General features: G+C 41.3%; 8 protein-coding genes and 1 non-coding gene across 11 annotated transcripts; 5 read left to right on the forward strand and 4 right to left on the reverse strand.

The window, feature by feature from the left end:
• Positions 1 to 8851: 8851 nt before the first annotated feature.
• LOC105925437 (arrestin domain-containing protein 3) lies at positions 8852 to 17229 on the reverse strand. Its single transcript, XM_012861291.3, has 6 exons — positions 16817 to 17229; positions 16653 to 16722; positions 14633 to 14780; positions 9780 to 9882; positions 9402 to 9667; positions 8852 to 9204 (listed from the first exon to the last, which is right to left on the reverse strand). Exons 1-6 carry the CDS (start codon positions 17082 to 17084, stop codon positions 9094 to 9096), a joined length of 966 nt encoding a protein of 321 aa, XP_012716745.2. The 5' UTR covers positions 17085 to 17229; the 3' UTR covers positions 8852 to 9093.
• An 18423-nt stretch (positions 17230 to 35652) lies between these two features.
• On the forward strand, positions 35653 to 114745 carry si:ch211-130m23.3 (LisH and SSDP domain-containing protein). Of its 2 annotated transcripts, none has more exons than XM_012861362.3 (17): positions 35653 to 35868; positions 67876 to 67948; positions 75848 to 75909; positions 76064 to 76148; positions 103562 to 103651; positions 104995 to 105054; positions 106985 to 107051; positions 107994 to 108064; positions 108149 to 108216; positions 109574 to 109622; positions 109709 to 109744; positions 109838 to 109892; positions 110728 to 110798; positions 110916 to 110994; positions 111102 to 111130; positions 111233 to 111331; positions 112874 to 114745. In XM_012861362.3, exons 1-17 carry the CDS (start codon positions 35813 to 35815, stop codon positions 112904 to 112906), a joined length of 1083 nt encoding a protein of 360 aa, XP_012716816.1. In that variant the 5' UTR covers positions 35653 to 35812; the 3' UTR covers positions 112907 to 114745. The 2 variants fall into 2 exon arrangements, with proteins under 2 accessions (XP_012716816.1, XP_012716817.1); XM_012861363.3 differs by having other exon boundaries at positions 35654 to 35868; positions 112877 to 114745.
• A 13108-nt stretch (positions 114746 to 127853) lies between these two features.
• Positions 127854 to 130152, forward strand: LOC105925477. The gene is made up of 6 exons (XM_012861349.3): positions 127854 to 128057; positions 128420 to 128562; positions 128670 to 128734; positions 128820 to 128954; positions 129063 to 129161; positions 129247 to 130152. The coding sequence occupies exons 1-6, from the start codon at positions 127953 to 127955 to the stop codon at positions 129309 to 129311; spliced, it is 612 nt and encodes a 203-aa protein (XP_012716803.2). The 5' UTR covers positions 127854 to 127952; the 3' UTR covers positions 129312 to 130152.
• A 1955-nt stretch (positions 130153 to 132107) lies between these two features.
• LOC105925476 lies at positions 132108 to 133647 on the forward strand. The gene is made up of 6 exons (XM_012861348.3): positions 132108 to 132314; positions 132502 to 132644; positions 132808 to 132872; positions 132966 to 133100; positions 133231 to 133329; positions 133411 to 133647. Exons 1-6 carry the CDS (start codon positions 132114 to 132116, stop codon positions 133473 to 133475), a joined length of 708 nt encoding a protein of 235 aa, XP_012716802.2. The 5' UTR covers positions 132108 to 132113; the 3' UTR covers positions 133476 to 133647.
• Positions 133648 to 138082: 4435 nt separating this feature from the next.
• Positions 138083 to 138176, reverse strand: trnai-uau. The gene is made up of 2 exons: positions 138139 to 138176; positions 138083 to 138118 (listed from the first exon to the last, which is right to left on the reverse strand). It is a non-coding gene; the product is annotated as a tRNA-Ile (tRNA).
• Positions 138177 to 139975: 1799 nt separating this feature from the next.
• On the forward strand, positions 139976 to 142575 carry LOC105925488. Of its 2 annotated transcripts, none has more exons than XM_036143636.1 (6): positions 139976 to 140311; positions 141269 to 141411; positions 141536 to 141600; positions 141829 to 141957; positions 142045 to 142140; positions 142234 to 142575. In XM_036143636.1, the coding sequence occupies exons 1-6, from the start codon at positions 140198 to 140200 to the stop codon at positions 142335 to 142337; spliced, it is 651 nt and encodes a 216-aa protein (XP_035999529.1). In that variant the 5' UTR covers positions 139976 to 140197; the 3' UTR covers positions 142338 to 142575. The 2 variants fall into 2 exon arrangements, with proteins under 2 accessions (XP_035999529.1, XP_012716814.3); XM_012861360.3 differs by having other exon boundaries at positions 139996 to 140311; positions 141533 to 141600.
• A 3666-nt stretch (positions 142576 to 146241) lies between these two features.
• On the reverse strand, positions 146242 to 149145 carry f2r (coagulation factor II (thrombin) receptor). Its single transcript, XM_012861319.3, has 2 exons — positions 149024 to 149145; positions 146242 to 147624 (listed from the first exon to the last, which is right to left on the reverse strand). Exons 1-2 carry the CDS (start codon positions 149109 to 149111, stop codon positions 146423 to 146425), a joined length of 1290 nt encoding a protein of 429 aa, XP_012716773.2. The 5' UTR covers positions 149112 to 149145; the 3' UTR covers positions 146242 to 146422.
• A 262-nt stretch (positions 149146 to 149407) lies between these two features.
• Positions 149408 to 207601, reverse strand: iqgap2 (IQ motif containing GTPase activating protein 2). Its single transcript, XM_036143588.1, has 38 exons — positions 207273 to 207601; positions 202523 to 202622; positions 187273 to 187429; positions 186843 to 186920; positions 183186 to 183262; positions 181168 to 181235; positions 179453 to 179566; positions 179188 to 179366; positions 177966 to 178053; positions 177645 to 177808; positions 176677 to 176764; positions 176297 to 176460; positions 176001 to 176161; positions 175366 to 175490; positions 175006 to 175169; positions 170420 to 170510; positions 168359 to 168526; positions 167530 to 167672; positions 167278 to 167448; positions 165563 to 165646; positions 165346 to 165417; positions 165184 to 165253; positions 164764 to 164972; positions 164438 to 164590; positions 164150 to 164313; positions 161707 to 161931; positions 161414 to 161554; positions 160131 to 160215; positions 159813 to 160045; positions 158160 to 158292; positions 155024 to 155126; positions 154792 to 154933; positions 152541 to 152628; positions 152243 to 152455; positions 151973 to 152133; positions 151724 to 151867; positions 150208 to 150316; positions 149408 to 149969 (listed from the first exon to the last, which is right to left on the reverse strand). Exons 1-38 carry the CDS (start codon positions 207316 to 207318, stop codon positions 149856 to 149858), a joined length of 4989 nt encoding a protein of 1662 aa, XP_035999481.1. The 5' UTR covers positions 207319 to 207601; the 3' UTR covers positions 149408 to 149855.
• f2rl2 (coagulation factor II (thrombin) receptor-like 2) lies at positions 171850 to 175010 on the forward strand. The gene is made up of 2 exons (XM_012861320.3): positions 171850 to 172256; positions 172933 to 175010. Exons 1-2 carry the CDS (start codon positions 172193 to 172195, stop codon positions 173976 to 173978), a joined length of 1110 nt encoding a protein of 369 aa, XP_012716774.2. The 5' UTR covers positions 171850 to 172192; the 3' UTR covers positions 173979 to 175010.
• Positions 207602 to 208792: the final 1191 nt, after the last annotated feature.

Genomic DNA, 208792 nt, shown 5'->3' on the forward strand with positions numbered 1-208792 from the left:
GGTGAGGAGAAAGGTTTCTTTAACTTTTTACATGTAAAATTTGAAAACGACAGGATGTGTCTGGCTCAGAGAACAAACATTTAAAAAAATACTCGTTTTTAAATTAATAACCCATATTCCTTTAGACAGAGCCCAATTTTGCAATCGCCATATGACTATGTGACTTAGGAGGCCGCCAACAGCGTGGTGCACCTCATTTAATTTCCCATTAATGAAAGACCTATTAGAATAAAACATCAAACATATAATTTGGCACTGTAGATTCTAACACAATAATGACACAGTTCTGTCCAGTAGCTCAGATCATCCCCATCACTCCCATTTCTGGCAACAGCTGACCACTACCTGCACATGTTCCAGTGGCGGGCTGATGAGGGATCACTATTCTCAAGGTTGTTAAGAAAACATGGCCGTATGATAACCTTAAAGAAACGTTCAAACCTCAGACCGACTCAATAACCCCCCACTCCCCTCTATGTGTTTTAAAACCATTCTTTTCTCAACTCATCGCTTTTCGCCGGTTTATTCCCAGTTAAAGAAATGACTGATCCCAATTGTGAGCATCTGCTTTTCAGATCCTCATTCAGACATGCTTCCAAGGAAGGAAATGTGGATAAAATTGTTTTTTTTTAACATTAATTACTTGTAATTTTCAGGATAAAACTAGTGGCCGTTTGTATTAGCGTTGTTGAGGTTTCAGAGGTAGGCCATCTTTGATGAACTTTTGAGTTTGAAAGTTGGCTTTAACTGAGCAACTTAAGCCAGTTTTTGGGTTGATAATAATAAATAAAGGGTTTTAGTTCCCTCTTTTCACGCTGTGACAGGCTGGTTCACCTGTGTGTCTCGACATGCACAGTTGCCCCTGTGACCTGCGGCAGGTCAAGGAGAACTACAGGAGAAACAGCGCCTCCTACAGTCAAAATACGATGGTTCGCAAAATTTAAGTTTCTGTTTAAGTATATACGAAGAAGAAGGAAAAAAAACATTATTTGTCGTTTCCCTGACCCAGGGTTTTATTTATTTTACCAATATTAGTTATAAGATAAAACTACATTTAAGATGTATCCCGATCTTGGACAACTCCTATTGCAAGTTCATATTATGTTTTAAAACTAAAATCAAATGCATATTTTTTTATTTATTTTTGCTTTGTTTCTTCTTCGTTTATCCAGTTCATCTAAATTTTAACTATCAGAAATCACGGGCCTTTTCCACGCAGTAGCTACTCTGCAAAGTCTTTTTTTTTTATCTGCACAGTTCTGGTGCTGTTTAAGGAATGGTGCTTCCAGGAAAGACGCTCACCCTTGCTGTTTTTGTCTCTGATGAAGTACTGGCGCACGCTGAAGTACTTATCCTTGGAGTGGTACACATGGGTGGTCTGGCCGTGCCTCTCCGTCCACCGGACCTCCGCTTTTCCCTTAAACTTGATGTCGAGGGAGTCGATCTGGCAGTCCTTGGCCATTTCCACGGTTACCTGGCCACAAACCACGTCACCGTTTGTAAAAGTGTTGTTGGCATTGATCGCGTTATAAGTAATTTCGATTTTCTTTATCGTCGTCATCGTGACTGAGGAGGGTTTAGACCAAACTCCAACAGGAACGCTAAATGAGGAAACCAAACCCCAAGGTAAACGCGTCTACCTCCGCTCCTCCTATATCCGTGCGCCGCCTCCTCCCATGATGAGAAGCAAATGTCCTATCAGAACTGTGGGATGGGATGTTTGTGCGGAAAAAGGAATTGTGTTTTTGTGCTGCTGAAGCGCCACGAGTGTACATTTTGTTTGTGTGTGTAAAAAAAAAAAAAAAAGAAGAGAAAGGTGTAAAATAAGATGTGCCGTTTCTAAATAAAATAGATAGACAATAGATCCCAACTTCACAAGAAAGTTGGGATCTATTGTGCTCTCTGTCCAGGGTGCAGTCATTGCGCCCTCATTTCTAAAGGAAGAGGGCAAAGAGGAGTCAGAGTGGTGGCTCCCATGTGTTTGTGTATATATAAGCACCGTATGAAACCAGTTTAGACACTAATGATGCTAAATATTGCATTTGAGTTACACCATCTGATTTGGCACTAAAGGGCTGTCTGTGTTTTAAGAAATCATTAATGCGGTATAGCTTTTAAAATCTATACTACATACCGCTCAAACCAGCTTTGCTATCTGTCCTTCTGACTCCATACTTAAACTCCTTTGGTCATGTTTACTTTTTTATAGTATTTCCCAAGAAACAATCATATAAAGTTGATACAACTTAAACTTGAGGGTACAAAGATTATACAGTAGATTATACTACGCTTCTGGCTTGCCAGGAACATTTTAGTGCCTTATAAGATCAGCTAAGGGCCATCGTTAATGTTCACCCCAAACCATCCAGGGACAAAGATCTCTACATTAAAAATTAGACTAGACTCAGTGACTTTCACACAACACATCGTACAGAAAAACTGTTCTGCTTTGCTTAAATGTGCTTTAAATCAGGTCCTGTCACACATTATTCCTCTGAGGGACTCATGAGCTCTCTAAACCTAAGCACAGTTTTATATTGAGCAAATGTGTACTGCAAATGATTGTGTTACAATTTAGATTTGAATTATATCATATTAAAGAAACAGGGCTGTATTTAAGAAATTATGCAAATGTACTACCAATTTTTATTTTTAAGCCTGCAATTGATAATCTCGCTCCAAGGACACAATCTTCTTGCGCTGTAAAGATCAAATCTGGAAAATATTTAGCATACATTAGTCATTACTTTCCAACACGTCTCAGATATGGTCTTATCTTCAGACCATAAAAACATTCCATTAGCAGAAACTTACACATTATCTAACGGCAACATATTTTCTATGTCAGACAAAACTAGAGTTTTAAATGACGTGTCCTTTTTGGATAATTTAAACCATAGCTGCTATGTTGCTGAAGTCAAGAGCTACATAACATTTGTTGGTTGATATTAACAGAGAGAAAAAAAAACATTTTAAAAAATCTGCTGTAAAGGGCAAGCAGCGTCGTGAGAAAATAAAAGTAGTTTCATCATAGGATCTACTTTTCTAAGTCATAGAAAAAAATATGTAATTTCTTAAATCAAATAAGTCATTTCATTACTTATTGGCTCTTGAGCTGCTCAGCTGAACAATGAATGAAGTGCTTTAGACTGGAGAGCCTTGTAGATTGAACGTTCTAACAGTTTCACATTTTTTAACAAACTTCGCCATTTATGTAATGGATAAACACAAAACTGTGAAGTGGAAGAAAAAGGATACAAGTTTTTCTGGTTTTTAAACTTTCACAAATACATATTTAAATGTGTGGCATGTGCACGTTTGTAGTCACCCCCCTTTTACACCAATACACGTTAAAAAAAAAGCTAAACGCTCCCAATGCTGATGAGGAAATCTATTATAAGTACTATAGTAAAAATAGAGCATGAAAAGCTATTTCAAATAAACAACTATACTAAAAATGTGGTCTATGTCCCCTATGTAGGACTATAAAGGGAAATATTTATTTAAATAGGAGGTTAGAAGCAGGTCTTTAAATTAGCTAATGTCACACAGTGTGACAACTCTGAAAAGGCATACAAGGCAAGATAATGAAGGCAGGGGTTTATGCTCATAGGTGTGTCAGAGAATAAAGATACACGCACCTTAGCAATAATTAAACCACACGGCCTTCATAAACGATGCAAGAGATCCTGGAGTAACAGCTTAATGAGTTCAAAACAAAATACTTTTTATTAAACTACATGTTGAGCAGGGATCTTGGCTGAAGATAACCCTAATCTAGTTTGAACTGAACAAGCCCGTTCATGTTGAGTGGAGCTGTTCACTGCATGGCTGTCAGCGTGTGTTGGTATAGGCTGCAGATAGCTATTCAAGGCAGGGTGTGTTTCAAACATTTACACATGTAATGTGAGCAGACATCACGTGTGTCCCGCGTTGCTGGAAAGAATGAGAGTTTGAATGTGGAAACACTGTTGTGTGTTTAGGGAGGTGATCTCATTCCTCTGTAAACAAAGAAAAGAATTGGTAGATTATTTCTTTTATTTTCACCCACAGAAATAATGTAAGATACATAATGCATATGAATACATACCTTGGCCTTTGAGAAATACGCAACAATCCACCACCCTACGTACTTTATAATAATGGTCACGAGTCTTCAACCAAGACAGGACACCATTTTCTCAATCTTGAAGTGGTTGCATTTTTAAGGACAGTCGTATCTGCTTTCATTAAAACAGCAACCACTGACTCTCAAATACCTTTCTAAGGAATGAAATTTCTTCGTTTACTTTGAATTTCATTAGATTTGGCGTATCTGCCATTAAAAATCATTACACCGTTTTCCCTCGTGTTTTATCTTTTGAAGCTACACTCATCGACCACTTTTAGGGACCACCAGGTACACCCGATTCACCAATCACATGGTAGCCACTCCATATATATTTAGGCAGACACGATAAGGAAAACTTGCAGAAGTTCAAACCGAGAGGTGGAATCAGAAGCAAAGGGGATTTAAGGAATGTTGAATGTGACTTGCTTGTTGGTGTGAGACCCTCACCAAAACGGGGCAGAAAATGATTGGGAAAAACATGCCTGTTCTGGTAAATGTCAGTTAGAGCTATGACAGAAGGGGTATAGGGTCACAATAGATTTAAACAACACGAACACAAGGATCCATCCTGTCATGTATGAACAGTTCAGGCTACTGGTGGTCGTGTAATGGTGTGCGAGTTATCTTCTTTGTAAACTTTTGGCCCCAGCCTACCATAGTCCACTGCTTAAAATAATTAAAGGAACACCTGAAACGGCATCAGACCTCAGTTGGAATAAGAATCATGCTGGATTTCCGTACTGATATGGAATGGGTAATGTGTTAGGGACAAAAGGATGCCATGTCCTTTGATGAAAATGGAAATAGTTGACCTAGAGGGGATTTAATCCAAAGTCCCAGACAAAGTGAAACTGAAAACCTGATGCAGCAGGCTGGTCCGATTTGCTGAAATGTCATGGCAGCAACTCAAACCTGGCCTCCATGCCTTACAACGTCGGGGCATGCTCCTTCTGAAACGAGGGATGGTGGTTTGGAGTATCTCCTCTCAGATCTTGATAAGGACATCACTGAGCTCCTGGGCAGTCTGAGATGCAACCTGATGGCGTTGGATGGACCTGAACATGTTGTCCCAGAGAGGTTCTGTGGGATTCAGGTGAGGGGAGCGAGGAGACCAGTTAATGGTATCAGTTCCTTCATCCTCCGAGAACAGCCTACAAGCTCTTGTCCCCTGGAATCTCCTCTTTTATAAAGTGTTTATATCTGAATGTAATGTTAACACCATGAAAAGGTGTCTAAGCACCCACTGTCGCAAACATAGACATTTTTTAGATTATTAGGCACAAAATGCTGGAGATTGGCACCAGCACCCCTCACGACCCCACAAGGGACAAGCGTGACAGAAAATGGATGGATGGATGGATTTTAAGTAGATTTGATTTAGACCTGTGCAAAGTGTCATGTTATAAAGCTGCCAGTAGGACAGTTTTGATATAGTTGAATGCTGGTTTCATCTCCTACACATAATAGCCATAGAAACTTGAACCAGGTAAATTAGTTTTCAATTCATTGTTGATCAAAGAAACAAACAGCCCAGAGCAGTACCCCCCCCCCCCCCTCCTCCATTGTGGAAGAATTATATTTGCTCTGCCTCTACTCCTGATGCAGAGGCAGGACCGTCGAGTTAGTTGTCTGCATTACAGACTGTGCTACTTGCCTAAATTTGTCAATATAATTAAAGATCCTGTTATCAAAACTTTAAAACAAATAGACATGACTCCATCTCTATGGCTGCACCCCCCGTATAATTAGGGGGATGGTAAGACAAAAATATCCCAATGGACAGTAATGAGTGGCACCCTGGGGGGGGTCATAAAGACTCAGCAACCATCACTAGATACCATCTTGGGTGCCAAGTCTTTATTTGGGAAACATCACAGGAAAAAGTCTTTATTTGTCCTACAACCACATTCGTACAAAGAGATTAACTTTGTTGCGACTTTAACTTACACTCCAGGCAAGTTTGGTGGGGAAAATAGATAGAATATACAGGAAAGAGTTCTCTACAATGGCTTTTGTTTTATATCAGTTTCTTTGCTAACTTTCCTAATCAGCACCATTACCAAACAGGCTTAAATAGGAGACAACCGGATTTTCACTCAGTTCTTTCTGAAAACGTTTCTGGTGGTTAACACTTGAGCAACCGGCAGTATGAGGGCAGGTTGCTCAAGTGCGGTTGCTGTTGCAATGACCCAGATAACTGAGAATCTGCACAGGCGGCAAAGTTTTGATAACATTTTTATACAGCTTAGTTGATATATATATAGCAATATACTTAATCTGACAGGAAAGATTGATTTGGGGAAACTAACACGTGTTGGTTGCCTGCTGACCAGCGGGAGTTTGCTCACTGTCTAAATAATCATAAGGATATAATTACTTCAAATAATGCTGTCAAAATAACTTTAAAAAGCTTTCCTCCACTTTAACACAGCGTCAAAGCAATATGTGAGGCAAATAAGAAAGACACCCAACACTGGATTTATTTATTTTTATTAGAATACATAAAGGCCATGTTGGTGAGTGAACTTGTTTCAATCCAAACAGATTTTTTCTTCATAAATAATTTCATGCTGATAAAAAAAAAAAAAACTGTAACAAAATCCTTCCACACGGCTCTGTGTGTGAAGATAAAACAATACTCAACACTTCATAAGTGTTCATTAATTTCCAACACATAAGTCATATCAGAATAACAAGAAGAATTACTCTGATGCACTAACAGGACAACAACATCCAGGGATACAACATTATTGTGGTCATTTTCCATAAAAAAGAGGAAACAATCCAATCATCGAATACAACTCTAAACTGACCAAAAATACTATATCAGTAAAAGCAGTTTCCTGCATTCACTGTCTTTTTAAACAGATCTTATAAAATAGGTAGAATTTGAAATAGTTTAATTTTATCCTTAAATACATTCGTTACTAAATACATAAATAAAAAACACAGACATTTGTGTGAAGAGCAAATAAGAATGTGAAGACCACTTTAAGACCTTTCAGGATGTCTTACATTCTGACCAACCTGCCCCCTGCTGGTTAGAAGGGGTAATGCTATGTTTCAGACTTTAGAGGCCACATAGCTTTCTCATCAATATCCCATCAATACAAATATCTGAAAATATAATAAAATTATATGTGATATTTAATGTTTGGACTAAATATTTTACCTTACATAGAATACTGAGGTACTCACACGTATATGGCTGAGACAATAAGAAAGTATACCTTCTGTTATTTTTGAGGTTTAATATCTAAAGGGGAAAAAAGGATGTAGAAATAAAACCCTCAATTCATGGATCAATATATTCAGCATTCGTTTTAGAGAACCAATGACCCACAATAATATCACTGGTGATCTGTTAATGAAGTGCTTCCAGTACTTGAATGGCATGAAGAAAATAAGGAAGTATTTCTTCATACACCGCTACAGCATTTTAGATGATTTCTTGTCACAGTGGCGTAGAAAAATGTGGAAATATGTTATGCATTTCACATTTGTCTGTGTTTTATTTGTTTATTTTAATTTTACAGTCATTTTCAGTTGTATGTCTGTATACAGCACTTTGTTGACCTTTGTTCTTGTAAAGTGCTTTATAAATAAATATGGTATGGTAATTAGGGCCTGAAAGAAAACATGTTTCTTAATATGCAACATAAAACCCTGAATTTAAAAGAAGGTGTACTTACTTAGTATGACTATATACATTTATCACATTACAAAAGCCACAATGGACATATCTGAAATATATGATAAAACATCCACATTTTATATCAGGATCTTGGTGCTTTTAAGCACCAATGTAAACTTGAATAAACTGTAGCGGTGTCCTTTACCTTTTTTTTTTACGTCAGAGAAGTTTTAAATCATTCCTTATAGGTTAGATATGACAACAAATTTAGCAGCTTGGTAGCTAACCTCTTGCAAGAAACACCTTTAATAAAGACCCAGATAAGGTTGTTGTGTACCCAACAAATTCTGGTACAAAAAGGAGAAATTTGCTACAGGACATAACAAATGTTTAAATCAGACGAGAATAACCAAGGCAAATACAAAAATCAGCTTTTAAAGAATGGTTTTACACGTAAAGTAAAAAAAAAAAAACAAATACCTTCCCAAATATACCTAGTCCTGTTTCCTATGTGTGTTATGTATTGTTAACCACAGCAACAAAATTGGTCAAAGAGAGAGCTGAAAAGTCATCCAGGAGGAGAGAAAACAACCCAAAACTACATCTACAGCACAGCAGACCTCACTCTCCTTATTTAAGATTGGTGTTGACAACAGAAAAAAGACGGCACCGCTCTGAGAGTCCCCATTCCAAGACCCCAGCTGACCAAAGAGATGGAGCCATGAACGGTAGGGTTAGGGTCAGAGAATGGAAAGAATGTCCGCCCATGAGTTTGCGATATTAGGTTCAAACACACTCAAGCTCAGCAGCAGGTCAATGATCCGAAGCAAACCAGCAAGAATATGGCTAAAGAAAAAGATTTTGGGATGGCCTAGTCAAAGTCAAGACTTAGATCTTATGGAGATGTTGTGGTTGGTGTGAACAGACTCCTAATGCCTAAAAACACTCCAATCTGGATGGAGTCTGCCAGATTTCCTCCACAGCGATGTAAAAGAACCGTTACTGCAGACACTTTGAGGGCAGATGTTGCCACCTGGCATGAAATGAGAAGTTATTAGGTGTGGAGGGCTCTATCTTATTTACACGGGAGGCTAATTCAAAATTAGAGGCAAACACATGTTATAGTGCTGTTAAAATAAATTATTTGTGCAATTTGAGCATTTTTATGCATCATTTTCCACTATATTTCATCTAAATTTCAAGCGGCTAAAACACACATAAACAAACTGTAAAAGCAACTGTATGTCATTTAATTTTTAAATAACATACAGTTATATCAGAGGTGATACAAAATTCTGATACTCTTGGAAGATTTTCTATGCTGTGTACGATCACTTTCTTTTACGATCTAAATATTTGCTCCTGAATACTGCATCGGATGGGCGTGTGAACGTACTTCACACAGAATGATGGGAAACAGCACAGTGAGGTCAGCGGATCCTGTAACACAGAGGCTTACCTACAAGAAGCACAAGGGGAAAAAAATAATAAAAGCTGGCGAATTAACAGCATATAATGCAGATCCAAAATAGCTGTTTATCCCATAAAACATTCTTTACAAAGCTAAGGCAAGCCTGATCAGGAATTAATAAATAACATCCTCCAAACCTTTCTAGCTTTAACTTATCAAATAAGAAATCCATCAAGGGCACCGACCTCTATAAAGTAATCCACTTCCAGGATGCTGCAGTTGGAGACGGTCAGGGATGCAGATGATGGGATAGTGAGCAGGATCTCAGATTGAACGTCTGAGGTGTGAGCGCCGATAGGCTCGCCGCTCACCCACGCCAGCTGCTTGAAAACCATCCTCTTGCTGTTCCGGCTGTGGGTGTAGTACATCTGTTTCTGCTGGAGCTTCACCTTGGGCGTAGCTGTTCTAGATGAAGCATTGCTAAAACTGCACACCATTTTTGCAGTTTCTCCTGGAGGAGGATGTACATAAAAAACACACACACACATTTACATTCAACTGAATGAGAAAGTGCGTCCAAACGTTTGACTGGCAGCGAATGTCTGGAAGGGGGAAAATCATACCAGGTTTGAAGGCTTTCTTATCCAAACTGACCGTCATTGTGATAGGACCTGACGCACAACACAGGCAGCACAGTGTCTTGCTGTTTGATCCTGAGAGCGGAGCCTGCAGAGAGTCAAGACAGCGACTAAGGTGCTTCAGAAACACCCGACAAGGAGGAATCCTAGAAACAGACACCTTCACCTTTTTTCTTTAATAATAGCTTGGATGTACAGTACGTCATACAGAGCAAACAAAAGAAACACAAACTCAATAATATTTTTTTAATTGTCTACAGTCATGAAGAAAGGGAAAATTTGCACTTGCAACTCTTAGGTTAAAAATAGAAACGCCACACGCATAGTTGTAACATAATAGTGGATAAAACAAAAGTATTGGAGCACAACTAATTCTGTCATGTTTGAAGGAATCAGAGGTCGGGAGTCGCATGTTGAATGGTGGCGATTAATTGATTAATGAAACACGGCTTACAGAGTGACAGGGAAACGGGAATCACGAACACGGCAACGACGAGACCAGAGTGGGTGTAGTACATCTGTTTCTGCTGGAGCAGAAGACGGAGGACCTGACAATCGGTAATGGCTGGGCTGATAATATATATATAGGAGGGGAGACGGGAGGAACAACAGGTGAAGCAAATTACGCAGCTGAGATGAGTAAAGGGCAACTCAGCGGGATGATAGGATGATAGCGAGCTGGAAAGGCAAAGGGAGAACTGAAGCTAAGAGGGAAAACACGAGAATGGCCAGACATAAAGCAAGAGTCTAACTAAACTAAGCAAAAGCAGGCAGAAGATAAAGATCTAACAGAACTACTAAGATAATATGACTAGACAGGAGCCGAATCTAACACATATCAGAACACATTATTAACATAAATACTGAACAGAAAACTAAACTAATGACCAAAGAAACAGGATCTAAGGATGAACAATACAAAAGTACAAAAATAAACAGACTGCAGAATCCCCAGGGAGCTACAATAAGTGATCAAAACCCTGGGCATCCTGACAAATTCATGGTAACTATAGTAGTTACCATACTAGTAACATCTCCATATCTGTAAACCCACTCAAGACAAAATTGTATTTCTTATCTATTTCTTTAACATAATTTTTTTCACCTTTAAGACATCTGTTCGTCTGCAACCTTTTCCTAATACCATGATTTCAAAAAAGGTTGCAAAAGCTGCAAAGAATCTCACTGCACACACATGTCCTACCCTCAATTAAACATGATGGTAACAGCATCAGGATAGCGTAGGACAGGTAGTGTTTTTGTTGAGGTGGATTGAAATGTGAACAGCTTGAACAATTTGTAAGTCTGAACGTAAAACTTGTTTATTCAACCATGCAAAGGTTGGAGGGTCGCTTACTCCACATCCTGGGTGGCAGAGGAGTGATCGCCTCCCTGTTTGTACCCTCACTTTGGTACTTCTAAGGTTCACTGATCTTAACACCTCAGTCTCCACTCTTGTTTACAAAGAGATATTATGTAAGGCAAGACTGTTCATGGCCTTTAAAACAAGCAATAAAAATCATAAACTGAATGCAGAAATTAACAAGTAGGTATAAAAGCACTGGGGCGATCAGAACGCGTCTGGATATGTTGCATAAAAGACGAGAAAGTGAGCGATAGAGGTCTGCTGCACAAACAGCGTATTGCACTGAGAGAGTTTTGAAACAACAAAAAGTATAAAAAGCTATTTCCAGGCTAGATTGACTAAGAAAGATTTTAACTTAGACCGGGAGATGCTGGAAAAAGCTTAAAATCTAACACATTTCAAGCTGCTGTCTAAAGTAAATCCCAGTTTCTTTCACTTTCTGCTTGAAAGCTGAGGCAGAGGAACGAAATGTGGAAAATAAAACGCATTCGGTCTTGTCATTATTGAGCTGTAAAAGCTTTTCAGAAAACTGTAGGTTTATATAGAAGATGTGATTATGACAGCTTTTACATCCAAGTTTCAAGCATTTGGGTCACAATCCAGTATATTCCCTCGTTTTTAATATTGTGCTCATAAACATTTAATCAAAGCTTATTTTTTTCACTGTCTTATTTTTTTCATCTTGTTTTAACTGTATGAATTTAGCAATTGTAGGTTTCATCTTATGCCGCCTATCGGCCAGGGCCCATATTCATAGAGATTCTCAGATTCCTCTCAGAGAGCTTCTATATTAGCCAAAAAAATCCTTCCTGGGAGTCTTTGCTTAAGAGTGATTCAGATATCTGCTGAGAACGAATCTGAGTCAGGAGACGACAGAAATGTTTATCGTAGTGAAGAGGTGTGGTTGACCCCGTTGCTAAGTGTGACGGTGTCTTTTAAGAGCTGTGATTATCAATGGTACAAGAAAAAAAAACACAAATGTGCATCTAATAATCTTAAACCCATCAGACCGCTGAAACCATTAATTTCCCTCTATGGAGATGATAAAGTTTATCTTATCTGCATATTAATAATTGTATAATTGGTAAAGAAGTTTCTGTGCTCATCACCTCCACTGTTTAATAATAAAAATATTAATAATATTAATAATAATAATAATAATAATTGAACTTTATTGATCTCACAATGGAGAAATTCACTTCTGCATCTTAACCCATCCCCTTGGGGAGCAGTGGGCTGCCAGCTGCCACTGTGTGCCGCCTGGGGAGCAATCTGGGGTTAAGGGTCTTGCTCAGGGAGTGCAGGCTGTGGGGATCGAACCAGGTACTTGCAACCTCCTCAGAGCACAAGTGCGCTGCTCTAACCACTAGGCCAACACTCTCCTTCCCCTTATTTTTATATATATTTTTTTAAAGGGTAAATGGCTTGTACTTGTATAGTGCTTTAACTAGTCTTGACGACCTCCAAAGCACTTCACACTACAGTTTAGTCATTCACACATTCACACCCCGACGGTGGTGACCTATGTTAGAAGCTACAGCTGCCCTGGGGCAGACTGACAGAGACGAGGCTGCCATACACCGCCGCCACTGGGCCCTCTGACCACCGCCAGCTTTTAGGTGGTGGATGAGCCAATCAGCTCTCTCTTTCCACCATCTTCACTGCTTAAAACACTCTTAGGCTCACTAAAAGTCCTCCTCACTACTCCTAACATCTTTCCACTTTAGGGGCTCTCTTAGACTGGCCGCCCATTGCTAAGGGGTGGAATTTGCATGTTATCTAAGCCATCCAGTGTTGTAGTCAAGTCACTATGCCTCGAGTCCGAGTCATGTCCAAGTCATTAAAAAAAAAATCCGAGTCGAGTCCGAGTCGAGTCACTATTGACGTGTGATGTATGACATGAAGCAGTAACATTCCATTGCACTAATAACTCTTTCGTTGTAGTTACCCTTGGTTTTACTCGGTAAAACGACTGCTTTTTCTAGTCTAAGACGTCTCCTAACCATGGTTTTTAAACATTGTTGTTATGGAACGTGCAATAGCGACTCGAGGTACGCTGATAGGCCGCATATGAAGGATGTTAAAGCCGCAAGCGGCGTCGATCGGCCCTCGCAGCCAAGCGCACTCCGGCCTATTGGCCACCGCCGCGGCTCTGGCCGGCGGGCGGGGTTCGCGCACCGCCGCGGCTCCGGCCGGCGGGCGGGGTTCGCGCACCGACGGCCGCCCCCCCACCGCAGATGCTGTTACGCATTTTCCTCGCCCGTCCACCGGGCGATTCCCACAAACGCGTTTGGCAGCGCTCCCCCATGACTCACAACAGATCTGGAGCAGATCGGTCGATGCAGCGAGGATATACAGCCGTTGGATAATGATATTGCATTTGGCCACCGGACCGGACTAAATTGTTCGGCGGGCCGGAAAATTTATACCGATTCCTGGACGGTGACTACAAACAGAAAAAAAAAACGGCCAATGACGCCATGAACGCAGAGCAGGAGAAAAACATCGACTTACCTTCCTATCAACTCAGCCAGTTTTCCAGTCTTTCTAAGCCCTCGACACTCAAGCCATCGTTTGAGCTGAACGTTGGTATGTTGTTCCACAGTTCTACCAGTAAAATGGGCGCCTGGACATCCTCTTGTGAAAGTTTAACAGCTGTAAAGTCGGTCATATCCTTGTATCTGTTGCATGTGTAATGGCTGGTTGCTACGTGCGCTCTCACACTGTTTGCCCAACCTTAGCGGCAAGGGGCGTTGCTCATGAGATGGTGACGTCACGTGCGCGGTACGACATTTAGATATTAAAATCATACACCAAATAATATTCTAATGACACATTAAAATTATAGCCTAATGATATAAAAAAAAGTCGAGTCTTTTTCTCAATTTCCGAGTCAGAATGATCTGAATGTAGGAGTCCGAGTCCAAGTTCGAGTCATCAGTACTCAAGTCCAAGTCAAGTCACGAGTCTCTAAATTTAGCTAATGACTCGGACTCGAGTTCGAGTCTCGGACTCGAGTACTACAACACTGAAGCCATCACAAGGCCTTTGTTTGGCAGTAGTATAAAGCTTCTTACTCCACATTACTCCAGACTTTTTGAATTGAGAAAGCTTCCTGGAGAAGAAGGGAAACGTCTTCAACTACGAAAAACAAGTCCAGTTGCTTTGTTTTTTTACTTTTTTTGGAATGACCATGACCTGGATGACTGAGAATCTTCACCAGCTCTTAGACTAAGATGCTTTGGGAATAACTTTTATCTTACCGACGTAAAATTTGTGATTTTCCTAAAATGACGTCACTAAGAGCTACTTTTAGTCTTAGGAATCTTTGTGAATACAGGCTCTGGTTTGCCAGTGGACAAGAGGTATTTGATCTCAGTAGAATATTGCTTGAACATAAAAAGGTGCAAAGCTGGAACAAGTATTTATTTGCTTGAGGAAATCTGGATTTATCAGGACATGTTTCACTTACCCACAGCTCTGGCTGGTTTGGATCAATATGATTCACGAAGTTCAGTTCTGTTATGAACTCCTTGGACAGATGCCACGGTCTGTCAAAGCCCACTGTCAGTGAGTAGGATATTCGTCCATGAATCCCATTGAAGGAAGAAGGAAAGTCTCTGTGTCGATACAAAACAAACAAAATAAAGTTGTTAGAATATGCAGGCAAAACAGGCGAAGCACCCACAGGTTAGCGTTACTAGGAACTTTAAACTTATAAGAAAAGCAGGCTTATGAAATGGATTTATTTATGATACAATGTAACAATAAAATACTTCAATGTAAAAGGAAATCTGGGTGATTTCCTTGGGAGGATATTACAACTTTAATGTAGAGCAAAGATTTTTGCAGCCGAAAAACGACCTGTAAGAGCGATCAGATTATAACCTCATCGATCACTGTAATGTAAATATGCACAAACAGAATATAAAACACTAGTGAACAATATATTTTGCTACTTCATGAAATGATTTTTAATTTTTCTTTTGTATTTAAAGGCAATATTTTTAATCTGAACCCTGAGTCCCATGGTCGAAGTGGCCGTCTGACGGTTTCCTCCCTGGGTTTTGAAATGGTGTGCACCCACTGAGATTGTCCCAACAAGGGCTGCATCCAAAAAGGTCTAATTTGTAAGGACTCTTTAACCAAAGTGGAATTGCGTCAGCGTTCGCCATGATAAGTGCTGTCTGAATAGTGCAGTCAGTAAGGAACGAGGTAGAAAAAGGAACCTATATGCATCCTATCATTATTCCTTTAGCATAGGAAGCTTGTGACGTTTCTTACTGGAGCTAAGGGACTATAAGCAATCCCACAATCCTTTGCGTAGCATGATGTATAAGCACAACAAACATCACAAAATTAACTAAATTATCTGGAGAGAAGAGAGTAGGGTTCTCAAAATAATCGATACCTCGATATAAACGATACTAAGATACTGATTTGCAGTGTTGTATAGTAACAAAGTATAAATACTTCACTTCTGTACTTAAGTATATTTTGGAGTACTTTATACTTTCCTTGAGTATAATTTTTTTGATAACTTTCACTTTTACTTCACTAAATGTTCTAACTTAATTGCAAACTTTTACTCCGATACATTTTCAATGTTTGTTTTAGTTAGTCATTACAAAAAAAGAGAGAGAAAGAGAGAGAGAGAGAGAGAGAGAGAGAGAGAGAGAGAGAGAGAGAGAGAGAGAGAGAGAGAGAGAGAGAGAGACGCACACAATTTGTGTAGCACTGACCTTACTTGAAGAAGAAAAACTGAAAGCTTACAAAAAGGTTGTATTTTCTGTCTAAACTTGGTCTAAATGTCTCCTGCACTTGGTTGTTTATATTATTTTAAGTGAATTTGACCTTCAAAGTTTACCAAAATGTAAAAAATGTAATTCAAACTGCATTTGCTTTGTTTTACTTTTTACTTATACTTGTCATTACATTACTTGAGTACATCTATTTTTACAGTAATTTTCATACTTAAGTACAAGATATTTCAGATACTTTAAGACTTTAACTCAAGTAACATTTCAGTCAGTGACTTGGACTTTTACCAAAGTCATATTTTGGAGAGGTACTTATACTTTTACTTGACTCTGAGATTTCAGTAAAAAAAAATTTTAACTCTAACATAGTTTAACTTATAATTATTCAGCCCACCAACTTTTTATTAGGCCCGGTTGAAAACTAAATAAAGCAAGCGAGCCTAACTTTTCTGCAAGAGCAAACAGATGAGTAGAGGGGGCGTGTTTAGATGCGCACCGTGCTGCGTACAAGAACGCACGAATAACCCTACAAGCCCGCGATCAGAGCTATGCGCGCTCTTGGTTATTAAATGCGCCGTTGTGATTAATAATTGCACTATTGGGATTGCTTGATACGATCTTCTGCTTTTTGGCATGAATCTGACACCATAGCGTGAGGTCAGACGCGGGACGTCACCACCATCCCTCCCCCATTCTGTGTCAACCGGGGATTATTAGCCGCCACCCACTTACCCCCGTGGAAGCTGGCATGAAAATGGATACACATGCGTCCCAGGGGGGAGTCTTGTTTTCCCATTAACAGCTGCGAGAAAAAAATAAGATGCACCCCGTAAAATAATCATTTGACACCAACATGCGTGCAAACCGCCGCAAAAAAAGTTAGTTAGTGCGCATACCCGCGTTGCACACGAGAACGCTTTTATAAGTGAAGAAGTCCACCCGTGCAGAGTAGGTTTTTCTTCTTTTCCTCTTTCCCGAGCCCGACGATGTGGACCAGTGCACGTTCGCTCCTCCTTTCATCTTCATCGTTATGGCATTAATCTTGGTCTCCTTTGTCAGGTCGAAACGGATTTGTCCCGTTATGAGGTCGCCTCCAGAGAAGGTGTTTCTCTCGTTTAACGCTTCAAAGTTGATGCCGAAATTCTTGATCGCCTCTTGAAACATCGCTATTTGGTGCCAAGTTGCACTGATCGTGGGGAAAAAGGTGTAGATTTAAAATGTTAATGAGTTTCTAGGTAAACACTAAACTGTAACGTGAGGATTTATCTAATTCTAATGGGTTCAAAACAGACAACAGGAAGCCCACCAAGCGCACAGTACAGGGAAGGAGCCGCCTTGAGGCGGGGCATATTCCCAACAAATCAAGACGCCGAAACGCTTGGAAATTAAGTTAAAGGTTGCTTTATTTATTTATTTGTTTGTTTATTTCAGAACAAATGACAAAAGAGCCATCTTATGTTTCAAATAAGTACCGTTGCATGTCTCTAAAGTAAAACCTCTGCAACTCACTATAAATAAGACAACTTTTTAATCCTCCTTTTAGCCACTTTGAAATAACATGTTTAATTTTTTTGTATGTGTTATGTTAAGATTTTTTTTCAAGATTAATGGTTTCAATCCTGCTAAATAAATCAATAAACTGCCACACCTTACTTCTCGCAGCACACCCAGGGGGTTCACCTCCGACAACTCCTCAAACAAAACGTATTTTTATTTTTTATTTTGATGACATGGCGATCCCATAAAGTGACACCTGTGATCTTCTTAATTATTTTTTCATGAATAAAGTAATAAATGGTAATAAAGTAAAAAATATTGGTGTTGTTTTTGACCAAGACATGTCATTTAAATCCCATATTAAGCAGGTTTCCAGGGTTTCTTTTTTTTCGCCTCTGGAAAATTGCCAACATTAGAAACATTCTGTTCAGGGGTGATGCTGAAAAACTAGTCCATGCATTGGTTACCTCAAGGCTGGACTATTGCAATTATTTACTATCAGGAAGTCCACAAAATGCAGTTCAAAGTCTTCAGCTGATCCAAAATGCTGCAGCAAGAGTTCTGATGAATAATCAACAAGAGAGATCATATTTTCCCAATTTTAGCTTCCCTTCATTGGCTTCCTGTTAAATAAAGAATATAATTTAAAATTCTCCTTCTCACATATAAAGCCCTTAATAATCAAGCTCCATGTTCCAGAGCACTTCACTCTCAGACTGCAGGTCTGCTGGTGGTTCCTAGAGTCTCTAAAAGTAGAATGGGAGGCAGATCCTTTAGCTATCAGGCTCCTCTCCCGTGGAACCAACTCCCAGTTTTGGTCCGTGAGGCAGACACCCTGTCTACTTTTAAGACTACTTTTAAGATCTTAAAAGTTTCCTTTTTGACAAAGCTTATATTTAGAGTGGCTCATGTTACCCTGAGCTACCTCTATAGTTATGCTGCTATAAGCTTAAACTACTAGAGGACATCAGGGTCTATTTCTCTCACTCTGCTGAGTTCTCCCACTGTTCTTCAATTTGCATTTTTTTGTTGTTATTTCATCTATTAAGTTTTTGTTCTCTGTCATTTTTCTCTTCATAGTAGGTGCACCTGATCTGGCCTTCTGTTAGCTGTGGCATCCTTCAGGGGAGGCAGATCATCCGCTATTACCATATAACATAGAAAGGATTCCTAGATTAATGAGTGTGTCTGTGCTTTATGTGTCTCTGCTCTGTCTTCTCTAACCCCCAGTCGGTCGAGGCAGATGACCGTTCATACTGAGCCCGGTTCTGGTTCTGCTGGAGGTTTTTCCTTCCCGTTAATGGGGAGTTTTCCTCTCCACTGAAGCTTCATGTTTGCTCCATATGAGGAATTGCTGCAAAGCCATGGACAATGCAGACGACTGTCCCCGTGGTTCTACGCTCTTTCATGAGGAGTGAATGCTGCTGGTCAAGACTTGATGCAATCTGCTGTGTTTCCTTAGATAGGAAACTTTTTGACCAATCTGCATTATTTGATTCAGTTTGACTTTGGAAAGCGCCTTGAGATGACATGTGTCGTGAATTGGCGCTATATAAATAAAGTTGAATTGAATAACATATTTAAATACTAACTGAATGAGGAGCTGACATAGGTCTGAGCCCTTCTGTTTTATTTTGTTGAACTATTGCATAGCAATAGAACATCCTTACACAAAATGGTCTAGAAACGTCCATTTACATCATCCCACACTGAATAAAAAATAAACATGGACGTGTACTTTTCTGATAGATAGATAGATAGATAGATAGATAGATAGATAGATAGATAGATAGATAGATAGATAGATAGATAGATAGATAGATAGATAGATAGATAGATAGATAGATAGATAGATAGATAGATAGATAGATAGATAGATAGATAGATAGATAGATAGATAGATAGATAGATAGATAGATAGATAGATAGATAGATAGATAGATAGATAGATAGATAATGAAAATATTATTTTCTGATTTGGACTAAAGGTAAGGTAAGTTTATTTATATAGCACAAGACGGTGCAAAGTGCTGTAGTGTCTAAAGGTGGTTAAGCTTTGAAAATTTGGCCCTTTTCCTGCAGGGACCTTTCGAGTCCAAAGGTACTCGCGGGTAATTCTGGGAGAACCCTGGATGTTTCACCATAAACACATTCGAGTGATGTTACGGTATTGTATACTCCAAATAACAACGCTGGAATCACATTGCAGTGATAGGTAGCATCTTATGTTTTTAAAAAAGTACTCCTTCTTTGAGGGTCATATCAGTTGACAGAAGTAAACAGATTACAGGAAGGTATTGTATTGTTGGCATTGAAAAAATTCCTTTTACTGTTTTTGTTTTATTTATTTTAGGATTTTTATTTGTCTCTAAAGTTAAAAATAAAGTTTGGATCAGTGTAAAACAACATTCATCTTTCTTAAGTCAAAACAACCTATTACCCATCCTAAAAACAACAAGTCAGTTCCAACTATTTTAGCTGCGGTTTATTAAAGTGACTGATGGGTGTAAAACACACATGGATAATGCAAACACACACAAAAAAGCTGCAAATATAAAATGCTGCAAATACCAAAAATAAACAGCAAATTTTAGAAAAGCTGCAAACTCACTCTAAAAATAAACAGGTGTGCCAAACCACTAAAACCACCAAGTCATCTTGGACGTGACCTCATTTCCTTTTTAAAAAAATTGGTACTCACTTTCACAAATCATACATGATCTGGCTTTAGTTTAGATTCATTTAGTCCAGCTTTCTAAAATGTTATTTATTACGAGCTGAAATAGACATTCGATCAAGCTACAGTGCAGAACCATCGTCTAACACATCAGAGATGATAAATAAATATCCCCAGTCTCCCACAAGCCAGGCAAGGATACTTACCACTATACATCGTTAGAATACATTACTAACGACAATGAAGCTCTTTTTCTGCCTCTGAATAAATACATTTTGCCAGTTTAAACTATCAGCAATGTGATCTGTCAAATTTTAAAGAGCCATGCCTATGAGTTCCCCATTTCACATCTGTGGTAATAATAATAATAATAATAATAATAATAATAATAATAATAATAATAATAATAATAATAATAATAATAATAATAATAATAATAATAATAATAATAATAATAATAACAATTAGTGAATTTATTTATTTTCATATACTGTACTTTTTTACCCTTGCCTGCAAGATGAATTGTTGCGATATTTGTGCTTTCACACACAACTCTAGTTTAGCACTCTAGTTTGCAGAACTAAAGTGCTAAACATTATCAATTTGGCTGTCCAGGTGGACGCTTGTTTGACTTTTGTGAAAGCAATAATTTTTACACCGCTAGATGGCACTAAACACTTTTTTTAAAAAAACGCTCCATGTACTGTATATCACTAGAGACCTATGTGTCACAGTGTAGCCATTACCTTGTCGTTGGTCGTTATAAGCCCTAAAATAATTCGTTAATTGAACTGGAGCTCAAAGTAGTCTTCTAGACATGAAGGTTCATTTTATTTTTATTCTATTACCTCTTTTTTTCCCTATAACAAAACTGTCAGAAAAAAGACTTTTTGATCATTTTGGTTTGTTTTTTTTAGCTGTCTAGCTAAATATATTTCAAAATTAGACCAGAACAGTGTTTTGACACACTGACTGCTTTGGAACAGCACACCTGCTATTTAGTCGTGGTCTGCTGATCTGTTGAATTTAACGTCCACCTCTTGTCCTACCAGAACGGGGTCCAGGCCTTTGAGGAGGAAGTTGGCCAAGAACGAACAGGCTAATGGCCGTGGTAGCTCCTAATCATTAATATGCATCATAAGTTATTCAGGTAAGATCTGTGAACGGATAGATCAAATTTTGTTCACCTTTTATAAAAAGTCTTGAAAGAAATTGCTCTTAATCTCCCACTGTGAGTGTTTGTCCACGGTTGTTTGTCCCATGTGTCTCTGTGTTGCCTTGTGATGGACCAGTGTCCTGTCCAGGACGTACCCCACCTCTTGCCCAATGATAGCCACCCCCCACCCTCCGTGACCCTGCACGGACAAGCAGTAATGGATAATGGATGGACGGATGGAAAATCTCACACTGGAAAGCTGAGAAGTACATTTATCCAGTGGGGCGCCAAACCCAAGTAAAGAAGTCATTTTTATGTATTTCTTTTTTTTTTTTTTTTTTACATGGCCACTTGGATTACAATTATTTGCACCACTGCTATCAACCTTCTTTTGCCAACCAGGCAGCACTTAGTCTTTTACAAGGTTGGCGCGTACAGGAGAGAGGCTCTCTAGACCATTCAGGCTCCTGTGTCCTTTTATTTGCAATCCTCTCCTTAACTCATCCCTAAGCTTTTCACTTTTTATCTCTAGGGACTAAAAATGTCCACGGAGGCTAGTTGATTTTCAGAGAGTTAATCATTCCATCCACCCTGGCGAGGTTCTCAGGGCCTTTGAAAGAGCATCACAGATGCTCCGCCGTCCTTAATGGCTGCCATCAGGTGCTTGCTAAATATTCATCCTTTATTTCCCACCAAACTCACTTGGAGTATTGGTTTAGAAAGCTCAGCCGTAATCTCATCACACCAAGCCACATGGCTCCAGTTAAAGTCCCAGCAGATTTTGGGATAACTCTGCATACGTACATTTGTGATGGTAGGACAGAAAGATCGCTCACATGCAATCAGCTGGCGTGCAGAAATTGCCAAATGGTTGCTGGTTGGTTGGCACCGAGATGCCTCTCGTTGCTGGGCTCCTCTTCTCTGTTAACTTTGGGGATCGTTTGCTACCTCTCCTGCCATCCTGCTCATTGTGAGTGGTGGTAAGATATGTCTCATGGTCCAGCCAAAGGAGACTGTCCTGTTTTCCATTAGAGTCATAGCCCAGAGGAAAAGGACGTTATGGATTGGTAGTTCCCAGAAACTTTGATCAATTCAAAAGTTCAGAACAAATAAATGAACACAAACCTTCAGGTATATTTAAAATGCAGGACAGTGATTAAATGCATTGTTCCTTTTAAATTCATCAGTAAAATCACTCCCCATACTTTGTGCTTTTAATTAATATTCTAACCGCAGCAGCCTCGGTTGCTCGTTGTTGTTGTTGTTGTTTTTAAAGACTGGTGTAAACATTTCAGATAGTTAGATCTAAATCCAGAGTGAAATAAAAGAACCCAGAGGATAAGCATTTTATTGATCTGTACTTTCTGCACAGCACCTCCCTCCGCCGGTTAATCCACAGGGTCAGCTCTAATGACATTGAGGAGCTCTTCTGGCAGTCGGCACTGCTGCTATTTGCAATTTAGATGCAGGGGAGGGGGGAGGGGGGGCAGGGGCTGGTGGGTTAAAGCTGGAAGGAAAATGAAGAAGTCTGACAGTGAGCAGCGGTAGACTGAAAAGAAAAGAGGGCGGGGAGGCATGAGGCAGCAGTGTGGATGCACTGCAAGGAAATAGACCTGGTAAAGTGCAACATGGATGGAATCAGTGAAACAGTCACACAGGATGACTTCTTATGTTTGGTGGTAAGAAATCTAACAAATCATTCATCTATATTAATCCAGAGGAATTTTTCAGACTTTTTGTCACGTTGCAATTGCAAACCTCCCTCAATGTATATTTAGTGTGATAGGTCAACGCAAAGCAGCACATATCAAGTAGTAAAAAGATACATGGTCTGTTAGAAAGTTGTGGAGAAGTTCACAACAAGAATAGAGCTGTGTTCATTCATCACCTGGAAATGGAGAGTATAAATTAGATCGGCAGCCAGGAGGTCCATGCACAATTTAGGGAAGCTGGAGAGATTCATAGCCCAGGTAGGAGAACTAGGAGCCCAGATAGAATGACTACGATTGGTTGTTCACTCCACAAAATCAGCATTGTTGGAGGTGTGGCAAAAAGAAACCCATTCTTGAAGTAAAGCCATAAGAAGTCCAGGTTAAAATTCACCACAAGCCATGTAGAAGACGCAGTAAACACGTGGGAAGAGGTGCTTCGACCTGATCTCAACTTTCTGGCCTGCATGCAAAAAGCTCTGTGTGGCAGAAGCCAGGTTTGAACAAAATACACAGGACAATTCACAAATCTTCATCTGGAAAAGGTTTTGAAAACCATCATTCTCTTTACAATTCAATGTTTTGTGTCGTTTGAGAAGTGAATAAAATAACTCAAAATTTGAACATACAGCACTTTATTTTGTAGACTTTGTTAACCTGAAGGATTTTCACTTTTTTTTTTTTTTTTTTTTTTTTTTTTTTACAAATATGCATTTTATTGAATATCCTGCTGTTGACAAGAAAGGGTTAAATTTGTTGGATTTGTTCACTTATGAGGCTTTTTTTTTTTTTTTTTTTTTTTGCACCAGCTAAAAGAATTCCTGCAGCAAAACAGGAAGCCACAAAGGGAACAGTTGGCAGCCCTAATCTTGTGCAGATCCTCTGATAGCTTTCTTCTTCCCAAACAATGCTGGTCGGGACTGAGGAGACTCCTGGAGGGTGCTGAAAGATCCGACAACCAGGCAGAACCAAGCTCTTTGTCAGCTTCTGGCTGATTAACACGCAGACAGGCTCATTTAGGAGCAGGAAAAGATGGCATTAGCCGTCTCGCCTCCCGATATTTCACATCCTCCGTAGTTCCTTTTCCCCTGTCTGCTTCTTTCCTCTTTTTTTTTTTTTTATTAAATACGGCACATTGCATGTCAAACTGTTTTGTCTGTGCTTGTTTTTCTTAGACGTTATACATATGACAAGATTTCTCTTATGCTTCATTCCATCTGTTTCATCTGTGATTTGTTTTAGTCCGTCTGCCGGGTGGCTCAGAAACAGTTTGTCCTTCCAATAACTTTATTACGCTCATGCCAGACAGCGGAGGCGACCTGTTTGGGGTTTCTAGTGAGATTTACATGATGAAGTCACAGTGAAAGAATCCCTTCCTAACCGAGTATCGCGCTCTGTGGTCGGACTTTAAAAGCCAAGGCCACCATTATGTCATGTACCACAGTGCTAGCACAGCAGCTAATGAGTCAGAAACAATACCCTGCAGTCCACTAGTCCGTCTTTGGTCAACACGTAAACTATCCGACGCAGAGGAGCTCAACGTTACTGTCTGTAGTTTGTGTCTGAAGCAGTGCATGAGAGTTGGGACTGTAAGACAAGAGAGGTGCTTTTTTTTTTTTCCCCCCCCAACGTCGTTTTAAATCCTCCCTTAGCAATTACCGCTCACCTTCCAAAGACCTCGGCGAGGAACAGAGCAACACTTTCTTTTAAAGCAGCCAGTGGAGCATGAAGACACCGCCGCTCCGCAGGCGAGGCTGAGCCGCTATCCCTTTTCTGCTGGCTGTAACTCAAGCTTTTGGCAAAATTGTTAGAACTGCCTTTATGCCTCCGGCAGCGTATGTGGTCCAGAGGTGATTGTTAGGCTGAGAAAATGTGTCACATCAGTCTTCTCAAATGCTACTTTTCACTTTTTATTGGATATCTTCTTTTATTTTTGATGGAATAACTGGAATTCAGTGGTTAGGAATTCAAAAGATGTCAAATTTAAAAAAGGGTACAAAATGCTAGTGCCTTCTCGTGAAATTTTCCTGAACCATCAAATTGATTTTGATTTGCCTTCTAATGATTTTCAATTGTTGAAAAATGGTGGACCAAATAAAAGTTACAATGGCCACACGTGTATTGTATGATTTCACCTCACATTGCATGTGTAAGTTAGCAAGCTCTTATTCTGCTGTTGACTAAAGATATTGTCAATTGAATGACTTGTTCATTAAGGAGCAAGGGGGCCTCAGTAGTGCTGGCACCTCCTCCTCATGCCGGTCACCAGCTTGGTCACACAGTGCTGTGGCTTGTCCTCCCTTTCAGCCATAAAAGCTGGTGTGGTTGACAAACAGCACATTCCAGCTGATCCCACGGTGCTCAGTGTGGTTGACATGAGGACTGCGTGCAGGGCTTTCCATCTTCTCCCCTTCCAAAATTCTGGACGTTGTCTCAGATAAACCCTTTGGGGGTGAGTGTTGACATCTTGCAGGATGAAGTTCAGTCCATTGTAGAGGAGATATGGCATTGCCACTGGTTGCAGAATTTCATCTTGTTATGTTGCAGCATTGAGAATGCTTATTACAAGCTTTTTTCTTGTCAGGGAGTTTCTGCCCCACACCAGCACTCTGCTTCTACCAAAAGCTACTTTGCAAGTTTTTCTCAGGCAAAACCCCATTTATTTAACTCAGCTGCTCAACCCACAACTGCATTTTCCTTACAAGTGTCCCACCATTAAGGGTTTCCATCAGTATAACATTTATTGCAAAAAAAAGCTATTGTTTCGATACAGAGATAATCAAATATGCATTTTTTTGTTTGTTTTGTTTATGTTACTCGCCTGTGAAGCCAAATTCAAAAAAGTCAGTAAAGAATAAAGAATTTAGAGCTTTTTTACTTTTGCCATGCACTGGCCACCACTTAGATTCTACAACAAAGTTTATTTTAATCATGTCACCCAAGACGCATCTGAAAATTATTTTTGGCTCAACAAGCAAAGTGATATCATCCTTAAAATATTGTTTTTAATTTCACGTTAAGGGGACATCATGATGTCCTAAAATTCCTTTTAGATTTGGAAAATTATCCCACTTTCCAGGTAAGTGAATGTCATATATGCTTTATATGACAGCCTCCTATACTTTGCCTCCTATACTTTTTGCCACAACATAAGACATAAAAATGACTCATCGTGGATGATGTTTTATGTTGTTGTTTGGTGCTGGGGTAAGAAATGTGTCAGTGGTCTGCACAAAGAAAAACACGGTTGCTATTACTGGAGTAATTAAGTAAGACTTTTTGTGTCGTTTTGTTCAACTATTTGCAAGCCCTACAGACCACAAGCTTTTAATTTGAAAACCCGAAACTGGTCTGTAAGCTTCACTGCAGGAAGGCTTAATTCAACGTGTGCTTAGCCTGACTAAAATTAGGGTGCACATCTAAGATAAGAGTTTTAAACTGTTTTAGTTTTGGACATAGTTGCCCAGTTCATGCCTGTAGAGGCATCGTCGGTAGTCTTGGACCTGGATCTAGCTCTAGCAATGGGCTGGGGAAGTCCAAAGCAATACATCCCCATTCCTTCTGAGAATATGCCAGTAACAGTAACAAAGAGTAAGCTGGTATGAAATAAAATGAGCAGACGTGGATATGATGTAGAGTTAAATTACATATACCCACCCTGTGCTTCTATGGCAACCGGATCATTTCTGTCTTGATAATTCATCTTTTTACTCATCCCCGGTTTGTGATCTGGACTGTAAACGCTAAAAAAAATTGTATCCCCTCTCCTTGCCTATGACTGCGACAGCTAGCAGCAGCTCAGCAACAGTGCAACTCTTGATCAGTACATCATTTATTGATTTATTTATCTTTTTGTTTACTGTTTATGTTTTTGCTAAGGGCAGGAAACACTTGATAATGCTATCTGTGTTTATGTCAAAAGAAGAATCTAAATAATATTGAAATACATTGCACACCCTTACTGCCACTTGAGAAACTACCCAGTGACAGGCATCCTTCGAGTAGAGGCTCTTCTTGCAGTCGGTGTGTGGAACCTGTACCTGAAACAACCTCTGCCTCCCACACTCCAAACAACAGTTATCAGAGCCGAAAGAGTGGGCAAGATTAACAGCGGGGAGTCAGAATGTTAGAGGAGCGGAAATATATGGAAAAGCTTCATGGAGCTGTGGGCAATTATCCATTGTTTTCGGATACAATTCTATACATCAGTGATGGATCTCTGTCTGTGGTCGTGCAAAGTTCTGATAACAACTTCATCAAACTGGGTCTATTCAAAATTTCCCAGGTAATGTTTAGCTTGGAGTTAGTTTTACACCTGGTTAAGTTCATTTAGCTAAATAATTGGAATTAAGCACTGAGTTGGGATGGTCAGAATCCTTACAAACACGTGTGCCACCTGAAGAATGCATCCAATTTCAGCACGTTGTCCTCTTTGTGCTGCTGAGCCGAACACATGCTTGAGACCAGCAGCATGAATGGTGCCTCCTCTGTGCACGCACGCACACACACACACACACACACACACACACACACACACACACACACACACACACACATATGCCCTCATCCATTCCCCGCTCTCCCGCATTGTTTTTTGGGTCACACTCATCTGCAGCCTAATTACCCAGAGTCCTCTGCGGCAGCCCGAACCAGCGCTCCGCTGCTGTTCTGTCAGTCACATCAGCACCCAGCACACGCGCTCTCTCTCGGCTCAGATCATCAGGAGTTTCGCGGATGGAAAGCCTGCTCAGAATTCAGAGCAGGGCTCAGCATGCATCTAATTGTGATGGAGTTTTCCACCTTGGCTCAACTGCTCTTTTTCTCAACTTATTCCCCGGATGAAATGTTCTTTCATGTCAGCGGCGTAATTAACCGAGGACATTAAATCTCCAACAGCCGAGGAAAACGTCTGCTTTGCATGTCGAAATGAAAGTGATTGGATTCTTTGCTCTCTTGATTACATAGAATACACACGGTATAGTTAAATCACAATGACACATTGTGACTATGTGGCTGTAATAATGTTGTGATGATTACGATGCGTGTGAGGGCCTATATTGACATCTGCATCACAGCCTTCATGATTCTTCTTTAGACAAATTTGGTGGCACTTCTTGTAAATAAGTGTCAAATCCTTTAAAACAGATCACTCTTTTATGACGGCAGCATAATCTGACACTTTTAGAATAAGCCAAGCAATGTTCGCTGTGAGGGGGGAAAAAAATCATGTTTCACAATAATTCATTTAGTTTTGAACAAAAAAACAGGTGACACAACTGCATTTACTCTCAACTGTACTCAAGGGAAGTGTCAAAGCCACTCCACTACGCGGGCAGACGAACAATACCTGTACAAGTATGTATCTATTCTTCACTTCTTAGTTCATTACAGCTCTTAGGTACTTCTAAAAAATCGCCCATCCCTTTTTGTTTCCCTGTGGTATAAATGTGATGTTACACAGAAGCATCTCTCCTTTAGCCATCGGTCACTAGGCTGGAGGAACACCCACATTTACCCCCATGCACAGTGAGCAGGATGGTAAAGAAGGTGAAAGAGTCTCCGAAACTCACTGTAGAACAGAAACGAGTGGCTTCTTGGAGTCGCCACAACAACCATCAGGCTCATTTTACATGCATAGTGGTTCTTCCGAAGTGATGCCAGAAAACTGACTTTTCTGTCCTTCCATCGCCATACTCCACATAAACATGTGGAGTCGATTAAACTGCAGGACTTTAACTGGAAGCATGTACTTTCTTCAGATTAGACTACGACTCAGCTGTTCACGGGCAAAAACAACAGGTGGAGTTGGTGAGAAAAGAAGCTGCTGACTACAGCTTTGGGTCTGTGTTGCTGTGGGTGGCTTCTCTGTATCGCCAGTGAGCCTCTCAGCGAGGAAAGTAAGCTAAAACCACCCATCTAAGTGATGGAAATGAGGTATTCCGGTCACTTCTGTGGCCACGGGTGTATAAAACCAAGCACCTGGGCCTGCAGACTGTTTCTACAAACATCTGCGAAAGAATGGGTCGCTCTCAGGAGCTCGTGGATTCCAGCGTGGTACTGTGATAGGATGCCACCGGTGCAACAGGTCCAGTGGGGAAATTGACTGTGTTGTGCCAAGTGTGGAGGGGGGGATCTGGTGTGGAGTTGTTTTTCAGGAGATTGGCGTGGCCCCTCATTTCCAGTGAAAGGAACTCTGAATGCTTCAGCATGCCAAGAGATTTTGGACAATTCCCAAACTTTGTAGGAACAGTTTGGAGAAGAGCCCTTCCTCTTCCAACATGACTGAGGAACAAAGCACAGTAAAAGGTCCAAAAAGACGTGGATGAGAGAGTTTGGTGTTGGTGACCTTGAGTGACCTGCACAGAATCCTGCCCTCAACCCAAAAGAACGCCTTTGGGGTGAATTAGAGCCAGGCCTTCTCATCCAACATCAGTGTCTGACTTCACAAATGTGCTTCCAGAAGACTGGTCAAAAGGTCCCATAAACACACTCCTAAACCTTGTGGACTGCCTTCCCAGATGAGTTGAAGCTTTTATATCCATAAATAGTGGACATATTTAACCCTATGGATTAAGAATGAGAGGTCACTTAAGTTCATGAACGAATACTTTTGGCATTATTATGTGTGTATATATACGAGCTTCCTCGTTTCTGTATGAATGATTACATGGAAAATAGACAAAAAGATTACGTTTATTCCCCCATCTCTTCTCATAATCTCCTGTTTCTTGTGTTTCTGTCCGACAGAGCACCTTAAGACCTGCATGTGTTCGCCAAATCACTCAGCTCCATCTCTCATCTAAAATCAGGAACAGATGTGGCTTGTTGCATGAGAGCCACATGTACAGAGAATGCTTTCAGAACTACCCCGCCGCTACTGTGTTTTGTTTTGTTTTTTCTTTGTGAACGTGTTTCTGTGACTTTGTGTTCAAATCAATCCACCACCGAGGGAAACACGTACAATACGATCCACTGCATGTGTAATAAATGCTTCCTGGAACCAGCCGTCCAAGTTAAACACGTCTCAGCCGGCTGACTCCCTGCAAAAAAAAATAAATAAAAAATACGACGGGCGTTAATCCGCTGAGTGAACCAGAAGAAGAACAGAGGGGCTGGCACAGCAGGGAACATGAGGCCGGTCACCTTTTTTTTTTTTTTTTTTTTTGACATCACAAAATCAGCGAGCTTCGGAATCACACTCATTAGCATGTCTTCATCTCTTGCTTTTGCGTTGCGTCAGACTTCGAGCGCAAACATCTTTTCCTTACATGCTGAGTTTATTCCACCGCCTGCAGTGCACTGTCATGCTGACTCCTGTTCGATAAACTCTGAAGCTGCTATATAAGTTGAATTTGTTTACGCTGATGCCTATAGAGGCATGCTATTCATGCAGGCTGCACTGGAAGTTTTCAGTTTTCATAACATCCAATCTTAGTTTTTGTTTTTTTTTTTTTTTACAGGCAGATGTAAGAAATTTGTAACTTTTTCCGTCATTAACAGAAAGCCCTGGCTGGGACTGGTGTTTTATCAGCAGACAGAAGAGGGTGGAGGGAACAGCTAATGTTGTTTGGAGGAGGCAGTTTCAAGATGCCCCATCACCAGAGGAGGCTCTGACGCAGGAGTGCTGTTTTCTTTCCTTCTGTGTCCTTTCTGTGTGTGTGTGTGTGTGTGTGTGTGTGCTCACATGTGTACTCACTACATCTGTACATATTTGCTCCTATGAGTCATACATGACAATTGGCGGAGGCTTACAACGTAGAGCATCTGTGTTGTGACTGTTCTAGCCGTGCTTTTGTGAAGCAAAAGAGTTACAGATAAGAGTGCTCGATTTTAACATCAATGGAGCAAAATGTGGTATTTACCGAGGCGCACGTTTTTTTTTTTGTTGTAAACTTCCAGAACAATTAATCTCAAGAAGCTCTTTAGTGTAAAGGCTTAATCGTTTGCTAATTAGCGTCTTCACTAACTGACACTCTCAGAGGAAATATACGATTACATAGCCTATCGACAGGTTTAGTTAACAAAGACTGCTTGCAAAACTCCAAAGGCCTTGTTGAAAAGATGGAGAGGCTCTGTGTTATTATCAGGTGGCAGTAAAAAGGAAATAGAAAGTGTGCTGGTAAAGAATGAGGGAGAACATAGGGGTTCTGTTTCTTATGGTTTATATAAGGTAAATATGGTTATCTGGATATAACAGTACTTTGCCTATTTCTGACTTTTTTTTTTTTTTTTTACTTTTTTAATCAATATATATACTGCTGGGTGAAGTCAAATAAAAATTTTGGTTATTTACCTAACCCTAACCCTTAAGGACCGGGTTGGATTGATTTGAAACAAGGGTGGGGGTATGGGTTTTATTCAGGATACTGGATTAGGTTTTCACCCCCAAAGATGTGCTGTCCAGTTTACCAAGCCATTAAAGGGAAACAAAGTAACAAACAAATGTTTCACTGTGCAGTCATGAATTGTTTTCATATCCAGTTACAGTATATTATGCATTTGACATTATCAAATTAAAATACCCAGATCAAACCAATTAACTCTGAGTGACCTCCCGCTGCTAGACACTATTTATCGGCGCAAATAACCACATTTCCTTATAGTAGACTATAAGCAGTATATAATAATTTAATTGGAGTCTTTTGTTTTCAAGGCTGGTGCAGAAGGTCCCCCTTGACATCTGTGTCTTGACACATGGTCAGTACGACACCTCCTTCAGGTGATGGATGCTCAAAGCAATCGGGTGGGGAACAATTAAAACTGGAAATGTATGGAAAAGCAAAGGGATAAAATGAACAGCACACCATAATTTCTAACAGGAATTTGATCAACAAACTACTTTTATCTATTTGAATGTCTGTTGGTCCATCCATCCATCCATCCATCCATCCATCCATCCATCCATCCATCCATCCATCCATCCATCCATCCAATCCACCAACTAACAATGTTGATATGACATATTTTCCTAAAAATGACACAATAACCTTTGTATTTTCCAACTTTATTTCCTGCCTTTAGTTCATTTTTTTCCTGTTCTCTCTCTCTCTCTTCCTTCCTCCTTCTCCATCCTCTGAAACACATGCTTATCGCCTCTGATTGGTTGTCATGGTGATCGGCCCTTGGGGACTGATCCCAAAACCCAAAGTTTTGCTCGTCTGAAATAGAGCATTCTCCCTTTTTTTTTTTTTGTCCCCAGGAGCTGGTAAGGGGCTTCATTTGGCATGTGGGAGGAGGAGAAAGAGGGGCGAAAGACAGAGGCAAAAGAGAACATGATATGTTTCAGTGAAGGGAAGGAAAAAAAAGGATGAGACATTAAGGGAAAAGGGGGGGGCAGTCACAGAGAGAGAAAACAGGAGGGAATGAGGCAGCATACATCCATTCCAACTAGGTCACATCGCAGGAGCATTGCGTAAGCATAAACACTGCTGCCCCTGTGCTCTGCCCTTACCGCACACATGCTCACACAATCACGCTGAAACAATCCGTGTCTTTCCAGAACTTTCTTCTGTCTGGGAATCAGCCACCTCATATGACAGTCTGTGTGACCTATAACATTTGAATGGCACCTGACTGAGCTTCTTTTTTTTTTTTTTTCCCCAGTCCGTGTTTCTCTCTTGTCCTCTCTCTCTTGGGTGATGTCTGATGAGCACGTCACGGCAGCGGATTGAACTCTCTCGTCTGTTAACTGCCAAACTGGACAGCACCATGACACAGCACTTTATTCTGCGTATCAGAAAAACACACCCACACCACTGGTGCTGCAGACTTTTATAAAGAATAATTGCTGCATTATCCATCTTTTTTTTTTCCCCCTCCCCTGTCGTGTCTAGCTTCACGGCAAGCAGAAAGACGTCTTTGCTGCCATAGTTATGCCAAACTTATTTGCTTTACCAAGGGAGACTTTATACCTAGAAATTCTCCCTTGACACCCAACTCTGGATGATTATGTACAAACTGTTGCCAAACATGACAGGTGGAGAGAGGGGGAGAGGGATAACAAGAACAGAGAGAGAAAAAGGACAGAGACGCAAACACAGCTATAGACAAAAAAATGAGGACTCTGATGAAAATTGAGGACTGAAAAAAGGTCCTCCCTCATTTTCTGTGCTAAGGGTTAGGTTTAGGACTGAGGTGTCAAGTAGGTTTCAGTTAGGGTTAGTGTTAGATATAAACCGGCAAAGGTTAGCGGCAGGGGTAGGGTCAGGGTTAGGTCCTAAAAAAGCTCGAAGATCAATGGAAGTCTATGAAATTCAAGGCAATATGTAAATTAAACAATTGAACAAGGATATGTTTGCGTGTGTGTGGGTGTGTGTAAAAACTCAAAATATGTGGCATGGGTCTTTCTTACGAGCTACATTATCCATCCACATCTTCCTCTTATCCGAGATTGGGATGTGGGGTTTACAGGTCAGGGAGGATATAGCATCGTTCTCCCCATCGTCACTCTCCTGCACATTCCGGGGAAGCCCAAGTTTTTCCCAAGCCAGAATAAAGATATAATCTCTCCAACATGTTGTGGCATTGCCCCAGGGTCTCCGCCCAGTAGGGCATGCCCAGAAAAACCTCCAAAGTGAGGTGTCCTGGAAGCATTCCAATTAGTTACCTGAAACACCTCAAGTGAAACCTCGCGATACGGTGGGAGCAGCTGCTCCAGTCTGAGTTCACCAACAGGTTGGACGTCGTCATTGGCCCCATAGGCTGACCGGGCTGGAGAAAGCATTTAATCTACTTGTATCCAGGTTCTCGCTCTTTTGGTCTCATGATCACAGGTGAGGGCGTCACCGCTCTGGTAAATTGAGAACTTAGCTGTTTGCCGCAGCTCTTTGTTCACCATGACAGACCAGGAAACCACCTGCTTCACTGCAGACAAGCTCCACATCAATCAATCTAGCGAATTATCCCCCGCTCGTCCTGTCTTCACTTGTAAATAACACACCAAGAACTCCTCTGTTAAAGGTTCCCACCAAAATACATTGCAGACTCGTTGTCAGTGTGCCAACCCTCCAGACCACTCAGGTCTTCTGGCTCAAGTCTTCTCTGCATCCGCTAAACCAGAACAAGGCACCGAGAAGCAGCATTCAGTTCTTATGCTCCACTTATCTGGAACAAACTCCCAGAAGATTGTAAAAGTGCTGAAACCCTGAGTTCCTTTACATCAAGGATAATAAAAAAATTACAAAAAAATAAATAAAACCTATTTTTTCCGAGTTGCCTTTACATGTTAATGTTCAGTTTAAACTGTTGTTGTTCACTGAAACTTCCTTAGATTAAGTTTGTAGTCCAACTTGTCTTGACCTGCTGCTACTATTCCACTGCAATGTGCTTTCCTCTGTATGATTTATTTTCTTATGTTAAGCTCTTGTACAGCACTTTGAATTGTCTAGTTACTGAAATGTGCTGCACAACTAAACCTGCCTTGTCTTGCCTCTGGTCAGTCAGGAGTCAGTCTCCCAGCTGACTCCCAACCCGGAGGTAACAATCAACCTTCCCTCAACGCTTTGAGTGCCTCTGTGGTTCTAGGGCGTCATCCCATGGTAGGGTCTTCCATGGCAATCTGTGGTCCAAGCGTGTCTCAGGCTTAGAGTAATTAAAAGATCTTGACAACAAAGAAGCACTGTGATTTTCATAACTCACCTTGATTTGGAAGACCGTGTGCGATTTCACACCAATCGAGGAGATATTTGGTTCCTGCTCTGACAACTGGGGATTTAAAGTGATTTTCTATGTACTGTTCATAGTCTGCCACGAGGAAATTCATTCACTTGTCTCCAGTAAATTGGTTTGATTATTACTGGCTGTCCCAAATGGGGATCAGAATGAAAATAAATAGAAGTATTGTGCAGTGCCATGTCTTTTTAAAAAAAATATTAAGCAATGAAATATAGGTGAGGTTTAAGCATTTTGATTTATGAGAATACTTAACAACAAACAAAATAAACAGGTAGACAATGGTTTATGCACATAGGTATTAAACGGTTCCTTTATGGGTACCAAATGGAAGTAGCGAGGAACCAAATGGCAACACGTGGAAACAAAATGAGGGTACAAATTGGCAAAGGTGGGGTGGACAGAACCCAAAGCCATGCGCATTGCACTGGGTATCCCAAACATTTTCCTGTCAGAGGTGAAGCACCCTATATAAACCATGCCTTGGCTCTCTGGTTCCAAACATGCTCCCCACCTTTAATGGATGGCCTTACATTGGCATACAAAAAAAATAAAAAAAATAATGGAAATATGGATGTGTTGTTTGTGCCATGCCTGTGTCAGCAGAGGGTGTGATCGACTATAAAGGGAACAGCCAAAGCCAGTTGTTTAAAATCCTAGTTGGACGGTTTCAAATCCCCCCACTTCGCCCAGAGAGGAGAATATGAGGGAGGTACTGCAGATGTGTGTGTGCGTGTGTGTGTGTGTGTGTGTGTGCGTGTGTGTGTGTGTGTGTGAGGTTAGTGAGAGAGCATGCTTTCTGGGCTCATACGTGTGCCGGACTCACTGTATGTCAGGAAACCCTTTCCAATAACTGAAGGAATGGGAGAGATGCTTGCAGACAGACAGAAGGAGAGATAGATCTACAGGGCAGCAGAAGAGGAGAGAGAGAGAGCGAGAGAGAGAGAGAGAGAGAGAGAGAGAGAGAGAGAGAGAGAGAGAGAGAGAGAAGGGGTGGGATTAATTTAAAGTGGGCGTGGCCTGAGCTGGCAATCAGCGGTGGTAGTTGGGCGAGTGGGCGGTCCTGCACAGCGGGACATCCAATGGGAGACGACGCTGCGTGTGTCGCCATGGTGACGGGGCTGTGCCCAAGGAGGTTGTGATGGGTTGACAGGTGCGTGACAATCGGAGGCTCTCTGCAAGCATGTACGCCAAAGGCAAGAGCAGCAACGTGCCGTCCGACAGCCAAGCCAGAGAAAAGTAAGTTTTATTTATGGGGGAGGAAGCGGCGGCTGTGAGGGAAGTTCATGCGGCCGGGGAGGGGGGGCAGTCACACACTGAGCTGCGGCAAGGGAGGGCGCAGGGAGACTGACTGAGGAGCGCTGTGCTCAGCGCTCTGCGAGCCCTGGAAAGTTCACCGCTTCCTTTAGTGAAGGAAAGATAGACATTTTTGTCCAGAGGTGGATTTGTTAGTGGGCTTAGGGAGGTTGGAAATGTGTCGTTTTAGTTTCATCTTCAGGGTTTTTATTTATTCTAAAACGCTTCTTTTTTTTGTAAACAAATAATAATAATAATCTGAATCCAGCAACGTCGTTTTATTGTGACGCCTTTGCTTTTCCCAGCATGTTCTGTTCTAAATGTTGTATTTTCAACATGTATATTGTGATTTATTTATTTGGATTGCCACGCTCGCGTGGACTCCATGGTGCATGAAGAGTTTGTTTTTACGGAGCATGCGGAGCGAAACTCGTTGACGGTCGGCAGCAGGAAAGGGAAAGTCCGTGTGCTGGAGCCGCTGTGTGGCTCTGTAGCCTGGGTCGCCTGGCTGAGACAACCACAGTCCGGTTCACCTGCAGCCGTGGTGGGGGGGAAAGCTGACAGCTGACCGCGATCTTGTGTCCATCGTAGGCTCACCTTGAAATTGTGCTTGTGCTGGTTGTGGATGAGCTGTGCTTAATGATCCAGGCTTCAAATCGAGTTTGACCCATGGATCCCAATCAGACAGGAGCTTTTATTGTAGCTTCAGTCAGGCGGACCTGACAATTAAAACGCAGGTTTATTGAAAAAAAAAAAAAAAATGAATGAATGTAAACTTGGAAAAGAAAGAAAAACAATTCTGTGGGCTACATCTTTTTGAAAACTTTGTGGAGGTTCCCCTGTAATCAGGTATTTATAATGTAGTCCTCCATGTTGCTCATAAAAGGAAAGTTCATCACCTCCAGTGATGTATTGATGTTTGAGCTTGTGAACAAGAAGCTAAAAATAAAAATCCTCTGGTGTATTAGCAGAAAGTTGTCCATTCTCCACTAGTTGCTTTTAATCCGTCAGTATCCTTTACATCTGCACGGACATCTGCCTTCTGGGTGTTGCTGATTTTCTGTAGCTGTCTACTGATGACAGTCTGGGCATTTTCTGATGATCCTGCTGAACCCTTCTGGTTAAATTGTAGAGAAACTAATAGTTTCTTATCGAAGTTTGCTGAAACTCTGCTGTAGAATGTGTTGTTTATTTCTAATTTCTTGAAATAAGATTGTTCTATACCCTTTTTAAAAGCTGAGGGGGTGGGAGGGGTAGCTAGATGATCTAGCTACTATTTGATGGAAGGATAGAGTAAACCTTTCATCATTAGAAAGGAAGTAAAAAAGCATACTTTGCTGCTTAGATGGTTTGTAAGATCAGTAAATGATGGGCTAACTTCGACATGAACTAATTCTGATTCATTCATCATAATAAAAAGGTACATATATTAAATCAGCATCTCAATTGTGTCATTACAACATAAGAGATACTTAATAAATAGTTACAGCCTGAACTTGCAAAATTATTCACATCTGTTAGGTTCTCTCCTCTCCACACGACTGTATTATATTTGTGCTAATTTCTCAAAATGAAGCTCTCATTTAAACATTTTCCTGCTTTAGGTGTCATCTTGTAAGACTATTTTGTAACCTGTTTAGAAGTCGTTGAGCTGTTATTTCCAGCTAGACCTATAGGTACGATGGTCTGCGACCAAAGCTAGTTGTGACAGAATGCGTTTAGATGCGACTGCATTTCTCTGCTCATCTGTGCTGAACCTGCAAACCCACAGTTTTACTCACTCCCTGCCAGCAGCAGAATCAAGTGATGCAAAGCAAGGGGACAAAAAAAAAAAAACACATTTCAGTGTAATCTATCAGTTTTGATGGTTATGGCATGCACCTCCAGTTTATATAGATAGGTTTACAGGTGAAGAGAAAAGCACATACGACCAACGTCGTGTGCCTGCAAAAATGACCGAACCATGCCCCGATGCATTCACAGACACAACAGCCTCTGAGGGGAAATGTTGCAGTTATTACTTGCATAAAGTACAAAAAAGGTGGTGAGGTAAAATAGCAATTTACAGCTTTGGTTCGATTAGATTGGACTTCAAGTTTAACACAAAACACAGCACTGTTAACTTCATGGTCCACTTATGAGCACACTCAATTTAGATGAGTGTCATGCTCTTTACCTTTTGTGAAAACATGGCAACAAACATTTTTGGCTGGAGTGGTTTGTGTCGTCATCAGCTGCATCAAAAGAAAAAAAAATCTTAATTGAAATGAAATGTTGTTTCTCCTGAGGAAAGGCTTTAATAATCCGAGTTTACTTGAGGTGGAAATACTTAATTGGTCATCAGCCAGTTTTGATCACCGGGAACATAAAAATGATGACTTGACATAAAACAGGGGTGTTTGAATTGTCATTATTATTTGTAAAATTGAACATCATCCCCTTGGTTTCCATGAATTTGCAACTATTCCCTCTTGATGAGTCCCTGTAGTCTGTCACTGTACCCTTCTCTTTATATTTTGGTGACGTTGTTATAATAATGGGACTGAGTGCTCAACCCTCTTGCGCTGAGTTGTAGAGGACTGAACTGGAGGAATTGTCGAAGCTAGTCCAAAATATCTGAGTTCTGTTTGTGAGGAAGTCAAATACTGAGCTACGGTGTGACGTTCCTAGACCTGGACGGATATGCGCTAAAACGTGTGCCTGCGCCTCCTGTCGAGGTTAAGGGAGAAGTCTATAAGGCTTGATTAATGCACATTTATGAACTGATAGTCATTTATTGTGTCTGTTCAGTTCAGTTTGTCAGCTGTGTGACTGAGCGTTCATCTCAGACCTATAGCCTAGTTCTTTATTCTGGATCGATACGAAAAGGACTGAACAGTGGAGCTGTGCTCTGCCACTGGCTTATTGCATGTACTGACCGAGGCAGTGATGCAGAGCTCGCTGCAGGCCAGAAAGACACTTCCTGTGAGCTCTGCATCTGGGCTGGAAGAACATGAGTTCATGCTCATTCTATAGAAGTTGCCCAGAGACATCCTGACAGTCTTTACTCTGATGCCTTAACCATCTTTGGGTTTGTAACATTTAAGATCTGTAGGCGTTATTGGGAAAACCATGACGTTGACATTGACGAGAACTTAACAAATGTGTGTATTTTCATCAGTAATAGTAGAGTAATAATCAAAAAGTTTGCTGCACCTAAACACTCATCATCCCCTTGTGAATGTTTAACAGATCTTGTAATTTCTTGTGTGGTTGTCCAACACCAAGTCGTGCGAGTCAAATGGAAACAAAACATGATTTTTAAAAATGTTTTACCAATAAATTAAAAAAAACTGATAAGTGTGGCTTACCTTTGATAAATATTATGTGGATCTCTGCTCATGCTAACATTTTCTCCATCATAAAGGATGATGTTTTTTGGAATTATATTGATAATATTCTTAAATAAATGTTAATTCATTAATAAATAGACTTACTGTATAAGGCAGAGGATGTACTGTACATGGCTATAGAAAATCAAACTGCATCACAAAGATTAAAGAAGGCACCAGACAGACTGGGGCAAACGTTGTGGTGAATTTTAAAGCAGAGTAAAGTTTAAAACACCACTCTCTCTCCGTGAAACACGGTGTGGCAGCATGAGGCTGTGGGGGCGCTTTTGTTTAGGAGGGACAGGGAAAGTGGTGAGAGTTGATGGGAAGCTGGAGAGAACTTAATCCAGGAGGAAACCCCATCAGAAGCTGCAAAACACTTTAGACTGGGACAGAGGTTCACCTTCCATCAGGACAATGATCCCTTACAGCCTGAGCTGCAACAGGATGGTTTAGGTTTAAAGCAGATTCATACTGGAAGGGCCAACAGTTCAGACCACAGTCCAACTGAGAGCCTTTCATGGTAACATGCTCTGTCCCAGTCTGACCGAGCCTGAGCTATTAGGAAAGATGAGTGTGCAAAGGTTTGTCAAACAGCGCTAAAAAAAACATCCCAAATTTGATTTCACCGTATTTATTTTGGTCATGGAAGTTTTCTTTTTCTTTGATTCCAAAAATGTAATGTAAAATTTTATCACATGAGAATTACTCGCAGTCAAATTTCCTTATTTTACAGATAAAGTAAATTTATTCCATCCCGCCCATTTCAAGTGTGCATATCAAACGGTTTAACTGCATACTTAAATTGTTGACATAAATAAAACTGATATCTGCTGAGCGAAATTTTAATACGTACAACTAAAGTACAACTAAATGTTATACTAAATAATGCCATTTCGATTATCACAAAAAAAAACCTACACAAAACGTATAGATTTCTCTGTTTTTAATGCAGATAATGTTGCTGCAGGTCGATTCATTATCTGTGCCAAAGCCACACGGTATAAGAAAGGAATGGACAGCAAGGAGAAAACAAATGAAGGGGGGGGGGGGGGAACAAATCAAGTGAGGCAAAGTTTGGTCTGTTAACAAGCGGACTTGTTTATCGGCGGTCTGCATCAGAGAAGCAGAGCCGGTCCGCCACTGCTGGGCCTTATGTTGCTTCTCATTTCTGTGGCGCAGCAGGGCATCCGAGAGCGGGAGAGATGGAGGGTAGCAACAGATTGAGGAAAACGAAGAAGGAGGAGAAGAGAGAGAGAGAGAGGGAGAGCGGGACTGAGGGAATTTGCTGGATCATTAGTTTACAGCATTGTCGTATTGACCTTAGAATGGACCCCTGCAGACAAGGGGCTCTGGCATGGAGCCCATGTAGATGTAGGGCTCTGGAAGCAACTAGTCTGTGTGGGAGTCTGTTCGCTGTGTTTGTGTGTGACAGGCTCGCAGTAAGACTCTGTGTATCCAGCCTCTTATATCTGGATAGCATACCTCCCACTAGTGTTTGAATATTCCCCTTATGGTTTTGAAGATAAAAGTGTCACATTAACACTATTATAAGTGTTATTGTGTATAACAGCGTGCCACAAAAGTGACACAATGAAGACACTTTCAATGGGAACACTTTTCAGAAGACAAACCCCCTAAAAGGCGTGATTTTTTTCCTCACGAGGAATAGCTTAGATACATTAAACTCTGAATCGCAACCAGAAAACATTGATGCACTAAAAAGGACGCCTGTGTGGGAACGCAAATGTCATGCTACTTATATTAATCTGTGACAACGTAGCATCCTCTCATCGGTATAATTAACCTGAAAGGTTGGTGTAAATATTATGTGGAGCTCTGCTCATGTTGACATTTTCTCCGTCGTAAGGGATCATAAGTAAATAGATAAAGAAATACTTTTTTTTCTTTGGCATTATATTGATAATACAAATGTAAGTTCATTAATAAATATGTTTACTGTATAAGGCAGAGGATTTACTGTACACGGCTATAGAAGTCTACTTCAATTCTTATAATTTCTTAAATGCTTAAACGTATTGTTTACCTGTAAATAGACTGGCCAAACAAGGTTCATTAATCTCTAAAGCTCCTTTTTATCATTTGTTAATGGCAGAAAAGTGGAAGGGGATTTAAAATTGAAAGTGGTAAGACTATATTTTCTTCTTTATCTTGTGGCTGTAAGTTGATATGCAGCAACAGCACCCTGCACGCACACAACTTTTTAGTTTTGGCCTGCAATATGTTGCCCATGTGTACAGAAAGCAGCTAATGTTAACATGCTTGCAGGTTCTATTAGAACGACAGGAGGTAATCATTGTGAAGGAAGTAAATAAATCAGGGTTTTAAATGGAAATGCGCCGATCTGGACCATTTTGATTTCCACTTTTCTTTGAGGTCTGACCTGGTGATTTATTTTATAACACGGAAAAAGAGAGGAGAAAAAAAAAGTGTGCTGTATATACCCAGATTTATGCATCAAAGCATCTGTCCCTAATCTTATTCAACTCAAAAGAGAGCATGAAAGGGTGTTCTGTTGGTTGGTGTGTCTATAAGGTGGGAGTTCTTAGTTCGATCCATTTAAAGAAAAGTAGAGGAGGGGGCAAGCAATCCAATTTTTCACTACCTTACCTGCCGATAAATGATCAGAGGAAAAAAAAAAGTCACTGATTACAATCACTGTCTGACTGATTGGTGGGCATCTGCTTAAAAGGTTTTCTTTCTCCGATCTGCTGCTTTCTGCGCCACCTGGGGACACAGATTACGTCCGGCAGTATCTCACTGCACGTTATTTACGTCAGCAGCAGTAGCTACTATCAGTTATCGCTTTTATTAAGGTGCTCATTGCCTCGCTATTTGAACAACAGTACTTTTTAAATGTAGTTTCATTCACAACATGCAGACGATATCTCTGTTTGGTGTATGGGTGTGGGGTGGGGGGTGGGGGGCACTCGTTAATATTTTATGAAACCTTGATTTCCAACTTTAAACTGTCTACACGTGTTTGTGTCAGTATAACACAGAGCGTGTCACCGTCTTTACGCCTTTGAGTCCAGAGAACGCTACAGCGTCCCTCCCCTCCCCCCTCTGTCCATCTCTACCTGTGTTATGGTCTGCGTTTGATTTTGATTGGGAGTGACAGTACACAGCCACTGCCTGTGTACCGCAGTTGTTCAACGAGCATAGGTTTCAGGCGCTGGCTGTCAGAGGACACATTCCACATAGCTCTGGGTTTGTGGGCCCGACTGAGGAGCAATGCAGCGCATAGTACACATTCCTCTTTTTCCTCTTTTCGTCCCTTCTCTGTGCGCGTGTGTCGTGAAACGGGGAGCAAACTTTGCCTGGGAGGCATAACAAGACTTGGAGGGTCTTTATTTCTCACCGTTTCTTAGGGCGTAACTCGTTCCATGGGTTTCTCGCAAAATGTAACTTTTACTTTTTTATTGTGAATCAATATAGTGAAACTGAAAAGGCCAACTTGTAGTTTCAGTACTGCTATAATATGTGTCATTTTGGCAAGTTTGTAGTTCATCTACCACCCATCAGTCTGATGAAGGTGATGGCCTTTTGGTTGCTGTAAAGATTATCATTGTACACACACACACACACACACACACACACACACACACACACACACACACACACACACACACACACACACACACACACACACACACACACACACACACACACACACCTCTACGTCAGAAGTGAAACACCTCAGGATCCTTCCAGGAGGCTGCCAATGCAGCACTGCGTAGACTGAGGCAGAGCAGTGCATGCTGGGAGCGTTTATCTGACAGAAGCAATTCAGGCTGCCACTCCGGCTTTCTCTGCCAGTCGCATTACAGGAGAACTACAATGGAAGCAAATCTGCATACACTCGCACGCTGCTACACTGTTTATTGTTATTGAAAACTGTCAGAGGTGTGCTCATTAGAACAAACAGGAACAAAATATTGTGCCCAGAGGATAAATTTAGAGCTGCAAAAACAAGATGGGGCTGGTGTGTTTTTTTTCCTGTTCAGGATATTTTTCTCCTTGATGTTGAGACTCATTCGAGTTTAGGCATTAGTTGATGCGGAATCCCAGTCCGACAGTGCTCAAAGTTAATAAAATCTAAGCTGCCTGTGCTAAAACGGAACTTTGCATTTCATCAGTATTACAGTCACTCACCAATGACATTCCTGATGCTGCAGTCTCCGTTTTTCCTGACAGCCACTGACCGTTTGTCCTAACTGCGGTTGCTTCTGGTCAGCTTTAATTTGCGGCTCCAATATGTGTTAACTCTGCTGAGAGCAGTACTATAGAAGAGTTCTGGCGACACACAGCCAAAGAAAAGCAGTGGCTCATCTTTTGTCTCTAAAACGGATATGACCCAACGCGCACAACTCCAGTAAACTTGCACCTCCCTCCAGTTCGACACTATTTTCACCGAGAAGTTGGTGCTTTGCTTGAAACATCGACAGGTTTAACGTTTCTTGTATTGCTGCAGCTAAAGACAATAACTTTTTTTCAATTAATCTACTGACTGATGTTTTTGATTAGCTGATTTTTTACAAATGCTTAATAAAATAGATTAGAATAGATATAGACACCACAGTATGACCAGATGTGCCACTCAGACGGTTTATAGCCGTTGCTTATTTACAACTTTTGTGCCTTGTTATTCTATTTTTGTTTTAATTTTTTTCTGACTTATTGATATTATTTGCTTGAAAAATAAAGTAATGAAAATGCAAACTGACCATAATAACAAGCTTAAACATTCAGCATGTTGTAAATGTCAACTCTGATTAACTATTACTGAAAAAAAAACGGGCTCAGTTATTTAATCCTTTACTTGAAATTTGATCAAAGATTGTAACATTTCCATGTAACACACATAGAAGTTGGATTTATAAACAGAATGCTTTTAATTTGAGTTAATGTGTTTAAGATATTTTGCTCTGAGATATTAACATCCACACCGTTGAATGTGCGGTAGGCACTCACCAAATAAAGGTGATATGTTATGCTACATAAGATCTTCACAATAACACAGATAGGCCCAGCGTTAATCAACCAGAAAAGGATTCTTGTCTAAACGTTTCCTTAAACATCAATTCAGCAAAAATTATACTAGACAGGTGATGAGCACATTAGGAATCAGCATTTGAGGAAAATTAGTGCTGTGTTTTTTTTTTTTTTTTGTTAAACCTGTAAACTTTGCAGACTAACCAAATCATCCATTTATCGTCACAACACATGAAGCATAAAGTCATGTAATTCAGATCCCTCAGTTTTTGAAAACACTACAAACACTACAAAAACACTGATGCTCTGTCAGCCATGATTGTTTTTAAAGTGGAGTTTGAACAGAGCTGCCCAAAGACTGTTGCTGAACTTGGCTGACGTATTCAGCAGACTGCAGCAGGGGGGGCCACTCCTCGAAAAGTTTAGGAAATAAAAAAAAAGAATTGCTGAACTGGATATAGACGGATTATTAATCCGGAAGTCCTAGATTATGAAAACTAATTGCTGCATCCCGAGACTACTGTATCAGCTGCTCCTCCCCACAGCGAGAGCCGTCTGAGCACAGTGTGCGGAGAAGGTCACTTGACACAGACAGACAGGAAGCCGCAGCAGTCAATATAGACTCTCCTTCAAAGGGTGGAAAACACTTAGATTATTCTTTAAGGAAAACCACAGATTTCTTACAGTAACAAAACAATAGGCACAGCCTAAAGTACAGTTTTGCAAGCCATGCACATCATTTAAGAATGCTGTGATCAAGATCTCTAACGAGGCACAAAAATATTCCTTGCTCAGTTGATTGTGTATAATTGAAGTTTGTGTGTATATTCTTGTCTCACGGTGTGAATTATTGTTTTTATTGCACATATTTACAGCCTCTCGCACGTACAGAACAACCACATGTTGGGCTTTATATTACAGCCTCCATTCCCTCAGTGTATGTCCACATACAACAATGCGAGTCCCGACTTTTAAAGGAGAGCATACTGTATGTGTAAATCCGTAATCCCGCTTGGGCAGTCTGCTCATAGCGGTTCACCCATATGTCTGGGTCCCCAAACATCAGCCTCCATCTGTCTGTCTGCCTGTCGAGCTGCCTCTGTGTGATTGCAAACTGCAACATCCAGCGATTATTACACCGCTAATAGCCTTTCCGGCTCCCACGGGATGCTTGTGAACAGCGGAGAGAACACGTAGAACTGTCACCACTCTGTTGTTGTCTTTCACCAGCTCTGATGTTTTTGTGAGAGGGTACAAGTTTCAAACTGCCGCTGAAGAGTCTCAGATTATCATCCATCTGAAATTACAAGAAAAGCTCAGTAAGAAAGCAAGCTGTCATGTGCTTTCTCTTTAAAGTAATGACTGATAGAAAACAGCTTTCTGAACGTATAGAGGCTGTTAAAAGTCCTCTTTTATCCTCAAGCAATCCCTCTGTCTGCCTCTTATCCCCACTGTCAGAGATGTAACTTTCCACTGAAGTGCTATCAAAGCAGGGGCCCTCTTACTGAGCTGAACAGAGACGGTCTGTGATCGACGCAGGCAGAAAAATAGGATGTCAGTCAACACCAGACCTTGTCTAAAAACACCCTCGTAAAGTGTGTGGTGGTATTTAAGGAGAAATGATGTGACAGAAGTCTTCTATTTGATCAGATAGCCCAGCATCCTGGGAGTGTTTCATCATGACCCTTAAAAAAATAAAGAGGTTTATGGACGGCGCTGTTCCCTCAGGACCCCAACCTTCCCCAAGCTCCTGTTTTAATTAGAAATACACATACACTTCCTTTTGATCTCTTTTGTTTTCTCTGCCTCTTCCTCTTACTTTCTCTGTGGTAGTGGTGAGTGCATCAAGTTTAGCAGTGGGATAAAGATACTGACATTTGGGGAGTGAAGGATTCAGAGCGGTGTGCAGTGCATGAGGCCGATGCTCGGCTGAACGTGACTGGAAACCACTATCCGGGCCGTCAGGCTTTGTTCTTGTTAGTGGTTGCCCTTGTGGTTTAGTCAGGAAGTTTCTTTGTTGCCCATGGTGACTCCAAACATGTTAAGCTTTGCCCTAAGACCACAGCACAGTGAGGGATGCTCACCCTGACTGAGACTTCCTGTAACCTGAGAAGATTTCCTCCAAACAGAAAGCTGCCAGTGAACACACAGGCTCAGTTAAACTGTTCTGTCAGTCGGGTGAGACCAAAGAAATTCCCTGGTAATAAAATGCCTGTCTCAAAACCTTTGTTGTTAGTAAAAAAAAAAACATCATAATTCTGTTGTTGATCTCTTTTGATTTGCGGGGTGGGGGGCTGGTGTATATCTCAGACGGTCGCCAGTCCATCACAGAGACACATATGACAGACAACAATACACACACACTCATGCTTAAGGGTAATTTACAGACACCGTTTAACCCAACAATCTTGTTTTGGGACCGTGGAAGGTAGCAGAAGATCCCGGTAAGACCCCTTGCTTGCATGGCGTGAATATGATAACTCCATGCCGGGTTTAAAACCTGGGACATTGCTGCAAGGCAACAGTGTTGCTGCCATGTAGCCCTAAACACCTGGCAGACAGAAAGTTGTGGAGAAGCAAGCAGGGTTGGGTTATAAACTAATATCCAAGGCTTTGAACACCCGACATAACGCTGATCCATCCATCTTCTGAAAATAGAGTATGACGCACCTGCAACCCTACCAAGACATGACAGGAGAACATCTATCTGAGAAGCAGCTCCTTAGTAACTCTGGGGGAGCTGTAGAGCTCATGTGGGAAAATCTTTTGACAGGACAATTTTTAGTTGTGCACACCACAGTGCTGGTGGACTCTATGAAATATTTGTCAGAAGAAAGCCATTATTGATAGAAATCCATAAAATGTTCCATTTATACTTTGCCACAAGCCATATAGGGACATAGCAAACATGTGGAAGACTGTGGAAAAATTATAGTTTCATGCTTAAAGGTAGAGTCGGTTATTTTTCCAGAAGTTTCCCCAAAGGGTTGCATGAAAATATCTCCCAAATCCACTCTGGTCTTATTTGTTTCTACTGAGGCCTTCTTCTTCTTCTCATAAACTTGTACGTGGTTTGCATTAGCCATGTTCAAAGTATACGGTGAGAGCAGCGGAGCTACAATGAACGACCAACACCGAAGCTAACCGCTAAGCTAACTGGACACATAAACACTAGAAGTGTACATGCGCAGCCAGCAAGTGGAAACTAACAAGGAACGTGCGCGCACACTAGTGTTACGTGAGCACATCAGAATGATTGGCATGTGGGACAACCAATAGATAAGGTGATAACCCTGGAACTTGAGGGACAGTGGTGGGTGAGAGCAGGAACAAAACTCTGCCCAACCCTTGCCCTTCAGACCTAACGCCAGGGATTGAGCAGAGATTGTACAGGCATCCAGCTCCCACAGAAATAGATTTTGTACAACCTCCTTTTTCTGAATACATGATGTTTTAACTACTTTCAGAATGGAAGGACGATTTTACCCAGTATAACAAAAAGTATTTCTGAACAGGATTACCAACTATAGCTTTGAAGGCAAAATGCTACATTGAAAACTAGCACTGCACATCAACCTAAACACACTTCTGCAATGAATGATAAATGGCATGTGACACAATAGTAGAAGCATCATGCTGTGGGGAGTTTTTTGTTCAGCAGGGACATGAAGCCGGTCAGAGTTGACAAATAGCTGAATGGCGCAAAACACAAAGCGATGTGGGAAGACAACTTGTTAGAAACTGCAAAATACTTAAGACTGACACATGGGTTCCCCATACAGCATTTTCCCTAAACAACCAGTCAGAGCTGCAATGTCAGTTCAGCAAATATTTGCTACTATGACCCAGTGGAAGTCCATACACCTAAATCTTTGGCAAAGCTTCAAATTTGCTGTTCACAGAACTTTCCCGTCTGACTAAAATAGAACAATTTTGCAAAGAAGAACGTGCAAAAACATCCATCTCTAGATTTGCAGAGCTTGTAGAGGAATATTCTAAAAGACTAATGTTGACTAGAAGGCTGAAATGCACCACACTTTAGATTTTTATTTGTGAAACAAATGAACCACGTATCCTCTCTGTTCCCCATTATAATATGCACTCCTTTGTCTTGGTCTGTTAAATAAAATCCCAGTAAAATAAAGTTTGTGGTTGTCACTCGACAAGATACAAAAAAAGTTCAAAGTGCATGAATATTGATGCAGAGAGTTTCTGATTTGCATATCATGTCGGTTAGGGATATTTACTAGTGCTCCATGTTACACCAGTGTAAATTGCATTGTAATTTTAAATACCTTAACGCGAGCGCACACCCTGCTGTGCCCCCACACCCACCCCCTCCCCGGCCTGCAAGTACACTAGAGGTTGATTGGAAGCCTCTCTGCTGATATTCCTCTGTCATTGACATGCAAGACACATCCCAGAGATGCTGGTGCAAGGTTAAGCATGCGTGACGCTCAGGCTTAGGAGCTGCTTCAGACAATCTCTCTCTCTCTGTATGCTTCTCTCCATAATTCTCCCCTTAAAAACGCAGATTATTTTCATTTGCCTTCACCGTACACCAGTTCCTCTGTCTTGCACAACTCCTCCCTGCAAGGACTATATTCAGGGAATGTGCTGTCCTCAAATGACACATTATTTACCTTTCTAAGCCCTCTAAAGTCCACAATCACATTTTCTCCACAATGAATCAAAATCTGCATGTTTGTTTTTGGAGTGTTTACATTGCAGACACGAAGTACTTGGCTTTATGTCCTCTTTAAGGATTGCCCCTTTTTAGGAGTGTCAAATTTGTGAATGTGGAAGTTAAAAAAAAAAGTGCATTAAAATAATGTATCCCAAAAAATTTCAAATAATATATATATATATATATATATATATATAGATAGATATATATAGATATATATATAGATATATATAGATATATATAGATATATATAGTAATAATAGAGGACTTATTCACATTTACTAATGCTGCTTGAAGCATGAAATGGTGAAAAATGTATGAAACCATAAAAAATGAAGATGCTGAACACAGTTTCTGTGAGACGCCCACATGTTAGACATGATTGAAACATCTCAGAATTAGAGGAAGTGGTAAAATGGGATTTATTTATTTATTTATTTCAAGGACAAACTAAATCCATTATGACTTCAGGGAAGTCATCTAAAAGTGGTCTCCCACTTAGGGCATTTTTGCACTTGGCCCATCACTTAATACAACACTTAAATATTTTGGCAGCAGTGACAGCCTTCATGTCGCTGTCTTTAGGCTTGACATGAAGAAGAAATGGGGCTATAGACACTTTCTCCAGCATGGGCTTAAAAACTTTCTTGATAATTCGCTTTATATTTGTTATTAGAAGATGTTGGGTAGGGTTTTCAAAGTAATCAAAATTTCAATAGAATCAATATTAAAAATAGGAATTATTCAAAGAAAAATACGAATTACCATTTTTTTGGGACTATAAGTCGTACTTTTTTTCATAGTTTGGTCGATCCCATTTTAAATGGTAAATCACACTGACCAACATGAAGCAAGGAGTAAACATTATCGTCTATAGCCTTTACGGGCCGTTACGCTGTAATTGTTGGAGCTGTTGGCTTTTTATGCTAATTTACCCCTTTCAACCTCCCAGGTATGTTCCATGATATTCAGTCGGTGTTAGATGCAGTTGTGTAATTGAATAAAATTTTAGCACAAGGCTACCTTTGCCAACACTATGACACTGAGGATTGAGAGCAACTTAAAAATGTCAGTAAATCTCTGGCATCTGCAACTGTGAAGTAGTAAACCTCCTGGACAACATAAGCTAACGCTGTCTCTCTATATATTAGCTTCACGTACACAGACAGCCCGATGACGGGGTTCTACCGGTCTGACCTTCCCCATCGAGATGTGCTACCCAAGTCTAAAGTTTCAATCCCTTCAAAAGTTCTACTGTGGTAAAAAATCAATGCATGAAAATGTTAATTAGCTGACAGCTCACTCAGCTATTAAATAGCTCTCTCCATTACCTCTCTGTTTGGGAGTAAAGGCTTCGGAAGTTAATGTGACCAAAAATAACACAGGTTATAGAGGAGCCAGACTGAAGCTGACAATTAGAGCAGAAAAAGGAGGAATCTGTAGCGACCTAACTTGCTGCCGTTGTTGATCACTAAAGAAGTGTGAAGTTTCATGTTTTATTATAGTGACAACCCTAATTCTGGGTAAGATAACAGCTTTGCTCAGCTGCACCTAAAGCTTTGCACTTTTCCCCCCACCTTACACACCTGACAACCACCTGGACCTTCACCAGCTTTTGTGCAGAACATTTGTGTGAGGAGGAAAACTCATGTTCAGGACCTTCATGTGCCACCCGCGTTATTGAAAAGAATTTGTTGCAGCTGTGTTCATATTTAGAGGTTCTGCAGTGTTTTTTGAGAGCGTATTACGTGAATCTGCATGTGGAAGTTTAGACAGTGAATGTGCTGAAGAAAAAGCCTGATTTATTTTTTATAATTATGAGGGGCCACCAAATAAACTAGGTTATATTTACTAACTCTGGTTTCAGACAAGTTATTGAATAAGCCAAGTGTTATTTACAGTGAAAGGGTTTCACATTCCTCTTTACTGTTTTAAATCCTGATGATGGTTTTTGGTTTGTCAGTGTACGCTGCCAGATTAGACACCTTGTTAAACTAAAGTTCCTCTTTAAAGAACGTTGACCATTGTCTGCAACATATTCTACTGTTTTCTTGTCTCTCTCATGCTAGAATTGTATATACAGTACACCAAACTGTATGTAAATGTAATAATTTTCTTTATATTGATGAACAGTAGCAATTGCTTATTGTTATAATTACCACAAAATATTGTTTATAAATAAATATTTTTGGTTGCATTTTAATCCGCTCAGTGTGCCTCTGAAAGTAAATAACATAAAAATAAGTGTTAAGTAACGGGGTAATTAACCTTGCATGATCAATAGGAGTTGCCATTTAAGTTCTGTCTGTAAACATGCGCGTAATTTTCTGGACTTTATGGCTGGATTGCGTCGGAGATTTACTGTAATAGCTTGTAGAGAAACTTGAACAAGGAAAACACTCCTAAAAATCATTGGTGGTCTTTCAGCTGTGAAATTAAACAAACTCCCCATGAGAGGTGACTCAATCTAAATGAATCAAAGCCAATGAAATGGAACTCAAATTAAGAAAATGATGGATTTGCCTCTGCATTTATTTGATTCATCCCACTTTACATGCTCTGCAAACAAATTGCACTTGTAGAAAAACAGAGAATAAATGGTCGATTTGTTCAGAAAAGACACCTTTTTTTTTGTTCTGTCTGTTGGTAAACAGCGAGCCTACCCATCACGCCCTCTCATCATCTCTCTGCCTCTCCCTCCCTTGGATAAGCAGGCATTTCCTGTTATCTCAGCCCTGGCCATTGTTGTCTACTCTGTGAGACAGTAGAGTCTGTGCTCTGCCGACTGAACTAAAGCTGTTTCACTTTGTCTGATTGAGTCCGCATCAGGCAAGAGGGAGGGAGATGCTTCGTTTTTAATGTATTGTCTGTTCGGGTTTTTAATTGCATCTGCTCTAATTTGTTGTACTCGATATGGAAGAACCTGCTTGGTTTCACCTGTTTTTGAACTGCGGCACAAACAAACAAACTAATCAGTCTAAATTGAATACTGACTAGACTACATTATGTATAGAAGAAAATAGCACTTGCTGAAGGGGACCTTGTAACAAGAAATAAATGTAGAATCAGTAGGAAACTAAAGAAAGTGGGTTGAACTAAAAAAGAGGACTCATTGGAAATTTAGCCTAATAAAACTTTAATATTTTAGACCTGTTTTCTGATTTGATTTAATTATGTGGTCTGAAGATACAGCATGTTTTTGCCATTACAGCGACTGGGTGGAGCTTTTTCAATGCAGTGAAGACTTCAGTAGTTTAAGTTGGCCACCAAGGGTAACTGTCCATTCTGAGAAACTTATAATAAGTTTTCTGAGTATAATAAGTTATATTAAAAGCTGATAAATTTGTTTTTTGTCTGTCTTCTGTCCTTTTTGCATTTAGGGGCAACATTTAAAGAACTGGCAACTAAAATCTTGCTGTAATAATATTTGCCTCTAAAGTTCTTCTTAGAGCATTTGTTTTCACCTTTTCCTAGACTGTCCTGAGGGCAGAAGGGATGAGGAGATGCATGTGGGATTTCCAGTTAATGAAAGGTAAACACAAGGTCTGCACTGAGGTGATCCAAGGAATGCTCTCCCTCTCTGTCAGGATATGAGCTTCATTCTTTCTACTTGTACTTTTATGCACGACTTTGGACCTTTGGTGAATTCTTCTCACTCGAATCACCTTCATTACATTCTCAGCGCAATTTTAGCCAGTCAGCATGTCCGAGTTTAAAAAAAAAACGCTACCTGTTTTCGTGTGTTTGTATTGCAGGCAGTGCATATTATTTAAGTGCTCTAACAAATCTCTCTCTATTGCCCTTGACATTTGGGTTCAGTGTAAAACGGCAGTGAAAGTATGAGTGTATTGGCAGCTTTAGCTCTCCCTGCGTGTGTATGTGCTTAGCGGCAGCTGTTTATGGGAGAAAGATGCGATCACACCGCAGAAAGCAGCTGAAACACTCGTCACCAAAGATGAGGATCTTCATGATAAAACAGAAGAGCGCCCTTTCCTGTATGTTTTGTCTGCGAAAGAGCTGAAAGGAAATATGTTCTTAGCCGAATTATCAACAAGTCATAGAATTGGAAAAGAAGCTTAGTAGCGTTAGCCATGGCACTTCAGCAAACCTTTCTACACACAGGAGTGTGACCCAAGTTTCTTCGAGGTTCTGTGTGTTCACCGTGACTCGACACAATCACACTAGAGTGTGTTTGAAATGTAGTGTAACATTTTTAACATTTTTCCCGATTTAAATTTTTTTTTAACCTATATCCTAGATGTCTAAACGTTTGACAAAAACATTTCATCTTGTTAAATGTTGAAATTTTATACATGAGCCACATGATCAGAAATTAGAACTCAGATACAATTGTCTTTTTACGTGGAGGAAAAAGAAGAAGGGTAAAATAAAAATTGGGAAAACATTAACCAATATTTATAGGGTATTACACATTAAAAAAATGTAATAAGCTTACTTTTGTCTCTAAAAGATCAAAATTGCTACATTTAATTCTAAATTTAATCATCTCTCTCTCCCTTTATATATATATATATATGTATATATATATATATATATATATGTATATGTGTGTGTATATGTATGTGTATATGTATGTGTATATGTGTATATGTGTATATATATGTATATATATATATATATATATATATATATATATATATATATATATATATATATATATATATGTGTGTGTGTATATGTATGTGTATATGTATGTGTATATGTGTATATGTATGTGTATATGTATATGTATGTGTATATATGTATATATATGTATGTATGTATGTATGTATGTATGTACGTATGTACATATACATACACACACACACGCATGTATGTGTGTGTGTGTTGGCGGAACATCTCTGGCAGCTTTTATCACTTCATGTACTGTTGAAGAGGAAAAACTGGGTATGGCAAACATTTACCCAGCAAAGGAGCATGTGAGACCATTCCAGCGCTGACAAAACATCGAACACAGGCAGATAAAACAGTTTATTTGACAACGAGTCTCTCTCCTCCGGCTGTGTTTTAATGCAGGATCATGGCATGTGCTTTGTTAATCTTCAAAGCTGCAGTGAACTTTTCACAGCTTCTCCCAACTCTCAGAAGCAGCAGGTGAAGTCAGAGGAAAGTCTGCATCAGAGATGGAGGGAGTTTACTTGTTCTGAATAACTCTCATTCAAGTGCTCTGTCTTGAGAATGAGCCATTAGAGGGATCCCGGGGGATACTATGGAAGGGTAATGGAGAATATAGATTTAACTTGTGACCATCAGCAAAAATGCCAATTAGAAAAGCATCAGTGGGGGTAGCCAGTAATATAGCTGCAAAGCACTGTCAGGAGCTGATCAATTACAAGCATGTTTTTGACTACTTTACTAAGATGAGACACAAACAAAATGACACAAAAACCTCGTCTTCGTTTATATTTTTATATTAGATACTCGGCCCTACTAGCTTTTCATGTTACAAAATAAGGTCCGGAAATCCATCTATTAAAACAGAGGGGGAAGGCGTGTCGTTCTTCGATTCCCTTCCCCTCCTCTTACAGCTTATATCATAAATCTCTAATAGGCCATTTTCTTCCTCTCGATCGCTTTGTTTATCCTTCATGTCTTTCTCATTCACTCCAGCCACTGTATCTTTTCTTTGAATGGTGATTTAGCAGTGTTTGACGTTTTGTCAGACATTGTCTCAATAAATTACAGTATAATAGAAAAGTTGATTCATCTCAGTAACTCATTTCATAAAGGGAATCCCATACAAAGATTCATTACACACAGACTGATAGATTTAATTTAAGCTTTTACTACTTTTGAATTTGACGACCTGTAGCTTCTAGCTTAAAACTCCCAACAGATTTCTTTTTGTCGTATGAAACAAAGATAACATCTGAAGAGTCTTACTTGGACTAAAGAAGAAAAATAACTGGGCACAACACAACTGGGAGCCACGTAATCTAAGCTGCTTGAGGTCTCGTTTGAAGTCTCCCCCGTCAGTAATCATCTGGGGTGCCATTTTCTCCATCGGTGTTGGTCTCTTGTCTTTTTCCAAAAGTTGTGACAGCTATCTGCCCCTCAGTACCTTCCCATGTTGTTAAAAGCACCGATACCTGGTTTAATGACCATGTTATCTCTTTGCTTTGTTGGCACCAAATCTGACAAATAGCCCATTCAGAATCTTTGGAGTATCGTCAAGAGCAAGAGAAACCAGAGCCAACAATGCAGACAGGCTGAAGGCCATAGTTAAAGACTTCCTTAACACCTCATCGCCTCCACCTACCAGTAGGCCAACATTAAACATCCTTATCATCCATTGTGATACTCTAATTTTTGTAGAAACTGATATATTGTTTTTTTTATTACTAGCTGTAAGCAATAATCATCATAATGAACAGAAACGAAGAGTTAATGCACGTCTCTCTATTTGTAATGAATGGATCTAATGTGTATTTTTCTTTTTGAGCGAATTACTGTAATATGTTAAGTTTTCATTGATAATTCATTGTATTGAGATTCATCTGCAAATTGTTAGGTCTCCCGTTTTCTGTTTCTTTCCCCAACTGTGCATATAAATCACACAGTACAAATCCACCTGGACGGTTGCATTGTTAAATAAGTTGACAGAGCTGTCGCGAAAGTTGATAGGGTTGTTCAAACAACGTAATTTATTTGCATCACCTGTCCAACCCTCCTCTACATTCAGCCTTCTAAAAAAAAAAGCTTTAGAGATTTGTCTACTTTAACAGTTTTATATAAGCTGATTCACCTTTGATGGGCTTAGTATACCTTTTTCAGACCAAGTGTGTGGATGAACGGCCTTGTCTTGAATCTACACTTCAGTTTAAAGGCTCCATAATCTCCGAGGTTGTTTGGGCTCCTGTTCGCATCCTCTGTTGTTTTCCTGAAGCCCTGCGTACATACGATGAATTATTCAGCGACGTAATGGGTCTATATTTGTCGTTGTTTATCTTGCCTCAGTGCCCCCACCACCACCACCACCACCAGTGCTGCCCCGCCAGCATCTCTTCCAGCTTTCACATGTCTGTTTTTCTGTCTGTTTGGCAAGTAGGGGCCTCTTCACCCGCAGAGGATGCTCCACATTAATGAATGAAGTGAAGTCATTTAGCAGGACTCGTAATGGCACATAAAGCCCTGCTGCTGGGCTTGATTAATCAGGGAGAGTGTTTGGCTCCGACACACACACACACTGGGGCTGTCCTGTGCAGGATCAGCAACTCGCTCGCTGCACTCTCTTTATTTCAACGCCGGGGTTCCCGCTCTGTTCTCGCCAAAGCTGTCATGAGGCCGAGCTGCGAACGCTCCTGGAGCCGAACACTGGGCGTCTGCTTGGCTCATGCGTGGACTTGGCCTAATACCCATAGTAATCCTGCCTTGGAGTCTGTGATTCAGTTTTTCTTTTTTTTTTTTAAAAGAATGTTTCTCTGCGATTCCCAAAAAATCTTTTCATAAAGTTGTGCAGCAGTCAGGCTCCATCTTCTTGCCAGTTTTGGGGGTGACGAAGCTGAGACCTATATCTAACTTGTTTATCTTTTTGTCCCAGTTCGGTGAAAGTTTGCTGCCTTGGCACTTGCAGTTACTGCTGTCACTGTCTGTGTTGCATCAGGCAAAAATGCTGCAAACGTATGTAACATAGCAAAGAAAAAAGTCCTAGCAATTCCCCAAAAATTGGAGAGCTATGAACAGCTATGCCCTGAGTAGAACTGCACAATATATTGTATGTATCCGCGTCTGCAATATTGCAATTGTAAAAGACCGCTTGGGTATTTTATAGTTTCATGTTTCAGGTGCTGTGCATTAACACTCTGCTCACCACTTTTTTTTTATTATGTGACATTCACTATCATTAATGCCCTCACCTGATATGCGTTTTGCCATAATGCAAAGATGAAGACTAGTCAGGAAATGTGTTGTGATTACAATTCATCAATAGCAACAATATCGCAATGTCATGTTTTCCTATAATTACGCAGCCTTACACCTAAGTAAGTACAACAAATTTAAAATTTAAAAGAGATTAAATTATGTTATTTATAATGCTCCAAAGCTCTGGAGAATTATTTAACTAAAGCAGCATACAGTATCTTCCTAGGCCATTGAAAATCAATTCAGTTCTCCAATAGCATATGTCTTCTGAGTACCCCATTACTCACAGATACTTTAGAAAAGCAGCCCAACAGGACTTGGACCCTTTCAGTTTGTTGTTTTATGTCAAACTTAGCCATTCATGGCTGAAGGATGTGGTTTCGTTATCTATTATGCCCTCCATTTTTACTTAAAATCTGAACTCTTCAAGTTCCAAGTTGGAAAAATGAACGGCAACGTCCTGAAGAGGTCAGAAGTTTCTCACCAGCCTGGGTTTAAAACCTTTGTTGAACATATTCTGACAGTGCAGGAAAAAACAAAATGCATAGAAATACATTAATAGCTTGTATTACTAATTTCCCCGGTCCAGTTTTCGGCGTTATAGAGTTAAATGTACACAGCATAGCTACTCAGAATTGTTTCTGATGGAGCAGATATGAATGTACATGAATAAAAAAAAAATTCACAGTGTTTAGTTTCATTTTATTTAGCAAATACGTATTGATGAATTTCCTTCTATAATTCCACTAAACGTCAGCCCACGCGCAAACATTACAGCAGATACTTTACAACGTAATTCTACAAACATTCCTTTTAGTTGCGTCGTTGAAGTTGGAAAAGATTCTGGCATTTGCCAACAAATTGGAGAAGTGCAAACGTAAATCCATAGTAACTCATTTAGAGTCAAGAGTGATGATGGAGTCATAAATATAGGATTTGAGAGCAGTAATTTGAGAAGAATATAATCACATTATGTAACATTTTCACTGAAGTTGGGTTATTTTGCTGTTATGAACACCTCTCACACAGAAGTCTGTAAGGAAAAAAAAGTTTAGTGCATATGGATGAGGCTCGATATACAAATAACTTTCAACAGGCAAATGTTTTTTTTTTCCTTATATAAAACAGTGGAAAAGCTGCCGCCTCACTCTTGAGTATTTGCCGCATGGAGCTTTGCGTTAAATTACCGAAGGAGGTCACAGCAGGGATGCTGGGCTAACTGAGGGGCAGCTCAGCGAGAATACTCGACATTAGATAATGAAAGTTTAAAGATTCAAAGAGTGCGTCTCTTGGGATTCACCCAATATCACTCATAACCTTCAACCCCGTGTTATTTTTCTGTCTCCCTCTAATCCCAGAGCCTCTGTCTTACATCCTTTTATCTCAGTCTCCTGTAGCCTATTCTTGTTTCTCTCCAATTCTGTCTAATTTTTCTCCTTGTTTGACACGGAGAGCGAGAGAGCGGTGTGGTTCAGTCTCTGGCCATTTGGTGCCCTCACTTTCTCTTATTCATTCACCCATGATTATAACTTAGAAATCACTAGGCTTATTTTACCCAAATATAAGAACTAAATGTATGTTATAGGCGGTGAAAATTATTTTTTACTTTGACTTGGTTGAACGTGTGTTTAACCCATGCTTGATCTTTTAATTTATGAAAGGATTGCAGGTTAATCTCTGCCTCACACAATCCAGGCTTTCTAACCCGTAGCTGCTTCTGAATTCAGACGCATATCTGCAGAGGTGTAGGCATCATCTCAGGAGTGAGAGGGTCTGCTGAGTGATTTGTCATCCTTTCACACCTGTAGCCACTACATAATCACTAACAACCACAGTACAGCACCAGGGGACAAACTTTAGAGCTTTAAACTATAACAAAATCTAAAGCTTTAGCTTCCAAACTTTGGTTGAGTTGACACAATGACCCACGGACATCTACAGGGTAAGTAGCCAGATCATTAAGCTCCAAATGACAATAGTGAACATGAAATGTCTCCTCCCTGACGCTGCTCTTTCTATTATGGCAATAAAGACTTCTGTTATTATGTGGAAAGCCAGAGTGAGCACCAGTTCTGCACTGAAATCAAAGAGAATTGGGTTTATTTTATGCATGAACTAACTTGTAAGGAATCTAACATAGCTAACAACAAAGTTCTAACTTAATTCTTATTAACAAGCTTAACATGATATATTGGCATGCAATAACTAATTACATGCATGTAATAACTAATTTAGCTAATGTCTACACACCACACCATTACTCAACTTAGACAGTTTGTTTGGAAACTTGTTTTTTGGCCTTTTGCTGCCTCTGGCTGGTGAGCTGAACATGATTCTGAGACATCGTGCAGCGCAGCTCGACGGCACGTCTCCTGTCGGGGATTCACCGGATGCTGGCATGTGTGCGGTCATATGCCGGTGTCAGCATGTGTGCCCCGTCCGTGCACATGTGGATATGTAGTAATCTAGGAAAGAGGTAAGGTAATCCTAATCACAAGCCATATTTAGCTAGCACACTGCAAAAATGGAACTAAGAATAAGTAAAATGTTTTTAAAATTGCTGTATTTGTCCTTGATTTGACCGGGTAAATAATACAATTTGCCAATGGAATAAGATTTTTGCACTTAATATAGGAACAACTCATCTCCATCATCTTATTTCAAGTGCAGGATGCCTAATTATCTTATTTTAGGGGTCAAAATACTCATTCCATTGGCAGATAATCTTACCTGCTCAAATCAAGGACAAACACACTGACTTTAAGAACATTTTACTTATTTTTAGATATATTTTTGCAGTGCAACCATGGCTGAAGGTTGAAGGAGTAGCACTTCAGTAAGCCACTGAATTTTGTCCTCTGCGAGAGTTTCTGTGTCAGATTATGCAGACGGGGCTCTAGTCCATTGTGGTGAATAAACAGCTGAGCCGAATAGAAATGTTGCTGATTTACTAGTCTGCCTTCGTTGCAGTTGTCATTATTGATCATGAGATATGGATCATGATAAGATGGTGAGGATCTCCATGATTTGGGTGGAGTTGAAGCGGAACCGCTGCTCCTCTACACCAAAAGGAGTCTGAAGGGAATCAGGCATCTGATCAGGGTGCCTTATGTGGACCTCCCATCAAAGGTTTTCTGGATATTTTCAACTGGTGGGAGACTCCGGGGCTGAACCTGGACTCGCTGGGGGACTGCATCTTTTCTATTTGAAGAAGAGATGGACTATTTGAATGTGTGATATAACAGTGGTTATGTTTGACAGTAAAAAGGGTTAAATCTAAATCAGAAATTGGTCCCAAAGGGGAAAAAAAAGATTGGTCCTAAAGAAAAAAAAAAAGATGGAGAGAAAAAAAATCAACACAGGCCGTTTAGAGCAGACAAAAAAAATGGGATTGAGTGAAACCAACATCCGCTGAATGGAAATAGCGGGAAAATTTGAGATAAAAGCAAGGTGAAGTGGCTCTATACAAGACATGTAGAGCGGCGTTGAAGCGCTTTTCCACCATAAACATCAGACAGATAAAGGTAATGAGCAAACCAATGTCAAAGGCTACAAAAGATCCCAATATTTGCCCAAGGTTTGTGGAAACCATAAAACCAGCTACAACAAATATTAATAGCTATAACATGGCATGTCAATTTAAATTTTAGCCTTCAGTGTAGCGTATAATTTATCCTCAGTATAAATCCAGTTGTTTTGTGAAGGCCTCAGAGGTTTGCCACAGAACGTGGTCATAACAAGGAACACCTTGGTCCGCCTTTTTCTGACACGCCGTGTAAAAAGAGCATTATTAAGAAACGTAGGCACGATGCCATTGGTAACTCTGGAGGTGTTGCAGAGACCCACAGCTCAGGTGGGAGAACTGTTGGTCTGCCACTCCACAAATTTTGCCTTTTACGACGCAACATACCTTAATTGTTGGAAAAAGTATGAAATTTGTATTGAACCACAACATTGTTGTTTATACACATATATACTTGATAAGAATCAAAAACGTTGTGGGATGAGCAGATGATGGCGATTCACACACAAGACTAACAGTGTTGATCTGACGAGTTGAGTGCTAATCCATACTAGTTTTCACACTGTTATTTATATTATATTTATAAACATTCTTCTAATTCATAACTATGCTCGTTTGTCTCTTGCCCTATCACAAAAAATGCAGATAGCACACTGTAAAGGAAATGAGAAGGCATCCATGCTTGATATATCATTCTCCAGCTGTTGTTTTGAAGGCAGTTAGTTACTCTGGGAACCGATCATGTCCTGTTGCCACCAACACAAACATCTAAACTTGGTGCAACATGAAGTGTGGCCTAAATAAGGACCTACTGACTTCATGATGTTATTAAAATTTGGTAGATGTGTGTTTCAGCACTAATGTTTGATAGGATTACAGACTGCTGAGGAGTTGTTGTTTTTTTGCTGCGTTTATTAAAAAGAAAATCTGAGGTTTTGTTCTTCTCTTTTTACTTACTTTAAACATTTAATTACATTTTCCTATGTCAGCATAGTGGCAGGTCCTGTAAATATGTCACTTAACATGTCGATTCAGATAATCGCTTTTCCATTTCATCTCTAACAAGGGTGAAATAATCCGGGCCTAATCTATAATAGGCGAATCCAATCGCTGAAGCAAATGCCCGTTGTGATTTGAAGTGCTGCCAGACTTTGATCGCCTCAGTGGTAAATTGATTAGCAGTGATCTACTGTTCTCCTTAAATGCTGATCCTGGGAAAAGAAGTTCATGTATTTGCTTTAAGCTGACACTGTGGTTGAGCTTCAAAATCTCTTCGCACAACCACTCAGTAAAAACAAAGGCCGTCCACTGGCCCCAAAATATGCCTGCTCAGAAGCCAGTGAGCGTTTCTGCAAGCTGTCGGCATCAAGCTCAGATCAACGCTGGCTGTTTTAGCTCAATGCAGCTTTCTGGTCAGATTTACAGCTGAGGACCGGGTAGAGCATTTTTCTTTCAAAACTTGACTACTATCTACAGACTGCAAATAAAGCCCTGTATATAGTGCTTGTTCTAAATACAGATTAAAGAGGAGCATTGTTAAATTTGCTTGCTGTGTTGGAGTTCACCCTTTGTTTAATGTGGGAGAACAATTGAAATGTTTCCTTTTTAAGTGTCCACATTTTGAAGTTTATTAACAGTGAGCACCACTCCTTTCATTGATCCTTCAACCGTAGCTCTGCTCATTACTTTGTCGGTGCAGCTCCATGTAGTTTTTTTTTTTTTTTTTTTTCTGTTAGCGTGAATGGTTCACCTAAACAAGTGGCAGCATAGGAAGGACCAAATGACATGGTCCTTATTACCTTGGGCTGCTTGTTTTCAAAGCATGTTAGTTGGAAATCAGGAGCTTTTTCAGCAGGTCCAGGATGCTGACAAAGTACACGCTTATGTTGCTTTCTGTTCGTCACTCCTTTTACCAGCTTTTCCTATTTGTTTGTTATGACAAAAAGAGGAAAAGGGAAAGAAAGGGTTTCACAACACCATTGATAGCCCAGATTGTGCCTACATCTATGCACTTTAAGATGGACTATGGTTAACCGTCAGACGCCATCACTAAGTGTTGTTCCCCAGTCTCTTGTTTACATGGCTGGGCCGGCCGCATGTACGTGCACGCGAACAGCTGCCACTCGGGGCTTAACCCGCCTCCCTGCCCATTAAATGCCACCGCCAGGCACAAAATGTCGGAGTGCACACCCTTTGGATCAAACTGTTCTCTTGCTAACAGCGTTATAAAGTTATGAGTTACTTACTTCTTCACTAGACATGTTACTCCAAAAGGTGATGTTGTTCTGATGTGCATTTACCCTTTGCAAATATGCGCATATAGGCCAATGGGTGAGAAGGGATGCCAAGTGCTGGAGCAAGGTAAAGACAGGTGTGTCTTGATACACAACTTGTATGGTCTACAGGCTGAGCTCAAGCGCCACCTAGTGGTAAAAAATCACGTATTGCTCCTTTAAATACCCTAAGATTTTTACGCCTTCCAAGGATTTAGGAAATCTCAGTGATGATAGCATGGATTTGATCACCTTCTGATGTTCGTAAGCAATATCTCAAACACTGTTCCTCCTTATGTGACATCATGGGAAAAACCAAAGAAATCAGTCAAGATGTCAGGAAGACCTTTACAGATCTGGTTGGTCTTTGGTTAAAAATGTCCAGGTTTCCTGTTTATCTATTGAACCTTTTAAATGCAAATATAAAGACCATGCACTGTCCCGCTGTCATATTCTTCAGGAGGGAGACGGGTTCTCTGTGTCAGGGATAAATGGGTTTTGGGGTGACATGTTTGTTTAAAACTCAGAACAGAAGAAAAGGATGCCAGCTGTAGCTCATATAAGCACGCCATTGACCAGAGTGAAACGTGTCCTGTACAGACATGGGCTGAAAAGGTCACACAGAGAGGAAGTTGCCATTACTTGACAGTAAAATAATAAAAAGACTACAAGATTTGCAAATGCACTTAGGGACAAACGCTTTAACATTTAGGGACCTGTCCTGTAGTCTTGTGAAACAAAAGTTTAAATGTTCGGCAGCGACGACAATCGATAAATTTTTAGGAAAAATACGGATGCTTAAAACAGTATATTGTCTGTTGTTTTGCTGCAAGAGGGACTGGTGCACTTCACAAAACGGATAGCATGGAAGGAACATTATGTGGAAATATTGAAGCATTTTGTCGAGACGTCAGCCAAGAAGTTAAAGCTTGAACACAATGGCCCTCCAGATGGACAATGACCTTACGCATCCCACTGAATGAGCTACAGATGGCTTAAGGAGAACAAAGTCAATGTTTTGGACTGGCCGTCACAAAGAATGGGACAAAATTTCTCCAGACTACAGTGAGAAATTTGTGGAACAATGAAAAATATGTTGCAACGAAAGAGTGACATTCCTAAAAGCTAAAAGGGGAATAAGATAGGACCTTCCCTATCTTTTTTTATGTTTTGAATATGTTTTATTAATTTTGTTGATCTGATGAAAAAGACGTTCTGTCAAAAGTAGTTATTTTGCAATCACAGGAACATGCAGTAAACCACTGGGTGGGTGAGTTTTCTTTGAAACATGTAGTTTTTGCTGTATTTCTGAGGCAATTGTTCCCGCTGTGGGATATTCTTAAACAGGAGCTCTACAGCAGAGTCTCGCACGCATTTTTACACTCCGCTACGAAGTGCAACAACACACACAGTGAGGGGGTGTGGAGCACCTGACACCTGCCAGTGAGCTGTTGGGTGTTTTATGATGGTTGAGCTCTTACAGTTAAACTCTTTAGTGTCTTTGTGCTGACACTGAGCTCTGGAAAGTCACACACAGTTATTCTTCTTTCCTCCCCTTATATTCTGGCTGCTAAGCTACATAATTAGTCTCCTAAAAAAGTGCTAAAATATGCCAAAATAACAGAAATATAAATTGTGTGAATCTCGGATGCAACAAATAAATCCTGCCCTCTTTTATTCCTCTTTTTTTTCATTGCCTTGGTCTTTTATATCTGCTTCGCCAGTGTTTTGAATACTGTTGCAGTGTCATAATGATCCTTACCTCTGGCCTCACCTGTTGTGGCTTTCTTCACATCCATCTTCCCTCTCCCAGCATAATTTCAAAGGTCGCATCTTACAGACTCTGTGAAATCAATTATAGGTTAAACCACTTAGTCTGCCTCCAAGGCTGCTAGATGTGCGTTTATGTGGAAATGCGTGTCAGCGGATGCATTTTAAGGACATGTTTTCATTTCTTGATATATCCCATTGAGGCGCTGATTTCATTTCTGCAACCTGTCAACGTCCTCATCAGTGATGACAAAGTATCCTCTGCAGATGCGTGACCTCTATCATTGATGTTAAATTGTTCCACGCTAACGCTGCTGTTGTCGGCACTGCGGTTCACAGGAGAGGGGACAAATTTTGATGGGTTGACAGGCAAACGACGCGCAGAGCAGAGAGACAGAAAACGTTTGTTCCTGAAAACATTGAGCTGTACAGTGCCTTGGAGAAGGAAAAAAAAGGAGCACATCTTTTATTCATGCTCAGTTGACAAGGTGTCAAGAGTTTTGTCAATCCTCTCATTTCTCCGTTAACCTTGTCTCTGTAAAACGCCCTGTCGCTGTTTCTGTGGTTAAACATCAGGCCACAGTGGAGAAGGCGGAAATAAAAAGGGGCTGTTTTCTGTTATCCTTAAACAAACATGGCCTCTTTTAAAATAAAAAAAATGCATATGAGTAAAGTGACATCCGAAACAGAAAAAAACAACATATTGAATGAGAGAGAGTTGATAAAGAAAAGTGGGATGGAGAGAGAGATGGACGGAGGTGGATTGTACCTGTGAGAGAAGCAGCGTGGTGTTCATTCTGTCAGCCCAGTTTATTTTTACCTCAAGGCAAGAGTCCGGATCAGGGTTGCCAAGCTGGTGGCACCTTTCAGCGGGGGTTCTTGGACAGATGTCCTCCCAGTGTGAACATCTCTCATGACTTTCAGTACCAACACCAACACACAAAAGAACAGATATAAAAAGCCCCAGGTCATAGCTTGTGCTATGTTATCTGAAACATGACGGTTTCAGCTGTTGTTGTTTTTTTTACTATTATGATAACATCTAATTTTCTTGTTTTATATAAATAACACCACAATTACTCACTCTAAATGTGTACATTAAAAACCAGTTAACATGTTTCAAATTTGACAAAGAAATATTGTCATATTTCTTTTAGGCAATATGACAACACTTAAAATAAAACACACTTGCAGATCTCTCCAGTGGTGCCAGGCATAGTTTATGGATAAATCCACTATACTATTACGTCCCTGCCTTGTGTATTTATGCTGTAGGAACGCGACTGGTGTAAATACCGCTCCAGCATCCCCTTCTGTGTCCTGTATGCTGTTGTACAGTATGAGCAGTTTGATCACAAGCTAAGCCAGACTGCCAAAGGACCTTTGGACACGTTGAAATAGTCTGAAACACCACATATACTGTATATATGCTCCTCTGTGCCGAAATGCATCACTGATGACCTAATATTGACGTAACCTGTCACGCTACGGTATGGATACTGTGCTGTTGAACATTGACACACCTCGGCATAGTGAATGCTTGAATAGTTTCAGCTAATGGCAACCTGACTTACTTCCTAGACTGTGTATAGATTTAACTTTCATCCCCAGATGGTCAATTTGGCCTTAAATATGGAATAATAATAATAAAACAAAACCCCATGGCAAAAATCCCATACTCTGTACTGACACAGCAGAACGCTGTGAATTTTACACCCTTCATTTCAGCAGGTAATGTTTGCATTATAAAAAAAATTATGACAGGACGTTAAACAAAAATCCTTCATTGTCTAATGTTTTGAGCTATGTAATGTTTTTTTCAATGGGTCAGAACACATGTCATTATGTCATTTATTTTGTGAGGTAACATTTTACTTGACTTCTTGAGTCTAAGTCCCATGTGAACCGCCTTGCTGCTGTGCTTTATACAAATAAACTTGACTTAGATCAAGGTCGGACTGTTTAGGACCTAAGCTAAACAGTTGTCACATAATGTTTATAGACTACTTGATCCACCTGTCCCCTTTGGGACTGCTTTTAGGAAAGGACCAGCACAGACACACGGGAGGCTCATTGATTTACAAATCAAGGCTGTAATTAATACTCACTGTGATCAAACCTGTGGGAGGAATCCGACATCTTGTGTTCCAGATGTGTCGATGTGTAGCTTTACAAGAAGGCCCGAATGGACTTTATATTGAATTACAAAGATGTTTGGCTTTTTTTTTTATTCATGTTTTGTCACATTAGAGGCTCTACAGTGCATTTGTTTTGATTTTTATGTCATAGACCGACACAGAGTGGTGGACTACTGTTAAGTGGAGGTTAAATGATACACCGTTTTCATTATTTTGTTATTGAAAAATTAAAGAATAAAATGTTTGGACTGTTAATTTTGTTTTAGCTCTGTAAGTTAATACTTTGTAGAACCACCTTTTGCCCCAATCACAGCTTTAAGTACGAACCTCTGCTGTATTACGCTGTATTTAGCTCCAACCGTCTTCCCGTCAACCCTGACCTTCCTCCCTGACGCCGTTGAGGAAGAGGATCCCCACAGCACAATGCCGCCTCTCCCATGACTCACCTGTTTTCAGCATTTACACATATTGTAGTTCATAACAAAAAGCTCAGAATTGGACTGATCAGACCAGAGCAGCTTCTTCCACATGTCTGCTACGTACATGACTTGTGACAAACAGCAAACAGGAACTTCTTCCACCTTTCTTTCAACAACTCCTATCGTCTTGCCACTCTTCTATCAAGCTCGGACCTTGTGGAGTTTGCTGCTAATAGTTGTCCTGTCAAAATCTTCTGCATTAGCTGTGGCTCTCTGTAGCTCCTCCACATTTACCATGGGCCTCTTGACTGCCTCTAGGTTGACAGTCATGTCTTGGTAGATTTTCAGTTCTAATGTAGTCTTTCTATGGTTGGATGAGTTATTGAACAGCGCTCCCTTGAGACGTCGATGTTGTTCTATAACCTAATCCCACTTTAAACTTCTCTACTGACCGGTATGCTGTGTTCCTTGGTCTTCATTATGCTGTTTGTTCACTAATCGTCTCTAACAATCCTCTGAGGCCTTCAGAGAGCTCCTGGATTTATACTGAGATTAAATTACACACAGACTGACTCTATATTCTAATTTGTGGACTTCTAAAGGCAATTGCTTTCGTTTGGTTTTCCTTTAGCAAGTAAAGTGGTTGAGTGGAAATGCGTGCCACTCCTTCTTTCCACTTGGTCTTTAGGGTAAAGCCCCAATAATATATATTGAGGTTTGTGGCTGCAATGTGAAAAATGTGGAAAAAGTTCAAGTAGTATACGGCATATGGCTTTGTAAGTTACTTATATTTTTTGTCTCCATCTAAAAGCTTTTCGACTCTTCATGAACAACCTGGAGCTCATCCTCTCCTGTTTCTCTCTGCGCAGGTTGGCTCTTTACGTGTACGAGTACCTGCTGCACGTGGGAGCACAGAAGTCAGCACAGACCTTTCTCTCGGAGGTAAGCCACAAAAAAAAAAAACGCTTCTCGTGTTTGTGTCCGCCAGGCAACAGGCCGCATACTTCACAAAGCTAGGGCAGGGCCGGATTATCCATAAGGGCCCGTGGGCCAGTGCCCAGGGGCACCAACCATGGGGGGGCACCACATGACACATACTTTAAAAATATATTTTTTTATAAATTATTATATTATTTACTTGAAATTGTTGAAAGACCATGCATTATTATTTATTTTGTGAACACTGATGTCACAATAATAATAAATGATAAATAAATCAAGATTTTTTTGATTTTAAAATGAGATATTTGAATATTGCTCACTGCTCATATGCCTACATGTAGTTGTGTAAGTTAGTAAATAGTAAATTACATTACAGAAATCCCCTTGATTATGTCTGATGTTTTTGACCGGAGGACAACACGGGTAAGGGGAGGGGGGGGGGGGCGTTTAGAGGTATAGTGCCCAGGGGCACCACATTGTCTTAATACGGGCCTGGCTAGGGCCGTCTCGTACGACATCTCCAGTTAGTGTAGCAACTACTGTAAGTGAATGAGCCCAGCTCTGGGCCGGTGCCAACAGGTTAGTGCAGCAGAGAGGCTTTTTAACGCTGCATTTAGTTGGACCTGATCTGGAGCACGAGAGCTTTATGATGCCTATAGCTTATGTTTTGGGGCGGACATCGCTGTCTGTTCCGCAGGGCAGCTTTATCCCCCTTGCTTTTCCACGTTTTCATGCCTCCACTTTCTGCTCTGAGAGGAGATCTCTTCTTCACTTTAATTCTGTCGGGTTAAGAGGCTACGGGGTGAAACTGAGGCCACTTGATTATTGTGCTCCGGAGTAAATTATGGCAAATTACAATGCAGAAGACAGCAGCTTGAGGCTTGTTGTACATCAGCCAGAGGGTCGAGAACAAACTGAGAGGAGGGGGGGTGGAAAAGGGTTACCTCATGAGCTGGCACTGACTCTCCTCACCCTGACTGTGTGTGTGCGTGCGTGCGTGCGTGCGTGTGTGTGTGTGTGTGTGTGTGTGTGTGGGTCCTTTGCACAAACTGACGCTCTTACCCCTCTGCCATATCAATTGTCCACAGTTTTGCAGAAGCGGAGGATGAAAAGGTTAGGCACAGTTACATGCAAGTGTGGGAACACATTAGCTATTGATAAAACAAGTAGAAACACAACTGCTGTACAGTTCAAATGCTCACAAGTGCACACACACACAATGGGTAAGCATTGAGCTGACATGCAGCTCCGTCTGGAGCAGCGGGATGGAGTCAGATTGCTTTCGGCCCTGTCCATACTAAGGGTGACATTTTTTTTTTTGAACCAATATTTTCTGCTACATTTCACAACTTTCTCGAGTTTATAGTGACAGAGATTGATGCTGAGAAAAAGGCTTTCCAAGGTAGAGATAAAAACCCTGGATATACAGAGAATAATATTAAATAACATGGAGGCCCATTTTATAAAAGGTAATGTGTTCAGCAGTTGTATGTCACAACAGATGACTTCATTTCAAAGAGTAATAAAATACATTGCAGATGATCCTCAGATCCTATGTGGGGGGTTAACAGTTCCAGCATTTTAAAAGCTAAACTCCCAAAATAGTTGAGGTTGTAATAAGTGTCAGCCAGAAAGTTGTGTTTGTTACTATAAATATGTTTCTATCATTACAAAGAGAAACTAAGGTGAGAGCGTATGTATAAAATCTGATGATTTTTGCTGTCACACATAATAGTTCTGAATATCTAATTAACTACTTGGTGGATTAAAAACAAATCTGCTCGTCTTCAACTGAATCATACATGGGTTTATCGGAGGAAAATCCAGCAATGAGGCCCAAGCTGGGTCACTTACTTATTTAAGGTCAAGCTCCCTCTGACAACTTTTCTGTGATGCAAAAAGTTAAATAACTAGCTTGTTAAAGTTGGACGATTTCTGAATAAATTCCTGCCCAATGGACAGTTTTCCTTTGCAGATCCACATGCAGCATGCGATTGCTTTCGTCGGAAACTCGTGTTAGAATCTGAGAACAGATCCTGGCTCATGAGTTCAAATGAGTACGAGTGTTGGGCCTTCTCAAAGTGAGGCTGCTCCATCAGTATTTTGCAGCACTGAGCTGATCTCTGCGTCCGGCGAGGTGTTGGACCCCTCGCTTCTGCAGCTGAGTTTGTTTCCTCCGTGGTTAGTGAATCCTTCATTTACGGACCGAGTGTAATTCTCTAAAACTTGTTTGGTTTTTTCGGGGATCTGTGCATCATTCTTGGAGGATGTTGCAGGGAATGTCCACATGCATTAAGGCATGGTGAAAAAACAATAAAAGGAAATGGGTTTCATCCTCGACCAATGTGTTCAAACCATGAGCTTGTTGGATTGACACGTCGTCCCAAATCTGATCCTTATAGATCGATACAATACACACCATCGGCTGTGCACCGAGCGGGTTTGGCCCATTGCCGGACACTTTATCCAGGATAGTGGTAGTTTTAAGAGACTTGGTGGAAGACGCTGTTCCTAGAGCGGATAGATTTGCAAAAACTATTCTGACAGACGTAAGCCATGAGCACGCCTGCTAAAGGATCAGGTTTAACTGATGGGCATAAGGAAAGGCCTCCCTCACCCTTTCCTGCACATCAGAGGACGTGCCGCTCCATCATAAATCAGGGCAGTTAGTTTATTTTCCATTTTAAATCGCTGGAGCTTTACTTTCAGGAGTTTTAGCAAATCCCTCTGCAAACATTCTAGTGGGGAAAAAGCCCAGGAATCTCTCCACTGCGAAGCATCCAGTGATGTACTTGAATCACGCACTGGCTCACACAAGCACACATCTGTGGTTTTCATTGGTTTGCTCAGCAACAAGTGGCACTATTAATCATATTATTTAATCCCTATTTTTTTGTTGATAAAGTTCTAAAAGGCAATCAAGCATCTCATTTTGGCCGGCCGTTGATGTGTACCTAGGCACCTGTGTATTTTAAAGGTGGTCCGCCAACCGATGAACTGGTTTACCAGATCCAGAAAAACGGCCTGACTCAGAGACGAGGAAGATGCATCAGATCCACGTCATGGTAGCCCGTGTGTCTTGCAACATCTAATACGATACAAAATCTGTGATAACGCATGCTTGTTTGTTTTCACCACCTCGTTGTGCGTCTCTGTACAGCGATGCGGTGGCCTTTTGCTGACCCTGGACAGAACAAATTTAGCCCCAGTGAGCAGCGAATCACACCTCTCAATCAAAAGCTTTTCGGGGTCACATCAGGAAGAGTAAAACCTTGCATGAAATAAGATAAGAGATGAGATAAAATCGGGTAAGATTATTTTATTGTCATTGCATACACAAGATTCAGGTGCGGTTGCCAAATGGTGCCCAGGTAAGAAGAAAAAGAGGTAAAACATAAAAGTACACTTCCATGAGCTAAAGAGATTTTACCACATTGCCCAATGTTGAGGGGATTCCTGCACCATGAGTGTTTCAGATGCCACTGTCAAGTAATTTCACACACTGTATTAAATTATTGAATTATTGCACGGTGTTGAGATGTTCCAGTCTTGTGTTATTTCTCACACAGCATTAAGTCATAGCAAAGTGTTAAGTTTCCTGCAGTGTTATGTTGTTTCACAACACAGTGTTAAGTTATTGCACACGTTAATACAAACATTAAAGCGTTCCTGCACAGTTCACCATGTTAATGGTTCTCGTATAAAAAAAAAAAACGTCCAGTCTTGTGGTCCATTAGCTTGTATCTCCTACCTGATGGGAGAAGATCAAACACTGCTTGCGTGCTAGGTGGTACCGGTCCCTGGTGACGCTTGATGATAGTTGTGCGGAGGCATCGTGAGATGTAAACGTCCTCCAGGGTGGGCAGATTTGTATTGGTGATGTGCCGCTGTACCACAGGAGGATTCTAATGGTCAGAATACTCTCAATGGCACAGCAGTAGAAGGAGACTAAGTGATGTTGTGATAGTCCAAATTTCTGAGGAAGTACTTTCGTTTTGTTTTTTTTAATCAGTGAGCTGGCGGTTGATGTCCATGGGAGGTCCTCTGGGATGTGTGTTCCCAGGAATCTAAAACTGGAGACTTGCTCCAGTGAGCCACTAATGAGAAGTGGCTCACGCTGCTCCTCACTTCTCCTGAAGCCAATGAGGAGTCCATTTGTCTTTTTAGGGTTCAGTGTCGGATCGTTATCTGAACACCATTCAGCCTCTGCACCTCCTCTTTTTGCCTTCAGCAATCAGCCCCACCATTGTGGTGTCATCTGCAAATATAATAAATTACTCCAAGATCTTTGTAGTCCATGGCAAAAGTAAAAGGCGAGGCTCAAATTGCCTGGTGAATTCTTCACTTTTGTCATCTACGGAGTATCTTCAGGGTCTCGAAACAAGATACCAGGAGAGTATTTGCAAATCAGGCCCTCATACCTGCACTTAACATGCTATATCACAAACAACCTGGGCAGCAGAATGGATGAAGTCAGATAATCTTTTCAAATTTAACTAGTCACTCAGATATATCAGAAAGTAAGCCTAAATCTTAAGAGAGTAAAACAGTATAATTAAGGTAAACAGAAAAGCATAACAAAGCAACGCCTGTCCACATCTGTCTGTAATCACACTGAGGGGATCTCACAGCAGCATGTTTAAGGTAAATGAAAGAAGTGCAGACCACAAAAGGACAGGATATGCGGGCACACAGTGTGCTTTTTTGTTAAACGTTCTCCAAATGACGGCAGCTTGACAGAAAGTGGCCTGAAATTAACTGCCTGCGATCGTATTTGGAACGGGCTAAAGCTCATACAATTATTTTTATTTTTGTGTGTGCTGTCCTGGCGGTTGTAAAATAAAGAGACTATTTTCAAGGTATAAATGAAAATTGTCTGCTGGTATTTGAAGCAAACGGATAGACGTACTGAAACGGCTTGCTGGAGCCAAAAGAATGTGGGACAAACAAATGGAGGCAGTTCCTGACCCTCCCTGAAAAGGACTTCAAAGCACGGCATTCCTTCGTCTGATCTGGAGCTGAGGTCAGGACAGTCTGATTGAAACTGTGGTGATTCACTTTTTCCTGTTATTTTAGTGCTCGTTCATGCTGCTGGTGGCGCAGGTGGTACAATAGTCTTATTCTTTAGCCCTGATAAAACATTTCTGAGAAGGGAAGATCCGAGTGGCACCCTCAGACAAAATAAATGACACGGTTTGATATGAGTAGTCTGTTACTGATAGTTGTATGGATTTGTCTTCAGCAGATAAGATCTGTGGTCTTAGTGTGCCAACATGAATTATATCCAGCATGAAGGTCATTTCTGAAGTAAAATCTCATATTTGAGAGGGAAAAAGCTCTGATTCACTGCTTTGTTGGCTTGTTGAATCATTTCCTAATTTGTTGTAAATATACAGAAACCTTAAGAGGTTTTTGTGATCATTTGTTAGTTTTTCTTTTGAGTCAGGGGAGACGTCACACCGTGTGCGTGATGGAGAGCAGTAGGTGTTAACACCGCTCTGTAGTTAAAGAGTTTCACTTCTGTTTCAGAGCAAAGACACACTGATTACAGGCATCATTAACTTTGTAAACTCGCTTTAGCCCCTAAATTAGCAGTTACCAGGGTGAGTACAATTCACGCAACCAACATCATTAACAGCACTCTCTATGGGAACTGCCTGTAAACATTTTAGACCTTGATCTTAACTGTGAGATTTCTAAAGGACACGACAAAGTTGAATTAGTTAAAATGATACAAAAGAGCAATTTTGCTGTAACTCCAGTATGCCATTTTAGGTGTAAATTATTTCTTCTTATAATGATCGTTAGACATGTGGTGCAATAGGGGAAAAAAAAGGTCAATAAAAAGTTGTTTTTTGGATTCTAGCCTATCATGTACCGGTAGGTTAATATTACAGTCATTACTTCCTCCTAACCAATCACAAACACAAACCAAGGAACCGTCCGTCACCAAGCTCCGCCCTCTTTAAACAGTTCAGAGAGCAGCTGTTCTTTTTTTCTTTTTTAAAGTTGCAGTTTTGGTAAAAAGTTGGTTGAATAAAGTGTTGAGTTGGATTTCAGTGTTTGTTGTTTATCTAAATATTAAGTCATCAAGCAACAGCATAAAATACCCAGGGCTGCAGAATTTATTGATAATCTTTTGTACTGACCAATATGATTTCTATTTTATCAATATGCTTTTTTTCTTTATTGCCAAGCCCTAATTTAAATTTACTGTACTGTAGACTTGAAGTCGTTTCGCATCCCATCCAGGAAGCTTTCTCAATTCTAATCTACATGCAAATCTAAGCTCTAACGAGGCCTATAAAGCTTTATAACTCCACACTACTCCAGACATTTTGAATTGAGAAAGCTTCCTGGATGGAAAGCGAAACGTCTTCAGCTTAAGAAGAAATGTCCAGTTGTTTTATTTTTTAACTTGTTTTTTTATTGTTCATGACCTGGATGACTGAGAACCGTCAACAACTTACTTTAGCTTTTTTTCTTCTTTTTTATCTTTGTGTGCTTCTGCATGCTTCCATTTGCATCTTACTTTGCTGCTTGTACACCTGAGTTTCCCCACTGCAGGACAATAAAGGCTTTTTCTTAATTTTGTTTTTCATATCTATTGCTTTCTTTATACACCTTTCAGACTTTTAACAACATTTTTAAAACATTCCCTCATACTAAAAAGCTAGCTTTGAGTCTTTTTCACTCAGTGAAAGCTTTCACACTGAAGAGTGTTGTCAGTGCAACCTGTTAGCTCCTTGGTATGGTAGATTGTATCTATGGTTTCAGACCTGCCACTCAATTGTCAGGGTCAGTCAAGCATAAAATTGGGCGACTCTTGTCACGAGCCGGCGCCTTTGTGCATCTTTAATCAGAGTTCTTCAACTACATTGTCTGTCTTTCCAAATTTCTTCACGGCTACATGCTTCTGGACTGGCCCAGCGAAATAATAGGGGTTTCTTTTCTCTTGTTTTGCGTGTGGAAAAGTAAATAATACACTTTCAGTTCAAGCATTGTGCAGGTTTCTGTTAATTAGTCTAAATTACAAGAGTTCCCACTTCTCCTTGGAATGATGAGAAAACTCAGCTCGGTTGGTTTGCAGTATTTAATGTAAAAAGAATAAAGAATAAGAGACAAAGGCTGCCATCATGAAATGCACAAAAGTAGTCATGTGGACAGTTTTTACACAATAGTTGTTGTTACTTGACTTAATAGACAAGGTGTTGGTGTTGCCTTGTTTGATACTGCTCCAAAAACCCGCTTTCTCACAGAATGAATCAGCCCGTTAAAGATGCACTTTAATTTATTTTCATTTGTTGTATCTAATTTCTTGAATTTATTATTCTTTCGTTATTGAAGGTGCATCTATTAAATCATATTTGACAAATTTGCTTGTAAACGAAGCCTACGTCCAAACCAGTCACTGTAGGGGTTTAGAGGAAGACATGCTGCAAGTTTAAAAACAAAGCTGAGGTAGAAATGTGTCATAGGTTTGTAAAAGCTTAAACGCTGAAATTCTCTGAGAGCAGAGCTAAAGACGGCGTGTGGAGCAGACTGAGTGGTGCGTGAGTTGTTTAAAGATCTGAGTGGATTCCTCAGGCTGGTACATGTCTCTGACCTCACGCTCTGTACACCCTCTGACTCCACACACACACACACACACACACACAGACTTTTGTGCACATAAACGTTTAAATCTGTTTGACGATAAGCTGGAGGGCACACATAGACTCACTTATCCACTTATGAATCCAAGAGAATCATAACATAATGACCTAATGGCACATCTTACAGAAATTTCCCTTCACCCTTTTGAACCCTTTAGAGCGTGTCATTCAGATGTCAGACGTGTTTTATACACAGGATGTCTCTGAAGTACCTCCTTCTCTCTCTTTCTGTGTTTCTGTCTAGATCCGATGGGAGAAGAACATCACGTTAGGAGAACCTCCAGGGTTCCTCCATTCATGGTGGTGGTAAGTTCTTTAAAATTAAGTTTTAAGTTAGTTTATAGTCTCCCTATTTTGCTGATATGTAGGACTAAGCAGTTTTCTTTTTCTTTCCTTATACTTTGCTGTCCTCTTCTTTTAATAATTATTGTGTGACTATGTCACTTCCTGTGTGTTCCAGTGTTTTCTGGGACCTTTACTGTGCAGCTCCAGAGAGGAGGGACACATGCGAACACTCCAGTGAAGCCAAGGCCTTCCATGACTACGTGAGTCTGATCTGATGTCTCGTTAAAAAAGACAAAAAGATGTTCACCGCTTTTCGAATGGATCATGCATTATTAACAAAGAAATATTTGACTATATCCAAAAAATGCAAACAATACGAGGGGTACTGATGGATCTAATAAGGCAGTCACTTCCTGTCATGCAGTCCCCCCATATGCCGTCTAGCTCTTTCATATCTTCCCAGACCAGGTGCTTCTCATGATGGATGAAGACAATTTGATGAAAGCGACATGATAAAATCACAATACAGGTTGTTGAATTAACTTGTCTAGTTAACACATAGGACATGTAATGATATTAGTTGTAGTTTTGAGCTTAAATAGCACAGTGAACCACTAACTGACTCCTTGTCTTTGCAAATTTCCATTTCGTGTCCTCATTTAACACGGTGCGTCACTGTGTTAGTTCCAACGGAACATGTAAAACATCCTTCAGATGCATCCACGTCAACATCTTACCGGCGTGTGGGAGATTCAGAGTGTCTTAGAAACTGACCTTTACAGAAATCAAGCTGGCAAGCCCCTGGTAACTCTGGAGAAGCAGCAGAGCTCCACAGCTCAGGTGGAGGAATCTGTCTGAAGGACGGCTATTGGTATTGGTCCTGGTCCCCACGAGTTTGACCCTTCTTGGAAGAGTGGCAAGAAGAAAGCCATTGTTAGAAGTTGTTCTGTTGTTAGTTTAACACAAGCCATGTAGGCTACACAGCAGATGTGTGGAGGATGTGCCCTGGTGTCAGATTAATGAAAACTGAACTTTCTGGCTCATGTGTAAAGCTGTAAGACTGCCCACCTTGTAACATGGTAGCGGCAGCCTTATGCTGTGGGGATGTGTTTCTTCATGTTTCTTCGTCTATAGGCTCCTCTGAGGAATGTTTAATCGCACAGTGGGAGGCAGATGTCCGTCGATGTGATGAAAACTAGAAGTGGATCAAATACTCAGAGATCAGAATCACCCAATTTTCCTTTGTCTGACTTTTACTGGTGATACGCAGGCGGAAAACAGAAAATTTTGTCCCAAAGAATGCTTCTGTTGAATTAATTGCTTGTGTACCTTCTTTTATATCATTTTTATATAACTTGGCAACATGTGGAGTCGTCTTTCTCTATTTGTGTAGGTAGAAATCAGGACTTCTACACTTTCTGTGTGACCAACAGAGAAGTCATGTTTTACAAAGCAATGAATCGCCTTTTACATTTGAAGTTTGAGGCTCTAAGCAAAGATCTTAGCACCAACGTCTGCATTACTAGTCGACAGTTTTTCTTTTCCAAGGGACACAGAAGACCGTTATTTGGTTCTCACGGCAGAGTTCGGCCCAAACACCCTGGCTACAGTTTTAGTAAGCTTTGAAATGCAAATTGTTGCTTCCAGGTAATTTCACCAAGGTTCTTGGTAAACAGTAACATGTTTTCCTCCACAAACACAACAAAAAAGTTCTTATTAATTACATTTATTCAGTCTAAGAACTCCCACCGTTTTGGTCTGTAAACACTTCAGCCAACTGGATGTACTTAAATGAACCTTTTTTGAGTTACCTGAAAATCTGAGAAACTTTAGGGGCGTGTGCTTTGTTGCATGATAGAGAACATTTCAGTTTTTTCCTCCCCTCTTTCATTTCTGTCATTGTAAAACACCACCTCTGTCAAAGTACCTGCAGAGAATTTGCTCTCCCTTTGTGCGTCGCCGCGCCTTCAGGATAAGAACCGTCGGAACTGGTCGTCAACAGAGACGGGAGGCCAGAGCTCAAAGAAAACAGGCATCGGTATCAGCCAGATAAAGCCTGAGTGATGCATCGTTTATTGCCCAGTTTGATTCAATCATTCTCCACTTTCTGTAACTGTAATACGGAGCTCTGGATGTTTGAGGAAGGAACTGTGCCTCCTTTTCCCGGGGAGTTCTGAGTTGTGTTTGTGCGTCGGGCCGGATGCAGGGTTCGCTCTCTTCTTCTTTGTGTGTTGTTCTTCTCCCTGCAGTCTGTGGTCTGACTCATCAGATTTGTCTACAGAGGTTTTATTGAGATATATTGTTGGTAGTGCAAAGGTCAGGAGGGGGGGGGGGTTTGCCTACCCCAGCAGAATCTTCTCGCGCTTTGTTCCTCGTTCCCTCGTTCTTTCTTTTCATCTTGCAGTTTTCTGCTTCTGGCAGTGGCTCTCCTGTCTTTTATCTGCTTGCAGTGAGGGGTGTGTGCGCTCGCGAATGAGCGCGTGCTTGCAGGTGAAGGTGCTGATGCTGGTGATGATGATCAGGGTGATGAATAGGCACTCCTTGAATGAGGCAGCGTTGCGATGATGTCATTCTGGCTCGGGGAATGAAAGTTGGAGGGCAGCGTAACCTCAGCCCTGTGAAACAAACAGGCCGGGAGGGGAGGGGGGGCAATCAAAAGCAAGGGAGCAGTCGTATATGTAAAAAAAATAAGGCGAGAACGAACAGAAACAGCTGATTACATCTGACCATAGCAGAAATGCTAACACCAGTCCTAATCTTTTTGACTTTTCTGATCGGAATCGGTTTAATTAAAAAAAAATCACAGAGTGTATGTCAGTGTCTCTTAAAATCAATGGAAAAGGTCATCGGCAGTGTCTTATTCTTACCTTTCCGGCCAGGACGTCACGGGCAAATCACAATTAGTACAATCGTAATTAGGCCAAGGTGACATTGAGTCATTGGACGGTCAGCCCGGCGCTGCGTCCAATCAGATGGACTCGCCACAGATCTGTCCCTCAGTTAAAGCAGAAGGAATGGACGACTCTGCGCTGGACGTTTCAGAGGAACACGGAAAGAAACCTTTTGTTCAAAGATTGTGCTTCCCTGTCAGTCTACCGACGTCGAAACAAATGGAGATCTCTATCAGACATTTTATAAGTAATTAATTTCAGATAGCTAATTAAAGAGTGAAGGCCTAATTAATGCTTGGGAGATGTCAAAGCTCACATGAATCATCTTTTTGTCCCTTTCTAATTTACAACAGATGAGATTATAGCAACGTCTTGGGTTTCGTTTCTAGGCTAATACCACTTTTAACAGTCTATTGCATCAGTGATTGGCTTTGTGAGTCTGGTTCAGACGAGCAGTTTCCTTCGAGTTTTCATCTTCTCGCTATTGACTTCTGTGATGTTGGTTGATGTAGATGCAACTAGGTTTAAGCCCTTTGGGACATTAGTCTAATGTTAACAGAGAAAGAAAAGAGAAGTCAGATGAAAGAAAAAAGGGGAAAGAAATGTTATTGATTTCCATCCTGGGACAAGGCTTTACAGGCATCAGAAAGGCCGTTTACAGTTCGGTTAAGTGCTTTGTAAATTGTGTACTCAATACTAAATGAGCCATTTCCATTTGCCCTGGCCACTGTAGTCATAAAAACAAGCTATTTTGACATTCCTGGCCCGGAAATGGCCTTATTAGAAACAAAAGTCAAAAATCGTCTATAATTCAACAGAATGTTGAACACAAGGCGGTGCTCATTTTCAGACTGGGTTAACATCTGTACATGTTGTCCCTTCAAAAGCATTCAACCCAAACCTGGTTAAAACCATAAAGTTAAATGTATAACGGTGGCATTTCATGTTGCAGACTAACACAAAGCAGGCGGAGGAAAATATAAATCAAACCAGTTTGATACTCTTTTGTTTGCAGTCCCACATAGTCTAAAACTCACTAAATGAAAGACCTGTGCAATTTACCGCCATCAAAAATACTGCTCACCTAGAGCAGAGGTCCAGGTAGCCCCAAAGGGCCGCATGTGGTGCCCTGGAGCCTGTTCTAAAAATGGCACCACCATCCAGTTAGCTGCATCTAAAAAGTCATTTTATGCCGTTGCTCTTCCTTTGTTGTCACATGTGCCTGTAAATAGATTTAAAAATTACATGATCTAAAATAAAGCAGAAAACTTATTTATATAACATAATGTTAAGATGATCTCTGACTCAGTTAGTTTAAAGGTCAGTGCTGGTAGCCCTTCGTATGACTCAAGTACCAATGAAGTAGCTCTCAGTTTCAAAAAGGTTGGTGACTCCTGATCTAGAGCATCTATGAACGTTCTTGAAGTGCGCAAATAATAATTGTCATGTCTACAAATTTTCCCACCAGAGCGACGGCTCTCAGCAGCTCCTCCGCAGCGGTGGTTATTTAATTGCTACTCTCTTTGCTCGGCTGCTAAGTTGAGGTCAGGTGCCACCCTGTTTCCACTTTTAGTTGGTGGGATGAACAGCGCTTGAGAGGTGTTGAAAGCCGGGGGTATTTTTTTTATGACATAACCCCACTTGAAGTGTCTTCAGGACCTGACGCCTGGCACATCTGTTGTGTTCCTCGGTCTTAATGATGCCATTTTTCTTCCTAATGTTTTCTAAGAAACCTCTGGGGCCTCTATAGAACAGCTGTATGCACCATATTCTACGTTCAAATAACGCTCTGGAGAACTATTGACTAAACAGGAGACTTATGAAGTCAATTAGTTGGAATGGTTCTACTTAAAAGTATTAGAATAAAGAGTGATGAATACATATGCACATCACACTTTTTGGATTGCCACATAACCAATAAAATGTGTAATTGTAAGAAAGTGTGAAATAGTTTAGGGTTATGAAGGCGCTGAATTAACACCAATAGTAAATTAAAGTGTGATTTAAACCTTTTAAGCTGTTTTTTGGCTTTGTAAGCTAAATTTCAGAGCCATTTGCTTTCTTTCTTGATCTGAAATGTTATCGTGAGTTGGATGGATGTGACTGTGTGACATGCCTGGTGTACATTTCAAACATTCAAACTATTTTAACAAAAAGACGTTCAGTATGACGGGTCTAGGCGGTACAAAACGTCCCATTGAGAAACAGACCTTCCATCTGATTTCAGCAGATTATCAGTATCTGACAGTCGTACCGGTCGCCTAGTGTAGCCTCCAGATAAGAAACTTGTGTAACTGAAGCAAGTCGGTGGTTGGAGGACAGGATTGTTGTGAATGAAATACTTGTAGACATCTTTTACCATGTGATGTGGCATTAAACTGTATGGCGTTGTCTTATCGGAGTGTAAACTTGAGATAAATTCTCAGGACCACTCCAACGACCACGAATGCAGACTTCTGGCGTTAACTTCAACCACTTGTTCTAAAAAGTTATTTGATAAATGAATAAGATGAACAACAGGTTAAAGGCTGAGGGTACAAATGAACTTGAAGCACTTTTCTTTCTTTTTCTGTTCAACATTTGTACAGTTTAATTGTTCAATTAATACATAGTTTTACATTAAATAAAGTGGTCTGGGCCAGAACTGGCAACTTAGGCCTTTAAAAGAAAAACATAAAATTGGCATTGGCCAATTAAAACCTGATCACTTCATGTCTAGAGTTTGTCTGTTTGTATAAAAATGTTTCTTTATTGCTGTAAAAACAGCAACAGTGATGGATGAAGATGAGAACAAGCAGAGACGAAGTGTGCTGCAGACCGGCAGCAGGGGAACAGGGAGAGGTACGGGAACAAGGGGTGGGGGACCCTGGTCTCATTGTGTGGCATCACTGTGGGCGATGGCGGCCACATCACAGCCGGAGGAGAAGGAGAGATCAAGAGCAATTGCCAAGAGCAACAGGCTTTGATAAAAATGTTGTTTTTCATGCTCGCACACTTAAGATTCATACTCTTCTCTTCACACTTGGAAAACGCCTTTCATATGTACATAAAAACTGTAGGCTAACCAGATAGAATGCGCTCCGACGTCTTCAGGATCAGTCGGTATTGGTGATGCTTGGGAGGATCGAACAGCGAATTGCTGTGGAGTCTCCCATTTTTCCAGAAAACTGTGAGGTATTGTTTTTTTTTTCTTTAATCCTAATGTATCAGGAAACAAAGTTGTGCAAATTCAGCTCTGGAGACCATCCACAATAGTTACTAAAGTAATTTCGGTTTGAGAACGATGTTGTCTGATCAGGGCAGCGCATAACAAAGCCAAGGTTGGGAATTCAGCGCCCGCAGAATAAAAGACAAAAGCTGGATTTTGACCCTTTTCCTTTTGCTCTGCGCAAAGCATTCGCAGAAACAAGGAGAGTGGACAGAGACCTAGAAACAGTAACTCTGTTGGCTGCATATAATGTGGGAAACAAGCTGATTCCAACTAGCAGGGAACCAATGGGGTTTGGGGAGAGACCCCCGCGCTCTGTTTCCACGGAAACTGCGCCCCCAGCTTGCTCTCTCTCTCCCTCTCTCTCTCTCTCTCTCGTCTGTCCACGTCTCCCTGTCTGTCTGTCTCCCTCGCTCGCTCCCATGTTCCTTCTTGGCGGTGTTGAGGAGGAGGGAGATGTGGAGGTGACTCACTGTAACATCATTGCCATGGCAATGAAGAGCGAGCCAAGTGAGATGGGAGACGGGGGAACAAAAAAGAACGGGTATTTCCACAGGTTGAGATGAGATAGAGAGGGTCATAATGAGCTCCAGATTATTTTCTTACAAAAACATTAGATTTCAGTTTTAAATACCTCTCTCTCTCTCTCTCTCTCTCTCTTTTTTAATGTGTACAATCACTCGCCCTGTTTCTGCTGCTTGTCCCAGTCTCTCTCCTCTCAGATTCATTCTGTCTCTTTTACATCAGCAGTTTTTTTTTATGTTTTTATTTTTTTTAATGCAACCTTAACTCCCTCTGCCTCTCTTTGCCCTCTGCTCCACATATGCCTGAATGTCTGTTGCTTTCCTCTCTTTTTTTTTTTTTTTTTTCTTTTTTGTTGGCCTGTCGCACGCAACCCTCTGGTCTCCGAGGAGTGTGTTTTCCACTGGTGGATTACACTGAGTCATGTCAAATGCGTGTTTAAACATGCCAAGATGCGGTGTTTATGTGATGATGATCTGCGCACGCTTTGCTGCTCTGCAGTGGGCTGGGGCAAAGATGAGCCCGTGCTGCAGAGTGGAGGGTAGAGGTTAAATTAGGACGGGGGAAGAAAAGGAAAGGTGTGAGAGTGGGAAAGAGACGTAACTGAGCTGGAGTACAGAGGAGAGGTATTGCTGGTGTGACTGCAGCGGCTCTCGTTGATCCTGAATATAACAGGCGAAGTAGGAGTCTTGCCTAAGCGCCGGTGTGGTTGCCTGAATTTACCGTAATCTCATTATAGTTTAAATATAGCAGCAGCGGCTAGAGATGGTATTTCTTCAAAACTGGCGGCATTAAAGGTGACGCCCTGTGTAATCATCCACTTCAAGACAAATTGAAGAATAGAAACTTAATACATAGGTCAAATTTTAAGTTAAGTGTAGGAAGCCGTTTTTTTTTTTTTCTTCATCCCATCCTTAAAATCCTTTGGCTCAGATTTCATCCATTCTCATCCCTACCGTACACTAAAAGCGGGGTAATGTACGGAGCGGCCGAGCACTACTCCCAGATTGTTTGCCAGGACAAGGTTCTACAGTGCTGCCAACTCCTCGGTGAGAAAATCATCTACTGGCTGTCCTAAAAGTCACTGAAAGCTGCTGAATGATATCAGGCAGATTCTCTCTTTCTACAGAGAAGGGTCCACAGTATCACCCGCAGCTGCTGGTTGACGAATGAGATCATTATGAACTTTCACGTTTGAGTCTAAAACATCTCCAGCACCAGAATAAGTTGCTAAATTTGTCACTGGTGGCTTATGCTAGAGTGGTCTGAGTACTCCATAAACATAGTGATAAAATGGTTTAGGAGGCAACTTTATCACTATTAAAATTACAGTGCTGAGAGCTCGTCATGCCGTAGCCCCAATGTTTCACCGTCTCAGCTAAAGCATGTTAGCCACCGACGCTGCTAGCATGTCCAGCTTGCATACAAAGCCAGACCGCGCAGATGATTTCGCCCAGCCTCCATCCTCAAGCTCACCACGTCATGTGCATCCTTGTCCGCTGCCTCTTCAGGTTCATGCTATGTGACTGGGCCTTGAAAACACAACAGTGCAACCTTCTGAGCACTATCAAAGGTTTATTCTAATCTCAATTGAAAAGACAAGAACGTGACATTGCTTGACGTCAAAAACCAGTCAGGGGACATTTGCGGGTGAAAGAGTTGTGACGAACCCCTGACTCCATCTCGTACCACACTGCATTATGTGGAGCAACTTGGTATGCAGCTCCTCTCCAACAACAAGTTACAGTCTTCTTTCGTCTTGAAAGGGTTTATTCTTGCATGCATTTAAAACACCCGACCCTGTACTCAAGATAAAAAGAACTTAACAAACAGAAATTCTTTTTTTTTTTGCTGCTTTTTTTTTATTGTTTCTAATGCTAAATCCATAAATAGCATTACATTCAAAGCTCCAAATTTTCAATCAAATCATTATATATCAGAATAAGTCTGTAAAATTACAACCAATGACACCCAGTCAGGCCCGTATAAAGACAATGTGGTGCCCCTGGGCACTATACCTCAAAGCCCCCCCCCTTACCCGTGCTGTCCTCCGGTCAAAAACATCAGACATAATCAAGGGGATTTCTGTAATGTAATTTACTATTTACTAACTTACACAACTACATGTAGGCATATGAGCAGTGAGCAATATTCAAATATCTCATTTTAAAATGTTGAAATCAAAAAATCTTGATTTATTTATCATTTATTATTATTGTGACATCAGTGTTCACAAAACGAATAATGCATGGTCTTTCAATAATTTCAAGTAAATAATATAACAATTTATGAAAAATATATTTTAAAAGCATGTGTCATGTCGTGCCCCCCCCCAATGGTTGGTGCCCCTGGGCACTGGCCCACTGGCCCTTATGGATAATCCGGCCCTGCACCCAGTCAGTCAGCCTCTTACCCATCCACAGCAGTCCCTATAAACCGATATCTACCATACACATATAGCTGAACCAACCCTACTGTGTCCGAACGATGGTATTAATATGTTCTTATCTGTCAAAACTCCCTTTCTTTTTGAATTGTTTGCAGGAAGACATAAGGCAGTTGTGTCAAAAACATCCTACATGTTGCACAGGTGATATTATGGGATCTTAAGTCCCAATATTTTAGCATATTTTTTCCCTCCCTCGCTGTTTCTTAGCATCATGCCTGCCGTGTCTGAAGAAGCGATTAAAAACGTGGAAGGTCTGAAGCAACTTCAGAGGTTGTTTCTGCAGGAATCGCAGTGAATGATCATGACTTGGAGCTTGAAACGGTGGCTGAACAGTAAGAAGAGAATGCTGACTTATCTGCTTGACCCCAGCTAACCTCTGTGGGTTTTTCACTGCTGCCAACATCCATATTCTTATCTATGTTGTCTCCTGTGTCTGGCCTTCCAGCTATAGAAGAACGTTTAGAACGTGGCAGCTATTTTCACTCAGTGTCCCTCTGGAAAACTCACGAGCTTTGGACTTTGAATGTGAGCAGTCTTAGGTTTTAAAACAATTGAAACAATAGAGGCGAACCAGACACAATCTCCAGACTTCCTATGATTCGATATTGTGCCGTCGCAATGATCTGCCAGGTAGAAAAGACCTTGTTAGTCCCTCTTCTTCATCTCCAGCCGTGACATTTAAATCTGCTTGTGTCGTACTTCCCCTTGCGTTCACGCCATCTCACTTATCTCCTCAGTTGTCGTGGAACTGCGTGAGATAGTAGCGGGAGAAGGGACTATCATTTTCAGCTTTGTGCGAGCATCTGACAGTGCATCAACCTGTGGCTGCCCTCGTGCTGCTCCTCACAGCCTCAGGGATGTTTACATGGGTCGATAATGATGTTCGTAATAAGGGAAACACAGCCGATGTTCCCCGGCTCTCCTTTGCCATCCCACTGTGCGGCTCATATCCCCGTACCTGCAGTCACCCGGTGAGACCAGGTAGATTAGCGTTCTGCTTCCACTTTACCAGGTAATCAGCTGGAATGTCACACAGGAGAGAGTCAAATGCTGCCGGGAGCTTTGTTGTGCATGGAAATGCGTTGCCGATGGTGATGAGGATGGCAAGGATTTGATTGGATAAAGATTCATTTTCAAATGCAAACAAAATAAAAAATAAAAGCTGAAATTATTTAAATTCTTTGCACAAGCTTAGTTTCCTCACATCCTTATCATCTTCCATTACATCTAAATGATGCAAAAACCATTTGTTAAACATTAAACCATCTTTTATTTGTCTCTTATCACACTCTAATTAATAGTTCCGTCCTATTTTAAGTGTTTCTGTTGTTTTAGAGCTACTTATGTATACTGCATGGCTGGCGCATATTTTCCTACAGTAGGAAAACACTGAAATCTAAAACTAGCTAACCTAGAAACCTTAAGCTCACATTGGATCTTAACTAATGGATTAATTTTGCTATCATAATTAATAATAGTTTACACAGTAATTTTGTTTTGTTTAGTTGACATCGTTATGATTTGTAGGGTTAAGTCTTATCAATTTTTAATATTTAGAGATTTATTTTTCTATAAATTTCAGCGGGAATAAAATATAAATGTTTGTTTTGGCCATTTACATGTATTAGAAAATACAGCAAATAAAAAATAAAAACTTGACAAACGTTTTTCCAGTCAGGGTTTAGCTCACGCAGCATCCTCCTCCTCCTCCTCTTCATCAGGCTGCTAACTTTCCAGCTGCAGACCTGCTCCCAAGTTGAGCATGGAGTACGCACAGGAGGAAGCAGGCGTTACATTTCAGTTCAGCAGATAGCAGGCTCATATTATCGGCTTGCTTTTCCTGCAACACCTTTACTGCCTCCAACATATTAGTCTTGTATCTAAAAGGCTCAAAAACCTTTTAGATTTTTTCAGTCAGTTTTGCAAGCGTATATACAGCAAGATTTTCTTTTGATGCAATATAATGCGTGCAAAGCTGATCTTCATAGCAGGTGCAAAGCAATGAAATGAGTGGAACGGAAGGTGCAAACTTTTTTTACGCGTTTGCCTTCATGAATATGCAGATCCTATGCTAATGACCAGTCCATGCAAATTTATATACCTTACACCCGGAATGTGATTTATCAAAGCTGAAACGGATCGTGGGTTTAGTACGCATGAAAGTCAGGTGCAAACTCGCACGCAAAAATTCTTTTTTTGTGGCCAGAAAGGAGGTACTGGTACAGTGATAGGCGATAGAGAGAGTCTGTGTGCACCTAAATATATTTGGACTGTCGGAAATAAAAATACCATACCACCTTTATTTATAAAGCACTTTATAATAACCAAGGTCAACAAATTGCTGCGCATTCACAACTCAAAATAACAGTAAAATTAAAATAGACAAGTAAAACACACAGACGAGCTAGTTAGAGCTAACAATAGAGTCAACCTCTCAGGATATGCAAAACTCTTCTGCAAATAGTCGCGTTTTAAGAACGCAGACAGAGAGGAGGCCTGCCTGACATGCAATGGCAGCTCATTCCACAGCGAAGGCACAATCTCTTCTTAGTTTCCGCTTGGATGTAGAAACAATAAGGAGCTGCTGGTTCTACAGTAGTAGAATAAGATGTCTGCCCTGGACCGAATAATGCAGCGGAAAGCAAACAATCTTCATGCAATTAAACCAAAACACTTGAGACTTAAACACGGTCTCATGCTTATAAACAAGAAAACTGAATATTAACCCCTACCTGGGAACAACCGGGTGGTGATTCCTGTTTCCTTTTTTTTCTTTTTAACTTTTTAACCCTATCCTCAGGTTTGCAGCTGTTTTAATGGCCATATTCAAAAGTAATTTGTAATACACCAGTATACTTTGCGTACTTCCTAATGTTTTGCGTTGTGCAGCCAGATAATAGCTTTTGTTTGTTTATCTTGTTTCTGCAGAGGGATGCAGTTAGATTTTTGGATTGTGAGTCGTAATTTACATCATTATTTACAGACCTGAAGTTTGCTGTAACCTGTAAATAGTTCAAATAGAAGATCATGGTGCAGAGTTGAGATGAGACAAGCCTTTGGTGTTTTGTCGTGTAATTTAGCTGCTCTCTTGCAGCGTGGCTAAACAGAGGAGATGTGGTATGGTTACTGCTAACACTTTTTTCCACCCTGCAACCATTTTCTTTTTCTGCTGTACCATGTAAGCATGCGTTGATTAAGAAAGGCTTCTTCGCTTGTACATTTGAGCTTGAGTTTTGCTAATGATTGAACCTGGATGTGTGTTTTCTTGTATAGCAGAGGGTCTTGACCAGGACTTCCTACCTGGAAGAGCAGATGTAGGAGCTCTTTCGGGTTAGTTGAAGGGGCTGATACCGTGCAGAAAGTGCATTACATTCGCACTAACTTTAAGATTTTAAGTTTTTACTTTCATTTATGCATTTAAATCGTCGCTTTTCCTAATAACACAGATATGTATGCGAGAGAGTGCGTGCTATGCAGAATAACAGCAACGCTCCCTTCCACCCGCACCTCCCTCATTCAGGAAACGGACTAATGGCATTTTAGAGGATGGAGGGAGTGGGAAAGAGGGTGAGGGAGGAGAGATGGAGTTCCTTCCTGCATGGTTTGTCATTTCTACATCCTGATGTACTCCATGTGGCGTACAGACTCAACACTAACCCCTCTCCACCATTACAGGCTCTCTTAAACAACTCCTTTCACACAACACAACAAACTCAGACACATGCCAACGTTTGATTTTTATTTGTTTTGCGTTGGCTTTAATCAGTATCCCGTCCCACCTCAAATGACTTTGGCCCCCGTGGGTATTTACTGACGCCAGCTCCGATTGGCGCTGTGGAAACCCGACACCCTGGAGGAACCCGCTCAGTTTCACTGGAAGTGAAGGGCAATTTCTGGAGGCGCATTTCCCTGCCGTGGTGGGCAGTGTTGATAAGCTGCGGTAAACTATTTGAATGTACCGGGTAACCTGCTAAAACTGTACTGACTTGTCAACGTTTGTCGAGCTTTTCTTACAGTTAAGCCATAATATTATTACTTTCTGAGCAAAAACTGGCATTTCAGATTATTTGTACCCATCTCAGTAATTCTTGGAGAAACCTGTGTTGACATAATACTTCCACTCAAAAGAAACGTGTTGGTCAAATTAAAAGATTACTTTAAATCTTCCTGGGGTATGAATCATTTTGGCTTAGCTATATACAGTTGTGTTTCTCAGTTTACAGCTTAGGGGGGGCCAGAGGTGTAGAAGTGGTGTTACGCTGATTCAGCTCAAACAATGTAGCTTTGTGATCATTACCGTTATAATATTGTTGTCTATGTATTTAGTTGCTCTCTTAAAAACTTTATACAAATCATTTTCCCTACACTAAAACTATTTTGAGAAATTCAGGATTAAGATCTACTTCAGTCTCAAGTGTTGAGATAAACTCAGTGCCTGATTCACACTGCAGAATAATTAGCCTGATTTTTGCCCCGACTGTTGGCGTGTCTCTTAAGATAACTTAAGAGATATTCCTGCCATGAGTGGCGTGTTCAGAGTGATCTGGTCTGCTAGGAAGGACATCAGGACCGCTCCGACTTCAAATCAGGGATATTTAACATGTTGGATTGTCTAGGCTTGACATCCTAGTGTGTGGGGTGTTCTCCCAGGACAAACGAGCATGCAGCCTGTTGAATTTCACATGTAACCAATCAGAAACTCAGGTGATGTGTGTTGTGTCGAGCTCACCGTCTGTACGAGTAAACCTGTTCTATCTACGATTTTTATCTTTACATGTGGTGTCTCTCAGGCTTTTAAAATCTGTAAATTTAGTTCACAATACTAGTTATCTTTATATTATACTCATAGGACAAATCTATCAGTAAAATTATGTTTATAATAGTATCCATCTCTATATTTATTCTGTAAAAACCCATGTCCTGTACTTATGGAACCATTGTTTATCCTGCACTTGCTGCTATTGCACTTCTGGTTAGACCTAAACTGCATTTCGCTGCCTTGTACCTGTACCTGTGTAATGACAATAAAGTTGAATCTGAATCTGAATCTGAACATCAGTTTTCAAATCATGCCGTGTGGCTTTAGAGACGACTTGCCTCTATTTTTTTAACAAATGTTCAAAGCGGTAAAAGACTGAAGCGAAAGGAAGGATGGGAATTAAAATACACTAAATTCAGCTGACTTGAATTTTGTCAAAATAACAATTTCATTAGTAAAAATTGAAGTTCGAGATGTATACAATTTCATCATTTGTGGTTGAAATGTTTAGGTCTCTAGCTACAATTACAATTGTGCTGTTATGATACATTCAAAATATCTGAAAATCCCTAATTTGTTCTGCCAAGAATGAGCTACACGATATCTGAAATGTCTTTTGCTGTACCTTAAGTCGAGTAACTCCCCAAGGCCATAATAACTTTTTACATTTCCATAAAAAGTATGTATAAGTTCATTATATTCTTGAATTCATTTTAAACATAAAAAAGCATCAACACTTAAATTGAAACTGAATGCTAATAATAGAGCTAATCACTAAGTGAATCAAGAATTAACATAAAACTAATTCCAGTACGTTTATATTATTTGACTAAAAATAAGAAAAATTCAATAAATATAAAAATATAATTGTAAAACACAAGCATGAAACTAACAACTATATGAAGAGAAATAACTGTAGATGTGAATTCAGAGGAGGAACGTTCTGTCAGTGTCCAGGACCAGAATCACCAGAGATAAACCCGATTAGAGGTTCCTGATTGGCCAGAGTCTGTTTATATTCCCTGAAACAGCCTGAAATCTGACTCAACCGCAGTTTGGTAGCACAGTCTCTGGTTTCTCGCTCTGAGGCAAATTAGAAACCTCCTAAAGAGGAACTTAGGACAACAAGACAAATATTTGATGTAGCTTTAAACAAAGATGACCCTCCTGTAATAAAAATCTATCACGAGCAAAACCGGGACGTCGTGCGTCGGTGGGCGGAATACTTCGAAGACCTCCTTAATCCCACCAACACGTCTTCCATTGAGGAAGCAGAGCCTGAGGACTCTGGGTCGGGTTCTCCCATCTCTGGTGCTGAGGTTGCCGAGGTTGTTAAAAAGCTCCTCGGTGGCAAGGCTCCGGGGGTGGATGAGATTCGCCCTGAGTACCTTAAGGCTCTGGATGTTGTGGGGCTGTGTTGGTTAACGCGGCTCTGCAACATTGCGTGGACATCGGGGGCAGTTCCCCTGGATTGGCAGACTGGGGTGGTGGTCCCCCTATTTAAAAAGGGGGACCGGAGGGTGTGTTCCAACTACAGAGGAATCACACTCTTAAGCCTCCCTGGTAAGGTCTATTCGGGGGTTCTGGAAAGGAGGGTCCGTCGGATAGTCGAATCTCGGATTCAGGAAGAGCAGTGTGGTTTTCGTCCTGGCCGTGGAACACTGGATCAGCTCTATACCCTCAGCAGGATTCTTGAGGGGGCATGGGAGTTTGCCCAACCAGTCTACATGTGCTTTGTGGATCTGGAGAAGGCATTCGACCGTGTCCCCCGGGGGATCCTGTGGGGGGTACTCCGGGAGTATGGAGTACCGGACCCTTTAATAAGGGCTGTCAGGTCTCTGTACGACCGGTGTCAGAGTCTGGTCCGCATTGCCGGCAGTAAGTCGGACTCGTTTCCGGTGAGAGTTGGACTCCGCCAAGGCTGCCCTTTGTCACCGATTCTGTTCATAACTTTTATGGACAGAATTTCTAGGCGCAGCCAAGGTGTTGAGGGGATCCGCTTTGGTGGCCTTAGGATTGCGTCTCTGCTATTCGCGGATGACGTGGTCCTATTGGCTTCATCAGGGCGTGATCTACAGCTCTCACTGGAGCGGTTCGCAGCCGAGTGCGAAGCGGCCGGGATGAAGATCAGTGCCTCCAAATCCGAGACCATGGTCTTGAACCGGAAAAGGGTAGAGTGCCTTCTCCGGGTTGGGGAGGATGTCCTGCCCCTAGTGGAGGAGTTCAAGTATCTTGGGGTCTTGTTCACAAATGAGGGGAGGATGGAGCGGGAGATCGACAGGCAGATTGGTGCAGCGTCTGCTGTGAAGCGGGCGCTGTACCGATCCGTTGTGGTGAAGAGAGAGCTGAGCCAAAAGGCGAAGCTCTCGATTTACCGGTCGATCTACGTTCCTACCCTCATCTATGGTCACGAGCTTTGGGTCGTGACCGAAAGAACGAGATCCCGGATACAAGCGGCTGAAATGAGTTTTCTCCGTAGTGTGTCTGGGCTCTCCCTTAGAGATAGGGTGAGGAGCTCAGTCATCCGGGGAGGACTCAGAGTAGAGCCACTGCTCCTCCACGTCGAGAGGAGCCAGTTGAGGTGGCTCGGGCATCTGGTCAGGATGCCTCCTGGACGCCTCCCTGGTGAGGTGTTCCGGGCACGTCCCACCGGGAGGAGGCCCAGGGGAAGACCCAGGACACGCTGGAGGGACTATGTCTCCCGGCTGGCCTGGGAACGCCTTGGGATTCCTCCTGAGGAGCTGGCCCAAGTGGCTGGGGAGAGGGACGTCTGGGCCTCCCTACTGAAGCTGCTACCCCCGCGACCCGACCCCGGATAAGCGGAAGACAACGGACGGACGGACGGACGGACACGAGCAAAACCACTTATCTTTTGCAACTGATTTCTGCGCAGAGGTGATCAATCATGATTTGAATTCAGCCGAGCTTCTCAGTAAGTCTCATTAAAAGGCAAAAGTGGAAATAAATTTTCTTTTTGATTCAAGCCACTTGTTTAAACACAGGGAAAGAAAGACATTTCAAAACAATTTGAAAAGAAAGAAAAAATGCTTTCTAATTCAGGATTTCCCACAGTGCTCTTCTAGGAATAAAAAAATGTGCCTGAGGGCTTTTTGTAAAGTGCCTTAGGGCAACATTGTTTCAGTTGGTGCTATATAAATAAGCTGAATTAAATTAAAGTGTCCATTCACAAACTAACATAATCATCCTTGTTGGAAGTTATAAATGATCATGAATTAATTATCGATCGTTTCAAAAGTTTGCTGAGTTGTTGCTTAATACGCACGCTCACTTTAAACGGCATCATAACAGGCATCGAGTCAAAAAAACAAAAACATTTCACATTTCCTCTTACAGTTTGTTCCATGCAGTGATTAAGAAGCAAAGACACAAAACTTTACGATCAAAAAAAGAACAAGTAAAAGCTATTTAAACAGAAATGCAACGGCCATCTATTTAATGCCGACTTTTTCAGCCGTCGTCAGCAGTAATCTGACCAATCACAGCCTGGTCCTCACATTGCTGCTTGGAAAAATTCTCACCCTGGCACAAATCTTGCTGATGACCCCTGCAGCAAAACTTTAGTAGTAACAAACTCAATTTCACTGGAAGTAGTTTTTTTTAAATTTGTTTTGTGATTTTCTTCACGTTATAGAAGCATTTTTGTTGACATTGGTTTTATAATTAGCTCTATTTTAAGCCAATCGCATCAGTCAAGTTTCAAGTTTTGCTCTCTTCTGCTTTTGGTTTCTAGCTGAACAATGGATGTTGGATAGATATGTAAAATAATACAATGCACATAGGGCCGATTACAGCAGTGGCAGCGTAGATTATGCCTTCGTTTAAGGACCAAAATATAGGAGGCAGACTTTGACCAGGCAAAAGCACGTAACATCGTCTGGCCCTTGATTTATTTTTTTTCTATGACTCTATTTTTTTATTTTTTTTTTATGCATGATGTAAAGTCAGTGATACTATAAGAGGCCAATATATGAGCACAAAACCGAGATCGGCCTGGTTTGTGTTCTCGTGAGAGATAGAGGAGTGGAAAAGAAGACGGCGACCGACACAGGTGGAGACGGTGAGGGAAGATAGACACAGACAGTCTTTTGAGATTCCTCCCACGCTCCGCTCTCAGTCTCTGCAGTATTGAATGAAAATGACTCCCCACCTTCACACACACACACACACACACACACACACACACACACACACACACACACACACAACCATTAAGCACACACATCGAGGAGGACTTTATCTGGTCACGTATAGGGATAGAAGAATTTGTAAGTTATCCCATTAGGTATTACTGTGCCGGTGATGTGATGGGATTAGTGTACCATGAATGTAGTATAGAGAAAACCTAATGAAGTTGTAAAGTGACGAGCTGCAGTGGTGTAACATTCAATAAATAGAGTAAATACAGGCTTTTGTTTTAGAATTCAAAGTGGCTATTTGAACACTTTTTTTTTTTATCCATATAGGCAGATATTCCCCTTTAAAAACAGCTCATGAGCTCATGTGGGAGGAAAGTAAGTTATTTGTGATTACAGCGCTGGATACATTTATGTCTCTAACAGGATCTCGGTGCTTGAACAATTGTTTTTTGGGTTTCACCACACCTATTCCAATGTCTTGGGAAAGCACTCATAACCACGTTTTGACACAATAAGACCAAAAAATCCAAAGAGTTTTATTTGGATTTTATGTGATCAACACAAAATAGTGCAAAACATCTTTATGTGTTATTATGGCCTAGTTAAAGTTCAGACCTAATTTCAAACGACATTGTTTGGGAAGGTTTGAAAATGAATGTTTGGCAGGGTCTGTCTAAGCTGGAGCTATCTTTGAAAATAAAGCCCACTTGCTGTGTGAAGTTGGAGCTGTGATTGCATATAGGTGCTGGTTCTACATTGTGCTGGGCCCAGTGGCCCTGAAGCATGGCGCACTTTTCAAATTTGTAATTGCATAATGTTCTAAAAACCCACGTATCGTTTCCACTTCCGTCCTACATTTGTCCGTCACATGCCATCCCGGTGAAACACGCTGAAGACTGCGGTCGAAGCGTGTTTGCTCAGCGGCAGGCGCTCCATATGCTGAGGATGAAGTCCTTGACGCATCTGTCCCTGCTTGGGTTCTCCGCCCTCGGCCCATTTGCTGCATGTCTCCCTGTTCTTTCTGTGCACTTTTTCTCCAGTCCAGCTACCGATGAAGAAATGCCACTGGTACCACAAACCTTAAATAAATAAAAAAAGATTGTGGTTGCAATATTACAAAATGTGAAGAAGGTAAAGGGGCGTGCATACTTTTACAAGACAAATAACAGTCCAAGGTTTAAATACTCCTAGACGTTTTTTTTTTCCTTTTTGCATTTATTTTAACTGGTCTTAAGCTATCCGCCTGGGAAAATGCAACATTTTCTGTTGTCTGAACAATTATTGTACATCCAGTTGTGTGGCTGTTGTGTTCACAAGTATATGTCTTGTTTGTATCTCGCCTCTGAGATGGTATTTTGAATAATTTATGAGACAAACCTTTTTTTTTCCTTTTTTTTTTTTGCAAGCAGGTGTTTATCTGAAAACAGGCCGTTGTATCTGCAATGCTTTGGATTTTGTTACAAACAGCTTTTGATTGGGAAAACCGATCGCAAGCGTTATTGTGTACAACGTTGCACAAAATTGCAGATCAGCTTGTCGTCAGAAGTGTTTCGCTTCAGGCAAGATGTTGTGGTTTTCTCTGGGGGAATGGCCCAGAGACGGGAAACCCACAAGGGGAGAGCAAAGCTTCTCGATGCAGAGTGTAGAGAGAGTTAAAGCAGTAGGCGGAGGAATTTGGTCAGATCACTTGGAGGGGGCTTGAAACGACTTGCCTCATTAAAAGTAATGAAGTGCAAAAAAACAAATAGAAGTTAGTTTTCATTTAACAGCTTTGGATTTAATTTGTGAACAATCATGGTTGGTAATGGTCGTTACAGTTTGCGCACAAATTGAAAGTGCAGTGAACTCGATCAGCTCGAGTGTGTGATAAAAATCTGCAGCGCTGTTTTAATTGGGTTTACCTTTGCTCCGAGATGCACCTAAAGACTCTTTACCAGCGTCCTGCGGTGGTGATCTGTCCAGCTGCCCTCCTGCCCTCCGCTCCTGTTCTCCTTCCCTCTTTGCACTTTTTTGCTCACACGGCCAACGCTCATGTGAGAGAGGTGCAAACCGGTGGACTCGTTAACAGTGTTTAACAATCTGTGGGCCATTTGTGTTGACAGAGGTTAAGTGCTATAATGGCCCAAGCTTGGCTGGGAGTTGGTATTTACGCAGACCTGGCAAACAAGAGCTTAACAAGTCAAATTCTGACAATGATTTTGGATGAAAAACTGAAGCTCTCTAAACAGCGCTGTGTTTTGATTGATTCTCGGAGTGAAGCTGCATTATTGGCATAGATTATATTACGTCTTCTATTCTTACATTTTCACGATTAACATAAAAAATAAAACAAGATAGACCCTTAGATGACAGTGTTCTAGTGTTTATTTTACATAATTACATATTAATGTGTCTTATTTTAACTGGCTGCAAGACAATTTCCTGGTTGATTAGAAGCAGTGCATGTATAACAGATGTATTATATTCCACAAAACCTTAAAATACACTCAAATATTTTTTTAATTACACACAACGGCCACCTGTCACTACAGCGTTCTGTTCAGGAAGACCCAAAAAAACAGCCGCCACACCAGAAACATTGGGCATTTAAAAACGTAACCTCTCAGAGGTCCAGGCCCGCATAGATGAAGGTGGCTACGCAGCCTTGTGTGTATCAGAGATGAGGTTACAAATGATCTGCTGCAGTCAGTTTGAATAAATCAATCACAATGTTCTGGGAACTTATATTCTCTAACATTTACAATACATTTGAATAAGAATCTGTCTATATTGAGTTAAACTTCTACGACAGTTTCTGAAAAATTTGTTTGTTTCTGAAAATGTTCTAGATGTTGTTCATTTTACAGTGAAGCACCATTTTTCTATATATTCTTGTTATGTTTTCCATTTCTTTGCTGCTATAGGTACATTTCCCTTCTAAGGGACTCTCCTCTCCCTGGTGCTGTGCCGTGTCTGCACCTCGTTAGCACATCATCGCCAGCTAAAACTCACAATATAAAACCTGCCTTTTTTTTTTTTAAAACTGCACCATTTGCAAAAATAATTAGCCAAGTATAAAACTTGTTCCATGTCTTGTTGTTGCATCCTGAAAATGTAACATTAAAAACCCTGTAAATATGTATGTACAAATGAGTCACTGCCATGTTCAAGGCCTTTAGGAGGTGCAAATGCAGTGAGTCATATTTAATATATTAGAATATGCATTCTGATTAGGCTTGTTTGTCAGATTAAAAACATATTTTAGAAGCAACAACCTTTATTGGTCTGATGTACTAATCTAATCTCAAATGCCGTGTATTCATTTTAAGTTTTAAGAAGAAAAGTCATCATAATTAACAGAATTAAAGGCCTGAAAGCATTTGTGTGTAATTCATCTATATTTGGTGTCACTTTGTAAATTGAGTTGCTATTTCATTGTAATTGTTGTGCTGTGTTCTGAATAAAAACTGTATTTATGTGGTGCTTTTATAGTTAACATGTCAGTACGAGCTGGTGGACTGTTTGCAAACAGCAATAACTTTTCAGAATCACTAAAAAACATAGTTTTACATTGCGGTTATTAAACATTTTGGTAATCTAAAGTTGTGAAGTTTAACATCTAATCAATGGTCAAGCATCTTTTTTGTTTATCTTGATATTTTAGAGCATTTCTCCACTAATAGAACAGATGTGAGATGATGAAAATTTGTGGCCTTTAGAGGCTCTAGGAAGCCACTTTTCTTTCAAACTCATTAAAACGTTAAAGTGAGTAAAACACTTTTGCTACAACGGGAGGGGGACATTACTAATGTTCTCTTCCAAGCAGGTGAGAAAGCAAATTAGCCCGCAGTGCTGACTACATTTGTTGGCATGCCTGGTAAAGATGCATAAAAAGCCTTAAATGAAATTCCTCTTTTATTGCAGAGGCAGAATTTGAATTTCAGGAAACTTTTTACTTAATTAATTAACTTTTAATTTGAGCGCAGTTATTAATTTGAGAAAATAAATCTCCCTTAATTGAATATTTGTTAGTCTCTTTTTAACAAATATCACTTGTGGCACTGCTGATACCTCTGCTGTCAATACTTTGAACAATAGGACACCAATTAGGCACTTTCATTTACTTTTTTTTTTTTTTTTACAGTTGTATTCCTCTCTAAACAACCATAATAATACATTTTATTTGAAGGCACCTTTCTCAGCACTCAATGCCATCATACTAATTCACAAAAGAGAAACAACAATAAAATAGATAAAATCACTTGAAGGAGCCATGAGTTTTTGAGGGTATAATACGGTCTGTTGTGCACTGATGAAACCGTGTGAATGTCAGAACTTAATCCCAAAGGACCTGCTCAAGGGCGGTCAGCTTTGTTGCTTTGCTCAATAATGGTCAGACCAGAAAAAAGTTTATCTTTCAACGTAAGTTATCTTCTACGTAATTCATAATCTCCAATTGGAGCGCAACATCAATCAAACAGCCTCGACCGCGGTCCATTGGCTTTGTATTTCAGCCCCACCCTGTGGAATCGTAGCCATCCTGATCTCGCGAGCTTTCAAGGTTTCACTCGCAGATCAGTCTGGCTACTCTCCGTTAAAGAAAATTTGGAGCCGTTCACCAAACAAACGTCCAATCAGCGTTGGCTTTGAGGCGGGTTGAGGTGTGACGCAACGAGAAGCGCGACAGTTCAGTCTAAAGAACATGGCGGCTTCAGCCGATGAAACTAGCGTTAGCGTGGCTATCAAGCAAGTTTTATCGGAATTACAGAGTATTTCTTTGCTGATCTAACGAGCCTTTACCTGCAGCAGCAAGAGTAGCTTGGCTTGTGGTTGTGTTTTCGTCGTCGCTCTCTTACGAGCGACGACGATGCATGTTGACGAGTACGTCATATGCTTCGTTGATCTGATTGGTTTATTTGGTCCTTCTATCACCAACATAGGCTAATCAGCTAACCAGTATTTTCGCCCCTTCCCAAAATTACTTCAACGGAAGGTTTCCAGATGGATATGCGGAGCAAATACATCTGGCGGAGTCAGATTAGTGGAATCGTGCCGCCAGGTTAAAGCCTTTGGTCAGCTTGGCCACACCTGTCCAAAACCCTGCAACACAAACGGATTTGTGACGGAGTGTTGTGGGGAGAAGAGAGATGCGTGGATGGAGGGGGGAAGGGGTGTGGGGGTGCGTTTGACCGATTTTCCAAATATGGTCGCAGCCAACCAGAGGGCAGTCAACTAGGTAAAGCTGCATATCATTACCCCAACCGACCCTTTTACCGAGGAGGGGCGTTTTGCCTGACAAAACACCAAGCTGACGTTATTTTTTTTAAATTAAATTCATCGGAGAATTTACATATGCAACAATTTCCAACTACTGTGGTTTATACAGTGATGTTATGGCACCTTTTGAAAAGACAGGGCCATGTGCATCAGATGGAGTAGGCAGTCAAAATGAGATGTTTTGAATTGTGATTTGAAATGAGGGAGTGAATCGATGTTTCTGAATTGGGACTTCTAGATCCTCCAGCGTCCTGGGTTTCTCTATTATAGTCCCCTCTCTGCAGCTCTTTAGGTTTCCTGACAGATTTAGGTCTATGAAAGGTCCAGGTGGTTGAATTCATGTCAAGGTGAAAGTTCTCTGTGTTGATTTGAAAGACCCTGTAATGACATTGCTTTCAGTTTTCTGGTAGAAGTCACCAGATTTCCATTAAAATCTCCTGGTATTTCAAAGAGGTCATGATGCCATGCAGTCTAGCAACGTTCCAAGGGCTTTTTAGGAGGAGAGACGGTGCATGGTGGTCAGATCAATGTGGGTCGTCATCTAGTGGGGAGGCCAGTGGTTGAGAGAAACAACACTCTGTGTCACGTCCTCCACTCCAGCCAACCAGAAATTCAAGATTTACTATTTACAATTAGAACCTTTGTTTTAATTAACCGAAGGACTCCCACAATTGTATCCATGCAATAAGAACAAACCAGTCCACTACTTCTGCTGGAGTTTATAATTTCTTCTGTACCTATCCTCTCAGAAGATCGAACGTGTCGCTGTCTCATCGTCGCTTCTTGTTGTTGCGGCTGTTTGCATTTTTGTGTGGTTGCTGTATTTAGAAAATGCTGCTTTGTCAGCAGGTCAGGTAGAGGTTTTTTTTCACCCCCCCCCCCTCCTCCTTCAGTTTTTCTGGTCCTGCACAGACTTTCTTCCACACGCACGCATACCCTCATAATCTCCTTTTTGTCCTCCTTTCCCTGCCTCTTCCTCTGAGCGTGAAGGCAAACTCAGCAGACCTTCGGGCTAATGGGGAGCCAAGGCATGCTGGGTAATCCACAGTGCATGAGAATGGAGTGGGAGAACAAGAAGAGGGGGGGTGGGGGGGGGAACTCAACAAAAATCATGATGTTAAACACTCCACCAGAACACAGACGCGCGCACAAAACCCGAACCAGCTAACCGAATCCAGCCTGCCGTCGCCGAGCCAACGGAGGCGCGCGGTGTCCTTCTGCCTCCATCTGTACCCTCGTCCGCGTGGACAGACGCAGGCTACGCCATGCCGCCAGACGACTAATGACGACGAGATGAGAAGGAGGCAGAGGGAGCAGCGAGCGTGGCGGGGTGGGGCAGCGGGAGGATACCGGAGTGTCGTCAGGCTGCTTTTATCTGGGCTCTGATTAAACCTCGTTCCCGTCTGACCTAAAAAGTCAGCTGGCGGAAACTTCAGAGGCTGTGGGGGTGAATTTCACCAGAGCCCTTTTCGTCCGGCCGTCACAGCGAGGCGTGAGATCAGAAACAGCAGATACAGATAAAATTGAACTCGCTCTCCATATAGTTTCATGGAGATTCGTCTGTGCTTTCTGCCCACGTCTCTGCCTATATGTCTGCGTGTCTCCTGCCCTCTCTGCTCCTGAATAGGATGTGAGAGAGGCCAGTGCTCGGTGGTAACGCAGGGTTAGTAGCACAATACTGCAGGAAGCAGTGGAAGGGGGGGGCTCTGCTGAAATGATCCAGCAACGCCCGTCTGGACAAGCACAACAACAGAAAAAAAAAACAACAAAAATACAATGTACAAAAATAAACCTGGGCATTGGTAGAAACAGGAAACATCCCATTAAGGGAGAGACAGCCGGAAAGCTACAGGGGAAGACCCTCAGGCTGCGTATTCCTTTTGCTATTTAGCTGTTGGGGGGGGGGGCTCAGTTCAAAATACTTGTAAAAGGTTCAGTATGTGATTATTTAATGTCAAATATTAGAGCTGAAATATCCAAATAATTGACTAGGCAATCTAAGCACTCAAGGTTACTATTAACAGGCTTTCAAGTGTTTTTTTGGTCTTTGCACATATAGACACTTCAAGCCGTGCCACAGATTACCTATTTAATTTCAGCCAGAACTTTAACTAAATAAGTCTACCACATCTATATGTTAAGACTCATGGGACCTGCTGGAAGGTGAATGTCTACCCCAATCCTTGGCAGGATTTTCCTGTTTTTAGCTCAATTGATCTCACTGCAAAAAGTAAAGTGCAATTTTCTTGAAATTAGAATATTTTTCTTTGATTTGAGCAGGTAAATAAGACTATTTGCCAATGAAATAAGATTTTTGCACTTAAAATAAAAACCAATTCATCTCCATCATCTTATTTCAAGTGCAGGATGTCTAATTATCTTATTTTAGGGGTAAAAATACTCATTCCTTTGGCAAATAGTCTTATTTAGCTGTTCAAATCAAGGAAAAATGTACTAATTTCAAGAAAATTGCATTTATTTTTAGTTCCCTTTTTGCAGTGCTTTTTATCAACTCTGACCAGTTTTCTTATCCGTGCTATAAAAAAATCTTCGCCATAGCATGATGCCAACAGTGTCGTGCTTCATAATGGTTAGGTTCCTCTCATGGTGATGTGCAGTTTTTGGTTTCTGCTTCACATTGCACTTTTCTTCTAAGCCAAAGGTTCAGTTTTATTCTGACCAGAACCTTGTCTTTCACATGTTTGCTGTTTCCCCTGCAAGGCTTGTGGTAAACTTTGGGGAGATTTCTTACAGTTGTTTCAAGAATGCCTTTCTTCTTGTTACTCTTCAACAAAGGTTAACGTAAAGGAGGCTGAATTTGTGATTCTGGTGAATGGACTGTTTTGGTTCTGCTTGACCAAGCTGCTGCCTTTGACGCTGTGGACCACAGAATTTTAATATCACGTTTAAATCGCTTAGAGAGCATTCAGAAGACGACACTTTAGGTCTTATCTGGCTGATATGTGTCAAACGTTTTAGAGTCAGGACCACCCTGTGCTCCTCTGTCATGAGGGATCCCACAGGGCTAGGTTTTAAGGCCACTGCTTTTTTCCTTGTATTTATTTTCTCTTGGATCCATTCTTGGATGGTATGAAATTGCATTTCTCTTGAATGACTGTCAGCTCTATCTGTCCCTAAGGACGGCTTTTCAATCAGACCACTATTGAATTGCTTGGAGGATATTAAAGCTTGGTTGATCCCAAACTTCTTAAATTCTGATGAAAAGAAAACAGAGGCGATGTGGACCAAGTGGACCCTGTAAGTCCACCACTGTTGATTTGGGACCCCTGACTGCATATTTTAACACAAACTGTTACCCATTTGGGTTTTAAGTTTGACGCTTATTTTAAATTTAACAATCAGATCAGAGTAGTTGTAAAGTCCTGCTTCTATCATTTAAGGCACTTGGTAAACATGTAGTTTTTCCTGTCCAGGCTGCTTTAAACAGTGATCCATGCTTTTATTTTATTCTGCTTAGATTACTGCAAAGGACTTTATGCTAGAGTGAATCAGCCCCTTGCTTTTGCAGCAGGAATGGGTTCAAAACACAGCTGCACGTCTTTTGACTGGTACTCAAAAAAACAAAGAGATCACCTCGGTTCTGGCCTCGCTTCACTGGCTGCCTGTTCATTTTAAATGTCTTATTTTGGTTTTTAAATGTTTGAATGATCTTGCCCTGCCTTACCTCTCTGAGCTTCATCAATCCCCCCCTTATCTTCTTGGTTACTGACAGCAGCTCCTGCAGGTATCAAGGTCCAGGAGGAAGCTCTTAGGAGGCAGGGCCCTCTCTGCTTTTGTTCCTTAATTGTGGAATAACCCATCCCTGCATATTACAGAGGCTCCTTCACTTCCTACTTTTATTTTTTATCCTCCAGCTCTAGCCACCAGTGAGACTTAAGTTGAACTTGTTTGTTTTAAATTGTTTTTATTGTATATATCTGTTGTCGTTGTTTTTTTTTAAAGTTTTAGGTCATTTATATATATATATATATATATATAAATATATATATATATAGGGGTATTTAAATATAGAGGTATATATGTTTGTGTATGTGTGTGCTTGTAATTTGTAGTTTTGTGCAACACTTTGTTTCAGCTGTGGCTGTTTTAAAGCCCTTTATAAATAAAGTTGGTATGGGATGGTATAAATATAAATGCACTTTTCAGATTCCTACTTGTCCAAATTTTTAAAAACCATTTCCACTTCCTTTACAATTATGCTCTGGTTTGTGTTGTTCTATCACATAAAAACCCTACCCAATAAACTACTGTACACTGAAGTTAGGGGTGGGGTGGTGGGGGGTTTATTGTGACCACATGTGGGAAAAATTCAGGGGGTATAAATGCCTTTGTGAGGTACTCTAGTTTTTTTAGCAGTATGTTGTCAAAAATGGGTTTTGAAATTCAGTTTTTTGTGTTTGATCTGTTCAGAGCGCCGCAGCAGCTCCCAGCCCCGTCCTCGGTAACCTTCCCCCAGGAGAGAGCATGCCAGTGGGGCCGGTCCCTCCAGGATTCTTCCAGGTATGCAGTGTACACATCATTTTTATCTATTTCCTAGTAAGTATACTCCATGGTGGCCCCATTTCTCCTTCTGATGGCATGTGAACAGATACGTCTTTACTCATACTTTTAATGTATGGCTGTCTTACTAAATTAATACAAGAAAAATGTAAAAAATTATAATCTTCCCATATTTTTGCTTTTTGTCACTTTCTGCAGGTATGTGTTAGTTTTAGATCATAACTCTTTCAGTTAGCACTCCATGAAAGTCTGTTTTGACCGACTAAAGCAAACAAAGGGAAGAGTGAAAAGGCATCTGCCCATGTTTGTTTCATAGTATACTTTAATTTAGTACACTTCTTTCAGGATGACACAGACAACTAAAGGAGGTAATAACTTTTCCCTTTAGTGTAGTCTCTGGGATTTGTAGTTTTCTGAAACTTTACCAGCACAGAACAGAAAGAACCTTCGTATATAGTCTTCATTTCTTTATGTGAGATGGTAAACCACATGCTGAAGAGAAAACGGTCTGGAAGTAGGAATAAATCCTAGCACTTGCAGCAGTGCGTCATGTCCTTTCTGAATGACTCTACGCCTGGTGATTGATTAACTGTCATTATCAGTCAAATTCAGACGGCAGCTTCCGACATCCGAATCAATACCCTTCCAAGAAATTCCCCACTCCTGCATTCAGAAAATCAAACATGGGTTTGGACAGAAGATCAGCTGCTAGTATGTAGAGAAGGATTTATTCAGATTTATCAGTAAAAGAAAAAAAAGCCTTAATATCTACAGAGTTTGGTTTGGTACTTGTGTGCATTATTACCAAGGATAATTCACATTTTATTTCATGTGTTATTTCTACACTTTCTTTGACTGGTTGTCCTATTCAAACAAAGAGGACTGCTGCACTCTAGTGGCGCGGTGTAGCATTGCTTCCTCTACCCTGCAGAACGGCCTTTATGACCACACTGAGGCCACCACCAGCCCTGCAGCGCTCAGTGCAACATCAGTCACAATGAACCCGCTCCAAGCTGCAGAATGAGAAGGCCCAGACGCTCACTGCCAGAGCCCAGACAAGTAGCTAATGCCTTGACATTGTTAGCAACAAACATCATGCTGGGTTGCCTGGGTCGTCTTCGTCCAATGAAATGTTGAATTCTCATTTTGCTGCAGACAATCAACCAGGAACTCCACTCTGAGTTGGCCTGTATGTTATCCTGTCTTATCCGTTCTCTCAACTCCCTTTATGGATAATTGTCCGCTTGCTTTGACAACCGACGCTGGTTCGAGTCATCCTAAAAAGTTTCTGTATTTATTGAAAACCTGAAACATTCAGATGCTTTATCTGCCTCTTCTTATAGCCCTTCATGTCACCTCGATACCCCGGAGGACCCAGACCGCCCCTCAGACTACCCAATCAGGTGAGTTTTGCTCTGACGCCTGCAGGTCCGAGCAGATTAAAAAATAAGCGGTGGTGAAACATAGTGAAAGAAATAAACATAATTTTTCAATTTAGTTGCAGCTGCAAGCATCTAGAACTGACATTTTCGTTTACCAAAGAGCTCAAACTAGGTCAGATCGGATGGAGAGGGCCCATTTTCAAGACCTCCTACAGATCCTTTAGTGCTAGACTTAGACATCCTGTCTGTAAAAAGGAGCGCTACCGCAGGTCATTCATTCCTGCTGCTATCAGATTTTACAATGCTGCACTGTAACTGTAACTGTGATCATAACTGTAATAAGTAATGTGCAATAACTAATGTGCAATAATCTAATTAATACACTGTACTACAACCCGTGCAATAATCCTGATGTAGTGACTTCTGCTGCTATCAACACCTGAACATAAGTCAGTACACATGTATGTATGTATGTATATATGCACATATATAGGCGTAGGTACGTATGTATGTAGGCGCATAGATATATGTATATATTTAAGTATATAGATATGTTTATATATATAGAGAGACCACTAAGAATGTAAATAAGACATCATATGCCCATTCCTATTTCCTTTTTTGTATTTTTTTGGTATTCCTTTTGATCCATTGTATATATGAAGATTCACTGTATATAACTGAATGCACCTTCCCTACTCTGCACCTACTTGTATGAGCCGATGTGACGAGTGAATTTCTCCATTTTGAGATCAATAAAGACCATCTTATCTTATCTTATCCGTAATTTGGGCCTGGACTTTGACCTGGCCACTGTAAAACACTAGTATAACTGGTAAACAGGATAACTTCCCCTTCAAATATTTTGTTACCTCTTCTAGCTCTGCGATTAGCTCCATCTACCTTCCCATAACCCTGTTCAATAAAAGCATCCACATTGTGTGGTGCTCTTGTTCTGACGCTGGGTTTTACAGTGTGCAAGGTGTGTTACGTTGATGTGCAGTGTTAGTTTTTCACCAGCTTTTTGTTCAACACATCCAATTTCATCTGACCAGAACACTGTTTTTTATCTATTTGCTGTGTCTCTTACGTGGCTACGGGAAAAAGACGTTCTAATTGCGACACTGCAGGTCACATATGACCATCGCTTGAAACTTCTCCACAGAATGATTTATAAATGATTTTAAAATGCTCACAAGCAGAGGTGGGTGGTAACTAGTTACATTTACTTGAGTAACTTTTTGAACAAAATGTACCTCTAGGAGTAGTTGTACTGCACTGCACTTCTTACTTTTACTTTTACTCTAACAGGTTTTCATTTGTAAAAGACAAAAAAAAAACGGTACCACTTTACAATAAAGCTCCCCTTATAGATGGCTAACAAATAGTTTATTAATATGTTATTAATTCATTTGTAAACAATTTATCACACATTCATAAGTGTTTATTATGAATTAATTTAGGGCAGGTAAGAGAAAACTGACCAGTTTCTTGCCAAATAGTGAGCCCAATCTATATATTTTATCTAGAGTTGCTTATATTAAACATTTCAGACTGAGTTACTACCTTTTAAGCAAAAACCGGTGAGTTTTGTCTCTTGCTCATCCTTAATTAGTGCATAATAAACACTTGTGAATTAGTTATAAAGTGTTTATTAATTGTTTATAGATAATTAACATATCTATAAACAATTTTTTAGCCATGTGTAAGTGGAGCCTTATTGTAAAGTGGTACCGAAAAAAATTATAATTTACTGTGTTATTTTCCCTCTACTTCTCCGAGCTATGCCACTCTGTGTCGGTCTGTCGCATCCAATCCCAGTGAAGTACATTGAAGTTTATGGTTGTAGCTCACAAAACATGAGGATGTTGAAGGGATCTGGACACAATAAGTAGACAGTCTCTGTGGCAGTGCCGATGATGATGATGTGTGGATGCTGTTCCCTCTGCAGGGTCTTGGAGGAGTTCCAGGTAGCCAGCCCATGTTGCCTACCGGGATGGACCCCACAAGACAGCAAGGTATTACAACACGCAACGCTGGCATGGCTGTACCTCTCTGTTCCAATATTTTCTGTGAGAAATGTAAAAACCAAAAGCATAAACACTAAAGTTCCCTCCCCTGTGAATCATACCTGTATGCACCTGTACTCTAGGGTTCTTCACGGCGTCGCAAAACCTAAATCACCCGACGATCTAACAGATAAATCCACTAAGGTTTTAGAAAGCTGCTTAAAAAAACGTTGAACGAGCTAAAAGCTTGCTTGACTTAAATTAAATAAAACAAACAGAAGTGACGGCGCTGCGCTGGCTGGCAATATTTGTCACCACAGTCAGCGCGGCAGCAGGTTTATGTTACTGGAGAACAAAACTGGCTTTCATAGCTGTGCAGGAAGGTTTTACACAGGACTCTCAGCTACGGGCCCAGCTTTAAATATCAAGTTTTCTAAACCTATTGGAAGATTTTATTAAAATGTCTTAGAATGGTCCTATTTTCTGATTTCAGACGAGTAAATGTGAAAAAATGACATGATGATGTTTTAGAGACTGCAAGTTTAGAAGTAAATGATAATATTTTTAAAATCTTTCTAATCTGACAAATCTTTAAACTTGAATCAAAAGTCTCAGATTAATTAAATTCAATAAAATTGTATTTGTATTGTGCCAATTCATGAAACATGTCATCTGAAGGCACTTTCCAAAGTCAAATTCAATCAGATTATACAGACTGATCAAAAAAATTTCCTATTTAAAAAAGAAAACAGTAGATTGCATCAAGTCTTGACAAGCAGCATTCATTCCTATGAATGAGCGTAGACCCACAGGGACAGTCATCTACATTGTCCATGGCTTTGCTGCAATCCCTCATACTGAGCAAGCATGAAGCAACAGTGGAAAGGAAAACTCCCCTTTAACCGTATTAACTGTAACTGTCTGGGGGTATGACTATGGTTGATGTTTCAGGGCATCCAGGCATGGGAGGGCCGATGCAGAGGATGACGCCACCTAGAGGCATGGTCCCTCTGGGGCCCCAGGTATGGCACAACAATCAAATGAAGGGGCTTTTGCAAAGCAATGTGATTTTGATAGTTTTTTTTCTCTTTTTTTTTGTGCTTAAGAACTATGGAGGTGGAATGAGACCCCCACTGAATGCCTTGGTTGGTCCTGGGATGCCGGGTATGAGCATGTGAGTGGTGGACACATAATTACCTAATACGAATGCACTCCTACACGGTCCGAGGCCTGCAGAAGTTTTTTGATATCAGAACAACAAATTTTTTGTGTTTTATAGGAATGTTACGTGATAGACCAACACAAAGTAGAGCATAGGTAGGAATGGGAAGGAAAGTTATGTTTTTATTTTTCTGCACATCTAAAAAGTGATGTGTCAATCTGTATTCAGCCCCCTTGAGTTAAAGCTTTATAGAGCAACATTTTGACATTAGTGTCTCTACCAGAGACTGACTTTTTTTTTTTTGCCGGTAGCTCAGTCGAGCTTCAACGGATATCTTTCCAGGATTACCCTGACTTAAACTGGATCCATCTTCCAAACAACGCTGAGCAGCGTATATCGCTTTCCTGGATGCCTTTTTTTCAGAGCGATGTGCACTTCTAGTTTTCCTCCGAACGACCGAAGGTCTTTTGCATGCATGTCAGAGGTTCACTTTTGATGTCCTCTGACATGATCGCCTTTTTCCTCATTGCTGTTGTGTCCCCCGATCGGCTTGTGTGAAAACGGATAACTTGACTCCTTATTCAGGCTCTTTTTGCCCTGCTTTACAGTTGAGGAGACCAGTCATGTCTTGCAGTTTTTCCACAGTATTTCCATTTTCTGATGATGGGTTGAACCTAGCAGCGCCTCCCCCTGCTTTAAACTGCTCTGCAGCTTTCTCTCTGACCTGTCTGCTCTGTTCCTTGGTCTTCATGATGCTGTTTGTCCACTTCTGTTCCCGAACGAACCTCTGAATGCAATTGTGCTGGATCTTATTCAGGGGTGTCAGTGTAAAAAAGGGACTAAAAGAAAAATCTTTTTCCTGCTGCTTCACAATAGTGTCTACCACATAAAATTGCGGTCGCAGTGTGAAAGAAATGAGAACGGGCTACTGGCATGAAGCTGAGGAACGCGGTGTCGCTCGAGCACATCTTGCTCTGCACTTCAAACTGTAAATCAAACGGGACGTTCTCGCTTGAAGAACAAAAAATAAAACCACAGGTATCCTAAATCTGTCCCCACACTCAGGCTTTTACTCTTTCACTCGTTATTGACGTCGGACGAGGCAGTTGACCGTCCACTATTTTATCTTCTTTTGTTGGAAGTCCTTTTCTTTTTCTTTTTTTTACTCGTTCTTCCCACCACCTTTTCCTCTGGCATCAGAGGATCTTGTTGTTGCCAACTCTGACCAGAAGCAGCGAGGCCAGCATAAAAGCAGAACACTGACGGGTGTGTGTGTGTGTGTGTGTGTGTGTGTGTGTGTGTGTGTGTGTGTGTGTGTGTGTGTGTGTGTGTGTGTGTGTGTGTGTGTGTGTGTGTGTGTGTGTTGCAGGGGGCCTGGTGGTGGGAGACCTTGGCCAAATCCTCCAAACTCAAACTCTGTAAGTCTTCCAACACAAAGGCCCATAAAAAAAAGTTTTATGTCTTACTTCATCAATTTAATGTTTTTCCTCTATTTTTTTTTAAGACCCCCTACTCGTCTGCATCTCCAGGCAGCTATGTGGTACGTATAACACAGGTTAGACTGCTCTGCGCTCTTCGAATGACCCGCAGCTTGTTCATTTATGCAGTGAAACCAAACTTTTTTTAATTTCAGGGGCCTCCAGGAGGAGGGGGTGCGCCGGGAACTCCAATAATGCCAAGTCCAGCAGGTGAGCCTGATCTTCCCCGTGTGTTTTAGCGCTGCATGTAAAAGATCCTTACAAGGCAAGGCAAGACAAGGCAAATTTATTTATATAGCACAATTCAGTACAGGGACAATGCAAAGTGCTTTACATGATTAAAATATAGAAAATTAAAACAGAATAAAAGCAAGTAGGAATAAAATGTAGATAGAAAATAGAACAAAAAAGTGGTGATTCAGTTAACTAGAACAGTTGAAGGCAATCCTAAACAAATGTGTTTTTAATCTTGATTTAAAGGAACTCAGGCTTTCCGCACCTTTACAATTTTCTGGAAGTTTGTTCCAGATAAGTGGAGCATAGGAACTAAATGCTGCTTCTCCTTGTTTAGTTCTGGTTCTAGGTATGCAGAGCAGATTTGAGCCAGAAGACCTTAGTGGTCTGGAGGGTTGATACACTGACAACAAGTCTAATGTATGTAGGTGCTAAACCATTTAGGGATTTATATACTAACAGAAGTATTTTAAAGTCTATTCTCTGAGATACAGGGAGCCAGTGTAAGGACTTTAGAACTGGGGTGATGTTCTCTACTTTCTTAGTCTTAGTGAGGACGCGGGCAGCAGCGTTCTGGATCAGCTGCAGCTGTCTGATCCACTTTTTAGGCAGACCTGTGAAAACACCGTTGCAGTAATCAATTCTACTAAAAATAAACGCATGGATTAGTTTTTCCAGATCCTGCTGAGACATTAGTCCTTTAATCCTAGAAATGTTCTTCAGGTGATAGAAAGCCGACCTTGTAATTGTCTTTAGATGCTTTTGGAGGTTCAGGTCTGAGTCCTTACGGTTTCTCCCCTCACTCTGTTAGACTCAACTAACTCCGGGGACAACATGTACACCATGATAAACACGGTCCCTCCTGGTGGAAGCCGACCGAACGTGAGACCCTTTTTTTTTTTTTTATCTTTGTGACAGTAACTTGTTATATATAATGTCAGCGTTTGATGTATATTTCACTACCTCTGCTTCGGTGTCTCCTGCCTGCTGTCGGCTCAGTTTCCCATGGGCGGAGGCAGCGACGGTCCGTTGGGGGGAATGGCTGGAATGGAGCCGCATCACATGAATGGATCTTTAGGTAAAAGGACATGCGTCGTGCGTAAATTCATGATCATGTTTGTGCCTGATGCATCATATAAAGGAGAAAATCCATGCAGGGTTATCACAGACTGTCTTCTCTTTCAGGGTCGGGCGATATGGACAGTCTCTCCAAGGTCAGCAAAGCTTTTCATCTGCCTGGAGGTTGATGTAGGGAAGGGGGCGGGGTCTGGCTTTTGAAATTGTAGTTTTGTTTAAACGTGTTTTGCTGCTCACAGAACTCTCCTGGTAACCTGAGTATGAGTAACCAACCCGGGACACCCAGGGAGGACGGGGAGATGGGAGGGAACTTCCTTAATCCGTTTCAGAATGAAAGTGTAAGTTATCTACTGTTTTGCGGGATTTGTTCGTGTTTGCCTCTCATCATTTTCACTGAAAAAAAGGTTGAGAGCATATTTTAAATAAGCTGCTGCATCGCTTTCAAAAGTTGACGTCACATGCTACCGCTAGGCTACAGTTTCTTTGAAAGGCCTATGGCTGCCTGGCAGCCTCACCGTGATGGCAATCATCCACTAAGTACCTGAATTACAAACAAGATGTGGCACTTTGATTTGCTACCATTAGTACCACCAGGACCCCGCTGTCTCTTTTTGCCAAGCTCAGCAGCTCGTGACTTGAGCTCTCAGGTTGCTATAGAGAAAGTTTGTTCTGGGATCGACTTGGAAAACTATTCAAGCTCCCTGAATTTTCTGATGTTACAATTGCGAGCTTTAATCTGCTTTGTTTGGATTTTGCACCATAGACCGACACAAACTAGCGCATCATTGGGAAGGGAAAGAAAGAACGAAACATGATTTAAATTTTTTGTAAGGGCGTGGCATCCATTTAAATCAAGCCGCCCTCAGTCAAAACTTGTAAAACCCCTCTCCTGCTGTTATGGCTGCAAGCGAGCTAAGGTATGTATCTCCTTTTGCACATCTACGGATTCAATTTGCATTTCCATATCCATTCTGCTCTGTGAACATCCCCAAACCTAGTCAGGTTGGATGGAAAGCATGTGTAAAGAACAGCTTTTAGGTCTTGATTTGTGTTTTCTTACACATGAGTATGCCTCCATCTGGACCTTCCCACTGTAGCTCTGGCCGTATGTTTACCATCGTTGTCCCCCTTCAAGGCGAACCCTGGAAGACGGTATTAATGGGGATGAGGGATTCAGGGGGGTTTACTGTTTGTTTTCTGCCAGACATTGGTTTCTATGTGTTGGTCAAAAGGTGAATGGTGAACAACATGTTTGTTGTGTCCCTGCATAACGTGCATAAATGGCCCTATCAGCAGATTCTGCTGCCTGAGCAGAGTTTCACTGCAGCTCCTCCAGAGGGCATCTTGCCTGCTACCCAGCCGTGTCGTGGTAGGTCTGCAGTTGTGTTGCAGGGGGGTGGGGGTCCTTTCAGGAACATTGACAAGGACCAAGCAAGCAGAGATAAGGGAGGGATTGGAGTGTGACGTTGAAAGCTTGACCTACTTCCCAACTTTCTCCCTGGCCCGGCTGCTGATTTTCTTGGTCTTTATGATGCTGTTCGTTCTCTAATGTCCTCCAACAAACCTTTGAGGCCTTCACAGAACAGCTGGATTCACACTGGCGTTAAATGACTGCAGTGGGGTTTTATGTACTATGGCTTTTGAAGGAAATTGGTCACACTGGATGTTACCCCGTGGTACTTGGGTAAAGAGGGCTGAATTCAACTGCGCACTGAACATTTGTGTTGATCTGTCGGGCAAAAAAATCCTTGAGAATTGCAACTAATTTTTTTGAATGTAAAAGGTCACCATGTGAAAATGGGGATGAATGTTGGCAAATCCTGGCTTCTTATTATACATGGATGCAACGCTTACACTCCTCCTTTCTTGTCTTATTCCAGCAGTATTCTCCAAACATGACAATGAGCGTCTGAAGACTCGGGAAGCAGGTTTTTCTCAGTCCCCCGTTAACCTGTTTTGGGGGAAATCGGGAGCAGAGACACATAATCTGACATCGTTTAGGCCAGTGACTCCTCGTCCGCCATAGCTGCGCCACTTCCCCCGAACCCTCTGTGGTTTCTGCCCATGGCTCTTCTCTTCAGTTTCTTCAAAGTGGTGACTCTGCTACCTTCATCAGACTGTACAATGGAAACCAACTGCAACAAGCCAGAGGAGAACCCTTTGTATATTTACGTCCGGTGTGCATGGAGCAGTGTATGCACATCCAGCAGATAACTCTGACCAAATGCATTCTACTGAAGATGAATGACAAGAGCCCAGAGTATCCAGAATGTTTTTTTTTTTAAATAATTTATCCAATTGTTAAACATGTTATCAGATTTTTATGACAAATTCCCTTTTTTTTATTACTACATAAAGGCAAACCCAGCCCAGTCACAAGCCTCTTAGCCTTATTTCAGTCTTTTTGCAGTTATTTAAGACATAATTGTCAACATCTGTGGTCGTCTACACCATTGAAGCCAACTATGTTGCTTTATTTTATTATTTATTTATGTTTTGGAGAAGCATTTTTTTTTGTCTATCCTGAACTCATCCACAAACATGGCACACATCTTTCAGTTTGTCTCAACAAAAGAGGTCAAATAAGTGAGGCTTAGAGTCGGCAATGGTCCAAATTCAGATTTGAACACACTCTTTGAATACAGTTTTTGTAAATATAAGCAGTTGAACAAAAATTTAAAACTATTTTAAAACCATCAAGTTGACCTCTATGGTATGGTCTATGTTCTGTTTTTGGATTAGTTGAGTTGTGGGAAACTATATTTGGAAGAGAGCAGCAAAGACAATTGGTTGCAGTTTTCACAAACGTCCATAAGTCAGTTTGTCAATTTCTTTCCAGCCAAGGATAATTTGCCTCTCTGTGTGTTAAGATGTAAACAAATTGTGATGTAACTCATGGGTGATAGGCTGGCAGGGCCAGAGTTTTCCCTCTGTACGGCATACCTGCAATGTGACGTTTCAACAAGCGTCGGTAAGAATCAATGTTTTCTTCTTTTAGCTGAAACAACCAGAAGTTGCATCATTTTCCCCCCTTAGTTGTGGATTCTCTGACCTCTCCTACTTTGAATATGGATTTAAAGTTTCCCTGAGTCTCCATCCTGGAACCACAAGAAGCACAGTGGGTCTAAATCTCTGAATCCAGCCGAGACAGACGTTATGGATGAACGGCAACGGGCGAACTCAAAAAGCACTGATCACTCCTAAATAATTGTCATCCGGATAAACTGTGATTTTATTATGATTTAAAAGTTGATTGGTACAGAAAGCTAACAGCTTGTTTTTGATTTATTATTATTATTATTTTTAAAACAAAACTTTCCAGTGCCCATGATTGTCACTATGTACAAAGGTCAATATTTGTGTGAACATGCTCGTCTCCCTTCCAATACTTCAACATGTACAGGTTACAAATGTAGCTCCTCTCTCTTCTATGTGTATTTGATGTAATTATTATTTGAATATTAATCTGCAGAGAATCACTGATATGGGAGGGAAAGGACTGATGAGCCACTATCACACCTGAAAGGAGATATTTGAGTCTTATTTTTTTTGTGTTAGACTGAAGCCATAAGTGGGAGTACAAGAAGATAAGTTTGTAAATTAGATCACCTTTCTGTTTTGTGACGCCATGTGGGACTTCATTTGTGATGTGTTCATTTTTTCTCTTTTTTATTCTTGTATTATGTTTTTGTAAATAAGCAGAGAAGTTTCATGGGTTTTGAATTTACTGGTATAAAGCTTCTCTTCCCTTACCCATTTGTGTCTTCTTAAACATTTTAGCTACTAATGAGAATTTAAGTGAATATTTACACTTTATTTGCAGGTTGTGTTCCTTTCAAGCTGTGCATCAGGGCTCAGTTTGGTCCTCGCCTTATGGTATCTGGTATCTAAGATCTGAAAACTACTAAAGATCGATGTTAGGACAATATTTGCTGCTTAGCCATAAGAGCAGTGCTTATCTAAATCTAAGAGCAATAAGCTGACATGCAAAAGGATACCAGTGATACCGCACGCTGACAAGTTAAACATGGCCATAGAAACTGACAGGAACACTATAAAATAAAGAATACACTGGGTAGCAAATATTGTTTCCCTAATGATACAGAAATACTTGCTTCCAGTTACCATGCAGAGATAAGGTACTTTAAAGGCTACACATTATTTTAAAGTTAGTTAAAGCGGTTATTCAGATTGTTCAGATGAATCAAAATTCTGTTAAATGGATTAAATTTAGCACTTTTCCTGTCATAACCCTAACCCCACACTACATATGTATTACAGATGCGTACCATGCCCAGATATGGTATGAATATCAGGGTATGGTACGCTTGGGGTTATTAGGTACCTTGCTCAGGGGCAAGTTGACGCGTGACAGGGGAGAGCTGGAATTGAATCCACAACCTTCTGATTGCAAGATGACAATCCTCTGAGCCACAGTTGCAACCAGCCATTGTTTTACCTGGAGTAGCTCTTGTTACATTACAACGGGACATTTTTGATGAATAAAATCTTCCAGCAATCTGCCAACAAGTTCATGTACAGCACTTTGAATCATCTTGCTACTGAAAAGTGCTATATAAATAAACTTGCTTTGCCTTGCCTTACCCAGTTAGATCATCAGGAATGCACTGTTACATAGTAAGAATCGATATTCTCTTGTTTTAGCTAAAACACCCAGAAGCTGCATCATTTTGAGACATGGCTGCAGGATTGTATCCCCAACTCCAACATCTCTCTGCCCGGCATTCAAACAATAGCGCCAGTCGGAGATTTGAAGACTTGCAGAAGCAAAAGACATGAGTTAGCTGTGTTTGTCAACAACAAATGGTGCAGTCCAGATATCCAACTATCAGTGGTACATTTTTATTGATATATTACCTTATTAAGGGTATACATTCTGCCATAAGCTGTTGCTGACTGTGGACAGTCATCAGTTTAGTTGTTGCAAAGCTACAAAACCAACTTCTCAATATCTGGAGATTTTAACCACTGCCTTCTCTCTATTTGACACTTCCAAAGTTTCAGTAGTTTGGCAGCTGATCCACCTGAGCAAATACAGTTTGGTTTTATGTCAAATTTAGAGATGCATACAACGTGTCTGCAAGACCTGCTCTGGCAAGGCATCTCTGTGTATAAACCCCCTTGTTCAGAGGAAGTGCCCAACACAACTGAGGAGATGGTCAAAGGAAGCTGAATAACTTCTGCAGGGATCTTTTGAAGCTCCAGACTAGAATCCACTCTGAGAGCCAGAAGGATCTGCAAATTAATGCCATGATTGAGGACGCGACTAATATTTCTGTGGATAACACCTTCCCTGGAAGAACAGCGAGATGCTTCACCTTTAATAAGCTCTCAATCACCAGTGAAGGAATAGGTTTGAATAAAGTTTTAGGGAGGGGGGTGTTGTGCCAGTTCAGACGTGACAGAAAGCGGTAACGGACTACGTTACCCATGATGCAATGTGGTCAAAATGGCCACCAACTCATGTGGTCAAAATGGCCACCAACTCCCATCACGCAACACGGCAAAATGGCCGCCGATCAAGGAAACAGCATCAATTCGGGACGTAACGGACTGCGTTACCCATGATGCAATGTGGTCAAAATGGCCACCAACTCCCATCACGCAACACGGCAAAATGGCCGCCGATCAAGATAAGGTTGCTATAGTGATGGCTATAAAAGCCGATCACACACGATGAGCTTCCTTCTTCCCTGGCTTTTAGCCAACCCGAGAAGACACGCACAGCTGATTCCCACGCCACGTGTTCGATTGCTCGCTGGACCGAGATTTTTCGACGCAACGGTTATTCCCTGCTTTATAACAGGAGGTCGACTTAAATAAGTACTTTTAAATTCCCTCTGATCAAAAGACTGAGAGACGCCGCATCTCCCAGTGATCGAAGAGGACCCCGCTTTTGTCTGGCCAACAAAGCGACTGTTGAACCCGGAGGAAGAAACGAAGCAGCTTCTTCCCCGTCCCGCTGCAGCCTGTGGACAACAACGCTCGTCGAAGCGCGTCCAGAAAGCCACACTCGGAGCGTTCCGGACCAGCCCCGAGGCAACTCAAAGTAACGGGGTTTTTCCCCTTTCATTTCTGTCTCACCAGCAGGGTGTTTAGAAGTGCCTGGGCAGGCGGTAGAACTTTGTAGGTGTTGGTTAATGCTTTTATTCCACGACGAAGTTGGAATTATTTTGCTGAACATTTTCTTTGTACGTGCATGCATTTTACAATTGATTTGCTGTGTTGATTTGTGATCCATCAAGAACCCCGCCGTGGGTTACCGATTTATCTCTTTTCATCTTCTTCCCTGCTTCCCTCCTCTCTCTCTTTTCGCTCCTTATCAGTTTAATTTCTTTGTCCGAGCTCAAGTCGCGGGCTTTGCTTTAAACTCCTAGTTAGCCCCCCCCTCTCGAAACGAGGCATTGTCCCATCAGCGTAAGCGTGGTTACGTTATTAGGACCTCCCCTCATACGTCATCGTAGCAGCCATCTTGGGAGGGTCACGTGTATCTGGACTGTAGGTAGCTTAGCTGAACTAGCTTTGTGTAAGACATCAAAGCGTCCAGTGAGATTCCCGAAGCTGTTCTGTCTGTCAATGCTGATACGTGAAATGCCGATGTTTCGAGGGCGGTGTTAAACAACTTTGAGTTAAGTTAAGATCTGCTAACCGCTCATTTTAATCCATTGTTTATTTTGTTTTGTTCTTTATTTCCACATATATATTTTGCATGTTTTAGTTTAGTAATGAGTAAGAATTCCAAAGTTGTTTGAATCAGAGAATTACTGTAACAGGGAATTGCTTTTGGTTCAATAAAACCAACGACTGCGGAATAGAAATTGTTTTGTGTTCAATCCAATTCACAGTTGCATGGGTATTCAGAAATCAGAGCTAACCTCCTTTGGAGTTAACATCTGACATTAATACAGAGACAATATCATTGGATGGTGATAAGGAATAAGGATTTAAACTCTAATTGCAGTTACATTGGGGTTCTCACAGCCTGCTGGATAAACCTGGTCGGTTAACAGTCCGACCTGATCATTTATTCCAGCATAAATGAGTTCATAACAGAAAGTTAACTAATGCATTAGTGGTATAAATACTTATAAGCTTATAGCTAACATCACCACCATTTGAACTATATTTGTTATAGCGAAATTTTGAGTTGAATGATTTATTATTTAAATTATAATACCAAATTATAATTATAATAATAAGCATATTCAACCAGCTTATGGCATAGCATAAATTGGCTTTTCCCGGTGTGGGCTGGAGTCTACTTATTGGCGTTCCTTTAGACTAAATCGAATAACCAGCAACTTATGAATTGAATGAACACAATCCATATTCCAGCATTTTGACTGCTCACCTTGCCAAAAGGACTATTCAGTCATAATTGATTAAGGAGGTATCATTACTAAATATATACGTGTTTGTGGTGGTTTGAGGTTGTTAACCTGAGGTTTGAATATTGATTTCTGGACTGGAAGTCAGCTAGATTGAAATACACAGCAGCCAGCGTCTGCTACTTGTCAATCAGAGTCTGTGTCGTGTTCTGCTTTGAAAAGAGAGACCCTGCCTCCATCTGGTGGCCAGGATAGGTAGTTGCAGTCACGGTTTTAAAGACAGCTTAGATCGCTCAGTGTCCCGGAGGGACAGTTTTGAAAGTCAGTTTCTTTAAACTTACCTTACGGTTACGCCCCTTTGTCTTTTTAATTTTATTTTATTCATTTTTTTTTTTCTCTTTCCTCCCTTATTCCCCTTCTGCTCATCATAAGTGGTCAAAATTGAGCTGTGATTTTGAAACTAAGGTTGCAATTTAGCGGTTTTTAACTGTCATTCTTTGCCACCTCTGAAGCTCCAAGACACTGCTATTTTCCACACATGTGTAGAGCACCTGTTCTGAAATAACTTACATCACAAACAAAGCCACAGCTTTATCATTTAATTACTGGCCGAAAGGTTAGTGGTCCATGTCACTCAAAGTTAATATTCTCAAAGTTAAACAAGCATATTAACCGTTCCTAAAACTAAGGAGTTGTAAGTCGCAGGGTTGATTCTCCCCTGCGCAGCCTAATTAAACGCACGTATTTGAACCCACTTACTGCAGTTAAAGTGCCAGTCATAGTGCGTGTTTGCTGTTAACAGTTAAAGTGAAGCCACTTAACAGTTGTTGTTAGCAGTTGTTGTTTAGCGCTGAGCTAAATTAAAGTGTATGCGTTGTTACCTAGTGCTAAGCTAGAATACAGCGTTGTTATTTGTTGTCTGTTGTTTAGCGCTGAGCTAAACTACAGGTTGTTACCTGTTGTGTTGTTATCCATAGCTGACAAAGAATGGATAGTAGCGGTTCTTCAGCTGAAGGAGCTGAAGGTCCAAACCATTCCATTGGAATGGAGGCCCAGGATGTCATTAGCTCACTGCTTAAAATGACACCGGACGAACAAACCCGTCTGAATCAGTTTAGCATAGAAGACTGTGAGAGGAGAATTCAGGAATTGGTGGAGGAGGTCCAGAGCAAACCTAAACATAGATTGGTAGCAGATGTTTTGGGTGAATTAACTGCGTTATACCACCGAAGGTTAACGCTAGAGACCGATCTGCGTAACAGAGAGGTTGAGATGCGGATCGTAGCTGAGGAAAGAATCAGGGAGCTAGAACAGAGAAGTGTTCAGGGCAGCTGTCATCTCACAGAGGAGCGAGAGGAGGATCACATTAGCTTGCAGACAGAAGGATCTGAGTGTGAGAACTCCAAAGGAAAACATGGAGATCACACCTGGAGGACATTAGATGAACTGGGCCCCCAGACACCTTCTGAGCGAAGGGTAAGCGAAGGTCAGGCCAGATATAGCAGTGTGATACAGAAAGAAATGCCTAAACAACTTACGGTGGCAATCAGGACTGATCCACATGATGTAAATCATGGGAAAACACCTGCTTCCCACCTGATCCCTGACACGGCTCGCTATGATCTTTTCCCCCCACCAGGGCGACGAGAGCACCGTTCCTGGGACACAGGGGAACCCCACTCCTCTGAACTGCGTCCACAGACAAGAGTTCATGACAGGGAGGGTCCCCCGGCATCCCACGAACGGCCGCCTCCGCCAGGTAGGTGGTCAGAACTGGAGCCTCCCTCCCATCTTGGTTACCACAGGCAAGAGTCGTCAGGAGAGGACTCAGATGGACCAGCTCCGATCCCTGAACAGGGACTGCGGATGCGTCAACTTGAGTCCCTGGCCCGAGACATAGAGCGTTTTGATCCTAGCAATACAGAATCCACCATTGATGACTATCTCAGAGAGGTAGAGCGCTGTCTGCTAGACTTATATAGCCCCTCAGCTCGAGAAAAGTTGAAGCTTATCTGGAAAACCACGTCCAGAAGTGTCCATGTTTTCATAGAAAGCCTCCCTCCAGCTACACGTGACCGTTATTCAGCTCTTTGTCAGGCTTTAAGAGAAGAATATTCGGCGTTTACAGACCCAGCTTCGGCCACTCTTGGAGCTTTTGCAATTCAGCAAAAGAGAACTGAAGCACCAAAAGAGTACTACCGTCGCTTGCGGGCTGCTTACTTTCAGGGACGAAATGCTCCCGGCTTGGAGGAAGACCACACTTTCAAATCTTTGTTCCTCCATAATCTTCATGAAAGCGTGCGTTATGAGGTTACCATGCATTGTAGAACCAAGAAACTTACCATGCAGGAAATCAGGAAATACGCGCAGGTGGCATGGGAAACACGTGTCCGGCCCAACAAAGGAGCCGATAGTGATAAAAAGGTTCTGCAGATTCAAGCCGAACCAGAAAAGAGTTTAGGTCTGGAGGGACATGAGATGCCTCCCTTCAAACCTAAAACTAGATTTGGTCCTAAGAAGCAACATGGTTTTGAGCCGCAGCAGAAGAAAGCTTCCCAGGATAGGAGAGGTCAGCATGGCAGCATGGAAGGTGAGAGGTTTCAAAAATGGCACAGGCCGGACCCAGCTCGATACGGTAAGCAAGCTGACAGGCGGGAAAGGTCGAAAAGCACACATGACCACAAAGGCTGGAACCTGCACATGGAGGAGTCAATGAGAAAGGAGATGGAGGAGACTTTTCGCAGGTCGCTCGCCGAAACAGTGCATCAGATCGCGCCGCAGCCGTCCCAGCCATCACCCAATCCTGTCGACCCTCCAGGTAAGCCAGGCCCAAAACCCCCGCCAGCATGACTAGGCGTGGAGCAGGCTTCCCCTTCTAACAGAGTTTATCTGATTAAGGGGGGGGACCAACCGAAAATTCACCAACAACCTTCTAAGATCCCATCAACAGGTGATCAGAAAGCCCCTTTTCTAAGGTTTTTAGGTGAGCTAAACCATCATGAAAATGCACACCGCTTATACTGCTCGACAATTATCGGAGGATGTGTAACTGCAAATGCTCTTTTAGACACGGGTTCCGAGATCAGTCTAATGTGCTCAGATTTGTTTGATGAGGTGACCAGAGCTATGGTGTCTTTTGGGAAACCGTTCCAGGTGGAGACCTGTAACGTGGGCATCACCAGCTACACTCAGGATCAGTCATGCATCACCAAACGGGCGTGGTTAGACATCACTTTCCGTGACATGACCCTGGTGCACCCCATCTACATATGTACTTTGGACACAGAACCTTTTCTTGTGGGTCAGGACCTGTTGAACAGGTTAGCCCCACTCATTGACTGCTATCATGGTCATCTTTGGGCCCAAGTAGGGACTCCCAAGCCCCTCACTTCTGGAAGTGGACTGTCCGTCCCTATCAACCAGGTGACATGCTCCGAGGAGCCCAAAGAACTTTTAGCACCATTTCTGCCTTCCACAGAGCCGATTTCCAAATCCTCTGACACACCCCTGCTTGAGCTGAACAACCGATCAGCTTACCTTTTAGTGGAGAATCCAACTCGCATGCCGATCCAAGTGGTGGCGAAGAAACCTCTTGGGGTGCTCATCGAAAGCTCTTTCCACAACTTTGAGCTGAGCATTCCCGTCATCGGAGACCTGCCCTTATCCTTGACCGGCAGACAGGACTCTCGAGACACCGTGTTTGCCTTTCCTTCCAACATGATCCAAATCAGGCGACATGAAGCTCGGCCTGCTGGATCCATTTGTGGTGCAACGCTTGAAGCTAAAGGAAATCTGTTGGTGTATGCGATAACAACCAACCCAACAGAACCAGCACCAAATCAACCAGGAGACCGGGACTCACCCACTGAGCCCTACCCTGGCTTCGAAACAGAAATCATGCAACAGCTGGAAAAAGCTGATGCACTGACCACTGAAACAGAGGAAACAGCACTTAAGGAGCTGTTTTATGAGTTTCAGCCCATTCAGCCCAAAGATTCAAACGAACTTGGGATCACATTGACACACGTCCATGACTCACCAGTAGGAGAACACAAAAGCTGCAAAGCTAATCTGAAAACTCCCCAACGGGTGACGTCCCGGCCTTCAACGGCCCAGGAGTATGTACAAGGCTGCTTAACCTGCAGCCAGTTACAACCCACACGACCACTAAACCGAGCCCTGCTTCAGCAAAGGGGGGTTATATTTCCGTGGTCACATTTGCAGACTGACTGGATCGGTCCAGTCCCCGAATCGTTAAGAGATAACAAATATCTTTTGACAATAACAGGCAGTTTCACAGAATGGGTCGAATGTTTGCCGGCACCGAATGACACCGCTGTCACCACAGCAGCCCTGCTGCTAAATCACGTTTTCAGCCGGTGGGGCCTTCCCCTGTCCATCGACTCGGACAGAGGAACGCATTACACGTCAAACATTATGACCGTGCTTTTCAACATGTTGGGCGTGGAAGTTAAATTCCACATCACCTACCGCCCACAGTCATCCGGACAGGTGGAGCGAATGAACTGCACCGTGGTCAGCATGTCAAAGGAACATGCCAGCAGCCATGACGGGGACCGGGATACAAAGCTTCCTCTGGTCCTAATGCTAGTCCGCTCTACCTCACCATGCTCCACAGGGGTGACACTTTTCCAGATGATGACAGGAAGGCAAAGGACACTTCCCCTGAATCTCATCTACCAGCCCGAAGACGTCAGTGTGACAACCGTCTACACGGCACACCAGTGCGTCACTGACTTAAAAGACCGTCTCCGAACGACTTTCGCGTGGCCTCGAAAGAACCTAGAAGCCAGCGTGCAAAGTCCAGAGTACAAATGGGTTCATGCGAACCAAATTAAATCGTCCACCAAACTCTCCTCGCAGGGAAGGGAGCCTAACTCCGCCCCCGCCGAAGAGAACAATGCATAGCATTAAATAGGACAAGTGCATGTTCAATCAGGACACTTTAAACATGCACTAAATAAAGCAAGTGTCCATACATAACTTCACGTCTATAATTTCACACTCAGCCATAACACCATGCATTGCTTTGGAAACGCTCACAGAAGTGGTAAAGAATGACATGATGTATACTCAGGTTGTTAGAGATTTAATGCAGGACCTCACTCGAGAGGTTAGTTCATCCATAAATAGCCTTGCTGAAGGACGGATTCCTCCGTACCTGGTACCAGTAGATTTGGTTGAAAAGGTTCTCAAATCTGCCTCTAGTGAAACACTGCAACCACCACAAACGCACCTGGCGTACAGCCTAGGTAGTGCAATTCCAATATTTGTAAATCCTGACAACTTGGAGATAGGATTTATGCTAAACCTTCCCATCATTGAAAGAGCTAATGTGTATAGGCTTAAATCAGTATTGAATGTCGGTTTTTGGCAAGGTGAGACCCACGTACACCTACAAACTCCCTCAATATTGGCCTATCATGATGCTGACCCCAAACTTTATTTAGTCCCTAATTTGGATTTGTGTACCAAAACCAAAGACATCCACTGGGTATGCCCAAGCAACCCATTTATCAGAGATTGAAATAATAGATGTCTTTAAGGGATACAATTTCAGCATTGATGTCGGCATTGAAAGACAGCTTTTACTTGCAGGCACGCAGCTGATTAAATTCAGTCTCACTCCATCAGAGTTGAGCTCGGTCCCTCTGCTTCGCTTCCCCAGAGCTACAGAGTCGACCGACACTCACATTATGACCATTATTGTGGTTCTCCTTGTATTTGGATGGGCCATCATTACTGCGATGGCGTATGCAGCATACAAGCAGATCAAACAGTTGCAAACCAGGGTTGACGCCCTCACCTTTGTCGCTCCCAGGTTCGTAGCACCAGCTCCTTGAAGGCCATAAGCTGATTAGACTACGAACCGCTGTCTCTTTCCTTTCCCCTTTTCCCTCTCTCCTTTCTTTGGTTCAAAGTTCAAACCTGATGACCAATGAATGTATTGACGATGGTGATTGTGAAGTTTGCATTTCTTTTTTTTTTATTACTTTATTGTTGCCTTATTAGCCAATAGAAATGACTAGCTATAGCTTAGTCCTGCCCAGGCTAGGTCACTGACCCAGGCACAATGAATGCTTCGTTTTTCCTCCTCTTGGATGATGAACTGAACTGCATGGATCCCAATGGACTACTAGAAAGACTATTAGGTTGTTCCACTCATGCACAACGGATTTTCGTCACGCCAGAATGGACTTGGTTGTAGCTTTAAAGACTGTGACCAGCATCCCACTCTTCAAAGCTAAAGGGGGGTATGTTGTGCCAGTTCAGACGTGACAGAAAGCGGTAACGGACTACGTTACCCATGATGCAATGTGGTCAAAATGGCCACCAACTCATGTGGTCAAAATGGCCACCAACTCCCATCACGCAACACGGCAAAATGGCCGCCGATCAAGGAAACAGCATCAATTCGGGACGTAACGGACTGCGTTACCCATGATGCAATGTGGTCAAAATGGCCACCAACTCCCATCACGCAACACGGCAAAATGGCCGCCGATCAAGATAAGGTTGCTATAGTGATGGCTATAAAAGCCGATCACACACGATGAGCTTCCTTCTTCCCTGGCTTTTAGCCAACCCGAGAAGACACGCACAGCTGATTCCCACGCCACGTGTTCGATTGCTCGCTGGACCGAGATTTTTCGACGCAACGGTTATTCCCTGCTTTATAACAGGAGGTCGACTTAAATAAGTACTTTTAAATTCCCTCTGATCAAAAGACTGAGAGACGCCGCATCTCCCAGTGATCGAAGAGGACCCCGCTTTTGTCTGGCCAACAAAGCGACTGTTGAACCCGGAGGAAGAAACGAAGCAGCTTCTTCCCCGTCCCGCTGCAGCCTGTGGACAACAACGCTCGTCGAAGCGCGTCCAGAAAGCCACACTCGGAGCGTTCCGGACCAGCCCCGAGGCAACTCAAAGTAACGGGGTTTTTCCCCTTTCATTTCTGTCTCACCAGCAGGGTGTTTAGAAGTGCCTGGGCAGGCGGTAGAACTTTGTAGGTGTTGGTTAATGCTTTTATTCCACGACGAAGTTGGAATTATTTTGCTGAACATTTTCTTTGTACGTGCATGCATTTTACAATTGATTTGCTGTGTTGATTTGTGATCCATCAAGAACCCCGCCGTGGGTTACCGATTTATCTCTTTTCATCTTCTTCCCTGCTTCCCCCCTCTCTCTCTTTTCGCTCCTTATCAGTTTAATTTCTTTGTCCGAGCTCAAGTCGCGGGCTTTGCTTTAAACTCCTAGTTAGCCCCCCCCTCTCGAAACGAGGCATTGTCCCATCAGCGTAAGCGTGGTTACGTTATTAGGACCTCCCCTCATACGTCATCGTAGCAGCCATCTTGGGAGGGTCACGTGTATCTGGACTGTAGGTAGCTTAGCTGAACTAGCTTTGTGTAAGACATCAAAGCGTCCAGTGAGATTCCCGAAGCTGTTCTGTCTGTCAATGCTGATACGTGAAATGCCGATGTTTCGAGGGCGGTGTTAAACAACTTTGAGTTAAGTTAAGATCTGCTAACCGCTCATTTTAATCCATTGTTTATTTTGTTTTGTTCTTTATTTCCACATATATATTTTGCATGTTTTAGTTTAGTAATGAGTAAGAATTCCAAAGTTGTTTGAATCAGAGAATTACTGTAACAGGGAATTGCTTTTGGTTCAATAAAACCAACGACTGCGGAATAGAAATTGTTTTGTGTTCAATCCAATTCACAGTTGCATGGGTATTCAGAAATCAGAGCTAACCTCCTTTGGAGTTAACATCTGACATTAATACAGAGACAATATCATTGGATGGTGATAAGGAATAAGGATTTAAACTCTAATTGCAGTTACATTGGGGTTCTCACAGCCTGCTGGATAAACCTGGTCGGTTAACAGTCCGACCTGATCATTTATTCCAGCATAAATGAGTTCATAACAGAAAGTTAACTAATGCATTAGTGGTATAAATACTTATAAGCTTATAGCTAACATCACCACCATTTGAACTATATTTGTTATAGCGAAATTTTGAGTTGAATGATTTATTATTTAAATTATAATACCAAATTATAATTATAATAATAAGCATATTCAACCAGCTTATGGCATAGCAGGGGGGGGAATATTGAATAATAATATTTCCCTTTATAGACCCACAGGGGGGAACTCTGAGTTTTAACCATCCCTTAGAGAGCAGAGGGCTTCCACACTGAGTGCTTTCTGGGGAGCAATCTGCGGCTGAGGGTCTTGCTCAGAGACACATGGTGACAGTGTGTCAGGATCAAACCAGGTTTTTGCAGCTTTCTCAGAACACGTGTGCTGTTTTGACCACTAGGCCACCGCTACCCTATAGTAGTGTTGTAAAATGACTAAAATCAAAGATAAGGAGGCATTTTACTGGAGAGAGCTGGTGATTAAGCTCTCGTAGAAACATAAAAGATTTAATGATCAGGGAAGAGTTGGATGATAAGCCTAAATCAGAAGGAGGGCCAGAAAGTTCTTTCTTTTCTGCTATCATCTGCTTGGGCAGCAGCATCAGAGCCAGTGACTTAAAAAGGCTCAACTAGCTAATAACGAAGGGTGGCTCTGTTCTGGGAACCGCTTTGGAGTCTCTAGAGAAGATGTGGAAACAGGGATGCTACATAAAACGAGGAGCATGGGCAGTGCTGAGCATCCTCTTCATGCGTTTGTAATTCAATCAGAGTGTCCTCTGTCTGAGGCAGCTTTAGATCCACAGCAACACACCAAGATAGATATTTCCTGCCAACAACCACAACCATCTATAACGACTCTTTGAAGATCCTCAGTACTGAGAGTTACTGCACCAGTTAATTTCCTTTTAAGACACTGTTTTTAATTGAACTGAGCAACTCTAATAACTTCACTTTGACAAAACAAAGATACATTTTCGAGCCAACCACCAGCAAAGGTGGACGAAGAACCTTAAACCAATTCCACTTTCAAAAGCATGCTAACTTTTAATGAAAATACTCCTTATAAATCTTAGCAACAGCTTCATATTTGAATTGGACGGTTATTAATGATAACTTGATGAAATGAAGAACATTTTGGACATCTCTGAACATCCTCTCAATCAGAATGTTTAATTTCCCTTTGGGATTGGATGGGAAGTCGTTTTTGAACCGAACTCAATTTAGCCCTGAAACGTAGTAACTGAATTACTCAAAGCAAAGCTTGAAGATTTAAAGACAGCTTGAATTATTTCGATCCTGGACACCTTAAATTTTGAACGTTGAAAAGGAAAGTCCCATATATATTCACCCCCCACAGGCCCAGACGCCAAGGACGCCGCTGCAAATTGTGAGCAGACAGTGAACATTGTCCCCTAGTCTGTAAAACAAATACCGCGTTTCGAAGATTGGAGAAAGGAGCAAAATGGATGGACATCTGATTCACGGCTGGGGTTATATCACACAGTCCCATCACTGTGCAGCCCTCCCCCTGCAGACTCCCATTTCTCCCCTGGTTACATAAAGAGTTGCATAACCTGTTGTCTCCGAGTCTTTATCCAGGCCGCCCTGAAGAAGCTCACTTGTCCTCTCCTCGCAGCAGCATCAATTGACTTCCACTCAGCACCATGTTTGCTCAGTTGTGCTCCGTCTTGCTGGCTCTCTCCTCTCTGGCCGCTGCGTCTGATCCAGGCTGCGATGAGCTGATTAAACCCCTGGAGGACCGAAGCAAGGTAAGCGTCGCTGAGCCCCGACGGTGTAAAGAGGAATTCAGCTATATTTGGTTTTAAAACCAACTTTAGCCACCTTCATCGTGTTACAGTCCGACAATGAGACTTTTTTCTTTCAGTTTGTTGTGTGTGTAGTTTCATGCATGCACAAGACACCTCCATCAGGGCTTTGGAGCGTCAAAATGTTCAAAGAGCAACCGTTTGGTTTTCTGAACTGCTTGACCTCACTTGACTCACATACTGATAGCTTTCATGTCAAAATAATCTGGTTTGAGGGAGAAAAAAATATGGATGTCATTTTTAAAAACGTATTATTGGTGAGTTTTAGCAACAACAACAAAAAAAAAGTTCTTATTGACTTCTAGGTTTATGGGAAATGGATATTCTACGCTGCAACGTCTGACCGTGCAGAGGACCTGAAGTCGTACAGAATCTCCAGCAGCTCCTGGGTTAAAATCTCGCCCATACCTGACAGTGATGAATTCACAATGCACTACGTTGATAAAATGTGAGCTGCGACCCTCCAGAGATCACCTGTGAATTAAACTGTGACCGTCACTGCAAGTGTTTCCCTAAATTCTTTGTGTTTAATTTCTGTTTCATTCTCTTTGGCAGTGAAGGAAAATGTGTTTACGGGGCTGCTAATTCCAGCACTTCAGGAAACTCTACCAAAGTGATCTGTGAGTAGAGAACTGGGCTTATTGGGCTGTAAGCAGCATCTAGTGTTTTATAAAGACTGCTAACCGTCTGCTCCGTCTATTCTAGTTCACTTTAACTCCACTGCTCATGAGCATGTTGGGGGGTACCTGGAGACCTGCGCTGAATGTACCCTCTGGACAGACGAGACGGTGTCAGAGGTCAACGGGGAAGTCAGAAAAAGCAAGAACCTCTTCCTCTTCAGTGAGTTTTCTGCCTTTTGTTCGCAAACACTATGCTCTCTAGAAACCAATGGAGTGGTGTTTTTGGACTAATTCTTGAAATAACGTCCACCTTCTCCACTAACTTCAGCAAAGACAGGAAGACTGGAGACCGCTGATCGAGAGGTTTTGGAAAAACAGGCCAAGTGTCTCAACCTCTTGCCAGATTTCTATTTTCCGGATACTACAGGTAGGGTCGTCTCTTTCCATCTGTACCTCACAGCGCTGTGATTTTTTTCAGGATGTACTGAGTCTGGATTTCCCTTCTGTTTCAGACCTATGTCCTGAAGAAAGCGAGACTACCGCTGCCCCCACAGACGCAAACACAGAGAGACAATAAAGTCATCGCCTTCACTCGGCATCTCACAGCTGGTGTTCCTGGAGTCTTTTAAGTGAACCTGCTTGGAGAAAACACTTTCCCAGTTAAACCCCCATGCATCACTTTTTCCTTCCTGTTCAGAAATAAACTTTCACTAGTCGTGTGCAAATTCAGTACTATGTTCTTGATGTGTTCAATTATGCTGAGAGAAATAGAAATCATTAGCCTGGAAACGTTGTTTTAACTATTTTTATTTAGAGTTCACTGTTAGAGACGTCCAAAGCTGTTCCAAAAATCCAATGCTGGCATCCTCTAAAATGTGGAAGTGTTTTTCTTTTCTTTGAAAACAAGTGAAATGCTTCTTTGATCCCGAGAGTTTACTTTCGCTTTAAATGTGACGTTTAATCTCACTGAACATCAATGGAGTCCGTTTTTTTTGTGTGTGTGTCCTAGTGGTTTGCCTCTGCTCTCCTTCAATGTTGAATTTATTTTCACCCCTCTCTTTGAGGGGATTCTCTGACAAGTATTTAAGAGAGAAAATGTATAAGAAGGGAACACACTCCAAAAGGATAGGATTAGCTTTTGATGGAAAACCCCTGGAAGGCCAACATGGCCGACAACACATGACGTATTAGACGTTATTTGCACCTTCTGTTGAATGCTTGAACGCACTGTGTGATTTTATGCATTTGTTGCATTTACAGTACATGTAGTTGTTTGCATGAAAAGTAAATATAGCGGTCTACCTAAAGGGCAAACAGTTTAACAGCGCACCCGCTATGAAGTAATTGAATATTTTCACTTTGGCAAATAAAATGGATGAATGACGGTTTACCATTAAACCAAGTAGTGTTCGCTAAAACCGTGTCTCTGAGTTTTTGGCATGTTTACACAATGAGTCTATGCAGAATAAAGGTCATTGTTTATATGCTAACAAAGTTCAATCACATGTCAGCAATGCGCAAACAACTGGTCCACGTCCAAAGGTCTCATTCCTGGACATCCCTGGTATGGCTCTTGGCCACCTGGACCTTTCCCCCACCCCACACACACACATCCCCACACACACCTCCAACACCCTCCTCCCCTATCTCTTAATCCTTTTTCCGATCAGCCCACTGACAAGTAAAGGCTGCTAGTGCCGCAAAAATGAAAAAACAAAAAAGGAGTCAGCCTTCAGGGTCTGAAAACACAAACTTTTAGACAATTAAACACTGACTGTGCTGTACATTTAGAAACCACACCTATTAAATTAGGTTTTTATTTAAGTTTTAAGGGCTTCCTTTTATGTTAATGCTTTCATATTACAAACAGATGCAACAAAAAAAAACCTAGCTAGAACGTTTGCATCTATTTTATACTTATAATAAAGTTTACGTTAACCTGTTTTCAGGGAAGATCTTGGGATGGTTATTACTTTAGAGCAGCTTTCTCATCAAATGAGTCTTTCCTTGTTCATTAAACTGAAGATCTCTTGTTTTGCTGTTTCTTTAAGGTCTTGCTTCCTCTAAACAATGCCTGTCCAAAGTGTGGCCCAGGGGCCATTTGTGGCCCCGTGCAGATTTTGTACAGCCCTGCACCTGCATTTCAAGAAAGATTCAGCTAACCGGCTCTGGTGGCTGGTGCAGATGAAAACTTTTTATTTTTAATTGGGGCTAAATTATCAAAGGCAAGTTAAAATCTTACAATTGAATGTTAGGTACAACACAAAACATTTGTCTCATAATAACTACACGTAATATTCTCTTTAATTTCACAGTAAATAGGACCACATTCAACAATTCTTACTCAAATGCAGACTTTGGTGCATTAAAATCTCAGTGGATTTAATTTATTAAAATTAGCTATGTACATATATATATATATATATATATATATATATTATTGAAGTGATCATATTTTGTTAAGCAAATTCAAAATTTCTTTTTTTATTATTATTTATTTATTGGCCCTTGAGTGGTTTTTTACTTGACAATTTCAGCCCAGGAGCTGAAAAGTTTGAAAAGCCCTGCTCTACACTGAGGCTCTGACCAGCAGGGTGGGCATTCAGCTTCTCCCAAAATAACCTAAAAAATAAATCTCAAATCAAAAAAGTTAATTCAACGGGCCGTTTAGCTGAGCACCTAAATATTAGTACTTATCAGAACAAATTAGAAACATTGAAGTTGCCACATAACCTCAGCTGCAGGATTTGCTGTTTTTTGGAGAAAAAACTGTCGGCATAAAGAAGGGGTTCCCAAAGTGGTGGTCGGGACCCCCCCTGGGGTCACATTTATATAATATTCCACCCACCAAAAGGGGGTCACCAGACTCTGGTACTGTCTTCTTTTTTTTTCCTGTGTTGAGTCTGTTTGGTGAAGCAAAGGGACTGAAACTGACTCAAAATGCCCAGTTGGCTCAATACATGAAATTGATGCTCAGGTTAAAGCATCTGAGCGTTAGCATTAGCTGCCGGACTGCTAATGCTTACCATTGTGCCATGTTTAGACCTTTTTCATCTTTGAAAAGTCACCAAACGCAGCCTTCAAACCAGTTACTCTGTTGAGTACTGGGTATCACTTCTATAAAGGGGATAAAAAGACTGTTCCTTTGCAGAAAGGTCATGAAAATGTCTGAGTGGATATAAAAACACTAAACTATGCTGGATTAGTCAACAGTAAATCAAACGAATCCAACATGGGAAAAAGGGCCAAGATTACCTGGCATTAGATCCAGGCTCTGGTGTGAAGTTTAACTGATTACGTCACTTTGTGCCGGTTCTGTACAGCCCGCCCACGCCAAACCTCTCTCCCTCTCTCTCTCTCTCTCTCCCTGTTACGTGACATGTTATCTCCTACTCTTCACCCAGGCCGTCCTAAAGGAGCTCACTTGTCCTCTCCTCGCAGCAGCATCCACTTGACCTCCGTTCCACTCCTCGCCATGTTTGCTCAGTTGTGCTCCGTCTTGCTGGCTCTCTCCTCTCTGGCCGCTGCGTCTGATCCAGGCTGCGACGAGCTGATTAAACCCCTGGAGGACCGAAGCAAGGTAAGCGTCGCTGAGCTCTGACGTTCACAGATCAAGTAAAAAAAAACAACGTATCATTACGTCAACAATCGAGCAAGGATATTACTTCGTCTTTGGGAGTTGTGGGTTGCCGTACGTTTTTCCAAAGCGCCACAAAGTTTGCCTTTTGGAAATGCGACTTTAGGTTTTTGTTCTTCTGTCTTCACAGATCTATGGGAAATGGGTGTTACACGCTGGAGCATCCGACAGCGAGCAGAACCTGAAGGCCAAGAAAATCGTGAACAGCTCCTGGGTTAAACTCTCCGCCATACCCAACAGTGATGAATTCACTATGCACTACATAGACAAAATGTAAACTCACTTGGACATCCTAAGTCAATTTCCTTGTTTGTGCCTCAGAATCGGCAAGATAAAGTTGATTCTGATTCGAATATTACTCTTATTACCTTTAGGGTAAATTGTTGTGTTAAATTCACATTTTAAAGCGGTTATTATCTTAATCTGTCATTGGCAGCGAAGGGAAATGTGTTTGCGGAACAGTCGAGTCCAGCACCACAGGAAACGCCTCCAAGGTCATCTGTAAGTAGATGCGGGCGCTTCCTGCTTTAATCCACGAAACCCCCGACGCTCCTGGCACCAAAAATTGCTGACGTTGTGTCTCATCCGGTCTAGTTCACTATAACTCCACCACCTACGAGCACATCGGCCGCTTTTTGGAGACGTGCGCTGACTGCGCCCTCTGGACAGACGACGCGGTGGCCGAGGTCAACGGGGAGGCCAGAAAAAGCAGAAACCTCTACATCTTCAGTGAGCTCCCTGTTTATTTCTTCAACTTCCTGTTTGTGATCGTCCATCTTTAATAAAGAGCACAACAATTGACAGATTGATCCAATTTTTCCATATTAATAATGTTCGCCTTGCCCTTAAAAAATTTCAGCAAAGACGGGAAAACTGGACCCTGCCGATCTGGAGGTCTTCAAGAAGCAGGCAAAGTGTCTCAACCTCTTACCCGACTTCTATTACCTGGAAACTACAGGTAAAATTCAGCCTTTCTTTCTGTACTTAGCTGTCTGTAGGCCCTAGTATTCAATGTAACTCGGCTAACATTGTGTTGCAGACCTGTGTCCTGAAGAAAAGGAGCCTACCACGGCGCCCACAGAGGTTGACCCGACAGAACAGTAGTTCAAGTTTTCGTCTTCGCTCTCCACCCTCATACCCGCTGTTCCCGAAGTCTTTGCATCTAATCAGCATTCAAATGTGATTTCTGTGTTATCTCCTTGAGGCATAACTCGTTTTACTGTTTTTTTTTGTTTGTTTTTTTGGAAATAAACTATGTAGTCTGCTGCAAACCATTCCCTGCTGTGTGTTTGTTCTATTTCAAGATAAACTTTATTGACACATGAAAAACAGTATTTATTACGCTTCAAAGCAAAGCAAAGAACACATGAGTGAAAATGTGTATGTATGTCTTTGTTTTCTTTTGTGAATGCGTTTTTGTTTTCCTTGTAGGTAGGTAGGTAGGTAGGTAGGTAGGTAGGTAGATACTTTATTCCTCCTATGAAGGAAATTATTTTGTCACAACAGCATAAAACAAGGAAACATACATAAACCTGTTTCTAGGTTCCTACACATTCTGGAAACGTCTGGAAATTGATTGAACAATTGAAAATTGAAATTGTCTAAAAAGTGTCAGTCCATCAGTCCATCAGTCTGTGGATTTTATGCAAAATCGGCAACAAATAGCGATTGTTAATTTTTTGTTGTTTGTTCTTCGGGGGGGGGGTTTGTTTGTTTTGTACTCCTTGTTTTCAAAAGGGGTAAAGATAGAGGATATAATTTAAAACTGTTCCTTTAAATTCTCTATAAAAGGGAACATTGGTTTGGTGGGCTTAAATTTCTCTTTTTGCTTGTAAAAGTCCAGCTCTTTGAACTCTGGTTTTATCTCAACTAAACTTTATCTGAACTAAACTTCAGATTACAGTTTTTATTGATTGCTTTGACGCAGCAGTCAACTCAAAACCCACATTTTTCAAAACAGTTAACGCAGAGGTCTAAACAGTGGCAACAATGGTCAAAATTACACATTTTGTTTGCAAAAGCCTCCAACTCTGCCAAAACATTTAAAGTATTAACCAAAAGCAAAAATTGCCCTCAAACAACACAACCTACACACAAATGTTTGAGCCCTTCCAATCATTCGTTACACAAGGAGCAACAAAATACAAAATACCACACTCAATGTGAATCAGTGCAGCATTGCTGGTCATTGTAGCCAAAGACTGTACGCAGCTTACATGTCAGTGTCATTTGTAATCAACTTTGCCTTATTGCAAAAAATGGATCCAGAATCAGATATGCTGTGATCCAAATTTTATTGATTATTTATTTATTTATTTATTTATTTATTTATTTATTTACAGTTTTTATTGGTTGCTTTGACACAGCAATCAACTCAAAACCCACATTTTTCAAAACAGTTAACGCAGAGGCCTAAACAGTGGCACCAATGGTTAAAATTAAACATTTTGTTTGCAAAAGGCTCCAACACTGCCAAAACATTTAACATATGATCCAAAAGCAGATTTTGCCCTCAAACAACACAACTTGCACACAAATGTTTGAGCCCTTCCAATCATTCGTTACACAAGGGGCAACAAAATTCAAAACACCACACTCAATGTGAATCAGTGCAGCATTGCTGGTTCATTGTAGCCAAAGACTGTACGCAGCTTACATGGCAGTGTCATTTGTAGTCAAATTTGCCTTTTTGCAAAAAGTGGAAAAAGTGCAAAAAGTGATGCAAATTTTATTGATTCTTCATTCTTTTTTTCCAGATAAACAAATGAAATATTCCAAAAAATGAAAGTTTCCAACAGAAATTACTAGGGCTGCTTGTTCCTTCTAGTCCATTCTGTCCTGATGAATAGGCCACATGGCCTCATCTACGTCACATTCAATATTTTCCCTTGAGATGCACCTAGCGAAAAATCTTCTTGCATGCCTGATCCATCCTTGACATGCCTCTGCATCTACATCTTGTGCAGCAGCAGTCATTGCATTGAGCGAGGGCATCTGCTCATAGGGGCAGTGATCATATACTTTCCATCGTCATGCACTGAAGAATTCCTCTATAGGAATAGATAGAGATGTATATACTGTATAGCAGCAATACCTGCTGTCCCGTCGAAAAACTCTTACAATGGATGCAGCCGTGTTGCTATTGAGAAAAGTTTGGACTCTTTGTCCTGCACCTCTAAGTGAAAGGCCATGATTTACCACATGATCAATCATAGATGCCCAAATTTCATCTGTAACTTCAGCCCTTCCAGCTACCCTGCCACTTCACACACGGATTCCTCTTCCTCATAATCTTCTTCCCCTGACCCATCTACCTCTTACTCTGACTCTCATCTGCCTTACGTTGACCATTCATGCTTGCAAAGAACAACACACAACATGGCACCTTTTACGCAAAGCTTGCAAACTAACTGCAAATTGAAAAAATGTGTAAAGAAGTGTCAATCAGGTGCTTCAGTGATTTCATACTGATCAAGAAGTTTCTAAGAGCTTGGAACAAATGGTTTCTGTTTTGCTGCCACAGCTAAAGCAATGGAGTTTGGACTGCATGAATGACATCTGCGTTAACTGTTTTGCAAAAGAGCGGGGAAAATGAGTCAAACCAATGAGAATGGGTTAACTCGTTTGCAAGAGGTGTCTTTTGCTCTGCTGAGGTGGTGATGATGAAAACTGAGAGGTTGCCAGTTTCTTCAAACAGGTCAAAGCAATCAATAAAAACTGTATTTTTCAGATTGTGGCTACAACTGAAATATTACAACAGACGATACTAGAGCTGTCTGTCCCTTCTAGTCCATTCTGTCCTGATGAATAGGCCACATGCCTCAACTACATCACACTCAATATTTTCCCTTGAGATGCACCTAGGGAAAAATCTTCTTGCATGCCTGATCCATCCTTGACATGCCTCTGCATCTATATCATGGGCAGCAGCAGTCATTGCATTGAGCAAGGGCATCTGCTCATAGGGACAGTGATCATATACCTTCCATCTCCATGCACTGAAGAATTCCTCTATAGGAATAGATGGATATATCTGTATATACTGTATAGCAACATTACCTGCTCTCCCGTCGAAAAACTCTTACAATGGATGCAACTGTGTTTCTATTGAGAAAAGGTTGGACTCTTTGTCTTGCACTTCTAAGTGAAAGGCCATGATTTACCACATGATCAATCATAGTTGCCTGAATTTCATCTGTAAATTGAGCCCTTTCAGCTACACCGCCACCTCACACATGGATTCATCTTCCTCATAATCTTCTTCCCCTAACCTATCTACCTCTTACTCTGACTCTCATCTGCCTTACGTTGACCATTCATGTTTGCAAAGAACAACACACAACATGGCACCTTTTACGTAAAGCCTGCAAACTGACTGCAAATTGAAAAAAATGTGTAAAGAAGTGTCAATCAGGTGCTTCAGTGATTTCATTCTGATCAAGAAGCTTCTAAGAGCTTGGAACAAATGGTTTCTGTTTTGCTGCCACAGCTAAAGCAATGGAGGTTGGACTGCATGAATGACATCTGCGTTAACTGTTTTGCAAAAGGGTGGGGAAAATGTGTCAAACCAATGAAAATGGGTTAACTCATTTGCAAGAGGTGTCTTTTGCTCTGCTGAGGTGGTGATGATGAAAACTGAGAGGTTGCCAGTTTCTTCAAACAGGTCAAAGCAATCAATAAAAACTGTAAGTGCTAATGGAAGACTTTTCGGGACAAGCCTTAATTCAAGTTTCATCTTTTCTGTTTTTCTTTGTACTTGCAGTTGCTGTTAGAAAAGATATTCTATATAATCTCCTTTCCATTCGCTGCGGGCTGTTTTTGAAAGTGCTCCCATCCCACCTTTAGCCCTCCTTTAACACTCCAATCAGCCAGATGTGCCAAGATTTGCACAAACAACTGTCCAGTATTTCCAACCATTTCTCAGACCTGTTTCTTCAGTTTAACATGAATTTCATGCTCAGAACAGCTTCATCCCTGCAGGTATTGCTCAGCCGCTGGTCGCTGTGCTTATTGTCCATGATGTTTCTGTTGCCTCTCCACGTGTCGCGTGGATTGTTGCTGCTGAAGTGGTCCTCGATGCACTGCTTGTACCTTTGCTTGTACCTTTGCTTGGCTTTCTGGATGCCTTTTTTAAGTTCACTTCTAGCCCTGCTGTAGGCCAGTCTGTCTCCAGATCTGAACGCTGCATCCTGGGCATTCAGCAGGTACGCACTGACCTGTCCACCCATGGTCTCTGGTTAGGAAACACTCTGATTGTCTTTGTGGGTGGAACAGCATCAATGCATAAGTGGATATAGGAAAGCCTAGATGATTTTTAGCTTTCTAAGTCAGCGCCCTCTTTAAATACATCTCAGTTGTTTCCAAAACAGTCCTGTAGAGTTGAGCAGACCTGTTCTGTCCAAACATAGACAACTTTATTGTCATTTTGTATGTACAGAGTGCATACAGAACGAAATTTCATTGCATACAGCTTGCAAGAGTATAGTGAGATTCCAGGTGGAATAAGGCAACATTACAACATAACCTGAACGTTTTTTATCAATGATCATGGCGGCTTCTGGATTACTGTTCATTTGGTCAGTAACAAAGCAGTGGAGCTGCTCCAAAGCTAGCTTAGCAATAGCTTTTGGCAAGATGTGCACTGCAATGATTATCACAGAGCTGAGCTCTCTTGCCAGTTTAAATGGTCTGTATCTGTAAGGTATAAAGAGTGCTCCAGGCGAGGCTCGAACTCACAACCTCGGCATTGCTCTACAGTGTACTGTCATATAAGTACCGCGCGCTAACCGATTGCACCACTGGAGCCCACAGAATCCACCTGTGGGTGATCTGGTCTTAGTTGAAATACTGCTGCTCTGTGATGACCTCAGATGTTTGTTTAGAGAATATTGGAGAGCAAACAGCATCATGAAGTTCAGGAAAGACACCACACAGGTCAGGGATAAAGTTGTAGAGAACTTTAAAGCAGACCTAGGCTCTAAGAAGATTTCCCAAGCTCTGAACATCTCACGGAGCTCTATTCTATTCATCATCTGGAAATGGAAAAAGAGTACAGCACAACTGTGAACCTACCCAGACCAAGCCATCCACCTAAACTTACCAGCTGAACAAGGAGAGCACTGATCAGAGATGCAGCCAAGACTCTGGACAAACTATAGAGATCCACAGCTCGGGTGGGGGAATCTGTCCACATTAATTGTGCACAAATTTGTTTTTATTGAAGAGTGGCAAGAAGAAAGCCATTGTTAACGTAAAACCATAAGAAGTCCCGTTTTTAGTTTGCCAGAAGCCATGTTTGGGACACATCCAACATGTGGAAGAAGGTGCTTTGGTCGGACAAGACCAAAGTTGAACTTTTTGGCTAAAATGCAAAATGCTTTGTGTGGCGGAGAACTAACACTGCACATCACCTTGAACACACCATCCCCACTGTCAGGTATGGTGGTGGCAGCATCATGCTCTGGGGGTGCTTCTCTTCAGCAGGGACATGAAAGATGGTCAGAGTTGATGGAAAAAAGGATGGAGTTGATGGGCTACAATGGAATGGCTTTAAACAAAACATATTCATGTGATAGAACGGCCCAGTCAAAATCCAGACCATAACCAAAAGTCTGTGGCAAGATCTGAAATCTGCTGTTCACAAACACTCTCCATCTAATATGACTGAGCTTGAGCTGTTTTGAAAAGAAAAATGGGCAAAATGTCAGTCACTAAATGTGCAAAGCTGGTAGAGACTTACCCTAAAAGACCTGCAGCTGGAGCTGCAGCAAAAGGTGGTTCCACATAGTACTGACTCAGGGGGGCTGAATACTTTATTTGTGAAAATAAGTAAACGTGTATAATTTTCTATTTCACAATTGTTTTACCACTTTGTGTTGGTCTTGCACATAAAATTCCAATAAAATACATTCATATTTGTGGTTGCAATGTGACAATATGTGGAAAAGTTTTGCAAGCCCCTGCATGAACCCGACAAACAGAGTGTTTCACAGTAAGCTTCGAATTTACATTTGAAGAAAAATGATTGTGCCAAAACAAAAAAAAAGAGTCCTGAGATCCAGAAAAGACCTCAAATACAAAAACAGTAAGCTGACAAAACTGTCACCAAATCAGAAAAAGGTTTCCAAGTCGGTTCTAATATTAAGACCAGGATGCTGATTATTTGCATTATTAGATTATTAACAAGTCGGTCATCAGAGGCCAAGGAGTATTTTATTAGTGTGGACTCAAACATTTTGCCCAATCTTTTAAAAGATTCTCTCCGCCATGAAAAGAAGAGATGAGGACAGAATGGGGGGGGGGGACGTTTCCATGTGCTTTTTGTCTCGCGTCTCTGCAAGGGCCTGACACTCTGGGCGAGATTCAGCTCACGTAGAGACGCGCGGGGGTCCTGCTATTCACACTTTGCCAGCTGCTTGTTATGTAACAAGATAAATAGGACAGGGGTTCCTGCTGAGTGGAGGCGAAAAGTTAAACTCTTGTTTCCCAGAGTGACCGAGCGTGTGTGTGTGTGTTCAGCTGTTGCATCTGCGTGAGCGTGCGTGTCTGGAACACCATATTAAATTTTTTTACTAAGAAAATCAAACAAACAGGTGTCAGGTCTTTGATGGGACCTTGGTGCATCGGGACAAGCAGAGGGGGGAAAAAAGCAAAATTTTTCTAAATTTTCCAAGAGAGAACGTGGGTGAGTGCAAAGCTGTGGTCTCGTGGCCCAGCCCCCTGTGAGAAGGCGTCCCTCGGGTCCTTTGAGGGTTTGAGGGGGTCTGTAGCTGGCAGCAGGGTCCCTGACATCAGTGTTGTTCCCCGGCTGCCTGCTGTCTCCAACCATGATGGCTGCACAGCTGGTCGTAGCTCTGCTGGCTTTCACCTCCCTGAGCGCCGCGTCCGAGCCGGACTGCAAGGAGCTGGTGAGGCCTCTGGTGCTGGACAGCCACAGCCCTGTGAGTATATCTGTGGGGGGGTTTGTTAGGAGAATGAGGACATAACGCGAGGAGCCTCCAAACACTGACTTCACATTAAAGCACACTGAGTTCTCCACGTTGAAAGGATCCAGTAATTTACTGGAAGGTTTTGGCAGTGGTGGTTTATCGGGATGCTGGTATTTCCAGATTATGGCTGAAAGGGGTGAAGAAGATTTTCAATGCGTTTGTCTCAACATAATGATGTACGACAACGTGCTTTCCATTTGGTAATACAAGCAGACCCCAGATATATTATAGTCGGTTTAGGCAATGCTCCTAACAAAAAATGGTTTATGGTTTCTCATAGCTTATAGTTCCAGACAGCTAAATTCTGCTATAGCTGCAGTTTTATATGGGACTACATCACTGCGTCTTGTTCTTTTCTATTCACCCAGAGCTCTCTTGCCAAGGAAGGATATATTATGTTACTGAATACTTTTACTACTAAGTCATTAATGATTCTTTTGTTTTAATTCTAAGAAAAGTAGTAACTTCTTCTTACTCTTTGTGTTGCAATACCCTAGTCGTGGATTTATGTAAAACCCTTCCTTTAAACTTTTTTTTACCTTTTTATTTTCTGCAATTTTCTTTTCTTTATCTTTTTTTATTTTTATTTTCTTTTGTTTTTGCATTCCTTTCCACATGGTCATAAACTGCCCTTTGTTTTTGTTTTTTTTGTTGTTGTTTTTTTTTACAATGACAGAACAATAGTCATTTATTGCTGTAGCACTAATAAAAGCTAGAAGCTCATGTGGAAATAATGACCACCGGTAGCAGCGTTGTAAGAAAAACAGACTACAATATTAAAATGAAGGCACTATCGATAGTCAATAAAATAAGAGGCAAATAAGAAAAGGATCAGGAAATAAGTGTAATCTGCATCGGTGCTGCATTAACATCAGGGCTGAGTTACATGTGCAGTAATTTCATGTGCAGATCTACGGAAAGTGGATCCTCCACGTCGGTTCCTGGGACAAGCACGACCTGAAGACGGACCTGCTGTCGGTGCACAGCTCCTGGGTGGAGCTGTCGCCCACCTCCGACAGCGGGGTCATCTCCCTGTACTGGGCCGACCGTCTGTAAGGACCCCGCTGAACGTTAACGGCCTGATTTTAGCGTCTTATCGATGAGCTCTGTGGTTTCCAGTGTCAATTGACGGTGCTGACGTGGGGACCTTGTTCTTTGTTTTTCTCATCACAGCAGTGAAGAGAAGTGCCTTCAGGGCACGGCGAACATCACCATATCAGGAATAACAAGCCACACCGCCTGTATGTATTTTGATGCTTTTTTTCTTACTGACTCGCTCTTTATGTGGGAGTAGCACGCAGATAAATCACGTTAGAAAGGCTCAGGTGGGTTAAATGAGCTAATCCACTAACATCTTCCTCACATCTGGGTTCTTTTTTGGAGCTTGGCTTTCATCGTCTGCAAAACAGCCACTCCGATCATCCCAAACACACAACAAGTTGAGAAATGTCCCCTCCTGTGTTTTACAGTTATAATCAACGGCCACACTTCCTATCACGACGGGAAGTATTATGGGACATGCAGCGACTGTCTCCTGTCTGAGGACACCACCCTCCTCCCCGACGGCAAATCAAAGGGCCGATACCTGTTTCTGTTCAGTGAGACATCTTCCCTTTTACTCTCTGCCACACGGTCGAAAGGGAAACACCGTGTTCTGGGTCTAACATGTTCCCCTTTCTGTGCAGCGCGCACTGGAGCTCTGGAGCCGTCTGAGCTGGAGACCTTCAAGAAGCAAGCAGAGTGTCTCGGGTTTCTCCCTGAGCATCACTTCGTAAGCACAGGTCAGTCCTTTTTTTTCCAGTCCTCCTCTCAGCACAAAGTTTTTGTTTTTTTTATGTGTGTGTGTGTGTGATTGTTTTCTCGTCCCATTCCAGATCTGTGTCCAGACGACAGGGAGAGCACGACGACCGCTGCTGAGAAAACAGAGGAGGATCAAGCTGAGGAGGCTCAAGCTGAGGAACAGCCAGCTGAGAATTAGAGGACAGAGATGTCAGAGCTCTGTGGGGAGCGTCCGCGTCCCCACGAGAGTCCAGCCTGAACTAAACCGCATTATCACCTCGCAGCAGAGTTAAAGGCCTTTAGATCAACTCGTCGTAGTTTAGCCTCCACAATTAAATCTTGTTAAACTGATTTAGTTTCAATTGTGTGATTTTGTTGTTGTTTTTTTTGCTCCATTTGGTGAACGTGGTGAATAAAAGCTGTTTTTAATCTCTCTGCGTGGCGTTCTCTGTTTTTTTTTTTTTTTTTTTCGTTTGTGGCTCGGTGGAACCAACACAGGCTGTCGCTGGGTAACGCCCAGCAGGAGAGAGAAAGATGCCAGGCAGACAAGCGAGCTTATGAAAAAGCTCACTCTGATGCTTTGTGCAGACCTTGTGAAAGGTTGTGGCTCTGTGCCGGAGTTCATTCAGGAGGAAAAGGTGTTTTGCAACAGAGGACCATTGAAGCAGGTCTTTCAGAGCTGTCCCCAAAAGTAAATCTGCATGTCCCCGAGTGGTTCCTGCAGAGGCTTTGCAGGAACATTAGAGCGTGTAGAACAGCCCCCCCCCCCCCTCGCCCCCCCTCCTCCTCCCCTGTTTTTAGCACTTACACAACAACCTCTTGTTGTGTAAAAGCCCAGAGGGAAAATGAGTCGGCGTCAGAAGGTTTGTGTTGCAGGGTCAGTAGCATCCGCTGTCCGAGCATGGCTCTGTCCGCCGCCTGCTTTCTGCTGACTCTCGCCTCCCTCAGCGCAGCATCTGCCCCAGACTGCCAGGAGCTGGTCCAGCCTTACATGCCGGAGGAGCCAGAGCAGGTCAGTCCTACTTACTCGGGGTTTTGTTTTTTGTTTTTTCTCCAAATTTATCCCTACAGTGGTGGAGCATCATTCAGCCTCTGTGTATCTCTTTTTCTCTCACGCTTTTTGTTCAAGTTATTTGGAAAATGGATCTACGTGATGGGAGCAGGTGATCCAGTGACGTACCACAAAGCGCTGGAGTACATGAAAAGCTCCTGGATTGAGCTGCATCCCACGTCTGACAATCTAACCGTGACCCTGCGATGGGGAGACTACTGCTTGTGAGTCTCTTTAAAGTGACTTCTAGAAGTATTTACGCCCCTCCCAAAACTTTTTTCACATTGTGGAAAGTTACAACTACTAACTTTAATGCAACTGATTGGCTGATTGTAATTGGCAGAAGCAAAGTAGTGCAATATTGTAAAGTGGAGAGAAAAGGACAAATAGTTTTCCTTCTTATTTTCTTTTTTTTTTTTTTTTGCCTGTAAAAGTCTTAAAGTGTGGTGCGCATTTTTATTCAACCCCTCTGAGTCAATACTGTACTGCAGCTTTCGAGTCTGTTGGAAGGTTTTTCTTCCAGTTTTGCATTGTTGACTGAAACTTTTGCCCATGCTTAGTTTAAATAAGGACTGTGATCAAGGTTTAAACCTGGACCAGGCCACTCAAAACACACAAATATACTTTTATCTAATCCGTTTCTTCATAGCTTGAGTTTAGAACTACTGCCACTAACCTAAAGTTAGCCCTAAAGCTTTCTGCATGTAGGCCAGAAAGTTCACTTTTCATCTCATCTGACCAGAGCAGCTTCTTCTTCAGGGTTTTGCTGTGTCTCCTTCACCGTTGGTGGCAAGCTGCAAACCGGCCTTTTTTATGGCTGGCAATGGTTTTCCTCCTCTTTTATAGAGGCTAGATTTGAGCAGTGCAGCTTATAGGTGCAAGTGCATGACAAACCTTTAACATTTGTATCTTTTTTTTCACTTATATGTTACTCTGTCAATTACAAAGTACCCCAGTAAAGTACATCATATTATATGGTTACAAATTGACTGAGGTCAAATGCTCCAGCAGCACGGATACATCTGCAAGTCCCCATAGTTTCAAATGTTTGCAATCTCATGCCGAAATAGAGTTGATTTAAAGCTTGTAAAACTTCCCATTTGTTTTTCAGTAACCGGTGCATCTTTGGGAACGTGAACGCAACAGTCACTGGGCTTACGGCCACATTTCGCAGTAGGTGCTCCAAAGCCGTTCATCCTTCATCCCATCTGCAAAAGAAAAGATGCACCCAACCCCATCGCATCCCCTCGTAAACGCAACCTTTCACCACCAGTCCAACCTTTTTTCTGCTTTTACAGAAAACCTGTCGGACCACAAAGGACACCTCCTGCAGACTTGCTCCGGCTGCCTGCTGTGGACAGATTCTTTTCGTAATATGGACGTGACTGGCAGATACATCATGCAGTTCAGTAAGTGCTGCCGTCATCCGCACACCTTTCAGTATAAAATATGTTTACAGTTCTATGCTTTTCTTGTATTTCCTTCACTTTTTATTCATTGTATTTATTTGCAGCGAGGACAGGAAAGATAGACCCCAAAGATGTGGAACATTTCAAGACACAAGCAAAGTGTCTGAACTTCCCAGAAAACTTTCACAGCTACGACTCCACAGCAGGTCAGGGAGCATTCAGCAGTTTTAGCTCAGAGCAACGGAGCAACCACCACAAGGTGGCGCTCTTATTCTGTGAGGTCAAGAAAAGCATGCATGAGTACAATTTATAGTTCAGAGTATTGTTTAATGATAAAGCGCAGTTGTGTTGTTGTTCTTCTCTCAGGACTTATTTTCAATGTCTTACAGAATTGTGTCCTGACAACAACAAGAAGAAGACGGAGCAGCAATAAAAATGGAGATACAGAGAGGCCTGACGAGAGGCGTTCAGAAAACATACGCACAATGTCATCTTTGTTTGCTTTAAAGACTTTCCCTGACATATCATGTTTTCAATGCTAATCTAAAGGTGGTAAATGACACACACTGTATTATAGAAAGTCTGAAGTTTTGTCAACATCCCCTGAACCAACAACTCCTTTGCCTTAGAAGATACATGTTTGTTTATTGGAGGTTTGGATATTCTTTTCATAATCTGCCCATATTGTGTATTTTTTTTTCATCCCGACTTGCCAAAAAAAACATGCACATTGCTTTTCAGATGCAGAGTTTACAGTCTTTAAGTATAAAACAAAATAAAACTCTGCTAATGATTCATCAAATGATTTTTGTTCTTTGGTCCATCTTGTTTACACACTTTTCTTCGCGACACACTTTCACACAAATCATCAATTGCACAGTTTACGATAGACAAAATATCACAATTCTGATCGCAAACGTTCACAACCTTTAATCGATGATAATAAAGAGACCTGGATGGCTTGTCTGATTAATTGAAAGAGCATAAAACAAGAAGGCAACATCAGCGTAGCCCAAACCCAAAAGGATTTCTTTCGATACAACTTGTAATTTTGTAGCATTACAAGCGCCGACTTCAATATATTTTATTGCAATTTTTGTGTGATAGATCAACGCAAAGTAGTGCATAACTGTGAAGCAGATGGATTTTTGTTTTTCCTTTCATATCTAAAAATCTGAAAATGCGCTGTGTGTTCGGCCCGCTTTACTTCAACACCCCCAAATAAAATAAAATAAGATAAAATCTCTCCAACTTGCTTCAGGAAACACCAAATTTGTGTACAGCATGGTCCAGTCCATCATCCAAGAGTGTTTGTTTGTGGAGCCACTGCCCACGTCCACCGGGCATGGCCCTCCATCTAATCTGAAGTCAGGGACTGCAAAAGTCTTGAAAGTGGTGTCAAAGTCTGGACCTAAATGCTCATTGAGAATCTTTGGCAAACCCTGAAGAGTCCTGCTCACAAGAAGCTCTCCATCCGAGGCCCTTTTTCATGCAGTATGACTGAGCTGGGGGAAAAGGTTTGCCTGTTGGTGCACAAAGCTGGTAGAGACATTGACCTGCAGCTGTAATTGAAGGGAAAGCCTGTTTCTTTAAAAATGTTGAGTCGGAGGGGCTGGAAAAAAAAACATGATTCACTTTACAACTACCTTTAAGCCACGTATCCTTTTCCTTCCAGGTTCCAATCATGCACCACCTTGCATTGCTGTATGACAATGAAACTCCAATAAATTAAAGGGCCACACACACTCCTGCACAGGAGCGTCTGTGAAAGTATTTTTTCTTTTCTTTTCTTTTTTAAGATTCTGGTTCTTCACGTCCGCTTCCCTAAGCCGCCAGCTTGTTGTACTGGCTCCCCGCGCTCTCCACAATGCAGGATCTGCTGCTCGACCCGCTTGTGCGCGAACTGCGCGTCACCGAGGTGCTCGCCGCCGGTGCCAGCCGCGCGCACCTGAACACTGCCGCCACCTGCTTCTGGCACTGAGAGGAGCCGTAGTAATAGAGGAGGGGATCCAGGCAGCAGCTGAGGCTGCCCATGCACATGGACAGCAGGTAGGCCTGGTAGGAGCCGTCACTGGCCGCGCGGCCGACCTGGACGTAGTGAGCCATCAGGATGACGTTGGTGGGCGTAAAGCAGACCACGAACACAAGCAGCACCACCACAGCCATCACCATGGCGCGCGTCTTCTTGGAGCGGTTCTCCACGTTGGCCACCGCCAGAGCCTGGACGATCCGCACATAGCAGACGACGGTGAAGACCAGGGGTATGAAGAAGAAGACCGAAGAGTAGACGGGGAAGAAGTAGAGATAGTAGGACCGGAGGGTCTCCCCGTCCTGCACGTCGTGGCACGTGGTGATTCCAAGTTCGGACAAGCGCAGCGTCTGTCCCGAGATCAGGAGGGGCGACACCCCGCCCAGGGACAGCACCCACATGGCCGCGCAGACGGCCGCGGCGGTCTGAGGGCTGCGCCACGTCAGGGAGTTCATGGGGTAGACCACGGCCAGGAAGCGGTCCACGCCGACGCACATGACGAGCAGCGCCGAGCAGTACATGTTGCAGTGGAAGGCCGCCGTCACCAGGCGGCACATGAAGGCGCCGTACACCCAGTCGTTGCCGCGGTAGTGGTAGGCGATTTTAAAGGGGAGCAGCAGGCCGAACAGGAGGTCGGCGCAGGCCAGGTTCAGCATGTAGATGGCCGCGGGCTTCCTGGGCCGGACGCGGTGCGCGAACATGCCCACGGCCAGGAGGTTGAGGGGCACGCTGACGACGAAGACCAGCGTGTACACGGTGGGGACGAAGGCGGTGGAGAGGCGGCCCTGCAGGAACGCCTTGGCTTCCTCGGACACCACGTAGTGCCTCTGCGGGTGATGGTGCTGGCCGGGTTCCTTCTCCGGCTTCTGCTCCGTCTCCAGACCCGAGCCCGCGTCGTCGTCCACACCATCCAAGGCAGACAGGTCGATGTAGTCCACGGGCTCCTCGGTCACCAGGACGAAGCGAGCCGAGAACGTCCGAGGGAGCAGCATGGAGCCTTTGGAGAGACAAAGATGAAGGATTGACCGCCAGCCTGGTTCAGGTCTTCAGCTATAGATGCTTCATTATTACCAAAGTGCAATTGGGCTGACATAAAACTGCTAAATGCTCTGATTTGCATCCTACTGAAAGCTTGGTTGGGTTCCGGCCCAGTTGCATTTTGCCATACTGGAAAATGCTAAAGAAATACACAAAATACAAAAGAAATCCCATGTTAATTTTTTATTTTGTTTACCTAAATCAATACTTTTCACAATTTCTTTTAGTTGGACAACCAGCCTCATCCTGTAACACTATTCTCTAACAATGTCATAAAGATGGAGCAAAGAGTTAAAGCTTTGACTTTTTCCACTTTGCACAATATTTCTATATTGTTCAGTCTCCTAAATTATCTTCTGCTCTCCCCCAAAGGGTTTTCTACAGGATTTAGGTCTGTGCGACTGAGACGGCCATTGAAGAAGGTCGATTAAGTGTCTAGTGAATCAATCCGGAGTTTTAGGTCATTATTCTGTGAAAAGTTCAAATGAGGATCCGTTTTCAGATTACTGGCAGACGCCATCGGACTTTCGTTTAAAATCTCCTGATTTATCAGAGATCTTGATGCAATAGCGTGTAACAAGTTTCCCAGGGCAGCATCCCAGATGGTCCACATATAGGACTTAAATGACTGGCATAATATATGACGTAGTGATCATATATATCATGAGTTGCTGTAGAACAACCCAAAATGGATATTTTCAGCGCCAAAAACGCAGTTACCTATATTGGTACATTACATTACTACTGTAATCCATTTTCAGAAAGAAGTCCAAATTACAGCTACACACAGTCTGGTACTGAACGGATAGTTTCATTGGAGGTATTTAGGTTTCATTTTATCACATCTATATTACACTTTGTTTAATTTAGACACGTCATCATAAGGCAGGATCATTTTCTACACATAAAACACCGTTTGTTAAAAGTGGCCCAACTTTGTTTAGAAATGTGAGACACTGAGCTCTTTTAAGGCTTCATTTATAGAAACCTTCGGACAAACCTGTTGCAGCTTATTAAAAAGTTGCTTTAGATTTAAGACACTAAGAGCTTTTTTAAACTTTGTACATTTTTGCATTTTTTGTACATTCCACAACCCATAAAATTAAAACAATTTCTAGAAACATTTTTAGTTTGACATGAAACGATGTCCACATCCACCATAAAGCCAATGTTCAGGAAGCAGTCGGCTGATGCTTCGTGTTAACTCAAAAGAAGTGAGTTCCCTTTAGAGCCCAAATTCAGTCGTCTTATCCTAGTTTCACTTTTTGCTGAAACAGCAGGACACCGACGAGTAATAAAGTACCAACAACAACTTTGTAGTCTCATCACATCACACAGAGCTGCAGAGAAGTGCTCACCGTTTTCTGTGGAGCGTGCTGAGCTTCGACTGAAAGACAAAACAAACAAGCCCAACGCCAGCGGGAACATGCTGCTGCTGCTGTGCATCCTCCTAATAATTGACGGGCGAACTGAAGTGATCCGTCTGCCAGATGACTTTCTGAAGGGTTTTTGTCTGCCAGCATTTAGCAAATTACAGATATGAGGATACTCCGCCCCCCCTCAGCTGCATAGCTCTCCTCCCCTTTCCCCAGAATATGAAGCATCAAACTGAAGATGACAGCTTCAAACATATTTGGCCTGAAATTAGCTGTATTTTTTATTATTATTATTATCGTGATAACCTTGTAAGAAGCTCACCTTGAATGAACTCAGAAAATCTAAATACCAGACGCGACAGCAAATTATTGACGTATGTAATTTATTTTTTTCAAATATTGCGATATAATTATACAGTAACAATAGCAACATTAAAATAGATCTCTTGTAGCTTTAATGTTGAATTATAACATTTTATTTAGGTATTTCAAAGGCACTGGTAAACTGTAGTACTAGATATCTCCATGGTGCATCGTCGCTTTTCAAACGTTGATAAAAAACTGACCGTTTCTTCAACATGGGGAAGGACTCTTTGTGTCTTTTACATATAAAATATGAATACCATTACACTTTCATTCTTAAAAAGCACATTACATTTACAAATCAACACAGACAAAATGAAACGGAACAGACACGTTGACATTTCATTTGGATGTGATCCATTAAATTAAGAGATGAAACAACGTTGACCGATTTGGTTCAGCGCGTCAGAAGGCACAAGCAGCTTTGCTCCCGACACTTTCTCCTCCGGCTTTATTTTCCATAAAACTTCTTGTTGAGAAGGAAGACGAGCAAATTAACGTTCACTTTGGCTTTGTCAAACATCTTCATGACGGCCACGCCCTCGTACTGCAGCTGAAGGAGGTCCTGGACACAAGGCAGAGAACTTAGCAACATTTACACCACGTTTGCTTTATGGAATAAACAAACTCAGCTCTTATTTTATCGAGTGTTATTCAAGGGGAGATTGTGTCAAAAACCAGTGCCTTCATTCCTCGTGACACTTCCTGCCGCCTCCCAGTGACAGCAGCAGGAAATTTACCCAACGGTCTTTTCAGCTAAGTGTCGACTCCGTGAAATTCAGACACACTTGGGAAATATTTACCTGGAAATGAAGCTGGACCTTTTCCATTTCAACCCCCATGAATTTGGCCTTCACCTCAAAGTCTCCAACTTCCTCAGTGGGAGAAATGTCAAACATAACATTTTTAAACCTGAGGGGGGATGGGGAGAGAAGGACAATTCAGACAGGTTTCTGACAGCTAATATGTAATTGCTCTCCACTTCCTGTCTGACAAAGCCTGAATAAACAGTGCGACTGCAGTGAGAGTAAAATTTAGGACGGGTTATCCAAAAAAAACTAAATATTTTCTTACCAAAAAATTAAGAAAAAAAAAGGTTGATGAGGCACATCCTTATTTTAATTCATTCTCAGGTCTTTAAAACAGATCTTTGTCCAAAGATGAACATATATCATAGCTTTTTAATCAATTCTGGGACGTGGTGCTCTTTAACTGGGCTGTTTTGGAGAAATGTATCACTTCCAAAAACATTCAATCAACACGTTACAGCCTGATACAAGCCTTTGCAAAACTATTCATAAACTTGTTTGTCATCTTACAACCAAAACAATTTGATATAGTTTGTTGGGAGACCAACACAAATCAGAGCATTACTGTGGGAGGAAAAAAAAAGAAATCTGGAAAATGTTAAAACATCATTAGAGAACAAAAGGGTTCATGAAGACAAGGCAACACAGCAGGCGGGTCAGAAAGATGTTCTGGTGAAGTTTAAAGCAAAGTTAGATCATAAAACAACATCTTGCAGGACAGCCTTGAACATTTCATGGAGGACTGTGACAATCCATCATCCCCAGAGAAAAGGGTTTAGACAAAACTGCACACCGAGCAAGACGAGGCCTTCCACCTAAACTGGCAGGTTACACAGAGAGAATTAATGAGAGAAGCAGCCAAGAGGCCTGAGGTAAGTCTGGGGGAGCTGCAGAGATCCACAGCTCAGGTGGGAGAATCCACTGACAGAACAACTACTAGTTCTGCACTTTTCAAAGAAAAACTGCAAGATGAAAGCTATTGCTGAAGGAAAGTCGTAGGCAATGATGTTTGTGGTTTACCATAAGACATACAGGGGACTGGTCAGATTAGACCAAATGTGAACATTCTGCCATAAATGCAAAACAGTTTACGAGGAGAAAAACAAATACTGGACTTGTTTTTATACTGGACTAAAGCATGTTCATAATCTAAAACTTGAAAACTGATCTTCACAGACGCTCTATCCAATCTGGCTGAGTCTGCAAACAAAAAAGTCAATCTCTAGATGTGCAAAACTGGTCCAGACATTCTCCAAAAGACTTCCAGATGTAATAGAAATTCAAGGTTGTTATAATAGGCGATGACTCAGGGGGACCACACTAAAAAAAGCAAATCATTTTCCTTCCACTTATCAATTTGGCACCACTCTTTGTTGGGCTATAACATCAATCCCAGTGAAACACTGATTGTTTGCAGTTGTAATGTAACAAAAATCAAGGGGTATGAGTGTTTTTACAAGGCGCCATAGACCTCAGGGACAGAACATGCAGCCATGAAGTGTTGACTCACTGGTTTGTCTGAAGACCTTCGATCTCCAGGATGACTCCCTTCTCATGGAGCCTGGCGGCCGTGTACTTCAGAGACTGTGGCTTCCACTTCTTACTGCCCTTCTCTTCTCCTTTACTGTCCAGTTTTATGGATCTGCGTGAATTCCTAAGGACAAAACAGCCATTAATCATATATATATATATATATATAACTAAAAGACCCGTTTTATAAATGTCTTCATGCTTGCAAGGCGCAGGAAGCCACACTCACTTGCGGTTGAGATTATCCAGGCAGGTCTTGATGTAGGTGTCATAATAGTTCATTTGTTCCTGGAAGAAGGCGGTTTTGGAGTTGAGCGCCGTCAGCGTCTGTTGAAGCTTTGTAAGCTCGGCCTTCCTCCTCTGCCTGTAGCGCCTCTGGTACCGGATGTCCTGTTGATAACAGGTTTTAGTCTTCACTTAGGTTGTGATACTAGAGCAGAACTATTGGAGGAACCATGAGGCTGCCTTTTCAGAAAGGAAGGATAAAGCGCTTTGAGACCTTTGCAATGTCGTTTATGAGGTCCTGGTATTTGTTGCTGGCAGTGACGAGGCCAGCCTGCTCGAGATTACGCAGATTCCTGGAAATCTTCCTCTTCTTCTGCTCGAGAGGCAGGTGGCCGTCCTCCAACACCGCCGGGCTGCTTTTCAGCCCCTCTGGAGTCTGAGCATCCTGGTCCGCCCTACGCTGGACCAGCTTGGCATGCTCCGACTCCTACAGGAACGGCAGAAGTTAAACAATGTTATGGCACCATGCTGCTGTTAAATAATAGTTACTGATAACACATATAACCTATGACCTGTGGCGCAGTGGCCGGGGTCTCCAGGATCTCTGGTAATGTCTCTCCATGCTGAATCCGAACCACATCAACTATCAGCTTTTTTGTCCTGAAACAAACAAACCACATCATTACTACAAGATCCCAGCATCTTAAAACTGAACAAAAATGTTTTGCTAGTTTTAATTCTAGCATAACTGGTGTTGTTTAGACCCGACTATCCCTGAATGAGCCGCTGCATTGGTTCTGGCCTCCTGAGGAGAACCATTAGAACGGATTTAGGAGTGAAAATGGATCCTGCTCTGGGGACTGAAATTAAAATATTACTTTTCACAGTTAGTCAGAAAAATGACCATTTATAAAAGAATAAATAAAGCAATGTTAAAACAAGTTTGTAACTGTGTGACTCGATTCCTGCACTGTGCTTCCTGTTGGAATAAGTTAAATAAACAATTGTCTAAAATCAATGTATATTAAGCAATAATAGATCTTTGTCTTTAGAAAACGGGTAAGTTTTTCCTTAATCAACACCCCCCCCCCATCCATATGTATCCAGACTTTAAATAATAAAATTTATAAAAGTAATATACTATTATAGACTCTTAAAGGTTGTATGGAAACCCTGTAAACACTAACATTAGCCCAACAAAAATGCTTTTGACCTCCAATGATCTGAACAGAGTTAAAGGAAAAATGTTTTGGAAATCTATTTTTCAATTTTGGTGTGATAGAAACACTGCCTGTTTATTAAAATCTATTTAATGTACATGTAAAGAACATATTTTCAGACCAAAGTGGCCTGTGGTTATCAATGTTAAAGGACAGTACAAGGTGTAGTTTAAAAGACTTCCATAAAAAATGTGAGAAAACTATTTTTACTATTTTCTACATATTTTATGTTATTTACTATGTTCATTGCATTTATCACGTATATACTCTTTACTAAGAAGTGTTAAGGTTTTAGTTATTCAGAAATTAAAGTGTATTTCATGTGACTGATCTCTCTCTCATTACAGTGTTTGTGTTTATTGTGTTAATCATATATTTGCTGAAATATATAGACCAGTGGTTACTATTTCATTTTACTATGTATGTGTATTGATTTACTCTCTCTCTCTTATCGTTGCAGAAGGCCTGCAGAAAGCAGAGAAATATGTTGTGACGATAATAAGTGTTTTTCTAAATATGTCTGAAACTGTTATGCACTGTATTCAGCCATCTGGAGTGCTTACGCATAACTGTACTGTGTGGACTGCTTGGTATTATCTCGAAGCTCACAGAGTGTTTTGCTTATCCCTACCCCTTAGCTTGAAAATGCAACCAGGGATTCCTTTGGATAATAAAAAGAGAGGAGGTGACGGAGTATGCTTTAGAGCTAGTAGGAGATCTGCGTTAAGATGAAAGCTAACTTTCATCTTAGGAAAGCTAACTAACTTTCCTGTTGTCTCTCCTCCTTGTGTTTGTTTAATGAATGTTTTAGGTGTTTGAACCTGACAAAATGTCAACTTTTATTCTTGAATGCATCCTAATAGTCATTATTCTCTATGTTAGGATGGCACATTTTGATCGGTGTGCTAGCTATTAGTCAATATATACACCATTGTTTGTATATGGTCACTTCATATGTAAAACCTAGCATTTCACAGATGGGTTAATGGAAAAATATGTTTAATTCGTTCATTTACAGTCAATGGGTCTCAACGTGGATAATGAAAGTGTCATTTTTTTTCTGTTTAAATTTCTACTCACAAATCCCTTTCCAAATAATTTAACCATGTAGCATGAATCACACAGAATGGTACATAAAGCATCTCATCTAATTAAAATCTTTAAAGATATTAAACGTTTTAGCCGACGCATGCAAACGAGTCACTGAGTATTAACAGTCCATTTCATAATGTAAGAGCTCCCTGAAAACAAGAATAAGAGCAACACTGCTGGCTGTCCGAACGGATGCCTGTTTATAGGGGAGATAACCCTGACCGCATTACCTCTTCCTCTGTGGACAGGACATGATAGACCAGCAGGAAAGACAACAAAGATAAGTGACGGAGCGACACCCACAAAGACGCACCAACTGTGTCACAAAAGCCAGCGGATCACAGAGTATTAACAGAGCCGTGCTGACTAAGCCTGATTCATGGCAAACGTTTTGCCGTCAATGCCCACAGATGTGTCCAAAGTCTGAAGAAGCCTCAGAGTGAGAGGATTTCAGCTGAAGACATTATATTATGTCCGTACTTTCTCCCCCAGGTCTCAACCATAAACTTACTTTCTCATGAGGGTCTTCAAGTCTTTCTCATCTCCCTCCAGCAGCTCAAACTTGCTGGTCAGCGTTAGCGAGATCTCAGTCTTTGCCAGCTGACTCAGAGCACTTTCTCTGTTTTGGACATCTGGGCCTACAGCTCCTTCGCCTGAAAGCACAGCAGCACAGCTTGTAAATCTAGGAAATACGGATAATTTGGGACTTAATAAAGTCGGAACTTGTTAAAAAAAAACGGTACCAAGTAAAGCCTCCACATCAGGCACATCTCCCAGGTCCTGCAGCAGCTCGTGCAGCAAGTCATTTTGGTCTGGAGAGATGGCCTCCAGGTGCTCCAGAAGCAGCTGTGTGAAAACACGACATTTGTTCTGTTTGACAAGCTAATCTGCTCACAAGCAGAGAGTTACCGAAACAACAGGAAGGCCACACAAAAAAAACAAGTGATTCAGTGGAGATCTTGCAAGGTTGCTGGAATTTAAATAAATAAAACAAAAGCTAGATGACAGCAGGTAGGCAAACTACTGAATATGTTGTTGACTTATTCTTTATACAGTTTTTACAAATCAATGAATATACTGAAAATAAATGTCACCACTCAAATTGTTTTTGTTGCTCCCTAAATATTCCTGTGAATGAATATCTGATAGTTGTATTACTGTGCAAAGAAAAAAAAATGAAACATCTATTTTGACTGTAATCTCCATTTTAGTTCATGTGTAGAGAGAAACCCATGAAAGGTTATTGTTACCATTACCTCTGCAGAGCCTGTAGTCTTTTAATTTGAGATAAGTTTGAGGCTATCGGATCATTTAGGTGGAAATGTTGTATAATGTAGCTTTCTTTTATCCTATTAGTATCGTAATTGTTGGCCTTTATGGTGATTTTCTGACTGCATTTGTTTGTTTGCATTGCACTTGTCTGTAGTGATAATTATGTGAAGCACTTTGGTCAACTTTGTGTTATGCTAAATGTGCTATATGAATAAAATGGACAGAGACATTAATTGTTTCCAAGGAAAACCTCAGGTAAAACAAAGAAAGGAAACATGGTAATGAATGGGTGAGAAAAAACAACATGATGCTCTAGGTCCGATGTCTGCACTAAACATGGATTTAAGCAACTATTAAATTCTCCTAATTCTCCCAATGGAATACCAGAGAAACTGACCGAAGCCATAGTAATGCAGAACTGCCCCTCCCCCACCTTTTGCTTTGCTCTGAAGGGGTGAAAGAAAGCGACTATCCCATTTCCTCAGAAGAAAGGGAAAGACATTGTCTAAAAACTAAAGGAGTGCCACTCATCACTCTCACTGCTAACAACGTTTCAAAACTACAGTTCACATGATTAGTGTGTTTGTTAAGCAGCGGTCTGCAGGCTGCTCATTCTACTGTATTTCTCGGACTATACGGAGCACCGGATTATAAGGCGCCAGTGGCGGCTGGCCAGTAGGGGGCGCTCGGGCACCGCCCCCTTTAAATCGTTTAGATAATAAATGATTTCTAAACTGCAAAGTACTTAGAAATGTATTTATTCATACTGTGTGTCCAATAGACATGTTAGAATTTATTAAAATAGTAAATACATAATTCTATTTAATTGCTCACATTGTGCACACTTCCTCCTATCCTATGTGCAGGGCGCCGTTCTAATGGGAGTGAATGTAGGCGCAGCAACTTGGGCAAGCACGTGATCTGAGGCTGACTTTTAATTGGTTATCTAGGGTTTTTGCACAGGGCGCACTGCTCTGCGTCCCGGACACACCTATTCTGTTGTGTCATTACTGGTACGGTGTCAGTACTGGCTAATTTTTTTTAAAACATTGTGTGATTGGACAATCCCCGATTCGACTCAGCTCAGCTGCAGTTCGTTAGGTTGATTCACGGTTATGCTTGCAAAGTTGAGTAGTTTCAAAATGAGAGAAAATTCTGTTTTGTCTTTACAAAAAAATGCTTTTACAAAGCGTTCACTTGAAGAAAAAAAACAGGATAAAGGAGCTTGGACCGGATTCAGCAGCAGGCAAGTGATCTCTCCACTCCATGGTTGGAGAAAGCAGTGTAGGTAGTAGTCAGCCAGTGAAGAAGCGTCGGACACTCAGTGTAGAAGACCATGAAAGGATTGCTGCAGAGGTGAGTTGTTGTGGAAAATCACTGTTACACTGGTTTATTGTAATGTTATTTAATATATTAGGAAGATGTGCTTTGTAGTTAGAAATACCTTTAGTTGTGTCTATGCTGTGTAGGTATGTTGATGTAATGTTTGTCAGCAAGATATTTTATTATTTAAGTTGTACTGAAGTTTATGGGTAATGGGGAATAAAACATTTGGTGACTGAATTTTGTATAATCTTGTCCCACAAAAATGCTGTAACACATTTCATAACACAGCCTTAAAAAATGGCATCAAATGTTATTAAAATCAGGAAAACAATCTAGAAGAAGTCTTTTCAGAAACTGTCACGCTCTTGAAGATCCTCATCACCACACCCATGACCACAGCAGAAGCTGAAAGGTGCTTTTCAACTCTGAAAAGAATCAAGACTTTTCTGAGAAACTCAATGACTCAGGACAGGCTGAATGCATTGGCCATGTTGTCAATGGAGAAAAGACTAGTCACAGAGATGACTGACTTTAACAAGAATATAATTGAGAAATTTGCTGGGCAGAAGGAAAGGAGGGCAAAATTCATGTTCAAATAGTGCTATTTTTTAAGATTTGCTTTGTTTGTTTTTCATTTGTTTGTTTGTGTGCGCCCCCCCTCAGTTTTTTTTAGCACCAGCCGCCACTGTAAGGCACACCATCAATTTTTGAGAAAACTTTTAAATGCGCCTATAGTCCGGAAAATACGGTACATCCTTTGTAGAATTATGTACCAAAATAAAATTAAGAAATGTTTTACACAAGATCATTCCTGTTACAATCAATGGGTCATAATTTAGCACCAGAAGGACAAATTGTTGCCAACTAAATAATGCTTCCAAGCAGCAACACCGCACACATCAACGTAAGAGTGATGTGATTTGTTGTGCAGGTTATAAATTTTAATTTGTTATCAATAACGTGAGAATTTGATCCCTAACCAAGCCTGTAGACAAAATGTAGTAAGGCTTTTTCAGATTTGATATAAATTGCCAGAAAAATACAGAAATCTAATTTTGTCAAAAAGTAGTTGTCAAGTAATCAGATCCACAGTAAGATAAATTGGAAACTGTTTCATGACTAAAAGCTGAAGCTAAAGGTTTCCCTCTGAATGCAGCATAAAGTCCTAAAACAACATCTCTACACAACTAAAACAGAGATGATCTGAATTAGCATGGATGCATTCTTATAACCTTGTGCTGTCAAGTGAGTTTGAGTCAATAATAACAACAGTAGATTTACCGAATGGGTGTTGATGATCTCCTCTATAGAGATGTAGATGACAGGTTTGCTCAGAGTCACCATGTCTGAATACTCGTCAATATTAAACTTCTCCTCGAGTTCAGGGACGTCACAAGCAGCCTGGAAAAATAACCTGGAGGAGAGCAACACAGTTAGCTGAGGTCAGCCGTTGAGATTAAGATTTTGTTGACTTGAGGGTACCAACTTTCTACTGGAATAAAAATAAAAAGGTCATAAAAATGCTGAACTTCATTTATTTTGCTGATTTTCTCTTTTTTCCCCAGCCGGGGTGAACAGTTCAAATGGACAGATTCCCAGAAAACGGGAACAAAAGTGGATTTCCAGTAAAGATGAGTCACTCACTTTTATAAAGTGGGACAGACGGCAACACAAAGACGCACTTGTGTCTCCTCTCCCATTTGGAAGTGAAGTTAATGTTGGCAGACGACTTACTAAAATCTGCTGATGCAGCACATAGCTGTTTCTGTTCACAGGGTTACCTCCACGTCAACAGAGTCACATTGTTTTCTTATATCCCTTCCGGACTTTGTTATTGAAGGAAGGTTGCTTCTTTTTTTTTTTTTTTTTTTTAACACCTCGTGTTTCTGTCTTAAAAGGAGCAATAAGTAAGAAATTTACTGAGAAATTAACCAAAATCTGTCACCTGGGATGGAAGTAACATAGGAAGTTCTCTATAAACAATCCATCATCTGCTTCAACAATGTCTTAGTCAAGTTTGTCTCCTTTCAAATCTAGAGGTACAGTGTGGAACTACGTCGGTGCAGTGTGTAGCCCGTATTTACTTCCTGGTTCCTGAACCAATCATATGAGAGTTCCCAAAGCAGAGCGCAGTACTTGGTATTTAACTTTGGCAAAAGAGCAGCAGCCTGCAAACGTGGAAGCCAGTAAGAGAAGTGGACCAGAAATAGAAGAGAATACAAAATCATAGGCTTGTCCTGTGGAAGTAAAAATTCAGTACACAACGGCAGGCTGTTGTGTACATGTTGTTCTGATTTGATACACTAAGGCTACGTTCACACTGCAGGTCTTAATGCTCAATTCCGATTTTTTTGTGAAATCTGATTTTTTTTGTGTGGTCGTTCACATTTCCAAATATATGAGACTTGTATGTGATCTCCTGTGTGAACTGAACGCGTTCTACCTAAGTGTCCCGCATTAGCACTGGAGGACGCGATGACGTCACACGTAGCAAGCGTCCTCAGTGTTTGCGGAAGTAAACATGGATTATAATGCGGTCATTAATTTATTTTCTAACCAGAGCTTTCCGTCCATTGACTGCTCTCCACATTGTAGTCCACTATGGGTGTCGTCTTTCTTCCAGCTTCTGCATAGCAGGACGCAGAATAGTGACGTTTGTCGAGTATCGGTGACGTACAGGTCGGATAAATGCGACCCGGCTGTACAGACACAGGTCGCATGTGAAAAGATCCGATCTGTGTTTTTCAGACTGTCATAAAAAGATCAGATACAGGTCGCATACGGGCAAAAAAAAAAAAATGGAATTGGGTCACTTTAGGCTGCAGTGTGAACGTAGCCTAAGTGTCATTTTTACTTATTGCTCCTCTGACAAAACTTTTTGGAAGTCTCTCGCAGCGCGGCATCATTTACGCACAGTCATCTCATCCCTCTTACCTAAACTTCTCATACATCTGGGATATGTAGGTGTTCATCGGCGTCATGTGTGCATTCTCGCCCTCAAAATGCTTGTTTGCAGCAGCGTGCTGCAGCATCTTCGACACAGACCCCAAGTTGCGCCGCTGGTCGTTTGGCAACTGGCCTCCTGCCGACACGTCGATGATGTCGAAGGCGTCCGGCGCCACGATGGCTGGGTTCATGTAGCGGTAGTACAGCAGGTTCCCCACAATCTGATATGAAACACAGATCACACATCAAGCCAGGGTGCTGTTTTTTTTTTTCGAGGATTTTATTTCGACACCTTTATGCTTCTACCTTCAGCAGCTCATCCTCTGAGGCTTCTGGAAACTTTTCATGTAGGGTGTTCTTCAGAACCTTTGCTATGTATCTCATGCCATAACTGCATGCAAAACAAAGAGCATTGGTAGGACATCAAACGCACAACACCATGCCGTCACATGCTATGTGGCAAACGACAACACAAGCAAGAGTAAAACTGAGGAGGTATATGGCCTGTTAAAACTAAAAATGGGTCTTTTAATATGAACAGGATTTCAGTGTCTTCTGCTTTGCCATTGGCCACACAGCCCGTCTGCTGGTAAATAAGGACATAAGGATGTTTACTCACTAATTTTGTTGGCACGTAAAATAACAGTAGGTTTGTTGTCATTTCAGCTTTTAACTTTTTGCTCTCTCTCTTTTTTCTTCATAGAAGGTACACCTGGTCTGGCGTTCTGTTAACTGTGACATCATCCAGAGAAGACAGATCACCCACCATTTAATGTAGAACAGATTACTGGATCAATGTGTGCTTCTGTGCTTTTTTGTCTGTCTTGTTGTGTCTCTGTTCTGTCTTCTGTAACCCCAGTCGGTCGAGGCAGATTACCGTTCATACTGAGCCCGGTTCTGCTGGAGGTTTTTTCTTCCCGTTAAAGGGGAGTTTTCCTCTCCACTGTCACTTCATGCTTGCTCAGTATGAGGGATTGCTGCAAAGCCATGGACAATGCAGACGACTCTCCCTGTGGCTCTACGCTTCTTCAGGAGGAGTGAATGCTGCTTGTCAAGACTTTGAAGCAGTCAACTGGTTTCCTTATATAGCAATTTTTTTTTGACCAATCTGTATAATCTGACCCAATCTGTATAATCTGATTGAATTTGACTTTGTAAAGTGCCTTGAGATGACATGTTTCATGAATTGGCGCTATATAAATACAATTGAATTGAATTGAATTGAATAAACCATTGTGCTAAAAGGATGCTCTATCCTTAAAACGACACTGAGACCAAAAATGTTTGGCGTTATTGAAAAAGCTAAAAAAAAAAAACAAAGATAGAAAAATGCTGCTAAATGCTCAGCAAAATTAAAAAAAAAATCTAATGCAATATAAGCAAAATTTTATTCATGATTATTAACCTTTCTTTAACAAGGAAGGGCAGAAAAAGAACATCCTGTGCGTATAAGACTTAAATCCAACTCCTAAATACATACACATGCCTTACCAGGTAACGGGCATATACACAGTCACAAACATGCTAATTTGTCACAGAAAACAAAAGCTAAAAGAAGACGGCCGTGGTTGCCAGACCTTGAAACTTACGGGATATTGTCCAGCGAGGACACGATGGAGCTCAACACCTTATCCGTTGTGGCCCGCAGAGCCACGCTGGAGGCCTGCAGCCTGTTGCGTACTTCCTCGTGCGACATGGCCTGCTCAGGGGTCACGTCGTAGGGCAGCTTGCTAGAGGGCAGCAATGGGAGGCGAGTCTGAATTATCGTTTGAGCATTAATAGCTGATCATTTCTGTAATCTAAATGGTTAGAAACAATGTTTTCCTGATAGGCAGGCGATAAGACAGAATGTACCACAACTTGAACCCTAACAAATGAGTACCTGGCCTCTCCGGTCGCCGTCTCCAGCTGGTTGACCCAGGCTTTGTACACGTCCACAGGATTGGTGTTGATGCCCAAACTTTTGTCATCGATGATCTCTTTGACCACTGGAGCCAACAGCTGCCTGAGGGTGTTGTGGCCTCGGGCGCCTCTGTTAAAGCTCACCACCATCTTGACGACTGTGGGATTGCCCGTCACTATGTCCTGGATCTGATCCACCTTAGAACTGAGACAGAAGGAAGAAAAAAAGAGCCATGTTGGAAATGATGCCTCCGTTTACAAAAAAAAATAAAAAATCTGAATTAAAAAAATAAATTAATGTGGATGTTTTTGAGATATTTTGTTGCAATTATAAAAGCTCTTAAATGTTTTTGGGGTTTTATGCCACTAGAGAACAGCAACTACATTTATTATCAAAAATTGGAGCAGAAAAGTTCAACATCTAATTCATGAAATCGCGCGTTTTAGTGGCCAATCCCAGGGTATGAGCAAGTTAATGTTGAGAAATCTGGACGCTGGGAATTACACTTGTTCACATAGTTTCTCACGCCTCGCTCACAGAATGTTTGACATCTATAAATAAAAGATGGTACCAGAAATGTAGTTTCTCACATAAAGTCTCTGCAACTTCTTTGTATCTACTTGCCAATAACCTTTCAACAGTCACACCTTAGAAGTGCTGAATAAAGTCAGACCTTCGTCTGACGGCCTTAGAACCAAAATCCGTTCACTACGCTGCAAGTCAAGTTTATTTGTAAAACGCATTTAAGCAGCAAGGCGGTTCAAAGTGCTTTACATCATGAAAACATTGAAACTTCAAACACATCAAACCGGTCCCTGGTTGTGAGACCTGTAACAAACATTAAATTTTATTAGGTGAAAACATCAATACACATCAAATATGTTGGTCAGAGTTAATATGGGCTGAGAACAACCCTAAGAAGATGGGTTTTCAGTCTTGATTTAAAGGAACTCAGTGTTTCGGCTGATTTGCAGTTTTCTGGAAGTTTGTTCCAGATTTGTGGAGCATAGGAACTAAATGCTGTTTCTACATGTTTGGTTCTGGTTCTGGGTATTCAGAGTAGACCAGAACTAGAAGATCTGAGTGGTCTGGAGCAACAACAACAACAACAGGTCTTTAATGTGTTATAAATTAACAGAAGTACACACCATAAAAAATAAAGGGACCACTTAAACAACACAATGTAACTCCAAGTCAATCACACTTCTGTCCACTTAAGAAGCAACACTGACTAACAATCAGTTTCACATTCTGTTGTTTAAATGGAATAGACAACAGGTGGACATTAGAGGCAAATAGCCTATAATGCATGTTTTAGTGATGGGTGATAGCTTTGCAGCCTCTCTTTGTAGATTTCATAATAAACGTGAAGTCGAGTTTTACGCCATTTACATTCAGCTCTACGACAACGTTTTCTTTCAAATCTCACAAATGGGGCATTTCTCCATGGAGATTTCTTCCTCCCAGAGACTACCTTCACTTTACTGGGAGCAATGGAGTCGATAATGACTCCATTGCTCATTGAAATTATCTACTAACTCATCTGTTGTATTATAGGATTGAAGTGAGGTGGAGGAATATATCTGACTGAAGGTTTCTACTGTGTTGTCTGTAAATAAACGTTGTGTTACAATATCTGTTTTGCTAAGTGAGTCGACAGAGACTGTACTTTCAAAGATAACAGAGAAATGATCCGACAGGGCGACATCAATTGCAGAGAAATATTTACACCCTCACTGATAATCAAGTCCAGAGTGTGTCCTTGATTGTGGCGCTGCTTGTTTGACATGTTGAGTCAAACCAAAGTTGTCAAATATATCACACCACTTTTTTTGCATCTCTGTCTTTTTGCAGAGCGTCAAATTAAACCCCCGCTGTCCGGTGCAGCATTGTACAGGCGTGCACAGGCTAATATGACGTGACTTATCCAAGTTCCTCCCGTCGATCCAAGCCTGATTAATCTATTCTTCACAACCCTTGGAGTTTTCCTCCAGAGGGGCCTAAAATGTGTGCATCATTAATCTCCCACTGAAGGCTCCTGGTGTCACAAACGCTGCATGGGGAGCAGCTGCACCATTAACGCTCTGGAGAGGCAGGTTTACCTCCTACGCAGTAAATGTGGTCCTAAATTGTGGAAGCACATCATCACGGCATGCCTTTATAGAACTACCTAAACCTAAAAGACACTGATAACGTCGCTATAATAAATGTGTTCAATCCAGGAAACCGTAGCCCACAATCCACAATTATGCACAAGCGATTCACAGCCTCACATTTCTTTTTTATACATTAGCCTCTCTGCCCTAATATAGAGGCTCCTGCACTGACTACGTTTCTGATTATTTACGCGATCAGCCTTCGATCTATCTTGACAAGTAATTCACTGTTAAACATTTTGCTCAACTATCCACTGAGTTCTCACTTGATCTCTTCTTCCAGCGCAGTCTTGAAGAGTTTGAGCAGCAGGTACTCCTCTCTTTGGTTGGAAGCGTAGTTGTACAAAGTGAAGATCACCGTGTCCATGAACTTTGTAGACTTGTTTTGGGGCATTTGAAAGATCAGCTTAGCCAGATAGGATGGAATGGTCTGAAACGGGGTTGAGGGGGGAAACAGTTTTAGTTTGCCCTAATACAGAAAATCTCAGAGATAACGGATCTAAACAATTTTCTGCTACTGCCCAGCTTGAATGTATTCGTGCTGCACCTCTTACCTGTAGCAGATAAAAGAGATGCTGGTAGGCTTCCAGTTTCCTTCTTTTACCCTTACTAAGGCCTTTAATCCCAAGTCCATCTCCAGTAGTCTGGTCATCTGTACTCGTTTTATTTTTCTTGTTCTTCATTTTCTTATTATGTGAAACAACATCCTGTGAAACAAAACAACCCCCCCCAAAATTAGGAATCCCAAATGAAAAAGATGGAGTACCCTATACCTCATCCGTCCAGCCATCTACGTGTGTAGAAGAGCCGAGGTGCATGTTAAACGTCTCTATCTCAAGCCGTAGCACAAACTCAACGATTTCATGAAAAGCCTCTCGACCTGCAGCGTGATCCTGTTCTTCACCAGCAGGCCGATCTTGATGTCCATCACGTTCAAGTCTTTCTCCATCTGTTGGTTGGAGCGGATCTTTGTGACCACTTCCTCCCTGAGCTGGGTCACCTCCTGCTCCTCCTGCAGGTCCAGGGGGCTCTGCTCCAACAAGTGGACGAACTTTCGGACCACCGACAGCGGAGGATCACTGGCGCCAGCTAGAAGTGACAAAAACGAGAACTGCGGTTTTCTTTTAAAACTTACAGACGAGCATTTATTGGTTTTACAGGCAGGTGTTCTTCAAATACTGGGCAACATCAGAGTGCCGGTAAATGTGGATATAAAGACAGCAGAACAGTTTGTAATTTTATTGATTTCAGGTAATTCAATTCAAACGTGAATCTCATATATATCCATTTTTTGACTCACTTAATGTCCTGTAGTCATCTCTTGCCTTGTTCGCCTTTAGAAAAGCCTGGATTTTCACAATTTCTTTCTCCTAAACCCAGCGAGAGCAGATTGTTGTAAGCAGCAGGAAAAACTGAAGGGAATTCAGAAACAGATCTGCGGACCGAGTCGAGGATTACTCACATGGTCTCTGAAGAACTGCAACCGTTGATTGTACTTTCGTTTTGCTTTCCACATTTTCACAACAGACTGGATCTAAAACAGATGTATGAAATGAACACTGTTTCATCAAGTCAGTACAAATAAAAGATACTTTCAAGATATCTGTGATTTTTGTAGGTTTTGATTAATTACGTCATTACGTCATTTTAAAAGACAATAAAATGAATAAAATAATCACCTTGATCACAGAAGCAACACTTTTCTGAAGCAAATTAATCCTCCTTATGTAGATTTTCCTCTGTCTATAGCCCCTCCAGCAAGCCTAAAAAAAGAAATAACCGTGTTTAAAAAAGTAAAACCATCTAAAATAGTTAATGCCTGGCTTCGCATGATTGGTTGGGGAGCTTGGATTGGCAAGAATATCTTTAATACGTCTTTTAAATAAGTGTAGTACTGTTTATGTTGGTTTTTAATCCTAGAAAAACAAACAACTTTATCAGTTGTATGTAAAATGTAACAAATATACAATTCATAAATGGTGCAATAGCCCACACAGGAATAATGAGCGTTTATTAGATGTCTAATCAACTGCGATGGAGAAAGGTTTACACATTATGGGTATGAATTACTCATTTCAACTGTTCCTTTTCAGGTTAAAAATATAATAAAACATACTTTCATCAATTTTAAAAGCCTTGTACAGACAAATAAGTAATTATGGAGGAATATTTGAACACTCTTCTAAACAGAATTAATAAAGTTGTTTAAAATTGGTTGTTTTCTTGGCACAGATCCTTCTTTAAGGTGTAGTCCATAAATTATGAACAAACGCCAAAGTCGAATGTCATTCTGCTTTTTTTCTATTTGAACCCCAGCTTTGATGTGTGTTGGGACCACAGTTCTGAAGGCAAAACCACCTGTGTCCAAGAATAAACCATCCAACCACAAATCGCCAACCTCAGAGGAAAAGAAAAGCGTTCGGTTACAAAGGGACACCATGAAGCTTGACCTAAATTTACAGCTACCCACACAAACAACCTAAAGACCTTCTGTGGAAAGATTATATGGTCAGTGGAGTCAGAAATGGCAGGAGAAAGCCAATCGACTGACAAAAAAAAAAGACTGCTGTAGATTTCTTTTATCATTATCACAATAAATACCACAAAATCTTGAGACAAACTTTTGAGTCCCTACGGCCCATCTTTAGCTGCACCTTGTGCTGCTCAATTACACAAAGTGAATGGAATAATAATAAAAGAAGGACTATCTCCAAATTCTTCAACTTCAACTCAAATTAACGACAAGACCAGTGAAAGTGGACACAGCTGGAAGTTCCAACAGGAGATTGAACCGCAAATATACATGAAAACATGGGTAACATTAAAATACAACACATAACCATTACTATAGATGTATCATCTGGACCTAAAAGCTGGCTCCATCCTTGTCATAAAAACAGACCAATTTAAAAAAAAAAAAAAGTAATCTGCAACCCAAACCCACTTGTGATAAGAGGAGCGGTCAACTCATCCAGAATTATGCCAGAAGCTTCCTGATGGTGTATCTGCCAATCGCTGAGGGACATTTAACCAAGTATCAGCAGGAGTCTGTGTGTTGCTAAATCTGCATTTAAACTTGTGCACCCAGTTCTTGATTTTTTTTTTAAGGTAACTGTTTGTTGTTTGATCATTTCACCCTGAAACAGGATTGATCAAGTGTTTTCCTAGAGGCAAAAACTCATGACAAGTAAGCTTTCACCAGGACTGTATACGTTGGTCTTCTAGTGTAATGGCGAACATGACGCCCTCTTCAGTATAACCCAAATATATTCTTCTTATTTTTCTGTCACAAACTAAAAAGCACATAAGAGGAACTCTGGGCTTCATCCTGTGGTCTTTGAACACTTTAACATGTTAAATGATGAAAGTAGAGATGCCTCCTCATATTTCATACCTGGAGTTTAACTACTTGTGGTTCCTGCTGGTGTAGATACTCCATTCTCTGTGAATGTTTTTTTCTGACCAGGTAACCTCTGATCCTGGCCTGCAGCTGCGTGACGAACGATTCATTCGCCAACCACAGCTGTTCCCTGTTGTACTCTGCAGTCACACAGTTGACTACATTCTGACAGAAAGGGGAAAACGTTGTGTCAGTCCTGAAAGTAGTGATCAGACCATAACGGCTGCTAGCATAAAGCAGAAGTACCTGGATCTCTTCTTTGCTGAGCTGCGCAGCTTTCTGGTCAAATCCTTCCGGCTCTTCCCAGCTGCCCTGCCCCGTCTCCAGGCTGTAAAAGTAGTCGTATCTGTCCTTGATGCTGTGTTTTACCCAAACACCATCGCTGCTGCCTGCAAGAAGGAAAACAATCCTCCATTTTACATTTTCCCACGGCCTCAGCAGCATTAAGATAATAAAGTTGTTTCCTATCAAATCTAGGTCAGAGGTAACTGATGAGGCTCCTAAAAGCAAAGTTTTAAACTTTTATTAAATCAATCCTTTGACAACCGAAACATTCATAATCTTGCAAAGTTTATGAATATTTTCCTGCAAATTAAACTAATTTAACCCTTTTAATAAAAAAACACCTTTGTTTGCACTTAGAATATTGTAGATTAGTGAGTTTTTATTTTTACACTCAAATACTCATCACCAAAAGGATTACATATGAAAAACACATTAAATCCGTCTTTAAATTCTAAGATCACACGTTGATTTGATATCAATTTGAATGAAACAGAGCAACTCATCTCATTAAGAACCTTTAAAGCAGCATAAAAATACTTTACCGTTTTTCGCTCCTTTAAAATGTCGATTTTATAAACTCTAAAACAATTTGAAATTAGATTATCTCACTACTGCAATTCTCTTCCCTTCCATGTGGAGGCAAACCCACTTTAAACACATTACTGATGCCTAAAGGACATGTCGTATCCATTAATTGTAGCCAAAACCTTCATACATCTACAATTTGCTAATTCCGTTTTTTAAAATTGAAATTATATTACAAATGTGATTAACCGTCCAGCACATTTACCGTTGCTAGCGTTTGTTGTTTGTCTGTGTGCTAGTTCACTCTGGTATGTGTCGGCACAGTCCGGATGCACCGCTCTCAGTCCTGCACTTGGACTCTGCAAAGCCTGCAAGGTGTTCTGGGGGTCCCCTTCCTCCACTGTCCTGTTAATATGAGCAACAGCTCCAGCCACTGAAAAGATACCAGAGAGGTCAGCTGTTTAGTGAGAACGCTGACCGAAAAAGATCCACAGCAGGAAACGTGGCTGGGTAACACAAACCAGCGTGAGGACAGTAAAATCCCAAAGAGTCAGGAACACAAAACGTTTCAAATGACAAATATTTAACAAACGTGTATAAAATGTAGAATAATTTATACGCTGGTGTATTTTATCAAAACCAAAACTGAAACGAACTTGTAAACACTCAAGTGCGCCGAACACAGACAAAAACTGACAAATAACCAACAATTAGTTCACCTAGTTTAGATGTACCGTTGAAACTAGTTTACATAAACTATATAAAAAGGAAACATAAGCTTTTTTACAAGCTTACAAGCTTCTGCGTTACATTGACACACAGTCTGCTGAATGTATACAGCTCCCGTGTATATATCCTTTTACTTCTTATTTTACTGTATTCTTATTTTTTGTCTGCACCATCAATACCAAATCAAATTCCTCGTAAGTGCAAACCTACTTGGCGATTAAAGCTGATTCTGATTTTTCCTCTCACTGTCGGACATGATATCTGAATAACCTTTTCCTATATCAGGTCTGGTAGAATCACCAAAATTATTTGTACTTGCTAAATAACAGAATGATTATTTTTGACAATATTTTATTACTTTCCTCTTAATCTGAAGTTTACATACACTAAGACCACTAGGCCTTTAAACAATTTGGGAACGACCAGATGGTGACGTCATGTGTTAGGAAGCTTCTGACAGCATTATTGACAACATTTGACTTGATCTGAGACACCTGTGGATGTTTTAAAGGCACACCTACTACAACGCGCCGCCTATTTGTGTGACATAATGGAATAGTCAAAAGAAATCAGCCAAGATGTCAGGAAGAGAAGTGTGGACGAGTCTGGTTCATCCTTGGGTGCAGTTTCTAAACGCCTGAAGGTGCCACGTTCATCTGTTCAAACTATTTAATGAATGTATGAACACCAATTATCATAATGCTCAGGAAGGAGACGGGTTTTATGTCCCAGAGATGAACATGCATTGGTATGAAATGTGCACACCAACCCAAGAACAAAAAGTAAAATAGCCGGTAAGAGTGTCTCATTATCCACAGTGAAACGATTACTGCACCGACATGAGCTGAAAGGCTACTCTGCCAGGAAGAAGCCATTACTCCAAAGCAAACACACACAAGCCAGACTACCGTTTGCAAATGTACACAGGAACAAGGAATGAATCTTTGGAGACATGTCCTGTGTTTAAAATTGAACTGTTTGGCTATATTGACCATTGTTACTTTTAGAGGAAGAAGGAGGAAGCTTTCAAGCCTGAGAACAGAGCCCCACTGTGAAACATGGGGGTGGCAGCATCATTATGTGGGGTTGCTTTGCTGCAGGAGGGACTGGTGCACTTCACAAAATAAATGCATGAAGAGGAAAGAATATTATGTGGAAATCGTGAAGCAACATCTCAAGACATCAACAAGAAAGTTGGAGCTTAGACGCAAATGGGTCTTGCAAATGGACAAAGAGCTGAAGCATAAATGGTTCCAAAGTGGCTTAAGGATAGCTATGTCAATGTTTTTGAGCGGCCATCACAAAGTCCTGATCTGAAGCCTATTGAAAAATATATGGTCAGAGCTGAAAAGGCGTTTGCCAACAAGTCAGCCTACAAACTTAGCTCAGTTACACCAGTTCTGTCAGGAGGAAATGGCCAAAGTTCCTGCAAACGTTTGTGAGAAGCTTGTGGAAGGAAAGGCTTATTCAGATTTCATGTCTGGCAGTGAGAGAAAAAAAGACGCTTATGTGTCTTTTTATATCCCGTATGTAAACTTCTGGTTTGAACTGTACATGAGAGAGATAAAAAAAATAAAAAAAAACTGCTGGTGCATACTTGTCAGGGCCTCTGCTTCGTCCTGATTGGCTGTGAGGATAGCTTCCTGGATTTGGTCCAGCCAGAGCACCGCAGATTCATCTCCAGAAGTCTGTAATCAGGGGAGAAAAAATTAAGATCACTTTGGTGTTGAGAGGAAAGAAATCAAATTAAACATCAATCATAATATTTCACTAAAACACATTTTAAATAAACTTTGAAAATAAATGAAATTTAGCTATTACAGCTTGGGTCAGAGACGCAAACTGGTCTTGATTGGCAACACATGGAGGCTGTTACTGAGTAAAGACTCAATGTTAGACATTCTCAGCATCAGTTTGGTGTTTAAAATGTAGAAACTATGTAAATAGAAACTGTGTTTTCCACAACAAGCCAAGACACGCCTGCGGTTCATTCAGAAAGCTGGAGGCTTTCTGTAGATAACCAGAAAGCCAGAAAGTACGGAAAAGCTGTCCAGTTTTCTCCCCTTGAGCTTTCCACCTGTGCCTGCCATGGCACATGATGGATGTGGAAATGTTGGCAAACCTTTTACAATCTCAGAACTTAAGTAAGGCTCTTTATTATCTTGGAAATACAGACAGACGCTGTTGTTTTTATAGTGCTATCTGTGCGAAATATTAACAAAACTATTAGATATCAACTCTCTCACATGTGCAAACTGATATTTTCAAACTGATATCTGCTAAAATCAGTAGTGAAGGTTAAAACTTTACTGAAAACTGGTAATCGGCCACAAACTTAAACTGATTTGATCAAACTACATAAGTTGGTGATGAAAACAGCAACAAAACTGGCACAATCTCTGCAGAACAGGAATATGAGAAGAGAGGGAAAAGAGTACGGGTAGTCGTCGATCCCAACAGCTACAAACCGTGTTTACACAGTTTGTCGGCTCCGCTTCCTCTCAGGCTAATTTTAGAGATCCCTGTAGGAGTCAGAGGTTGCTCCTTGACCAGAGAGACCCCCGCCCCACACACACACACACACACACACACACAGAAAGGAAGTTACTGCAATAAAACAAAGACATCTAACAGATGTGGTTTGTTTATCGACTTTAACAAACTCAACTTTAACATGAAAAGCTGAGCGATACATCTACAAACGCACAAATTCAAGGCGAAAGGTTTTGTTAAGCCTTCCATCTAATTTGATTGGAAACGTTAAAATCTCTACATATTTACATCGTATGCAACATGAAGTATACAAAAGGATAACCAAAAAAATTTAAAAGGTTTTTCCTTAAAGATACACTCCACTGAAATAAGAAATACATATTTTTAAACACCAAACAAGTAATTTTTTTAAATCATTTTAACTTGGATTATATTGTTTCCATTATAGAAACAGAAATGAACAATTAAAAAACAAACTTACAAGTTACAAACTTAACTTAAAAAACAGAAAATCTATTTTTTAAGCAACCCAAACTCACTAAAAGCTAGCTAAAAAGCGCCACTTGTTTATAGTCCACAGTCAACAGAGCGGCACACAGCCCCTCCTCACCACTGTGAGTCAGGGGGAAGTTTGTGACGCAGGCGTCAGGGAATTCAGACCTGAGCAGGAAACTCGCTCGCGGCACCGCACACAACTAAGCATCCATCAAACCCAAACCAAGAGCTGAGCTCGAGCGCAAACAACTATCCGCCGCTTGAGCTGCAGAGATGCAAGAGGGCAAATTCCTCCGGCGGAGAACTGCTAAAGAGAACCACAATCAAGCGGAGTGAAGAACAGACGCCGTGGGAAACGCGGGAAAATTGGTGTGGAAGTGAAATGGCTGACCTTCTGAGAGGACTCGTATTTTGTCTAATGGTGGCCCAGACCAGTCAGCTCAATGGTAAGTTTATTCAGATGTTTATTCAGATGTAAGGATAGTGACGGTTTTCACAGACGGTCAAAATTACAGTTAAACCCAGAGTTATTTATATACCTGGCAGAATGTTTTTAAAGTAAAAACACTTTAAATCGTGCTTCTACTGACTGGAAATATTGACGGTTTTGGAGAGGGTCCCGACTTGAATCTAATTGAGAATTTGTGGAGGGAGCTAATGATGAGGGTGATGGCAAAGAGGCCCTCCAACCTCAGAGACTCATCACCAGAAGCTCAGAAATCATCACAATATCAGTGGAAACAGGCAAAAAGCCCGTCAGCAATTTGAAAACATTTGGTTGCCAATGAAGATTTCTCCATTCGTCATTCTGAAGGGTATTAATCATTTTGAAAACAAATAAAGCAAACATTTTCTTTTACAAATGATACTGATTATGCGTGGTTTTAGTAGCCTTTTAGAGATGTCTGTCAAATTTCCAATCAGAAGTAAACCTCTTGGTTCAACAACCATTTTTACATCCGAATCTGCCAGGGGTGTGAATCATTCTGGGCTTATTTAGCCTTTAAACATAAAGATACCATAAACAGCATAAGCTTATGAGCAAAAAAAACAATTTGAGGTTCAGTAATTTCAGGGGTTATTTAATCAAATGTAAATGTTTTTTTTTTTTTCCTTTAACAGGAAACGGAAAGATAACTGCGCCACCAAAGAGTTTTTACGGCTTCCCAAGACGGTCTAATTACACAAACCAGCTGCTTGACCTTTTCCACTACACCACCGATCCTCCCCTGGATGTGGACCCCGAGGGGCCAGTGACGGCATACACCACAGGGGCCCTCAGCACTTGGATCATACCTTTATCGTACATCATAATCATCCTGGTGGGTGTCCCCTCCAACACCTACATCCTGGCCTTCCTCAGACTCCGGCTCAGAACAAAGACTCTATCCACGGTGGTCCTGTACCTGAACCTGGCCCTGTCGGACCTGCTGCTCGTTCTCTCGCTCGCCCTGCGCGTCCACTACCACCTCAACGCAAACAACTGGATCTTCGGGGAAATCTCCTGCCGGCTTGTCACGGCTTTATTTCACGGGAATGTTTACTGCTCGGCTCAGACCATAGCGTGCATCAGCCTGAGGCGCTACCTGGCTGTGGTCAAGCCGTTTCTGTACAGACGGATGGCTAAGACGAGCCTGAGCCTGTGGATGTGCCTGGTTGTGTGGTTCCTGTATGGAGCTGCCGTCGTGCCCGAGCTCCTGGTCAGGCAGAGCTACCACATCCCAGAGCTGGGGATTACTACGTGCCATGACGTACTGCCGCTAGGAGAGCCCTCACATTCGCCGCTGGTGCCGTACCGACTGATGCTCGTTTTTCTGGGCTTCTTGCTTCCCTTCGTGGTTTGCGTTTACACCCACATCGCCGTGGTTTCCCACTTAAGAAAAAGCTGCAGCGACTGGAGACCCTTCATCAGAGTGAGCACCCTGGTTTTCGTCGTCTTCGTGGTGTGCTTTTTCCCCAGTGGCATCCTGCACAGCGCCCACTACATCAGCCTGTTTTCCAGCGGGGACGACACGCTCTATGGATACTATAGATTAGCGATCTGTCTCTGCTGTTTCCACAGTTGCCTGGATCCCATCCTGTGCATGCTTCTTTCCAAGACGGCAGACTCAGAGCTACAATTTGTCTCCCTTGATTGGATTCTACGCCGGCCAGCAGCTTTAACGTGACACTGGACATTTTCTAAATAAGGGGGAGAAAAACAGACTATATCCTGGACTGCTATACAGAAGAGAGATAAAGCAAGACATCCGAGAGTTCAAAACCTGTAAAAATATTCCTTGAAAACTCAGTGAAGACAGAATTTGCAACATTTAAGGAGACAAAAGAGCTGAAATATTTATTGAATCAGAATGTTCATTGTAATGTCAATGTGTAGGGGGGAAAAATATTTGTAAGGCAAACATAATCTCATGTCCATGCACGACATACCAAGTTATATTCAATAAATTAGAGTACTATTAAGAAAAGTTCCTTTATTTCAGTAACTCAATTCACCAAGTGAAACACATTTAATGATTTAATTACACCGACTGATGAAAACCTGGCTGTTTATGTAGATTACGTTTCTGCACAGCATAAATCTCATCTTTAAGTAAATAGAACACGTGAGCTGCTGAGTATTGTAACTGGAAGATGACTGAACCAAATGCTGGTTAAATTAAACCAGTAATAAATGTTTTGCATGCTGCCACAGCAAAGCTCAACCTTTAGTCCAGGGTCCGATTTCCCATGCAGGACTATTTTCTGCATTTATGTGATTTGGACCTGGTTCCTACAGTGGAAAAGCAGGAGGGAGAAAAACTACCCCAGAAAATGATCCTGGGTTCTGAAAAGGTTCCTGCAGGTGAAACGCACCTTTTGGACCTGGAATGGAAATCGCAGATGAATCCGAACCGACAGTCACTGCATGATTTGTCACAGTTGCTTCTTTGTCTGAGCAAACATACTTTCATTACTTCCAGTTTAATGTTTTGTAGAAATGTGGTTTTCGCGTGTGGGAGAATTAAAAGAAATGTGGACATACAAGACAGAATATAAACTATTACATTTAAGAAAGAGAAAACTGTTGGAAAACAACAAGACACCTGCTGATTTAAAGCTTTAACAAACTATTTTTCATATGCACTTCAAAGAACTAAATGCAAGTTTGTAAAAATCTCTAAAATGCAGTAACTAAAATGACAGTGGTGTTACCTGGCAGAGAAGCTGTTTGGTATAATGAAGTAGGTCGTGGTAATGCTTCGCTGTGGCTGGGTTTACTCCCGTCAGCTTGGCTGTAGGGAGAAGCAGAGCTGCAAGGGTCTGCTGAGGATCTCCTGAGTTCAGCGCCTCGTTGATCTCTGCAATAGCGATGATACCTGAAAGAACGAGAAAAAAACACTCTCAGCGCACTCCAAGTCCATGAATTTATCTTTTTGGGAGCAGATTCTCTATCTGAGACAACTGGATTTGGACCTGGATGCTTAAAAACGTTATTAAACACGGGGAAGATGTCATTAGCAAAGGAAAAATACTGTTTTGTGAACCAGAACCGAAAATCAGTAAAAATCTTACGTTCGTGCTCCTCTTGGACCTGAACGTTAACCATGTCGATGCATTTCTGAACATCGTTCCAAGAGAGAAACTCCTGGCTCTTGGAAAGAGTCTCGGTTCGCTCTTCAATAAGCATGTCAGCGTACCTAAGAAAAAAGGGTTGTGTAGAATTTTAAATAGGTTCAATATTAAACTAGACGAATCATGTTTAAACTTTTCATGACTCCTAAACATTTTTCAGGACAGAACTCCCTACTTTCCCAGAGTCCAAGTCCTAGGTTTCTCAAGTTGGTTTTAGCCTGTACCATTACACAATTAGTGGCAGTAGCACCGTGGTACGGTACTAAACACAGAGCCTGTAATGACCTTAGTATGTATGGACAGATGTACTGTGGATTGAAACAAAATTTAAACACTGACGGAGAACAGAGCCTGGAAATAAATAATCCATACATGTACTGAACTTATACTTAAATCCATCTCTGTACCTTTTCAGACGTTGTAGGAAGCCTGACATTATAAGCTGAGGTTTATAAACTCTAAAAACACCAGCGGTCCTTATCTGACCCTGGAGTGGGCGCTGTGCTTAGCAACCAGGTGATGTTCTTAAGACTTTACTAAGAGCTTATTTGCCCTCTTTCCTGCAGCCGTCGTACCTGTTGAGGTTGTCGTGCTCTATATTTGTGAAGCCCAGCGGAGAGTCCGTCAGCTGCTCAATGACAGCCTGCGGCTCCTTTGTGTCCAGCACCTCGTTCAGGACCGCTACCGCCGACAGCATCTCCACAGCGACGCTGAGCTCCTCGTGACTCAGTCCAGACTGTCACACATCAAGTGATGAATCAAAAGCAGCGGCAGTGCATTTTATTCAGGAAATATAAAACATCTGTTGGCTTTAAGGGTGTTTTAGCAACTAAAGGCCCACAGAGCTGCAATCTTAAGGTCATAGTCTCACCCGTCCTCCTTGGAGCTGCAAACTAAACAGCTCGGTCTGATACAGGTTGGCCGCATTCTGGTAGACGATTGGCAGCTGTGCCTCAGGGCTCTGCAGCTCCTCCACCGTCTCCACAGCATTGCCCAGACGAATGGCGGCGTTGATCCGCGCAACTGCCTCAAGTTCTGGTCGGCAAAGTGTCACAAAAAGTTACATAAAAGACTTGGATCTGGTCTTATTGTATGAACATTAAATCCGACATAGAAATACAGAACAGAGAATATTTATATGGGTTTTTTACTAAATCTCACTAGCAATATGTTTCCATATTTAGTATTGAGATCCCTGTGAGATTTTATTTCATAGATAAGGAGGCTCGGTCAGTTCCAAACTGGACTTACTGCGTTTCTCTGCCTCTGCAAAGTCGTTACAGGAGCTGACGATTCTGTGAATCTCCTCTTTGTCCAGCGCTACCGACCTCCCACCATCCTGTGGTCCAAACAGAGACTGATGAGACAACAATAAAGTCAATTATTCTGCATTTGACAAACCACTGGAAGAGCAACTCAGTGCCTTGGCAGAGGTCTCCTACACCTGGGTCCTGGGCTTTTATCCAAATGTGTAATTAGTCAAGTCATATCAGATAATTAAAAGTGTCATTTTAAAAAAAGTTGAGGAGGTGCGGGGGTATGAGGATAAAGTTGTAAAATTTGTAAGAACCCTAACAAAATTTCAGAAAAAGTAGAGTATCTTGTAATGGTCTACTCTGATATCGTTTTAACAAATATGAAAACGCTGATAAAAGAAATGCTGAATCTTTCATCCCATCCTGGGATGAAAAGTCCATGTTTTTAGAACATCATCTGTAACAACCCACTTTGATATCTTTGGTAAAATAAAACAGATTTGATTTCAAAATTTCCAGTAATTTCAATGAGTTAATAATAATAATAATAACCCAGGAAGAGTAACCCTCCCACAGATCTTCGTTCCTACCCTCATCTATGGTCACGGGCTTTGGGTCGTGACCGAAAGAACGAGATCCCGGATACAAGCGGGTAAACTTATCCGAGCTTATCCCCCCAATAAATATCTGCATAACAGAGAAAATTAATCAGTAAAGTCTATAAAAATGCAGTTTCCCCCAAAGATCACAAAACTATAACTTAACTAACCAACTTATTCTACTAAGGATCATTGCTGACAACTTGCATCAATCAGCCTTAATTTCCTTAAAAACTGAAATAAAACTGAAAATAAAAACTGAAATAAAAAAAAAAGAAAAAGAGGCTCTAAATAAAATGGGATTCTCTGACTTTTGAAACCTCCAAGTGTAACTATTTGACAAACGACCCTAAAGTTATTGTACCTTTGATTTTTGTTGTGTGTAGGATGTAAAATGCTCCAGGTAGCAGCCGCTGTTTGCCTCCTGGACGCCCAGCAGGGAAAGGGCTTCGAGTCTAAGTGCAGCCATCAAAGCAGCTTCATCTTGGACCAACACTGCTTGGTTCACTTGCCGTACTGCTGCCTGGGCTGGAGAAACCACTCAGTGACGCACAACTTGCTGCTCATTTAACAATAATCTCATGTAATTTTCACTTAAAAAAAAGTTATATCTTCATGAAAAGAATAAATGCTTTGGAAAAAATAAAAAATAAATCATGAGCATGTCGTGTTTGCACATCCTTACTGTTGACACGATCGATGCAGCTCTGGATTTCCTGTTGAGTCAGTAGCTCTTCATAAACGTCTCTTTCTTCTGTAGCAACTGATAATCGCTAACACACAGGAAAAATAATAATAATAAAAAAAAAAAAAATAAAAAAAAAAAATAAAAAAAAAATATATATATATATATATATATATATATATATATATATATATATATATATATATATATATATATATATATATATATATACACACACACACACACAAATTAACATTTACTATTATTCTAAATTTGTTTGATAAAGCAGGGTTCGTGTGTCGTTGCAGCGGATTACTTATTTCACATTTCACATCTGAAGTCATGTGAAGAAAATGTTTGTACAGTATTTGTAAAGGGAGTGGGAGGAGAGATGCCGAGTGGAGGTCTAAAGTCTGGTAAATACAGCTGACACTGCAGGGTCAGGAATGTGCTGGCGGAGGATGTGGAGTGAAAAACTACATTAGTTAAACCTAAATGATCCGTCATAAAACTAAAATTAAAAATTAGCTAGTTGGCCTAAAGCAGTGAACATCGTCTAGCTTTTATTTTGTTTGTTCTGTGATCGACTTCATTTTAGGGTTGGTGGTCCACAGACCTGGTTACTGATTTTTCAGACACGTAAGGTTGTTGATGTAAAAGACGTGTTACAAAGCAGTAAAAACATTTTCATTGTGTATTTTCAGATGGATCCCATTTACCATGTAATTATCTACATAAAAGAAACCGATATGTGAGAGAAATCATTTTGACAACTTTTAGGGTAAGGGTGAAGAGTCTTTACAGGGAAAAAAAGATAAAATGTATGAATAACCTGGGAGTGATGGTTTTCTAGATTTTGTTTGCATTATTTCAGAACCGGGGACCCATCTACCCCCCCCCCTCTCTTTTTTCCCTATCTTGGAATTGTGGGCTCTTAGTTCGTTCCATTACTTTATTGCCACCAATGATCACTGACATAGCAGCACAAAAAAAATGTCTGTTTCTACTGGTAATCCCACATACATGCCTAATATTTTAGATTTACTCCTAAGTTGTAATGCATTGATGCATTTTAGTTACATTTAAGCTCAATTTTTGCTTATTCGTGGCAGCAGTGCCATATTTATACAAGACGCCTACAAAACAGTAACTTCTGTGATTTGGAGCGGCACCTAAAATGCAACAAAACAATGCGAGAAAGCTGAAAGGTTAGTCTTCTCACCCTTCCTGACGACTGATCCCGTTTGCGAGCCTTAGCCTGCCTCAGTGTATCCTGGTAGTCTTGAGCCAGGACTTCCTGGGTTTTCCTCAGCATTGCGTTTGGATTTTTCAAGGCTCCCATCGTGACGGACGCCTGGCCTCTCTCGACTGCCTCGTTGATGGCGATTACAGCAGCATGTACTACGACACAAGTGTATTTTAACCAGTTAGCGTTGGCCAAATGATTTATTGTCAAATTGCATTGTTGAAAACTCATCAGTACTCACAAGCCGCCTCGTCCACAGAGAGCTCATTGGCCAGGATTCCTCCGATTTTACTGAAAGCTGGCATCTGAATACCATACTTCTCCAGTTCAATTCTCATGTTACTGATCTCCTCCTCTGGAAGACAGAAAGTTGGGATAAACTGTATGCCATCAAACAGTAAATGCAGCAATACATTACAGGAAGGGTTATTCATTTTCCTTTGATAATAAGGGACTATAGATTTAACATCAGGCCTCTTCACTCAAACATTTAGATCCATTATTCCTGTCCTTAAAATAAAATAATCAGTGTGTAAATGAAAGCTCTTGTACAAAAACTGAACACTGGAAAGTATGCATCAATGCTAAAAATTTTATTGAACTATTAGACTGGCCACCTCATTAAGTACCAGGTTGGCCCTCGTTGTGCCTTCAGAACAGCCTTTAATTATTTGTGGCACAGATTCAACAAGCTGACAGAAACCATCCGCAGATTTTGGTCCATGTTGCATCACCCAGTTGCTGCGGATTTGTCAAATGTTAATCCATGACTTCAATCTGTTGTTCCTCTCTTACCGAAGGCGCTCTATAGGCTTTGGAGGCCACTGGAGTACAGTGAACTCATTTCAAGAAACCAGTTTGAGATGATTTAAGCTTTGTGACATGGTGCATTAATAGGGCTGGACATCAGCAACAATACTCAAGCAGGGTGTTGCATTTGGAAAGTGCTCAACGAGAACCAAGGGGCCCAAAGTGCAGCAAGAAAACATCACCTGCACCGTTCCCACTGTTTTTTTCAACCCTGCATGCTTTAGACGTTTCTCTGCTTTAACAGATTCAGACGACTGCAGTTCAGAACAAAATGCTGCTGTTCAGGCCGCGTTCTGCCATCTGATTGTTGCATAGTAAATGTTGCCTCATCAAATAAAAAAAATAAAAAATACTGCCCAAAATGGAATAGCTTGAGCCAATTTCAGCACCGGGTTGTCGTTCCTGGCCGACACATGTGGTACCCAGTGAGGTCTGCTGCTGCTGTAGCCGATCTGCTTCCAGGTTCATATTCAGAGACTCTGTTCAGGGATTATAATGTCTGGTTGTTGAGCTACAGTTTCCCCCTCTGTCCTCTCAAATCGTTCTCTGTAAACCAGAGATTTGGTTGTGTGTGAAATTCCCAGTAGATCAGCAGTTTCTGTAACACTTGGATCAGCCCACCAAACACCAACAACCATGCCAGGCTCAAAGTGACTTTAATTCTCCTCCCCATTCTAATGATCACTTTGAACCTTTAGCAAGTTGTCTTCAACAACTCTACATGCTTAAACGCATCGATGCTGAGTCGCTATTTGTGCTAACGAGCAATTAAACGATCATTCATAAAGCGGCCGGTAATAGTTTGCTGCAAACTTAAAAAACACTTAAAAAAAACTAATGTGCCAAGAGTTAAAAAGGCGAATGGTGAATTTTCAGAAGAGGACACAAAGAGGAAGTCAGAGAGTGTTTATTTGCATAGAAATAATTTTCCAATAAAACTACAGACAATGATAAACTATTTAAAAAAGTTCAAAATTAGCTTTATTAGGTTTAAAAGCTAAAAGGTTACGATCGTCACAAATGATTATCTAGAAGACCCCGGGGCAGGTAGTACCTGTTTATTATGGTTTCTATTCTTTCTTTATTCTTTTTTAAAAAATTTTGTGAGACTTGCTTTCAACAGAACCCGATTCTCACAGCTCTTACCCGTGAAGTCGACTTTTCCCAGCAGGTCCTGGATCTGTGGCGCGATCCCCAGTTTGTACAAGTACAAGCTGAGACAAATCACAACAGGCACAAACTTTAGGGTTAAAAGCGATCAGGAGGTTCAAACAATACATGGCACAGACACAAAACGGGGATAAAAGACGTTTATTTCCTCTCATGCTTGTCTTTCACCACTGGAGGGTAGCATTGGCTCATATTCCTGACCACAGCCAGCAGACTCACTGCAAAGCCTGGGACTCAACAAGCAGGAGACTGGAAACTCCATTAAACTTTCATCTTCTCTCAGGTAGCTGATGAGCGCTGCTGAATTATAGATATTTGTGTCGGTTTGGCGTCGGGACGGCTCTAAAAACGGGACTCGTAGGTCAGCAGCTCGTGCCTCTCCTGACCTTTGGCTACTTTGTGTAAGTAAACATACGCTGTACTCTGTCCTTGGGACACAGGGGGCTTCAAACGGCCATTTAAGTTTGCTAACAGAAAGGGTTGTGTTTTGACACACCGGCAGCTGATTTAGGCTCAGATATCGATAGTAACAGCTGACTCAGGGTAATGAAGGCGGCTCAGACACATGCAGCAGTGGTAGAAAAAAAAAATACCTAACAGGGCTTAGGGCGACTGCTCCTCTCCAGATAATGAATAACTTTTTTTCCCCCACATTTCTCATTAATACCTGGAGGAGAGTTTCAAAATACATAATGTTTCCCCAGTGAAATTTGGTTTCGCTTCAGTTTTTAAACCATGGTCCTCTGCCTTGTGGGACCCTAGCAGCATTTGCAGGAAGGAAGTGCACGTGTGTGGATTTGAAGGGAAGGAAACCAATTCTCCCAGGACCCGACCAAAAAACACTACAACAAAGAAAACAGTCCAAGCAGCTCGCAAAACCACTCCCTGAACCAGAAGTTTGGATGAGCACATGGGTGAGAGACGACACTGGATCCCTTTATCATTTTGTTTTTTTCCCCACTTACTGAAAGATACATTTACCGGCACAACAGTATCATTTTTAATCCCGACCATGTCCTGAAACTAAAACCCAGTAATGAAACTATAAGCAGCTTCCATTAATGTTCAACTCTGCATGTTTTTATTTAGAAAGAATAAAGTGATTTAATGCCAGATGGAAAACTTGATTTTTCTCTAATAACCACAGTGTTACACTTAAAAAATTATCAGATTATGAAACCGGATGAAGTTACAGAACATTGCATGACCAACTGCCCGTATTTACATCTAGTGTCAAATGTGAGTAATCCTCATTTACCACAAATAGTCAAAGGTCTGTTGAAGAGCAGCTGCTCCCACAGCCTTATCAGAGCATAAATACATTGTTTTCTGTTTCTGTTTCATATCCCTTCAGGGCGCCATTTCTGCTTTTAAAATAAAAATAAATGGGTCCAAAAGGTGTTTTAGCAGTGCTGGCAACATCATACGTCTGCATTTTTAAATTCTACCTTTACCAAATTTGTCCTTATTCAACGCAAGTTTCAGATTGGGGTACCGATCCAGTCATTTTTATGGGTTCAGGTATCCCCAACTAAACTGAACTGCCAACCCCTGAGCCTGTCTGCACAACGTCGGTGAGCCAGTTAGATGTTTTTGTCTAGCGTCGTTGGCCATACTTACAAAACTGTATCATAGACCAGAATTTTATTTGGTGAGCATCAACATGAAATTGATCTTAACCTGGCCTCAGAAAAAAACAAAAAAAAAAAAATCTTGAATTGTACGGATCGGTATTTGGATGAAAATGCTTTTAAAAACATCCCAGAATTACATATTTAGCCCTTACCACATAGTAAAGGTAACATAATCTCATTAAGACTCAGTGTCACTGCCAAGAGTAAAAACAGTAAATGCCTGCACAAAATGTCCCACTTTTTTATTTTTTACTTAATCTGCTGGAATTTTATTTATGCTGAATGTAGGGACAAAGAAATGCATGAAAAGTGAGAAGAGTGAGAAAAAACATCTGCATTCTGGATGCATGTCGGTCTTACCTTAGTGCGTGTATGCAGTACACCACCTTGGGCATGTTTTTACGGTCATACACATCAGTGGTTTCTGGATAAAATATCTGAAATGGGAAACCATAATTGGTATTATTCACTAATCTGCTTTCAGTATGAGCAGTACAGCAAACACTCCTGTTATATAAAAACTAGTAGTTTTCACAGACTTAAATCAACTAATCTTTAAATAATATTTAAAAAAATATATTAGATTTTTTAAATTTAATGCATTTCTTACGGTTTATTTTATAATCAAATTATTACAGTAGCTATCTAGTATATTTGTCTTTCAAAATGGGAGGAAAACAGTGATTTCCTCCATTTTTACCTAGTTTTCCAACCTAAATATGTTTAAAAATGCTGTAATGCAAACCACAATATTCAAAGGACAAATACTTTTCTCAAGACCCTAAAAATTATCTTAAAAGGTGCATAGCCACATTATTTGACTTTTTTTTTTAGACATATACGTTGCATACAAAGTTTTTCTGAAAGATTATTACTTCCTGATGGATTATTACCGGTCATTTGAGTGTTTTATGCTTTGTTTTTGCAAAATTTGTTAGTAAATAAAATCCTTTGTGTAGATTTCTAACAACAGAGGTACGATACTGCGCATGTACGCAGTGGATGAACAAGGAAACGGCTAACGGCTATTACCAACTCCCAGCGAAGTGTAGAAGCAACTAATTTAGTGCTGGAATATTTGAATAAAGCTAAAACACTAACAAAAAAAGTGAGTGGTCCTCTTTAAAAAAATACTTTATAGAGCACAAAACTACAGAGAAGCTACGTAAAACAAAAAAATCTAATGGTCTTCCAGTTAGAAATGGAAACAGAAAGAAAGTATAATAAGGATCAATTCTGATCATACATTTTCCAGTAAAATTTTTTTTTACTATTGTTATTATTTGCCAATGACATGGGATTCTTTCTAAATGATTACAGCAGGATTTATCTGCCTTAGAATGTGATAAAGGCAGATAAATCCTGGCATAATCCTGGTCTTGAGGCAGCTGAATCCTATTACCCATTAGCTGAAACATATGCCAATTATAGCTATTTAATGGACACGGACATAATGTGTGGAGTCTCAGCTTTTATTTGAAGGTATCCACAATCAAAGTGAATGAAAGGTTTAGGACTTTCAGCTCCTTAACTTGTGCCACCGTGTTTTCAAAAAGGGACCAAAAGTAATCGGACAAATGACTCAAAGGCTATTTTATGGGCTCCTTATATATACACAGCAGATATAAGACCTGAAGTTGATTTGAGGTGCGCCGTGAACAGATAACATGCGGTGAAAGGAGCCTTCCTTAAACTGTAAAACAGAAAACCCATCTGAGAAACTCCTCCAATATTAGGAGTGGCAAAATCTGAACAAACCCAAAGAAGAAAACACTAAAGGATGATCGCAGAAACATTTCCACAGGGGGAGAGAAACCCCTTCACAACAGTCCACCAAGTGAACAACTCTCTCCAGGAGGTAGGCGTAACAATCCCCAAGTCTACCATAGACAGAGAGTAAATATAGACGGTCCACTGCAATCTGCAAGTTACTCGTAAACCACAAAGACTAAAAAGGTTAGATTTGACTTTGCTGGCTCTTTTAGATGTTTGTTTTTTTTTTTTAAATCAGAGTCCTGGAAGAGCATTATCTGAACAGCTTAAGCTCTACGAGAATGATGGGAAGAAAAATATATGGAGAGAGCATGAAACAGCTCATGATCCAAAGCACACCACATCATCTGTAAAACAGAGGCAGTGTGATGGTTTGGCCGTGGATGGCTGCCAGTCGTAGTGGGACACTCGAGTTTATTGATGGACAGAAGCAGCCGAATGAATCCTGAAGTCTGCAGAGACGTGCTCTGTGCTCAGATCGAGATAAATGCAGTCAAACTGATTGGCAATGTTTTATAACACAGATGAACAATGACATACAGCCAAAGCAACCCAGGAGTTTATTGACGTAAAGAAGTGGAAGAATCTGGAATGGCCACGTCGGTCACCTGATCTCGACCCGACAGAGCCGGCGTTTCACTTGTTAAAGACTAAACTTTGGACAGGGAGGCCCAGAAAACAAACAGCAACATAAAGCTGCTGCAGTCAAAGCCTGGCAGAGGATTAAGAGGAGGAAACCCACCGTTTGGTGACGTCCATGAGTTTAAGCCTATCGTTGCCGGCAAAGGGTTTTCAACAAATACAAATTATTGATTTATTTTCAGTTATTTAATTTACTTTTTCAGCCTAATAATGAAAGGGATTGTGTTGGAAAAAAAAAAACTTTACTTCCTCACATTTTTATGCAATCTTTCTGTTCAACCCACTGAATTAAAGCTGAAAGTTTGGCACTTTCAACTGCATCAGAGTTGGTTCATTCAAAATTTATTGTGGTGATGTACAGAGCCAAAATGAGAAAGACAAAGTTATCTCAGTGCAAATATTTATGAACCTGAGTGTAACATGAAACAAGCTGGAATTTCCTGACTTTCAATAATGACATTTCTTGTTGTGAGTCAACAAAGACATTTATGTTACTTTATTTGAAAGCAGAAGTTTCCATATACTACGGTTTGATCACCTTAAAAACATTAGAAAAGCTCAGATTAAGTTGTGGTGGATTATTTAGGACCTGACAAGTGACATTACAAGAATCAGGTTGAATAGAGGCACAGCTGTGTCTTAAAGCAACATCTAAACCACAACGCTTCCTTGTGTGACATCAGGCAAAAATCTAAAGAAATTAGCCAAGATATTAGGAGATTAATTTCAGACTTCCACAGATCTGGTTCTTCCTTTAGTATGATTTCCTGATGGCCGAAGGAGGGATGCCCATCTGTTTAAACAACTTTACTCAAGTATAAAAGACATGGGAGCATCCAGCCCTCATAGTACGGTTCAGGAAGGACACGAGTTTTAGTTCAAAATGTTTATATCAATCCAAGAATAAAAGTCCTTTCCTTGGAAAGATGCCGACTGAAGCTGGTATAGAGAGTCATTATCCAAAGAGTAACGAGTCCTGTACTGACGTGGGCTGAAAGGCCACTCAGTGAGGAAGAAGTCATTACTCCAAAGGTAACATAATAATCCAGATTACAGTAAGCAAATGAACTCTGGGACAAAGACCTTCATTTCTGGAGACATGTTCTGTGAAGTGATGAACTTAAAACTGAAGTACTTGATCATAAAAACCAGCCAATGCAGCCAAAAAGACCCAACAATACACCAATCACACATTTATTTTATGGGCTGATGAGATTTGTAACATGCCATTCCTAGTTTATGAGTTTATCTCAATACGTGCAAACAATGAGGTCAATTCACATATAAAAAAAGAGAAATGACTTCTAGACTGAAATCTAGTGCATTAACATTTGAGCATCACTTGGTACACAAAGATCTGGATATAGAGACAAACGACCTTCTCATCAATGATTTCACTACTACAGTGTTGTACCATCATTCTTGTGTCTTAGATAATTCATATTAAACATAGATTTTATGCTATATGAACTTGTTGCATCGGTTTAGCAGAATGCTACAAATTCCAACAACGTTTTAATTTTAATTTTAATTTAAGGCAGACTCCAACGAATCTACGTGAAAGCGCCATGAACGCTGGTTAAAAAGGGAGCAGCTTCTTACCTTGGGAAGGCCCACTGACTCCATGGCTCTGAGCCACTGCACCGTGTTGTCAGTGTGTCTGAAGTGCAGCCCTTTGGTCTGAGGACAAACGCAGATGTATCACATAAGAGTGAAGGATTTAAAAGAAGGAGTGCAGATAAATAACCTTGAATCTGACACATGAAGACAAGTTAAATTGGGCTGACCGCTAAAAACAATAAACTGTTTGATGAAAGTCAGAGTTAGACTATATTATACTCGTGTGAAAATCAGACATCTTTGTTTTTGTTTTTTTATTTCTAGCAGAACAGCGGCATGTTTCAGTTTGGTTAAATCCTGGCCTCCCCGGTTTCTGTTCATAACTGTCAGGAAGTGTAAAACGACTCTGAAACTGTGAAGCAATCTTTAATCTGATTAGATGAGACGGATAAACGAAAGGAGGGAAACGTACCTTATAACGAGCCTGATCTCGGTCATAGATCTTTTTTGCAGACACCAGTTTAGGGGCAAAGAAATTAGCGAGTTTTCCAAGATAAACACCGTTCCTGAGTCCCTCCTCCAGTTCGGTGGTGGGGGGCAAGTCCTCCTCCAAGCAGGCCTCCATCCACCTGAAGAAGAAAACACCAATACGAAGAAGCCTTAAGCAAAATCTGCTTCAACCTGAGCAACTTCAGCGTAAAACTGCTTTTGAACAGATTACAGTCAATTCTGACCAAGCCTGTTAATGTGAACATAGACATAGGGCTGGGCGATAAATCGATTTAATCGATTAATTCGAATTTACAATTCTTTAAGATTTCATTTTTGGAAAATCTGGATTTTATTTTGCCAATACACTCATTGGGTTTCCATGAAGAGAACAGCATGTGATGCTGCATATATGTTTCGGCAAATGTGTTGTCAAAATATTGTTAAGTATAAACTTTTTTTTACCATAATACGAGGTACTTCATTTACTTATTAACTTTTTTTTTTTTACTTAGTTTGAAGTTCACAAGTGCAGTGAAGCCTGTTCTTAGCTCAATGTGTAATACCACTAGCAGCAAATGTTTTGTTATATTTTCATTGTTTATAATTGGCACAGCTGCCATCTTGTTTTACAACCCTGTTTTACAGCTTGTTTTTAGTTGCAATTTGAATTCAGGTCAACTCCCTGACGAAATGCTTGACATAAAAGCAAGGTTTTAAAATAATTTTTTAATTTCTTTTTATGAAACAAAAAGGAGGGGGAAAAAAAAAATCGATTAATCGGATTTGGTATGATAAAATCAGAGATTTATTTTTTAATCCATATCGCCCAGCCCTACATAGACATCATCATAACATTAAGAAACCTCCAGTTTAATCATGTAATATAGATACAGCACATTGCTAAAGTATTCACACCCTTTAAATATTTGATAATTTCAAAGCCACGAACTTTAGTGTATTTCATTTGGATTTAATGTGATAGACTGAACAAAGTAGCCCATAACTGTGGAATAGAAGAAAGTATAAATACAGCAATTTTGTGAAGGTCTCAGCAGTTTGTTATAGAGCTCGACCAATACATCAGTTGTCTGGTATTTTGGGCCAATATTTGCATTTTTTTTCCCCTGCCGATACATGCATCCATTTTCTAAAAATCCAAGCTGCCACCGCTGTGTGTGTTCGTTCCCATAGAGAATCATGTAAGCACATGGAAAGAACTACCAATCACTACACATACAGCATCTAACTTTATATAAAATAATGTCCATACGCTGCATCGGTGGTCAGTGTTTTTCTCCTCCTCCTCCCCACTGAACTAAAGAAGCTGTTTTCTTGCTGTGACACGTTCATCAAATGAAGGCAAAGCGCTGCGCTAAGAGTCGCGATGCGGGTTTGTTTCCGGTGTGTCTTTCAAACTGTGGTCTGAAGATTACTGTTAATATTAGCTGGTTTAAAACGCAAGTTTTGAGACTTGTGTAACATTTGCTATAATCGTGTCATTTTTAGCGTGTAAATGGAGGAATAAAAAGCAATATTGGCTTAAAAACACAAAAGGAGAAACGGCATCGCAAGTATCGGCTAGACTGATGTCAAAATAACCGGTATCAGCATCGGCCATAAAACAAAAACAAAAAAAAAAACATGTATTGGTCGATCGCTAGCTTGTTACAGAACATTAGTAAACAAACAGCGTCATGAAGAACAAGCAGCACAAAAGTCAATTAAATTCAATTCAATTTTATTTATATAGCGCCAATTCACGAAACATGTCATCTCAAGGCACTTTACAAAGTCAAATCAATCAGATTATACAGATTGGTCAAATATTTCCTATATAAGGGAACCAGTTGATTGCTTCAAAGTCCCGACAAGCAGCATTCACTCCTGGAGAAGCGTAGAGCCACAGGGAGAGTCATCTGCATTGTACATGGCTTTGCTGCAATCCCTCATACTGAGCAAGCATGAAGCGACAGTGGAAAGAAAAGCCACCCATTAACGGGAAGGAAAAACCTCCAGCAGAACCGGGCTCAGTATGAACGGTCATCTGCCTCGACCGACTGGGGTTACAGAAGACAGAGCAGAGACACAACAAGAGAGACAAAAAAGCACAGAAGCACACATTGATCTAGTAATCTGTTCTACATTAGATGGTAATAGCGGGGGAAGTATACGGTTTTGGAGAAGTTTAAAGCAGTGTTAGGGAATACAAAAAACATCCCCAAAAAAATGGAGATTTCATGGAGAGTTGTCCACTCCATCAGTGGAAAACAGAAAGAGTACAACTTCAAACCCCACCAAGACGTGGCCATCCAGCTAGCCTGGCAGGCTGCATAAGACCAGCATTATTAAGACAGAAGCAGTCAAGAGGCCCGTGAAATCTCTGGAAGAGCCGCAGACCTCCAAAACTCCAACGGGACAATCTGTTGACAGGACTCATGGTTATGGACTCTACAAATCTGGAGTCTCGTATAGAAAACACTGCCTGGAATCCACACTAAAAGTGTACATATGGCAAGAAAAAGGAAACGGTGTATGGCCCCAAAAAAAAAAAAAAAAAAAAAAAAATCTGATTTATAAAACCATGCGCATGCACACCAGCACACAATTTTCCTCTATAGATCACAGCTGTACCTGAACGTTTACATATTCGGTTCCACCTCAGGTTCAACCATAAACGGTCGATGCAAAGTAGATCAGGAATGTTAATGTAACAAAAATGGGTCAGCTGATCGTGTTTTTTTTCATCATGGTGAAGAGGCAACCACGCAGAAAAAAATCAAATAAACTCTGGAATAATTTCACAGAGGTGTTTATTAAGGGAGAAAAATCAGAGGTAAAATCATAGATGTTGCCCACATAAAAAGAAGTCGTTAAAAACTAAACCTGATCGCCGTTTTCAACATCAGATGAAAGCCGTACTCCATGTGGAAATCCCTCTAAGGTTAGGGTTCCTCTAACCGTAACCATAACCAGCAGTGTGCCCATCTGTGCTCTGCGGGCTGGAGAGCTACCTTTCAGCACCTTGAGGCGGCTGCAGCCACTTTCCCCTGTAGGTTAAAGCAAAATGCAAAGCTCGGAGTCTAAAGCGGCATATTAGCCAGTCATCCTTGGCCAGGAAATATTTGATCCCTGAAACCAGGTTTCCTCCTAATCTCCCAAATGCAAGGTCTTCTAACAGTGCCAAAGCATCTATCACACAGCATGAAACATGAGCGTGTTTGACTCTTTACAGCAATTACAGTAATCGCTTCACACCTCGTCACGATAATCTGTGGTTCATGTCACCCTGGTCATCACTGAGGAGAGGAATGTGATGGTAGAGAACCCTAAAATGTTTTGTGGACTTTTATTCAGGATTTAAGAAGACTTATGGGCCTTTTTTTTTATTTATCTGAGAGTTCCTTTTGTGTAGTTATGCATCACCAGCGCATGCATGAATTACACAGCGGTTTTGAATGCTTATGATAAAGTTGATCTATGATTAAAGTCTGATATGGAGTGAAGCTGAACATCTCAGAGGAATCATGACGCAGTTTAGCTGCAATTCACCACTTCACCATCTGTGTCGCCAACTTCCCCCATCTCCAAGATTAATGTACGCCTGGGTCAGAGTTGCTGTGTTTGTTGTTTATAGATTGAAACTTTTTCATTAAAAGTGGCATACGCACGTTTCAGGCCCCATTCTGTGGGTATGCAAGCTTTATAAATAATTTATAAATGACACCCCTGGTCTTTAAAGAAGGGTAGGAAGATGAAAGCCATTGTTGAAAGAAAGTCAAAATCATCATCATCAACCTTTATTTAACCAGGATAAGACTCCTTGAAATCAAAGATCTCTTTTACAAGACTTGTCTTGACAATGAGACATTTAAACAGTTAAAAAAAAAAACAGTACAACATCAATAATATCATTAAATAAAATCCAGTCTTCTAAAATCAATTTAAATCAGTGACGCATAGATTTTGTTTCTGCTCAGTCTTGTAGATGAACAGCGAATAAAAGCCTTGCAAGAGTTTATTCCCTTGAAGGAATTAAAAGAGACCAGCTCTTTTAAATGAAGTTCACCCTGAAGCACATTCCAGGTCGACGGCGCGGCAAAATGAAATGCTTTTGTACCAAATTTAGAGCGGACTCTATGCACAGTCAAAAAAAAAGTCCCGTGAACGCAAGTGATACGACCCTGTAGGCTTCTGATAAACAAGGGAAATCGAATAAGGAGGGAGCAGTCGTAATGAAGGAGGGTCAAAGCAATGAATTAAAAGATGCCAGTGAATCCAACGTGGAATGGAAAGAGGAAACATACCAACCTGGGAATACAGTAAACAATCCTGAGTAGAAAACTGAATTTGTAATAAATCTCAGTGCTCCATGAAACACAATGTCCAAAGCATGAGAACACTGAGAAGTAGAATGCATGCCGTATTTTTCGGACTATAAGGCGCACTTAAAATCCTTAATTTTTCTCAAAAATTGATGGTGCTTGATACCCTGAGCTGCTCCAAGCAGGCGGCCACAAGGACGCGCAGCATCACATACCCAGGGCAGTCAAAAGTAGCCGGTCAACGGCGGCAAATCGCCGTCTATAGCAGCTCTTGCCGCCGCCTACATTTCCCCGATTATATAATGGAGCGATATTTGTGCCTTCTGGTTGAGCGCGCAGGAACCAATCCGAGCTCAACTCTAAAAAAAAAAAAACTCTTCTCGCGCGACGCTCGCAGAGAAACAGCCAAGTGAGCGCACAGCACAGCTGGTGTTGAGCATGGAATGAGCAGGTCGAGCACGCACGTGTTGTCTCACTGCGCGCTCGGAAGTTAGTAAATTGTCATATATTCACCTAATCTGATCTGTTTTATATGGTGCTAGTAATTCAAATTCAATTCATTTTATGCAATTTGTTCAAAACCTTGTTAAAACATGATAACATGTGAAAAATGTTTAAGAAGAATATAAAAAAAAAACAAAGGTTGTTTTTGACGAATTGATCATTCACTTTTTTTGCTTTTTATTCAATTTAAAACATGCACTCTGACTCTATTGTTTAAATAATCACCTGTCTTGAAAGCTTCCAAAATACATCAGGGAGACTCTATTTTTCAAAATTCTCCCCTCTGGGGCTCGGGCACCGGCATAAGTGCATCCTCCTACCTGATAGTGTGCGACCTGCTACTGTAAAAAAGTTTGACTGCCCTGCTTACCCTCTCTGTTCTCACTGAAAGGTGTGCGGTGGGAGCCTGCTGGAAAAGAAACGGCTCTAGGTACTCAGCTAGCTAATCACACATTTCACCATCTATTTTTCCGCTTCGTCCCACTGGCAGAAAGTGTGTGAATTGTAGGAATATGCCACAAGAAATGTAGACAACATTATGCTCGACAATGAAGGGTAAAACGTCCAGAGAGTCAGCACGGAATACATCAAGCTCACAGTATGCGCAGAGTATGCGCAACTATGTGGGAGTGTTTACACAGTCGCGCACGGAGTACGTACTGGCAACAATAAGCCTAGTAAATTAATTAAATATATAAGTTACGTTTATTTTTGGCCTTATGTTAGAAACAGGGCAGTGTAGTCCGACTACTCTGTCCTCCTGACAGAGACGGATAGAGAGCTGTATACCGGAAGTGATATTACACACTTGGGAAGAATATTTAGTGCACCTTATAGTCTGGTGCACTTTATGGTCTGAAAAATACGGTATATAAAACGTCACCATAATCTAAAACAGATTAAAAAAGTAGCATTTATGACTTGTTGGTTGTTGTTTTTTAATCTTCAAATGATAAACAAGTCTTAATCCTAAAAAATAAAAATAAAAAAAGCCTAACCTCAGTTTCAACCTTTTTACCAAAAAAGGTAAAAATAAATCATGTTTGCCATAAAGCTGGTGGGGGACACGGCGAACCGGGACGGTGCTCTGACAGTTGAGACCAAAATAAAGTGTCAGGGCTAAATGAAAACCACGACGTGTCAAAGAAAACTAACACTGCACTGCATTAGTGTAAAAACACCTTCGCTATCGTGAAATAGTGAAACATTGGTGGTGGTAGGATCAGGCTGTGGTAACTAGCTCCCCCCACCACCACCACCACCTCCACAAAGCTGGTTTGCTGAGTTGATGTGAAGATGGACAACGATCCAAAACATACAACCAAAGCTACAATAAAATGTTTTACATCCGTGTGTTTGGTCGGCCCAGTAAAGACATGAAATCCAACTCGGAGCTGCTCTCCAGCTCGAGGCCATCAGACAGAGCTCGATCTGTAAAGAATAATGAGCCAAAGTTTCGGCACAGAAAGGTGGTTGTGCCTATATTGACATGTCAGCAACATTTTACAAATGTGTCGAAAAATCATTGAAAAGTGTGACTTTTCCTTCTCCTTTCTCTTCACAGTTACACATCACTTTGTATGCCTCATAAAAGCCCAATAAGGTACATGAAGCTTGTGGTTGTAAACGTGTCAAAATGTGGAAAAGCTGAAGCGTGAATATCACTGGCAGAATGAAAGCTCCACTTTTTTTCTCCCCCATCCAAGTCGTACTACAGCTCCTCTGGTCTGTTTTTTACACAAACATCTGATATGCACTCGCCCCAGCTGCCAGATATTTGGTGGCTGAACACCGCCTGCATGTGGTCAACAAGCCAAAAATTGGATTTTCCTGCACCTGCTGCCCTCTGTATGCCCAAACTAAACTGGAAAAGTTTAACATTTGCATCTAAAACTCAATTACATTTCTTACATTTTTGTCGTTTGAACCATGCATATAACATTTTTTTTAGTACACCTGTTTATGGTAATACCCAGATCACAATGGGCCACACTGATCCCTTCTGGACGTGAGGCTAAACTGTGTAACGAAGAGCTAGTGCAGGGGAACACCCACACAGCCCTGCATGCCTCAGGGAGGAGGCTGCAGACACTTCTACAGTCCGTCCTTTGAGCTTACTGCATTTAAAAACGACACAAAAAAAACGTACAAAGAGAATGTCATGGCCACAAAACGACCCCCAGCGTTTGTACAAATAGAAAACTCTTAGAGGTGAGCATCTGGATCTGTGTTTTTTAGTCGCTCGCTCCAACTCAAACTGAGGCGATTTCCCTTTAAACGTTTAGCAGCTGCTTCACGGACACGGCCTCTGCCAGAATATTTCCAGCTACATCAGGAGAAGGGGGAAAAAAAATTCTTTCCAAAAACTAGTGAATGATTTGTGAGCATGGTGAATCATTTTGGTATGACAGCATGTTACATATTATCGTCTGGCCGAGAAGTGACATCACTACGTATTGCTAAGCTTTCTCATCAATCCTAATAGTGACTTTGATACTAAATCTTACACCGGGTTTTACTTTGCTTTAGACGCAGCAGCTCGTGGTGACTCAACCTGCTTTACTGGAGTAATTGGTACCAGACAATCCAGCCTCCCTTCGCTCTCAGCAGCATCTCCCACACAGGACGGCCTGTTTGGATTCATTAAGCTGAGCAGGTGCTCGCAGGCACTTTAACAAAACATGTGTCAGCATCTTGAGGTGCACCGTGTACTCTCAAAGCAAAGCCAATCAAGTGTGTACGTCAGGCTCCCTGAGGAATAAAGCTATAAAAAAAAAAAGACTGCTTTCTCAACCAGTGGTTTAGGTGACTTCACACTGAGAGGGAAAGTCTGCTTTTGTTTTCTACAGGCAATATGTTCATATAAAAAAAAGAAACCGCCATGAAGAACATTCAGCGATTACCTTGGATTTTTTAGACTCCTAGAGTAAGGAAAAGGAAAAGTGTTTGAAGAATTCAAAGTCCTTGCTCCCATTTAAATCCTCACACACAGTTTTATGAATATAGGCTCCAGAGCAGAGCTAATCCTTTTGGGGTCGTTCAACCTCGTGTGACGTTAAAGCCACAAACATCAATGCATTTTATTGGGATGTTAAACAAACAGACCACCACAGCAGAGTGCAGTTACTTTGAAGTGGAATTTAACGGATTTGTGATTTTCACAAGTTCTTCTGATAAAACCCTGAAAAGGGAGCCATGCATTTCTGGGTAACACTTTATTTGAAGGGGTGTACATAAGACTGACATTACACTGAACATGACACAACACCTGTTATGAACATAAATGACTCTTTATGAATGTTTAGGACTGTTGTCATTAATTGTCATTCGGTAAATTATGACACTATTAAAGCAAAGTTGACATTGTTTAAAATGTTTTTGATATGACAAGCCCTAATTTAACCTAATCCCAAATCAAACCCTAAACTTAACCTCGTCTCTGTTAATGTCAAGTTGTCATAACAAAGACATTTTAAACAATGTCAACTTTTCTTTAATAGTGTCATAAATTACCGAATGACAATTAATGACAACAGTCATAAACATTCATAAAGCATCATTTATGTTCATAACAGGTGTTATGTCATGTTTATGACAGTGTAATGTCAGTCTTATGTACACCCCTTCAAATAAAGTGTAACCCGTTTCTGTTTAGCCCATTTCAGTGAACACTTTGCCGATCGCCTTATTTTGCTATAAGAGCTGCACGTCTATCTGGGTGTGTGTCTCTGTCAGGTCTGCGCATCTAGAGAGAGAAATGTTTTAGCCAGGTCCAGTCAGACTAGATGGACCTTTTCTTACCATCATTTTTAACAGTCAACACCACATTACAGTACGGTTTTAGATAAATGCATCAGAATACCCTCAAAGCCTGCAAAAGAATGTCAACAACCCATCGATTTATCAGTCGTGCGCCACGAGGGGCCGTGAGGAACTGGGTTGGGGACCACTGCTTTAACAAGTCTCTGAGCTCTGTCAGAAACTATTTACTTTGCCTTAACTTGTGACGCTGTGAAGCAGGGGTGCCCAGGTGCGGTTCTCGAGAGCTACTATCCTGCAACGCCTGGATGCATCCCAGCTCCAGCATACCTGAGTCAAATGGCCGAATCCCCGGCCAGCGCGTCATTTAGCTCTGCAGAGGCCCGATAACAAGCCACTGAGTCTGACGAGTTGGAGAAGGATGTTAGCTCTCGTGGACTGGACTTGGGCAGCCCTGCTGTAGTGAATGAACGCCAATGAAACGCATTGAAATTTGTGATTGCAATGTTAAAAATCTGAAGGGGATAAGAACCGTTTTGAAAGGCACTATAAATAAATATCAGATATTGTCCAATGTCTACACAACACTGGAGCAAACGGGTGGCAGTTCTGCGTGTACCGATATCTACACAGATACAAACAGAAAATTTGCAACTTGTGTGAATGTCGTCATCACTTTCTCTTTTATTCGGTATTTTCATGACTTATGAAGCATTAAAAAAAAAGTCATAAAAATGATAAAATGCAACATTTATTTGAATTGCATGCCAGTTTATGAAGTTTTCTTATTGTGTGCGATCTCCATGGATCCTGATCCTCACTGCCGCGAGCCATTTCATGGCGAATGACCCCCTGATCACCAGAAAAAAAAAACTCCAAGGAGGAGCCTGCTGCTGGTAGATGTTTACTGGAGTCACATGACCTAATGTCCTTTACTTTGAATTATGAGATTATCAAAAATCACTTTAAATGAATGGGTGTCAAAGCAAGTTCTATACATTAACAAGGGATTAAGGTACAAAATCCCTTTAATCAAGACTCCTTTCATACAAAGAAGTAGGAAAGAATCTGTAAAAGCATGAAAGGTCGAGGGGGCAGCGGCCAACTCAAACATGTAGTATGTTCTTACAGGAGACGATTTTAATTTAAAATGCTGATGATTGTAATAAAAAAAAGAAAAGAAAAAAAACGCTGATTAGAACGTGACAATAGAGCCAAGGAGCATGCTGCATGGGTTAAATAGTTTTCCAGTGAAACTTGACTTCCTGTACTTAGAACAAAGGAGGACTTGTCTCCTGAAGCAGGACAGGCTTGTTGTTGTGTTTACGGTAACCCCCCTCCCCCAAAAAAAAACGACCCCTTCCTGTCATTGTCTAACCTGCAGCCTGAAGTGGAGAACCAAGCCCAGATTTGTGGAGAGTGCAGGTATTTCCAGTGTTAACACCTTATTAGTAAATGGGCCTGTGTTGCTTTGAGCGGCAGTGTTTCTGGGCTCAGGAAGCTTGCGTCATGTAGCGTCGTCATGCTGGTCATGAGTTTACGTTCGCCTCGGGGTGAGCCATCAGAGGATCTTGTATCAAGTGACAATATGAAATTGCGGTGTTATCCGCCTTTCAGATACATCTCACAGGCCGCAGCATTAAACGAATTAACTTTGGTATAAAAGTATTTCCTTTCCCACGTGATCCAAGTCTGAACAAAGTTCCCAGCACCTACTGGGTCCAGTAAACAGAGGTGTGACTTGTTGTTTTTGTTTTTTTTAAACAGAGGTCCACTTGGCATATCAAGAATAGAGTGGAGCCATCCAACATCCTGAGAAGAGTCCGAGTGTTGAAATTATGGATCACCACTTCCTGCCAGAACTTCCAGAATAAAATCAGCGGGATAAAAACAGGAAGCCAGAATATAACAAGCTGCAGCTTCAACCTTGAGTTAAAGGGGGCCGGTTCTGCGCTGAGATCACACAGAGCCAAGACTAACCATCTGAACGGAAAAGTTCAATCGAACCCATCAGAAGATCTGATCCAGATTAAACCATGACTTTCCATCAAGTTTTTTTTCCTCTGCAGTACTTTTGCAATATCCCCTGACACCAGACCACAATGCAGACATGTGAGGATCACAAGAAATACTCAGTGAGCTATAAAGTGGGCATGTCTTTAAGGTTGATCTGCATATAACTAAACCATAAAAGGTTCACAGCCAACAAAACGTGCCACAAATGGAAATCATCACTTGTTTACTCTCCAGAGAGGGTCCAAAGTCTCCTTTTAGAAACGTCTTCGTATGACAGAGCGTAAGTGGTCTCTGGGAGGGAGTGTCTCTAAACAGACAACTTTCACTGAAGGTAAATGTGAAACAATAAAAGTCATTATCCAACGTTTAAAGATCTGAACAAACTTAATGTCCACCTTTATGTGTAATCTGCCACCGGCGAGCACCAGCAGCCGACAGCGCTGCACCTCTACGCCGGTCCGGACTGTTTTCAAATGAAGACGCCCCCCCCTCTCCGTTAATCTTGGTGAGGTCATTTCCTGTAGGTTACGACCATTTTAAATATTTGCAAAATATAGTGAGGGAATGGTGGAATATGAAATCACATCCCATTTTCCTGCATATGTAAAGATAGTTATTAATAACCATAAAAGCGAGGGGTGAGGTAACCCAGTCAGTTTCCTTTAACATGATTTAGTTTACAAGAAAAACTTCCCATTAGTTAAAACTCAATTGGATTTCTAAACTCATCCGTCCTTGCTCCAACTCTAGACCCAGTAAATCTGCTCTACAGCGTTTTTTGCCATTTCCTGGTGGCTCCAATGCTGTGAAAGAACCACCCAATCACAATTAAATACAAAGAAAGTTACTAATCTTTAACATGAGGCCAATTATGTCCCTTTTATCAATTTAGGGTTGGGAAAAATGTGAAATCTCTTGAAGTTCAAAGCTGAATAAATATACGGATTTGTGTGAAATTCTCAAATACCCATCTGCTGACTTTTTCAAAGGTATTTTCATGGTGTAGATACACATTGTGTGACGCATGAGTGACCTTAGTCTGACTCTCGGAGTATGAGTTGCAGATAAAATCCTGGCATCAGCCGTGTTCCCTTCCTCTGGAGTTAACCGGGTGTTGCTGTTTGCACAAGGCCCTTTAATGTTGGCTACATCAATGACCTTTGAAGTAGCGGGCCAAGATGAAATTGGTAAGCTTTGACAAAGATTTAGGCCGTCCAAAAGGTAAAGCCTGCCCAGTTAGTTCAGCAAATCCCTCAAGCATAAAAACTTCAGAGAATATGTTTCAAACTTTTGCCATGCAACAGTTTTGCCACCAAAATGCCCAGGCAGCTTTGACTTAGTTTAGTTTACTGTTGCTGCATCCTGGATTTGCTAGCTGCAAAATATAGTCACTTGCTAGAGAAAAAACAATAAGCAATGTTAGATGTATTACAGCAACTGCTCACGGCAGGAAGCATAGAAACACATATTCTGAACACTTAACAGTAAAATCAGTTAAAGTTGGTTTTGACAGGTCAGTGTACACAAATTTCGGATCAGTGCATTTTATTCTCTCTTCATTGGCTCCACCAATCAAGCTTTCATCATAGCCTACATCTGATTACCCCGTATGTTCCTAACAGAGCACTTCACTTTCAGACTGTAGGTCTGCTGGTGGTTCCTAAAATCTCTAAAAGTAGAATGGGAGGCAGATCCTTTAGCTATCAGGCTCCTCTCCTGTGGAACCAACTCCCAGTTTAAGTCCGTCACACAGACACCCTGTCTACTTTTAAGACTAGGATTAAAACTTTCCTTTTTGATAAAGCTTAGGCTTAGACTGCTGGAGGACACAATGAGCACTTTACCTCACTGTCATTTCCTCCGTTTATGACTGATCTACAGCTACCATTAACTTATGTTGTCTCGGACGTAGTTCACTCCACAGAGGTCTGTGTAGGCAACAGTACGCTCGACTATGAAGGGTAAAAATGTCAAGGAGAGTCAGCACAGAGTACATCAAGCTCACAGTATGCGCACAGTACGCCCGAGTATGTGGGAACCTTCAGGCAGCCCGCACCCGGAGTAGCGCTAGCAACAATAAACCTAGTAAGTTAATTAAATATAAAAGTTACGTTTATTTTGGCCTTATGTTAGAAACAGTACAGTGTGGTCGGACTACTCTGTCCTCCTGACAGAGACGGAGAGCTTTCCCTTTCAGGAGAGAGCTGTGTACATGAAGGGGCGGAGTGATATTACACACGTGGGAAGAATATTTAGTGAGCCTTATAATCCGGTGCACTTTATATGTGGACAAAGACGCACAAAAACATGTTAATTCACGGTGCGCTTGATAATCCGGTGCACCTTATGGTCTGAAAAATATGGTACATAAAAATAAAAATAAAATAAAAAAACGTAATTGGATCTCAAAGCAGCAAACAATCTATGGTGTAAATTGTACAAATGTCTGATATGTCCCAGGAAGATTGGAGCAGACTTCGTGTCTGGTGCCACTGCTACATTGTTATTTCAAGATGGGTAAACTAGCTGCTCAGAAACCTATAATTGTGTGCAAGAGCCTGCTAAATACCCGTTCATTTGGTTCAAGTGTGCTTAATCAGTAAAACACCTAAAACATGCAGGACAGAGGCTTGAGGAATGACTACAGGCACCACTGATCTAGCGGATGACACCACAGTAAAAGATTTGGACAACACCCTAAGCTTATTGTTGGGGGCTCTTTATCTTTTCGTCTCTTAACTTCAAGAAGAAAAAAAAACATTTCACCTCCCCTACTTGTAACAATAGAACAGAAACCGAGCAGCAAAATCCCCTCAGCAATTTGATTGTTCAGCAGAAGCTACTATGACAAAATTCCTGTGCCAACCATAAACCTTATTTTACAGCACAGGCCTCTGAATTGTGGGTCCAGAGCCTAATCCCCGGCTCCCTGTGGCACAGAGCTTCATTACTGGGCTGTTTTAATCCCAGTTTAACTTGGCACATTTCACAGAGTACAGGTTCCGCTCTACAATTTACAGCAATGAATATTAGAGGCAAGAAGCCAGAAAGTGAACGTGACATAATGTGGTCACTTTTAGGTCAGCCTTGGTGTTTCCACACAGGTACAGCCTTCCCTTTTTGAGCAGCCCTGTTACAGCTCACCCAGTAAACTATAAAAAGTGTCATAATCTATGATGGAAGTCTGAAACTGCTCGGTTCAGCCCTTGTAAACCCTTCCTATCCTGTGACATAAGCAGATAATAGTCCGCTCAGACTGGCAATGCGAGTCCGGCTGTCTTTGAGCAAAGGTAAAGAGAAAGTAGAAACATGAGGTTAGTAGGCAAGTCACCACTAGGCAGCAGAAAGATGCCATAAATCTGAGGGAGCAAAAGAAATCTGTCTAAATGGGAGTGTCATATCAGGGTGGCAGAAGAGGCACAAGCACACTTCCTGTTCCTTCCTGTGCAGTAGGATGCTTTTTGTATACAAGACAGGAAGTGGTTTTGTTTGAGTCTGGTTCAGACGTCCCAGAAAGACCCACAAGAATCAAGCAGTCTTTATAATACATTAGAAACACCTCATAAAAATCTGGAGTTAGAGGAACACTTTATCCATTAGGTCCACACCTCACTGACTTCACTAATGCTCTCCTGTGCAGCTCTGCATCTTGGATGGACGTACAGTTGAAACCGCAGATTGACATAGATGGCATCAAATCACCGCCTTTTTCTCCCTGTCTGACATCAAGTCAGACTAAACTTCTTCTGTTCTAGGTCGGAAATCATTTTAATTTTCTAAGTGCCAGAACAATGATAGCCTCGTGAGACCATCCTGATCTCGCGAGCTTTCAAGGTTTCACTCGTAGATCAGTCTGGCTACTCTCCGTTAAAGAAAATTTGGAGCCGTTCACCAAACAAACGTCCAATCAGCGTTGGCTTTGAGGCGGGTTGAGGTGTGACGCAACGAGGAGCGACAGTTCAATCTAAAGAACATGGCGGCTTCAGCTGACGAAACTAGAGTTAGCGCGGCTATCGAGCAAGTTTTATCGGAATTACAGAGTATTTCTTTGCTGAGCTAACGAGCCTTTACCTGCAGCAGCAAGAGTAGCTTGGCTTGTGGTTGTGTTTTCGTCGTCGCTCGTAACAGAGCGACGACGAATCTGATTGGTTTATTTGGCCCGTCTATCACCAACATAGGCCAATCAGCTAACCAGTATTTCCGCCCCTTCCCAAAATTACTTCAACGGAAGGTTTCCAGATGGATATGCGGAGCAAATCTATCTGGCGGAGTCAGGTAAGAACAATGAGAGAACATTTTAGAAAATTATGATTTCCTTCAGATTCTGTCATTTCCAGATCTTTTTCTAGGACTTCCATTTAATCTGTACAAATTGGGTGAAATGTTTTGGCATCCTTCTTCAACCTTCTCTCAATAGTTTGCTTTAATTTTGGCCCATTCCTCCTGACAGAATTAGCTGAGTCAGGCTTGTAGGCCCGCTGGCTCGTTCTCAGACAAGGCTGTCTTGTTTTTTGTTTTTTTCCCTGTAAAGCATTTTCATTGTGGTGTTGTAGAAAAAATGCTGTACATATAAAGCTTGATAGACTGGCTGAATGCCGCTTTACCCCCGTTGCTGCCCTCATATCATACCGTTTGGCCTCCTCTAGGTGACACAGGTACTCGTAGGCGATGTTCTGCCGCCTCCTCTCATCCATCTCCTCTGCCGAAAGCCTCTCATCATCCTCAATGGCTGGAAAAAGCAAGCAGACTCTAATTACTGGCATATTATTTGTCCTTTAATTACATTTGGTGAGCTGTAATAAGTTTAAACAGGAGAAACAAGGTCAGCCACATCTGTTTTATATTCAGTGTATGAGAACATCATAAATTCTAAATGTGTTTCATTTCCAACGATACTCTGAAAACCCTTACACGTTTGAGGTATTTGAATTTGATACAATTTTAATGTTTATAGTGTTTAGAAAAATTAATTGAGCTTTCAGCAGCATTTTATTGTAAAACAAGCGGCCACAGCTTAAAACATCTATGGTGACGGTATCAAAACATCCTGTAGTGTTGACAGCTTCAGTCAGGATTGATGCTCCAGTTTTTCCTTCTACAGTGCCCATAGGAGAATACATGCAAGCAACCAGATTATTCAAACTCTATAAAAGTGGGTTTGCCTTAGATGATGGTAGATGGTGTGCTGTAATGTAAAAACTGTGACAAATAGTTATGATGGCCTCAGCGGGGAGCCAGGGTGACGAGTGACTTCTGCTGGGGGTTGACTGATACCTGCAGCTTAACAAGATCCCCTCCTCCCCCTAGACGCACCTTACCTCAGCTATAATCCAATTAAATCCTTTTACTTCTGCTCGAGCGCGCGCACAACCTCAGATCTAGGAGCTGAGAGTAGGAAGCAGGAAGTCTGGTGTAAAACCCAGTTTTAGGCTCCTTTAGAGGGCAGCCAATTTCACCCTAATGCCTTAGCAAAAAGCAGTCATGCTCCTTAAATGTTCCTGTATCGTGTCAGGTTACAACCACAATCTGCAATGCATTTTATCAGAATCCAAACCAAAAATCTACCAAGACAAGGTTGTTCACCTGAAGGGACGGGCCTGTTGAGGAGCACATTGCTCGGCTCTGGAGGAGCTGCATAGAGCCACAGCTCAGGGTGAATAATGAGCTGATAGGACAACTGTTGGAAAAGCACTCCAGCAGGACCAAAATCAAACTTTTTGATATATATGGCTGAAAACTAACACTGCACTTGACCCTGAACACACCTCTCTCAAGGTGATTAATGCTGGCAACACCATGCAGGGTAGATGCTTCTCCTGAGTAGGTACAAAGAAGTAAGTCAGAGCTGATGGAAAGAAAGATGGAGCCAAAGGTGAGGCATACCTGAAATAAAAGCTATTAAAAAGCTGTCAAAGATTTGAAATCTGAGTGTAGGATCTCCTTAAAAAAACAGCAGGGTTGTCAAAATGATCTCGACTTTAACATAATCAATACATGCAAAATAAAATTACTAAAATATACTCATTTACGTCAGAATCAATACAAACTGACTAATTCAATTTTTTTTAAAATTGTTTGACTTGTTTGACTGCTGCTGAAGGATTTAAACTCTAACAGGGTGAGAACATCAAGAAAAAAAACATGTGTCACCTTCTTTAAATGGACAAGACCAATGCAAAAGCATTGTTCTAAGGTACTTTGCCGTATGAGGCAGAGGGACAGGAAAAAAAACTAAAGGCTAGCACTAGCTAGTTATGCTAACGCTACAAGCTAACACTTCTTCATTGTTTGATAGCAGCATAAATAGGTCAGTAAAGCTCCTGTATCTGCAGCAGTGCAGTAGTAAACGTCCTGGACAACATAAGCTAACGCTAGCTGCTCAAATGTTAGCTTCACGGACACGGAAAGTCCAGTGATTGAGTCCTGTCGGTCTGAGCTCCCCCATCAAGTTGTGTTTCCCAGGTCCAAAGCTCCAGATAACGCAGCAATCCAATCCTTCAAGGGTTCGTTCTACTTCTGTACAATTTCCTGCAGGAAATGTTAATCAGCTGACAGGTCAGTCAGTAATAAATAGAGAAGCAACTAAACAAACCAGTGCGCTGCTGTCCATTATTCTGCTTAGCTGTGGAGATAATAACACATGTTATGGTGGAGCAAGACTAAAGGTGACAATTAGAGAAGAAAAATTAGGAACCTGTTGCTCTCTAACCTGCTGCTGTCGTTGATTTAAAAGAAAATATTATGCAAAATTACCACAAAGAGAAATTGCGCAGGACTGCTGCTGAATACATTTGCGTGGTAAATATATTATTGTATGGATCAGATCTGTGTTTGTTTGGAAACAATTTATTTTAGTACAGATAGAATGATCCTTTATTTGTCACCCAGTAGCAACATTTATTTCCATCAACAGGAAATTGACAGGAAAATGGAAGCACACTGTGCCCCACTAAAGATAAGCAATCATAATAAAAGAATCACAGGTACACACTAAGAATAATTAACACTTATGCTAAGTGTTATATTGTCTATTATTTTGCCAAACAGGGAAGTGAGTGACCCCCAAATATAAATATTTCCCAACGAGGGCTGATTTGTTCCCTACTTAATGGTGTTAATTAACCCTAATTAAGGAAGTTCAAATATTGTCATATTGTAATTCATATATTTTCGCGCTCTTAACCACAAAGAACCTAGTACCCTTGAAGAAGTCTAGAAAGGGACTGAATATGGAAATGAGTATTTTTCTAAGGATCTGTTTTGAGATAGAAATTTTATTTTCATGACAACCCTACAAGGCAGAAATTTATGCACTTTATTGTCAATCAATCCTCCTGTTCATATGAAACTGCTCACAAGCGCTTGTGCTGTAACTGTATTCCAACATATACTGTATATAGACTTCTAAAACTTGATAAACTATCTTTTCCAAACATCAAGTACTGTATGTTTTAGAAAAGTAATATTCAGAAGGGGGAAGGGCAAAGATATCCGAAATATAAAACATTACTGACCCCTAGCTGGGTCTGGATCGAAGCATTTTGTTTTTAGTGCCAGAACGACCCAATCAAAGCCCACACCTATAGTCAGATGAGATTTCTAAAACAAAAAACTAGAAACATGCTGCTCAAACCCCAGTCTGAACAAGCTTGACCTATTGTAGTTTAAGCTGGTCTCTATATGTCCAAAGCTGCTACTTGCAGAGAAAGGTCCTACAGAGTATTGACTCTGACGGCCTGAATACAAATATAATGCATGCCACACGTTTGTAATTTATAAACATGATTGAAAAACATACATCCTATTACTTCCAGTTCCACAATTATGCACTGCTTTACATTGGGCTGTCACATGAATGATAAAATGTGAAAATGTTCAAAAGGGAAGGAATACTTTTTGTAAAAGGCACTGTAGGTTAAAAAGGGTCCATAATAAACGGAAGCAGTGAGGAATCTAAGCCCGCGGTTGCCTTGATTTTCAAATATTGGCAGCGGCCCTCGCTTTGCCTCAGCAGAGTTGGGTGGAGGATGCACGTTACTCCCCCGCTTTGCATGTTATTCTGTCATGTGTTTGTTTCCTCTTTAACCATGATGTGGCAGTCAAAGCATGCTCACGGTCGACAAAAGGAAACCAAACGGCTTTTGAGTCCGGCCTGAATCTTCTAAACCTCTGCAGGTTCACTCTGTACTCTTCTGGCAGCCCCCCCCCCTCACCCCTGCAGAGACCCTCATTTGCCAAGTCTCGGCAGAAGCTTGACACACAACCCTCACGTGTTGGGAAATTAGGCAAAAAGCCACGCATGTGCAGGGCTGACGCCACTGCCGTTTGGCAGAAAGGTCTTACGCGGAAATCGGCATATTATTTGCCTGTGCGAGCCAGCCCAGCTGTGCGGATGACAGGGAGGCACAAACGCTCATCACTGAGACAGCAGCCATTACTGACTCAGTCACACACACTTCCTGAAAGAGCCCGCCTGCAACACAGCTTTATATTTAACCACCAGGATGGGTTTGTTGCTTTTGTGTGTCACCGGATCACCCTGAGATGGTGTCATTATCACAAATGTGTTTAGCTGCAGAGGTTTCCCCTCTTTGATCTGTTTTTTTTTTATATATATATATTTTTTCCCCTCTTCTTGTTGGAGTAGATGTGGATGCTGAAAGGACCTGGACAGTTAGTTAGTTAGTATGACATTTAATGACAACCACTGCCTGCAGATGACTTGTCCCACCGTGATGCTGTAAAGTTTAAGCACATGACAGGGTCGACTTTGAGCTGTTTTTCTTAATTCAAATAAAATGAATGCAACAAACTAACTTTGTGCCAAAGATTCCAGTCAGGGACTCAAAAAAAAAAAAAAAACACAGTATTGATGGCCATTGATCAGTGTTAGCAAGCTGTACTTTGTTGCTTTAAACAAAATCTTATCAGTAAGCTGCAGACTTCCACGGAGCAGCAGGAATGTAAAGTTAATGGTTAACCTCTGAGAAAAAGCCTCATGTGCGGTAATGCTGGAAAACTGGCTACTGGTAAATACAAAAGGTAAAAAAAATAAAAAAATTATCATCGTGGTGCATTCAGGGACACCATGTGGGAAGTCAAGATTAGAAATACTTATTCATCTTCATCGCCTGTGTTAAATTTGAAGTTTCCCTCACAGGTTTTCCTTTAAATACAAAAAAAGTCATAACAATAAAGAAACATATGAGAGCGGAATGCTGTGAAAGCATCCCGGTGATCTTCCCGCTGTCATCAGGTGAACCACCTGCTGCCCATCAGGCATCCCCTCCTACATTAGTCCGCATCTATCCGCTCCCGGTTAGTCAACGAGTTGTTTATTTTTTACGCCCAAAAGTCGCCAGAAAACGTCTTCACTTACTTCCATAGCGCGGCCTGTGCAACTTCGCGCTTTCTTCATGATACATCCTGCCTCGCTTCCTCCACACGTGAACTCGTCTCAACTGGAAACAACTTCAGCCGAGAAGCTGACGTTTCAGCCCGGAGCCCGTGGACAGCCGCGCCTCTCTCTGTGAAGAGGTGTGCGGAGGGTGGGTGGGTGGAGGAGACCACGCCGAAAACAAAGCAAAAAAAAAATCAGAAATGAATAAAAGAAACGCCTGCCGTGGTTAAGCCCCCATGGTTTGCACTACTTTTGCCTGCGCTCTGACCAAAGTGCCCCTGGTTGTGTTATCCGTTCCCCGCTGCGCGGAGACTTGAAATGACTGACGGGACAGTGAACGTTGGCTCAGGCACGTCAGCGCCACCTTGTGGCCAAAGGCGGGATAACAGAAGCAAACGATGCATGGATTAGAGCAGGGGTCACCAACGTGGGGCCCGCGGGGCACCAAGTAGCCCTCGAGCCTGTTCTAAAAACAACACAATCCACCGCCAAAACTTTATTTTTATCCTGTTATTCTTCTTATTTAATCACACATGCATTTATATAGATTTAAAAATGACTATATCCATCCATCCATCCATCCATTTTCTTACTCGCTTTATCCCTCATGGGGTCGCGAGGGTTACTATATATATATATATATATATATATATATATATATATATATATATATATATATATAAAACAAAGCATGAAAAAATTTATAACTTTATAAAGTTAAGCTGAACTTTGACTCATTGACTCAGCACTGGTAGCCCTTCGTATGACACAACACCAATGAACTAGCCTATAGTTTTAGAAAGGTTGATGACCTTGAATTAGAACAATGTTGCTCAGGATTTTCTTTCTTTATGTTATTATTCATCTTTAACTTTTTTTTCCAAATACACACTTTTATACCCACTTCACCATTGTACATGTAGGTATTTTTTTTGTATGTGTTGCACTTTAAGCCCTACAAAATAAAAGTACACTTGAAACCACTCAACTGAACTAATCTGGAATTAAGATTTTTTTTTCTCCAGTTCTCCAAGTGTAAATTACAATTTAAGAACAAAAATGTGGTTCTTTACTTTTACAGTTACTTATGAATAAACTCTGGGAATGCAAAAAAGAATCAAAATACGCTTTACTCGACAGTTTTGTTCACACAGACAAGGTATTTGACTGTGGTTCCACTTTGCTCTCAGTAAAGATATCTTAAAAATATAAAAAGGGAAACCAGAACATAAAACTTTTTTTTCCAAATATTTGATTATACAGTGTTGCAAATGCAAAATCAGGAATAGAATTGGAACAAGGATTTGTAAAAAAAAAAAAAGAAAAAAAAAGGAAAAAAAAGTTATTTATGTTCCAAGCTGCTGATGTTGTGTCTATGACTTGTGAGGTTGTGTTTCACATAGTCAGACAACCTTGAGGTCAGTAACAGGAAATACACACAGAGGAAAGTAACTTATTTGAGGTTTCGTTGAAGCTGGGCCTTCACAAGTAGAAATCAC

This window comes from Fundulus heteroclitus, chromosome 12, assembly GCF_011125445.2.
Source record: "Fundulus heteroclitus isolate FHET01 chromosome 12, MU-UCD_Fhet_4.1, whole genome shotgun sequence".
In the NCBI taxonomy this organism is placed as follows: domain Eukaryota; kingdom Metazoa; phylum Chordata; class Actinopteri; order Cyprinodontiformes; family Fundulidae; genus Fundulus; species Fundulus heteroclitus.

What these genes read in the sequence shown, in the direction of transcription:
- LOC105925437 (XM_012861291.3), bottom strand. Translation starts at nt 17,084, where the DNA reads ATGTTTCAAGAGGCGATCAAGAATTTCGGCATCAACTTTGAAGCGTTA. An exon ending in CGTTCTCGTGTGCAACGCGG is followed by an intron (nt 16,723 to 16,816) that starts GTATGCGCACTA and finishes TTTTTCTCGCAG; the next exon opens with CTGTTAATGGGAAAACAAGA. An exon ending in CAAACCAGCCAGAGCTGTGG is followed by an intron (nt 9,883 to 14,632) that starts GTAAGTGAAACA and finishes GACTCTCTGCAG; the next exon opens with GCTCCGCTCTCAGGATCAAA.
- f2r (XM_012861319.3), bottom strand. Translation starts at nt 149,111, where the DNA reads ATGCACAGCAGCAGCAGCATGTTCCCGCTGGCGTTGGGCTTGTTTGTT. An exon ending in AGCACGCTCCACAGAAAACG is followed by an intron (nt 147,625 to 149,023) that starts GTGAGCACTTCT and finishes GTCTCTCCAAAG; the next exon opens with GCTCCATGCTGCTCCCTCGG.
- f2rl2 (XM_012861320.3), top strand. Translation starts at nt 172,193, where the DNA reads ATGGCTGACCTTCTGAGAGGACTCGTATTTTGTCTAATGGTGGCCCAG. An exon ending in CCAGACCAGTCAGCTCAATG is followed by an intron (nt 172,257 to 172,932) that starts GTAAGTTTATTC and finishes TTCCTTTAACAG; the next exon opens with GAAACGGAAAGATAACTGCG.
- LOC105925476 (XM_012861348.3), top strand. Translation starts at nt 132,114, where the DNA reads ATGTTATCTCCTACTCTTCACCCAGGCCGTCCTAAAGGAGCTCACTTG. An exon ending in CCCTGGAGGACCGAAGCAAG is followed by an intron (nt 132,315 to 132,501) that starts GTAAGCGTCGCT and finishes CTGTCTTCACAG; the next exon opens with ATCTATGGGAAATGGGTGTT. An exon ending in CAGAAACCTCTACATCTTCA is followed by an intron (nt 133,101 to 133,230) that starts GTGAGCTCCCTG and finishes AAAAAATTTCAG; the next exon opens with CAAAGACGGGAAAACTGGAC.
- iqgap2 (XM_036143588.1), bottom strand. Translation starts at nt 207,318, where the DNA reads ATGTATCATGAAGAAAGCGCGAAGTTGCACAGGCCGCGCTATGGAA. An exon ending in GGTCCAAGAGGAGCACGAAC is followed by an intron (nt 175,170 to 175,365) that starts GTAAGATTTTTA and finishes TCGTTCTTTCAG; the next exon opens with GTATCATCGCTATTGCAGAG. An exon ending in CAGATGTATGAGAAGTTTAG is followed by an intron (nt 158,293 to 159,812) that starts GTAAGAGGGATG and finishes GCTCTCCTCCAG; the next exon opens with GTTATTTTTCCAGGCTGCTT.
- si:ch211-130m23.3 (XM_012861362.3), top strand. Translation starts at nt 35,813, where the DNA reads ATGTACGCCAAAGGCAAGAGCAGCAACGTGCCGTCCGACAGCCAAGCC. An exon ending in TCCCTCCAGGATTCTTCCAG is followed by an intron (nt 103,652 to 104,994) that starts GTATGCAGTGTA and finishes CTCTTCTTATAG; the next exon opens with CCCTTCATGTCACCTCGATA. An exon ending in TCACATGAATGGATCTTTAG is followed by an intron (nt 110,995 to 111,101) that starts GTAAAAGGACAT and finishes CTTCTCTTTCAG; the next exon opens with GGTCGGGCGATATGGACAGT.
- LOC105925488 (XM_012861360.3), top strand. Translation starts at nt 140,198, where the DNA reads ATGATGGCTGCACAGCTGGTCGTAGCTCTGCTGGCTTTCACCTCCCTG. An exon ending in TGCTGGACAGCCACAGCCCT is followed by an intron (nt 140,312 to 141,268) that starts GTGAGTATATCT and finishes TTTCATGTGCAG; the next exon opens with ATCTACGGAAAGTGGATCCT. An exon ending in GCATCACTTCGTAAGCACAG is followed by an intron (nt 142,141 to 142,233) that starts GTCAGTCCTTTT and finishes GTCCCATTCCAG; the next exon opens with ATCTGTGTCCAGACGACAGG.
- LOC105925477 (XM_012861349.3), top strand. Translation starts at nt 127,953, where the DNA reads ATGTTTGCTCAGTTGTGCTCCGTCTTGCTGGCTCTCTCCTCTCTGGCC. An exon ending in AAACTCTACCAAAGTGATCT is followed by an intron (nt 128,735 to 128,819) that starts GTGAGTAGAGAA and finishes CGTCTATTCTAG; the next exon opens with TTCACTTTAACTCCACTGCT. An exon ending in CTATTTTCCGGATACTACAG is followed by an intron (nt 129,162 to 129,246) that starts GTAGGGTCGTCT and finishes CTTCTGTTTCAG; the next exon opens with ACCTATGTCCTGAAGAAAGC.